Source organism: Aythya fuligula, chromosome 1 (genome assembly GCF_009819795.1).
Source record: "Aythya fuligula isolate bAytFul2 chromosome 1, bAytFul2.pri, whole genome shotgun sequence".
NCBI lineage: Eukaryota > Metazoa > Chordata > Aves > Anseriformes > Anatidae > Aythya > Aythya fuligula.
In genome coordinates, this window is record NC_045559.1 from 60,699,068 (window position 1) to 60,955,752 (window position 256,685).

Consider the following 256,685-nt stretch of genomic DNA (forward strand, 5'->3'; position numbering starts at 1 on the left):
AGCCAGCGCTGGGTGCAGTGGGGTCCCTCTGCCAGCTCCAGGATGCTCTGGTACCCAGGGCGGGGTGTGCCAGGACCCATGGCGTTTTGGTGAAAGGGAAACCATTAGGCTTATTTCCTTTTTAAACAGCACGATTTGGAGTCTGGAGGCCTCCATTTCTGGATCACACAGAATCCAGGTCCTGAATCCAGGGTCAGCTCACGCTTCGCGTTACATGGTAGGTGGGATTTTTTTTTTTGGTGCAGTAAGAAACAGCTACAGTTGTCTGGGATTTGGGTGGCACAACGTAAGGTCTCGTGACCAAGAACGAGCAGGATCCAGTTAAATCCAGGTTTTACATTTTCCCCCTGTAAGAAAGTAAGGCTTCGACATTTCCTGTCTGCGAAGTGGTGCAGTTTATCTTTAAGGAGGCTAGAGAAATAAGAAATGAGTCTCACGTTGCACGGGTGACATCACTGGCTTTTGGCTCCGTGCTCTGTATTCTCTGTCTGTAGGCTTTAGCCAAGGCTGCAGGGCTGAGTGTTTGAACAAGGCAAGATTCCCAGGTGTACGGAAGATTGGATTCACTCTTATTTGGGTTAAAAAACGGTGAAATGAGATTTCTAAAGCTCACGGACTCCAGCTCGCCTTCTGTTGCTTTTGATTTCTACAAGATGGGTGAGTTATTCCCAGCAGAGAGAAAGGGAGTGGAAATTTAAGGAGCAAAAAAAATAATAAAATATGTCTGAATATATATCTGCTGATGCCGGGGATACGGTTCACATGAAGCTGCTGAGCTAAAACCCTCAGCCCCTACGTGGAGAGCAGGCCATATGGCAGAGAAATGGTGCAGACCGAAAGCTGTTGACAACTGTTAGGGGCTGCTTTCCCCTCCCCGTGTAAGGTGTGTAGCTTTTTTTCCTCCCTCCCTCCCGCCCCCCCCCCCCCGGTTTGTTTTGGTTTGATTTCCCCCGACCTCCCCTCCCCATTCCCGAGCATCCTCTCAACCAGCCATCGCTCTGCCTGCCTGCCTTCATCTTGCAGATGGTTAACGTGCCCCTGTGTTAGGAAAACTGTGCACAACAAACCGAGGCGGCGGTGACGAAGGAAGAAGCCGTTCAGATACCGGCGGAAGGGGGTGGAAGAAGGATGCTGGGGCCGAGGACCGCTGCCAGAGCTGCCTAGCGGGAGGTGCGCGCTCCCCGCTCCGTGGCAGCGCATCCGGAGGCCCCCGCGGCTCCCTTGGTGCCTCTCGCCCTGTCTGGGTGCAGACAGCCGCCGTGCTCGCTGCCACAGCAGGGATTTGGGGTGCTCGGGCTACGGCTGGCCAGGGAAGGGCTCGTTGCATGAGGCTGCCCTGATGCCAGCGCAGACAACGGGACCGGCCAAGTGAACGGCGAGGCTGGCAGAGAGGAGCTGAGGTGTCTCAGAGAGGAGCTGAGGTGTCTCGGAGAGGAGCCGAGGTGTCTCGGAAGCCAGGATGCCGGCTGAAGTCTGCTAAGGGAGAAACCTGTGCATGCCTGCATTCCCAGCCACAGCCGGGGAGCTTGCGTTTCAGCCGCGATTTAAAGCAGCAGCAGCAGCAGCAACAACAGATTGCTCGCCCTCCTGCTCCCTCCCTTTCGACCCCGCTTTCAACCCAAGCCAGCGAGCGACCGTCCGGATGCTGCTCTTGCTGGGCTGCTGACAAAGACGAGGCAAGGCACCCCTCCTGAACCCGGGCCGGCCGCCTGCCTCAACGGGGGACACTGCTGCCTGGCGAACTTTTCTGTCCTGCGATGCTGGGCTGAAGCCCCAGGTCTGCAAGCCATCCCTCCCGCATCTCCCAGCTGGTCAGACTGAAAGAGATTAATGGACTGATCAAACAGCCGTAGCTTTCGAGCCTCGTCGTGGGGGGGGTTGCTCCTTCAGCCCCCACAGCTCGGGTGCTCGTGGCGAGGCCAAGAGGCCACCTTTGTATAGGCGGGTCGCCGGCTCGCTGGAGGTGGGAGGCTGTGTTTCCCCTCGCCAGGTCTCCTCTGCAGGGGAGCAGAGGCAGATGAGCCCCCAGGACTGCCCCCAGGGCAGAACTTTGTAGCGCTCCGGGTGTCCCCCCGCAGCGTGGATGTGAGCCGCACGAGCTGGGGATGTCTGAGGCAGCCTCTGCTGAGTGACACCCAGCAGCTGCTCTGCAGGATTCGGCGTGGCCTCACGCTCAAGGGCTTTGCCTGTTGTGAAGATGCCCATGGTGTTTCTGTGAAGCTGAGGCATGGCTGCTGGAAGGTTGCTGCTGTATGCTGGCCTCTCTTTAGCTCTGTGTGCCCTGGGCATGCTGGCTGTGGCGATCTGCTCTGACCATTGGTACGAAACTGACGCCAGGAAGCACAGGGAGAGGTGCAAGAGCATCACCACTAAGAGAAATGACCCTGGCTTCATATATAACTCCAACAACAACCTGCCTCTCAGGGCCAGCAGGTCGAGGTTGGACCGCTGGGAAGGGAAACTCCTCTTGGCAAGGAACAGGAGGCAGATCTTTGCCATGAGCGCAGTCGACGAGTGCAACAGACAGTACAACTCAACCAACATGGGGCTCTGGAGGAAATGCCACCGGCAAGGGTTCGACCAAGAGCTGGAGGAGCTGATTGCCAAAGGTAAGGGCTGTTTTTACCAAATGGACGTGCCAGGCCCTCCTGAGCTGAGTAGAGCCCTTTGGGCTCGCAGATGGGAGCGGGTGTCTCCAGCCAAGCCCCTCTCCTTGCGGAGGGTGAGGTGGCTTGGCTGGGCATTGCTCCCCACAGCATCACCAGGGCTGTTCCCCACAGGGTCTCCACTGCAGAGACGTGGGGCTGGGGAGCAAGCAGGCAGTGGGGTCACCCACTGCAGACACACCCCAGAATGTCTCTTGCCTGTCTCTGTCTCCCTAAGCTTATTGCAGTCTGCCCATCACCATGGCATCCGAATATTTCCCACGTAGTAGTAAAGTGCATTAATAAAGCAGACGCAGGGTATTTTTTATTTTATTTTTAGTTTGACCCTGCTGACTCAGGCAAAGTACATGTTATTTTATTGGAGGCTGCATGTGTCTGTATTTCATCATTCCCTTACCAAATGCCCCATCAGTCCGGAATTACACTATTTGTAGCGCTCACATGCAGGCATCTTCTGTCGTCAAATGGAGAGTAAACAAAGAGAAATGCTAAAAAGCGGGAGGAAACACAGCTTGCTGTTTACACTGAGCTGTTTTGGAATATTTTCAATGCCTACAAAACATTACATGAATTTATTGGGAGCGTTAGGAATCATTCTCTCTCAAAGTGGAGGTGCATCTGTTTGCCTGTAGCATTTTTGTGCTATTCTTTTCCTTGTCTTCTGCTCCTCCTTATTCTATTTTCCCCAGACATGCCAGTTCAAAATGATGGCCAGTTCACCTCAAATGTTTCTTTGATCTGAAGTGTATCAAGGGGAGATGTGCATAAAACCCTGTCTATACATCCCGTCTATGAAAGATTTATGTTTTTGCAGGATGTTTTTTGCAGGGGTTTCAGCTAGGGATGACAGCATCTTTGCTGCCCACAGCATGGTTACTCCATGCAACAGAATAACATTCCCCTCCCATGGTTCTTCTGTTGCATTCAGATGTTTCTCTGGAGATTTATTTCCATCACAGTGAAATCATTGCTTCTTACACTGGGCAAGCTTTAAAAATACTTGTTTTCTACGTGTATTCTCTGTCCCAAACTCCCTCGATAGCCCGTGTTCATTCCCTCTTCAGGCTCTGCATGCAGAATTATGCTTAAGGCTGATTACTCGCGGGGGATATACTTTCACATGTGTTTGCCAATGTGTACATCTAGTTCCGTACGTCTTACAAGGGAGCCATGGAGGTTCATAGCACAGCATAGACCTGCGCTGAAGCCATGCACATGGGTGATGCGGTGGGGAACCTCTCTGTGTTGCCACTGACCCTTAATGTCCAGCTGCTATTTAATGACCTACATGGCATGAATTGGTGGCTTCAATCCTGCATGTAAGGGACAAGTGTCAGCGTCCTGGCACCTTGCTGCTTGTGCCAATGCTGAGGGATTCCTCTCCTCCACCTAGGCGAGGACGGGTGTGCTGGACCTGCTGTTGAGGGCTGGATCGCTGTGCCACATGTGCTTCCATGCTCGGGGCACAAACTGAGAATTTCAGCCTTGCTAGCAGGCAAACATTGCACCAGACCTCACCTTGGGCAAACAGTTTCAGTTACTAGAGAGGCTTTTCATCTTGAATTAAGTTAGAGTCATTCCTCTTCTACCACCTGCCTTGTCCTGGGTTCAGGGATGTGCACAACCCAGTGAAATTCCCTGGCACCAGGCTGTGTGTTAGAGCAGCTCTGTTCAGTGTTTGTGATGGAGACAGTGTGGCCTCGCACACTGGGGTGGCTAAATGCAGGAGAAGATAGGCTTCATTTTGGAGGGAGGATTGTACTGCATGTCTCAGTCGTGATGAAGAGTGTTGCTTTGGCACCTCCAGGTTGAAACACAGAAGAGCAAATATAATGGCATTTGGTAAGATTCAGCTTCTGACTTGTTCAGAAATACAACCTAGGATAGCAGTATTGTAAGATTGTTTATCCACTTAAGTACATGGCTAGATCAAAATGAATGGATTTTACTCTGCCTTCACCAAAAAATAATGTAAAATAATTGCCTATTAATAATGCTTGTATGCTGGAATCACTGAATTAGAAACCTGATATGTGTGTGCAGGAGCCATCTTTACAAGGGGAAGCAACAAGTGTTCCTGTTCCCACCTAAGGACAGACATCAGAAGTTTCAATCCACAGCTAAATGGTGAAAGTGAAATAAGTACATTTGGCACTGCTGTCAGATGTTGAGAACAGCTACAAGTCCCAGAGGAGGCAGGAGTTGGAGGTTCATCTCAACCATGCTTGTCTAGTTTTTTGTTCATGTCAGACACTCATATGGAGTTAGAGATTGCAGGGGTGGTGGTGTTTGGGCAAAACATACCTTGTGCAAACGTGAAGAACCACAAATATGCTGTACCTGTAGCCATCAAATACCCTGGCTGGGGTGCATATTCCTGCACAGAGGAAATATCTCTCTGGGTAAAGCCAGAGCTCCAGGGCAAATACCATGTAAGAGAGGATGGCATTGGTACACGGGCCTTTTACTCTCCATCCTCTGCTGGCTGTTAATTAAATCTGGTGCACCTCTTCCGGAACTGGATAAACCAATGAAGGTTCTGGCCCCAAATATTGCATATAATTCTATATGTAATTGAATGTGAAAGCTATTAAGGTTTTTTTCTTTTTTTACAGAAGCTAAGTGATCCGTTTATTTAGAGACAGATCCCACACTTTTCCCTAGGCAAAACTTCCAGTTTTGAAAATGGTAGGTTTGTCTATCAAAGGATAATAAAAAAAATAGTCATTAAGAGCCTAACTAGCTTTGCAAATGTCCTGCAGTTATTCTGCTTGTGAACTCTGCTGAAATTAATACAAGCTGTAGGCAATGGCTCATGGCAGGATCAGGCCCTATGGTAGTTGGCAGTATTCTGATGCCAGTGGTTTTAAAAAACTGTTCTGTTTCTGAAGACTCTGGGTCACTTTTGTAATTCTATTCTGTATTTGTTAGTTTTACTTCTGGCAAATAAATGAAAACATTTATGTTGGATTTTGCTGGAAAAGCTGGAAACCCATTGCATCAGATTTCTTATGGATAGAGATAATATACACTATTGCGTATACAAAGTAGTTGGTTCCAGTTATAGTTTTCCTATCTATTTTTTATATCCCCATAGAAGCCAGGTGAATTTCAAAATAATGCAATTAGATAAATAGGCAATGAGTTAAAATATTTTTTTTACAATCAAGCATACTCAGGGAGAGGCAGGCAGACAGAAGAAACCAAAGACCTGAAGAATATTCCAACACTGCATCAAAACTAGGCAATACGTTCTCTTTGTTATCAGAACTAAAAACAAAACAAAGCAAAACCGAACCATAAGAACCATAAATTCCAATCAATAAAGAGACCACTGGAGTCAAAAATGCAAACCCAGGGCCCAGTCTGGCTAACTTTTACTCACACGAATAATCTTTATGCCTATGAATGGGCTATCTGGACTGAGGGAAAGCACTCTTGTAAAGAAGGACCAGTCAAAAAGAAGAGGTTATGAAGTTGCTCCTCTGATTCTGCCTTGGCATTTGATCCAGTCTTTTAACATCCCAGGACCAAAATTTCAGTCTTGATCCCTTAAGCCCTGAGCAGCCAGGAAATGCTGGCCCTTGTTTTGTCCAGCACAATGCTTCAAGCTTCTTCTGATTCTCAGGCATCTGTAGAGTCTCCTCAGTCAATTAAGTAGCCCTGCTGCTTAATGCCCTTTTGAATATAGTGTTCCCTATATCCTGTTAGATCCACTGGCTTCCTGTTTGCCACTGAGTTCATAGCAAAAGCAGCTATAGCCTACCAAAAAATCCCAGGGAACCAACCACCTCCAACACTATGCACGCAGAGGTTAGAAATGCAGGTAAGCATCCATTCGTGGCAGGGGGAAGGCTGAGTTCATTTCCTGCCATGGCAATCTCCAGCTCACAGTGCCTTGCATACAACTCTTAGTGACCCCAAAAATAAACCTGCAAGCCACAGGGTCTGTCTGCATCATATGGCAACGCTGCTCAGATGCTTTCCTGCTCTAGCTGAGAAGGAAACAAGAAAGGATAAAAAGAAATTACATCGTTTAATTATAAAGGTACGATAAAGTACACAAAGAGGCTGCACAGTAACCAGAGACTGCTCCATTTTGACAATTACTGCTCAGAGGACCTTGCATCTCACTTCTGGAGGTCTGCCAGTTAAGCCTGCCTGGATGGGGCTCTGCTGCCTGCCATTGGAATCCAATTTTATCTAATAAAACCTTTACAGTGACCTTATTATTTCAACTCCCCTTTTACCTTTCTCCCTACCCCAAGGTCCATGGGAGCTGTAGTAAATCCTTTTTAAAAAACATTTTATTGCATGTATGCTTACACCCATGCCACCACGGGTAAAAAAAAAAAAAAAAAAAAAAAAAAAAAGAGAAAATAAGAGAAACTAATTCCTGGGCAGCCTAACTCCACACCAAATAGTATGCAAGATTTCTGAGATGAAAGCCTTCTCTGTTCTGATTGTCAGATGCATGGCACAATTGAGGAAGAAAGGCTTAACAAGACTACTCCATCCGTCACTAGGGATTATTTATACACAATTGGAAAAGCCTGAAGAGAGGCTACGTGCAGCTATCTCTAGGAGTAAAAAGATTCCTTTTCTTACAACTGCTTGCAATGCTACGAGCTTACCTTTCAGGTCTGTGGATTTAAGTTGTAAAATGTAAATTTTTGCCAGGCAAATTACAACAGCTGTTTTTTCATGTATCCTCCATACGTTTAAAGTATGTAAGTAAGCGCTTTGTTTATGTGTCTGAAATCCCACCAAATGTACTCATTATAAAAAGGACTTTATTGAAGCCTTGATTCTGATCCTAGTGAAGTCAATAGTAAATGTTTTATTGAACATGGTGATGCAGCAAGTTCAGGCCTTTAGTGTTTCCTTTGAGGTTAAAATTGTCCCCGTGAAGAAAGGCCAGCACAAGGTCTGTGCTCCATTCTGTCACACCGAATTTCATCTGGAGGGGTTAGTTAAAATTTAAGCAGGAAATAGGCTTTGAGTTGAATCTTAGGTTAACCAAGTATTTCGCCCTCACTGTTTTCAGTGATGCAGTTTTCTTAGTCTGTCGATGCAGATGGGAAATCAAATAACTGCATGTTTCCACAAATACAGGAAAGGCATTCTCTTGTTCAGAGATGTTCCAAAATCATTTAATGGATGAAATCACTGGTGTTTCATGCATGTGAGTTCCAGTAGGATTTGGCCCTTCCCTTTTTAAATAAGCAATTTTAATACATTAATTGCATCAAACTCAAAAAGCAGTTCGTTAAAAATTACCTTTACCAGAAGTAATGAGAACCTGACACATTCCTCTGACACATCTGAGATAATTAGTTTGATAATGCATTTCTGCTAAAAATACTAAGAACATATATGTAATTTAACAGAGATGCAACTGTTTTTAATCATGCTCTTTTAAAGAGCAAATTTCAATCAAGCTGTTGGCTTTCGAGCAAAATTACCAGGGAAGATGAATGGAAATTTTGGCTGAGCAAAAATGATGGGCTCATGCCCTTCTCAACAGAATCTGATGTTTGCAGAGCTGCCTACGGGACTGCGTGCTTAATTCCTGTTCATTTAACTGAGCATCCAAATCCTTTTGAGTAATCTCAGCATTTTTATCCCTTTTGCCTATTCCATAAAAACTTCTTTAAAAGTGTGGGTAAAGATTTAATATGAGTGCCGTTGTGCTCTGTTTACTGCAGGAATAAACATATATTAAGAGAGTATTTACATAGAAATGAAATTACTTGAACTATTTCGTCAACTCCATTGATAAAAATCCATATTAATATTGCTTTTACTCATTGAAGAAGTCCTTCTGTGCACTCAGAACAGCTGTTCAAGAATGGCATGGGTTCATTAACTGTTGCAGAGCCAGTGAGTGTGTAAGAAGACTTTGTGTCTTGTAGGTTCTGCAAAAATAACGATAATCATTTATAATGTAAGTTACTTAATGGCTCATTGCTAATCAAGTGTTGCTGGAACTCTCGAGTACATATTCACCTCTTTAAAAGAAAAAGAAAGAAAGGGATTTTTTTATTGTTAAGGTATAAATAAATAAAGAATGTGCATTCTGAAATCCAAGTGCCCTTAACAGACCATTCAAAATAGCATCCACTTAATGGAAAAGAATATAAACCAACATATTTTCTCTGCAGGAGAGAAATCAGACTATAAAACGGAAATTTCCCCATTTTCTCTCTTATAATGCTTTATTCTTCCACAAATAAATATTCAGAGCTGTCCAGCTGATCCAGCTGAAGTCATAATCCTCTGTAGATAACTACCAAAATAGGTGAAAAGAGGTAGTGTTGGAGTTAAGACAGGGTTTACAGAGCCAGAATTCAGTCCAAGCTCTACCATAGTCTTTCTTCATGACCTGAGGCAAATGACTTAATCTCTTGTACCTCAGCTCAGTAGCAGTATAATGGGGATTTTGTTCATTATTATTAATACCAGTTAGACTTCTACCACAGGATTTATGAGCCTTAATCATGGATAAGAAATAACGGAACAGAAAAATGTCCCCGTCCTTTTGACATGTTGCTACACTTTAAATAGTGGAGAGCAATGCAGCCTTGTGAGAGAGTACAAGGAGACGACAAGGTAATTATGTTCAGCATGACCGGCAGTGGTTTTAGAACACCAGCAGCCTAACCACATTTCTGTAAGCACCACGAAATGCGGGATTCCACGAAGGGTTGTAAAGAAGGGTAATGAGTAAGATGTGCAGATGTTTACAACATTGTCTTCCAGAGATTGAGGGATGGCATCAACAAAATCATGGGTCATGTCTTCTTGAAAAATTAATAAGTAGGTGGTGGGGACTGACCTCTTTGGTTGACTGTAGGAAGAAGTTGACATTTCCTTAATGAAGACAAGTAGATTGCGCTAATGAGATAGATAGATATTGGGACAGCAGTCCAGGGCTGCTAAGAGAAATGACCTGGTCAGAGTGGCAGGTTTGGAAAAGGATATTTCTAGCAGCTTCCTGAATGGCTACATGAAGGGCAAGATCACATTTGTAAAGGTCAGAGAAAGAAATATTGTAGTAATAAAGACATGCAATGATGAGAGCCAGGATGGAAAAATAATCTGAAAACCTTACACATCCCTTGGATATACTGACATGGTGAGATACACAGAATGATGTTGCTCAAGTACACCAGAACAACAAGGAAAGTCATACATTTGGCTGTGCTAATCAAGAGAGGAATTACTGAAGATAATATATAGTAAAGAAGAAGGGACGAGAATGTTAGGAACTCAGTTTTAGCTATGATAAGTTTAGTTGGATATCTATGTCTCTGAGGGAGTATTAGAGAGACTGTGGGTATAGACACAAGGAGACGAGTTTGCGTTAGATGAGTAAATCTGTACAATGCTGCATGGATATAGTAGCGGAATCCATAGAAATTACCAAGGATGAAAATATAGAAGGAGAAAAGTCCCATGAACTTCACTGAACGATAGAGCTGGGAGAAGAAATGTGTCTTCTGGAGGGATGTTCAGAAGAAGCAGATTCAAAGGTGGTGTAGAAGAAGTGAATAATGTCTTGGTAGCTGATGAAACACACAACTCAGGTTAAAACAGTGTAGACTGCTGAGGGTAGTCATGCAGCAGCTGATGAGAACAGAGCATTCAGAGCATGCTGACATTTTCACAGCCTAAGACTTGGGCAGCAGCAGGTTCAGTGGAGAGGAAGCTGCACAGAACTGGGGGGCTTAGTTTGGAACTGGTGGGGGGACTCCAGCTGGGGGTTGTACCTGGTGTGTTCAAGGAGGTTGGTGATGAAAGGAAGGAGAGAAAAAGACACAGTATTCAGAGAGGAAACTAAATGCTTTAAGGTGAAAAAATGTTTCAAGGTGAGAATGAGAAAAGAGATTGGATAGTACTTGTGTTACGGGAGCAGAGAGACCGAGGGGCATGAGAGGTCAAGGAGGAGAGAGAATGAGAGCACAGGAATGGCCATGAGGAAGGTCAGGAGATGGAGTGAGACTGACTCATTTGCAAATATGTGAAATGAAAGAAGATTACCTCTTAGGAGGTTTTTCATTTGTGGGAAAGAATGAGGAAGGAGTGGTAGGAGCGGAAGAGGAAACAGAAGGCAAAACTACTGGGAGAGGAATGTCATAGTCATTTTTCTCATGGAAGAACTGGATGAAATCCTGTGTAACAGCTGAAGCGGGGGCTGGAGGAGGTGGGAGGGTCTGAGGAGTGAGCCAAATGTGGCAAAGAGGTGACTATGACTGCCAGTCTGAGATCTAGCTGAGCTGAGCTGAGCTGGAGTAGTAAGCCCGAGAGAAGAGCAGAACTACATGGGGGAACAATGCATTTGTAGTGGAGAAAGTTAGCCAGGTAGTGGGATTCCCATTGGAGATGCTCTGTCAGAGATAGCAGAGAGCAGCCAGCTTGGGTCAATAGGGATTTGGGATGGCAGGGCAAAAGTAGATAGGGGATTGCTGAGTAAAATGTCTATGAATGCGAGTGCAACACAGATCAAATCAGCATTTAAAGAAAGGAAAGAAATGATAAATAGGCTGATAAAGGCCTGAGAACAGGCAAGAAGTCCTTAATAGTGATGATCTGAGGTGACAGAAAGGCTGAACAAGCTTAGCATGGGGAGGTGGCTGATGGGTGTTGCAGAAAGAGCCCAGGCGAGGGGCCAAGAGGTGGAGCAGGAGGATCGGGGGAGACCATGGGGCCTGTTGTGAAGCCCAGGCCTGGGTTTTCAGCCACTGAGTAGGTCAAACAGGGTTATAGATTGAATGGAGGAGGCACTAAAACATAAAGCTTAAGGGGCACAGAGGACACCCCATGGACTGTCTTCTGTAATTTGCCCTGCCTTCATGCTGTGAGTTCATCCCGTGTAACCTTACCAAGGCATCAGCGTGTGTCTCCCCAGCAGAAGTCAGTGAGTTTGTCCAGTGCTTGGGACAACTGCTCTTCGAGGTGGAACCTCCAGCTCAAATACGCAAATAATAACTACAAATTACAGCTATTTTCCGTAAAGGGGGAGGCACAGAGGGAGGTATTTCCAGAGCTGAGGGGCTTGTATAGAAAAGGTCTTTTATGAATCGCATGTATGGTGTACAGAAGAGGTGGTCACACGCCCCTGGAGCAGAGCTGGGAGGACCTCCCCGGTATCCCCATCTGCTTTCTCCAGCAGCTCTACCTCAGCCATCCCGAGGGACTTGGCACTCAGTGTTGGGAGGCAAGCTGGATGTCCTGAGCTGGGTGACTGTCCGCATCTTGTGCCAGGTGCCAGGGACTGCTCTCAGGCTCTGAAGCTCTCCATCCACCTCTGCCACCTCTCTGCAGTGTCAGTAAATGTCTGACCTGTTCCAAAGTGACTTGTGATTCTCTTTTAACATATGGATGCGAGCTGAAACACCATAAAAGAATGGATGTTCCAAGATGCCTGGTGTATACAGGTAATTGGGACCCATTAAGATACCCATCAGAGTGGGTGAAAGTCACTGAGAATTGCTTGTAAGAGCCCTTATGTAGTTCAGAGACCTTTTGTTGTTCCTGAGACATTTTAGAAAAGCTTCCTAAATGTATTTCTAGACTTTCTAATAGGATAAAACAGATATTTTAATTTTATTGGGTAATCAGATCTATTTGAAAAGATCTTTCTGCTTAAATATGAATGTACAATGCTTGTCTCTGTGTCTCTGCTAATCAATATGTATCTTTGAATATACAAAAATGCCTTTATGAGCACAAAATAAGATAAAAATATATTTTTGTAGATACTTTTGCCTGGGGTCATTTAATGACATAACAGAATCTAAAAACACAACACCAACAGCAATTTAAATCAGATGTTAAAGGTGTAAGTTAATGTCACTATGCTCATTTCGAAGGAGTGATGCTGATTTATGGCAGCTGATGATCCAATTGTTCTGCCTTAGGTACTTTGTTATTTCCCCTTGTGACAGTATCTGAATAGTACATGTCCTGATATTTAACCATAAAGGACTCTTGAAGAGTGGGTTTATCCCTGTTTTACACAAAGGACCATTGTCCAGTGATATAAACATATCCTGCAGGTCAAAAGTTGGCACTGGACAGAAATTTCCCACTGTTAGTCTCTAAGTGCATGAGTTGGTGTTTTGTATTAAATTTCACCCCTTGTCTGCTCACCAGACCTCAAGATTACCCAGTTCTTCTCGATCATATTCCATAATAGTTAAAGAGATAGGGAGGAATGCTATACTGATCAGAGAGATAAAGTGGCTGGCTACCAGGAACAGGGGAAATGGAAAAAAACTCAAATAACTTAATGGGCTCAAATTGGGAAGCTGGATAATTTCCATCTCCGAGTACTGAAAGATGTGGTATGTGACATTGCAAGTCCAGTAAAAAGGATTTTCAATAAATCTGTCTAATTAAGATGGTACATTAGGAATGAAAAGTAGCAAATCTATATTTAAAGAAAAGGGAAAAAATTGTCTGGGCCACAGAGGACCTTTTAGTTTGATCACAATAATACTAAGCAGAGTTTAAAGGAAGTTCTAAGGGAAAGATGAATTAAACACACGCAGGGGAAAGAAATACACATGCAACATATGTTTTTCTATGTGAAGTGTGCCAAACTACCCTGATATATTTTGCCAGGAAGAAAGCTGGTTTTCCAGGCAAAGAAATTCAGTAGAACTAACATATTGGGATTTGGGGAAAGGATTTTATATTCTGCCCCTGAGGAAACAATTCATTACAATGTTAAGGTAATTAGCACACAATTTGCAGTGTGCTTAAGGAACTGGCTGGAGGAAGCCAACAAGTGCAGAGAGAAGGAGCATTAAGACAAAGGCAGGTCCAGACTAGAGTTCTTGAAGTAGGGGACCAACCTCATTTAACAATGTCACTAATGATACCGGAGCAGGGTCTTTAAGGGGAGGTGATTGCTGTCATTGGTCTGGGCAGAAATAGAAAGATGCTTGCTGCTGACACAAAAACGTGGCACCGCCAAGGGAAAGAAGGCCTGGAATATTATGTATGGAGTAATAAAAAAACTGGGTAATCTTGAGGACAGGGTGGTAGAAAAGATGTGAAATTTAATAATTAAAAAAAAAAAAAAAAAAAAAAAAAGAAGTGTCATGCAGTTAGAGAGAAACAATATGATGTTTCTTTTCAGTGTGAATGTTTGCACCAGAACAGTGTAAACCAGGACAGGTTTACATTGTTGGACAAATACCCTCTGTATTGCATACTGAAATTCTTGTCCCCCAGACATTTTGACTGTGGGGGTTCAGGTGGCTTCCTACTTGCCCAGGTTCTGCAGCGGGATTCCTCTGAAGGTGGGAAAGGTGCATGCCTAAATTCATCCAACATGCAGGTGGGGTGGGACTGTGGAGCACAAGTTACAATTGACAAGGATAAGGGCGTCATCAGTGTGTGCTTGTCCTTAAGCATGAACACAGAACAGTAAAGCTGTGACCAGGCAGGTGTGGTCAGATATTTCAAGTAGGGAAACCTTTAAGTTATGGGCAAGGCGTTAATCAAACCTTTTCTGTTATAAACTTCACTATTATTGTCAACCACCTCTGAGAAGGACGAATTCAAACTGAGGCAGGTCCAGAGTGAGGTTAATAGCATGAGGAGAGGGATGAAAAATCTATTTTACAAATACAAGTGTTATCCAGAAGAAATAGGGTTGAACATAGGAGGGGGGAAGATGTGTTTAAGCTAAGGACAACCTTAGCAGAGAAAACATTGTGTGTGAGGGCCATGAATACATGTAGAGGCTGAAAGCTGTGCTCATGTGGGATCCTAGAAGAAGTGATGAGGGCACAGCACTCCTAACAGGTTTTAAGGATGAAGATGGGTGTATTTAGGAGGAAGGATTATATGATATTCTTGCCTGCTATGCAAGAAAAATGAACACAGACAGTCCCTTCTAGCGTTGTGTCCTTGTGAAGCATGTCACAGGACTGAGAAGGATTAATTTGTTATTACTATTAATTCCCCCTTTTTCCCCAAGGAAGAGCATATTCAGCTCTATGTCAAGGGGGACCTGACGGAAGGAGTGTTTTGTCACCAGGCTGTCTGACACCAGCCGTGGTTGTCTGGTGAGAGGGAAGGGACCCAAGACAAATCCAGCAGCACCATCCCAGCAGCTTTGTCTCCTTCACCTAGGTCTGAGCTGCACTTCATTTCTTCCCTGTGACACCCCACACGTCCGTGAAGGACTGCAGATGAGGCCTGTGTGCACTTAATGCGCATTTTTCATATCTTTCCTTTAGATAATGCAGTTAATAGGGTCTTTGTTTCCTGGCTCCCTCATCTGCTTTCATCTTGTATTGCCTTAGCTCAACAAGAGCAAAGTCCTGTTAGATTCTCAGCCATTTGTATTCATAAGCCAGGGGAATGCAGAGCCTTCAACTTCTTCATTTAAATAGTTTATATAAAATAAAATAGAAGCTATGGTATTTATGTACTATATTTAAACATTCAGGATTGCTGGCAGCAGTGGAATTATACTCTTATTTGCACATATTTAAATTACCATGAAATGTGTATTTCAGTTCACAAAAACGTTCAGCCATTTGGCTGGCGATGCTGGGTTAGTTTGCATGTAGTGGGAAGGGTTTTGTCACGGGATACACCAGCTAATGGCACCTGCTCCTGGGTGTTCCTGCACCTGTGTGTGCAGCAACAGACCACAACTCTCACACATCTCAGGGAAAGGGAATGGAAAGGTCCCACAGGAAAAAAAATAAATAGGAAAACATCATCTGGGATAGCATTTGCAGATATTTAGTTCCCCAAAAAAGTGGAATAATGCTCTATAAAAGAGGATGGAGCAAGACAAGCTGGAATGCTCAGCATGGCTGGAGTTTTGGGGAATCCTGCATGAGAATGTTACCTACTTCTGTGCCTAAGCACCCAGAGAAGAGGGATTATACTGATGGTGGATCAGAGAAGGAGTTTTTATTTTCCACTTTTGTTGAAGAATGACCACAGCCTTACGAGGAGCAGATCCCACTCTGCTCCAGAGGAACTGGAGAGTGTGATGGGTGGCAGAGGCCAAGAGGGGGAGGCTGGAGGTTTCTGGTGTCACCTCTGTGGGCACATCACATCCGTGGGGACGGCTGGATGTGAGGTCCTCTGCCAGCCTGCTGAGCTGTGTGGATGTCAGACACCTCACTTGTGGAAGCCCTGTGTGTGTGGCAGAGGATGCTACAGTGAGCTGCTCTGTGCCGCTGAGAGTTTGCCACAAGGGTTCTCTGTGCTCATTTATGCAGGCTTGAGCTGTCTGTCCCTTTTACGTGAAATGGTTTTTCATATCCAAGAGGAAAGAGGACTGCTTTGTACCCAGTATCCCAAGGAGACTCCAGTTTTCAAATGCCATTTATTGTAATCCACTGATCCCAGTGGGAAATGGGGACGTAGCCGCAGACTCACAGAGGTGTATCAGGTTTGTGGGGATGGGAAAGTTGCAGTACAGTCTTGCACTGACCACTATCAGGTCCCTGTTTCCCAGTGATGAAGTGGCTGCGGACTGGGCTTGCGCAGCATCTTGGCCTCAGGACTGTGGAACCTCTGTCTGGGGAAACCACAGGGACTTTTTCCAAATCCAGAAGAGATGTTTTAAAAGGAGTTTTCATCAGAAAAAGTGGGGCAACTTGTTTAGGTGTCTTAAAGAGAAGGAGGGGGAGGCTCCTTGAATGGCTGGAGGGAGAAGAGGTGTACACCAGCACAAGGTCAGGCCTCACAGTGACAGTGGCAGCACTGCAGGGGTGGCTTTGGCCTTCCTCCCACCACCTCCCTCTTATCCTTGCAGTGAGGAACCCAGTCCTGTGCCAACCGGTGTCCCCAGCACTCTGCCACACCAAAGCTTGTGGCAGATCTTTCCTCCTCGTGTTCATCAGTTACTGTTAGCATCCTGCCTGTGACAGCAACTAATTGTGTTGTCAGTGCCTTCAGATGAAGAATAAGCAGCAGGAGCAGATGAACTCTTCAGCAGCAAAGTCTTTCCTTGTGCATGTTTCTAAGAATACCACTACAATGAGACAGAAAGGGGAAAGAAGCAGGATTTCTCTTGGCAGAAAGTTGCCCGCAGTGCCCCAGCCCTGCTTCACCCGCTGCCAGCCTTCCTTTGAGCCAAGGGCCTGGGGCATCTCAGCCACCTCTGCACCGCTGCATTTGATAGTGTTACCATATTTTGGCTGGAGTGAGGTTTTGCAGTGAGGTTTTTGTCTGGTGGGATAAGGATGACGTGTAGGACACATAAAAAGATTCTCCCCCCTTTCAGTGTAGTTCATTACATTTTGGGAGTTCCTGGGCCTGCATTTTGAAGGCGGTTATTTGGTCGCTGCGGTGTGATGGGACATTGTATCTGTCAAGTAGAAAACCGAGTTGTTTGGATCTTCATCTTGGGTTCCTATCTGTGCTAAAACACCAGTTTAATCTGTACCCTTCTGTCAGGACAGGGGTGTATCACTGTGTGGCGTTGGAGGAGGCCACAGAAAGTTTCTGGTAGATTTAGTGGCCTCTGGTCAGTGAACAGGTGGGAGTCCTTGGAGGTTGGCTCTTGTGTCCTGGACCCCGTCAACGTGACAGTATATTAACCCTGGATATCAGGGTCCACAGCCTGGGCTGTGCAATCGTACAATTTCACATCCGTAGCATTTATCACTGAACCTGCCCCTTGAGGCAGGTCAGCACTCCTGAGTTGAAGCTTTCATTTGAGAAAGTTTTGCTATCCATCACGGTTATGACAATGACCTTCAAAGTTGACATGCCAGTTTAGAAATCTGGTGCACAGATATTTGAGCCAGAATGTAGAAGGAACCTGTAAAAATCTGATTGTGGATGGAGGAGATTGGTCAGGAGTCCTCTCTGTAGTCATTAACAGTTTCTTTCACCATCAGCCTGTTCCTTTTCAAAGGCTAATATCAATTATTTTTCCTTTGTTTCTGAAGGCCTGGGAGCTGAGAAATGACTCCTCTTGACATTTCAGCATATTGCTGTAAAGGATATGGAGAAAATATTCACATGAAACATGTAAGACCTAGAATTTACCATCACAAATGCCAACCTGGTTTCAAAGGATTTAGAAATCATATTGTCTTCCATGCTGTTTGATATTCTTCTATTGATATATTGTCTTTGTAGCGTTTTCATCTACTAATTGATGTGTGGCTCTATACGCTGGCCTTTTAGCTGTGCTCAGATTTTATATCAGACACAGAACTTTGTTTACTCATGAATCTCGTGGTCCTTATTAAAGGGTTAGGAAGGTAGGACAGAGGTACATTTGTAGTTCTCATGGCCTTAGAGGTAATGTTATTGAAATGAAGCAGAGATGTGTGCCTGAGCATCCAGGCAGTCTGAAAAAAATAATAAGGAGATCATTGGAGTCTGTGGTTCACCTCACTGGAGCACTGCATTTCAAGCCAGAAGGTGACAATTCAACTTCAGTGATGAAGGGAAGGTCAGTGTGGGAATTAAGTTGCTGGGGCTGAAGGCCTGAAGCTGTGTAGCAAAGAAAACAAAGACAAAATTAGAGGAGACTCACACAAAGAAAGAAGAGGAAGAAGAGAAGGGAAACACCAGTGAGCTGAGACAGCAGGGGCTAGAAGGGGAGCAGGTCTTTTGTTGAGTATGAAGGCTAGGATTTGGCCTTGAACAAATATTGAAATTATAGCAGCTACATAAAGACCATGTTTCCCCTTTGGCTCTTAGCAAATGGCTGTGCTGATGGCATGTTTGTGGGAGGTATGAGAAGATCCTGAACTCCAGCCTTGACTATGAACTGGATGTACCATGAGATTTCTCCACCAGTGATGCCCTTGGGTGCCGAGAGCACCCTTGCTGTAGGATGGGCAAGAAGACAGCAGTTACTTCGGCAAACTATGAGCAACCTAGGGAATCTTGAAAGGGCAATTTTACCTTCAACTTATGTCTGTGTAGAGCCTCCTTTGGGGCAGGTCTTCCCGTAGAGCACTTATGATCAAGTTTTCCTCCAGAAACTGAAGCAGGAACCAAAATCCTTTGGAAAGCCCTGCATATAAATATCTTGTTTAGTTAGTCTAATAAAGGTATTACTAACAGTGCTGCTTTGAGGATTTATTGGGGGATTTCAGTAAGACAGTGTTAGCGGTGGAATTATAGTCATTCTCTGGTAAGACCCTGTCAATGCGAGAGAAAATAACGTTGATCCAATCAGAGATATTTTGCAGGATCAATGTAATATTCCTCTGCGTAATCACAAATGAAGGATTATAGGCCTGTACTGGGAGTGACAAAGGATCACTTGACAGATCACAGCCTCATTTGTTCTTGATGTTTTAACTAGTAAAATATAGGTGGTTTTTAAAAGTGTGCATATATAGCCCCGTATCTTGAATAAATCTAGGTTCCTTCAGGCCATAAGCATGAATTCCAGCCTACTGCTTTAAACAATATTTTGGGTTACATGCTGTTTTCCTAACTGAGCCACACATTGTGGTGTGACCTTGAGACAATTTCCCCACACCCAGGACAACCATGTGCACAGAAGGGGAGAGGACACATCAACACAGGGCACAGACCTTACTGCCCACTAGCCTGATAATGTTAGAGGCCATCCAAAGCACTACTTGTGCTTTCAGATGACTTCAGCTGCAGCGCTGCAAAAGTTATTTGGGGAAGGAAAAACAGCTATTACAAGTGACATGTAAAATTAGAAGGGATACAGCGCTGGTGAAAATGCAGCAGGGGTCAGCCTGTTTCCACCAGGGGCTGGGATAGATAACTGAGCAGCTCCCTTCTGCCACCATGGGCAGGACACTGCCGGTACCAAGGCACGCAGTTTTGCCAGAAAGGCTGTGACTAGCATGGGGTGTGTGTAAGGAAAGGAGAGGACACAAGAGCCTGTTGGAATTAATCCCCTCACAGGAGCTCAGACCATGGGCAACTCCATGCTGTTCTGCTGATGGACACTTTCATAGGACCTGGTAATTCTGCCCTGGGAAGGCACCACGGGTCTGTCACCATGGGTGACACTGACACCATGGCTTGCCAACATCATGAGGTGCAATATTTTTTTGTTTCTTCCCACCTGGAATAACCAGCGCTTAGTTTGCTTCTTCAAAATGCAGCACCGAGGAGTAATCTGTTGGAGCATCATTTACAGTATCAGCGCTGGCCACCACAGCCCTTGGATGTATTTATATCCTCGTAACTCATGACTGCCTGTCAGTTGTTCTGTTGGTGAGCCTGTAGGAAATCCACATTAAAAGAACGTTAGGGGTTCTGACTTAAACCTAGAAAAGCATGAAAAATCAGAGTAAATCCATGCTGATAGTCTGTTCGTCATTGCGTGAGTTCAGGATGGACTCTTATGCTGGATTTTCACTCTTAACTCTCAGCATCCTGGCTCTGGGAGCCTTCTCAGATCGTTGGTATTTCTGGACTGTGCATATTTCCATGTTAGTGGATGCATAGGCATATGATGAGCATGCGGGTGTAATTTGCATTTTAAAATAGTCTTAAATAAGCTCTCATGTCTGCAGCTGGGCTTTGAGAGGATCATGTTCCCTGGAGTTAGCCCAGGGCAATGTGCTGAAGATCACACATTGCTTTTACTCTGTTCTTGCTCAAGCAAAACTGCTTTTAAGTCCGGGGGAGCAAAGTCGCTCTCTCTGACGCTGGAAGCAAGCATGGCTTGGACTTCAGTGGGACACAGATTTTGCTGAACATTAATGTTTGCTTATGAGAAGACCTGAGGAAAAAAATGGAGAAAGGCCTTCTGGACTAAGCTTCCCAGGGGTTTACAAATCACTTCTTGCACAGGTTCACTGCCATGTGAGTCCCTTGAAATATTTCCTGGAGTTGAGCGGGAGGTTTGCCTAGAGAAAATGACCTACATACAAGGCAAGCAGCATGTAACACTTGCAGTTAACATCGTATTTGTTGGTGTAATAAAAGCATGTCGACAATGCAGTCTTGCCAAATTCCCCTTGCTTATTTGGCTGGGATATGTATATTTTCCTGAGGAGGGCATAAAATGATGTTAATTTGTTTCCTTACTACGCTCTTGGCAAGTGAGTATATTTTGTGCCCGGGACAATAAATTTCCAAGTGAATTTCTCAAGGCCATTACTCTGAGCCACTATCCAAAACAGTCCAAAGAAAAATAATCGGAGACTCTGTATCAATTCATATAACTACCTCTACAAAGAAAATGCTGAATCTTTGCTTAAATAGTGCGGTATGCCTCAAACATCTGTGCCTCTGCAGAACTTGATTCCTCTGGGAAAGCTGCAGAAGGTGATGTTCCCGTTCAGACAGACAGCGTCACTCACAGATAAGTAACGCAGATCCTCCCTGGTGCACACTGCAGCGACCAAATCTTTCCTATTGTGTCACGCCTGTTACATTTTTTTTTTTTTTTTTTTTTTTTCCCAGTGGGATTTGCAATCACAGCAAGTCACCTTGCATGCTGACTTGTACCCTAAGCAACTGAACACGAGTGCAAGGCTTGGGTGAGATATGGCTGGTTGCAATTAAGTGCAGCCCATTAGTGAGCAGGTGAGGTCAGGACTTTCCTTTGAAAACCCTTTGGGGATGGATTAGCCAGGCTGCTGCCCAGGCTGGAGAAGTGTACCATGATATTCACGTCACTGGAATCTTTACATCCATCACTGCAGCATCTAAACACAGGCGTGCACATCTCCACTAGGAAACACAGCTCAGAGACTGTCTGGAATAGATAAGGCACCATGTATTATTAATGACCCAATTGAAGTTTCTATAGTAGTATTTGTACTATGCCCTCTGCAGCTCGATTCCCCTCTTCTTTTTTAAATCTCCCTTTGAATACGACGATTTATTTTGAGCTGCCTGATGCCACCCAAGCTGGAGGAGCCGAATTCCTGTTTCAGGCAGCCAAAGTTGGCTGCGGGCTTATCCAGCAAAATGGACGTGTAAATCAGCGAGCGCTGCAAGAGGAGCACTTAATTGAAGCTTTATCAAGGGCCTGCAGAGCTGACCTCCGAGCAGCCGGCTGGACCGCAGCTGGGATGGGCAGGAGCCAGCAGCCGTCGCTGATGACTAAGGCCGTGTGTGCAGAAAGCATTTACTTGCACAGCTCGCCTGCTTTACCCACGGGTGGCGGAGCACGGCATAGCTAGGGGTGACTTAAATTGTTTGGTTTAACTCACTTAAATTGCTCCGTTCAGCAGAGATTCATAGCTCGAAGAGCACTTTGATGGCTCGGGAGCTGCGTGTGCCGGACTGAAGCTAACACCAGGCTGCGGACCATGGGGGTCAGGGTGGTGTGAGGGCGATGTCAGAGCACACGGTGGTGTGATGGCATGGGCAGATGGAGAAGTTTTGTTTTTCTCACTGGTCTGGCACTGAAATAGTTGATCTGGGCTGTTTCCTGTCCATTCTGCAGGAGCATCTCTCTGTCCTGCATCTCTGCAACTGCAGAGACAGGCAAATACCAAAAAATTCTAGATATTTGTCTGTTGAGAAATGGACACCACTGAATGATGCAAGCGGGCTAAAGAAAAGCCTACTAAAGCCCTGGAGGTTGAAGGCAGAAGGAGAAAGAACCGCGTGACATTTCACAAAGCTGGAAATAATGAAGGACCAAATTATTTTGGCGATAAAGCTTAAACAATCTAACAGATAATTGGGAACTCGCTGACAACATTTTACTACACGTCTGCAAGAAGCTGTGGTGCCAGATATGAGAAAGAAGACCATATTGTTAAAACCTACAATAACTGTGCTATGAGGGGAAGTAAAAGTAGCAGGAAATAAAAATTGTGAATGTGCCTGTTCTCACAGGCAGGAAGAAGAAAGGGGGGACATGCTGAAATATTAAGAAATGAGAAACTCAGAATTGTAAAAACTAAGTGGGAGAAGAAGTGCGAGAGAGGAAAGCTATGTCTAGCAGAGTTAAAACAGGAAACTAACTGCCAAAATCTATTAAACAACAGATATTTCAAGTAAATCATTATTATATACGCTGCAATAGCAAAGGATATTAATGACAGAAATGCTAACAACAGTATTTGTCTTTTGCCAAATGGAAATGATTAAAAAAAATAATGTGGAAATCAAAGATATGTTTAATAATTATTTTTATTCTGTTTCTGGAAAAAAGCTAGATGAGTTATTCTCGCCATCTGATGACAACAAAATACTTTCTTCTCCAGCAGTAATTTAGGCTGTCAGAGCGCGGTTAATAAAGTCAGTCATTTTAATTTAATAGATCTGAATAATTTGATACCAAGTGTTCGAAAAGAGCTGGCTAAGGGTATTTCCAGGCTTAATTCATACAAATGGTGATTTTCAGGATTTGTCAGGATGCTGGTGAAATGTCAAAGACCTAGGAGAAAGCTGGCGTTACTCAGACTCTTGAAAAGTGTAAATAGAGCAATATAACAAAAAAAGTAATGTAGAAGCTGACATAATTAATTAATTAATTCATAAAGAGTTAAATGCAGATATGCTAACTAATGCTAATCAACCTGCATTTATAACAATAAATCTCATTACACTAATTTTTGTTGATAAAGGCGCGGGTGTTGACTGAATATTCCTTCTCTTCTTTCAGGCACTTGACTCAGTACCAGATGACATTTTGATTAATAAGCTACAGAAATCAACATGACGCACATTAAATGGATTAAAAAGCTGTCTGAATTGCAGAGTTTAGAATGAAATTTTCTGTAGACATAAAACAGATTTCTAGCGGGCTGTTTCAGGTAACAGCTTTTTGCATTAGGCTTGTCACCATTTCTATTGAAGACCTGGAAGAAAACTTGATGGAGTTACCCATAAAGCATACTAAAAACAGTTTTGGGAGCGATAAATAATAATGCAAACCAGGTTATTCATTGGAAGTGGTCTGGATCTCTTTGCAAAGCGGACAGAAAGAATATGTATTTTAGCTCCATCTGTTTGGGGCAGTGGGATGTCGCAGAGAGAAAACTGATCTGTCCTAGCATCTGTACTGGATGCAAATCATGCACCTTGGCTGTGCCTCTGACAACATGTCTCGGTCCACAGCTGGCCCAGACATGATCCCAAGGCTGAAGGAGCTCAGTCAGCGGAGTTTAGCAAAGGGAAGGTCCCTGGGTGAGATCCTGTCCTTTGAACAGAAGTGAATTTAGGACAGTCCGGTGGCTTGTACTGCACTGCACAGCTGGGTAAATAATCGCAGGGCTGACTTCTGGGTTTATAATCTGTGATTTAACTTTGCACCCAAGTCCTGGCACTGGAAGATGAGTGCCTGACACGGAGAGTTCAAATTTTATGTGTGTCAGCCAAGGTTCTTCTGGATCTGAATGTAGATCAAAACTCGTAGTATTTTTTGTGTGTCAGTATGCACAGCCATAAACACATCCACTCCAAAGCACATATCCTTGCCGCGGCTTTGATAACTGGGTAGATCTGGTGGCACAGCAAGGCAATAATCTAGGAGCCCTCATAATGGAGGGCCGTATCCTGCTGCTTCCCTGAGGTAAAGCTGATTTTACCAGCTTCATGTTGATTTTACTGTAGTGTATCTCAGAGCAGAGCTTACCCTTGCAAGTCAGCATTGCCAGTTGTCCCACAAGAAGGGATGTATGTGGTGGTGGTGCCAGGAGCAGGCAATAAAAGAGGGAAAGCATCTATGAGAGCTACAGCAAGGAAGGACAGATGGAGGAAAGCCGTCAGGAGCAAGATGGAGGCTATAAAACAGCAAAATGGGAAAGCTGCATTTTAAACTGTAGTTTTGTATCCATGTTAAAAAAAAAAAAAAAGGATTTTTTATTCTGTGAAAAGTGGGAGAAGTGTTGGACAAAAGGAGAGATTCGGTAGGGGAAGAAATGAAGATAAAGCATGTAAATAAAGGATGGGGGGAGAGAAAAGGAGAGGAAACAAACATGTTTGTTGGGCGTTGTGACCTTCTGTTACACTTACTGAATTATTCATTCTGATATTTGCGGGGATCTTCCTGCCAGACAGTCAGTGTCACGATATAAGTGAGAGCACAACCCTGCTGCTGCTGCTACTGGAGGGATTTTGATGTTGAACTGCAGTGACCCACCTCCCCCCCACCCTGCCATTAGGTGATTATGAATTATATGCCGAGTGCCTCTAATAACTAAAGGGAAAGGGCTGCTCAGCACATTTGGAATGTAAATCTCATTTTTTTCTCTTTTGTAGGTCATGAAATGCAGTCCTCTTCTAAACCTCTGTGCTCAAATCACAAACTCCTGCTGCACATAAATTCCTCAGCCCATCCTCTGCAGGGGTGACATCTCACCCAACAGTGAACCCCTCAGCATGCTGCGGGCTGGAGATAAGATTGCTATTATTATTTTAAATGCAGACATGCTGCATCGTGTCACTAAAAAATTCCTACGTAGATGTTATACCATATGGGAAGGCAGACTATTGAAAAAAAAACAACAGAGATCGATGCCGTGTTTCAATTAAAATGCAGGAACTTAATTTATGTTTTTCACTAGCAAGCAGATAGTCACAGGATGCAATTTTCAGGGAATCAGCACTTACTAGCCAAAATTTCAGAAGTATTTACTGCCTGGCCCCATTCAAATAACCCAAATAACTACATTTTCAGAAAAAAAAGCCCTGTTGGGCCCCATCTGCAGCTCCTGAGCTGCCTTGGCACCTGCTTTGCAGGAGCAGGCTCTGGGCTGTCCCAGGATGAGGTGGCATCCTCTGGAGAAGACAGCACAGTGGTTGTGTTTTGCCAGAAGTGAAAGGGAGAAAAGAAACCCTTCAGTTCATGACACAGATGAGTGTAATTCTCTGCTTTATGACTGGGGGCTTTCAGTTATCATTCCGGTTATGGATGGTCAGTTTTTGTTTCATACTACACTGATATTGTGGGACATGCAGTTCAGCCTTCAAGCTTCATTTCAGAGGAGAGGACAAGGCATGCAAATGGTTAAAAGGAGGGAAGGCTGTGTAAAAGGGAAAAAAATATTTATGTATCTATCTATTTATTTATTTATTTTGCTTTTGGGGGAGGCAGCTTCTCTCTCTGGGGAGAAATTTGCCTTTCTACCCTCCTCGAAACAGAGTTCTGGGCCAACATGGCACTAAGACATTGGTGCTGGCCAATTCCACTTCATCATATCCACCCCAAATACTTGTAGCCCAGCAGAGGGCCACATTGCTTACCTCCCCACATAAGCTCAAAGGGATCTCCTTGCTCGCAAATTAAGTTTTCTTTGCCAGCTGCCCTGATACTTCAGCTATTCCCACTGAAGAAGGGACGTCCTACAGGACTCGGGACAGACTATGCAGCCTCTCACCCGTGGGCTTTAATTTGACCTTGCTCGCATCACTGGTGACCAAAAGTTATTACCATAAGTGGCTTACGTGAAATGTATTGGTCTCAGTCAATTATTAGCAGACAGTTGTCTGCCTCACCAAACCACCATCACAAATGGTGCTTTTTTGGGAAGTCTTAAGCAGAGTCAGGGTCAGTGCTGCTGGACTGAAACCTCAGCAAAAGTGCCTGGAGAACAGGCTTTAAGTTTTGTGCTTATTCATTTTCAGGAGAATGACAATAATACCAGCCGTAAAATAGCCGTAAAAGCTATTTCAGGCCTGCATAAATGAAAGCAGTGGGGCTTTCTGGGGCTGCTCTGCTTTGTGTGTGGGCCCACTCCCCAGGCAGCCTCCATCTCCACAAGATATGAAGGTGGCACAAAGCCTCGCAGGCTGCTCCTGTCCCCATCTCTGCTGAGCCCGGGATGTGCCCACCACATCAGTTTTTACTTAGCGTGGTCAGCTTTGGTCCATGCAGGGTGTCACACCATGGACAAAGAGGCCCACTGTCTGCCAGGCCTCTCTGAGCCATAGAGCACCATCCACCTGAGGTGGTACCACCACCACAGGTACCTGGCCTCCCTGGGGTATGGACAGGGTGAGCCCAGGAGGAGGGAGGGCATCTGGGCCATTTTGCTTGAAGGTAGGCAGCAGATTTACAGGCTGTAGGCCTGCAAGAATTAATCTGGAAAGTCAAAATACCACTTTTTTACTTTTGTTTTTTCTTCTCAGAACTAAAACGCCAGAAGTAGACACTCAGTTTGAATCAGCAGAACGCCCCTGTTTTGGTAGCTGAGTTATTTCTTTTTGATTTTGCTTTATTTATTCATTTATCTCGGAAAGCACAAACAGCCTACTGCCTGCTGCTAAATCCCCAGAGCCTTCCCTCCTCCAGCGCTCACCTCTCCCCAAGCCCTGACAGTTGTACTTTGCTCGAGATGGCTGTGTGCACAGCTATGGGAAAACAGCAGCGGAAAGAGCCAAAACCTTAATCTTCTTGGAGGCTGACCCTCTGTCATTACTTAATCATCTCTTTGCAGCTCTCCATACAGTGGGGGAAAGCTTTGCTCCGTGCCTGCGCCTTGGTTGCTTCTGCAGCTGTAGCTACTCCTGCGGTCATGGGTGTGAACTGGATGCTGCTGTCTGGTTACCCCGTGTGCTTCGTGGTGGAGTGATTTGGAGTGCAGAAAGCCTTGCCCAGCTCCTCATGTGGGAATGCAGAGCAGAAGCCAAAGAGGCTCTGCTGCTCTCACAACATAGGTTTTCTGAGCAGGACTGTCTTGCATGGAGGTGTTTGTGTCCACTGCCCACCAGCTTAATGGTGGCACAGCAAGGGAGGTGGTATAGTGGCCATGAGGCTTGTATGCCTCAGTATGCCTTGTCTACAATCCCACAAAAATCTGAGCTACAGTTGGAAATGTGTCCAAATATCTTGACTCCTAGTCTTATGCCTTAGCTATAAAAGCGTCCTTCCTTCCCAAATACCTCATGTAATGGTCCACTCAGAAAATCAAGAGAAAGGGAGACTCTTGTCTCCGGTATTATAAATCTGAATAAAGCTTCAGGTTGAGGTAATCAGATATTTGGAGAAAAATAAGAAAGATGTCCCTATGATGTGGCTGAATTCTTGGCTTGACAGAGGTGGTCAAAATGTTTTTTTCATAAAAACCAAGTTCACCAATTTGGAGGAGAATAAAATGCTCTTGTAGTTTTTTTTTTTTTTTTTTTTTTTTTTTTTTTGTCAAATATAGTAAATAGTGTTACAGGATAAGAAAGGGTCAAGGGAAACAAAGGGTTGAAAAAGCCTTTTTTTTTTTTTTTTTTTTTTTTTTTTCCCCCAGCATGAAAATGATTATTTTAGAAATGATGACAATTTTTAGTATTTTTAAAATAGGCTTCCATTTTTTTATGGAATATTTCTCAAGAAAAAAAGTGATCCAGTTAAAAATATAAAATAACAGAGCATTTCATTATGGTTTGACCAGAACATTCTGGGTTGACCTAAAATGTAATTTTTTGTCTTAACATTTCACTGAAAAGCTTTAAAGATTTTATTCAGCTTGACCGAAATTTAATTTTTCCTGAGTTTTCCATTTAGCCAGCTGTAACTAATGGGTCATCCTTTATGAAAACAGTATCTTTACTTTTGCTAGCTTGATCTTGTGCAATTTTCCATTAAATAACTTTTTGGTCGACAATTTCTAGTTATATTTTTAAAAGTGGAAAAAAAGTTAAAAATAATATGAAAATTAACTTCATTAAATTTTCATAATGTGTAAATTTGTTATGCGTCTGTAAATATTTCATCCCACTTTGGTTCCTCTAAAACATCCTGCAGCCCATTGACTGTAGCAATGGGTCAGGTAAACATCTTGACCTCTATCTACTCAACGTAAAAACCCTATAAATAACTTTTATTGGTTTCTGTCCTCTGCAGCTATACACACTGTCACAGCTAAGAATGTCATTGCACAAAACTGACAATTATCTTTGCCTTTTGCCTTCTTTTTCTTCTCTACATAGTTCATAGAGTGAAAAGACAAGAAAATTAAGCAAGAAGGTCTTCAAATAAAGGCAAAATGCTGCCGTGGACAGAAAAGTGACTTTGTAGAAAAATGACATCACCAGCTTCCATATTTATTCTCTTCAGCGGCATCCAGATCAAATTTACTTAGTTTTCAAGGTGATGTTCCTAACCAGCCAGCCCTTAAACTCAACTTGGGATCTGAAAGTCAAGCTGTGTCCTCTGTGACTCATGCCTAATCATCCTTAATAAAGTTCCTACAGATGAGATTTAGCTGACAAGTTGGTGTTTATTATACGTTAAGACAAAAAAGATTAATCCAAGGCATTCATCCATAGCTAGGCTGACTCTTCATCATTAATTGGTTAAATGCACGCTGTCTGCAAAGCAAGCCAGAACAGGATGATCTGAAGATCAGACCTCCTACGATGGAGTCATTTCTATGTCGTGCTTTCTCCTACCAGCAACGTAGCTCATCTTAGCAGAATCTGTCCCAGACAAACCTACTGGTACACAGAGTCACAGTGGGCCACAGTGACTCTAACCCTGGGAGAAATCCCTTTCGCCTTCCTTCCCCTGTCCCTTGTGTGCATGTGTGTAGCTAATGTACGTGCGTGGCAGCCTGACACGGGCTGTAACAGAAACCGCCAGCGATCTGTGCAGCGAGCTGCCATCTTCCATCTCCTGGGGGTGAGGTCAGGACACAGCTTGAGCTTGCTTTAAGATCTCACCTCTTTTTAATGAGTGTTAAGTCTTGCCTTAAATGCTATTTTAATCCACTTGTCACGTCCTTAGCACGCTAGGCAGTCAGGCGAGGAGGAGGGAGCTGGGCTGGAGTAGGGTGAACGGATCTCTCTTCTCTCTTTATGTGGTAGTGCTCTGGTCCTTCCCCCTAACCACACCTACCTCTCTTGCTTCTGCTGCTGAATGTTAAAGGGAAGAGCGGGTGTCAGCCGGCTTTTATCCTGTCACCAGGGTAACTGTAAGAAGCCAGAGGAAGCACATGGTTCAGGTTGAAGAAGTGACCCCGTTGAGCAGAGAGGGGAGTGTACCATGTTTGTAGGAAGCATTGCTTTGCAACTGGTGTGCTAGTACGGGACAGCCGTGGCTCCTCTCTATTCCCTCACCTGCTGCGAGATCCCCTTAGGATGCAATTTCACCCCTCTGAGCCCAGCCTGCTCACCTGTTGTCGGTGATGCAGACACCTCCTTTGCAGGGCTCTTTGAAATCTGTTAATGAACAGTGCTGTGTTACAGGAAGGCTGTTACAACGCTGCTAGTGTTATGGTTTCTGTCTGGAGAAAGATGAGATTCTCCAACAGATGTGTGGCGGGGTTTTATCTCAGGAGAAAAGGCCTTCAAAAGCCTACTAGTGGCTCAGTCTGGGGCTCCCCTGCCTTGCAATGGTAGCATTTGAAATGCAGAGGTGTCCCTTTGGAAGCTGCCATGGCCGCCTTTGGACTGCATGTGTGAGTGACACAAGATATTGCTCCTAATGGCCTGCTGCAGTCTGGGTGTGACAGGACGGGGCTGAGCAGCCTTTCTTCTCTGCCTCCCATTCTGCTCCTTTCATCCTGCTCCTCTCTGCTCCCTTCCTTTCTGTCCTTTTCCCTGGTCCCGTTTCATTATTATCACACTCAGCCTTTTAGGTTATCCCATTATTTAAACCAGCCTTCATCCCCCGCCCATTTTGTGTTGCCCCTGCACCTTCCCATGCAAATAGCACAGGTTCCCTATCTTTGAAGTGCCACGGATCTCATGGTAAGCCTCACATTGATGCTGTGATGAAAGACAAGTTTATAAGAGATCAAAAAAGGATCAAACCGATGGAAAGGGAGAGAAAAACCCAGCCCCACCGGTGCTTTGCACTTAAATGTACTGGTTTACCCTGAGGAAAGCAGCTCACACAGGCAGCACATGACATTGAAGCCAGGTGAAGACTGGAAGGTCTGCAACTCTGTGTGCAGTGGGATGGGAGCAGGGAGCACAGATCTCATGATCCTGGAGTGAATTGTGTGGAGCACACGGCAGTAACACAGAGGTGACTGCTTTCTCAGGGAGCCTCAGGACAGTGAGGGTGCATCGGTCAGTCCAGGATAACAGGAATTACCCCAAAGCAAGGTTGAGACACTCTTAAACTAGGGGAGTCTCCTCTGTGTGTCCTGATTTGTCCTGTGTATGGCTTGGGCTGCTCTGAGTGCCCCACTCCAGTGTTGTTTCCTTACTGTTTCCTGAATTTTCTGTCTGTCTGTCAGCAAGACATTGTGCTATGTGTGTCTCCCTGAGATGCTGTCACTGGAAGCTTGAGCAGCTTTGTTCACCGTGGAAATGCATCCATACGTAATCCGAGGGAACATAACAACGGGTGCTGCTCTGCAGTGACCTCAGGACTGTGTGACTGGGGAATTTAGCAGTCCTGTGCTGTTGCAGGAGTATTCTCTGTGCACACAGTAACAAAACAAGGAATTAGCCAAACCAAAATTTCTCTTTAGGGCTAACATGTCATGTAGATTTTGGGAAATATGTTGAAGCTTTCTTTTCTGATTATTTCAGTGTATTCTGACGCACCTTCTATTGAGATTTTCTGAGCCTGTGAGCTTTATATCTGTCTACTAAAGGCAAAATCAAGATAGTAAAATAATCTATAACTCATAACACTCATAAAGAAGAAAAGGCTTGAGCATCAGCTCTGAGACTTGGGATAGGACAATACATGCTCATTTGTAAAGAAGAACATTTGCAGAAAATTGTCAATACGGCTTGAGCTGTATATATGTAAGCACCACATATATCACAGCTCATGGAGGTAGTAGATTTACTCTAAACAGTCCTGATGCTTTCACACCTGAAACCATCACATCCAGTCTTGCACAGAACTTTACTGGGAGCATCTCCACAGATTAAAAGGAGTTCAAGGAAGAGTGACAAAAATTACCAGGATGGCTTCAGGATTGATTTAGGTGGAAACATTAGAAGTACTAAATGTGGCTCAGTGGTGATTAAGGTGGGGATGCAATAACAGACTACAAATATTTGGAGGGTGTTAATGCTAACAGGAGAGGAATTACTTTGTGTGATTCAAAGGGGCATATCATGTGAAATGACAACCAAGGGACTGACAAATCAGTCTGAAAACTACAAAGAACTTTCTGCTGTTGAAATACTTAGTACTAACTTTCTCGTTGGGTTTTGCTATTGGTAAAGTATCTCCAGAGGTAGGTTAACAGGCCCCTGAGGCCTTCATAATGAGGCCTGGCAAGATTTCAGAAGCTATACCTTATGGAGAAAGCCTGCCCTAGAAAAGAAGCCCTAGAAGAGATGAGAGATCATCTGTTCACACGTCTGAGACAACTTCTGTCTACCACACATCATTTTTTTTCTAGCACTATCAATTTCTTTTCCATATATTCTGCCAAACCAAAATAGTCCGAATTAAAGTGCTGACTGTCAGATATGAGATTGTAGAGACTGATCAATAGTAGTTACTTTGACAAGAATAAACGTCATGGAAATTCACAGAGGTAACAGTAATCTGCTTCAGTACTATCAAAGAGGCCCTATAATGCCAAAAACCTTGTAAGGGCTTGTTATCCCTTTCATATTTGTGAACTCCTGGCCCGACAGAACGAGATGATCAAGAAATATTAAAAATAACATCTTTGGGAAGGCATCATTCATTCAACCAGTCCTCTTAATGCTCTCAGACATATGGTTTGATTTTTGGGTGGTCCTGTGTGGAGCCAGGAGATAGAATCAATGAACCTTCTGGGTCCCTTCCAACTTGGGATATTCTATGATTATAGTCCAACACATTCACTTTGCATATTCATTTAATGCTACGTGGTTATGACTTCCATATTACGTTCCCAGTGAATTTACACATTTCAGGAATCTTGTTAACATGGTCCCATCTTGCATGTTTTATCTAAACATCTAGTCGAAACACATTACAATCCAGCAAGTTAACACATCATAAACCCTTCCTGCCTTATCACACAACTAAGAACAAGGAAGGTTTTTGTCTTGTAGCACAGAGCTTGCCATGTTCTGCTCAGCACCCAAATATGTGCATCTGCAGGCTCCCTTGTAGCTCTTGACTCTGGTTTCTAAACCCCATGTCAAATGTATCTGTTTCTAGGGGAGGGATGAAACATCTCCTTCGGCACTGTACACTGATGTCTTAATGAAATTACTTAAATTTTGCTTTCTTCCTGAACTAAAATTCAGACTGCTTTTATTTTGTTCATCTGGAGCAACATGGCAGACTATTCACATCCAAAGGCATGTGAAAAGAGAATAGGTCCAGAGCAGAACTTTGATCCTCACTGACAGACTTGCTAAATATTTCTGTACCACATTTTCTGTGGGTGTGAAATGTCCCTAGGTGCTCCCATACGGCTGTGAGGGAGGCAAGGACAAAATGCTGAGGAGATGAGCCCAAAGTCTTTTCTGGAGACTGCAGAGGCTGAAAGTTTCCAATGGAGTGAGCCAAGCAACAGACAGAAGCACGTGTTCTCCGAGGACAGCTATGTGATCTGAAATTTTGGGTGCTTTTCTCTTACTCTTCATTTGACAATTTGTTTCAGTTAGCTGCTTACTAACAGAGGAAAAGATACATAAGGCCCCTTAGATGTTAATTGCTTCTGCCAGGTCAACATTATAAATAATCCTGAAAAAAAATCTTATGGGAGGATCTGTTTGCCATGTATCAGCATGAAGATTTCCTGAGGGAAAAGAGAAGGCCACATCTCCCTGCAGGGCCAGGCCTGGGGCACTCGGGGGCCTCAATGGCTCTGAGCAGCCCCACCAGGTGCCTCCCTGCCCCACCACCTGGGGACTTTTAAGCTCAGCCCTGGCCCTCAGCTCATCCCTCAGCCTTGCTGAGCTCTGGTACTCTCCAGCCTCATCTGCTGGGTGTCTTCTGGCTCCTTGTTGTGCTCAGGGGCCCTGCCACCAGCCCACCACGTTCAGCCCTATGGGTCTGTGAGCTCTGGCAGGTGGGGGCTGCCCCAGGCAGGTGCCCCTCACAAAGCCTCTGCCATTTTCTGGTGTTGCTGTTGTCGTCTGAGTAAGGTATGTGCTTGGTTGTGAGCTGTGGTGTTTGTGGGATCTGCTTTCCAGCCCCTGGAGGTGCCTGGGGCTGGTGGGAGCTGGTGCTGGGTGTCCCTGGAGGTTGAGGCGGGTTGTGTGCAGGACAGCCATGGCTGGCTGTGGTGTGCAGTGCTCAGCTCTGCAGTGGCAGTGAAACCTCGAGGCTTTATTTGTTGATGGCACTGTCTTTTAGGAGAAGCTGTTTGCAGTGTAGAGCAGTTTTACGTGCTCCTGGTGGTGGAACCTGCTGGTCCTGAGGGCGGCACAGCACTGGTCTTCTGCCCTGAGGTGCCCGGGGCTGGCTCAGTTTGGGATTGTCCCCACATGATGTGGGTGTGGAGCCACCCTGCTGTGACCCCTGTCTGGGGACGGATGGAAGGCCGTAGTATGGGGTGTCCAGCACCAAAATCCTCCACTGAAGTTGGCCTGGTGCTGATCCCATGCTGGATTCAAGCTCTGGGGTCTGTACAGGCCCAGAACCTGATTTTACCTGGGATAAGTACATCTTCTAGCTTTTCCCACTCTGCGGGGCATCCCCCGTGTAAACCCAGACAATGGGTAGCTGTGTGCGATAAGCCTGTGGTGAACTCACGATAAAAGTTCATGAAGAAGCCATGAGGGGAAGAACCTGGCTCTAATGCAGGTTGGAGCTGGGTATTTCCAAACCTGGGAGCAGGCCTTTGGGGTTGGAGGTTGCCAAAAGAAAACCCAGTAATTAAGTTAAGGGAAGGTGATCCTTTGGCATGTGTAATATTCTCCTGCTACGAACCTCCTAAGCAAGCAGTGAGCGATGTGGTGACTTTCTGATTCATCTCCACCCTGGCCAGGAGGTCACAGCTCTCAGTGCCATTCGAAACTGCTGGCGTGACAAATTTGGCTGCTGCAGCAGATCCTCCCTCTCCTCAAACACACATCCCTCTTCATTCTGAGGTGGGAAAATATGCTTATCTTATAGGAACGCAAGATTGATGGCTTGAATTAAATGAGTCTTTTTTGTTACGTTACGAAATAGACTTGAATCAGGCTAAGACGAAGTAAGAACTGATCTTGCATCTCATCCCATCCCATCCAAGCAAAACCTTCAAAGCAGAAAAAAAAAGTGAAGAGTAAAGCTATATGAAAGCTATATGATCCCTCTCTGCCCCTGGCTTTCAGTATTGGAAAAAACCTGCAAGATTTTTATTTCCATCTCTGAGTAGCCAGATATACCCCAACTTGCATCCAGTTAGAAGAAAAAAGTAACAGCTATTGATCTATCAAAGAGCTGCTGTCTGTCTGTGGCACCTTTATGCTTTTATGAAGTTGTCTTGCATCTGATGCTGTTTGATAACGAACGAGTGCTGCAAAACTATCTACTGAAGCTGCTGAATGACCAGTGAGTTTACTTATGAGTAAATGAATATAGATTTAAACAAACAAGGAATTTACTAACACTTTCCTAACAATGGTTAGGAATTGGGTTAAAATGGACAAGGAGAAATGGATTCAATTGAATTAACAGGACTGATCATGTTCTGTAAGCATCTGTTGCATTTTTCAGTTTGGGACTTGTGAGTGTGATGTTGGTGACTCCCTAGGAAAGGGGGTGGAAGTTAAAAGTAAACACAGGAAGTTTCTAACTGCACTTAGTAATCTGTGCTACTTCCTGCTGGTCACCTTTCTTCCTTCTGCTTTGATGTTTTCATCTGTTCCCATGTTGTATCCTTGTCAAGGTGTGTACCCAGCAACTATCACTACCTGTGAATGAGTATCTCGTCATGGATTCTTTCACTACAATGACACTGCTAACTGGGGCAGTTCCCTGCACAGATTTGTTCCTCTATGCCAGAAGGGAGTCTAGACTAGTTGGTCACAGGGGTCTCTGCTCTGCTGTATGCATAATTATTCAGCTTAAGACTGGGTCAGCAGTAATGTACGTGTCAGCATGTAAGTCTTCCACCAGCGGTCCAGGGACTATTATTTCAAAGGGTTTGTCAAAGGTTGTAAGAAAAGCAAGGCTGTCGTCATTAAGCTTCAATTCGTTATCCAGGCATTCATACCTCTATTTGAGAAGCTTTATCTGTCTGAGCTTAAATAGGTGGAAAACCACATCTGTTACAGCTTTCTTACCTTCATGTGGCCCCTTATATAATGCAATAACAACACTTTTTTTTTTCACAGAGTAACAAATAGCAAGAGCACTAAGTCACACATGTCTAGAGCAAACTGTCACCAGGAAGGTCTGATGGTAGCTGCTTAATTGAATTGACATTTTATGTATTATAAATGAAATTATTAAACGAGCCCTATTATAATATAAATCATGTGAGGGATTTTTTGGGATAACTGCTACTTTGTGCCAAAAATTGCTGTGAGAAATATTATAAATGGGACAGGTATTAGGCAGCCTTTCTGATGCGGTTTTCTTGTCTAAGGTCTAGCTTCTAATACTTCTGCTTATGTCTCTGTTTTAGTCTTGTGCATTGCCTCACAATATCCACTTCAAATGTGCAAAAAAAGTTGATATAGCTCAAAAAAAAACAACCAAACAAACAAAAAAACCCATTTAAAATCAGTGTAGCACTAGCAAATACTGGCTTAATTTTCATTTTGTTACTTCTGGCAACTGGTCAATATATTCATTATGTGTTTTAAGCATTCTTCCATGTGTAGAACTGTAGAGCTGAGTCTGTAAAAGGAAATTAAAGACACAGTGGGAAATAGTGGTAAAGTTTAAAAGGTTGGCTACTGCTTTGCTGTTGGAGCAAGACAGAATTTGGTGCTACCTTTTGTAAGTACTACAGTCTTACCATAAAGGTCATTTCACCTAGGATGTATTGTTGGAATTGGTGGGAACATTGTCCATGCTGTAGGAGCTTTCATGAACAAGGAATTTAATGAAGCCCAAGTCTGGAGAGTTAGAATAACCTGGCTTTGGACTTCATAAGAGTGTGAATCTTTCTTAGCCAAACCATAATAGGCTCATGTGTCTTCTCGGCTTTATTTTGATTTTTTAGATTTATCTTAAATGGCATACAGGCACTGTGATGGCTGATTGCACAGCGTGGGGATTTTTATTAGGAAAATCCAGTAATACGAATAGCTGTAAAATTTGTCTAGACAGAAAAGAGGAGAGACTAAAATAGACCCTTGGAACATGGGGAAGAGGGAAAAGAAAAGTTAGTGTGTTTGGAGTACAAATGGCTGCATATACACCCAGGGCAAAATCATCAGGAGTGTGTTATCACTGGTAAAGAAAGCCTTGAGGACAGATAGAGTCCTGGAGGTGAGAGCTGTCTGAAAGATCAGAAGACTTGTGGAAAGATAGCCCAAGTCTTTGGTGGTTTATTATTTCAGATAGTTCAAGATAGACCCGTTTTCTTTTGTCTTTCCCCCAAGAAATTTCAGTGACATTTTAATATAGCAGTTACAGTTGTTATAATGAAACCTTAACTTTCTAATTGTTTAACTGAAATTTTCAATAATGCTTCCATAAAAGTATATGGTCAAGGAAAGTAGCAGAAACATAAAATAAAACTCAGAACAGCTACATAGAAGAGTTAAATAGGGAAGAGGTATTTTTTTCTTGAAGGGAACAATCCTGGGATTGATTCCCAACTGCCCTACTTCTGTTGGCAGGAGGTGCTTTATAAATTACCGCCAGCATCTTCACAGTAGCCCTTGCTGTTCCAAGCCTTGGCTCCGTAAAGCTCTCAGTGGTGGTCAGAGCCCCTTATTACCAAAAAATACTGGAGAGTTGTAACCTGTGTAAGAACAGATATTAAACAGAGAGGGTTTTAAAATATAAGCGTAGAAGAGGGTAAAGCATCAGAGTACCCCCAGTACTGCTGATAGCTATTGTCTGACTGCACAAAAATATTTTACTATGCTATCAGAATAATACCGGAGGGAAATCAAAGAGCAGTAAAAACTGGGGTGCTGGGATGATTGGCTTTGGAGTAAAATTTTTCAAAGCTAGATCTGTAGGGCCTGATATCAGAGCTTCTATTCATGTTCAGTAGTAGTCCCATTAAATTGACCTTCTTTCTCATGGCTTTATGCACAATTAGAAAGGTTACTTCTGAGAATCGGGGCGATGGTATCAAAATCTGGCTGGTACCTTGATGCGAAAATGGTTGGAAAAGACATGAGATCATAAAGCTTTCCGTGGTCCTAGTGAAAGAGGTTTAGACAAACACATCGAGGAAGTAATTATTAATGAAATAAAATGTAATATTTTAGCTCAATGCAGGACAGAATTGACTGCAGCAATAAGCTGTAGAGCTGGATTTTGAGATAAATGGTAAATCACAGTTGCCTGAGGCTCTTAATTTGCTTGAGAAACTACTTAAAGCTGTCTTCTGTAATATAGCTTCATGTTGTGCTCCTGGAGCGGAGTGTGGCATCAGGAAAGGAGCAGAGGAGCACGTGGCAAATGTTAGTGCAGCCCAAATGATGCGGAATTGGTCGCAAGGGCTTTGTGGAATTAGGAAAAAGGCAACAGCTTCCTGGTAAGTGTGCATACTGCAAAGTTTGGAACACCGTAGAGAAGTCAGAGTAAAGAGAAGTGTAATTTCCTTGAATTTCAAAAAAATATGCTTATTTTTTTCAGTACTACTACAGCATAAGGCGATGTGGAAGGCTCGTAGCTTGAAGGGCTTACGTGCTCCACTGGCTGTAGGCAAGGAAGGCGAGCTTCAAAGTGCGTCCTCAGATGAAGGATTTGGTATTTGCAACCTAAATCACCAGGCACTGCTTGTTTCCCGGTAGGGTGATTCCTGTAACCACCCGACTGTTAGCTGCCAGCACACAATTAAAAATGTATGCTGTGTTTGTCAGCTGTTTAAGATGTTCGAGCTAGTTACATAAGGTGAAGAAATTCATTACATAAGTTACACCATGAATTGCAAATTGTTTACTTGGTTGTGACAGTCGTAGCTTAAGATATTTGTAGGCCAAGAGAAGGTGTTTATGAATCATTCAGAATAATGAATAAATTTCAGATTTTTTTTGCAGCCTGTTAGCAGACAATTAACAAAGAAAAAAAGGAGAACTTGTCAAAGTTGTATTTAAATTACTCAGTCTGCTCCAGATTACTGACTTGTGCTGTGGAGTAAATCTGGCAGTTCGTATCTCACTGTCTACATCCAGATTCCTCTAGACTTTTGAATGTTTTTCATCCGTATTGGTGTCTGAATTTTTTAGGTAACCTGCAACTTTTCTACTAGAATATCTTGTTCTGTTTCTGGGACAAAACTAAGCTGTATTAGCACTGGGCAGTGCATATACAGGAGTTTTGGCTAGAATAAATTTTTCAGGAAAAATCTTGCCTTCACAAGGATAACGTGAAGATGATTTAAATACAGGCTGCCCCTTGCATCTGCGTTGTAGGGGATTTTGTTAATTCTGGTGAAATTTTATGACACGGGTAGATCTTCTGAGAAGCTTTTGTACAGGACTGCATGGTGGGAACCGTGCCCTACCATGGCAAGGGGCTTGCTTCTTCGTTGCTGAAAGGTGGGTCACTCAGCTAGAGAAAGCTGTGAGGCTGTGACCCTGCAGTCTGTGTGGGTCCGGCTGTGTCCTTCCTTCCCCCACACCCTGCTTTCCCCCATTCCTGCCCAGGAGGACTCATTAGAGGGAGCTGAAGGGCTCCCTCTCCTCTTGGCTGAAGCTTTTGTGTTAGTTGACAAGCACAAGGGTGCTGTTGGCCAAGAATGTTTTCTACAAGAAAAGTCAGTCTCTTGGGGCTGGAACAGCTCACAGCAAGTTGGCTGTGTGTCAGCAGGGCAGCATCAGCTTGTCCTAATATTAAATGGCCTTTAGCTCTGTCTGGTCACCTGTTTGATGCAGTTCTCAAGCAGTTTGGTACCTTACAGGTCTTTGTGGTGATTAATGGATGTTTACCATTTTGGTGACCATCAAAGGGAGGAGACTTCAGAAGTACACAGTTACTGCAATGTCCTTTAATGCATAGCAGGAAAAGGCACACTCAGAAATTACAGGAATAACTAAATATCTTTTTAGAAAAGATATATCTCGCCTGCACCACGCAGAGCACTGAAAGCTATAACCGAGGTGGCTGGTGACCAGCTACCCAGCTTGGCAGGGGAATGTCTTAATCAACCCATGTTGAAACTTCTGGCGCTGGCATGTGTGCATGAGCGATGCCTGCTTTGGAAGGTGGAAGTTGGCTCCACTCTAAGTTTGGGGCCAATGAACCAGGTCATCTGGTGAATGAAGCAATGGGAACACTGAGAGGTGTCTGTGGGAGAGATGTGTGAGGGGAAACAAGGAACAGGGAAGGTTGGTTTAATGATCATGGTGCATGAATCCTGCCTCCTAGGACGTTATGGAGTTATTCAGGCTTCCAGGCTATAAACCTGAGCAGCTCTAAACCTCAGCTGCACTCTCCACCTAGCAAATGTGAAGTCCTTTAAAACAACTGTTTCCATTCCAAAAGTCAGTCCCTGCTCCAGTGTTACTTTACTAGAGGTATGTATGTTAAATATAAGAGGGCAGGGAACATTCAGTCACTGGAATGTATTTTTTTTACTGTGCTACTTTCTAATTATACCAATGAATTCATTCCCCCCATCACAGTGGCTTGCAAGTATCCCATTTCCACTGAGATTGCTCCCACCCATCTTGATGAACTTATTTTAGCATTGTAAGGGAAAACCCAATTTCCCTTAATATTGACGTTCCCTTCTGTCTCTGTTTGTAGTATTGTTTAGCTTTCATTACGATGGAAACAAATGTGTAAAAAGAACAACAGTAAAGAAAACAGCATCGAACTAAGACAAATACATGAAACAGGAATGGCTGCACCAGATATACAATAAAGCAGAAGAAGATGCAGCTCATTACCAGGCATAGTAATTTCGGATGCATTTTTCACCCTTTGGGAGAAAATAGTAATTAAAGTATTCCCTGCTGCTCTGTTTTGTGCAGGACAGCACAGCTCTGGTGCTGTGCAAGGAGGCTGTGAATGTGCTGGGCTAGTCTGGCGGCTGGGAGGGGTGGGAACAGTGGGGTGGAGGCTTGAGTTGTCTTCTTACGAAGGGTAGATGAGCTCTTCAGATGGTGTAGAGTGGTCTCACCTCAAAACAGAGCCCAGAAGGTCCTTTATCATCTTTCCATATCTGCTATTAATTGCCTCTTTGTAACCAGCCTCCTTGAGTCTGGTTACTCCAGCAGGACTTGCCGTCGGAGCAGAGGAGCTCAGGTGGTGCCGAGCCCTGGGATGGAGCCTGTGTGCCTGGCCAAATCTGGGCGAGCCCAAAAACTCAGGTGGTGTCCTGCTGCTGGGCACCAGGAGCTACGTATTGGGAGCGGAGAGATGTGGAGGGGGGACACATGAAAAGTGCTGCTTTCTTCTGCTCTCCTTAAAAAGTCAAATCCATTTGATCTCCAGAAGAAGTAACTAGTGCAGTAGTTGGTGTTGGCTGACACCACTCTGTCATCAAACAAACCCCTCGGCGTGGCTCAGCAGTGCTGGTGGAGCACCGGTGGAAGTTAATTTTACTGGTAATTCGGAGCCTGGCCTATTTCTCTTTGAAAAAGGCTTTTAAACATGAAATAAATGTTTATTGCTGATTCATTTCATAATCATCTGGTGTGGGTTCATGCTAAATAGTGCAGTCCACTCTAAACTTCTCTCCCTAGAGCAGGGAGGAGCTGTTCCCTTCTCCTGGATGCTCACAGCTCTAAGCAACCCGGGGCATCTGCTGCCTTGTGACTATAGTCTGCAGGTCAGAGGTGACGTGCAGGGCGAAAGAAATGAAGGTTAGACCCATGAAAGGGATATTTGTTTTTAATCCTGCAGCCTTGCAACAAGCTGTGCTTCCTCTGATCAGGTATTTCGTGACACCGGAGACCTGGTCATGACAAAGCACAGCAGGGAGCCGCTGGCAGCACAGCCCTCACACTCCTGTTGGTTTCCTTCTGACTCACGGGAGCAGCCTAGCGTAGCACTAACCTTAATTCAGGGTACCCTAAAAACCATCCCTTTTGCTGCCTTCTACATGATGTGGCAGAGCAGTACTGGTCATACATGGACATCTTATCTCCCTGTCTCAGACAGTGTGGCCACATCTGGCGCAGCACAGCTGGCCTGTGGAAGTGGGGCTGGCGTCCTCAAGTATAATGCAAAAAGGCCACAGGGTTTTACTCAAAGTCACTTCTGGTTGGAGTAGTAGAGGACATCGTATTCATCTTGATACCCAGAGCAGCACATTGGGGTCTCTGGTTCTGTGGTGCCAGTGGCTGGAAGCTACAGAGCTGTCTGTGGCTGAAGTGCTTCAGGTGCTTTGCTGCTGCCGTGGGTTGAGCGCTGAACCCCCTCACTGAGTTTGGACTCATTTGTGATGTGGAACGTGTTCCGCAGGGCCAGAGCATGTCTGACTAGTATAAATTCAATCTGAAACTTGGATCAACCTGATGTCTGATTTGAGACCAAACTGGAGGAGGAGGATGGGACACAACGAAGGCTACGGAGGCAGTCTGTAGCTTCCCATGGGAGGACCCCAGGAATCTGCCTCTTAGGATACAGGGTGCTGAACCTTCTCAAGAACAAAGGCTTTCTCAAACTGTTTCCTGGGCTGGTATAATATGAATAGTAAAATTACAGGCTTGTCCTCGGGGGGGAAAAAAGCTCTTGTAGGCAGCTGAAACGTGTGGTTGGTGTAATGATATTCTACCTGGTCATGTCTCAGACCTTGTGTATTGGTAGTAGCAATATATACAGTTCTTCAACTGATTTTTGAATATAACCTCCCACCCCAGTACAGGTTCAGCTTGCTAGATACGGCATTAGAAGCATTCAGAGGTGCTTAAACTAGTTCTGAAGTGGCAAAGGCATTGGCTCTGGGACACTTCTCACTCCTGATCGCACGGCACCCGGCCTCCTGGGCATCTGGTCCAAGCCTGAGGCTCCCGGGCATCGCCACGGCGCTGCTGCGAGACATTACGTGTCACCGGGTCTGCAGGAAATCTGAGCAGAGAACAAAGATGTGCTCTCCTTCTCCCTTCTTTTGATAACAACTACACATTCTTTAATATTTTAGTCTATATAATGTGGAGTGCCACCGTGCATTATCCTTCTTTCAAGTAACTTAATGTCATGTAATTTTAGAGCCAACTCTTTCTTCCATGGCTGGAAGGCTGCAGAGCAAAGGATGAATGCTGTAGTTTCTCGCCCCTTAGGATAACTTGGTTATTTGCCATGGGGGAAAAAAAGTGTTCTGGAAGGTGGGAATATTACCTAGAAATATGTTTTCTACCCACTGAGGGGTTCTTCCCTTCAGGCCTGCTTATTTGCTTGCTCGCTCATTTTGAAAAAATAATTATTAAACCTCTGGGATCCTGTATTGCTGAGGTATCTTTTCTTTAATGTAATACATTATGAAGTGCTGACATCGAGCCTCACCCTCGTGCATGCTCCTGGCAAAGACTTCTCTTTTGTGTGCATGGGGTCACATTGGTGCAAGCCCAGCTTGTCCCTTTCTGCTGTCCCAGGGCTGGAGCCTTGTCCTAAAGCTGTCCCTGTTCTGAGAGTCTTCAGGAAAGCTGGTTAATCCCAAAGGTGTAAAACCCAGCACACTTACAAACGAGCTACACAGAAATGTAAGAGGATGTTATTAATTTTGGACTTTGAGGTATTTTGTACTTTATTCCTCCTTCCTTTTCTTTCAGGCTCTGTGTAGCTACAAGCACAAGTGCTGCACCCATCCTGTTGACCCTGTAAGCTCGGGCGCTCTTTTCTCTAGGTGTGACCATGCTGCTCAGTTGCTGGAGGAGGTCACGATAGCATTTGTTTCGTTAGCTGCTTCCAGAAGTGAAAAGCAAGTCCATTGTGTTACTGTTTGGGTGTTGACTGTTGCACCAGTGAGCCTGGGATATCTCTCCTTGCTGCATCTCCAGTGCAGTGTGATATTGGCTTCTTGCCCCCCTTCCTAGGTCTCCTCGTCCTGGGAATACAGTGCACCTGCCACCTTGATGTCTAGTTCCCACTGACTTGGGCTGTGCTTCGAAATATTTTTGCTGAGGGTGATTTGAAGAAGGTCTGCTCGCTGAGCTCGTGCTGCAGTCTTTTTCTAGTGCTGCATTTGGCTCTTACCCTGGTGGCTGGAATCTGTGGGTGAAATCAGCTTGCAGCGATCTCTCTTTACTAGGATTTTTGTCACAATTGTTGTAATTAAACCTGATACCGCAGATCCTTAGGGGATAAGCACGAGGTTAATGGCATATTTTCTTAAAGGTTTGGATGTTTTCCAAAGAACGTGTTTTCCATGGAGTTGACATGTTCTCTTCGTACCCTTCATCAGAGTGGCTGTTGGCCCAGTGCAGGCAAGTTAAGAATCATCCTGGATCTACTTCACCTGATCCCACAGTCAGCGAGCTGGAGCCTTGTGCCTTTGGAGCCTCTGAGAGGCTGCACACAGCTCCTGATAAAACAAGAGGAAAAAACTAGGGCGGGTAGGTTGCCATCTGCCCAGTCCTTCTTTCACATATTTAAGCTCTGACTTCATGCAGGACGAGTCCCATATTTTAGTGGTACGTTGGTCCCTTGCTTGGGACAGGGACAAGCGGTGATTACCTGCTGTCCATGCTGATATTGCCGTAATTTTAAATTATGATGCTTGGCGGTGAGGTGGGGAACAAAGTTCTGCTGCTTAGCAAACAGCTTGCAGTTAATTGAGTGATGGATTGAGGTCTGCTTTTAGACCTGTTGGGAAGGGGATTGATCGTGCTGTCCATAAGCTATGGTCCACAAGTAGGTGCATGAGGGCAGCAATCAGAAGGCCTGTTTTGTTTTATTTTTTATTTTTCCCAGTTTTGCAGCGGATGGAGGAAGGGGGATAGTCTGTAACTCAGTGCAGGGCAGAAATACTGCCTTTATTACCTGCCTTGAGATGTGATGAAGAAATATGTTGTGGAAAGGTACAGATAGAGCGGTAATTTGAATAGTAAGTATAGAATTAATAGCATGCACGGGCCTGTAATAACACTTGGATTTGGAATGAATTGTACAGATGAAAATAGGAGTCCAGGAGCACATAGGATGCTGAATCACAGAGCTGATGATTTCTAAAATCAAACACTACAGTTAAAGGCCTACCCTGTCATTTTAAACAATTAGCAATGAGACAGGGATGGAAGGTACAAAGCAGGGGAACAGCAGAACTCCTCCAGGGCTTCTGTTCACTCTGTTTATACAGCACTCTGCCTCAAGAGCACCTCTCTCCGATTTGCTATTACCACAGGCTACTGGGACGCAGGCATTTATCACATCTTGGACTAGGAGCAAAGATTAAAAGCAAATCCTGAGCTGACAGGGTCAGAATAAATGCCTGTTTCCTTAGCCCCTTCCTCCAAATAAAAAGCAGTGACCAAAACAGGGCAAAACTCCAGGGTGGAGTTCAAGGTCTACGCTGCACCTTGCAAACGGTGCTAGGACGGGCTTCATTCTCTGGCTCCATGCCTGCTGATGGGTCCCTGAGGATACGGCTGATCCCTCCAGGTCACACTGAGGCTCCTGCAAGCAGGCTCTTGAACTGTAAGAGGCAGAACAGCACTTGGGGCTAGAAAACCCCAGCGGGAGGCTGCTGGCCCTTTGGACATGGGGTGCTGGGACAAGACGGACAGGGACAAGTGCCTTCAGAGGTGGCGTGCCTACCTTTCAGATGCTGCTTGTTGCTGCTGTCAATGTTACATGAACTAATGTGCCTTTGGAAGTGTTTCCTTCAAGCTATGAGCCGCTGTTGACAGGCAGCAGAAATGTTTAGTCCAGCTTGCCCTGGCCAGAGCGTCTCACGCTGCCGGGAGTGGGAGGCTTTCATGCTCCGACCCGCTGATGAGATTTGACATTTTGGATAGGAGGGTGCAAGAAGGAGAAGTAGTTTGCTTGTACCAAGTGACAGGGGGATGTTACAGGCAAGGGAACATCATGTCGCGAAGCAAAACGGCCACCTCTGCCTTCCCAAAAAAGTGACCCAAAACAAAACACCACCCCAAACCTGACAGTGGCAACAAAGGCCAAGTTTGCTGCCCAGTCTGCACAGATCCAGCAGCAGGCTGTGCCTACTGGGTGAGAAATTCTCATCCCATTGTAGGCTTTCTACATTTCAACGTTCGCCAGCTCTGGGTCTAAGCTAGCGTCGTGTGATTTTAAAGCATCTTGCAATTTGCTGTGGCATCTCAAAAGAAGCAATAGATGCTGTTGGAGCTGCTTGGGTTTTCTCTCTGCTGTCCCATTACGTAACCTGGGCTGGCTTCTGCCATTTTGATCTCTGCTTTAAATTGTGTGTATTACACATCAGTTTAAAAAAAAAAAAAAAAGCCATGAATCTTAAGTAACATGCTTTGAAACTAGGTGCCTCTTGGGTTTGGCTAGAGCAACTTAATTCCCAGCTGAAGACCCTGCTGGCAGCCTTCTCACTGCTAACTTTCCTGTAGCTGTTGGCTCTCAGCATCCCCTGCTCATCCCAGAAAAATACTGGGAAAAAGAGAGAAGCTTGGGGTTTGAGGCAGGCAGATCTCTTCTGGGTTTCTGCCCCCGTACAAGGGCAGGCATCCTTCTGATGCTGTCAGTCACTCTGAAACCAGCGCTGCTTGTTTGGCGCAGAGTATCTGTAGCGATAGTGAGAATCTAGCCCGAAGTTGTTGACTTAAGTACATCGGAGTGCAGGCAGAGCTTGCTGCTAGCACCAAAAATAAGTTATTGTAGCTTTTGTGAAGAGGCATTCAGTGTCTAAGCCTTCTGGACACAAGGGCATATGATGGTGTAGCAAAACTCATCACCGGATAAATAAGGGCACAGTCCAGTCAATTGGAAAAATATTTTTTTGATCACGTCCACCAACCCTTCCTATTTCAAATCCTTCTTCAAGAATCATTTTCTTCTGTAAGAGAGAAACCACTTATGATTTCAGACAGCTGCAGAGAGATTAACAATATCTGTGGTTCATAGGTTTTAGAATGACCAAATGTGCTTTAGCTCATCTCAGATTTCACGGCACAGTTGCCTGATCTTCTTACCACCACCTTTATCTTCTGCTCTCTTTCCATCAAGTTGTCTTTTGTTTGACTACCTCATAAATATCTGCACAGGACTGAATTTCTGAAGGCCTTTATTTAGTTTCAAGCCCTCGTGTATAATAGTAAGTCGAGGAGCCACAGCATGGTACATGGTCTTGCAAGGGCAGGGCAGTCAGCTTTGAGACGTTTTGTGCCTCTGAATGAACGCTCCTTCACAAAGGACAGAGGAGCACTTGGCATGGGATTTGATGTCAACCCAGCAGCCAATGAATAATTTGTACAAGGGTAATCCAGGGAATGGCTTTGCAGAGAGAAAGCACGTTCAAACATCAAACTACTTCCAACTTTGAAGTCATTATACGTATTAACCTTATAATTTACTGGTCTATGCTTGCCAGTAGGCAGTGCCAGACTTTACTTCAAGGTAGTTGTAGTAGTGTGTGTCGGTCACTGTGAGTAGTTTGTGTTGGTCACTCTGTGTTTACTAAGTAGAGATTCAGTTTTTGAGTTTATGGGTCAAGAGACTTTGTGGACTTATGGGGGAAACTCTCCTCACTTGTTGAGGATGATGTGGCCTGTTAGCTTCACACTACACATGGATTTAATAACTGCACGGTAACTTCGGGAAGCGTTGTTTTGTACTAAGTGGTGTCTTGAAAATATCTCTTCCAACCATGCCATAAGACTTCTTTACACTGACCCCATTCTGGTTGTTTTAAGAAGGCTAGCAAGTCTTAGAGAATGCAGAAGGAAGGATGTACTTATTAAGAAAGGACACTTTCAGCCGAAGAGGGGATATATTTAAGATGTGAACCTTACATAATTTTCAAGTCTCAGACTCCTTGGTGGATAGGGACAATCTGTCTCACCAGCAAAGGAGGCTACAGGCTCAGTGCACAGTAGGTTGAGAGAACATTTCATGGCATGTCAGGGTGCACCCTTCCAGCTTTATCCACGCTGTAGTTTTCTCTGTGGCATGAATGAACGTGGGGGAAAAAGCAGCCTTGCTGAAAAGCTGATTCTGGATTCCTTCCTCACTTCTTTGATGTGCTTCTTTCCAGTTGGTGGCTGTTATGGAACTGTTGTCCTCTCAGACCCTGTGGTTCCCCATAGGTACCTATTTTTTTTTTCAAATGTGCAGAAGGGGATCTGTACTAATGGCATTGCACCTGCCAAATGTTCAGTGAAAACCACTTCAGCTCTTACATGTAACCACAGAATGAGTTAGGAAACCACATCTTGAGTTCAACATATAAGCAAAATGCTTTTTGACCTCGTGGCAATCCTTAACACAGGGGGGAAAAAGCAAGGCATTCTTCCCAAAGTTTCCTTAGTTTGATTGCAGTGAATCCCTAATGCGCTAACCCCCTTCAGAACTTCATCCTACTGTGTCCCTTTTCCACACCACGCTTTATGCTCAAGTGGAAGTTGTGAAACTTCCCTCCAAAGCTCACTCGAGGGACAAAATATACATGAAAATAGTATCATAGAGGTACATTGCATGGACCGCATGGATTTTTTTTTCAGGTCAATGATCTGAAGAGGCTGCGGTAGGTGCTGGATGAGGCTGCTCCTCTATGTGCGACCTTCTAGGAGCTAAGCCAGGAGCTAATGCACACCGCAGTTACCCGATGTGGGATGCGGAGCACCTGAATGAGGCTCTGCCATGGTGTGATTGCTGCTGTTTGAACATGAGGCTGAAATGCTGCAAGAACTCGAACTGCTGCAAGAAAGCTGAGTGCTTCCTCCAGCTTGGCAATGTGTGGAGCTGGCTGTAAACTGGTGGTATGGAGACCCAGAAGTGCTCTTCCACTTTTAGGAAGAAGAGCATACATGTATAGGAAGGCAACTTACATTGTCGAGTGCCATATAGAATAGCTTTCCATGGCACGGAGATGTGCAGTGAGGTCTAAGGGTGCCTGTGATTGCTGATCCTCAGTAGGCCCTGCTTCCCAAACATTTTATAGCTGGTTCAATGAATACCAAGCTTCATAGGAGTATCTTACTACCACTCACTACCAGCATCAGCTGATGGGCATTCATAAGATCACCGTGAACACAGGGAGTATCAGTCCTGGGATGCTGAAGTGCAGGCAGTCTAAATGAAGAGAGCAGGTAAAGGGATCATGTAGAGGTGTGAGACATGCAATCATCACTGCTGTTGAAGTTGATGGTAATTATTGCTGCTGATAAATGCACTTGTGGGGTGAGTTTCATAATCTAGTGATGGCTTTCCACTTGATTTTTCCAGAAGAAGCCTGTCGATGGCACAGTGCTTGCTGTGCTTGTTCTTTGGCTTGACAGCAGTGCTGAGATGATGCTTTATTCCGTGAGCTATTGGGTCATCAGTGAGTTTTTACTGGTAATTGCTGTCTCAGTGACTTTTTATTGATCATTTAATTTCTGCCTCCAAACAAGTAGGAGCAAATATTTTTCAGCCCTTTTAACCTCCTTAACTTCTCATTTGTGCTCTGCCTGCCTCTCCCCTGTGGCCAGCCCAATGCAAATAGGTGGACAAAAAGATTAATAGAAGGAAGGAGATGTCTTCTTCCTCTCAATTGCCCTGTGGCTTGGAGACTGTTATTAATAGCTGAAATAAAAATGTTTTGTAACCATCCTTTTGCTCCGGCTTCCTTGCCAGCCCCCTTTCCTCGGTCCCCGGAGAGAAAGTGTGAGCTCATCATTTTCCAATGCAAATTCAGCCTTTGGTCTCCTACTTGGAGCCTTATCCTGGGTGGAATATTCATTTTCTGCCAGCTGGGCACTCTGAGCAAGCTGCCATTTGCCGGGATACCCGTGGAGTATGTGGGGAACAGGCCTGCAAGAAGCTGTTCAGGCACTTTCTTTTTTTTTCTGCTCTGAAAATCTTGCTGGCTGCTCAGTGCATGCACACACGTCTGCACCTCTGTCTGTACTCAGACTGGCTGAAAAGGAAATCCAGGTATTTACACGTAGAGACACAAGTTGAAAATCAATGCAGGCGTTGCGGTCTGAAATCTGTGGAAGTCCTTGTGTGGAGTGGGACTGCCATAAATAGCCCACAAGTGACAAAGCAATTGTATATCTCTGGAAATCCACAGGCTTCGTGCCTTGCCTTCATTCCGCATGCACTCTGAATGTGATTGCTTTCTCCCTATCTGTAGAGATCTAATGGGTAACTGCTGCAAGCGAGCTGGCAGCTTTTTGTCCAAGATCATCTGAATAGAAATAGCATGCTGTCATTTACCACCCTGTTTCTGTGTGGGTAGTGTATAATACAGAGTGTTGGACCCTTTCAACCACTCCCTGCTACATTTTCACTCTTTTTTTTACAAGACAATTTTACCAGCAGAGCATTGTCTAACAAGGTTTATACTAAGCTCGAGGTTCTGAGATGACCTTTGCTTGGAAATCAAGTGAGATGAGCAGTAAAAGAAAAAAAAAAAGGGGAGGAAAAAGAGCAGGAAGGTTCTGTTTGTCACTCTGAAGAAACCTTCGATCACCTTCCTAATGAAAATCTTTAAGCCACATTCTTGTAATGTATTTGCTGGGTATGTGCCATTTCAGGGACAGAATATTATTTATCTTATGAAATCTTACGCTTTCAAGTGGCTGACAACTTAGTGAATGCAAGCGAGCTTTCCTTTCAGGTGAAATGGAGGATGCTCTAAGCTTCTGAGTGTGTTTCACTGCAATTCTGTGTCTGTCGTGTTTTCAGGTGGTCAGTGAAGACATTTAGATGTAAAAGCAGATTTAATAACATCAAGATCTGACAATTGAAGAGTCCCTTTGCCAGTGGCAGCCTGGCAGGCTGTCTGCATTTCTTCCAACAAGGAAGATGCAAATTCCCAGTTTGCTTGTTAAGTGCATTTAGAGTAAGTGCAATTGGTGAATTTTCATGTTGAAAAATTAGATCCTAAGCGAAGAGTTTAGAAGGAAGCAGACCCACTTGTGAAGCAATCTAATATGGCAGATGGTTTCAGTTGGAAAAAAAATAAAAAAGAAATATGTCAATGTTTCAGAAATAAAAAAAAAAATCTCCCCATACTTTCAACTGATAGAAGACTTCTGAATTCTTTGAAGATGTTGAAATAAGTTACAGGTGAGTTTAGCTTTATGGCTGGACAAAACGTTTTAGTTGATCTTACACTCCAGGTTATTCTCTCTTACCCTGGTTGTGCCAGTCTCACCCCCCTGGCACTGAATTCTCTTGCCTGCCAGTATTTGTAAGCACGGCTGGTGTTGATGACCACAGCACTTCTCCCCCTGCGTTAGGAGGGAGGGAGCTGCAGATCAGCCATCCAGGTAGGTGAGGCCTCCTTTTCTAGATGCTTTTCTAGAGCCGCGGTCACTTAGGGCTGCATTTCCTTTGGCAGTCCTTACCAGGAGGGTTCTGACTGTAGACACAGCGCAGGCTGTTGCTAAATTTGCAAACGTCTCTAAATTTGCAACTAGCATGGTACAATGGAGGTGGATTTGTAACTGAAACAGTTGGTGCTTATGATCTTGTGTATTTTTGGGGTGGGAAGGTTGTTACTTCAGACTGCCTCTGCTCTTCTCCCATTAGCTGAATTCCCGTTAGCTCATCTTCCAATTTAGCTGTGAGCCAATTGGCATGGCCTTACAGCACACTGTGCTACGAAGCAAAGCCTGGTGATTAGAGATGATCTAGGAAGTCATTTGCAAAAGTGTGCTCCTGATAAATGCCAAGTTTTGCTAGAGAAACATTCATCTTCCCCCCCAAGATGTAACCCTTGGACCTGTGAATTGGGAAGAGGGCTCTGTTGGATCATTCCCTTGACTCTTCCGTGAACCTGTAAACGGTGAGTGGAAGCTGCTAGTGTAGAGATACCAGCTAGGGGCCAGCCACTCAATCTTAAAAACAAACCAGATCTCAAACGAAGGGGAGCATCAGCCCCATGTCTTTGCAGCCCAGAGCAAGCAACAGTCAGTACCAAAAGTACCCAAAGCTGTAAAAGTAGCAGCAAGTCCTGCTGGCAGAGCAAGCTGAGCTGAGGTTCAGGAGGTTCAGGGTAATGCCAGAGCCAGCCCGGAACAAACACGATCTCCTGTTCTCAAAATTTGGCCCATGCTGCAGCTGCAAATCTATCTTGAGCTCCATTAATTAGAACATTGCCTTCTATTTATGCATAGGAGTTAATGAATATTCATCAGCCATGTTGATTAAGGTGCTGTTATTTGCATATTCTGCCAACATTTTTAGAGTTGTACCCTTAGGTATTCTGGTATTCAAGATATTCATGTGGCACCAAGGGAAAGCTTGATTAGGTATTATGAGGGGAGAAAGCTCATAATGAAGCTGGTCAGTGGTTGGAGTGGCTTGCTCAACAAGGTTGTGCATCTCCATTCCTAGAGGTATTTAAAACCTGACTGGACGAGGCCTGGAGCAACCTGAGCTAGTCTGAATTGGATTTTGACTTGGAAATTGTTCCTTCTTTGAGCAGGCATTTGGGCCGGTTGACGTCTAGGGGACCCTTCCAACGTATGGAAATCTGTAATTCATGCAGATTAATGCCAAAAGTATGGAAACATTCACATTTATAGACGGGCAAAAAAAAAGTAACCGGTATTTTCAAGGGTAGCATTATTCCGGAGGTAATGAAATAATCCTGCTAAGTGTTGGAATACCTTCTAATGAAGTCTCTGCCTTCATTAAGGATGGAGTTACTCATCGTGAGTTCATTAACTAGTCAGCGTATCTGGCTGCAATTCTCTCAGAGCAGCTGGTCAAGGTAGAGCTTATTTCTCCTCCCACCTTCCTCCAGGCTTCAGTGTGACCAGTTAATGCATGCTGGAATTGCCACAACCGTGCCCACGCTGCCTGCAGGTGAGTGCTGGTGATTCATCCAGAATGATTTCAGAGCGCGAGGGCAGGACGTGCAGCTCAGGGCAAGCAGCTCTTAGACTGCACCAGCCTGAATAGCCAGAGCCCCTTTGAAGGTTTGATAAGGTGCTAGCAGAATTTAAAAATGAAAATTTCTGACAGACAAGACTTGAGAGTGAGCCTGAACAGGTGTATGTGCCTCATGCCATTGCTTTGTGTAAGCTGGTCCCAGCTCTGTGCTTACAGCCCTGTCAAAACCATACTGGAACGTTAGGCTGAGAAACTGTGAACGTTTTCTGTTGAAGACCTACAGATATTCTGACTACAATGGGAAACAATTCGGGGCTAAATGGCCAAACTGCAGCCTCCATTTGCTGGGTATAGTTAGAGCCACTCCGTGAGGGAGCGGTAACCAAAACATGGGATTAAGGCAATTTCTCATACAGAAGGCAGTTTCTCATAATGAATAGCAAATATATGTAGTGAATGCAGCTTGCAAGCCAGAGGCTAAGATTCCTTTTACTAGGAAATGTTTGTGTAGTAATTCTCAAACAGATTTGTAAAAATTAGATCCAGCACAAAGGGCGAATTTTGTGGAATAAATTGCTTGCTACGAACAGTTCGTGCAGAGGTATCTACAAAACAGAAGGAGAAGCTGCCCGGAGGCAGCAAAGGCTCAGAACATCCACGTCAGTCTTTTCAGGGGAGCTCGTGATATCGAAAGCCTTGGCAGAAGCAGCCCAGCACTTCTTAGAAATCAACGTGAGTACTGCTGGAGAGGAACGGGTACCACCTGCGACAGGCAGAGACCTGAACGCAGAAACCAAGGTGCTCACCGTGTCGCTGCTGGCTTGTGATGGGGTTTGGCACGGCGCGCCAGGCGTGGCTCATCCAGGGGCAAGGAGCTGCTGGCTCCCTGTGGCTCCTGGCCGCTGTCACCCAACAGAGGCTGCAAGGAGAGAAATTGCAATGTGTAGCCCAAGGGTAACTCGGTGGTGGGCATCAGGCTGATCCGTACCTGAACCTGAAGGGTGCTTCCACAACCTGCAGCCCTGAAAGCTGGGGGAAATGTGGGAAATGTTGGAGTCCTGACTTGCAGGAGGGGAGCACAGTCAGATAACCCATGCACGTAGCTTTGATGTGCCATCTCAGGCTGGATCTGAAGCGATGTTAATGACACTCTTACCTAACTGCTCCTGCAGATTAGGTGGCCTTGCATGGAAGTGGCAAAGGGTGACTTTCTGTTGCCAGCTCCCAGGTGAGCCAGGCTGTATTATGCTCAACTATATGGTCGCAGCGATGTTATAAAATCCCGAAACTTGACAGCCATCTCTGCAAAAGTCAAGCTGACCTCACAGGGCAAATTCCTCCGGGCACTGCTGAGATAAAATTTGAGGATTGATGTCGCCAATATCCTGGTGGCATTTTGATTTTGTTTCATCCCCATTTGTTTTTTTGAAGAAGCCTGAAATATTCTTAAAGGAGGTGGCAATCGTGATGAAAAATGTTCTGGAAGAAAACTTGCTTACCCACCAGCCAAATCGAGTATGGATACCAGCAATATAACCTCCCTTTTTGGTTGATCCCGACCCTGTTTTGCTCAGAGTGGGAGAACATTGCTGCCACCCTGCATTTCTGCTCAGTGTGGGGCCTGAGCAGGGGAAGCTCCAGCAGTGCAGGGGAGCAGAGCTTCGCCAGCAGCTGAGCTCACGTCAAAATATTAGGGTAGTTCTGAAACAGGCTAGAAAGGAACTGCACAATGTTTTCAGGTGATGCTGTCAGCCACAGTTCTTTAGGATTTCCAGCAAACATTTCCCTTTAATCAGAGCAAGCTGGAACATACATCAGTGGGGCAGCTTCTTGGTTGCTTCGTGTTTCTTGTGGCCAACCCTGACACTTGTTATCATCGCTGTGTGGGTGAAAACCCCACTCACTGGTTTGCTGTTCAAATTACTGGGAATAGTATTTACATGCACAGCCCCGTTTGGTGTTTCCAAGATACACGCTGGTGCAGTTGCAGGGACTCAGCAGGGTGTGGGAGCAGGTGCAGACAACTGGTTCACATCTAAATGCTGGGCGGTCACTGCGCTACTGGAGTCTGAAGTAATCCAAGCTGGTAGAGGATAGCTCTGAAATAGCCCGGACTGTCTTCTCCTGAGTGTATTGAACTTGGTGTACACAGGGAAGTTCATAGGCTAAAGCCCCAGAGGTCCATTACAGCGTGTGGGCTGGCCCCTGGTGTACCAAAGCCGACTGTTTCACCCACTGATCCCCTCCTTGCACCTAAAAGCTTGGTTTAGACTGAAATATTTTGAGCCTGGTAACAAAACTCATCAGGCTTACCTGTTCCAGCAGTGAAACCACGCTTAACGCTTCGGAGAAGGATGGAAATCCAGGGCCAGCACCCTTGAGGGTCTGTCCTGAGGGTGGGTTTCCCTGTGTGAGACGAGCACAGGGAACAATTCCGTGCTCTGACAGCCCTGCTCAGTGCCCTCAGGGACCAGCCCTCACCTTTTGGAGGGAAGCTGGTGAGAGGCAGCCTGCTTTTCCCACCATATGCACTGAGTGCTTTCCCTCCTGGTCCTCGGGAGTCAAGATATTTATAGGATAATAGTCAAAATTTTATCTAGAGGTAGGAATTGTGTAGAAGTACGTGGTGTGGTTGGAAAGGACAGCACAGAATTTACCATGCACATCTGCCTGCGCTCCAGATATCATCAACCATTGCCACTGCAAGCACGCTCTCAGATCTAGATGGTCTTTAAATGTGTGCTTAGATCTCATTAACGCTATAGGGATGTAAGCAGAAGTCTAAAATCATGTATATGGTCAGGTAATGACCTGAATTTGGGCCATAATCTTTTTGTGCTTTAGGCTTTGGTAATAAGCTAGTGATCAGTACTCTGCATTACTACTAAAAGTATTTGCAATAAAAAATGGGAAGCTCGATGGACCTTGCTAGAAATTAGCCTCTTTGGTGTCAGAGGAGGTATTTCTGCTGATTACTTTAGGAAATGATAGCAATTGGAATAGGATCTTGTCTTCCTTCCTTCTGTGTGCTTTTATTTTGAGCCTTGGCTCCGTGTTCCTGTCTATCTGCATAAATCTTTTCTCTCTGCAGTTATCAGACAAAGATTATTTTCTGACAAATAAGCATTTTTCCACTTTCTTGCCGATGCTTCTGATCCATGAAAGCAGCCGAACAAAAGGGAATAGGAAATCCCATATGAAGACATGGTTGTGTTTTGGGGCTTTTTTTTTTTTTTTTTTTTTTTTTTTTTTTAAAGCTCTTTCCACACTAGCTTTCTTTTTTCCCTAAATACTATTCTTGGTTTGAAACTTTAATTCTGGGCGTACATTTGGTGCCCAGATGGTGCAGACTCACACAGAAGCCCATCACGCTGTCAGGGCAGGCGGATACATATGTAAATATTTTGCCTTTTTCCCCTATAATATTTGCCTTTGTCTAATCTAATTGCTGTCAAAGGCAGAATGTGAAGAATGCTTCAGAGAAGCAAACAAAGAGGACCTCCAATGTTTGCGTTGCACTAACTCTGGAAGATGCTGGTTGACTCGATTGCAACTAATAATTTTGTTGCATGGGTTTTTACTCACGCCGTGTATGAGCCAAGCCTGTGCCAAGCAATGCCTTACAACCAGGAGTAGAAACTTGCCTTTTTAGGGGCACAAGAGCACATTTAACCCCTTGGAGCTGCAGGTGAGGCTAATGGCTCTGCCTTTTCAGTTCAGGCTGACAGCAAGTGCTCTCTACATGTCTCTTGGTATATCACTCTCTCATCCTTATTTATGTGGTTCATTGCTTCATTTAATTTGTTCTATTGAGTGCATGTCTTAATGTATTTTTAATACATAAAAGCATTTCCAGTGCAGTTGCTCCTCTGACCAGTGGCAGCTAATAGCAAATGGTGTGGCCAACCACATTAGGGATGCCTGTTTGGTTATTGGAGGCCTGATCCAAAATACCATGATACTCATGGAAAAAGGGCTTACATGAGCTCTGAACCTGACTGCTTGGTGAGAGGGTCTAACGGAGCCACCCTTCTGGCAAAAAGGACGTAGGAAACCTTGCTGTTTTTCACCGATGCAGGAAGGGTTGCACTGTCACAGATTTCTGATCAGATGTGAAATTTGGCTGGGCTATAATTCGCAGAAAGCATCGGGCTATGCCAGACCCATTCCTCTAAGGACACGGTGCAGAGAGATGCCAGGAGATGACAGCCTGGAGGTGTGATTATTGTAGAGGAAGGAAAGTGGCTATAAAAGGAAAATAGGAGTATGTGACCAGAAGACAAACAGAAGCAGCACATGGTGCTGTTTTCCACGGAACATAGATGAAATCCTACAGGGGAAAAACCAACATTGCCTATTGCAGCCATTCATGTTGCCATTTGAAGCTTATTATCTCAGTGGTGCCAATAAATTCTGTTTGAGCCTGCTATGAAAGTGTCTGGGTGCCTTCAAGAGATGTGCCATAGCCTGCCGCATCTGCTTGGCTTGTTTTCTGGCTCTGGGCTGCAAGCGGTCAGAAAATGTGTTCTCTAAATCCATACTTCTTCCCATGGTGGTTTTATTATTGATGGTAAGATTAAAGGTGCTTGCTTTGCATATCTCCTGGAGCAGGGACACAGACACATATGGCAGGATAAGTGAAAATGGGAATCCCAGTTTCTCTGAGGTAAATGCCGGTATGCCTGATGTTAGCTCATGGTTCAGAGAAGGGAAATGAAAGAAGGGGTGACTTGCCACATTACGTCTGATGGTAAAAACAGATGCTGGCAGCTACTGTTGAGCCTTTGATGTATCATAAGTTTGCATGCGAGCATCCCCTACGACTAGCTTGAGCCTGTCATGGGCCACAAGTAGCATTTACAGTCACAGTGGGTTGGTAGTAGGGATTGCTTTGCTATCAGCCTCTGCTTTTGCTTGTCAGTTCTGTCTGGTCTACAGCTGGGACAACATGTTGCATTCATTTAACAGCACTTTCTCTCTTATCCATTTTGCCTTTTCCAGGAGCAATTGAGCGGTGCACGTACATCAAGTACCACTACTCCTCAGCGACCATTCCCAAGAACCTCACCTACAACATCACCAAGACAATCCGCCAGGATGAGTGGCATGCCTTGCGTGAGTACTGCTGGCTTTCTCCTCCGTTTTCCTCATGTGCAGACTAAGGGAGGTACCCGCTAGTAAATGAGAAGAGCGGCTTTGACAGACAGCCCACTTAGAGCTCTGTTCTCACGTGCAGTTAGTCTTTGTAGCAGATGGATCGATTTGCTCTTAGGACCTACATCTCTTTTTGCTGCTGACTAGAAATTCTGCTGAGGCATGAAAAACTGGTGGTAGGGAAGAGGCATTCATGTGCAAAGATTAATATTTAGTTAAATAATAAAATGAATAACCAGATCAATGCTCTATTTTTTAATTTAGTGGAATTCTTGGTATGTAAGGGTATTCTCATGCAGTTCATGCTACTGCTGAGTTTCCTGCTTCCAGCAGAATTCATTGCTGGCTTTGTAGAATATGTCCTGCTGCCTGCAGCTCCTGAGCGAGCGTGGCATCACTCTCCTTTGAAGATGTAAAAAGAGATGCTGCACCCTTTAAGGCACAGGGAAGGAGCATTTAGCCCTCAGTGATAACTGTAGCTGGTGGTCGCCAACTTGTAATATTTGCTGAAGCCAACAGTATCTGACAGGGATGGAAGGAACTGCCTCGAGATGTATGGCTGGCCTTAAAGCTTTTCTCCTCATACTGGAAACGGAAAAGGGCTTTCACTAACAAGAAGAAAGAGGTAGGATTTCACGAGGAAGGATACCACTGCCACTTCCTCTTGCTATTACATAGTCATAGAGACTGATGAATGTTCAGGGTTCCTCCGCAGTCTAAGTAGTTAACAGCCCTTTGAAGATGACAGAAATGAAGGGATGCTGATTCTGCTGATTTGAAAGGTGGCAGTGAGCAGCTACTGTCTAAGCCATCAGCTTGAGAAATGTGTAAGACCTCTGGTATTTCCAGGGCTTTTGGTCCCTGTTTCGCTCCTGCCTTGTGTGGCTATTGCTCTGTTGGAAGCCTCTTATGCTCTGGGGAGGAGAAGCCATAATGATATACTTCACTTTCTGAATTGGTAAGGTCAGGCCTGGCTTTCACTGGTGCTTGTATGCTTACCTGGTAAAATCTGATAAACCACTAAGGAAGTTTTAGAAGATCTTGCTAAACTCCTCTATTTTTTATGAAATGTGTCTGTGTGGCTAAATACACATTGTTTAATTTTGATATGAGTTTGGTATTCCTTTTACTTATCATGCTTCTGCTTCCCTCTCAGAAGGTAGGTAGTAAGATGACAGTCTTGAAAAATACTTTGCTATGCTTGTTTGTCCCTGAAATCAGAAGATTGGGTAGTAGGAACCTCTCAGTTTCCTGCTACCACCTGTCTTCTCTGGTGTCAGTTTTAAGCTAAAAGTTCTCTTCTTTGGGGAGGGAGGAGGACAAACAACCACCCCTCAGAGAGAGGTGGATGTCTCCTATTAGATTTCAATACGAAGGGGCTTCAGTTTATTCTTCTGGCTGCATATCTGTGCTTTTGCCACTGCTGTTGAGTAATCATGACTCTTCTGCAACTCTTCTCTAGGAACTTCCCTTATTAATATAATAATTATTGCCTTAAAGAAGTCCATTTCAGCAATGGCTCAGGTACAGGGCTATCCTGAGGCTGTTAACCACTGATGTGCCTGGCCACGTTAGTCCCTCAGCGTGTGCATCCCGCGGTGGGATCAGCGAGTTCCTTAGCACGGTTGTCAGCAGCCTTCAGGAGCACGCTTGGCAGTCCCCGAAGTGGCAGTCTAGACACGGCACTCTCCCATTTACATATCTGATCTGGTTCGAAGCACTTCCAGGGTGAGGCTGTTTGTTTCTTTCCCAAGGAGGGTACACCGAGTGTGTGGGGGTGTGCATATTGCTGACCCAGATTCTCTTGCTAGTTCATGAGTCAGATAAGTGTAGGCAGATGCAGGTAGCCAGATTCAGGCTTCAGTTCTACCTCTGTATAGACGGAGAAGGAAAAATACTTTGCCAAAGCTCTCTTCTCCAGAGCAGTTGGGTGCAATGATGAGTGTTTGATACATGGGGTACGCACAGGCCACTGCATTCAAGTTGCATGTAGTGCTAAAGGTGCTTGCAACCTTGCTGTTTTTTCCACAATATTCCTTAAAAGACAAGGACAACAGCAATCTTTTCAAATAGTGCTCAAGCTGAGGGGAATGTTCTCCCTTTAGGAAACATTTGTGATGGAGCAGCCACAAGCAGTATGACAAAGTACCTTCAGAAAGTCCCTGTAAGTGTTCCAGCCTCAGCATCTGGTGCTTTTCTGTACCTCTGGACTAGCTTCATGCAGGGCACAGCTACTTCAGCACACCACTGCTCATGCTGAGGCAGAATAACGCTTCCAAGTCAACATGAACTTTATTTTCCTCTGAATAACTTCCCATTCAGAACTTCCCTTCCCCTGATTGTTGGGACAGGCAGCGGAGGAGCAGGCCTGTTGTTCCTCGTGGTCTTGACATGGGTAACTCCTCAGATCTGCACTATGAGATAGAAGAACAGACCCTATTTCCTGATGGAAAATGGGACAAAAATGGCATCTGGAGAATTTCAGCAGAACTGGAAAGGTGAAACTGGAGTGTCCGGGCCCCCTGCTAAAGAAAATATCACTTCCAGGTGGAAGCCACTGCTGTCCTTTGACATACCTGCATTTCAGTAGCGGTTATTTTCCTTTTTGGGTGCATGGGAAGCAAATCATGAATTTGGGAAGGAAATTCATTGTTTTGTATGCATAGTGCTTTGGAGAGCAGAGAAAAGAGGAGTCGGCCATGCTCAACATGCTGCTTTCTTCAGGCTGGCAGGCAGGACTGGTGCTCCAGCAGTTTCTCTTGGATTGCAGGAGTGGGTGAGGGGAAACTTGAGGCTGAGGACCCCATGGCAGCAGTTGGCACGGAAAGCAGAGATTCCTCAAGCTGTGCTGTCAGCTGTGCTAGAATAACCCAGGGGAGCAGCTGGACCTGGAGGGAAGGTTGGGGCTGACTTCATCATTTTTGATTTTTGTCTTTTTTCATTCTGTTTGACATTTTCAAGATGGAACCTCAGCTCCAAACTGATTGCCTGTGGCAGCATGAGCCAGGGAAATAAGACTTCACTTCCCTGCAATCACTTCCTCTCAGCTCTCTCTGGTTAAATAGGGAGGGAGGGAGGGAAGGGTGATTGTAGTATTGCCAGCTTTCTTCTGTCAGGGGACACTGTTCATCTAACTAGACAAAACTAGTGTCTGTACAAGCTGGGAGGGGAAGGGAGAAGGGAAAGAGTGCTGTGCCCAACAACTTGGAGCACAAGTAGCTGTCTCTTCTGGAAGATGCTGCTGTAATGCTATGATTGAGTCACTGTTACTCATCTACCCTGTCACACTTTGGCCCCAGCCTCATGCACAGAAATTTGGGCTGGAGTTCTGGCTTCTGAAAAACCCAGCAGCAGCACCGATCCTTTTAGAAATGGAGGTGTAGATTATTTGAATGAAAATCTAAACAGTTCTATATTTGTGGGCATCTTTTGTTCCATGTGTTTTGTGTTCCCAATAGGTTTCCTTTCGTTGTGCTATGGATTTGTGCTCCCAAAACATGGGGAAAGTGGTTGTGACAGGGGCTTGAGCTGCTGAATATGGTACAGACATAAGGAGTGGTGCAAGGCATTTTCAGATCATGGAATAAGCATTTCAATGAGATGACTGTAAGAAATGACTGTAAGATGACTGTAAGAAAGCTGGCCATAAAAAAAGTTAGTGCTTCCATTCTAGCCTTCCTCACTGCAGTCTTGGCAAGTGAAGGAGAAAAGGGGCTTTTCTAGGGCTGTCTTCCCTACAAGACAGGCAAAGAACTCTACTATAAAACACGAGTTTTAAAGCATTGCAAACAAGCAACTTCCTGATGTGTGTTCTTGAAGAATGAGATTTTTTTTTTTTCTTTTTCTGAGAACAAACCAAACTATGCTTCTTCCTTTTCTCCTTCAGTGGTAGCTAAAACGGGACAAATGCTGTATGGTGCTCAGAGCCTTTGTATGGCACAGCTCCCTGTGGCTTGTGCTCTATTGCGTGAATGTCTCCAGATCAGGAGAGATGAAAAATTCTCCCAAAGCTGTTTATTTTGCTGACTCACAGAGCCTATCACGCGAGGCAGATAGCAGTGTTTCTCTGCCTGGTATTTTTTCCTTCCTCCCTACATGTCACAAGCCTGAATTTTTACTTTGGATTAAACCTGGCCACACAAGAGGGAACGTGTGTTTGTGTCTGTTCCTCTCCACCTTACTTTTGGCTCCTAGGCCTGTCCTCTTCAGTGCTGGGTCAGCAGCTGTCTTCTGTGCCCAGGAACATGGAGCGTGCTGCATCTGGGCAGAAAGGGGCTGGAATTGCTATGGAAACTGATCTCCTCCTGCACAGCTGAGGTAGAAATTGTCACCACGCTGCTTTGGGGAGAACCGGTTCACAAATAGGTAGCTGCTGCTTCCTGAGAAATGCTTGGAATTCTGTTTTTCTTCTTTTTTTTTTTTTTTTTTTTTGAACATGCCTTGTCTGGCACACTCTCTTAACTGTCTCCTACCTGCTGCTTCTGCTGTGCGGTCAGAAAATGGGCTCTGAGTTTAGGGTATTGAGATGGGGAACTGCGTTGTCAGGAAAAGAGGAACCGTGAAGCTTTGTGTTAATTAGAAGGACAACATTTGCCTTCTCTGTTGAAAATTGCAATAATCTTCTGTTTGTGGTGCTCTGAAAGCCATTTGCATAAAAAATGAGTTGTGAAGACAAAAGTAATAGCCTGACACATTGTGAGAGCAGCAAGCATTGGAGGAAATGAAGGATTTCTACAGGATGTGGAGAGTGGTAATATTTTAATTTGTATTGCATCTCTTATGCTGAGGTCTCGATGGATTTTATCAGCCTTAATGGTCCAAACTTTGCAGGCTCTCTAGGAGAATAAGGCACTCATTACCCCTCGGCTTCTTGATTTAGGCCTAGGAAGCACTCAGCTGCCTCCTTATTGCTGGGTGTGAGGGACTGGAAGAAGCTCCTTTTGTGGAGGTCACTTGTGGTGCTGATGGGAGAGGCAGCAATTAGCACTCTGGAGACGACAGTCGTGTCTGCACTGCTGAATTTACAGGCTTCCCGAGCCCGGGGAACGAGCTGCTGAGATTTGTGCACAAGCTCAGATCATAGCTTGACAATGCATTAGTAACACCAGTAGGCTCATGGGCTTGACCCTGTCTGATGCTTTTATAAGCAACAATAAATATTTCATTCCTGTATCTGTATTAAGTGCTGACCCGAGAGAATTTTTACTTTTTTTTTGCTGGGTACTACTGAAAGCAGTGTTTGAAATAAATAGGCAGCATCCCACTTTCCTTGCTCCTTTCCTCCCCACTCTCGACCACATTCCCTTGGGTCTCTTCCCATTCCTATCTCCCCCTACAAGGAGATGCTGTTTCATTTTTAATTAGCCACCTCGACCCCCAGATGGAGGTACAGGCTGAGGGATGACACCAGCCATATGATGTCATTCCCAAATGCACGGGCTGTGAAGCAGACGGGACAGCCATCCTGCAGGTTAGTCATACAGCAGGTGCTCACGTGCTGGTGTTGGATCCCCGTAATATTCGTCGTTCCCAAAGCTATTGCCCAGGTGGTAGAGACAGCCCTTATTTCCACCGCTCTCTCTGTTGTAGGGTTTTCTTCACATCTTTCTATTTCAAGCTGAGATATAAAAGTGGTCTTAGGTTTTGATGCCCAAAAAAACCCACCCAACCTATTTTGAAACCTTTAAGGGATTTTATTGCCTTCTGCTGGGTTTCATCTTAGGCTCTGCTAATATGGCAGTGACCTTAATACCTGCAATAGCAAATAGCTTCTCCAACTGCATATGAGCTTTCTAGCTCAGAGGCAGAAGAGCAGGGGAGGAGTAAGGAGGATAGGCACGAGAACTCCCCATCCTGAGTTGTGACAGGGATGCCTGAGGAGGAAACATGGGCAGGGGTTGGGAAGGCAGAAAATGAGGACAAGGAAAGGGGTGAAACTTCATCTGGGCTGATGAGCGTGGAGAGATGGGACCAGGGATTAACTGGACACAGACTGGGGTACAGGCTAGGGCAGCGGGAGGGGAAGTACACAAACAGCCAAGCTTTCTGGGGATGGGAAATGAGCAGGGAAGAAGACCCTCTGAAGCCCTGTGTGAAGTGCATGAGTCAAGAGTCTTACTGTGTATCTACTGCCAGCACATCTGTGAAATGAAATGCCCTGTGGGAGTGGGGGTCTCATCCTGCTCCCCTGGCCAGCAGGGCTGCTCTATCTGTATGGTGGCATCCTGTTCCTGCCGCTGGGTCCTCCAGCAGCTGGCATAACCACGGACTCTGGGTGGTGAGAAGAGTCTTATTCTGGTGTACCACCCACTGCTCTTCATGATCAGTAAGAAACCCCTTGCTACAACTCCTGCTTTTGTCGTTTTTTTCCTTTGAATTTAGGAATGTATACAGGTGACAAAATCATGAGCCTTTTTAAGGCTGCAAGCACAAGCATGTCAAGTTAGGAGATGGCACAGTTCAGGCTGCATACTTGGCCTTAATTTATCCTCTCCAAGCACACTCATTATCAAGTCTTTAATTACTGTAACACCTGCTGTATTTTCTACAGGACCCCTGCCTTGTTCCACACATTTGGGATATTCAGTTCATATTCAATAAGCTCTTCAATGTCTGAATTTTCATTGCTTAGTGTGTTGCTGCTGGCCTTTTATCACAGAACACAACTCCTCATCCACAGAGAGAGTTTTAAACTATTTCACAAACTTTGTGGCACTTGTCATAATCGTACCAAAGTGTGGCACAGATATTAAGTTTGTACTTTACAATCTCATTTGAGGTGGGCTGTAGCTTCCATTCTGGGCTTGCAAATTGAAATTAACTGCTTTTTTGGAGATGATTAAGACTTGCTTTTTGCAGTATTTGGCAGCAATGCGTGCTCCACAGCCTGTAAATCAGACTCCAAATGGTCACCCAACTCAAGCTGTGGTCAGAGTAAATGAGGAAAACACGGTTAGGGGCTGCCTCTGAAGAGGTTTCAGTGAATTGGCCTATCACCACTGAGGACTTCTGGGGTAAGCATAGAGGAAAGTGCTGGTGTCAGAGGGAGGAGCATCAGCGGTGTGTCAGCAGACTGATCTCAGCTCCTACTGCTCTTAGAGGCTTGCATGGGTTCCCAGCTTTCACACCGACCCTTTTAAAAGGGTCACAGTTTCTCTCTTCCTAGCTTTGGCATGCTTGATGCTGCACCTTCCAAAACGTTTTGATATTTTTGTTTGCTTTTGCTATTTGTACGTGCAGGCACCTAGATTCACCTTGGCTTATGTGATGGTTTATGTTGCCTCCCATCGTGTCAGGAAAAAGAAAAGCTTGTTTTACTTCTGTCATAGTAAAGGGTCTTAGAGTACTGCAGGAGCAGCTCTGAGTGCAGGGAAGCCGAGAACAACCTCCCTCCAGCCTTACTTGTGACTTTTGCAAGAGAGCATTAGCGACGTTTTGCCAGTTGCAGCGTGGAGATGTTGACAGGTAAAACATACCATCACTAATCATTTCCAGTCATTCAGCCAGTCAAAATATAGCTTTATTAATATGCACACAGTGTGCTCTGTTTCCCTTCTTTCTCTCTTGAGAGAGACAGAGGGGGAGAGATGGGCGTTTTTCTATGTCTCCTGGCTAATCAAGAATGATGCCTTGTGCATTCTTAGGGTGAGAACACAGGAAAGAACAAACAGGATGATCTAATGGGTCTTTTTCATCTCTGACTTCTATAATTTTTGATTTATATACCGATTTAATGCCTGGTTTATGATGATTTATATCGTGGTTTATTTATACCCCAGCCTGATGCCCCACCCCATACTGTTACCAAGATGAAAGTCAGCCAGTTAAATATTTCAAGGTGATTACATGCCACATGCCACATACAGGGCTAGTAATGAGGAGTAAGTGCTTCCTTGCATCAGTGCAAGAAAGACTTAAGTGGAACGCTTTGGAAATGAGATTATTGTGATTTGTTCACAAAGCCATGCGCCGTCCACAAGGGAACATCGCAGCAGCCAGCGTGAGATAGATGCCAGTGAACTTGGAGTCAAACAACCTGGCTTTGACCCTGACAGAAGCTTTAGGCTGAAACATGTAGGTGATTTTTACATGTTGGTAGGGACTAGGCAGTGGTTGCCAGCTTCATTACGGTTTTGCAGTGATGCTATTTGTACGTGGAGTTACAGAATAAACCTGATCCTCATGTACAACCAGGACGTTGTCCTACTTCTTGCTGCTCTTAAAAGGTCTAAAATGTGTGAATATTGATATACGAAAACTAATGCAGCTTTATATTGGATTCCCCTGCTATTAACTGAGCCCTGATGATTTCAGGCCCAGTGTCAGAGCTGAATGTAGTTCTGTCCCAGGAAGACTGAAGCTGAAGGATTTCTGAGGGCCCATCTCAGGACTCCTTAATTGGCTGGGTGAATCACAGTTTAGCTATTGAAATTATTCCCTGCCCACCTCCAGGAACTGATTGCACAGTTGGTAAGGGAATAGGAAATCAGGAATATAAATCAACTGCAGGTATCTCCTGTGGGACTTCAGAGTTCAGTCTCTCAAATCTCATCTGACTGTTCTGGATGTAGGTTATATTTAATGGAGCTTAAGCCTGCGTGTCCCTCTGCATCACTGGAATTATGACAGCTAATTTGAGTATCTGCCACTGCTGTGTCAAATTGATCAATATCTTTCATAAATACAAACTTTATCTCTCCCTCCAACTTTCTTTTCTGGCTTGCACTTTGCATCTGTTTCCTTTTTTGGTTTTGTTTTTTTCTTCCCAAACTTGATTTTCACCAAGGTGTTCTGAGAGAGAAAATCAATGGAAAAATATCATTTACTGCCATAAGAGCGACTTCTTTGCCATACACAACACAGGCTGTAAATAATTCAGCAGGGTGCGCGTCCTTTCTTTTCTCCCATAAGAGTGGCTTTATTAAAATTTAATGGGAGGGGACATGGAGGTGGATGAATAACTTGTTTTATCTCATACAATCTTGAGCAATACACTAGCTCTGTGTTGGCTGCTCCTCACTCATCACAGGCACATGCTAAATCAGCCCTCCTCTTACAGAAGTCATTCTGCAATATGTTGTTACACCCGTGAGCGTGGTGTAATGCCATTCCTTATGACTCTTGCCTGACTGTGGTGTCTTGGGAAGAAGAGGGTTAAACTGCCAAGGCAGTGCCTTGTCTTTTTTCCAGTATTGGGAAGAAGTCAGCAGTGTCACAAATCCATATACACAAAGATCCTAATCAGAAGGGAGTAATGAGCAGGGTACTAAGAGTTTGGATCTGCTTATATTTATACCAGAATAACAATTCTACTGAAACAAGCATAGACATTGTGAGATTAAAAATAGAGAAATCAGCATCTGGGTGAAAAATAATGGGTTTTTCAGAAAAGCGCTCCTTTGAAATTTTGGACTTTTTGATATTTAGGCACTAAATCAGTGGAATTGAACAGATCCCAGAGTTCCCTATTCCTGGTGTCAGTGCTGCTGCTGGCTGTGCAGTGCATCTTCCACCCCAGCATCCTGAAACACCTGGGCAACGCTTCTCACTTGGTATCCTTCTGATATAAACAGGGTGCAGAAAGAGGAATGTAGCCCAGTACACCCATTTCACATGTAGACAAAGAGAGTTACAGGGAAGTTAATTGACCTGCCAAATGTCACGCAGAGAGCGAGTGGGAGAGCCAGAAACAGAACTCAGGTCTTTGGACTCCCGCTGCTCTAAGTGCTAGACAATGCTGCCTCCTGTAGCGCCAGAGATCACGTAGCATATCTCCCAGAAAAGACCACTGTGAAATTCTATACCAGTAAAAATGTCTTTTTTTTTCTGAAGATATTAAAAAAATATATAACAATTTCCACCAGAAAGCTTACTAACCCAAACTGGAATGCATTACATACATTAGCGGTGGTTTTCTCTTAGAAATAATGGGAAAAAAAAAGCTTTTGAAAATGCTGGTGGTGAATTAAGGTGCACAAAGTGGGGATTCCTCAGCAGCTTCTGAAAACAAAGTCTTCAGAGAAGTCTGCGGGTGAGTAGCTAGAATCAATTTCAAGAATTATCTTCCTCAGAATATGTAGGTGCTGATGGATTTTCTGCCATGTCTGAATTGGACTCTAAATCAGTGTCCTCAGTGATTGTCATGACAACTGGTACGCAGAGCAAGAATAAAATGCTTGTAGTCAATGTCTTACCTGCGAGTAATCTTTACTGTCATTTTATTTGAAAAGTAATCAAATGAGTGTGCTTCGAGAAATAATACTTATAATCAGTCCTATTACACAGCCATGAAATAATCGGGGAGAAGAAACACACACGGTGGAAAACTGCAGGCAAGTAATTTCCAAATGGCCCTTCTGATGTGGCCTGGGGAAAATTGGTCCTGTATGGCAACTCCTCTGCTCCTCATCCCCAAATGGCACAGGTGAGGAGCTGGCTGACCGACAGGCGTAGTCCTGCACCGTGACCATAGCTGTGAGCCACCCACTGCCAGGGGCTATTGCAGCTGCCCGTGACTTTGATGTAAACCCAGGCTGAGCTGATGTTTGGCTTGTTTCAGGAGTATCTTCATCCCTCATGGAGCTCAACGTGTCAGGATCTACATGACTGATTCTGATGTTGTGTGCATGAAGGTTTTTTTGTCTTTCAGTAACCAAGCCTGGGCTCCTATGCTTAGCCCTTCACTGGAGCACTAGCCCTCTGTAGCAACTTCACTGTTGAAGTAGAAAAGTCTGTGGTGACTGTTTTCAGGAAGGACCAGATTTTTCACAGGGAAGGGGTTGAGAATCTGTCTTTAAGAAGCAGATCTTTCCAGTAAAAGCCTTTTGTAACGAGGAACGGGGCAGAGAAATACAGAAGCTACTTGATGTGGCACTAGGATTGCTTCTTGGAATAGTCCTCCTGAAGTTTTCCAGGAGGAATCAGTGGCTCTGCAAAATGCTGAACTGTCAACTCTGGTAGGCAAAGCTCTTTGATAGACCGAGGGGCAGCAGCACTTTGAAAATGTGCGGTGCATAGATGGATGAGATCACCTGGTGTCTCTTTGGCTGCCAGTCCACAGGATTCTCAGATTAATGGTTCTGGCATTGGCTTTCCACAGGAAGGCATCCCTATGTGCCTGAGAGAACAGAATTTCGGAGGTAAGCGAATCCCTGTTTTACAGCAGTCAGATGACAACAAGTGTAATTTAAAGATATGCTTTTCTTTATTGCTACTGGGGGAGACTAAGAGTTTCACTGGCCAGAAAGAAAGACCATTTGTCATCAGCCTGTTGGATTCAGGGTGAGTTTTTCACTTGCTTTGCTCAGGGAGCAGAAGAGTTGATCTGTTGCTGCATCAAAATAATGCTTAGATGACATTGCTAGTGTCTGTAGAGAGGAGGTTTGGAAGCCAGCCTGTTTAAAAGCAAACACAGGAATGTGAGAAGTGAGAGACATCGAGAACGAGCAGCCGATGCTGTGGTAGGGTCCAAAAACTCCGTAGTGAGGTCTGTGAGACCCCTAAACCTGGTGGGGCAGTCCCCAGAAGAGGGATGCGTTGGCTGAAGGGCTTCCACCTGGAGCGGGTGGTCAGGGAGAGGCAATCCCCAGGAGGTGACTGCTGATGGGAACTTCAAGCTTGGCTGTGGAGTTTGCAGAAGGACTTTGAGTATAAGAGGATGTAGGTGGGATGCTGACATAGCCCCAGGTTATCTGCAGGGACCCACACAGCAATCTCATCTCGGCAGGGTTGGGGGCAGCGGTTTGGGGCAGGTTGCCACCTGCTTTGACAGCTGTCATCCTCCTTTTATAATGTTGATAGGAAGGGAAAGACATCTGGTGGGTGGCTTTTTGGTGGCATGACTGGCAGCTGGAGGAACATTGCTGCTCCCAAGTCTTGTTCTTGTGTTATCAGCATGAGCAGAGAAAATCCTAGGTGTAGGAGCAGGACTCTGGCAGCCTTGGGGGAGAGCGGTGAGTGGAGAGATGAACTCCTTGTATGACTGAGACACCGGTGGTTTTTCTCCTGAGGGTGCAGAAGGGTTAGATCTTAGTGCTGCCTTTTAAGAATATGAATTAGGAAGCTAAAATAATGTGTATAAGCACCTGGGGAGAAGAAAGACAGAACAGAATAATGGAAAAACTGCTGAGGGAAATCAAGATGTGATGCCTAGATGCTCCTCTGTATATAGAGAGAACCTCTCTCCTCTATTTATTATGCATCAATACCGATGCACTGGATTCACGTGGAAATAGGACAAATTCCTGACACTGCTGGCACAACTCTGACAATAACCAGAAGCTGTTGCCTCTGCAGCTTACCTTTTGCAGCAGAGTCTGATAGAGAATGGGATTGGCATGCGTTTGCCATCACTCTCTCATTACTTTAATTTCCTTCTCCGTCTGCGTGTGTCAGGCTCTTGGCACAACCCCGATAAGCGATGGAAGGGCTGAACAAACAAACTGAGCCCTTCCACCAATCGATGGAGATCAATCTCTTCGTTTCGACTTAATGACAATACACAAACAGCAATTAAAAGCACGTTTGATGCTGATAGCTAGTGGGCAGCTCCCAAAACCCAAGTGCCAAGGGATACATTGAACCTCCCTCAAACCTTATGTTCGGGGTAGAGCTCGAAGGCGGCCTGACGAGACAAACCGTGAGCATCGCTGGGCTCCTCTCCTTGCTGCTCAAGTGCTGGGTACCAGGAGACGTGCTCACCGGGGCATTCAAATGTCAGAAGACAGATTTTGAAGTGATCTTAAAAGGCTCCTGAGTACATGGTAGTGTCAAGAGAATAGCGTGTGGGGCTGCTGTGTGTACCTATCTGGAGGTGAACATCTGAGCTATGCAACGGGTGGCACAGGAGGGTGACTAATGGAAGTGGAATATTACTGCTGGAAAACATCAATAGCTCTTGCTCGGCTCCTCTCCTTTTATGGAGGAGTGGAAAACTGATTTGCAGTTGTCCCAAATTCAATGTGTTGTTTTGTTTCTCTTGCTACGAAGCTGGCATCATCAATAAAAGTAAATGAGACGCGGCTGGATGCGGCCGTTCTGGTGGGCCTCCGGTGTGAATGAGCAGGCAGGAGGAACAGAACATTGGCGCCGGCGAAAAGATGAGTTTTCTCTCTTCGGGAGGGGGGAGGCTGAAATAATGTATTGCTTGTGAAACCAAGAGACTTGACAGCTCTGGCGAAAACCAGGCATACTGCAGGCAAGCACCGGGCACTTCTCCCAGTTACAGCCATGCCCGGGTGCTTAATCACGGCGTACAGACTCTTGTTCCAGCAGTAGCTGATCCCTTGGTGGTGTGGCACACTCCTGTCTTCAGGCAGCTTTGTCTCTGTCCCTCGAGCCTCCCCCCCAGCATCTCCCTGCTTCTCCTGACATGTAGCAGCCTTGCAGCTGCAGCCCTGCTGTGAGAATTGCACTTGTAGGGCACCACTTGTAGGGTAGGAGTGTAACTCGTGGCCCCAGTCTTTAGGTCCTCGTCTTTATCCATCACTTAGTTTTGGGGCAAAGAGCGGCTGTGTGCTGTGTTTAATGCTTCTCTTGTATCCCCTGACACAAGCCTCGTAACTGGTCCTGACAGAATGGCCCCAAGAGCTTGTTGCACCAGCAGACTTCATCACAGGGCGAGAGCCCTGGGGAGGGAGCAGTCAGCTCGCATTCAGCCGTGGAGCAGGAGGGACAGAGGTAGTGCCAAGCTGCTGATTTAGGCTTCCTGCAAGCTACCCGAGGAGTGTGCTGGAGCATCACAGGGCAAACAAGAACAAGCCCCGAGCCCACAGAGCCCCCTCCTGCGAAGCCAGCTCTGCTGGGGCTGCACAGAACTGGTCACCTCTCCTCCCCCTACAGGGAGGCGGTGAGGGTTGGGCTGGGGGCAAGGTGCCAGCGAGCACAGGAGGGAAGAGAGAATGGGGAAAATTGGATGCTGAATGCATTCATCACCAGCTATTCTAGGGTCAGTTGTCAGCTTTTTAATGCATTAAATGAGGTGTTATTTTTAGACTTCTAAATCCATACATGGAAATTATTCTCCAGTGTTCCTGCTTTCATCTCTCTACGAAAAAGAAACAACACAAAACAAAAAACAAAAAAACAAAAAACAAACCTCATCTTGATAGCACATTTGTAGCATTATTTGTGTGTGATTTCTTTTATCCTTTCTTCTTCCTGCTCCAAAAAAATAAAAAATGTCCCCCCTTGGCTAACATTAGCGGAGAGGCAGCAGAGGAGCTGCTTAGCGTTCCCACTTGTTGCTTGACTGCTCTGCCGGAGTTACGGGGGAAGCGCTGGTGGGTTAAGAAGCAGCTTAGCAGGCAGCCCACCCACTTGCTTGTGATTTTTCTTCAAAGAAGGGTCTGACAAAGAAGAGTTGTTCTGTTGCAGATTCGCTGAGTTCAAAGCCAGTGCCCTACAGATACGATGCCGCGATTCAGCCGCAGAACTGGCACGTCAGGCTTGTGCCGTGCCACTGCTACCGTGGTAATTGGGAGCCAGGCAGCCTGCTCCCAGTATGCTGCTTTAAAGAGCAATAATTTACCCAGGAAACGTCTCGGGGCAAGAGAAGTGATAGTTACTTATTAATTCCTTTGTAAATCGCTTCGTCTGCAGTGTTGGCATTGTTTTCCAGCCTTTTTGAAGTCATGACATTTTGGCGAGCCTTGAAATGGGAAGGCAGGATGGACTTTTTTCCATCTCCTTGAATGCTTCGGTGCCGAGAGCAGGTGTGTATAGCAGAACTTTGGGCTGCTTTTGTGAAGGAGAGACAAAACCTCACTTGCGTATTTTATATCCTTTGTGGCTGTTGAGGAAAAATACGTGACCCGTAGGCAGCTGTCAGAAGGCATGCTGAGAAAGCTGCCCCGTTAGCTTTGATAGGACACCAATCTGTATCCTCAACATGGGTTTGACCTCAGTGAAATGTCTGTAACACCACATTTTTTCGTTCAGAGGGGAATAATTTGAAGGTACCTGAATTTCTGAGATGTCTGATGAGACGTATGCTTTAAAGGGCCTGATGGGCTCAGCAGTCTGAGGAAGACCAGCAGCATCTGCCTGTGTTTATCTGCAGCAATACCTCCTAGCATGGGGAGTCGCCCAGTAAGGGTGTTCCTCTGGTGGGTGTGGGTATGTTTGTTATGTCTGTGTTGGGCTTAGGCCTGAGGCTCCAGGTGGAGATGCTGCTTCCTCATCTGGGCAAAGTAGGAAGTTGTGGAGAAAAGGCTGGGTGCAAAACTGAGCTGTAGTGCTGGATCTTTCCTGCTACGTGTGGGAAGTTTCCTTCGCATGTGCCACAGACATCAGTGCCCCAAATAGCAGAACTATAATTCTGGGAATTACCCCAGTGCTGATTTCTAAAAACATTTGAATTAAGTGGGATTCCAAATGACCATGAAAATTACTGAGGTAAATCTTGAAAATCCCTTGTTTTGTTCCCACGGTAGATGAACCAGCACAAAGCCTGGTGTGATGTTTATTTCTTGTAAATTGGTTTCGGGAGATGTGGCAAATGGCAGCCGAAGTCTGAAGACCTACTGAATACTAAGTTTCTGTCTTGAGATTAGGAGCAATAACCACAGCTGTGTCTGCAGCTCCCATTGCAAACCTTGGGATTCCTTCAGAAGCGATGCTTCAAAAGATCTCACAGCACTATCTTGAGCATCTGCCTGGGGAGAGGGTTGCTCTTTAGTGAGAATGTCTTTTTCTTGCCACCTTCCAATAAATGTTTAGGTTCATATCCCCTGCCTCTAACTCTGGTGGTGGGCAAAGGGTAGAGAAGAGGCTGAAAGGTCTGAGAGAGGTGGGAGGTGTCGGGCTGACTTCTCGGCAGGGGGAATGGGTGAAGACAATTCTCGGCATGAACCGTTTAAGCTGCCAGCTGTAGCTGGACAGGCAACATTAAGCTAAAAGCACATTATCCCTTCATTGCTTGCTGGCACATCTCACAGGGGGACGTGAGGGACAACCTGGAGCGTGGTGGTGGCCCTTAGAGGTGCTGGCAGCGGGCTTGGAGCAGGGTTTGTCGGCAGCAGTTGAGCAGCCTGCCCAGCATCAGCTTTGAGCAAGCGCAGAGGGACTAACAGACCTTAGTGTTTTGGGCTGGGCAACATGCTCTTGTCCCCTTTCTCCATTTTCCAGCCTGAAACATCCTCTTTCAGACCACTGTGATTACAGGCACGGGCCTGTTTAGGATTTTGGAGTGAGTTCGCAACACAAAGCTCTGAGGCTTCTCCAAATGTAATGTGATTTTAGCACAGGCAAGGTTTCCTTTATTCAGGCAATGTACACTTTACAATCTTGTTGAGCTCAAATGGATGTTTTCTGTTCCTGAGCAAGATGTTTGACAGTGTCGTCATCAAGTCACCCATTATTGTATAAAAATGTAGCTGTTGTTTCGCTTTTAAGTGAGAGAGAACGTTAGAGAAATCGGGGGTAATCCAAAATTTCTAGAAAAAGATGATGGCTTATTTTCAGAAGTCCCAGTAGACCAACTGTAGGAAAAACAACTTGTCTTTCAGGAGAAGGTTGAGGACTGGAATTATACCAAACAGCATATACTTGGAGTGAGTTGATTTTTAAAGTTTATGTGCTTAAAAAGAAACCATGCTCATCTCTTGTCCCTTTCTTCATATGTTAACATGAGCTAGTACTCAAGTTTTTCTTTCCATTATTGCCTTCTAATCTATAGCAATTAAAGAATCAGATAGATTACCTTATAAAATGCAGCTAACTCCCTAATACGATTTAGAAGTTACCATGGAAAAGCCACAACAGCTAGCAACTAAAATCCTTCCTTTACACAGTCATTGCGAATCCTTCCTAGAAGCAGTCAGCGTGGCTACTGAATTCTCATGCTGCGTCCCATCAGCCCTGCTCCTGCGCTCCCGTTGGCTTCATCTCCCTGATGTTCAGGTATCAGGTACTTAATGCTTTATATATGGGTGGCTTTTGCTCAACACATTTTCCTATGAGAGGCTGAGTCAGCAGCTTCCCACGTACAGGGGCAGCGGAGCCCCTTGCTGATAAGGAAAACCTCACAGCGTGTCTGCTCACCTAAGATGGGTTTGTCCTTCAGCAGCTCATTTGCAAGGTGCACTTGTGAGCAAGATGTACCTCAAAATTGAACTTGTGGGCACCTGGTAATGCTGCTTCGGCCCCTCTCGTGCTCCCCCAGCAGTGCCAGGGCTCTGCCTGCCCAGCTGTGAATACAGAGCTGCAGGAGCTGGTGCTGCAACACCCTACAAAGTGGATGGTAAAACCAGGCGTGATCTGAATCTGAATGCCTGGCAGATTATTTCTTGGGTAGGAAAACTCGCCTGAGTTCATGACCCTCAGTTTTAAAGGAGCGTTAGCTGTAGAGAGAGCTTCTGACATGTGCTCACCGCAACATCTAATAACAAGGTTATCTGCAAGATGGAATTACTTTTTGTAATCTTTTGGTGTCATTTCCTTAACCTTGTACTAGTTTTATCACAGGGATACCATTGTTACATTCTTCTTACAAAAGAGGAGAAAATAACTAGTTAGTTATTATTCTAGTTGAATCACTTACAGAATAAAATTCAGACGGAGCTGTCATACAGTTGCAGTATCTGAGGAATATCAGAATTATGAACTGAATGGCATTAGCATATTTATTAACAGTAATGCACAGATAGTTCATTCTTTATTTGCTTGCACCTCTGTTTTGAAGTATTTAATACTGAAGGGCTTGTAATTTTCGGTTTCTGTTAGAAATATTGATGACAAAGATTGAGCTAGCGCGCTGGTACCACGCATGGCATGTCGCCTCACACTCCCTTAGGGACGAATTTAAGACTTCACCTCCTTAATAATCCCCCAAGTATGCGGAAGGTGGATGTTCTCAGCTAGTATTGATGATTGCCGCTGATTCCTGTAAATTTCAAAGTCACTAGTAAACACTTGATGCAAAATTTAAATCAGCTTGTACGTGCTGAAATCAACAAATAATGTTTCACCTTCATATTTTCCATAACACAAACATGCACTCCCTAGTGCAAAAGAAATGGCATGCGCCGTGCTTTGTAAATTTACATCATGAGCAAATTATTCTCATAATCACTGTGGATTTTATTCACTGCCAGGATTAAGACGTAATGGCACAAGCCACGCAAATACCCCTGGTTCCAGCTGTGGCTGCTGACAAATAAGTGGGACTATTTCAGGCAGCAGCAGCACCGAGAAGAGGAGTGAACGTGTTGATGTGGTGTGGCTTTGAGAAGCCCTCGGCAGCAGCAAGGTCTGGCAAAGCGGTGTGTTATCCTCTCTGGGGAAAGGAGCAGCCGCCGCCTCCTCTGGCACCGCATCCCCGCATCCTGCTCTGTTCTAAGCTGTCTCGATGTGTTTGGTGGTGCAGTTGCTCAGGATGCAGCACGATTCCCTTAATCATTGATCGGGAGCATCTTGGTGGTGGGGCTCAATAGAAGCTGCTCCAGGCTCTTGGCACGGGAGCCTCCCCAGCATGAATGTGGCTGTGGAAAGCTCTGTTCCCCAGCTGATGGCCCTCTGAGGGCACTCAGTGAGCCACACCATGCCTCATCCAAACGAGCAAGAGAAGTTTGTGCCTGATTGAGCCATGTGGTAATTATTTCCCACTCTGCCATCTTAACTGGTCACTTCCCCATCAGGAGAGCGGGGTGAGGGGGAGCTCTCTGCTTGGTTAGAGAGCGTGGACCCCTTTGGTGAGCACACGTGGCCTTGTCCCAGAGATCTCTCACACTGGGAACAGTGAAAGGAAAGCAAATGTCAGGGAGTCGGGAGGGTTTTGAGAGCCGTTCAGTGCCCTGCTGAGATCGTGTGCAAGTTTAGCTTTCTGGACCCAACATTTATTTTGGTTGTTTTCAAGCACATTGGGTGTTATTTTCTAATCGCTTGCTGCACTCATCACACTGTGTTGGGTTCAGCCTTGGAGCAGGCAGGTGTGATGGAAGCCAGTCCCATTTTGTAGAAGTCACATCTGCCAGGGGGAACTGGAGTCCTGCTGTGGATGGAAGGAGAGAGGCTGGGCAGTGTGTGTACACATTTCAGACTGCTGGCTACAGCCCTGCAGGGGACAGTCGGAGGTTTTCTTGGCTGGTGCGTTATGCTGGAGGAGAAGCGGGATTGATATTTACCAGGCTTTGCGCTGGGGAGCTCCGCAGCTGATTGCTGTTAATTTAATTATTGGGATTTTTGTTAACCCTTTGGTAAGCGAAGGCAGAACTTCTTTAAACACTAAAAATCCATGAAGAATGCACGAGCATAAGAAACAACTCGTAGCCAGGCAGTGCCCCAGGGATTAATTTGTAGTCAGGGGTTTCTTCAGGACACTTGATTTAAAAGACTCCTTGCACAAAATATCAAAGGTAATTTATTTGGAATTAGTTAAGTGGCTGGAGATAAATTTAGAAGTATAGCTCCTCATCCACAGACATCAGAAGTGTGTGGGGGTTGAGTGTTCTTAAAAACACTCCGGCTGAGGCCATTTCTAGCCTATCCAAGCAGAAAATGCCAGCCACAGTCCCAGTGGTTCTGGGCACTGTTGCCCCTGTCCCAGTGACAGAAGCTTTACAGCGTGTGAGGAAACCCTTTGCTCTCCAGCGATCTCACGTTGCAGATGTTGAGCTTTCCCTATGCCATGAATATTCTGCAGGAGATTTTTCCACCTCTTCTTTGGTTCTTCAGTACTCCCTTCGCATCCTACAGGTATTTGAACGCGACTTCTCATCAGGCAGTGGGACCACAGCCATACTGACGATAAGGGTATTCATTTAGGTTTTTCTCCTCTCAGTTCATGGCCTGTTTCATTCCCAGGGGAGGGGTTTTCCCACTGACCTTACCTAAACAAGTCCAGGCAGCACGGTGCTGACGTTTCTCCTGTATCTTTGCTGTATCATGTCCTTTTGAGCCCCAAATATCCCCTGGTTTGCGGGATGGCAGTCCCACCAACAGGAGCTTTCTGTGCATGGTGTTTAGTTCCTGGTGCCCTGCCTGCCACAGGACTATTGCTGCTATTTGTTGTTTCGAGCAGCAACTCTGAGTGCTCCAACCATTTCTCCAGCGTGTGAGCTGAAGTGTAGCTAATGAATCACTCCCCCCAGGAGCACTGCAGAGCTCAGTTCCCATTCCTGATGGTTCCTCTCTTTCCACTTCCCCTTGCTCGGGCTCCCTCCCTTGTATAGCTGTAGCACTCACACATACGTGTGTACGGGACCGAGGCCAAAGCCATCTCGGTGCCTCGCTGTCCCCTGGGTACGAGGTGACTATAAATAAGCATTCAGTTGTTCTGCAGTTCCTAATGCTAGCTTTGGGTACTGCTCTCTGCCTGAGAAACCGTGGAAGTCAGTGCAGCGGGTGGCGTGAGAGCTTGATGGTAAGTTTTGTCACATCTATGTTGACATCTTGCACGTTTTCACTGTGCTGTCCCAGGGGTTAGTGCCCTTTAAACTGGAGCCTTAACACCGATGCACAAATGCTGCTGGTGAGAATACAGCATCCCTGATTGCTCCTTCTGTGTGAGGACGGGGTAAGGCCTCTGAGGAGGGATGAGCATTCTCCTTCTGTGAGCTCCCCAAACATTTGGCACAGCTTACCAACACACCTGGTGCCTTGCAGTGGTCAGAAGAGAGGTGAAGAGGTGAATTTAAGCCAAGAGACTGAGCTGGTCTCAGTCTGGCAGGTAAGCTCCCTCCTGGTCACAGCTGAGTTTGTTTTTTTTTTTCTTTTTGGCTGTGCTTGGAAGCTGTCACTCCGTGAGCTGTTTCTGCTGAGTGAATGAACTGGGGATTTCAGTATGGCGAATTTTCACCCACACTAAACATCAAGCTACAGCCGCTTGACAGTCCTCGTTGGCATCATCCTGCACTTTTTGGCAGGTATTTCTGCTGCTAGGAGAGGCTGTCTTCATTCTGCTGGCTTGTGGAAGGAAGTGACTTCTCCAAGAAGGAAGGGGACAGGACTGGGCTTGGGATGGCTTTGCTTGAGATGAGCCCCAGAAGCTGGGTTCTGAAGAGGGTTCTCAAACCTTCTCCTGAAATGCAGGGAGCAAGCTTGAGCTGCACGTTGATTTAGTTTTGAAGTAGTTGTTTTGTTGTCTTTTCCCCACAAGAAAAGCTGACTGCAAGAGGGAAGGGTGAGTTTGGGTCAGGCTGTTTTACAGCAGGCTGAGGAAATCGAATTGGTAATAAAAATGTGATGCCTGACTGGAACTTTAGTAGGTTGGGCATGGGTGTATGAAAGATGTCTTGTGAAAATCAGATTGCTTTTTTTTTTTTTTGATATCCTGTTTTGTAGTTTGTCAGGCAAAAACGGGCTTGGGCATGTGTATGCCATGCATACTGGATGTGGCCCATGAGTTCTTACAGGACTCTGAACCACCTGCAGTTGTGGAGGCTCCTGTATTACAGGGGCTCAGCTGTGTTGAAAGAACTATTAAAGAGGTGAAGATGCCGCGGTGTGAAGGCATCATCCATCTTTTTGCTTGTCTGCAGCTCCAAAGCATCTCATCTGTCCGAAAGTTTCTGGCAGGCGTTCCAGTTAGTGCTGTTAAAAAAGACATAGGGAATTATGTAAAGGGGTTACTCGCCTCATTCAAGCCTCTTCAGTGTTAGCTGTTCCTGGGCCTTTACAATAAGACGCAAAATTGTGCTGGCTTTGCACCAGCCTGGGAGCGACACAGCTCACTGAGCGCACAGAGGAGGAGAGCGCAACGCCGCAGTGCCGTGCTGCTCCAAAATCCCTTCCTCATTCCCTGCACATTTGCTGAGGCCCCGGTTGTCTCCTGGGAGGCAGAAAGCTTGCTTGCGTTTCTGATGTCCTACAGATGAAGATGTTTGCATTTTTATTACTGACACGGTCCTCGCAGAGAAGGTACCTCCAGTTTTGATGCACATGCTTGTCGATGGAGGACACCGGTTTCTGGTATGCACCAGTTTCTGGTATGCTTTTGCTTCCCCTTTAATTTCTTTATTGCCAGTAGATTTTGTTTTTGTTTTTATTAAATAGGACTTCTTAAAAACAGAGGTGAATTCTTTCCCACCGTGACTTCAATACTTCCTGCTGTGACTTCACAGCCAAACCTAATGTATGGGTGTTGAACGTCAGCGCTTACATGTGAAAGATACATACAGAAAGAGTGAGGGTGGAAATACTGGATGAACAGTGTGGTATTTTCACGTTGAATTGAATGTGTTTTGAGGACTGATGGAACTGAACGTTTATAAACACAGGCTTTTCTCCATGGTCAGCTGCAGGCTGATACTGAGCCTCTTTGGAGGATGCTAGCTACTGCCTGGAAATTCTTCAGGAGCAGCCTGGGTCGTAGATGACCACAACATTTCTTCTGCCTTTTTAAGGTGTGTACCAGGAAGAACACGGGGGGTGGCATCTTGTTTTGTTTATACACCTGTTTTGCAGAGGAGAATACAAACCAACAACACCCTAATGAGGTTTGGACTTAGATTTGAGGGTTGGAAGAGTGGTAGGTACATCACACGTCTTCCCAGGGGAGTTTGAGCCTCAAGGTACAGCACTAGGTTGTTAATTAATGGAAAGCTTTTACATCGCGATGCCTTTCCCAAGGCCTCTTGAAAGAGCCAGAGATGTCCATAGCACAGTTAAACAGAGCAAATGTCTGCATTGGAAGCAGAGCCCAGAAAACCGCCAGGACTGAATCTGCACAAACTACAGAGCTTTCTTGGCTGAGATGCATGTGTGGGAAAGTGTTTGCTTCAATGACTATTTTTGACCTATTTTGTGAATAAATAGGACTTACGCCTCTAGAGCTTTCAATCTGGCAACTTCCAGTAAGTAGCACTACATTAATAAGCAGAGGAAAACAGTTATTAATAAATACACTTGAGCAGAAAAATTCTCCTGCCACTACTTCTGAAATTCTTTATTTAAGCTGATTTTGTACGAAAGACACCTCTAAGATTAGCTTTTTTTTTTGTGGATGAAACCTTATTATTCATAAAAATCTGATACCAGGTTTTTGTTCCTTCCTTCCCCACAAGTGTCTGGCAGCGAGATAGGAAATGAAAGAACCTTAGAGGGGGGAGGCTGTAGACCGAAAAGCATCTGCAGAAGGAGCATCATTGTTCCTTACCTGTTCCGTTTTTTCCATTGAATTTACTTAGAACATGATGTAATTGCAGGATCTTTAAATCAAACGTTTGCTCGGAAATACAAGGTGTCTGTTTTTTTCTTTCTATGGAAAAAGACACGAAGGGCTACCAGAGAGAGGTTAGCTGATACTTCCTGTGGTGTGCGAGGCAGAATTCAGCTCAGTTGATTCATTTTTGTGTTAGCGTGGTAGAACAAAACTTGTTTGCTTGAACGGACCAGGTGGGCACTAAAACGTCCCATACGAGATGAAACATGGACTGGAACTGCGTGTTTAAATGGGACAAGCTGTCAGTTCCCCAGGTGTGATTAACAAGTGATTGCAGAATGGTTTTTCATTGAAAGTCCTGACAAAAAAAAATTGATGTTTGTTTGGAGAGAAATGTTGGCATTTCCCAGCAGTTCTTTTGTAGTGCTCAGGCAAAAACTTTTGGGGTCTTGATCTTTGATAACTGCCATAAGCTAAAACTACCCAAACTGCAGACAAATGCAGAAAAGTCTTTAGCTTTTATTTCTCCACGATTTTTTTTTCAGAGAAAGTAAATGCTTTCCACATAGCTTTTTTGTCAAAAATGTAATTATCTATTTAAAAAGATGTTTCAACAGATTTTTTTTTTACAGTCGCTGATGAGTAATGTTGAGTTAAAAGGCTCCCATTTTAAAACATAATCATTTTTTTGACAGTACTTTCCAGCAAACTGTAATGGCAAGAATAAACAACCAGATGCTCTGCAAAGCTAACAGGGGCTGCATGGGTATCGTTCAGGATGATTTTTTTTTTTTACCTTTTCCTGGGATTTGGTTTTAAGGTGGTCAGGCTAATAATATTACCCACTAAACCATGTCCCTGAGCACCACAAATGATGCTCTGCAGCATTTCTGTTTCTGGATTTAATGAGGAGATTCAGCTTGCCTGTCTTCATCCTTGCTCTGGCTTTACCCTTACATCTTCTCCTCCAGCTAGGCTGCTTTCAGACTGCCATATATATCACCCTGTAGCTCCCTCTTCTAGGTCACCTCCTCGCCTTTCCCCAGGGGCCGTAGGAAGCCGTACCTCCCCCTGAGCTTCCCTTCACATCTGCTGATAAGGTGCTGTTCGTGCCACCTCCTTCCCCCGAGAGCTGGCTGGAATAATGCCTGCGGGCAGCAGGGACTCCTGCCTTCCCCTGGCACCGACAGCGCGCTTCCAGTGGCTCTTCCCAGCTCTGCTGCTGTCTCTGAGCATCTTCAGTGCTAAAATTGGAACGACAACACTTCCCCACCTGGCGGGCTGGAGGTGAGAAGCGGTTGTGAAGATTTGTTACCTAAGGACAGTAGCGTGCCAAACGTGGCTAATAATGCAAAGCCAAGAGTGTCCTGAAACAGAAACAAAATTCCTGCTTTTGGCTTTGAAGGAGGAATTTACCAGGACACCATAAAAGTCCCTGCTTTCCAGCGAGGTGCACTCCTTGGTGTCTCATGGCAGTACAGAAATACATGAAACACCGGGAGAGCGGCTCCCATGGCTGGGTCACTCTGCAGTGTTCAGCGTGTTAGTGAAGGTGGGGAGATGAGAGATCTCAGAAGAGATTCAGTAGCCCAAGCTAAAAATAATCAGGAAGGGAGTGAAAGATGGCTGCAGTGGATGGCGTGTCAAAGTGCAGGAGAAGGCGAGGGAGAGAGCAAAGTCAGGGAGTAAAGAGGAGACGGAGAAAATGAGTTTATCATCCCTTATCTGACAGCGTTGAAAGTGGTGTAAAATTTGCCTGATGAGAGCCAGCAAATTACCCTGCTTCGTGCCAGCCTCGGCTTCAAAAGCCCTAAGGAAGGCAGTCCGGTCTCTGACCCGAGAGATTAAAGTTACTCAGATTGCCTCCTCTGTGCCAAACAGGGCAGAGCAGCGAGCACTGGAAGCACTCCTAGGAAGCGCTTAGGTGCGGGTTACTCGACTAATTAGTTTTTAGTTAAACCCCACGCCCTGCATGCCTCACATCACATCTGTTCACACAGCATCTGGGAAGCATAAGGGCTTGGGCGCATGCCTCTAAGCCTCTCTTTCAGCACCAGCACCTGGGGAGGCTTGGGGGATTTCTCCAGACAAAACTGCCGTGGCAGCCTGGCAGTCTGGAAGGGGGTCCAGCAGCAGGGAAAAGGACGACCTTGATGGGAGCAGGCTGGAGGGAGAGGCAGCCGGCAGGCTCCACTTGAGCCTCGACTCCCAGATTTCATCGCCGGTGGCTGCCCACGGGCTGTGTAACCGCAGCACCTCAGCTGCTATCTGCAAAACCGGGACAAATATTGCCTCCCTGATTGATGCTGCACATTACAAGGTACTTAGGTATTATGTAGATGAGGGTCCTGTGATACAGAAGTGTAGACGAGCGTAACGAAGGGAAGGTGAGCAGAATGGGAAGAAGCTCAGCCTAAAGCAGAGTTCTGGTGTGCTGAGCGAACGTCTACGGGGAGCCCACCAACTGCACTTATTTTCCGAGGAGAGGCCATTAGACATAAATCTCTCACACTAAATCATTTTAAATACTTATCTAGCTGGTCCAGTTTAATTTTTCTGATGTTTGAATTGCTATTTGAGAAATACGGCTCTGAGAGTGTGCCCGAGGTTCAAAACCTGCTTTGATATAGGCCTGCTCCTAAATCGTGGGGATTAAATTTGGCTGTCAGGTGCATAAGCACAGCTCTCTGGGATGGTGGTGGGAACTGGCGGTGTGTGCTGCGGAGCTGAATTACCATGGAGTGTGTTTTTCAGTGGCAGACTCTTTAAAATCACATCTGAATAGTCTGTTCTTTTGGCTGAACAGAAGCAGCCTTCAGTGCTAATGTGCTCAGCTGTGCTGAGTGCACTGTGAGGCTGAAAGCGTTTTAAGTGCAGAACTTAAATACCCCATTGCATCCAGGACTGCAGCAGCTTTGCGTTGAAGCCACGGCTGTGCTCGTGACGTGGATAGGCAGGGTGACAAGCCTCGTCCTGCGTTGAAGGGGGAGCTGCACGGTCTCAAAGCCTGCCAGGACTTGGCCAAAAGCTGCAGTTGTTCAATGCACTGCAGCAGGCAGAGCCCGCTTACAAAGCTGCGAGAGATAAACACCGGCTATCACGGAGATGCAGTACACACGGTGTGGCTGTGGGGAGCATCCTCTGCGAAAGCTTCCAGTGGTAAGCCAAGAAGAGATCCAAGTTTTGCTGCTTTCATGTTTCACTGCAGGGCTTAGCACTTCACTGAAAACTTCCCCAGAGGGGAGCTGGAAAAACCGAGCTGCAAGTTTAAAGGCAGATGCAAAATGCTGAACCATAGGCGGTCCTCCATGAATGGGATGTGAGTATAATCTAAGAACAGCACCCAAATAACCTTGATAATGCTGTTTTAGAGAGAATGGTTTCAGGATGTAATAGTGTCAAGTGGTGAAGGAAAAGGTAATGTCTTTAGGAAGAGCCTTGGAGCAGGGGTTGCGTGCCTGACTGCGTCTCGGTTTTTCCATTTCTATCAGTTGCTCTAATAAACAGTGCTGCTTTGCCCATTAAAGTTTTCTTCGCTCTTTTACTGTAATGGGCACGTCAGAAAGTCCAAGGAACAGCTCATTAGATCAATAATACTTATGCACGGACACAGCAGAAACCAAAGTGGAGTTATGCTGGAGCCTAAGGCTTTGGAAGAACAGGGAAACAGGGCTGTGCGTGCTGATTTTCAAAGGGGGGAAAACGCAGGCAGAAGCAGAGTGTTTTTTTTTTTTCCCCTTCAAGTGACACAATCTTGAAAGAACAACAATTAAAAAATCCAATGGAAAATTGCTAGCATATTCTTCAGTCTGATTTCTTACCTACGATACTGTACTATATGCAGTGAGGGTAAAAAAAAAAAAAAAAAAAAAGGAATGCTTCAGACTCGAGTTCTGACCATTCTGCCTATGACTATGACTTGACAGACAGAGAAAAACCTAAATGGTGGCTCTGTGGGCAGTAGTGAAATTTTGACTCTCAAATGTAAAAGGGGCTTTGAAGCATCTGTGTAACTTTAACTGTAAAATAACTAGTATGAAGTGGAGTCAGATTTTTTGGCATGAAAATTAGGACTTTAGGTATTTTAAGTTTTCTCACGTTTGTGAACTTTCATGAGGGATATAAAAATCTTTCAGAAAGATTTTCATCCTTTGCCATTATGCTGTGGGATATATGCAGGACAGAGACGCATTACGAGTGTCATTTAAAGTCTTTTCCACATCCCTTTGCTTCCAGGAGGTGTTAAATTAACCTGGTTCTAGTGCATTATTGAAACACCTGCACGATGTTGGATAATGTCTTCTCTGCCCTGGGAATTGTTTTTTTTTTTTTTTTTCCAGTTAACAGATGCTGCCTCTGTTTGTTTTGAAGCAGGAAAAGATAACACAAGGTAGGCCCTACATAAACAGAAAATTACTCTTTCCACATTTCTTGGCAGCAGTCGTGGGTTAGGTACAGGTGGATGTCCCCTCACAGATGCAGGAGTGATATTAAACGGAGGAGTCATGTGATGCCAATTAAACGTGCATGTCAGCTGGCTTCTGTTCAGTACTTTGTTTGGCTGAGTGGATTCCAGCATCTTCAGAAAACTAAACAAACAAACAAAACAAAACAAAAAAAGAAGAGAAACAACCACACAAAAATCAAAATCACCTGGGACTAAATTAAAATACCAACAACGATAAAACCAGCCTGGCAGAGCAGCTTCCTCTCCTGCCATAAGCTTATACATGTACTTTTTTCATGCAGAGTTCCTAATTTTCATTCAGAGTTACTGACGTGGCCCCAAACAGTGCACGTTTTGGCTTTGGCCATGATGCCGTGCCGTGGTGTGGTGCAAGCCAGCTAACTTGCAGCTGTGCAGAGCTTGAGGCGAGGGTTTTGTGCCACAGGGAAGGGAAGTCACCCACTTTTCCCAGTGGGACAAACTCTCCCCTGAAGCTTTCAGAAGGTATCAGATAAGAGTTAAGCTATTTTTATCTATGGGGAAGCTATTTTTAATTTTTTTTTTCTTTTTTTTTTTTTTTCTTTTTTTTTTCTTTCTTTCTCCAGTTTTAATGGCTCCCTCTGAGCCCTCCGTGGTCGGGGTTGTCACAATTCAGGCACCTGGTGCTTAAGCTTTATAAAGCAGTAGTGCAGTCCGAGCAGCACTTCAAAAAGCTCTTTGTTTTATTCCAGAAAGACCTTTTTCTAACACGTCACATAGAGAATACATGACCGTGTAAAGTTTTGGAAGTTGGCTATGCAGTTGACTTTATCTGGAGCAGGGAGGCTGTGCAGTGCGGGGCTGTGTCACTTGGGAAGTGCCACGACGTGCACGTTTCTTGCTGTAGTGCACGGCCTCCTGCCCACTCCTGCCTGCCTCTACAGCGTCTCCTTAGCACTCCAGATTACCCGTGCCATGGGGCAGAGAGCAGGAGGAAGCAGCTTTGTGGCAGCAGGGCTGCTCGGGCACCCTCTGCTCTGAAGCTGCGTTGTGCTGCTGGATCTGCACGTTGCTTTTTCACCAGGATATGTGATCAGGGTGAACAAAAGGGAACTCGTAAGGCTGTGTACCAAAATGTGACAGTTTCAAGTTAAATGAAACTCTGGGCCCATGTAATGGAGCTGCTCTCACCAAAGGATTACAGCCATTTATTGCCAGCAAACAGCACATTTACTTTGATTCTTACTGGCCGGTAGGACACAAAAAAAATCATTTACCCTTCGGTGCGCCATCTGCCAGGCAGGCAATAAATTCCTATAATCTCCTCATTGAGGCTCTGTCTGTTCCATACTTCCCTCTGTGCCTGTTAAACATGAAGGGATGCATTTACCCGAAGTGTTTTCCAGTCCATATCCTTCAACCTTCAGGAGGGGCAAAGCCACAAAGCCTGCCAAGGTATGGCACAGCCCTCCGTCCAGCATCTCATCCTTCCCGTCAGAAATAAGCAAAAGGCTGGTTAAGGGTGGAGAAGAGGAACACCATCCTGTAGGGTCAGGCACTTGTCCAGGTCCTTGGTGGCTAAACTGGGCCCTGTGGGGCACGGGGTGCCTGAGCTGTGCCGAGCACACATCGCAGACCAAATCTGTCTGTCTTCTGCAGGGGATCAGCTGAGCTGTTTTCCCCTAGTGAAAGATACTGAAATAAGCTCCACCTGACCTATGCTCATGGTGTTTTTCTCTCTTTTTTTTTTTTTCTCCTAATTTGAAATTTCATAGGTGTATATATATGTGTACGTATATTTAATATAGCATTGATGTGTGCTAAAGCCTGACTTAGGCACCTTCCAAGACTGCTGTAAATTCTGGCTGTCTTTGTCACCACCCTTGTCCTCCCTTTGGTGACTTTTATAGCTCTCAGCTAAGCACGGGTGTGTTTCTGTATGGGTTACTGCCATCCTGCCGATCCCATTCCCCTGTTGGTTTTCAGATTCTTGCTGTGTCCCTTTTATAAGGGACGAAAATTTACAGTGAACAGTTTGAATTTTGCTTTAAAAGGTTCTTTAAAACGTTAGCTTCAGGTTTTCCTTTCCAGCTGCATGCCAGAGCAGCCATAGTTTCATATTTATTGCCTTTTAAAGCTTTCTCAAGATTGAGTCACTGGCATAGGTCTCCACTGATCACTGTTTTACCAGTGTGCGTGTTTTTGTTGTGTTGAAGAAATATGTAGAGGAATATGTTAATGGAAGAGGAGCGAGGAACGCACGTGAGGGTGTGAGGAGACAAACTGTGAGTCTAAACAGCCCTTCGTAGGGGTGGGTGGGCTCACTCTTCCCATCGCTTGTTCAGCTTGTTTGGGGCCATGTTTACGACCCCTGACCCTGCAGGGATGTGGTGGGAAGGGTCAGCACTGGGTGGGCTTCCCAGCAGCACAACTGGGCATCCTGCAGGCAGTAAGGCTCTGTGGAGCTCTTGTTTAGGTACAGCAAAGAGCAGCATATGTTAGCTGTGAGCTCCACAGTTCAGGTTTCTGCGTGAAGGTGAGATGCAGTCTCTAGGGCCGTGTTAATTTGGGATTTACTACCTTTCCAGCAGTTTAAAACAACAGAGCATAACCAAAGCATATGTGCAAGCCTGCTTTGTTCACACCTACTCATCCCGCGTTGATCTTGAGGGGACAGAAGCGGTTCTGGAAGATCTTTGGCATCGCAGCTGCTTTCTAAAATGCTTTTTGCTGAATGGGATTTGATACGACATGTAAGGCTGCTGCCTTATGCTTTTGGGCAACCGTCTTCCTATGTGCCGATGAGATATTTATACGTGAGGTCTTTGTTCCCCGCTTGCTGCTGGATGATATTAACTTCTCCGGATTGTCAGAACCTCAGGTAGGGAAGGTGCTGGTTTAAAAGGAAAAAGAAATCTGTTTCTCCACAGCACAGGTGCAGTTCTAGGGCTCTGGGTTTTGCACATGCCTCGGGGCTGTAATCAGCGATGCCTGGAGCTGGCTTTGAGCGCAGTGCCACGCACGAAGGCAGCGTTACGGGAGCCGCAGCATTCAGGATAACCACAGCCTGCCCCATGCTGCCGCCTGAATTCCTGTGATTGCTCCTTGTCCGCGTGGGACCTCTGCGTGACGTGGAAGGCTGTGTTTGTTTGGGTGCCTGCCGGGTGAGCTGTCTGCACAAGGCAGGGGAGCTCTTTCAGAAATCAGCCGCCTCCACAGGCTCGTGGCGAAGCTTCGGCCTGTCTTGCTGTTTGCCCACGCAGGGCTCTGCTTGGCAGTGCTCGCTGTCACTGCCCAGGGCCCAGCACCACTGCAGCGTGACAAGCTCCATTTCGACATCTGCTGAAGTTTCAGGTTGGCCTTTTACATAGTCGGAGCCATTATGAAATGCCACGAGGTGGCACTGCATTAGCTCTGCTGCGGGCGACGACAGAAATCCTCCTCCGGAGGCAACGCCAGGGAGCTTCAGCCACGGTGCAGTGGGCGTGCAGAGCTTGCCACCCGTGCCCGCAGTGCCAGGGGAAACACCTGAATGCTTCCCCTGGGAGCTGCTGATAAATCTGTCCCCAGTGGGGCTTGTCGGGTTGTTCTGGGAGGGAAGAGGTGGAAGGGGCTGCATTGGACATTGGTTTCCTGGGCTGCCAGGCTGCTGTGCCAGCCAAAAGGTGCTGCTCCCTGCCCCTCACGCTCTTTCTTCCAAGGCTGTCCCAGCCGTGGGTAGGCAGCGTCTGCTCAACAGAGGTTTTGTCTTGGAAAATTGCCTGCAGCCCCCTTTTGAAGGGCCGTTGTGCTCTGCTCTTTTCCCTGCGTACTGGTGACCCTTTAAGATGGCCCAGGTTGTTCCCTCTCTCCCTGCCCCTTTCCAAGTGGCACTGCCTGTCTCTTCCAGCTCCTTTGCAGCTTTGGCTACTAACTGAATTCATTCGTACAGCCCCCTTAGCAGGAACCATAATGAACAGTCCCAGAGCATCTTTTGATCTGTGTTCCTTTGCTTGACAGTACGAGGCTTCAGTCCTTGCCCCATTCCCAGCTGAAGCTGCCTTTGCCCGTGGAGCAAACTGGGGACGATGCCCGCTGCTGAACACCGCTCTGGAGCAGCACAAGCATAGCAGCAGAGCAGGGGGATGACCAAGTGGTGCCTGTGCTCTGCCATGTGCGTGCCCCGCCGTGCCATCTGTTAGCATTGCCCAGGGCTAAGCTGTTGGGTTTCCAGGCCACCTGATGGCATGGCTGCACTGCTTCTGGGAAGTGTAAGTCCCTTGATTTTTAATACAGCTCACTTTTCACATTCTGAGGTAAGTTTAAAGCTAAGAAATTATGTCCAGGTTCCTGGGGAACAAAAACTGGAACGTGGGCTTGCTAACCCATTGGGGAGCCAACAGAATATCCTCCATCTGGTAGGTGCAAAGGTTGAAGTATAAATTTAGATGAACTTGCTCAGGGACATCCAGAGATCTAGTTCTGAACCAGGCTGCCACATCCAGGCCTCAGAGGGAAGCCAGGAGGAGCAGGCTGCAGTGGAAGGGCAGATACAGATGTCACATTTCACCACTGCCCTTTCCTTCCTTTCCTCTACTGGTAGAGATAGGTGTTTATATGCACTCTAAGGATGAAGCTGGGTATTTTTATTTGTTTTCCAGGCATTTATTTATTTATTACAAACACCCAGGGGCTGTGGACTTTGTAGGGTAGTGCAGAGCATAACTGACCTTCTGGCTTTCCTCTTGGATCTTTTTAGGCACTCTGCCTTTGCACCCTGAGGTTGGCCTCAGCATCCCTCAGCAAAAAAGGTGTGGCCAGCAAGCTCTTCTGGTAGCTCCTTGTGCGGGGCCAGAAGGCAAGCGAGGTATTCCAGAGGTTGGTGGCTTTATCTCAGGAGGGGACGGCCTGCCAGAGAGTGCAGAAGGATGTGCTGAACGTTGTACCTGCTTCTCCCTGCCTGATTCTGTGTTAGAAGCATTTTTGCCATCAGTGGGAAAGTTTTCCTCTGGGGTACGCTTCCAGGAGTAATGGTGGTTAGCACTTACATTGGCAAGGCAGTTTGCAAGCATTAATTAAAAAGTCCCAGTGAAGAAGAGAGGCACAAACTGTGTTTTGGAGCTAGAGAAACGGAGTTGTGTATTGTTTCAGCATTTTGCACAGGCTCCTGCAACAGATCAATGGCAGGCCTAGAAGAAGCTGGAAGCTGAATGTGGCTGTGGGGCCAGCGCCAGCTCCTCTGTGACCACGACAGGATGATGGCTGACCCCAAGCTCCCAGCTCAGGAATATGGCACTCAGTGTTTTCTCTCAGCACTCTACAAACTCAGAGGAGCTTCTGGAAAAGTTATCTATCTTCTTTCCACCTATTCTTGCCTTTTCATTTCTCCAGCGAGCTGTCAATACCTACATCTCTGTTTCTCGGGGAGGGATTGCTTCGCAGCCGCGTTCAGCCAAGCTCGATCAGAGCAGCTAAGAGCAGCTTTCGCACAGGTTTCTTGTAGTCCAGCTGCAGCTCGTTGGGTTTATGCTGCTTTGATACATTGCCCATTTATCTCTTGAATATTCCCCAATGGGAAGGTGCCTCCTGTTGCACAAACTTTCATGGTTTGTTACTTCTTCAGCCTGGTGATGGGGTCTCAAGTCAGGCTATAGGGAAGCTCTGTATCCCAAATGCCTGGGACAGGAGATGGGGCAAAGTGGGAAGAGCAGACCCTGTAGGAATAGATCCCCTAAAGCTCCTTTCCTCCCTCTCAGCTCCTGCCTGGGGCCACCATCTCCTGAGGGTCTCCAGCTCCCTGCCAGCCCCCTGGAATCCACAGCTCCTCCCCAGCCCAGCAGCTGCTCTCTTGCTGTGTAAATCTCACTGCAGAGCCTTCGAACAAGCCCCGTCCCGCTGTATATCCAAACGGCGCTCTTCCTGCTCTGCGTTGTGTCTGTGGTTTGTGCTTATAAATCCCGAAATAGATCAAGAGCGCGCGGCGGGCTGGAGAGCAGTTTTGCCTGGAGCACTTCAGTTTTGGTTTCCCAGCAGCAGGCTGTGGCTGTTGGAAAGTTGTACCCGTGGACTCGCTGCTTGCTTGAGCTTCTGAGCCGCGTGCACGCGCTTTGGTGGGGAAAGCAAGGTCGTCAGCAAGCTGCTGGTGGGAAAAGATAATGCTTATTGCAACCCGTGCCTTGCGAGTGCCTAAGGTTGTAATGCTGGGTATGCAAAGCAGATTGAAACCAAAAAAAAAAACACCCTTCCTTCAATTAGTTAAGCTCTGAGAAAGTGTCTCCTGCATTGCAGACAAAATGCAGGCGCTCGGAAGGGAAGAAGCAAGCATGAAGAATTTGGCAAGTGATGACGGCCTAAATCCTGTGCTTGGCACAGGCGCTTCTTGCTGCTACCTGGTCAAGGTTTGCAGCAGGAATGTAACATCCATCGTCCTGGGTGGTGCTGGCCTTTTGGCTTCCCTGTGTCCGAGCTGACCACAGTGAGGTGCAGGCTCAGGGCGTGTTGCCATCCCTTTCTACTGCTTCTCAGCTCTCGTGCTGACCTCTTGGGACCACAGGCAGCTTGTGTGAATTAGAAGTGTTGAAGCTGATTGAGCCTACCTTGAACGGCGATAGTGGCTACAAAAATACCAGGAGCGTGACTTCTGATCTTCTCTAAAGATATCTGTGCACGTGCAGGATTCGGCTGTGTCGGGACCCAAATCCCCAGACTTTAAATTGCCTGATTAAAATCCTTTCCGCTAATCACTCTTCCACTTTGCCTGGTTTTATATAACGATAAATAACATTTCACAGTTTCTCAAGTCATTATAACATCTTACGGAAAATATCCAGACTTCTCATATAAGATACCAACAGGAAAATACCTTGTAAAATTCAGATGTTTAATTTTTTTTATCCTCATACTTCATAAAGCAATAAAAAAAATAGCTCAAAACCAAGTTTGAGATCCCATTACAGGTCACCTTCAGGGTTGCTGAGCTGCAATGAAAGGTATTTCTTCACACTTGATAAGAATAATGTGTTTATATTTATTGCAGGGGCAGAATACAATTTATGAGCTCCTTAGCCATTTATTTCCCGGGGCCTGAACGGAGCTGGGTCATGGGAGATCAATGGCCTGGCTAGCATTTTGTTCTCCAGTTTCACACCTTTGTTTTTTTTTTATTTTATTTTTTTAAGGAAGCCACTAATCTTCCTGTTATTCCTATTCCTATTATTCCTATTATTTCTATTCCTATTATTCCTATTCCTTCCTATTATTTATTACTTGGCGTATCACCTGGCACCCCAGGCAGGAATCTTCCTACACACAGGACAGTTTCAAATAATCCTTAATTTTGGTCGGTCCCATCCCTGAGACTCCCCCGAGGGATGCCTGGCAGACCGTGCACGAAAATGTTTTTACCAGCTGCAGGATTTGTGGCTGATGTTTGGTTTTGCTGTCTCGAGCACGTTAGGACTTTGTTCCCAGCTAGATCGCTGTTGTGTTTAGTGAGTGACACTTGAGAAAATATCAGCTCTGGTTTGTCCCAAGTTCAAACCCTCATATCCACGATCTGTGGGTGAGTAAATGCTTCGTTGTCACTCAGCCACTTTACCTGTTACTGCAGTCAAAATTCCTTTGTCGTGTGATTTCCCAAGTTTTAAAATATTGCATAAAGTGTTTAACTTCATTTTTGCCGGCATGTAAATAGAGAGGCAGCGGTGCTTCAAAAAAATTATTAGATAGTAATTCAGTTTAAGAATTGAGTCTTTCAGGCTAAGCTGGTAATTTCTCGAAGTGACTTTGATGCACCTGTAATGGCTTTGCAATTGTCAGAAGAAAAACTCTGGTACTGAAAGCGCATTTTATAAAAGATCCATTAGCCCAGTATCTTTCTCTTGGTTAAAAGAAAGGATCTGCGGCTGATAATGGCTCTCAAAAACATGTCTTGTCTTTCTTACATCAGGTTGCGTTTTTAGAGAATTATGTGAAGTTTTCAGATCGTGGCAATTTGCTCAGCGTTTTGCTGCTCCTCATCCTCAGAAAACTGCCTGTTACACAAGCAGCTGTCAAAATCTATAGGTTCTATTTATTGGCCTTTATAAAGCGCTTTTCACTGGGATGTTCAAGGATTGTGCATGGATTAAAAAACAGCAAGGAAGCGAGCTTGGAGGAATCTTGATGCCTTTTTATGCTGGGAATGTTATAAGATAAAACATTGGATAAATGGGATGGAAAATGAGAGTGGGTTTGCTGTACAGGTGGGCTCCGGCTCTCCGCTCCCTCAGACTGCTGCTCCTGCCTGTGCCACAGCCACAGCACCCCACAGTCTTGTCCTGGGTGTTGGACAGCTTTTAGGGGGAGAACCCATCAAAATATGCCCTGGTGGGCAAAATAAACAAGTTTCATAGCTTCGTACATGGATGGAAATTCTTGTGAATATGGCTTTATGTATTGAAAGTTGTTAGCTCTTTTCCCCCCAAGAAATTTTGCAGAAAACTTCATTTCTAAATGAACAGTTCATTTTAAAACTTCCTGAACACTTATTTTTGGAGTGATTCCCAAAGTTGATGTTATAGTTACCAGTAAAATTGAAATTGCTGTCTTCATCTCGTTCTAACATGATGTTGATTCCTGGGTATGTTCGCGACTTTGTAACCCAGCCAGGGCTCAGATGAATTTGGTACTCAGAAAAGCTCCTTCCAGCTCCTGAGAAACAAATAGTGATGACAGTGGTGCTGTGTGGATGGCTGGTTAAGATCCTAAATATTAGTCTGTCCTTTTTAGTTCACGCCATCCAATTTCATCCAGGAACAGCAGCCCGGTGTGCTGTAGAAATACCAGCAGGGAAAGAGTTAAGACAAAATAAATCCCAGCAGAGGGTCCCCTGAAATAATGCATCTCTGACATAGTTTCTGACCTTCTGCCTTTGCTTTCCCTCCTTCCCCCTCCTCCTCGGTCCAGTTTTTCATTAAGATGTTGGAGCTGGATCAATGGAGTGAGGGCAAGAGGCTGCTCGGGTCCCATGGTCCTGGGTGGAACTGACGGCGATGATGAAGTGGACCCTCGTTTTGTATTAAAGGCCGATGCTAATTCCTCTTCTCCATTAAGAAACTGCCACCGAAGAGCAAACTTATTTCCTCGTGTTTTGACAGAAGGTGAACAATTGCAGTTGCAGAAGCAATTTGGGGGAGCGTAAAAGCTGTCAGCACAACGAGGGGTGGCTCTCAGCGCCTTCACATGCAGCAGCGCTGCCCACTGAAGGTGTCTGCTTTTCCCTGGCCACGTGTGTCCCCGTGTGAGGTATGTGAGGTATTCTTCAGGGAACTTGGCTGGGGATAGGTGCTGGTCCCTTGCTTTTTTGTACCAGGTGGTCATTCGCATCCCTGCACACAGGACTTCAAAGGGACACCCTTCTGGTCTGGCCACACGCTGCAGTCACCGCGTGCTCACGTGGATGGCTCTGCAAGGTGCCAGGAGGCAGTCTGTTTCTCTTGTTAAACAGGCCACTCAGTGTTTTGTTGTTTGTACAAGGGAGGCTCCGTGAGAAATCAGACGTGAAAAACAGAGTTCACAGATGAGGGATGTGATCCCGTCTCATTCGTGGGTCTGGGAGTCAGGGGACGTGGATTCCACTCCTGATCCTGCCACCTCCCTCTGTCACCACAACCGGGTAGCACGATGTCCTTGTGCCTCAGTTGTCCTGGTGACAGAAAGGGACTGCGGCTTCTTGCTGTCTCGTAGGAAAGCTAAGAGGCCAAATGCTTCTTTGCAAATGACGTTGAGATCCCAGGCTGAAAGCTGTTATGTAAGTATAAAATATATTATTGTGGTTTGTTGCAAAACAGAAGAAAGATGTTTTTAATTGTGTGCTGTTGGAGCAATCAGTTTCTTGCAAGAATACAAATAAAGATCACAGCTTTTCATGTCATTTGAAAGAGGCAGTTGGTAGCAGCATGAAAGAAAAATGTCTTAGAAAATTCAAGCACGGTCATCTACAGAGAAAATACTTCAATTCTTGCCCTTTTATCTTTCCTTTTCCATTCCGAGTTTCTTCCCCACATGCCCTGCAGACAGTATCCCTATGATACTGTAGTCTGCAGCCATGCCCGCCTGGAGAGATGCCCCCCTTCCCAAAACCCAAATCTTCATTTTGTCACATCAGTGGGTGTATATTAAGGAGTGGGTGGTAGGAGGAAGGATATTATTTGACAGCTAATATTGTAAATGCTGTCTAATACGGTTTGTATATGGGAACAGTAATAGCTACTGCTGCTGTGGTTTTGTTGCTGCGGGGAAAATGCAATAAATAGGAATTTCAGAGGAAGATCTGGTGATGAAGAAGGGTACTGGGATTTCATTTGCTGTTACTCTGCTATCACTGTTAAATCTCCTTTCTCATCTTATTGGAATAAAATATAGGAATACTTGAATAAATATATGTATATATATCTAAATATGGGAATACTGGAATAAAATAGATCTAAACAGACCCTGGCATGCTATAGGTGTACCGGACGAAGGCAATATACTTACCTGTTCCCATTAAAACTCACCCCCATGATCCTCTGTGGAGAACCATGACACTGTGTGTCACAAAACCTTCCAGCTCAAGATCCCGAAGCGCTCTCCAAAGACTGATTGTTCATCTTTGTGCTGCCCTGTGGTAAGTTAGCATTGCTGTCGTCCTTTAATAGGTGACAAGGGTGGGATGCTCCACAAGCACACGGTCAGCTGGTGGCAACACCGGGAGGAATGCACGCCCTTCTGACCTTGCCTGCTCCATCCGCGAGGCTGTACTTTGTGTGAAACCTCAGCAGTGTCTGCCACCGCGCATCGTTGGTTTGTTCCCTTGCTCAAAGCTTTGTTTTTCCTCCTTTGCTCTTCCCTTTGGTCAGGGCACCCAAGCATGGCAAATACTGCAGAGCAGGTATTAAGGAACAAGCCTGTAAGGAAATAAGCTGCTTTGCTTATTAAAATAGAAGAATGCAGTTAACATGTGCCCTGGCAGTAGGAGAAGGAACAAAGACAGCGCTCTCCCTCCTTTGCATGTGTACCCCATGTTCCTGGAGACCCTGCTGCTGCTTGACCTCCTGAGCTGCTCAGACACAGCTATTGCGTGGGGTAACAGGACAGAAACCTGTTATGTTGTTGCATTTCCCCTTCCAGAATCACTGAGGAATATTTGGTCAGCCAGAAAGTTGCACAAAGTGGCCAGGGCTGTTGCGTGTGGGAGACTGTCCTGGGTTGGCCTGTGACTTCTGCACCAAACTGGGGTATCAGCACACTTAAGGGCTGTTCACGTCTCACATAGGACTCTGTAGGGTTTTCTGCTAGACCTTAATCTTGCTCTCCTCAGTCCTAAATGTACCCATGTACTGCTTAGTCTGTCAGTGGTCTCCTAACGTAACTTGTGTCATATCCCTCAGTCCTGAATCTCTCTGCATAGCCTGAAAACCATGTCTCTCTGCCCACTTTCTCCCCTTTCTTCAATCCAGCCAGTCACTCTGAGTGTCTCACAGACATCTCTGTGTGATGAAATGCATGCCTTCTAATAAAATCTCTTTGGCCTCTCCAATCTTGTCTCCAGCTGAGGTTTTCCTGAAAACCACGTGTCTTCTGTGGGTGATGGTATCCTGCTACTTCTGGCTAACCCATTAGGTGAAACTACATTCCTAGTAGGATAGGAAATCAGAAAAATTAAGGGGATTCTTGATATAAACTCATTTCTATTTTAGATAATTAAACCAAATTCTGTTTCTCTGACTAAAGTGACACAAATTACAGTGGAAGGCTTTGAAGTTTTTGCCAGGAGTCCACAGAGTTTTTACTTCTGGTGAGCTCTTTGCCCATGGAAGCCCATCCTCTGCTCCCACTCAGGGCCTCTCATGAGGACCTGTGCAGCTTGCTGTCTCCAGTACGCCATCTGGGCACTGCCTCATCCCCTGGCTTGCAACGTTTGAACCTAGGAAGAAGCCCTTTGGTAGAGACAGCTGTGATCTGGCCAGTCTCCTCTTCTTGCTGGTGCAACCTTCTGTTGGCTTTTGGTTTAATTTCGCTCTGTGTAAAGGCTGTGACTGCCTCTGCTGACAAGGCCGAAGGACCATAACCACTGTTTGCAGCACTGTGACCGATCGCTTTCAGCTTGCTGGTCCACCCTTGGATCATTTGCTCCAGCCAAGCTGGAGGATGCCTAATTCAGTCGCAGCGTGCCTGCGCAAGGCTCTGCAGCTCCTCCAAAATGTGGTTTGTGGTGGTATGCAACTTCACTCAGGGAGCGACTGTGGATGCGGACAGGTTAAGGAGAAGAGGGCTAACTCCCCATGTGCATGAGGCGCTGAGGCCCAGATGGTGTGCTTAATTACCCTGGCCAGCTCTGGCACCATCCTGCTCCAGGGGGAATTAAATGAGGAATGGCGTGTCAGGGGCTGCTCCTTTCCAAGCTTCCCCGAGCACACCAGCCCTATCCCAAACGCCCCCAGGACAAAGTGGCTCTGGGGCAGGGGCTGCCCTTGAGGTTTCCTGCTGGGCTTCTGCACACTCCGTGTGGCATTGGGGCCACTGGGAGAGCCTCATTACAAGCGGCTCCAGGACTGCAGAGGCAGCCTGTAGAGCCTCTGGTGTATGAGGGGAGCTTGCTCGAGCAGCTCGCTTGGTAATCCTGCTCCCCCATTGTCATGTGTGTGGAAACATCCTATCGTGGTGGTTTGCTTTGCATCCTCCTTGCATGGGTGGCCTGCCCACCACACTGGGGCACTTGCCCCATTCCCTTTCCCCATAACCAGCAGGAGTTTTAAACGATAGAAATGCTGGAAGATGAATGTTCAGACTGAACTTGGGAGGTGGTCTTTATTTGGGCAGAAATTTGTCATACATGGTTTTGGAAATAAAGTCTTTTTTCTTTCTTTTTTCATTTTCCATGTCCCATTCTGTCAAAAAAAAAAGAGGAAAATTAATTTAGTTATTCTTGTGAAAAGCAGAAGGGGGGAGAAAGCTCTTCTAGGTGGCCGTGGCTGTTGTTTCCTGAAGCTGTTTTTCAGCTGTTTGAAAGTTGTGATTTCGCATTTGTGAAATGCTCCTCACCGAAGAGCGACGTGTGGCTTTTTTCCCGAGGAAATTGGGTTTGATTTGACCAGGCTGTTAGCACCGCAAATGGCACGCTGGGCCTGCCCTGCAGAGGGTTTTTGCTGGGTTTAGGTGTGTGCTCAGGAAGGAGGAGCCGGCCGGGAGTGAATAACTTCGCTCTGCAGCCAGCTGGGTGTCCAAAGGGCCCTAAAGCAGCACCGGCTGCTGTTCAGGGGGCTCGGAAAACTTCAGGTAAGAAAAGCGTTTCCCATAGTGCCTGCTCCTCTGCCTGTCAAAATGCCTCGGCTGCCTGGGGAAAGGCACTCGGCTGTAAAAGCCGAGAGGGCATGAATCCTATTTCCAGGTGCTTCATAATTCTCTGTACTTCACAGCTCCTCTTTAGTGAGCCCAGCTCGGGCTGAACCAGCCAGAAGTCGAGAGCTGCGGTTTGTTACGGAAATAGGCCCCGCTGGGGGACAGCGTGTGGCTCTGATCCAACGGCCACTGGTTTTTATTTGGCCGGTTTAAGGGTTTTTGAGAATCACATGCTGAACGTGCAGAGCGAGAGGTTTTAGTAGGCACATTAACGCGGCCCCCGAGAACGGCTATGCTCTGTGAAAGTGCCTTGGCCGAGGTCAGGCGCAGGCTGATGTCCCCGATCTCCTTGCAAGTGCCTCTAATGAGCCTGCAGATGCTTTGCAAACAGAAAACTTGGTGAGGGGGAGCACCACGCTGGTGGCATTTAATAAAAGAGAGATGAGGGCATCCTGTGGCCTGGGGAGCTGTGTCCCTGTGGGGTTGAGATTCTCTCTGATATTCTGCTTTTTTTCTAAAAAAAAAAGCAAGCAGATAGAACCACTCTATGAAAGGAAGTGGAAAAACATGCCTCACGTTTGAGTTTGAATGCTTAAATCACCTCGGGTCCTGCACACTCGGAGCTCCAGCGGGCACGGTGCCCTGTGGGGACGTGGGAGGTGGGTGCTTTTTGGGGCCCCTGGGTGAGCAGCGGGGAGGCAGGGTGCACACATCGCTCCAGGTAGGTGTGTTTGCTTCTTCCTCAGTGCCCTGGGCCTCTGGAGCCGCTTGCAGGCTGAGCGGGAGAGGCAGAGGGGCCCTGGGAGGCAGATGAAAGCCGTGGCAGGCTGAGCCCGGGGCGCTTTGCAGCCAGCCCTGGAAGGCGATAATCATTGGAGGGATAATGGCTTGTTTCGGGTTAATAGATCCTGACAGCCTAATTTCCCCTGGTGAAAATAAAAGGGAATAAATCTTAGAAATACTGTAAAATCGATAGCTAGCAGCGGAGGGGCTGACAACAAGACCCTATATCCACAGCACATTATTTTCGTGAATTGTTCATTTCACATTTTGAGCGGTTGGCTTCTCTGCGGCTTTGCTAGAGCCAGGTAATCCTCCCTTCTCCTTCCTGCCATGCCCATCCCCTCAATGCCTGCATTTTACTCGCCTTTCAGCAAAGGGTCGGCAGCCTCGAGCGTGTTGGAGGGGAGTGCTGCCCCCCTGCCCGGGGGACCCCACAGCTGCCTGGCTTTACTGGGGAGCTTGGGGCTGCTTTACCCCTTCGCCTAGGCAGGCGTGGCTTAACCTAATTACAGGTCTTTATCTGTAAACAGCGAGATAACAGCATCCTGACCCTCTGAAGCAACCCAGCCGCAGGAGTCTTTGCTCAGCGCTCTGTGGCTCTGCTCCCCAGAGGAAGGCTGCAGCCACTGTTACGCTCGTGAGCTGAAGCTAACGCCGCACCTCCTGGCCTTCCCAAGGTCAGGGTTTAAGATTCTTGCACCGAGCAGCCAGAAGCTTCCCCAGATAAATCGCAGGGTCCGCTGAGAGCGGTTTGCAGTAAGTGCGGGTTGGCAGCGTTACAGGAGCAGAAGATCATGAACCAGAAAGCTGTTAAACACTTGGGGATGGATGCCGAAATGAGGGCTGCGGAGAGCACTGCTGTGCTGGCACCGAGCCGGGAGCTGTGGGGCTGGGGTGGAGCAGGGATGGGGTTCTGCTGATCAGTCTGATCCTCTGCTACGTGGTGGTACCTTGCTGAGGAGGGCTGCTGGATCCTTGCTGACACGCACCAGCCCGAGCATGGGCTGCACAGTCCTCCCAAAGGGTGCACGTGGGCTTGGGGAAGACGGCTTGTGCTGCGGGGGGTGTTTTCTTGGTATTGGCTTCCCCGTGAACGAAGGAGGAGTGAGCTCTCAGTCAGTCCTGTTGTGGACTTTATTTTAAAGGCAGGGTGGAGGAACTACGTGTTACTGAATTTCCAAATGCCAAGGGTTATTTAAGACCTCTTACAGTAAAAACTGTGGTAAAAGCTGCTCTCCTTTCCCAGATGAATAACACAACGCGGTTTTTAAGAGGAGCCTACATGAGTGATTGATCCCATCTCGCAGTTACAGGGATTTGGCCTTTTCCTGTCAAGGCATTTGCGTCTGAGCTGTTGCTTGAAGTTGTGTTCTTCATTAACAGGAAAGAAAACACAGTTTGTGTCCTGGATACAGACATCTGGGACAGAGGCAAGCGCACTTGCTGCCTGTCTCAGCTCCACACTTCTTCCTCCCCTCTCTGCATTTCCTACGTGCTCAGGGCACTGCCCGGGGACTAACTCCTGCCCCTGGAACAGGCTTTCTGTGTGATGCTGGACTCGAGTCTCTTGGACCCAGATCTTGTTCTGTCACATCTCACACCCTTCCTTTTCCCTTTTCTGGCTCTCCATCAGGTAGTTTTCAGACTTTTCAGGCTCACCGTGTGTTAGTGCAGTGGCCATTCAGTGATGTCCTTTGCTTCGCTGGCACTTCAGTCACTACATATAGCAAAACATACTTTTGGGAGAAGCCTAAGAGGTTTTATTCACTAATGACTGAGGTTGTCATTGAGATTTTCTCCCCTGGGGTGCATTCTGTTATCCCTTCTCTCCCCCTGCATACATGTATTTGCCACTCACAGCACAGATGACCTGGTGCAACACCTTTTCTTCTCTGTTGATACCATCCAAAAACTGGGGGAAGACCCAAGACCCTTTGCATAAAATAACTTAAATTGAAGTGTTTCTTTTGAAGCAGACTTATCACTCTTTCCACTAGAACATGCACGCAGTGGCTAAAATCCCTTTCAGAAGGCCCAGTCATCCTTCTGCTTACTGTGGACTCTTTCTTCCCCTGGCAGGAGGAAGGATTTCCATCCACCCCCTCTCTCCCACCAGGAATTCTGCTCATTTCAATTAATAACAAAAGCAGAGCAACATCAATTATTTTTTTCACAGAAGCCTAATTTAAATAGTACGGGTAGTTGTGTTTTCTCCTAACACCTTTTCGTGGAAAAATCAAGGAACTGGTCCATTAAAGCTCCACCTCTCTATTGTGAAAAGTAAACAAAAATCAATGTGCTGCAGGCAGTCCGTTCACAGAGACGGTGCTGACATCAGGCTGGGCAGAGAATCCCCTAGTGACTCCTGCTTGTAGTATATATTCTCCTCTGCTGGAGTAGCTAATGAAATATGTATAACATTTAGCAATAGGGATAATAATAGCTGGTTCACGTGTAGCGTTATTTCAGTTGATGATTACAGAGTTCCCTTCTTTGATGTATTTGCATTTTGAAGATATGTGGACCGAGGACAGTAAAATAATTTTAAGAAGTCATCCAGCATCCCTAAAAACTGGGATCTCAGTGCTGTGCTTCAGTGGTTACAGAGGTGCCTTTGGAGATGGAGGGTGTGGTGGGCAGGAAAACAAAGCTGGGGTCATGAAGTCAGAGGACTCAGGTCCTCAGAACTGGAGCCTCTTTGTGACATGTAGGCAGTGGGAGACGATACCCTCATACCAAGTAATTTTTATTTGCAGCTGATAAGCTGCAGCTTGTATAAGGGGTCAGGAGGCTGCAGTGCTGCAAACGTGTGGGGTGCAGGAGCTTGAAGGGACAGCTTGAGGCGGGATGGGAGAGTGTGAATCTCACCCTCGCTTTGTGAAACTTGGCAGATGTGTTGGAGTCATTTGTCTTTAGTTATTCAGCAGGTCAGAAGCAGAGCCAGAAATAGAATCCAGGTCTCCCGAACTCCGGGGCCACCACCGTTATCTCCAAACCCATATTTCCTCTCCAAAGTCGTTTCAGAACTACACAACGTGCCATGGGATCTTGCACTCTTCTACCCAGCCAGCTCTTTGACATGGCCATGCAGGTGCTCTTTGATCATTACAGCGTATTCAAAATCTGTGACAGGTTGATTTTGTTCAAGAGCTTAAAATGAGTTTTTCACGTGTGAGGGTCTTTTGCTACCGTAGGCAGAGGCAGAACTGTGATACCAAAGATAAAATGAGTTAGCACTTCACTCTGCAGCTTTCAAGGTGACCTTCACATTAACAAAACAAACAAAAACCACTTGAATATAAATCAGGAAGTGTTATGTATTTATTTGTTTATGATTTAGAAAATGTGGCTTAAATGCACGGTGCTTTTTGGACACTTTAGAGAAAGCCTCTAGGAAGCTTCTGCACACCTCCTGACTCATACGTTATGCTGCATAGCGATGCAAAATCGCACAGATCTGGCCAGTGTGGAAATCAAGCCTGGGAGGATAGTAAAGCAAGGGCCTGAGTTTAATCCGTTGGGGTTTCAATCTGCCCCTGAATGTGTTTTTCCTCTCCTCACCCCAGAGTTAGGTTGTAATTGCAGCTGTGACCAGAACCTCATGTGGGTCTCCAGCTCTTTGTTCAGGCCACCTGATGACCGTACTGCTCTGCCTTACTAGCAGGGCTTTTCTCTGACATGACACCGCTTTCTGTACAGTGCCCATCCTTTATAGGCTCCGGGACCTTCTCAAGGAAGCTGCAGCACCATGGTGCCTCGACCACCACAGGCAGAGCAATTTGGAAAGCGTTGTTTTTTCTTTCACATCAGCCGTGGCGTTCTCGGTGGTGCGTGGGACTGACCGCAGCCGTGGTGAGGTGGCAGAGGTTGAGCACTGCCTGCAGGCAGGCCGCGGAGCCAGAGCTCTCCTGCTGTGCTGCAGTCACGGCTGGAGCCGGTGGTGGCAGGACAAAGCCTGGGCCTTCCTCGCTTTCTGAAACAATAAACCCATAAACCCATGGCTACAGGAAAAATAAATAAAAAAGTCCTAAATTGCCCAGAGAAGCTGAAACAGCTCTTCTGGGACGGGGCATCTGTGCTGGTGCTATCAGGCCAGCGTACTCCCCTGAGAAGGAGCTCATATATCATTTGCTTTTGCTGTCTTGAAGACTCTTTTTTTTTACATTTTAACTGAATATTTGTCTTGTTTTGGCATTTATTGACTATTTAATATTTAAACATGCTTAATAAATCCTGAAACGAAACCACTGTCATATGAACATGGGACTTTTCGCCTCAGCGAGGGCAGGCATCAGCAATAAAAAGACAGAAAGCCCAAAGGAGAGGCGGTGTCAGGATAAAAAACGGCCTTCCCTGCCTCAGTAATCGCCTGGCAGGCTCGGCCCCGCGCCGGCAGCGGCAGCGCAAGGGCTCCTCTGGGAAGGCAGCGCTGCGCTGAGCGCTGCTGGTGGAGGGCTGCCCGCAGCCCTGGCGCCATCCCCGTCCCTTGGGCTGACGAAGATGGCGGCAAGGAAGGCCGGGAAGCCACAGGTCCCCCTCCTGCGGCCCCTCTCCCTCTCCAGAGTGTGCCCTCTGGGCCTGGGCACCTGGGCCTCTGCCGAGCTGCTGTGGAAGGCGCCGACGCCGTGGCCTCTGGCACGGTGCCTTTCGTCACTTGGCAGTCGGTCTGCTCACTGATTTCCTTTCGTGACCTGACACTCTCCGGGGTTCTCTCAGACTGTCTCCAAGCTGTTATTTATCCCTCCATGTCAGAGCCCGCTCTCTGCTCCAGCTCCGTTTGGGCAGGGCTCTGTCTGAAGGCAAATTGCTTGGGTGGTGCAGCTGCAGGTCCTGCAGGTGCTAGCAGCAGGAACCTCCTAACCTCCGCCTTACCGTACAAACACAGGCTGTCCAGGCAAATGTTTGTGTTGTTTTCTTTGTCTGTTTGTTTGCTTTTGTTTTCAAAGACCTCTAGATCCCCTGAGAAGACCTAAATCGAGATCCTTGAGATCCCCTAAGGAGATTCCTGCAACTCTCCTCCTGCTGTCTGTTGGTGTTTGTCCTAGTGCTCATGCTGGCGGTAGCTGGAGATTCGGCTCAACAGCCTCAGGGCTTAGAAAAGGATGTGCTTCATGCTAAAGCACTCCTGAGAAGGTTTAGTGGTAACCAAATATAAAATCTGTAGGACCCACTCTGCCTTTAATAAGTTAGTTCTGTCATGCAAATTTACTCAGCGGGGTATGAAAGATTCTTAAATTTAGCGTAAGCACCAGAAAACTCCTCTTTCTGCATCAAGAAATTGCAGTGGCTTTATGTCATGAAGCAGCTCTGATGGTTGCTCAGCCTCAGTGCACCCTAACCCCTGGTCGTCACCTTTGTTTTCCACGAAAACCTTCCAACGTGCTCAGTGGATTCAGGTGCTTCTCTGTGCATTTTAGGAGCCAAGATGTGTTGTTTGGAACGGCCACTTCCAGGCCTTTTGAACACGGATGAAAAGCCGCATAGAAAAGGAACAAAATTTGGTCCCCTATATCTAAACAGTGGGATCTGGGAACACTTCATAGCTGTTGGCAGGGGGTGCTTTGGCAGAGCCGCAGCTGCCCATGATGGTAGGGCCTGAGCAGATGTCACCCCCCAGCTCATCCCTGCTTCCTTTTGGAGCAGACCCAGGCAGGAGGGAAGGACGGGGCTGCGGTGGGTTCCTCACTGAGCAGGAGCCCAGGACTTCAGGGCGTGCTGCAGAACGCACCTTCCCTGCAGCGAAGATGAAGCTAGAGAGAAAAAATTCAGATGTCATTTTCTACTTTTTTTTTTTTTTTTTAAATAGCCACTAGGACGTATTTTAAGAACAATGTGTACTTGCTCAAATCCAGCGATGAGTATTTTCCACCTGGTGAGTGTTTTCACGTCTGAAATCCATTGCTCCTCTCGGCTATTCAGCGGAGCCTAATGAGCCCTATCCTGAGAGCTATTTAGCTCCGTCCTGATGCTGGGAGTGCTGACAACCAGGCTCGAGAGTGTGCATGCTGCGTGCTGAGCCATGTGCTACAACACCACACTGCAAAATACACATCCCATCTTCTGTGCAGATACACAGGGGGAATATGGAAAAGAGAAGGTGGGGAGAAGCCACAGGATAACTCCAGTGTTTAGCAGCCAACACACAAGAAGTGGCTCAGATGTGGCTCATCTGAGAGCTGGGAGTGAGAGATGCTCCCTGCTCTGCAAGAAAATCTAGTAGCAATACTGAAAATATGACTGGCTGTTAATTTGAAGAGATAGGGAAGCACCTACCCATTTTGAAGTCCATACACCTGGATACAAACCTGAAAGCTCAAAGCCCTTGGAGGCTTTAGAGGAGAAGTTTAGATTATGAATTTGGAGCTACATTTTACAGATTCAAAAGCCTGTGCATTTGGAAGAGCGTGAAACATGGTCTTAACCGTGTAGCTTAGAAGCTTCCAGCTTTTTCTTTTTAATTTTTATTTATTTATTTTTTAAATCTGTGACCCATCAGTGGTTCCTCTTCTTTCCTATTCTTCCTCTTCTTCATTTTCCACTGAGATCTTTTTCAATACCTGAATTTGACAAACGCATGTTAGAAGTCTCTAAGACGAAGTTGTTCTACAGGTGACCTTTAATGTGGTCATGTGCAGGAGTCAGTAGAGATGTCCCGTTACACCCCTTCCAAACCCTAGTTTATTATTTGGCTGTCCGTGTTCACTGTTAGCTTTTCCTGAAGCGTCTGTCAGCAGTGGGGTTCAAGGTTCAAAAAAGCAGTGACCTGACCAGAGACGGCAAACCATAAAGGAGGAGGAACTGGATGTCATTCATGCCTGTGCTAATAACTGAGAGCAGTGACAGCTTGGTTTTATTTTCATTTTCCTTCTTGTCACTACCTCTGTCAGTAATTTTCTTTTCAGACACTGTCTGGTCTGTCATTCTGTCTGCAGTCCTGAACCCTAGCTGAAAGACCACTCCACCTGGGTGGGTGCTGCCCAGTGCCCTGCTGTTCCAGTGACTGGTCATGCTGCCTATTACAGTAATTTGGTGTAACCTCAAATGATAGCACTCAAATACGCCATGTTAATATCCAAAGGCTCTAAAATGCTCGTTCCATAAATACACGTCACATCTGATTATGGTACCTTTTAAGGATGCTCTTCAAAACAATTTGTTCTTTTTCGGATTGGTCTGGGAATTGTACTGCCACTAATTTATGAGCAGAAGCAGTTGAATGTTAGTAAAAATTTTCAGAAAAAAAATAGCAAATTTTTCTTTGGTTTGTATTTATTTTTCTTCCATGCTTTGTGCACTGTGTTTCTGGGAAGTATGATTTTGGTACCCATTGATGGAAATTATTTTCTGTTGAAAGACAATACAACCTGTCAGTAGACAGACTTGTGCAGTGACAGAGTTCTCATTCTCTCCAACCACTGCCTTTACAATGCTTCTTGCTGCTCCTTAGCAATTCTGTTCATCTTGTTCGGAGGACTGAGGCAGTTCCATGGAGAATAAAGGCATCAATCACAGGAGGAAGACAACTGTCCAGGAAAGGCATTTAAAAAGCACTTCATAGGTTTGATTTGTTGGCACTTAACCTTTGTTCGTCAGTGTTGAAGAGGAGACGAGGTTTTAGGAGTTAGTCTGTTCACAACAAACAAAAGCAAAACAAAACCAGTGTCAGCCTCTAAACAAATCGTTTACTTTGAATAAGTCACAAAACTTTACAGGAGTCTAATCTGGTATCCATTGGTGGTGATACAAATTTCCAGTGATGTCAGTGGTCATTGCTTTATGTTGTTAGTGATTTCAGTGGGTTTGTGTGCTTTTCTGTTGTTTGGGCTTTTTGGAAAACCAATTTGGGACTCTGTGTGTCTCGTATTAACTAGGAGATAGACCAGCTGTGGTGGTCTTTGCTACATACATAGAATTTATAAGCACTGATATTGTTATAGGGAACAGAATTATTTTGTTTGTTAGCTTGTGCCATTAAAATTTGTCTTTTTTTTTTTTTTTTTTTTTTGCTGAAGGTGCTGATTTCTCCACCTGTCTGATAGGTGATTACAGAGACGTCTGGGTAGCCACATACCAAACTTGTAGTGTAAGGCCGGGTGCCTTTGCCACACATCTGGTTTTCCCTCTGACCTTCCAGGAATGGGGAACCTTTGGTGTGCATGCTGATGAGCAAGTATCTGATGGGCATGGAAGGGATGGACATACACAGAAAGAGAAAAAAATAGCTAAAGGAGGGAGAGGAGGTGGCAGCGAAGGCTTCAGCATTGACCAATGTGGTGGGATGGAGGAGATCTGCAAAGCTTACCAGCTAAATTAAGGAGAGGATGTTGTTACTGTAGACCTGAGCCTTACTGACCCTCCCACCTTTCTTCTGCTAGGTTTCCATGGGCTGAGCTGACATGATTTTAATCCCCTTTCTTCTGGCTAGATTTGTCTCCTAGGCCTCCCGGGCCAGGTGTTGGCAGCGCTGGGTGGATGAGGGAAAGGCTGTGGATGTGGTCTACCTTGACTTCAGCAAGGCTTTTAACACCGTCTCCCACAGCATTTTCCTCAAGAAACTGGCTGCTCTTGGCTAGGACTGGCGCACGCTTCGTTGGGTTAGAAACTGGCTGGATAGCCGGGCCCAAAGAGTCGTGGTGAATGGAGCCAAGTCCAGTTGGAGGCCAGTCACTAGTGGCGTCCCCCAGGGCTCGGTGCTGGGGCCGGTCCTCTTTAATATCTTCATCGATGATCTGGACGAGGGCATCGAGTGCACCCTCAGTCAGTTCGCAGATGACACCAAGTTAGGTGCGTGTGTCGATCTGCTTGAGGGTAGGAAAGCTCTGCAGGAGGATCTGGATAGGCTGCACCGATGGGCTGAGGTCAACTGCATGAAGTTCAACAAGGCCAAGTGCCGGGTCCTGCACCTGGGGCGCAATAACCCCAAGCAGAGCTACAGGCTGGGACAAAATCAGCAAAATAGCAAAAGCATTTCTCTGCTTCAGTTTTCTCTTCCCTTTGGCACGTTCCCTGTGTTTTGGTTCTCTTATAAGAGCAGGACCCTTGCTGTTTTTCTGCACATGACCCCTGCAGTAGGGTATCCGTGGCATCTTCTGTCTTTCTGTTGAGTAGATGATGAGCAAAATGTACCTTTAAAACTTGCTGTCCCCCTTGACAGTAACATCTTGGTCAGCACGGTTCACTGATCCCATTGCCTCACCAGCTTGCTTGCTGTTTAATTACCAGCTTATCAAAATGGATGTTTTTTTTTTTCCCGATCTGACTGTCATTTTGGCTTAACGTGTTTCTTCTAGCAGAAAATTATCGAGGTTTAATGGTTCTTTTTCAGTCCAGTCCTGCTGGCCTTATAATTTCATTTAAAGACAGAGATCTGAGAAGAAAAGAGGCAAGCCAGCCTCTCACACAAGAAGTGCCGTTTGAAAGCGAGTCTCCCGTGTCAAGCAGAGCTCTGAGACAGAGGAAGCAGATCTTCGCTGCTGCTGTTAATAAACCAAGGAAACAATCCACTTGTTCAGCACAGGAGCTGCCACGCCAGCCTGGATGAGTCTGAAGGCCTAGGGGAGACAGGAGAGAGGCGTTTCCTCCTCTATGTTACAACCGGCTGCAGTTTTATAGGATAGCAGTGTATCGGTGTGCCCCCCAGTGCTGTTTTTCTGACCTGTTTTATCTGAATTTGAGTCAGTGATGGCAAATGGCATAAGAGCTGGCCCTATTCTTCAGTGCAGTCCAGCTGGTGGTTAATGTGGAGGGACGGAACAGGACAAACACATCGCCTGATTATTGCTGGGGGCTGCCGGAGTGCTCCGAGCACCCCGAGCCCTATTCGTGTGTGTGCGCGCGTCTGTGTGTGCGCCTCTCTCCTTTCCGTGGGGAGAGCTGGCCTCATTCATCGGCTGCTTTGTGCCTGATGAAAGGCAGAGGTTCTCAAAGAACGCATGCCTCAAAGAGGCCCTGAGATTTGAGGCAATATTTTTGCTTTCAGGCCTTCTTTGGGCCACGAGGAGTCAAACAATAGCAGCGAGCGGGGTTAGTGGAACAGCTAACCTTTGGTCTACATTTGCAGGAGCGAAAAGGAGGTCACTGCCCTTTACCTCATCTTCTGTTCCTAGCCAGTGTTTTTGTTAACTCTTAACATTTTCAATGTGTATTTGCCACGGCATCCATCTTCCTTGTGATGCTTTTTTTTTTTTTTTTTTCAAACCCAGTGGAATAAAAGAGAGAGAGAAAAAAAAAAAAGATGTTTTAATTTCTAGCCAGAGGGGAGAGTGTTATCTCTAAGACGAGTTTGGAGAACATAAGAAGTGTAAAATGAGCTAGCTTTGTAAGGGTGCTGGCTGCTTATAAATTACTTCTTGCTTCTGATGCTCTCTGACACGTAAAAGCTGTACCCTACAAGTGTATATCGGAGTAAGAACATGCTCAGGAGGCAGGTGCCGAGGTTGCAGGGAGGTTGCTCTGCTCCTCCTTGTGCTTCAACCGTGTGAGGAATGAACAGGGAACCTCTTTCTGGCACCCTGCATCGCCCTCCTTCTTCTCTTCCTTATTTTGTGGTGGTTTCAATGCTGGCTTTACATCCCCCCACACTGAGACCTGTGCTTTTCTTCAGAGCAAGAGCAGTGCAGGCAGCAGAAACACATGTTTCTGCCTCCCATCAGAGCACCTACCTAGGAGGCAGAAGGCGAGAAGCAAGTTTGGGTTGCAGGCCTGACTTCATGACTGAGAGGTAGCAGCGGTGCCAGCTGGTCACACTGTTTTCCATTTATGTATTTTTCTTGTTTATTTTCTGTGACAAGGAGCTCAGCCTGTTGTGAAACTGCTAACTCCTTTCTCACAGTTGACCAAAAAGTCATCAAAGTGGAACAGCTTTCATTCCGCTTTCACGTTGTACCGAGATATTTGGATTCTTCCTGGCCACCTCAGATGAAAGGCTGACGGTCTTGTTCCCCTTCACCTGACCTGTGCAGTCACTTGTTGTTACGTCCCCTAGGTAAAGGTTTTCTTTGTGTGAGGTGCTGCTGTGGAGGCAGAACGGCTACAAGGAAGATGCTGAGGGTGAGCTCCCCTTCTGCTGCAGGTAACAGAGAAAGCAAAAGAGTCGAAAGAATGAAAAGATCACAATCTGAAAAAATGAGGCTGGCCACAAAAACCTGGGAGTGGGTTTCCAGATCCCTCTGGGACTTAGCACAGGGTTTTGGTACAGACTTATATCCAGTGCATTGTAAGAATAAGCATTAACATCAGGACATTTGCAAATATGAAAGGCCGAACATCTACAAAAGACACATTTTTTGAGTTCTGGGAACTGAATTCTTTCCACTTTTCCTTGTAGACACTTCCATGCCTGTTAAGTTCAGGGCCATGTGTGTATGAAACGCTCTTAAATCCGCTCTCCCTATTCCTCCAGTGCAGGCATTTTACACCTGCCTGATGCTCGCACCGTGTGGGTGCAAATCACTGCACGAGGAACGAGGCAATCAGGCTCTGTACCGCACGAGGATTGCTCTGGTTATTCGCAGTTTATTTCGGCTGCATTCATGAAAGCATGCAGGTTTTTACTTAACACCTTAAGATTCTCTAATCAGTCTGCAGCTCCCCGGGTGAGTTGTCTGCCTTTAACCTCAAGAAGCTGTGAGGTCGCATCCTGCTGGGGGTTGTCTTTCAGTGGGAACATGCCACAAAGTCTGTTTTCCCCCGTGTGAAATGCAGGGCTGAATTCCCTGCACGTCGCCGTCCTTATCAACCCCAAACACGCTGCACAGGTCTACGGCATTTCAGTGGCTCTTCGTACCGAGGAAGGAAAACACACCAAGCGAAGATTTTCCAGAAACGGTGCATGCACGAGGAGAGCTTTGCTCCACGGGAAGGAAGGGGATGGGCTGTGAGCCCCCTACCCCTTTGCTTGCGGAGCTTTCATCCCCTCGTATCGCTGTTCCCCTGTGCCTCTGTGCAGCCCCGTGGAGCAGCTGATGTGCTGAGCTCCACGGAAGGAGAGCATTTGCTGGTGTATCTGCAGCTGCCCAGAAGATACCAAGAAGCAGCGTGGATCTAGCGTGCGCCTGGCAGAGAGGAAGCAGTTAATTAGCCTTTCCGCTGCCAATGTCAATATGTTTCTATTACAATCGTGGGTCCGTGTTGGTACCCTCAGGTGGCTAATTTACATGAAATTTCTTGCGTGCGTTAAGCTTTAAACAACATCCTGGGTAGCCCGGTGAAAAGGGCTGTCGATGGCTTTTATGCAAAACGTTGGAAATTCAGCCCCTGTTGGGACTGGGTTTTCAGCAGCAGCACAAAAATATTAATACTTGTCTTCCTCTCCCTCTCAATAAACAAATCCTTATCAATGTTTTTTTTCCCCTAAACAAAAGAAATGGTCCAAAGCCTTTAAGACATACAAAGCCTAGATGTGCTATTTATAAAAAGAGCCGAGGCAGATAAAGGATGATTTATGATGCTCATAGAGCACCTTGCAGCCCGCTGGGTCACACGACAGTTTGCAAACTGATGGTATACACTCCGTGTATCTGTATGTGCTGTGAGATAAAGGGAAAAAAAAAAAAGTATAACTTTTTCCAGAAGTAAAAGTAAGGTACATTGCTACAGCAATTGTTTAACAGAACTGCACCACAATTTCAGGAAGTCAGAGAAGAAATAACCGAGCAGCAGGAAAGATAAATATACTGTAGTTGGGTGGGTCTTGAAGCAGCACAAAAGCCCCTCCTGCAGCGAGCAGCGATGTTCTGTTAGCAGGGCCGGGTGTCTGGCACTCCGGGTGTACCTGGTGCTACACTTTGGCTCCCCAGAAGTCAGGGGAGCTGAATTACTCTGTCCAGAGGACCTGGCCAATTCTGCATTAAGTTTATTCAGACTAAACGAATTCCTGAAAAACGCAACCTATGGCTGTTTTGGCAGGAGTGGGAAAGTTTTATTGGGCAGGATTCCCTTGCTGTCGTTACTGCTCCGTCTGTTCTTCACACACATTTCCCAGAAACAAACCCCACTGCTTTAACTCCTGCCTGCGGTGTCTCACCTCCCTGCTCTCCACAGCAGGGTGCGATCCCTCCCGAAAGGAGCAGCAGTTCTGTTGGAAGGAGCCTTGGCATCGAGCATTCCCAGCTGAAACGTGGTCTGGCTCTTTTACCATGTGAAACGCGGTGGTCAGAAATGCAGAGATGATGGATGGACCTGCCATCACTTCTCCATGTTTCGATTTTCTTCCAGCACTGGAGGAATGCCAGCCCCTGCCCCGAGTGCTCTCCTGTCACCGGGCATTAAGGATCTCGTACCGCTGGTTGTGGCACAGCTCCTGCCGCTCTGCCTCCCTGCTCTGCTGCAGATCCTCCTGCCCGCTGAATCCGTGAGCTTCTCCAGACCACGACTTGCCTTTGGAGAAGTGTCTCCAGACTGTGCCTCTGCTTCTGCATCCCTATAAAGGGCTGTGGGTAGTGATATAGGCACAAAAGAGTGTAGGAGCTTTGGATTTTCTGTGCCAAGGTGATCTATGGACTGCACGTGTGGGGTGCGCCCTCTCTGCATGCCTATTTTGGGTAAGGTGCTGGTGTAGGAAACCTCCCATCTTTCTGAAATCAGAAGGATTAATGCTTTCAGTGCTTGTGGGTCCCTGGTTCGTTTCCTGTTGTGAGCCAGACAAGAGGTTTCCATACGCAGGTTGCTGCATCCTACATTTCACAGACACTGGTTAGTGATGCCTGCTGTGCAGAGTGTGTTTTAACACACCCATGCTGCAGGCTGAAACTGAGACAGAATACGGCTGGATGTTTTTTTCCAAAGATATCTGGCAATTGATTACAGAAAGGGGAGAAAGACCTGAGAATCCAGACTCTGCTTCTGTAATAGCTGGACTGACTCATGTTGGGGAGATGTGAGGTAGTTTAGGAAACATCAATGTTTGATGATTGCTTTCTGGTCAAGTAACCCAGCTAAAGAGCTGAGTTTAGCACAGAAACTGCAATAAAAATGATGATGCACGAGTTGAGTGTCTTTTGCAGACCTCAAGTGTGGCTTCCTCCAAATCCTTGGTGTTTGTATTGAGAATGCATTCATTTCTGTATGGAAGCTGAATATGCTGCTGCAAACGTTGAAGATGCAGAAGACAGGTAGAGGCTTATCAGGATCTTGTGATAATTAAAACTTGTGTAGTCCAAAGTAACAGCTGATACATCTGTTTGGCTTTTTGTATAAGGTATTTGAGACGTGTCTTTCTTTTGTCTTAAGAGAGATAATCCTGAAAGAATTAAAGGTGACAGATGATCAGTTGAGTTATTGATCTGTTGATTGATCAATCTACCACATGAATGTGTATATGACCTCATGAATAAAGCGTGTGAGCTTCTGCTATGGTATTAAAAATGAAATAATGTATTTTTTTTTCCCATTCCATAGTCTGTGCGTGTGCATGCGTATGTATCTGAGTGTACTGTAGCAGGTAAGGCATGAATTGTGATTTCCTGGAGCAGAGAAGTGTTTTGTCTTCAGCTCTGAGCGCTGGTGGACCTGCACATCTAATGAATGCGTGAGTGGTGGCTGGGGTGTGTAAGCGTCGTGTCCCGTGAGCATCCCGCTGCCAGTCAGTGGTGTCAGCGTGCAGGGGCAGCGCAGTTAGCCTGGAGGTTACAGCTACCACCAGCACCGTGACAATTTGAACAGAGGACAGGAAAATGGCACCGGCCTCGAACTTTACAAGGAGACTTTGACGTGTCCAGTGACCCGAGACAGCTAATGATAAGTAAGCAGGTTCATTTTGCAAGCACCAAAGCTTCTTCTAGTTCTGTGGCTTGATATCTAAGCACAACCAGTTGTCCCAGTCAAATACTGGCACCGTGGATGCCTGAGCCACAGTAGGTAGATGTGTCTGATGAGATGGGATGCAGTCCTTAGAGTGGCAAAGGGTTTAGATTACACTTTCCCTGACTTCATTATTTTGGTATTCAGTGGTACTAAGACACATTAAATGCATGTTTTTAAATCCAGGTCAGCTCCCAATCTTGTGCATTGCCCTGCTGCTCAAGCCTGGCAGAAGGGAGAGAGCAGTGAAGGGGAGGAATGGCTCGGGGACAGGAAAGCAAGGCTGCCTGTTGCGGAGGTGGACTGGGAGATCATGTGGGTTTAAAATGTTGGTAGAAGACCTGAAGTGTTAAACTAAGAAGGGTCTTTGATGTGCTTCCCTGTTTCTGCAGGCCTGTGTTGAGAAAGCTGGGAACGATGCTATTTATTGCACTTATAGGGGAGATAATACACCTTGGAGTCATCTGCATTTCATGCTGTGGAGTTTAATCACTAATACCAGCAGCTTGGGTAGGAAGGAGGAATGGACCCGAGGGGCTGTGGAGGTGGAAGAAAAAATGATCTGTAGTGACCATCTGTCTTTGATCTGAGAGGAAGGACCCGAGCCATTTCGGACGGGTTCCAATAAGCAGTGGTAGGCAAGGTCTGTAGGGAGGGAATATCTTTTATTGGACCAACAGATATAGCTGGAAGAAACAGACAAGCTTTCAGCCTGAAAAAGCTCATTGTTGTTTTTTTTTTTCCAGCTCTACCAGTTGATCTAATAAAAGATATTCTCTGTGTGTATAAACCTTGCTTCGGGGATGGTTCTGTGCACTCCTGCAGCCCTTCACAGGACAACGTACCCCAGAAGAGGCAGCAGATGAACAGAGGTGCACTTCGCCTGCCCTCACCCGTCAGTGCAGCAGGTCCTGTCCTGGTCCAAAGGTGACCAGACAGCATCCAGCATCCCCACATGAGTGGGTTTCTGCCAGATTCACAACAGACTCACTTGGAGGAGAGAGCCTGGCGGCTTGAAAGGTCACTGATGTGCAGTATGGTTTCTGTAGTACCCAACTGCCTAGTGGTTAGCTTGCAATTCCTCAGGTATCCATCAAGGTATCCATCACCTCAGCTGGGACAGGCCTTCAGTATGTTCTCTGATCCCATCCAGCCAGAAGAAGAAGTCACAGACAGTGGCGTTGAGTAGCCACTCTCCTCTGGACTGGTCCTTGGTGCCCTTCAAAGTGCTCTGGCTCTCATCATGAGGTGTAGCAGCTACCTGCAGTGGCACTTTCCAGCTTCTGGAGCTCAAAGGTGGCAGCCCAGGTTTCAAAGAGGGTTTAGGAATATAAAGTTAAGTGGAGTAGTGTTTCTGCTGCATTATTACGTAGATGTGACAGACATCCTAAAGGAGCGAATAGGAGCATTCTCTGATAAAGTCAAGAAGATCTCAGAGGAAATTCAGACATCTATCTGGGAAGTGCTTTTGATGCATCACCCAGTGAGCTCTAATAGCAACTTTTGACCCCTGATTTCTCACATTCAATTTCTTGATGTGTAATAGTTTATTTCTTGAAATGTACTCTAGATTGAATCCCCCCCAAAACATAATTTCCAGCTAAAGAGGTGCTGGAGGCTGTCAAGATGAAGGCAGAATTTCCCTTTGAACAAGGAAGCTAAAAGGGTCAGGCTGCGGTAAAAATCACGGAGCTGCTCATATAGTACAGAGCTGATCCAGCAAATAATTTGCCTCTGTATTTAAAAGTAATAATAAAACAAAGGTACTTACTTTGTTACTTAAAATACCCTTAAAAGATTAAAAGTCAAGATAAAAAAAAATAATTTCCATCCGTCGGTATTCGTATTGTTTGACCACTCTGCAATTTCCTCGGTTAATGAGGTGCTAGCGAGTTTCATTTTTGCCTCTATAGTCATTTTCTGCTCAGTTTCAATTTTAGGTTTTATGCAGCATCACAGAGATGCAATCGCCAGAGCAGATTGTTAGTTTATATTTAAAATGCCTCCGCTGTTATGTTTCTTTTTTAATTAACACAGAAACCTGCAGAAGCATTTCTGTTGGGCTTGTGCATTGTAAAAGCCCTTCAGGAGTGAAACAAGCTTGACTGTCAGTTTTCTATTAATTTCGGGAATAATTTGTCTCCTAATAAGTTCCAATGTTGTCAGTAAATAAACCCTGAAAGTTGAGCAACTGCAAAACAAAAAGATCTTTTTGCTTTGCACATGGAAAATTTGCAAAACATCCATTTGGATTTACTCAGCAAAAAAGTTTAACTTCTATTAAATGCACTAAAAAGGCTCTGGGCAGTTCGGGGATCAATACAGACAATTGCACATGTACTTGAGAAGCCGCCACTGCTTGCAGCCAAACATCGCCAGGAGAAGGCTGGAATTAATTGTCCAGGTTGAGGGCTTCGAAGTGACTGACTCTCACCTTTGCTTGACCCCAAATATTTCCATCAGGATCAAAACTTTATGGATCAGCTCGAGTTTAGATGATGTGTATATGTTGCAAAATTCATTAATGACTGAAATGTGCTTTGGGGTGTTGCAGTATTGAGTGTAATGCAACAGATGCATGCTGCCAACGCCAAGTCTATCCCAGTTTATACTGATTCTTGCTGATTCCTCTTATTTTGGCAAAAAGTTGCACGTTAGGCTAACATCTGATATGATCAGGATTGTACTAGCTTTCAGGAGTGACGAATATGTGGAAAAAATACCCTTGTATGTGGAAATAAGTGCAGGATGAAAACCTAGCTGCCTTTCCACTTCTGTTGGAATAAATTGAAAACAGCTGCATGGAAATCACTGGAGTGATTTAACTATCATGTTAGTACAAGAGGAAGATAAAATTGATGATTTTGAAAAAAAAAATCATTTAACAAATATCATGTATTAAAGGAAGATTTAAAGAACTAAAGACTATTTTCTTAAGTGCAAGGACAGTTTTGCTTCTACCATATATGATCCATGGTCCTGTAGGATTTTTGAGGGTGTGTATCTTGTGGAGGCATTGCAGATTTAATGGCCGCAGGCTAAGATGATAGACTTACAGGTCTGTGCTCAATTTTAAAATATCCATTAACTGTCTGCTCTTTTCTAGAAATCTACAGAATTAATGTTTTGCATATGCAGGTAAAGACTTGAGGGCAAGAAGCTGTTAAAAGGCCTGGGTACATTTGTGAGAAAATATTGGCATTGGTAATTTGGGAGCAATCAAGACTGGAAGATTTACAAACAGCAGGTGTGAGTGGTTGGCTATGTGGCCACGGATGCTGAAATCTGTTTGAGAAGCTGCCCTGGGAAAGTGCTATAAAGATGTACCAATTTATCCCCACATGGAAGAGGTGCCAAAAACGCTCATCTGTTGCACAGAATGCTGAGCAGGGCTAGGTTAAAAAACCTTATTAATATCTATCTGTGATGTCAGATTTGATTTCAGCTTAAACTATGGGGTGTTTTTCTATGATTTTTTTTGTTTGTTTTCAGAAAATATACACTTCCTTAAAATAATAGACCCGTGCTTACAAATTTAATCGAAAACTAAAAACTTTTTTTTTTTTTGGAAGTCTGCATAATCAGTAGTTTTTTTTTGTTGATTTTTTTTTAATTAAAAGTGTCCATGGGAAAAACCAAACGAAACCGCATGCTCCAGCCTCCTGCAATGCTGCAGAGTTTCGAGGCTAAAGAGCTCAGTGCAGAGCTTTGCCTGGACCTCAGCGATGTGTCTGTGGGACAAGACACAAGCTCAAGACACAGAGTTGGTTTGGAGGCAGAGCAGGGCTGTTTGGAAGACCTGTATGTTATCCTATGAGTAAAAACTAGACTTTTTGCTGAGCTATTGCTCTGATAAGCCTGCACTTGTGACCAGAAGGGAGGATGAGGTGTGCATTGCAGTTACAGTCGCAACAAATCTCTGAGTGCTACAGCTGGAGTTTAGGTACATGTCTGTGTCTGTAGGGGTATGTTTGCTGCGTGTACACTTGTCTGACAGTCTGTGGCATGCCTGATCTGATGGGATGTGATGGGTTACCAGCTTCTGTCAGCAGTCTGTTGTGAGCTATGACAGTGCTGTGCAGAAACCCCATCACACACCGGGCCTGTCCGCTCCTATACCCATCACCTTCTGCATTCCTGCACGCTGATGGCTCCCTGGCACACTGGGTGGGTAAAGGCGGTCCTCCTGTAACCTGTGACATTCAGGGGCTGTACCAAGTTTAGAAAATCCAACTACCAACCTGCTTCCCGGTGTCAGCCTGCTTCCTAGATCAGGCGGATTGAAATGGCTGGAGGTGACTCCAGCCTGCTGAGAGCTGTAAGTGATCGCTATTGATGGGCAGATCTGATAAGGGTTGGTAGGCCTTGATAGTATTAAATTTTAACATCCCTATAGACTTTTAGGTCCAATCCCACCAGGTTTCTCACCAGGACATCTCTCCGGAGGGGCTGAGCGCTCTCATCTTCCATTCATGGCTCCGAGAAGGCTCAAGTGCTCCCAGGAGGCACGCGGCAGCTTGCACGGGTAGGCACAGAAGATGGCTGTCTGTCAGCCTGGTCCTGTCCCCAAGCAACAAAATTGCTTGAAAAGAACAGAGCATGCCCAATTCTTCCTCCCTCCATTTGTAGATATATATATTTTTAAATGATTTTCTGAGTCTGATTGTGAGTGTCAGCTGTGAAACACTCCGATGTCTGGGTTTTGATACAGTTACTTCATCAGGAGAGTGGAAGAAGTAATGAAGCCCGCTAAAAGGGAGTATCTGCTGCTCGTTTTGCTTCATAAATATTCATGAACATCCCCCTCTCCTTTCTTTGCCCTTTGACTGGTTCTATTAACTGGGAGCCATTAGCTGTGGATGAGGCTTGAACCTCATAAAACATTCTGTGGTCATCAGATGCATTATTGGCAGAATTTGCAGACACAGATACTCTTGACATTTGCATCTGTTCCATCTAATTATTCCCAAATTGAAACCGTAAGCCCCTCTTTGTGAAAACACAGTATATTCTTGCGGAGTTGATTGCGTTATCAGAAGCAGGGCTTTACAACTCCGGCCAGGGAATGAGTGAGACTGATGAAATTTCGTTTTTTCTTTGCAGTCTCTCTAGTAATGTTAAGTAAGTTTGAGAGAACGGATAGGATGCATATATGAGTCTATATAACAGATATAAAAGCATACTTTTTGATGTGAATGCTGCATTGAGGAGGTCAGGAGGCAGTAATAGAGACCTTATTCATGGCTTTGAATAAGGGATGAATCCTCCTCAGTCATTCATCCAGGCAGAGGAAGGTATTCCTCTGTCAGGAGGGAGTGTGCCAAGGGGAAGGAAGGTCTGCATCCTGAAGCAGTGTCACACCTGATGACTCCCAAGGAGATTTGCCAGGCAGCAGGCTCCAGGGGCTCCATCAGGGGATGCTTTGCCATCGGTGTTCAGTTCCCCATGTTTTGGGTGAACAAGTAGTCCCTAGGGGGATGGGGACAGCCACAAAGCAGGTTGGTGATCAGCTCGGGTAGTGGGAAAAGCAGCCCTTTAAATCAATAGTTCTATTTTTGCTCTTTTCTCCTTTGTCTCACAGCCCCCCTCCAGTGCTTTTTAGCTCCTTTGTTTATTGTGGTGAGTCTCCGTGGCCTGATAAGTAATACCTGCTGTACAGGTTGCTTTGGGGAGGTAAATAAATACCTGTCCAGCAGGAACCTGCTGAAATCAGCAGCTTATTTCACAAAGGACACAAGATGTCTAGTAAACGCTAACAGATTGTGATCAGCCCTCAACTAGGGAAGAGATGCTAAACTGGAGGTGAACGTTTCTTAAACGGCGTGTTATTTCATTGTGCTTTCACTTCCCCTGCCTCCATTCTTTGCTTCCCCCCGCCTGCGGGACAGCTCACCCCCATCAGACCTGCCGGCCCGTAACGCTGAGAATAGGTGGAAACTGATGGTCTTTGTTACAGCAGATTGCCTTTGAGGATTTAAGGCTGAAACAATAAAATGACCAGCTGCTTGCCCGAAAGGAAGATCCACTCCATGTCTCATTAAAAAAATATATATATTTGTTTATTTGTGGCAATTATTTACAGACTGCTGATTCACTGCCACACTTTAATTTTCATCCCCTGCGCGCGTGCGTGCACACACACACACTGCCAATACGTTACCGAAAAGCTGCAAATTACAGGATGTCTAATTAGAAAGCTTTGAGGAAAAGATGACAAAGAATCATTCACCATGGAGACAGGAGTTGCGTGCTGGTTTGTAGCCAGCTAAACAATGCCGGGGCCCCCGATAAGCTGCTCCCGGGGAGGGTGGGTGGAAAGCAGGGAGCTGGTGCGCAGCGAGTCGCCGAGGAGCCGAGCTCTCTGCTCTCGGAGAGGCACCAGGACCAGGGACAGTGATACGGGGTGGTGACAGCACTGGCTGCATCTCAGATCTGTGTTACAGCCCGATGCAGTGCCTGATTCAGACCTCTGGTGACAGCAGGAAACCACTCTGCTTTCAGTGACGGTCTGTAGGTAAGAAGGGAAAACAGATCTCTGGTTTCTCCGCAGACCTGGTCACCGGAGGTGATCTCAAGACAACAGATCCAAATCTAGATTACACAATTTTCACAGTGCTCAGATGGGAGGTTTATTTTTTTTTACCTTCAGCTACAAAATCCGAATGTTTGTCCTCAATCTGTATTCTCTCAGCCTGGTGGAACTGGCCAAAAAAAAAAAAAAAAGAAGAAAAAAAAAAAAAAGATATTTGGTTCAGGGCTATTTTTACACACGAGATGTTTGTCAGTAGCAGAAAATTTGGCGTGATAGGCAGCCTCTGCGTAGGACAGTCTGGGGACAAGAATAGCAGAAAAGTCTGCAGATGAAGACTGAGATCCATTGACAGTGATCTATTATTGCACGCAGAAAAACTGCACGGTGCGTGACTGGGTAGAACAGGTGCCGTAAGCATTTGTAGCCATTTCAGAGAGATGCTGTCCTGAAGGTTTCAGGCCTTCGCTTTGAGCAGAAGGGGTTCCACATTCCTCCACGTCCCTTGCGTTTTGGGAGCTCCATGGTGACTCCTGCTCAGAGCTGTATGAGCTGCAGCAAGTTCATTGATGTCCCCCTGGAATATCACACGCAGCAACATCACGCCCGGTGCAGCAGCGCTGCACACGAGGTGTCAGATCAGCCACAGCATTGTGCGAGACACTCCTGGCTTCCTCAGGGAGCTAGGGAGAGAGACTTCTACTAACATTTTGATTTAGACTGCGTTTGGGGACCAATCTGATCCATCCGGACTTTCCTTGCTGAGAAAAACCCTAAAGCAACTAAACCAAAAAAAATCAGAATCACTGAGAGAGGGAGTAAAGTTGTCTGGTCTGAAAACCTGACAAAAACCCTACAGTAAAAAACATTTTGGGTCTAAATTTCTAACTCTCTGCTTGAAGTACACATCTGCCTCTTTAGGAGGAGGTTTCAAATTGTGTTTGGGAGAGGTCATCAAGCTTTAACCGAGCGAGATCAGAACTCATTGAGGATTAGGTAAAAGGGTTGTTAGGAGAACTAGGTGAAATTTGGGTTCTGTCTCACATAGGGGATGCGCATCAGGTTAGCTGAAGGAAAAGTTGACTGTATTTTCAAAACGACAGAAAAAAAATCCAACCTTTTTGCCATTCTGAATTGCTGAACAAGCGTCATTAACATACAAAAGAACAGCTTTGATAATATCTACACTCAACTTTTCACTTCAAAGGCTTGTACCCCTGGATTCCTTGTTGCTGGCAACTGCAGAGAAATTTTTACCCAGTATAGCAATAAGCCTTGGAGAAATATTTTGTCATTAAAAAAGTTGCAAATATTTTAGTTGATGAAAATGAAAACTAGGGCAGTGATGTTCCTTGATCACTGGGACCTCCTCATGAAAATATGAGACAAGCCTGTTAGAACGGGGATGTAGATCTGGAAATCTTAAAGATTTCTTAAAGAAAGCTTTGCTGACGTGTATCACGTAAGGAGCAAAGGGCTACTTTTTTGAACGTACATAGACTGAGCTTCAGTAGACGTTGGTTCAAGCTTTTGGTGCAGAGCTGATGTTGCCTCTGGTCATCAAAGGGAAGCAGTTGGCAGAAGCTGCTCCGAACTTCTCAGCAGCATATGCAGAAAGGAATGTCGTCATGCTCAGAAGTCTAAACGTGAGCTGATTTACATCTGTGGGCATTGGTGAGTTTCCCAAAGTTTTGGAGCTTTTGGAAGTCCAAAAGTCAAAGCTTTCCTCAGAGGTTGGAAAGGAGCTCAGGAATGGAGGCAGTCTGCTCAAAGCTGTGTGAACTCTACTTGCTGAGACTGCCAGGGGTGTCCTTGTGTTCACAAGCCACCGTCACTCTCCATGCCTGTAGTTAGCAGTGCCTACTTGCCTGCTAGCACACCCTTCTCTGAGGTTATACAGCTTGGAGCAAATGGCATGCAATAAATGATCAAACAGATTGATCTTGCAAAAATGGAAACTCCTCAGCGGGGGGTGTGTTTGTAAGGAGACTCAAGAAAGACTGAACCAAAGCTTGGGTACATGTGATGGTCTCTAGGATGGGTCCTAAGCACAGGAGGCTGCATTGCATTTGGCAAGGTCTGACAAATGGCAGAGATGGAAAGGTAAAAACAAAGGGTAGATCAGGGTGTAGATACCAAAAATTGTTTTCAATTGTTTGTACTTTAGTTGTTTCACAACTAAAGTCTAAAAGATGTGAGGAATAAGTGGTGGGTTGCTTTTTTGTGATTAGGCTACCCTGTGGACAGAAGTCTTGGATGCTCGTGTCCAAAATGCAGCAGTGGGTAGTAGAACTCTCCCAGAGCTGCTTGGCCAAGAAGTCTCACTGGGACAAATAAATGGTCCTACCACCAAATCAATGACAGCAGCCATCTGCTGAGCTGGTTAAGTTAAGGACTGGCTTTTCAGCACCCCTTCCTTTTCCATGGGCCCTTCAGGTGTTGGTAAGGCAAAGACAGAGCCCGTTGAAGATCTGTGGGCTGGAAACTGCTCCCTCTGAGGGTCCAACACAAACAGCCTAGGAATGGGAGGACACTGTCAGAGTGGAGTCTCTGGACTGAAAATTGTCCCACCCCAAGGTCCCAACAGATTAAAAATCTGCTGCCTGTTTGTCCGCGCTCCTGGCTGGGTGCGCAGTATTCTGTAGAAGCAAAGCACTTGAGCCAGGTAATTAAACATGTCAGCTCTTTATCCAGGAGAGTATTATATTAAATTATGTACAGTAAATATTTTTGGAAGGTGGAATTCTAAAGAGAACTTATTGATTTATGGCACGGGGCCAAGCTGCTGATGGGCTTGGCAGACGTGTTCAGCATCCAGGGTGAGCCGGGCCATGGTGTGTGCTCGGGAGAAGGAGCGTGCCGGAGCAGGGGGAGGCTGCTCTGTGCTCTGCGGCTCCCCCTCCTTTTTGCAAGCCCACAGAAAAATTGTGAGCACCCCTTGGCTTTTTGTACGCCCATTGAATCGATAATGGCACGGCAGAAATGCTCGGTCAGCACTCCTGTCTCAGCTGTTCTTGTAAATGGCAACATTAGCAGGACCAGCCGGCCATAGCAAGCCGGGATGGCAGTGAGGGGAGGGCGGCGAAAAGTGTCAGCAATATGGATGGCATCGTCAATGCTGTCAGGGACTGCAGGCGATAAACAGGCAGCTCGAGACGTCATTTCAGCTCCCCAGGGAGGCCAGGGTCAGACATTCATCGTATCCCCTATTTTGTGGGGGGAAATGCTACCCATGAGGCACTGGTGGTATACTTCTGTTTGTACTTCTGTCAGGGTTGTTAGGTGCGCTTGGGTTTCGGTGTCTGCGGGCTCCCAGCCTTCTTCAGAGGTGCTTTGAGTCTGCGTGCGAGGTCAGACGAGCCCGTCAGTCACCCACAAGATAAGTGGGAAGTAGTCTAGAGGAGGCGATGCTACACTACCTGAGAATGGGTTAGGTAACCCGAAGAGATCTCTTATTTGCAAAATCTTCATTTTACTCCCAGGGGATTGTTCGCATGCGTGTGTTTCAGCAAAGGGCATAGACTCCTTGCATGGCATTGCAGGAGTGTAATGCTACGTGTGTCTGCATGTGGCCATGGTGCACACAGCATAGTAACAATAATTCCCCTTACAGCTGTGTGATCCTAACACAGTGCACAGCAGACATGTGCAGGGGTGAGGCACGAGCCCAAACGTGGTAGCATGTGGAACAGTGACCTTCCTACTTGCTGGCCACGAGGGTAAGGTGTATGTTTCAGAAATGCAAATGTATGTCAGTTATGCGTGTAGATGCATCCCAGCCTGTCAATGTGGGCGTCTGAGCAACAGGTAAAAATTTAGCCTGTAAGGTATTCCTATTTACAGAGCACATTGCATGCAAGTGCGTCTTTGTTGGTTCTTGTGTTTTTCAAAGATAAGGGCTTAGATGGGGCAAGCTGACATATATGGTGGAGTTGTAAAAATACTATTATATGCACACGTGCATTTATATTGTAAAATATAAAGAAGTATGTTTTCCTAAGGTCATTTTCATTTTCTTTTCTACTGGGGAAGTTAATAATGTTTGTGATAACTTCCCAAAGGAAGCTAAAGATCCGGTGTAGTACAGTGTACGGCATTATGTTCTCTGTGGGGAGCCATCAGGTTGTTATTTAAAGGTGCTTCTTCATTTTGCAGCATAAGATCATTTCACGTCTAAATGATGAAAGTCCATTTCACCCATAAAGATTTTAATTTAAAGTGCCCAGTGCCTCTTCTCGGCTGGAAAAGAGCTATCGTTGGATCTTCCTGCAGGTTTCACAAGAAAAACGAATCGGGGCAAGCAGCCAGCCTTCTACGCTTCCCCTTTTGTGGATATCACGTGCATCCAAGCAGGCTCTTCTCTGCTGTGAAATGCTCAGAGATTTGGTGCAAAGGAATATCTGGCTGGTTTTGGAATGTTTTCAAATTTTTCCAAAACTAATATGAAGTTTCACAAAAACACAATTTTGAAGAGATTTTTCAGTATAAGCTCCTTGTATTTGAAAAAAAAAAAAAAAAAAAAAAGCAATACCGGACTAGGCTTGAAAATTAATTTGTGCCAACGTGGAGCAGGTTTTCACATACATAAATAGGTGGTGGCCAAGTATGCAAGCAACCCAAAGTTTATCCAAATCCAAAGATAACCACTTTGCAGCAATAAAGAAGTATGCATGAAAATGCTGCAGGTTGACTGAACATTTTTGGGCGCTGCCAACCAACCCAAATAAGATCTGCATCTCCACTCTCCCTCTTCCACAGCACGGTAGGTGAGTAAGTCCCGAGGTCTTGCTTAATCTGTCAGCTTCACTGGAGCAGCGCCAGGCTAGGCCAGCTGTGAGGGTTCGGCCCCAGGTCACTAATGAGAGCTCGGTCACTGGAGAGCCAACCTTGCAGCGGTCTCATTGACACTGCTGGCACTTTTCTAATGCAAAAAAAGCACAAGAAAAAAATTTGGTTATGATGCAGTTAAACCCTCTTTAATTTGGAAGTGATTATAATCAGTGGAGAAAATCCTGTTAATTAGGCAATTATATACTCCACTTCTCTTCCAGCCTCCCTCCTTCTTCATTCTCCACCTTGTTTTCTACTTTGGAAATCAGAAGAACAGACGTATTAATCTTGGCTTCTAATTCTAAACTCATCTCCTGGGTCAGCCTCATTCCAGCCAGCTCACCTCTCCCTTCGACAGCAGGACGGCTCAAAACCTCCAGCGCTTCTGCACGGTTGTGATTATTGAAAAGTGAAAGGTGATGTGTGTGTTTGTGTGTGCTCCTGTCTTTCAGTACACCCTCTCAAGGCATCTCAAGTGTCTTACAACAAAACCTTCCAAGGTAAATTGACAGCTGTTTCCATTGCAGCTTGAGGATGTCCACGAGTGAAGGCTTTACTGACCAAATGTCCAAGGCTTCCCTGTTCTTAAGGTTATTAACTGGCATGCTAGATGTCAGTCAAAATGCCAGCCATGAAAGGTGTGTCTCAGTAGAGCATATACAAACATACAGGGAGGAAATAAGGTCCTGACACCTCATCACAGTCCTTCTTGTTCTTTGTGTCCCTTTCATCTCACTGTGGTTTTGTTTGATATCAGTTATCTCAGGGAAACAAAGCTAAGTTTTATTTTCTCTCAGGGTATCACTGCCCTTACCTGAAACCTGAGAACCCATGCCAGGTCATCTTATCTTTAATGCTGAAAAAGAAGGTACCCCTGGGTGTTCAAGCAGCGACCTCTGGGCTGGGGAATATTGCCTCCTTTCACGCTTTTCCAAAATGTTCTTACAGCCTCTGCTGCGAGGGTTGCTTGTGAAACGGAGACCAGACTGGTAATCAAAATCAGTAGTTATGCATGCTTGTTAGAGAAACAGGCCATCAAGGCAGTACTTAAGGGGAGATTAAAGTATATCATCAATATAAATAGATATGTGCAAGGCTGGAAAGAGGAAAGGGAGGGGAGCGGGGAGACTCTGCGGGAGCTCAGCATTAGGGTTGTCAACCCCGTCCCCACGCCACCAGCAGGATGACGCAGGGAAGTGGGTCGGGGGAGTGGAAACAGAGAGGAAACACAGGGGAGGCAGGTGGAAGCTAAGGAAGGCTATGTGGGACCTGTGGAAGCGGAGTAGGAGTGGTTTTGACATGTGAAAACAAGTTTTGGAGCGGGTGGGATGAGTGGAAACATAGCAAGCGTGGGTAGGCCCCACAGCTGTTTGAAGAACAGGTTCGTACTTCTGACACTTCTCCTCTTTTTTTGGTGTGAGGGACCAGCGTCCCCTCTGGAGCACATCTGGAGGTGACGAGAGGATGGGGAGAGGCACTGGTGGCACCTCCCAGCCCAGCAGGGAGCAGAGGGACGAGGCATTTTAGGACCATTTGAACACGGTGCCCTCCCGCAGGGAAGCAGCCACCGAGAGGCCTGCCCTCAGGTGCCGTGGTTCTTGGCAGCAGAGCCGGGCCACATCACTCATGGTGGCTGTGTTAGAAGTGTTTGTTTCACAATTTAGTCCCCTGTTGTGCAGACAGGTGACAGGTAGTTGGCCTGAGGCTGTCCCATCCCTCAGCAGCAATGCCACCTCCTCCTGCCTGTCCCTGAGGGAAAGGGAGGATCTATGGTGGGATGTAAAGCAGCTCAGCCTTGGAGCTGGGGTGGGCCTGCATGCATCTTCTGGCTGCAGCCTTCTCCATAATATCAGCTGGAAATTATTGGCACAGGGCTCCGGTAGGGATTAAGAGGGCTGGGGAGTTTCCTTATATTTATATTCATGAGTACCACCCCATGGTGAGGTGGTCCGAAAACCCTGAGCTGTTTAGCCATTTCTTTGGGTCTCTACAGTCTTCAGCAAAGCTTCTTCCGAAACCCAGCAAAATCAGACCAAGAATTGGGAGCATTCTTAGCTCCAGATAAAATATGTGGTGAATATGGTTCATTTCTGTTTGCAGAGTGTTTCTGGTTATGGCTAATGCTTTCTTTCTGAGTACTGTGCGAGCAGTTTGGGACTGTGGGCGCACTCGGGGTTGCTGCTGCCTGTGCGTGACCGACCCATCCCTGGGACAGGTTATCCTGTGGTGCTTTTGCTCTTTGACCAGATGTCTGAAATGTTTTTGGTGGAAGAAAGGCAAAGTGAGAATGAAGAATAACAAATTTCTGATGACAATTTGGACACCGTCAGTTAATCTTCCTGGGTTTTCAAACATGATATTTAAGTACCAAAACAATAACGTAGTATGCACTGATGGCTAAGAGGTGCAACCCAAGCTTTTGTACATAAATGTGGTCAGTGTGCTGCTTGGGCAGCTCTTTCACAGCATGTCACCTGTGTCCTGGCAGCCTGGCCTGGTGTCCCGGTCTATGTTTCTCCCACAGCATCTCCATCAGAGACATCCCGACTGGCCTACAACATGGCCGGTCACGTTGTCCAGAGATGCCTGAGAATAAAGCAGGTTTCTCTGTGCTGTCCTCTGAAGAAAAACAAGCGTGATAGGTGAGACGCTGCCCCAACACACCAAAGAGAAAAAGAAAAAAAAAAAGAAAAGAGGATGGCAGCGGAAAGGAAGAGGAAGGCAGACAGCACATTTCTTGCTCTCCTGAAAGCAGGGGCTGCTCCTGACCCCTGGTTGGATCTGTCGGTGCTGGAGCCAGCGAGCGAAGGATGCTTCTGCCGGCTGCTGTTTCCATGGAGACCTGCAGAGACAAGAGAGGCAAAAGACTGCCGGAGACGATGGCTTCTGAATTAAAAACAGGGTATTCCTGCCCTTCGCACCCCATCACCCAATTCCTGCTGGTTTCTGCTCTTCCCAGGCTGTGGGTGTAAGGAGCTTTGATGGGAAGGGGGAAGCGGCTCTTTGCTTATCCCATGGATTGGTTATTTCCAAACCTTTCACAACCCAAAAAAACAAATATGGCTTTTTTTGTCTCACACTTGGTCCACAAAAAAAAAAAAAGACAAAAAAAAAGACTGCAGTGTGAAATTGCTCTTCCCACCCTCAAAACTCTCCACCCCCCTGGAGACTAAAAGGAAGTATCATCATTTTAATTTGAACTATCGCTTTCATCTCCAGTGGGTGTGTGGAGGTGGGTGAGAGATGAATTTCTTATTTCTCTCTCTGCCATCAAAAATGAGTGTGTGGAGCTGGAGCTAGCTGAAAGTCTGGTACCTGCCTCTTCCCATCAGGTGTATTTGTGGGAAGAGGAGGGAGGAAGGTAGAACAGGGTGTGTTTATCCTTCATCTCTTCTTCAACTTTATCCTGGATTTCCAAATAGTCTAGAGAAGTTCGTGATTTCTTTTTTTTTTATCACGTTTTTGATGGTACTAGCTCTGGTCCTATCAAAATACCATATCTGGATTGGGGAAAGATGTCCTTACTCTATCTGAGATCGCTGCTTTACATCCCTTGGTCTGCCTTTTTCTCCCTGCCCCCAGGTATCCCAATCCCAATCTTTTCTCTGTAATCTCTCTGCAGCAGTTGGTTGTGGGGAGATAATCAGGACCGGTGACATTTGGTGTCTAATCCTCCCCAAGGCCTTTCTCTGAGCTTCACTGTCCAGTAGCAGTTGAGAACATTTGTTATCTCCCAGGCTTGGGGCCCAAGCAGGAAATTAGTATTTTTAAGAGACAGAGATACATTTGTTATTGACATCTGTTCTTCTTTTAATGAGGAGAATTAGAAAGGAGGAGGATGGGTTTCAGATGGAATTAAGTTTCCCTTTTCTCCAGCAGGAGACCCCATTACAAGGCCTTCAAAGACGCTGCTGAGTCTTTAGTAACGGAGAAGGAAATCATTTACACACCGATAAAAATCCAGAGAGAAGTTAAGCATCGTTCCCCTCGTCACTGTGCTCCCCTTCTGCCTAGGTTGGCCAGTAATTCCTCCAGAGCAAAACAAATAGTTTTATTTTCTGGTGAATCATGGCTATATTTCCCCACCTTGACTCACCCACTGCTTTGAAATGCAGGTCTTCCCCCAGCTTCTTCGCAGAGGTCCTTCAATAACTGTTTCCCTGTAATGAGACTGACCAAGGAGTGAGATTGATGCCTGACATTGATAATTCAATCGCTGGCCTTTGATGATCTATTAAATCAGCCCGTGGTGTCTTCTGATCTGCCTCTTGCTGGAAGGAGCCCTTGCAGCAGGGAAATTGCTTGCTGCCTCCATTAGTTGGTAAATAACCCGTGCGGCTGGAGGTCAGCTTGGCTCGGCAAGTGGCCTGCACCACTGAGCCCATCTTGATTTTTGATTCTTGAAGGCTTTGAGTCAGAAAGAAAAACTGACAGAAGGTTTAAAACAAACAACAACAAAAGCATGGAAAAACTAAGATATTCCTCCACACATTTTTGTCCACTTGAAATAGGCAGAGAGGGAGTGAAGCAGGGAGTCACTGTGTCCTGGCCTGGACTCTTCATTTGCGTCCCTTGCTCTGTTGCTGCCTTTCTTTGCCTTCATCTCACATCTCTGCTCCAACCTTCTGCTTGTTTTTTGGAGGTGGTGGAGAAGGTAGCAGTGGCAGGTGGGCGATTCTGCGTGGAGCTGTTGTGGTTCCAGTTGGTTTCAGAAGCTCCATCCAGCAGCTACAGACCCAGCTGGGCTCCACATACAGCCAGTGCTGGAGGCTTCAGGAGGATTCCTGAATCCTTCTGGATTCCTGGCACCAGAAATGCTACGAACAACAAGGGAGGGGCGTCCCACCTCGGGGGCTCTGCGGCAAGAAACCTGGCCCAGGAGGGAAAACGCTCCCTTGGAGCAAAAAGCCTATTTGGTGTTAAAATGGCTCCATCCAGAGACCCCAAAATGTTCCTGTATCACATTCCTCGCTGATTTAGCAGGACCAATTTTCTGTTATCTGGGATGAGCTGTCCTCTCGCCCCCATTACTCCGGCTATCAGAACATTGGCTGTAGTTCGGTGTCCAGGGATCATAGGCATTGAACGGCCTCAGCGCCAATTAGGGACGAAAGGTGTCTTTTTTTTTTACCAAGTACATCATGATTGTATTTAGTTCTCATTCGATTAGTGAGGGAACAGAGGTGATATTGCTGATATGCTACAGTGTGGTAGTCAGAAGAAAAACCCCACTGCAAATATAATAAATTGGCCAGGCAATTTCACCTGCAGTAACTGCTTCTGTGCTGCCCTCCTAGAGGAGGATTCGCCATTCATGTTGAGTAAGGCTGCGTGTTTGTGAGATGTATTAATGGCCTTTTGGGCTGAGAATGAAATTATCAGACTCATGGTGCTCAGCTAAAATGTGAGCTCGGGTTCCCAGAAGCCAGTGTCCCGTCTCACAGGGCCGCCTCTTTTCTGTAAAATAGCTCTTGATGAAAACTCCCCACTAAAATCTGTCTTCAAGAAATATAGTTCTCAACTTGTATTGAAACATTCAGCTTGTCAAGGAAATAGGGTGCACTGAATGGGAAATAGTTTGATGTTGGTTTTTAGTGGTTGTGTTGTGCCGTGAGAAATAAATTCCTTTCTGGTTGTGATGTCTCCTGCAATAGTACTAAAAATGTGTGTTTAGCCATGATGTTCATCGTGAAGATTTGAAAAGGGCTGTGTTGTAAAAGGAAAATGACAAGGTTGTAGGATTCTCCATGTGTTTCAAAAGCCCTTTGCCTACGCAGCATAGGGTTTGCTTAGTCTTGCTGGACAAAATACTGATAAAGTGGGTTGCTTTATAACTAATTATTATGGAGTTGCATCAGTATAAATAGGACAGAATTTGCTCTGCTGTTTCTGCCCCCTCGTTTAGCCATGATGTTGCCAAATAGGGCTGATTACAAGAGACTGACTCACCGCTCCCTGCTCAGGTCTGTGCTACCATTTCAGTGAATCAGGCTGTGTGGCTGCATCAGCCCTTCTTCTCCTCCTTCCTACCCAGCTCTTTTCTCTTCCCCTTCAGGTGCCACGTGCCTCCCTTCCCTCCTTCCACCCAATGCTCCTGTCCCCGTGCCCGCAGCCTTCACTCGTCTCCCTTTAGTGAAGCCCTTTCCCCCCCTAGTGCTGCCTACCACCCTTCATAGGAATTTAACATTTCTCTACTTTATCTGCGTTGCTGTTGTTTTTAATTTTTCATTGTTTTCACGCAGCTATCACAAAGACCATTTGCCAGACTCTAGGCGAGAGCTGTGCAAGCCACAGAACAGAAATTACCCAGCTTGGGTCAGTCCCTACCAAGCCCGCATTGCAGGGCAAGAGCGAGAGAGGTTTCACAGTGGGAAGTTGAAAACCTTTCTTATTTCACATGCAGTCCTTCAGCACATTTTCAAAGAGCCTTGCCTTGCATAGCATCCTCTCATGTTTCCTTTTGATATTCTCACTCTCCGCCTCATATTTTATTCTATCTTCATATCAAGACTGTGTGTGGTGCCAGCTCATTCTGAGCTGTCATTACAGTAGCTGGCGAGCTGACACCACGGGCCAGTGTAAGTTGTTTTGATCACGGATTTTAGGTTACAGCAGTTCCTTAGCAGCACTGGGTAGTAGGGCTGCTGCTGGTTTGTGACATGGGGTTTCTTGAGGAAGCTTCTCAGGTGTGCTTTGGCTGTCTTCAGGACACAACCGAAGAAAAGGGCACGTGTGCTTTTGTGGGCTCCTCCTTCCAATTTGCCATCCACCCTACTGCTGCAGAGGGCATTATTTGCTTGTGACAGCAGCAGCAACCCCCTGTTGAGGAAAAAGGTAATTTTAACAGAGCACGCAGTGCATTTTAGGTGGGGACTCTGTGAGAAGGCAGCTTTTTGCAAACAAAGAGCTGATGCTCAGCAGGACACACGTGGTTTGTGGCACGTCTCTGGGGAACCTGCGTGCTGGAGTTTGCCTCCCAGTACAGCAGGGTCACAGCTGGAGTTCAGTGTTTTGGGGAGGCACACTCGAAAGCCAGGAATAGAAGCGATATTCAGTGGTGCTGAGAAGTGGAGCGCTGCAGTGGAAAGGGAGTCCCCAGGCCAGAATTATAAATGCTACAGCTGCTATTCTTAACCACTTAAGCTCAGCAAGATCCAGGGCCCCAGCTTCAAGAGAAATCCCTGCATCGAAGGGCCTGATTCTGTTTTGAATTAGTCTGGCCTGAAAAAGAGCTGTGTTGAAGTGGGTATAGTTGAAATAGTCAGGGGAACAGTACTGAAAGCTGACCCTACTAATTGCATCAATGTACCCATGATAACTTTATACTGACAATTCCCCATTATCTTATTTAAAAAGAATTCCAGGTATGGAAAACCAAAGACCACATCACAGCTCCCACTCTCAAAACTGGAACCAGCTGCAGACCTGGCTTGGGTGCCCTTGATCCAGCCTGTTGGTCTGTCCTGCTCAGTACCTGCTACCCAAGATAAAACCAGTGCTTAGAGGTGCGTAGACACGGAGAAACAGGAATGCTGTTGGTAGGTTATCCAGGACAGGACTTCCCAGGGCAGTCAGGCTGGAAGAGCTGCCTAAAAGGCACACAGCAAGTCTTGGGAAGGCAGTTAGGACTGACCTCGTTCAGTAGGGTGGATTTGGCTGCTCTATGAGCAGAGACAGACCTGTTGCACTGAACAGCAAAGAAGGATCCTCTACACAACTGGTAGGGCAGAGAAAACCTTGTTTTGAACTACGTACACAACAGATGGCTGATAACAAAAGTGCTGTGCACACACAGAATCGGTGTCTGGAAGCAGGACAGCGTGTTTCCGTGATACAATACCACTGCTGGTAAGCTGGTTGGATCTGTAACGAGCTAGAGGGGCCAGCTCATGCCTCTGCAGTGCTGTCCTGCACGCTCACAAACCAAGTAGTCTACTCGTAGAAAATAAAAGTGGGCGGTGACTTTCTAATGACCTTGTCATTAATGATCTTATCATTAGAAGGAGCTGGAGCCAGAACTCCTTCCCCGTTTGTGTGGGTTATGAGGCATTTCCTTAGAGTCAGTGCTCAATGTAAGCTGGGAACTCCCAGTCTCACATTCGTGTTCTCAGAGGAGGGAATTCCTATTCTTTGCAACAAAAGTAGTGATAACGTGCGTGAGTAATACATGTATATAGCTATTTAGCAACTGGGAACTTGCTGCTTTGGAACTTGCTCTCTTGTCGTTGTGTACAGGAATAATTCTGATTTGCATTTTGGGCAGTTTACAAAATGCAGGACTTAGACAATGGCTTTTTGCCTGCTGCAAGTCACTGTAACCAAGCAGATCACCATTTGTGACAGAATGCATTTCCAGAAGTGGAATACCAAGGTAGTTGCGAATGACTTAATGTTTTTAAGAGAGCTCGAACATGCTGGATCTTTTCAGTAGTATCTAAGGAAAATCACAAATTTGGTCTTTGGCGTTTGGTTCATCCTAATAGGACACAGCAGGATGACTTCAATGAGGCTTCTGAGAGCCGTTTCAGAGGCAGAGGCTTCTGTGTCTGTAGACCTAAACTGGGACGATAAAAGCAGTTGTTTTAATGCCCCCACAGGGTGTGATGCCGTTATGTTAATGTGCACCACAATGCCAAGGATTCTGCTTCTTTAATAACGGTAATGTCTTAGTTAGACCAGTGGCTTAGTAACTGCCTTTTAAGATGCAGTGGATGAATCAGAGATTTGGGAGCAAGCAAAGCAAATTAACTTTGTCAGCTCATCCTTGAGTGGAGAGTGCCACTTGTCTTTGCGCTCGCAGACAACTTCAGAGGTGGGGGAACTTGGAAGAGGAGAAATAGTCAAAATGGAAAATTGAGTGCTTCTTACATGTGCTTTACAGACTCCTCTTGTCATGCTTGTCAGTGACAGAAGGCTGATTTATTCCCTTCTCTGTTTTACTCCAGGCAATATAATCATCACCATAGTCATAATGTGTCAATGCCATCGTCTGTATTTTTCATCTTTCTCGGCACAGGGACCATTGCCACTGACACCAACATCTTTCTGCTTTCCTCCTGCTTCTCCCAACGCAGTGAGGTCAGTTTGCAGGACGTGCAGTGTGAGAGCCAGAGGAACTGGGGCCAAAGATTTCCACTGTTTCCACCGCTCTTATTCCAGCAGCACTGAGCCCCCGTAACAACTACAGTGGGGATGGTGAAAATAACGGCAGTTTTTACTTTGGCAAGGCTGATGGTAACATTCCTGGAATCAAATGAGAGCTCGAACAAATTTTTATTTATTCATTTATTCATTCTCAGCAGCATTTTTCCATTACATACTCCACAGTGCCTAGGTAGGTGTCTAAGCAAAGGGCCTGGATCAGATCTCCACTAGCTAGGCAGGCCATCGCCCTGTCCGGAGGCAGGACCAGCCTCACTCACACCCATCATGCCAGGTGTTTGCCTAACTTGCTCTGCCTTGGAAACTCTGCAGTCAGCCCTGACAGTCTGTCCCCATGGTGAGCCCCCGGTGGAGAGGGTTTCCAAATACCTAACCCTCATCTTGCTCGCCACAATCAATTAAAACCTTTTTCTTGTCCTGTTCCCGGTGGAGAAGGAGAATGGTTTATTGCCTGCCTTTCTGCAGCTACCTTCCACATGTCTGATGACTTGCATCTCCTTTCCGCTTCTTTGAGACTGAACACTGCGAATTCCCTCCAACTCTGACCTCCTTGGCCATGGTTTCTAGCTGTTTGATCATTCCCGTTGCTTTCCCTTGCTACCTGTGATATGCAGGTGGTGGACTTTTGTCTCTAAGGCTGTCAGCATAGCACTTTACACCAGCATTATCTCATTGGAAATTAAAGACACGAGTAAAATGACACTCTGACCCGCAGCATCTGTATGCTTCTGTCGAAGGAGTGAGGGTCATTACTGTCACCTAATGAATATTGGTTTTAACCCAGATAGCATCAGCCCCTGCTTGTTATGCATTGCTCACTGTGTTAATCATCAGAACTGGAGATAAACAAGGTCTCAAGTGAATAAGCTTCTTGGCTCCGTTCTTGTGGACTCCTGGGAGGTGATGATTTATCTTCCATATGATATTGAGGACTGGCATCTGTGAAAGATGAAATGACACGAGCAACAAAAGGACAGATTTGTCACTGCATAGTTACCTCTTCCTATGTAAGAGCACTCGGGAGCACCGAACTGGGTGGTTGCAAAAAAAAAAAAAAAAAAAGAAGGAAATTAATCGTAGCAGTAAGGGTACTAGGTGTATAGAGCTAGTTATTATTATTTATTTTTTTTTTCTCAAAAGGGGTATGAAGGCTCCTAAACCATAACCTGGAGTAAAACAGCGGGGGATTTAGACCTCCGATAGATTATCGGTCTCGTCTTTTGCCTCCTTGGCAAATGTTTCCTGTTATTTGAGGTTGTGATCCCATAGCTGAATGCAAACAGCAGTGTTAATAAAAGGTTCTCAAATATTTCTTCACTGACAGCAAGGCTTTGCTGGAATTTGTCCGACTGTGACCTGTGGCTGGCTGTCCCTTGTCAGCCATATGGTGCAGTTAGGAGGTGTTGTTATTTTGGACCTACCTGGAGAAAAGCTACACGAAAGCTGCACTTTTTAGGACAAGAGAGTAGTGTGAGGGTACCAGACGAGCAGCAACTTCACTCAGAATTTGGGCTGCTGGAACAAAACGTTGCGTTTATGCAAAAGCTGGCTGTGCCATGCTGCGTGCATGGTGGAAGCCGGGAGGAAGAACTTGACTCATGGAGAGAAAGAAGCAGCGGAGGAAATGAGGGACTTGGCACTCGGTGCCAGTGGTATTTCTGCTCCCACCTTCTGTTTTGCACTCCGTGGATTTTGCACTAGGCAGCAATGTGGTCTGCACACACGAAAAAGCCACTGATGGGGAGAAACAGAGGAGCTGATGGGAAGAAAAGAAGGAAGAAAGGTTGCCATTTATTACTGTGGGAAGGAGGAATGATAAACATGCTTTCTTAAAAAACGATTCAGCCCGTGCAACTGTTCAGTTGCAGGGCAGATTTTATTCCTTCGATGCATGGATGGCTGCTGTCCTCTCATTAACCTGGTCCACATGTTCCAGATGGCCATAATCAGTGCCCTGCGTTTCGGCTCCTCCACTACATTCAGAGGCAGCTGAGAGTCAACATTTCCTCTAGAAAATAATTTCCTCTCCCTACATTTGACCTTTGTCTCCCGAAAGGCTGTAAAAGACAAGTTTTGCAGCATGCTAAATGCCAGCGGAGGGTTGAGCAGTGCTGGGGTTTGCAGCTCGAGCCACGGCACGGCAGAGAAAGCACCGTGACAAACAGGAGCCGGGTGTACGAGCTGGGGTGGTCCTGGCCTTTGCTCCGTCGTGGAGGGGCAGAAAACCCAGCAGATCAATGCAGGGCACCCGATGAGGTCAAGCTCCTCCATCACAGGAGGACCGAGGGCCTCTGGTTTCCTGGACATGCCCACCCCTATGTTGCAGCCGCCTCCCCTGACCTTCACCTTGCGAGGGAAACTTTCGCTCTTTGTCCTGACAGATGTGAAAAAGGGAAAAACGTTCACTCTAATTGTGTTTCTATTTCCTTTATCTCTTTCACCCCTTCTCTTCCCCAAGGTTAAAGAGAGAAGAGAAGACATCTGACAGATTGCTAGTAGCTAATTCATGCAGGGGTATCTTTTTTTTTTAAAATCCCTCCCTATTTCCTGCCTTGATTACATATTACTCAAGGGGTTGTTCTCTGTTACTTACCAGCTACGCCTTGAAGAGGTCTCATGGAAAGACTTAGGCATTTGTTTAACCAGGAAATGAATTGAAGGAACCCACCACAATATTTTTGAAACAAATAAAATGATATTTTACAAGAAATGTTTACTAACTCTTTCTCTCTCGTGCTTTCTCCCTCTTCTGCAGTTTATAAATTCCTGATGCAATCTCTTCCTTTTGCAGCCTCGAAAGAGAGTACCAACTACCCAGTGTTTTATTTTCATCTGAAGGCCTCTATAAAATCGCATCTTACAGCAAATGGTGCTGCTCTTGTGCAACTGTTTATAATCTGTTTTATGGACCTTAAAGCCGTTCAGGCTTATTCCCTTAAAATGCGTGTTGGAACTGAATTCCGTGCAGAGGTTTCTTTATTTTTCGAAACTTATGTAGAGAGAGGTTGTTTATCCCTTACATTTCCCTAACTTCATCTTGCTTTTTCTTTTCGTTCTTGTTCCAATGGCGTTAAGCAATTCCACCTTTCCCGCAGATTTCCAGCTTTTGGCCACTTGTAGGGGGAATCTGACACAGACGGCGGGATGAGGCAGGGGAGAGTGCCTGACTCCAGGTTTGCCTGTGCAGCAAGGTATCCCCTGTGAAAAGTCAGCAGCCCTGTACTCACCAGGAGCGACGTGCAACCTTCTCAGCGCACAACACAGCTCGTGTCATCCTGTTCAGCGGGCGTTAAACAACACGGTGTGGGCTCCATCTCGTGTTGTACACTGCAAGCTAAACAAAAGGCCTCCGGGTCCTAGCCATGCCAGAGATATCCATAATGACTCTTCAAGGATGTGCACTCGGGGGAGATGGAAGCTGGTTAACTCCCTGTCTCCCAGGCAGCTCCTGCTGGCCTCTGCTCCTGTCCTTTGAGTTGGCTTTGGGCATAAAGGTCTCTAAATTGCTGCTGCACTCGCTGCTGCTCAGACTAGGTCACTGTTGCTTGTTCACTGCAGTCTAAATAGGAAGAAATATTTTCCAGATGCTCTGAAAATGAGCTCCTTTTCTTCTTCAGCTCCCTAATTAGGTATGAGAAACACCAACTTTTTTTTTTTTTTTTTTTTTTTTTAACTATGTTTTTCTTTCTTCAAATAGCCCTGCAGGTGGATTGGCAGATTTTTGTTTAAAAATAGGATTTTTTTTTTTGATTTTTTTTTTTTCTGAATTCCACATTTAGACAAGAGCTGGCTTGTTTGTTGAGACATAGTACTGAGAGTAAGACGGCAGGATTTTACTTCAGACTTTACCCACACTGTTCTTAAATGCATCGTTTGCCCTTTTCATAGGCGCAGATCAACCCTGCAGGATGTAACAGGAATTCATCTGTGCTGAACACTCCCTTATACTGTGGCCAGGCTTAGTGCTGCTTTGTAATTTTCTGATCTGCCAGCTGAGGATAAGAGTACTTGCCCATTAGTGGAGAAATGTTACAATTTGCCAGCCCAAGAATTAGAAATCAGCAGCTAGCCATGCAACAAGAGGATTGACTTAAGAAGCACAACTTTTTTTTTTTTTTTTTTTTTTTCCTTAAGTGGAAGCTGTTTTTCAATTATGCCCATGTTTTTGAATCATAAAACTTGATTTTCACCAACCCTTGCCCAACTATAGCGAAAGGTCTTGCATGGCAGTTGACTCTTGAGCATTAGGGGCTGACATAAACCAGAGTAGAACAAGCAGAAATGCAAGACCTACAGCAAAATCGAGAGAGATAATAACACTGATGTTGTGGAGACAGGACTTAATTTGTCAGTATTTGTGAAGTGTTTTAGGATCCTTGTATGCCATGAACCACACAAAGAGGTATCGCCGTGCCATGTGCACCACCCAACGGTGCACCACGTGGCTTTTCAAGGTGCATGTGAAGCAGGAGCGTGGGGCAGTGAAGTGTTTCCTTCTCCATCCAGCAGTGATCCCTGAGCAGGCGCTCACCTCCTAGGCTGCCAGCACACGGGTTGCTGTGACAGACTAACTCTCTGTCCTGCCATTGTGTAATTTGGTAACTGCAACGGGATGCGACCTTTCCCAAACAGAAAAAATGTGGCTGAGATACATAGTTGTTGCTCTTTCAAGTATTTTATTCGCATTTGAATCCAAGTAACAGTGGTTCTCGGTATTGTAGCACACTCAAGCTGCCTGTTGTTGCCTGGGATGTGTTTCCCCAGGTTCCAGTGGCACCAGTGAGATTTACAGAGTTAAAAATTAATGTCCATCGATGTGCAAAAACCAAATCTTCTTTGCTTTCACAGTGACACTAATTCCTTTAACTCCTTAATGCGGAAACCCTTCTAGAGTTGTTTTGCCCATTCCACGATTGAAGGATTTGTGTGCCCGCACTCCTGTATGTGAGTCTTGGGAATGCTGGGGGGAGGTTTATCTGTTACCCTTTGAGCAGAAAGGTATGTGGAAAGGCAATGAGCACTGGGCTTCAAAAGAATTTGGGGCAGGCATTTTTTCTAGGCTGCTACCACTGCCGTTCATACAGATGTGGCCACAGCAGCTTAAGACAGTCAGCAAGAGTCTTCCTAGCATGACATCTGCCTGGGCATCGCTGTGAGTGGCAAAGTCTACCCAGGAAGCCCTGTAAACATTTTTTAGGTGGGTTAACCATGTTGGGCCACTGTAGGTAGGTGCTGGCATTGCTTATGTTCGATAGGTCTCCACAAATGGAGACACTCCAGGCTCTTAAGGAAGGAATATGGCTGGTGCTAATGAGCACTGGTGGCTTCTGATAATTCCTTACACAACTCTAGATCGGGATATGGTATCAGCAGAAAAGAAAAATCTCTTTCCCTCCATCCTTGTAACTGCAGATATTCAGGCAGCTCTCCTCCCTTCCCCTCCAGCACTCTCCTCCTCTGTTCATTTTCATGCCAGGTCACTCCTTGCCAAACATCCCATCTGCTCATCAGTGGCATTCCAGAGCAGGAGGTGCTCTGGGGACTTGGTGCTGATTAATAGCTGCAACATCATTCACGAGCCTGTGTGCGAAAGGAGGAGGAGGACAGGGAGATGGTGCCAATCGGAGCTGAACCAGCAAGGTCTAGGGGGTTCCTTTCCAGGGCTCGGTGATCACTGTGTCCATTCCCTAGATATTACCTGTTTCAGGATTTTTTTTCCTCAAATAGAGTCTTCAGTCTAGCTTAAATGTCCATATGGAAGCATGGGAGCTTACACCTGGGTCAGAGGCAGACTTCAGAGACAGAATATCTTCCATGGAAATTGGAAGATTTCTCTGTATTATGCTCATTTTCATCCCGTTGCTACTAAATATTCACATAAGTACACGTGATGGAAAAAATTCATGCAGACAGATGTGCACCCACTTGTGTACATCTGGGGAACTCCTCTTATTCTCCACCACCCCTCGCTTGCCATTTGCACTCCCTGCATGTTTTCAGGTGGTCACCTCGTGCGTGGAGCATTTTGAGGTCTGTATCATGGGATGTTGTGCAGTGGGCTCCAGGTACCTGACTGGCATCCTCTGTGGTCTCACCCAACATAGAATACCTTAGGCACATGCCTTTTTGCTTTTTCTTATTCAGCCAGCCTATTCAGTTTTTTTCTTTTTCTTTTTCAATTCAATAAATTAGATTAGGTAATAGTCCTCCTCTTTCCTTAATCATTCTATCAAACAGCTCCAAATTACATACTTCCCCGAGGGTGATGTGCTCAGACTTGAGTATAGCAGCTTTGTCTCTCTACCAGCCCGTTTTCCGTCTTGGTCATTTCCCTGTCTCTGCTCCATTTTCCATGTCACCTCCTCACCTTCTGTCTGCTCAGGGTCCTCCCCCTGATCCGAATGGGGGAATGATGAATTCCATCATTTGGAGTGACAGATAGGTGTTGCCTCTTTACTGGAGGTGACTGGGATGAGCTGGAGAACAAGGCTTGGCAGCTTCCGAGTTGAGTCATGTTGTACGTAAAGGTTGCAGCGGAGGTGTGGTTTAATCAGCAGATCAGTAGAGATTATGCATAATTAATTAATTAATTAGTGTGCCCCTTGACGTGGTAGAAGTAAGCTGGCCCCATCTACTGGAACGGGATGGGGAGCACAGGGGTGATGAGCAAGGGGTGAAGGCAGTCGCTGGCTGTGTGGGTGCCTCTCTCTGGCTGCTGCCTACACCTTTAGCCGTCATCGGAGCTGCTACAGCATTCACTAACCCTCGCCTTAAAATGAAGAGAGAAAAGGTACAATGGGAAACAAATGCGTTGAAACACAAAACTATCTACACTTAAATATTGGCTTGGTTCCTTTCACTTAGCAGGGTGACCCAGCACAAACACTGTCTCTCTTTTCCTCTTCCCTCTTCACACTTGTCCATCGTTGGTGCCAAATTTGTCAGAAAGGCGGGTTTAATAGAGAAATCACTGCTATTGTTTGTATTCCCCACTTCCTCTGAAATAAAAATTAAACTGAAAATGAGTGTTTCTCTGGGCTGGTGTGTGCGCATGCCCACTGCCTGTGAGACAAACACTTACTGTGCCACCCTCGTTCGTGCCTTTGGGATATTTTCCAGGCATTGTATTTCCTTCAAACCACAGCTCTCCTTAACTGAGACTAATATTTCCTATATAAATTTATTAACACTGAACTAAGAGAAAGAGGTGTCATACAAATGTTCTGTAATTAGCAGCATGGTAACTTAATAGGTGAGATTATGTGTGACCACAGGGTAGTTAGATGCATCCCTGGACTCTCAATTTCACTTTATTGTTTTGTTTTGTAAAATATCTCTGATGCAATCTTCGTCATGGCAGAAAAAAATGTAAGAACACACAATGTCACAAGCGAAAATTAACAGACAATTGCAGAAAAGTCTCTTGTTTTTAATGAATAAAACTGTGGGAGGAACAGCACACATTATATGCACCAGCCAGTATTAGAAAATGGAAACGGCCTTCTCGTTCTGCTTAAATCAGATTTCCAGAATTCCTTATAAATCATGTAAATGAACATCGATCAAGGTCAGGTTGGGCAGGACCAAGGAAGAAGATGATTTCCAGTGCTGAGGGTCTGCTACTGGGGTGTGCTCTCCCAGAATCCCCAATTATGGCCTACATCATTTTGAGCCTGTCGGCCCAAAAAGCTCTGATGCTCTCAGTTGTCAGAGAGCAACAGCAGCTCTGAGACTGGGCACAGGAACCAAACCAGAAGCTTTGGTGGGCAAAGGGCTCTGTTGGTTTACTCTCCCGCAGGCTGTTTGGAAGCTGCTTTACACAAGTGATGTTAAAAAAGAAAAGCAAAAAGAAAAAAGCAACAATGTGGAACACACTAAGCTGGTTCTCCCCCATGTTTTACATTCCCTTTTCTTCCTGCCAACTTTCAATCGGGGAAATTGCTTGTCTTTTCTTTCTGTAGATGTATTTTATACTGACAAGAGGTTTGATTCTCACACCCCACGTACTGTGCAGCAGCTGCCCGTTAGACCAGAAGAGCTGAAGAGGGACCCTCCACGGAGCGATGCCCCAGCCATCCTCCCCACCAGGCTCTTGAGCTTTGGACCTTCTGGGTCCCAAATGCCTTGTGTGTATCTGATGGGCCAGCAGTCTACCTGTGTAGAAATGCTGTTTTCAAGTCAGACTCAGCAATTTTAGCACCATCCTACTCTCACTTTGGTCCCTCTCTTCCAAAAACACAAGTGAAAATCATTTCTCTCCAGTAGTTTCAGTCTGAGCCATATCTAAACCCCACCGATTTTGCAGTGGTTTGGTTTTGCTGCACATAGGAAGCCTTGATTATTCACAGAGCTGCTGGTAGCGTCTGCGGCAGATTTATGTTTGCCTTCTTCTTCCTTAATTTCAGTGAAATTTCCGCCTCCTGCCTGTCACTCCATCCCCTATGTGCTTCTTCTGTGTCCTTCCCAGTAGAGAAGCCTTGAGGATGAACCTGACCGGGCTGTACCGTGGCTGAGCAGCGCTGTGCTCAGCTTTGCTCCGTGTTTGATGACTTCAGTCCTCTGTCTTCACACGCGGTGGATAAACACATGGGGATGCCAAGCCCCACCAGCTGCAAAGGCAGCGCTGATTCCCCCAAGAAAAGGACACGGCGCTTCCCTGCTTGGGCAAGAGACAACTTGCTGTGCACAACCAAATCGCTGCCGCTTCAGCGGACAGCTGCACGAGCATGTGTGCGCGCACATGCATCCCTTCCGGGACTTGACAGCCCGTGCTGTCAGGAGATTAAATTATGCCAGCAGAAAGCAGCGTGAGGGAAATAGCCCGAGACAGATCTCTCAGATATTGACCGGTTTGCTGTGAGACGTGTTAGTGTTAATTCTCTGTGCTTTCACTCCAGGTTTTCCTCAGCAGCAATTAGGCGCAAAATGTCATGAAGTCAGCGTTTTGGGGTGAGAAGTCCAGAGCATCAGCGGTGAAAGGCAAGCCTCCTGGATTAGTCCTCAGCTCAGGTGAGGTGTTAGGGTTTTGGCTTGTAGAGATGCTGAGCAGTCCAAAATGTAGGAGAAATCAATGGCTCTGCTCTGCTCTGGGTGCAGTTTGTGGGGAACGGATTGAGTGGGGCAGGAGAGACGGCAGGTAAGAATGGCAAAATGCAGGAATAAGGAAAAAGTAGAAGGAAGAATGTACAGAATAGTAAAAGATAGCAAATAGCAAAGAGGCAAGATGGAGGAAGAAAAAAAAAAAGAAGAAAAATAATGAAGAAAAAGGATGAAGGGGGAATAGGAAAAGATGGAATTCGGATGCAGAGATCAGAGAAAAGGATGAGGAATGCAGATGGAGGGGGTATATGAGGGAAACTGGAGAAGAACGGAAGGGAAGCTGACAGAGGAGAGGAGAAATCCTTATTAAGAGTTAATTTCCCTCCCAGTGGAATAGTCCTGTTAGGAAAAAAACAGTCATTTAATAGACAGCGTGTCAGCTTGAAATAACACACAAAAAATTAATATTACACTGCGTACGATTTGCTAAATTCCATCCCCTGGAGGACATCTTCTGGTGGAAACAAACTTTGGCTTTGTCAGAAAGAGGCTTTCTCTCTGAAGGCAGATTGCTCTGTCTTTGTGTCGTGTACCTGGCAGTGATTCATAAGCTGACAAAGGCTCACGCTGGGGAGAGGCAGAGGTGAGAGGTCTTCCCTGTTATTACGGCAGCGTGCTGGGGTGGGAGGCGAGCAGAGGGGCAGGGGCACAGCGAGGGAATCTGTGCAGATTAATGCTTCTGAAGGGAAATGTCTATAAGGGACTGATAGGAATAGGAGGAAGGGTGTGGGGGAGAATAAAGAGATGAGATGTAGTGGAGAAGTTACACCAATGAGCAGGGAGATGTCCTTTTCCCTTCCTATTTTTCATCAGTGAATTCCCTTCTGCTATTTGCTCTTTTCCTTCTCTGGCTTCCCTGGCACTTCTTTATGCTCAGCTCCCTTCTGTACTTCCCTTCTGCCTCTGTTTCCCCATGTCCTGCTGCAGCCAAAACACCTTTTCCAAACCCTTCTCCCTTACATATCCTTCCTGCCCTTTCAAAGGCTTTCTGCACACAGCCAACGTCTCTCTTTTACCCCCAACTCCCTTCATTGCCATTCCGTTATGCTTCTTTTTCTTAACCCATTTCTGCTCTTTTCCTGGACTTGTCTTCATTGTCCAGCTGTTAGAGGTTCTTGCTCTGGTGTTCCCTGTAGGCAGGGTCCCACTGTTACATGTCCATATATTTATATATACCTGTGCATGCAGATAGGTAGAGTGTATGTATTTTTGTCGTGCTGTGTATGAAATTTATTGTATGTACATTAGTGATCCCAGACTGGAACTAATTAATCTGTCCTTGGGCATAAGGTGAAGCTTGGGTGCTGTTGTTACTGCAGCTGACGAGCTGCCTGCTTTGGTTAGAGGATTTAGGCTCAAAAACACAATTGAGTTACTCCAGTGCCTTTTCCCAATTTTCCTTTCATGTCCAGAAACTGCCCATGATGTGGCAATGGCTTGGTTTACCTCAGCACTAACATGGGACAGGACCCCTGCAATCCAGCTGCCCTTGCTGCTGAGTGCAGTACCAGCACAAAGGCTGTCAAGTGGATCTGACAGAGTAGGATATGGCAGCACAGCTTGTCACGATGAACCCTATCAGCCTCAGACACTGATCGCAGCCCAACTCCTCCATCTGGCCTATCTGTCTTCATATTAGCCTCTACTTTATGTTCCCATGCAACAACAGAGATAAGTCTTCTCCGTACTGCAAGTAAAACATCCTTTCAGCATGCATGCTGGAGGCCTGTCTGTCCTGGTGCTTTATACCCTGAACTATACTTGTGGAAACCACATGTAATTAATTTGTATTTGAGGTGGCTGCGTGTATTTACTGTGTGTAGATACAGGTGGGTTTTAGGCATTTACAGTATGAGAAATTATATTTATGGTCACTCCTTAAGAAGAAATGGTTTACACGTTTTGAGTTTGCAAATCTCTCCCATTCTGATTTATTTATTTATTTAATTAATTACCCTTCCAGTTCTTTCAAAAGCCTCCTTTTACAAAGTCAAATTGCTCAAGGCCAGCAAAGCCAAGACGCTGCATGGAGGGCCCTTCTGTAGAACATGGGCTACTTCATTTCATTGACTTCTACAGGTATGAAGGCTGATAATTTTTGCTTTGTGAAAGCATATCTTCCAAAAAGGCTTGTGACTCTCTCTCAAAGACTCTTGACGTGAGGAGACTGAGAGATGTAGGAGTTACAGCTTCTCTTGGCAGTCTGTTCCAGTGGTTAAGCCCTTCCAGGGTAATTTATGCCTAATTTCTAGTTTGAAGGTGTCTTGCTTCACTTCCCAGGGTTGCATTTACCCAGTTTGCCATCGTTGTGCATATCCACAGTGAATCTTAATCCTCTTCAAGGATTTCCAGGTTGCAGTCTCCTGCTTTGTAGAGGTGGTTTGCATTCCCAGGTCTGTGGTATATTACTTTGTATTTGGCCAAATTAAAGGCTTTTCAGTTTGAATGAGAATAGTTTTGAAGAGATCTGTTTATTTTATATGTCTGCTCTCCTACCAGTCTCTGCAAACTTCACCTCAAGTATCTTGTATTTCTTTCCACATCAGCGATGAGATGTAGAATCAGCTTCTGTTTACTCACGATCTATGTAAAACATCACACCAAATCCTCCTACGGAATGATGATTCCCCATTCATTGTTCCTTTTTGAGATTCCTTCAGACAGTCCTCAATCTGTTGAACAGACACTTTATTGTTAATGTACAATGCAATTTAAATCACAATGATATGAGGTATTAAGTCACAAGCTCTACAGAAGCCCAAAATTTTTTTGTAGGTATTCATCTACCTTTGTGAACCAAGCTTGCAATTTAATTATAGTATGAAAAGGAATTGCTTGAAAAAGACTTTTTCCCTAGAATGCTATGTTGTCTGGCATTAGTTTTTTATGCACATTAATTCTTTAAGCATTTAATATTGAATCAGCACTTCTGTGATCTTTCCTGGGAGCACTGTCAGGCTAAGAAACCTCCCTTATTCCCCTGCCCTTTCTGACTATTGACTCAACATTAGGAGTCTCCCGGTCATATTAAGGTTCCTTGATATTCTACAATATATTAAAAATTAACACCAGGTCAGGGCTATCTGTAGTCAGCTTTTTAAGAGTTGTGGGTATGGCCTGCAGAACTCATCTTGCTCTCCAATATTTACTACTGTTATTGTTTGCAACTCAGAATAAGTATCTTAAATAACAATAATGGTTGTATCTTATAATACAGTAAGGGTTAGTAAACATTTCACTGCCTTAGCATTTACAATTTTGCCATTTTTAAGTAGCATCCCACTTTTACTTCACCGTGGATTCCCTTTGTTCCCAGCGCATTTTCAGGAACTTGCATTTTGTCATTCTTAACTCTGTCAGGCAGGCACTTACCCCCGATGTCTTCAGTTTCCCTTATCACTTTCTTACACCCCATAACACTCATTTATGTTGACTGCTACCTGTAACTGCTGTCTTACATTTTGCCGTATGTTGCTTTTATTTCTAATTGCCGCTTTATTTGCCATCAAACCGAGCCTTGTTTTCTTATCCAAGGTTGTACGGTTTCTTGACTGTGAGACTCCAGCATTTTGAGTAGTTAATTAACTCTTCTTCTTTTAAGTACTTCTACCTTTCAGTCATGTTACCTCTCTAATTTTTGGTCCCTATCAGTTTCACTCAAATTTTCTTCAAAGAGCTTTTCTTGAAGCCTTAGGAGGATGTGCAGGCATTTGTATAGTTTGTGTGCACATGGTATGCGTCCGTAAGTACTGCCAGTAGCTGCTGATCTTTTGGTGCCCTTGTTGAATGTAGCCAGGTCATGACAGTGGGATTCCAGGCAACAGCCATTTTTCAATCCAGTGATTAATTTACCTTCTTCTCATAGGAAGATGAGTGAAAAATATGATCTCTTAGTTTTTCTTCACCATTTCTTGTTTTCTTGCTTTTCTCCCTTCTGGGATGGAGTTTGTTCTTCTGAACCTAGACTCTATTTTTTTTCCCCCACAATATTTCTAGTCTTCTAATATTTATTTATTTATTTATTTATTTATTTATTTATGGAAATGAACCACCTGATTCTTTTCTTCCAGTCTAGCCTTCAAAATAGTTTTTACTAAATTCTTCCCTATGTATGGATGCCATGGGTTACTTCGGTGACTTCACGGTGTTTCCAGTGTTCTTCTTTGTTCTTTTCTTCATACACTTTGATATTTAATTTGTTCTGGAGAGTGCCTTTGCTGCACATTGAACTGTCCACAGAGTTCATAGATAATTTAGAAGCCAGTAATGTGCAGCGAGTTCAAATGAGTCCTTCGGATACCCCACATTTGTCAGCACTGAGTTTCATTTGTCATCTTTGTGCTTGTTCCCATAGCTTCACCAGGTCCAGCTGACAGTCTTTATCATCTTCACTCTTGATTAAACTAAATAAATGGCATCATTTGGAGGTTTAATCACCTTCCTCTTTTCTCTTTTTCATACATCCTTACTGAACATTTTGATGTAAAGCACCAAATACCATCAAGCTCACGTCTTTCGCCACACAATTTTCCTGCTACTTCAAAGACAGAAAAGAAAACTTGTGAGATTCCACGATGCATTTTGGAACCAGGTAAAATCCATTATAAAATCCTGTTAGGAGTCATTCTGCTGACCTGTTGTTTACTGGATGGGATAGTGTTCAAATCCCCTTCCCCTCGGTCACTAAAAGCCTCTCTTCTTCACTTTGTTTTTTTCTTTAGAGATAAGTTCTCCCTTCTCCTAACAGTTAATTTCAGCAGAGATTTGATAACAATGAGATAAACAGTGTCAGATCAACCAAGAGCACTTTTCCTGTTAATAAACTGAACAGACATTTTCACAGCCAGTCATCAAATATTGATTTGTCATTACGGAGAATATGGACCAAATTCAGCTTTCAGTTTCCTGACTTCAGCAAAGCCCTATTAAGATAACAGGAGCAGAATTTAGCTAAAGGTGCATTTTATTTCTCACATGCAGCTGCTTTCAGCTAAGTGATGAGCGAGGAGACCTGGTGAAAGAGGTCTGATTAGCCGTGGTGGTGAGCTCTCTTCCCTGCCCTGCCCTCCCCTTGCCACTGTGGCTGGCTCTCAGAGAGCCGTGGCTGTGGTGATTTGCTAAGTGGTGCTGGAGTGATGGATGTCATCCTTTGCTGGGAGCCAGAGTTGTCATTCAGACAGGAAAGCACTTGCTTTTAGTCTTCATTCTTTCTCTGCTTGGATTTATGTGGGCAATTGTCAGCAGGACACTTTTTGTATCTGAAATTGGGTCTGCAGAGGGCTTTCTCTGCTGAAAGCTGTGACACGTATTCGATCAATCACTGCTACAAACAAATGACATCTATATGAGCTAGGCCCCAAAGCTCAGTATCTAACATTAAGAGGAACTTTTAAAATGTTTAATTTGAAGGGAATGGGTTGTTTATGGGAATGGAGTCTGCATGCAAATAACTTTAAATAGTCAGCGGAATATCACACTTGTTTGTTCCCCAGATAGGATAGAGAAAGATAAGGAAAGAAGAGTACAAAAGTTCCCCCCTGGCATATCTCTGCCAGCTTTCAATTGTAGTCAGCCAGTTAAGTCCATGCATGCATCAGTTCTGATGAGCTGATAAACAAATCTATCAAATTTGCCAAGTCTGTAGGAATCCTGAGCCGTCTAATGGTAGATGGAGGTAGGGGTTACAGCAGGGTGGAATTTACTATAGCTGGGAGCTGAAATACAATAATAATATAGTAATAAATATGTTGCTACTCCAGCAGAGAGAGCAGGACTACTGGGGCAGTATGAAATTTGGGTATGAAAGGGACAACAGTGGGAGACCTGGAGGGTATTTAGCATAAGGCAGCAGGAGATATCCTGGAGTTTAGGAGATGTGGCAAATGGAGGAGGTTGCAGTCTGTAAAGCACAGTAGTCCAGAACTCAGCTCATACATTATATTTAAAATGAAAATGATACATGTTTGGGCTAATGCTATAATTTCATCCTGGTGTTTAGCAACTCGATGAAATTCTTGGCCTCTCAGTGGAGTAATACCTTCTTTAATTTACCATCTGCTGAACGTCCAATGTCTATACGTGTTGCAGCAACTATTCTCCTTTTGATTTCAAGGGGAACTAATTTTGAGTCAGGGGCTTTTTAGTTAGTATAGTATCACCTTATATTTTCTGTAAGTTGTATTTTCAAGTATACAATCTCTGTGTACGCTCTCTGTGTATTGTGTGGCAAAACCCGAATAGACGTGCTTACGTGTGCAGGCACACTGACCCAGGAATTAGAAGGACATCACACTGTTCAGAGGCCACTGTGAGGGTTTTAGATTCAAAAGCGTTTGGCACTGACGTTGTTTTGACCTTCTCTCTAAACACCTATTAACTTAAAGACACACACAAACAGCTGAAGAGGGATGTGACGTGAACGACCAACACTTGCTAAGACTGACAGGAAGAATCAACTCCGGCTCCCGTGTGCACAGAGAACCATGGAGACAATCTCACTGATATGAGCAAACTCATGTTGAGGACTTGGGTGAGAAGACAGAGATAGAGAGGAGTGGACAGCGTGACATTTCAATTACATCAGTGCTGAAAAAAATTAAGGAAGTAGATGGTAAAGGATATGGAAAACAAAACAAAACAAAAAAGTCCCCAGGAGCACTGTGGCGTTAATCTAACCTTCAGCATGACTGAAAACTCCACAGGCAGGTGAGCAGGATTATTGATGTTTGAAGTAATTACTTCAGCAGGAGCTGCGATCAAAATTCACAGTGATTGATTTCCCACTAGTCAGCTTATCTCTCCGAGAACAAGTACGCTGGAAAGCAGCTTATAACCCCTTCCTAATAAGCCATGGCACATCGCCGGAGAAAATGGCGTCAGGCTCTCTTTGTTATGCGTTCACTGCTGTTTAATGTTGAATCATGCAAAATTTCGAGATGCCAGGCTGCTTTCTTCTCCAGATGGTCTAGGAATACAAAGATCTCCTCTCCCCAAGTAAGCCACCCCTGTCCTCCAAGGTACAGTGTGAACTGAAAGAGACTTTCAAGCTGAATTTCTTTTAGTAACAACAGAGAGAAGTCATATCTGGACACACACACACAGCCCATAACTTAATTTTCAAAGGTAGGTCTCAAATAGAGAGTATTTTCAGCAGGGTGACTGAGAGCTGGCCAAACCAGGACACTGGAGGCTGTTACTGAGGTGCAAATCCTTGGGTTTTACTGATGTTGTTGCCATCTACTCACTGAGCAGCATCAGCTTAAATCCTTGTTCCTGCAGGCTGTGGATCCAGCTCTGAATCTTGAGTGAATTCTTTAAGGTCAGGTTGGATGAGGAGACGGGATCTGCTGGGGCTGTTTTAGCCAGAAGACCTAGAAGACACAAGCCCTGTTATCACAGGCAGCAAACGGTAGCAGCGTTGTGACAAGAACATGATTTAAGAGTTGTCATGTGCCAGATACCCCAAGGGATGTCAGGGAACAAGAAGTTACCATCCACGATGTTGCAACAAATATTCAGGAAAGGGCAGCCACCATCCCACCACTGGACTTGTGATTTCCAAAGGTCTGTCACACTGCAGTGGGAAGGGCTCTCTCTTTTCTCTGTTCATCTTTTGGGAACAGCCAGGGACTGGAAAACAGCAGCCAAGATGTGGAGCTCTAGCTCCAGTTCAGCATCCAGAAGAGCTTGGGCCTCTACCTTTGCTTTTCTTTCAGCCCGTGTTGGTTGGCAATCCTTTGCTCCCCCGGATCAAAGCACGGGAAAAAAAAATTGAGTGAGGGACAAGTGCAAAGAGGCTGAACTATCAGACGGGATTTTCATCAGTCTGCGTCAGGAGGCACATCATCTGAAAGTGTTTTTCCTTTTCCTTTTGGCTCCTTTCCCGTGCACGGAGAGCCAGAGCGCTTCCTTGTACAGACAGTAGCTTCACCCTGCCATCTGGCAGGGTGCACGCACATGGGAGGCAAATGGTGCCATTTGTCAGGAAGCAAAAGGATTATTTACCGGAACAGTTTTGTGGGGAAAAAGAGAGGGAAGAGGAAGGTGCAAGTAAGGCGTTTTGTACAAATGGCCGGAGCAGGAGCTAGGTAAGATCATTTCTTACACGTCCTGGCAGTCCCAGGTGGTCTGCGACTCTTCAGACCCTGTGGCAGAGCTGTTTCATGACCACCCTTCCTTCTCCTGTCTGTACCCAACAGCGTGGAGACAGCAGAGGCTCCACCGATTCATGTGGAGGCTGCTTTTATTTTCATGGGGTTCTTTATTTGCATTTTTGTGAGCTATAGAGGCTTTGGGCACAGCTGGCATGTGCCACCACACAGCCTCTGCTCTTCTGTGGGCCCTGTACTACAATCTTGGTTCAAGGCAACCGTGGTTGGTTTGTTTTTTGGGGAGAAGGCCCACTTTTTTTTTTTTTTTGTTTGTTTTTTTTTTGGGAGAAGGCCCACTTTCCCAAGAGGCTTCTGTGCTGTTTTTATCCTTCTGTTTCCAGTGCAGCGGGCTACAGCAGAGACCGAATTCCCTCACTGCCCTTCTGCCTTGTAAAGTTGTGCTTCTGTTTCAGTGCCTGGCTCCCCGGTCAATGTACGGTGATCCTCGTAGTCCGTGGGAGCCTGGCAAAGGCAAGGGAGCAGATGGTGACAATAATGCAATGATGTTACATGAAAACTGCACCTGGTGGGGGCACATTGCTCTTGGATGCAGGGAGACGACTGCATCTCGCCACAGCTGAAGAGGAATTTAGGTGAGTGGTGTCCACGGCAGGACCCCCTCCCATTAATCCCAGACCTTCAGTGTCCTGTCTGGGTGCCTGCAGCTCTTTTCTCCTGCTCCCTGGACGGGTGCCCGGGTGGCTCAGCTCTCGGTCCCTGCGCAGTTGGGAGGTGAAGCACAGGATGCAGGCCGGATGGTTTCCCCGTGGGGCTGGAACGCCTCACGCTTTCTGTAATCGTTTCTGACATTTCACCTGTCACATCCCGAGCTTCTTTTGGGGGGTGATGAAATGTTTGGATCTCTGAGCGTGGAGTCAGTACACTGCGTTCCTTGTCGACAAGAGATCAAAGATGTCAGGGCTCTGGAAAAGGCAAGAAAAGAGAGATTGGAAAGCAAAGGAAAAAGAGAGAGAGAAAGAGAGTGACATGGAGAAGAGAAGAAAGTCAAATAGAAATAGGAACAATTGCCTAGAGACAGGTGGACAGATGCCTAGCAAACCAGATAGACAGACGGCTGTGGCAGAAAGACAGCATGCTCCTTGCTGTTCTTGGGCTGTAATTATCAGCTATTTAGGCAGTAAGCCCAGGCAAACCAGTTATTATCAGTATTCAGCAGCTCTGAGGTGAAGCCCAAAGCAATTAATGCCCTTTGAGAACTGGGGACTAACTACAATGAGCACTGATTTTAGGCAGAGTGTTTTTGGGGAGGAATGGATTAGGAGTTTTTCATTATATAAGGAAGGGGAGGGGGAACCTGCCGCAGAGGGAGTCCCTGCGGATGAGCAGACCCAGGTATGAACTCCAGCAGAGACAGAGCTGCGAGCGGGGAGCGACTGCTGATGGCATCTCTACAAGCATCCCCTTTCCTGCAGGGGAGAAATTGCTGTCTGAACCGATGGGGCTGATAGAGCTCTTCTGAGAAAGTGGGAGTGCCCAGAAGTACACATACAGGAGAGCTGGGAGGGGAAAAAAAATAAATAAATAAAAAAGAAAAAAAAAAAAAAGAAAGAAAAAAAAATAAAAAGAAAAAAATAAAAAGAAAAAAGAAAAAAAGACAAAGGGCAGGAGTACCTCTATATTCTTTTTTCTTTTCTTTTTCTTTTTTTTTTTTTTTCTTTTTTTGGTCAGGTATAACTGTAGAATTTGAGAAGGAGGTGAGTCTAATGCAATGGGATGGAAGGATGGAGAGAGGGAGAGATGGAGGGAGGCGTTGTTACCTGTCTGGAGGGCTGAAGTGCAGGAGCAAGGCTCACCCTCCCGACTATTCATTCCTTACCTTTACCAGAAATCCTTCCTCCTGCTGATCTGACCCTGGGGTGATTGAGGCACTTGGTGTGCCATTCCTGGACTGTGGCCACGTAAGTGTTTCAGGGAAATACAGAGGAGTATCCCTAAGGAAAGACTGCACAGTCTGCAGTCCCGTATTTCAGCGTTAATAGCTACATGTAGACTACTGCTGTGTATACCACACCTGTACAGGGATTTGGCCGTGTATCATGAGTGTGATGCCCAACTGCTGTTAAGTTGCGCTGAGTCAGGGGAGCTGTGCTGACCTCCCCTTCCTTGGGGCTCAGGAACCTATTTCTGCAGCAGATTCAGCCGCATGCAGCATGCTGGCTTGTGTGATTTCACCAGGGGAGGTTCAGGCTGGCCATGAGGAGACATTTCTCCTCAGGAAGAGCAGCCAGGCACTGGGACGGGTTGCCCAGGGCAGGGAGGTGGTGGAGTCACCGTCCCTGGGGGTGCTCAAGGAGAGGCTGGATGTGGTGCTCGGGGACATGGTCAGTGGGTGACACTGGTGGTAGGGGGATGGCTGGACCAGATGACCTTGGAGGTGTTTTCCAACCCCAGTGATTCTGTGAGTTTGCCACTGGTGTGAGATGCTCCTGAGTCAGTGACCTCAAGAAATCACGAAGCCCCAGGCACGGGGCGTGCTGTCAAGGCAGGCAGACACACTGAGACCTCCTGGGAGAGCCCTGCTGGTGCTGAGCAGCCACCGGGTGCTCTTGGGCTTGGAAAACAAAGGACGAGCGACTGAGATGAGGACTGGATGGAGCTGCTATGCTGGGATACTTCCGTCTGGATCTCAAGCACGCCTGGGGGCAAGCAGCAGAGCCAGCAGTCTATGACTCAAGATACACAAAGTAATAGCACATTTTCATGTTTCTAATTAGCCCCTCAAGCACGACACAGAACCTGCTCAAAAAACTCGAGCCGGTGAATTGCTGCTTCTCTGCGAAGCCTCTTCTGGTGGTGAGAAGGGAAGTGTTTTGAAGAAGTCACGTATGTGAAATGGCTGTTGATCCTCCTGAAAACCTTCACATTTTTATTACGGTCTCCCGGAAAACACCTTCCTTTATGCTCTGAACTGTATTTTTAATATAAACCCGCTCTTCAAAATTTTAGAGTACAGGAGCAGTCGGCGAGAAGCAACAATGGTAGGAGAGAGAGAAAAGAGGCAAGACGGAAAATTGCTTTCCTTGAGATCTGAAAAGAGTTGAAGAAGGGAAAAGGTGCTTGAAGGAACAGGAGCTGGTGGCTGCAGCTGCAGCGAAGGGGGTGGTGAAGGTGTGCAGAGGGAGCCAAGAGAGAGCAAATATTGTGGGGGGAAAAGTAGTGAGGAAAATGTTTCGTTCACTTACGTGAGCTTCACAAGGTCTTTCACCATTGCAAGCAGAGCTCTTGGGCCCAGAAGGACTGCTTCTGATGTGGGGAAGCCTTTACTGGACCCAAGAACTTGGTGGTGTACAGCCACTGCGGAGCTAGGGATGCCTTATTAATCAAACTGGGTTACTGGCACTGGCTGAGTGGGGCACAAAGGGAGATACCCACATCTTAAAATAGTGTAATTAAGGTAAATGCTTGAGTTTTTGTGACCCACTTTTACTTTGTATTCAGTTGTTCAACCTGCAGCTTTTCTCAAGAGCTCTGCAGTCCCCAAGCAGAGCTTTAGAGCTGACTCAGTGAAAGATGTGCAGACCTGCTCTCCTTTTAGGTCCAGCACCATTAACAGGAAGAAAGCAAACAAGGGGGTGTTGGAGGCACGGTGCTCCTTGCGCCACTGGCGAGGATCTGAGCTGCACTTTGTGCTGTGCAGCCACTTGTCAGAAACCCTTAGGCTTTTTTTTGCTTCACAAACTGTTGGAGATGCTTGAAAACAGAGTGGTTTCCCATAGCGGTTTCATTTTTTTTATGATTATTATTTTTTATGTTACCACATCCATTGCTTTCCCCCAGGTATTTTGAACACAGCCAGATATTCATAGGGCTTGATTGCTTATTTTCACTTTTACTTCAGATCCTGGCATGGTGTCAGTGCACCAGTTGTGATTTATTAAGTCCACGCTGTTGCCTTACCAGCAAAACAGCCCAGCGTGTTTGCTTGGGACCGTTCCTACACTAAACAGAGGCCTGCTTTGCACAGCGGGTGCACATGGGTGTTTTATTTTGTCCTTTGAAGCTCTCGCTTTGCTCGCTTTTGAGGAGGGCTGCGTGGCAAGGTGACAGGTGGCTTGCTCTGATATCTTGCTTCCTGTAATCACTGCATCGGGTTTTCAGCCCGGCAATGAGAGAGCTTGTTAAAAACACACGCATTTAAATGTCAGAGGAAAGAAGACCCATGAAGGATGTTTGGAGATATGATGTCCTCTGGATGCCCCGCATCAATGCCCCGAAGCTCTGCGCTGAGTCTTCTGCGAGAGGAGGTGGGATTTGGGAAGTTATTGAGTGCTGTGAGAGTGCTCCTGCAACACAGACAGGAGGAATGAAGCCGGTGGCTTGTCTCTCTTCTGTCAACTTCCCCTCTTGATTCCCAGAGCTTTCAGTGTTTCAGGGCCCCATAGCAACGTAATCCCAGATGATGCGGGATTTGCGTCCTTTGCAATTTAATCCAAAGCTCTTCCCAGGTACACCGAAAGGCTCCTTATCTTTTGGGGCAGACTGAAGCATTTCTTGCCGATTCATTCCGTTGTAACAAAATGGAGGAATATCTGTTGCTCTGTGTCTTGCTGGAAAAAAAAAATAAATAAGGAAAAAAGGAGTAAACATTTGGAGAAAGCGTTGCTTTTGGGGTCTCTGGGGTTGTTAGAAAATCCGGCTCTGAGCTGAAATAGCAGGCGCCTTCATCTCATTTGTGGAAAATTAAGAGGGGTGTGGGAGCGGGAAAACAGAATTTACTTAGAAAAATAACCATTTTCCCCCAAATTCTGCTAAGCACTTTTAGAAGCAATTTTAAAGACCAAATTAGGGACGTGTCATTACTCAGCGGGTGCTGGGTAGTGATTTTAAGCGCCGACTCTGGTGGCTGTGGCATCCTTGCGCATTCCTTCTCCCTCCTGCCCTCTCTAGCTCTGCTGGGAGGCTCTCAGTAGCATCCCTCGGAGCTCTGCGTCCCGTCCATCCGTCTGTCCCTCCCTCTCTCCCTCCTCCCCGCCACCCCCTCCCCTCTCGCTCTGCCTCTTTCTGCTGCGTGTTCCCTTTTCAAAAAGTAATTTCATGGCTCATGCACTTAAGATTCCATCAGAAAATCGAGCCTTTGATCAGGCAGACAGACGCCCTGCTGGGATTTCATTGGCAAATCACAATTCCCTTAATTAAGACTATGTGTCTTTATATCACTAAACTGATTCCAGCTGGGTCCCTGCTTGTTTTACATCCAGATTTACCTAGACTATGGATTCGCACCCCCTGCGACTCCAGAGGCACAAAAACCATTTAAAGACTTTTGTTCCCAGCTTCCCCCCGCAGCTGCTTGGCGTGGGCTGGGACCTGAATCTCTCCCTCGGTCTCCTTGCTCTCTCCTCCGCTTTGGGAGGTACCGTGGTGTGAGGGATGTGCTCTGTTTCTCTCCACTGCCTGGAAGCTGGGAATCAGCGGTGCAAAGGGAATTAAACTTGCCTGCTTTGTTGTTTTTTTTTTCAGGAGCCATGTTTTCGCTGAGAGTCAAGGGGGTGCCAAAACCTGGCACAGAGTTTTCTCCTCCTTCCCCGCCTTCTTTAGCCATCAATTAAGGATGGAAGCGGGTTAAGAGTGCTCACTTATGGTAATCACAGGTCCTGCGTAGGAGAGGCTTTGGTGACATTTCTGCCGTGCTGGGTTTGCTAGCTGCATTAGTCACGCCGAGCCAAACATTGCTCAGGAGACAAGGACGCAAGCAGCAACTGCTGCCTTGAAAGTGCGTGGTCTGCTCTGGCCAGAAGGATAAAGCTGGGGGGGAGTTTCCACAGGCAATGCTGATTTTCCCTCCGTCAACTGCATTTTCCCTTCCTTCTTAATTCCTTAATTTGCTCGTCTCTGCTGAGCAGCGCCCTGACACCCTCTCCGGGGAGGGGAAGCCTGCTAGTAGCGCTCCTTCCAGGGTGGCATCGAGCATGGGGCTGCCACAGGGCAGCACCCAAGAAATGTGGCTGAGGTTTGGGAGTCGTGCCCGAGCTGTAGCTGAGGTGGGTGCAGGCAGAGCTGCAGTTGCTTTTCCCTTGTAGGGCCCAGGAGGTGCTGCCCTGGTGTCCCTGCAGGTGACAGCTCTGCGGCCACGAGAGCTGCAGAGCAGCCCGGCTGAATGGCACCGAGTCCTGCTGCAGCACCTGGGAGGCTGCTGGCTGCTAACGCAGTCGTGCTTAAAACTAAGAAACAGCCAGAAAACAGGGAGCTGCCTGCTTAGTAAGGGAACCCAGGGTCTGGACTCAGGAAACGGCCTCTTCCACGAATGGCTTTGTCTTCGGGTTTGTTGTATGGGATTCCTCACTTGAAAATACCTACTTAATTCTGTGCCAGCAGAGCTTCAGCTCGCGTCTCGGGGATGTGGTGACTTTGTAATGGGCCCTGACAGGGCTTTGCTTTAACAGGGCTTTGTGTTACGGGTCTGGCATAAATCCAGCTGCTCCTCCCGGCTAGAGGAGGGCTGGTTCAGGCAAACAGGCTCCAGCCTCAGCTGAAACTCCTTTAGCTCCTCGCATGCTAATAAAGCTGTCCACTGCAAAACCCTAATAGGACTTTGCAGTTGGATGGGTCTTTGATTTGAAGATCCCAAAGCTCTTTATAACAAAAATTGCTGATCATGATTCCGTGGTAAGACCCGATTAGATCAAAAGGGGGTTCAGGATCTCCATTTTGTTTGAGAGACAGAACAAATCTATCCCAAATGTAGAGAAAATACATTCTGTGATTAGAATATGAATGTTATGAGCCTTTATAAGTAAATTGGTAATTAATTTTTTCATTAAAATTAATTAAAAATCTCATACTTTATAGCACATTAACATCTATGTTTGTCTTGTCTCGAGTCATCTTAATGGAATGATAGAGAAGCGTCAAACTTAGATATAGTTGAAATTAATTGAAATCTTGCTCATAGCCTCTATGTGGAGAAATTAGGATGTAATTAAGCGAAGCTGTCAATGATTGCTGTGTCTGGACGCTGTGGTTATCAGAGCCTGTGTCAGACTCAGGTCCCTTGGAGGTGCGGACAGAGGAAGGAACCCAAATATTCCCCTCATTTCCTCTGTGGCTCATTGAACACGGCCAGTGGTGGGCTGCAGGGCCTTGGTGGCACCGGGGACATCCCTGCCCTGCAGGAAGAGGTCTCGGTTGGCAGTGGCATGCCCGGACCCAGAAACCCTCCATGGCTGGGGGATGGCTCAGGGTAAGGAAGGGGCCTGGGGCACAGCAGCCAGCTGAGCATCCCCCGCACTCCTTGCTATTGTGGCAGGCTCGTGTTTCGTAGGCCAAAATGTTGGTTGAAGCTGAAAAGCCAAAGTCACTAGCTTGCTGTGGCTGTGTGACACTGCAGTGCCACAGGAAGCATGGCCTCAGAAGGGTTAAATTGGGACTGATGTAACAGTGGCACTTCAGGTCTTCAAGGCATTAGAAATATCAGCTGGCAGGATTCCCTTTGGCTTTCCTATATAACTCATTAAACAATTTAAAAATATAATTAAAACAATCACAGCAAGAAAATTTCAATCAGAATATTATGTCCAAGTTGAGTTATGGTTAGGAGTATCAGTAACTTGTGGGTAGAAGTAGCAGAGGACAATAGCAAAGAGTAGAAGTCCAGGATATTCATAGCTGAGTTGATGTGTAAGAAAAAGCAACTGCATTAGGGTAAGAAATGCAGAGACAAGGCATCCAAGTAGTCTTGCCTCAGCCCTGTAGAGATACCACAAAGGGAAAAAGTGGAAAAGAAATGATGTAGCATTTTACAGGTTAAATCTCATCTGGGATCATAAAGACCGGTGCCACTCTTGCCTGCAGTGAGCAGTAATCACTCCATCTGACCACTGACTTCCCTAACATTTTCTTTTGACCTGCAGAGGAGCCTGATACCTGGCTACAGCTTTCGAGATGCCTTAAAAGTCACCAGGAGGGTGTTCAGATGTGGCCTAGAGAGAGAAAGGAGATGGGAGATTATAGAGGAATGGGAGAGAGGGAAGAGGTGTGCGTTCAGGAAGGAGGAGCAAGAGGTGGTGAGAAACCAGAGTGGCACAGGGCAGAGAGGATCACGTGGAGAAAAGAAAGGGATTTGCACCAGAGACAGGGCTATAAAGGGACAGGAGGAAAGATGGGGAGAGAGCAGGAGGGGGGCGTGTTGGCAGCTGTAAGGGGAAGGGTGGTGTATTTTCTTAAAGCAGAGACGTTTCGATGCATTGGACATGCATCTCGCCGATAAGCTGCAGTTAGAGGAAAGGCAAATGGGCTCCTGGACCCTGATACAGTGGATCCCATCTTTTGGGGCAGGATAGGTTATTTTAAAGGGCATATTGCTGTCAGCTGAGGTGCAGCCATCTGTCTTCTGTTCTGTTGCTAGTAACTAAGGGGAAAGGGAGGTAAGTCAGGCCCGTAGCCCAGCAGAGTGCAGCAGGAATGAATTCTGGCACCTGTGGGCATTCGCTTTCTGACAGAGCGCAAGCTTTCTGGAAATTTTTTCTTATTGCACGTACATGAGCACTACACGACCAGGAAGAAAGCCATTCTTTCCCAATCAAAAGATGTTTTTTTCCATCTATCACAAGTGTATTTACTGTATCTGTCTTCCGCTCTGTGCTGCGCTGAGGCGTGTGTTTTGATATGCAAAAGCAGCAGACCTGCCTGCAATCTTTTCATTACCTTTTGGTGTTTCAGACTGCATGATGAGATCAAAGAGGTTAACTGAATTAGGCGTCTCCTAAGCACAGCGTTTTGGAAACGTGCGACTGTTAGCAATGCGCAGTGGGCCTTTCCCTCCATTTGTTCCCCCCTCCTTCGCATATGTACCCATCACAGCTTCAAACGCTGCATCAGATCTGGAGAGACCCATTAGGAAGTGAGCAAACCAGCCAATACAGGCGAGCTGAAAAGCTTCTTAAAAGTGAGAAAATATGCTACAAGGATTTTAGATCCCAAATCAATTGCATCACTCGTGGGTAGGCACAAAATGAAACCATATGTTATCTTAGAAACAAAATATTTGAGAATTAATTCCTTTTTTACACACCCATCAAAGCTTGGCTTCCAATTTTAGCCTTCCCATTCCTGCCAGGGTTATTATTAGCCCTCTGCCACCACTCAGGTGCTACAGGATGGACAGGGCTGCTGAAATAAAGGGCTTTCTGGCTGGAAAGGCAAAGTGAATAAAACAGCATGGTGGAAGGGCTGCAGGTGGCTTTCAGAAGTTTTTTTTCAGCAAAATGAACAACAATTTATTTTGGAGCAGCCAAAAGAATTTTGGCTGAATTGAAATGCTTTGATTGCCTTATTTAACCCTTCTGAATCCTTTTGACTTTTTCTTTTTAATTTAAGTGTGATTTGTAAAAAGGATGGCTTGAAATGAAAAGTCAGAAAGTTGTATTCCAAGAAAATTCCCATGAGTCTTTTTTTTTTTTAATATGGAGCATATTAGCCTTTTTTAAAATTTTTTTTTCAATACTTAAATTTACTGCTTTTTTTTTAACATCTACAGAACCAGTAGACAACAGCATTAAGCAGGTAACTACGCGGACATTTTGTGGCATGGCTTCTGGGGAACCTCTCCACTCCTCACCGCTAACAACTGCCCTCCTCCTGACCTGATCACATTAATTCAACATTGGGCCTTGTCTTCTAATTCTCAAAGAAGTTTTGGAGTAAGGGGCAAGGGATGGCATATCTGGCCAAATGGAGGATGTCCTGATCCTCATCCTGCTACCATCCCGTGGTCACGGCTGAGCCCTACACAAATGAGAACAGCCTCAAGGCTGCTCTGGTACTGGGCGAGGGGGAGCAGGCTGCATGCTGCACCACAGCACGGGGGAAATATCAGGAAAATGTCAAGGCAGTTTAGCAGTCAGCTTCCAGGTTGCTTTTCAGACATCTCTGATCTACCTCTGCAGCCTTTACAGTGGATGAGTAAAGACACCCCTGTGGTATGGCAAGCTTTCTGACTTGGGACTTCAGTGGGCCATCCCCCAGTGAGAGACACAAGATAGTTCCCCCTTCCACAAAGAAGGGTCCCTTGGGTACACCTGTTGGAGCACCATGAATCCTGTATCGGTGTTTGTAGACTTGGAAGGTTACTGAGGCTCGATTCTGGCACACAGAAACCAGCTGTGTGTTTCATGGAGCAGGGTTTGATCACTTAGCTGGCTGGTCATGCCAGTGTGCTTGTGAGTAATTCAACTTCATGTGGAACATAGTTGGAGTTACTCAACATTTCTACCAAGTACAGGATCTTATTACAGAATCACAGAATCACAGAATTTCTAGGTTGGAAGAGACTTCAAGATCATCGAGTCCAACCTCTGACCTAACGCTAACAGTCCCCACTAAACCATATCCCTAAGCTCTACATCTAAACGTCTTTTGAAGACCTCCAGGGATGGTGACTCCACCACTTCCCTGGGCAGCCTGTTCCAATGCCTCACAACCCTTTCAGTGAAGAAGTTCTTCCTAACATCTAACCTAAAACTCCCCTGGCTCAACTTAAGCCCATTCCCCCTCGTCCTGTCACCAGACACGTGGGAGAACAAACCAACCCCCACCTCACTACAGCCTCCTTTGAGGTACCTATAGAGAGCGATAAGGTCGCCCCTGAGCCTCCTCTTCTCCAGGCTGAACAAGCCCAGCTCCCTCAGCCGCTCCTCGTAGGACTTGTTCTCCAGGCCCCTCACCAGCTTCGTCGCCCTTCTCTGCACCCGCTCAAGCACCTCGATGTCCTTCTTGTAGTGAGGGGCCCAAAACTGAACACAGTACTCGAGGTGCAGCCTCACCAGAGCTGAGTACAGGGGGACGATCACCTCCCTAGCCCTGCTGGTCACACTGTTCCTGATACAAGCCAGGATGCTGTTGGCCTTCTTGGCCACCTGAGCACACTGCTGGCTCATATTCAGCCGACTATCCACCATCACTCCCAGGTCCTTCTCTGCCTGGCAGCTCTCCAACCATTCCTCTCCCAGCCTGTAGCTCTGCTTGGGGTTATTGCGCCCCAGGTGCAGGACCCGGCACTTGGCCTTGTTGAACTTCATGCAGTTGACCTCAGCCCATCCGTGCAGCCTATCCAGATCCTCCTGCAGAGCCTTCCTGCCCTCAAGCAGATCGACACACGCACCTAAGTTGGTGTCATCTGCGAACTTACTGAGGGTGCACTCGATGCCCTCATCCAGATCATCGATGAAGATATTAAAGAGGACTGGCCCCAGCACCGAGCCCTGGGAGACGCCACTAGTGACTGGCCTCCAACTGGACTTGGCTCCATTCACCACGACTCTTTGGGCCCGGCTATCCAGCCAGTTTCTAACCCAACGAAGCGTGCGCCAGTCCAAGCCAAGAGCAGCCAGTTTCTTGAGGAGAATGCTGTGGGAGACGGTGTCAAAAGCCTTGCTGAAGTCAAGGTAGACCACATCCACAGCCTTTCCCTCATCCACCCAGCACGTCACTTTGTCATAGAAGGAGATCAGGTTCATCAAACAGGATCTGCCTTTCATAAAGCCATGCTGACTAGGCCTGATCGCCTGCTTGCCCTGCAAGTGCTGCGTGATGACTCTCAGGAGGATCTGCTCCACGAGCTTCCCTGGCACTGAGGTCAAACTGACAGGGCTGTAGTTTTCCGGGTCAGTCCTCCGGCCCTTCTTGTAGATGGGCGTCACATTTGCTAGCCGCCAGTCAACTGGGACCTCCCCCGATCGCCAGGACTGCTGATAAATGATGGACAGTGGCTTGAGGTATTTTTTTCCTCAGCAAAACCAGAGGGTCTGTTTCACAGCAAGTTCTTCTAGATCTGAGTGGTTTCCTAAAACTTTGCTGTTGAATATAGTATTTATCAGAGTTGTACACAAATACTTGATATTTTGAAGAAGGTTGTGGGAAGTCAGAGAAGTGAACGAGGCCTCTGGGGACAAGGAACTGGCTGCTGGGCTGGGCTCATCCTTTACAAAACCAGAAATGAGCTTTGAACAAACATTTATGTGCTATTCCTCTCTGTGTTACCAGCACAGATGAAACAAGGCAGGGGCTCTCTGTCCTCCATGTGTGAAAACCCTACCTGCGTGCAGAGCTGTGGCCAAACAATGACCTAAGTCCCGCTCTTTTTGTCTGATGAGGCCACGTAGTCTCACAGGCCAAGTTGGATCCTACCAGTTATTTTAGATGAAGCATGTGTTGCCAGAAGCAGTCAGGGCTAAAAATGGTATCCTGGCTTTGGGAGCAACATATGCTGCTCCCTCGAGTCTGACAGGTGAAGGACTTCAGAGCAAGCACGGTGTGGTGAAATCTACCGTGCTCTCTGCCACCACTGCTCTTCTGACCCCCATCATCCTCCCAGTCCATCAAGCACAACCCTGTCCAGATGTCATGCTGGTAGCCATCAACTCCATCCTGCAGTTGCACCAACACCCACATGTGGTCTGGCCTTGGCTGCAGTCTCCTGCCTATCCAGTGACATTACTTCAGAAAGGTCTTAGGTTTCACACTGCCCCTGAGCGTGGTTAATACAGCGAACCAGCAGCTACCCTACTATTATTTCTTCAGCACAGAAACACTTCAGGGAAAATGTCTAAAAAAGGCCAACTTTTTCATCAGGCTCACTACTCCCAGCCTGTGCAAAGACCCAGCTTTCTGAGGTGGTGCTTTCAGTGCCAGTCCACCTCCCTCACCAGCGTTTTGGGGTTCATTAGAGCTTTATGGGGTTCCACATTTGGCTCTGCATTTCTGGAGGTGGGAAGAACACGCAGCAGTGAGCTGGGCCTGGAAGCAGAAACCAGACATAGCCAAACAAAGGAATAGGATTGCCTTTCTAACACTGGGGGTTAACTAAACACAAGAGCAAACCACTAAGTTCAACATTTTTCTCATCTTCATCTTGTCATTTGGCAACTGGATCCCTTTCTGGAAGTTAGTCTTTAGCCCCAAATTATCGGGTGCAATAGAGATGTCATCTGGGAAAGGTGTACGGCGTGTGATACACACAGCAGACTCGCTGACCCAGTCGGCAGTGTTGTTTTGTGTTGAAATACCTTGAAAAGTATATTCAAAAATGCTCCGCAAAACAGAGTTAGAAAGTTTCCCTGGGGCTGGCCACGTTGGCAGAAATATTGGAAGATTCCTTGTTAGAGCAACTGCCGAGCCCTGCGACATCTGATGCTAACCACAGAGTTTGCACAGACTGAATGCCGTGTCCCATTTCCCTTCTGCTAGGAAAGACTTTCTCTAAATTTGCCATGTGAGGAAGCATCTCAGGCTAGACTGGGCTTAATGGGTGCCTCCGGCTCTTTTTCTGAGCACATATGTGCTGGGGTACATCCAGCTGTGGACGCGCTTTTCCTTTTTGCCACTCATAACATCTGTGCAGTGGGCTTTTGTTTGGCTGGTTGGCACTTTTCTCCTCCTTCCCCCAAGCTGCTTTGGCTGCTCACCCGGCTTTTCACCAAATTGCAAATTTATATTCCTTCTGCTTTCAGCAGGCCCATATGTGGAACTGTCAAAATGTCACTGGCATCAATTGTGAAAGGTTAGTGCCACATTATAGTCAGCGAGCTTATTAACAGGGAAATGATTGGGTTTTGGAGAGGGGGAGGGAAGGACAAATGGGAATCCATTTTCCAGGCACCTGCTTCTCCTACTAAACATTTCTGCTTGTCACATATATGTTTTCAGAAAATGCTTTCCATCTGCATGGGATCTCTGCTAGAGATCCCGGGAAGAACAAGGCTGCTCCTTGTGAAATCTCAAGGAAGCTGGGCAGGGGGAGATGGAGAGGCAATGAGTGCAAATTGGTGAAATCTGTTCTGATGCTGCATGGCAAGAGACATTCGTGTTTGCTGACCCGGTGACTAGAGACAGGATCATGCTGCAGAACTTGTGTCTGGTGTGGGCCTGGTGTCAAACTGGGAGACCCTGGTCTGGGTTCCATGATTTCAGCTGGGCCCAAGAAGTAGCCTAACATCTGGTCGCTCCTCAAGCCTACAGGTGCCTGTATACAGAAGAGAGCTTCCATTTTGCTGATTTTCATCTCTGTGCTCTTCCAGATTTAATCAGATTCCATGCAAAATCACCACTGAAAAATATTTCTGTATCCTACCATGAAGATTTTATCTGTCCAAGGCATTTTTGTGGCTTCTGTCATGGTCACTGCAGAAAACCTAGCTCATAATCTTTAACATAAAATAGCCCTGCGAGACGAGCTTATTTTAGTTTATGAGAACTGAGGCACAGAAAGTCTGATTTTTATTTTTATTTTTTTTAATTTATTTTTTTTTGCAACGCAAGTCTGTGAGACAGTATCTGGATCTTTGTAGACTCTCCACTAGTATCTTGATCACTGAGTCATCCTTCTCATGCCTTGCTTTTGTCCTCTGGCTTTTTCACCTTGTTCTTTTAAAGTCAACCTAATGTCTACCTGTAAGCACTGGATCCATCTATTAGACAGGGAAAAGGAGGAGGAGGAGGAGAGGGAGGAGGAGTGCCCAGATTCTACCTAAATTAAAGATCAAATCTGTGTTGCCCCGTTACTCTGCAAGCAGAGCGAAAGTGCAGTGTAGGTACTTGTCTGTTGGATTTGTCTGGAGCTGCTGTTTCCCTGCCAGGATTTTGCACTGTAGCTTGCAGCCAGCACCAACCTGACCTAAATTCAGAGCAGTGACCTCAAGGTGAAATCCACCCGAATCTGTAGCTGAGCCTCTGGGGCACCACTCTTCATTTTCTCCTGATTACTCCCTTTTTGACACAGCAGAAAAGGCCGTTTAGGTGGCCTACAATGTAGTGCTGGGGGGTAGTATGTTCCTGACCTTTTCTGTAGTAATGCTCTTGAAAATGAGGCGGAAAAAAAGGGAATGAATATTAATAATCGGATTGTCCCGGGGACTTTTCGCTGGAGACGAAGCCCATTGTGTAGTGGAATTAGAGCGCGCACCACACGCAGGTGCCTCTTTGTTGCTCCCTGAAAGCTGCTGGTAGGTGAAATTTAATTTAATCACTCATGACAAAAAGCAAGAAATGGGGATTTGGTGGCCTCCAATGGACAGAGGCAGTGAGAGGCCCCTGTCGCATGAGGCAGGAGCTTCCCTGCTCCCTCCACACTCCTGCCCTTCACTCTGTACATGAGGTGATAGCCAACGTGTGGGAGCCTTGGGAGCAGGGCATTAGCACACAACAAGGCCAAACCTAAGGAGGGCATGACACGAAACATGGGGCAGTGTGTGGACGTCTCCTCATGCCCCAGGTCTTCTCTGCAACCCCTGTGAGGGCCTCCCCGAGCCCCACCGGCAGCTCGGCTGTGAGCTCTCCTCCTGTGGCAGCCCGGTTTAACACCACAGGCAGCAGACATGCTTAGGTGGCTTTGTGGAGGCACATGGCCCTGTTTCCTAGGTGCTGTCCCGAAAGGTCTAACAAAATTGCTGAAGGTCTGATTCTCCAGCAGGGACTGGGGAAGGTGGTGATGTCCCCAGTGACAGGGGCATCGCAGCCCTTTGGGTTCATTGCCACAGCGCCAGGACCAGGCCGCAGACAGTCCCCCAGGCCCCGTCCCTGGCAGCAGGCTGGGCTGGGCCGCCTCCTTCAGGCTCCAGAAGCCCTCCAGCAGAAAATCTGAGCTCAAAACTGGAGTTTTGAGCAATTAGCAGCCATTCCCCCACCTCCTTCTCGTGCCAAGCGGAATTTTAATGTACTTCCAACTTCTCTTTTTAGCACGCACAAAGAAAAAAGAAAAAAATTAATAATCATCTATAAGAGAAGTTCTTTTCAGACAAATGGAGAAGCATTCAATGCTGATACATATTTTCCCCCCCTTTTCAATGGTATCTATTTAAATGCAGATTTTCTGGTTTCCTATGTGGAGCCTGGAAGAAACGCCTTTCAATTTAAATGTTAATAGAAGAGTAAACTTCAAAATCAGAATTTCTCCATAAGGGAGTATTTTCTCATCGCTTTAAATGTCTTTGTGTATCTCCTCCCTCCTTCTCCCCCATCCTCTTTCCTCTCTTCCCAGCCCCCAGCCCAGCTTCACTTAAACACTCTTTTTTAAAAACCAAGAATACACCTTTCAGAGCTCCTGAATTAAAACGTTTAATGCCGGGGTCTGTGAAATGAGTATGTTTGCTGGGGCACTGATAAAGCAGAGGTATCCTCCTTTCACCTCCAGCCTTTTTCATCCCAGATAATTATCAAACGTGCTTCTCTGAATGCTTTCTGATGGGATTATTCTCAGGCTTGTGCTGTGTAATGTTGCACCAGAGGTTGGGACAGAGGGCAGAAAAAGCTTTAGGACAGTGTTTTAGTCACTCCCGAATGTGAGCAAGGTTCAGTGGTGGGGTGGGCAGCAGGGGAGGGAAGTCAAATGCAGCAAGAAGGTGGCAAAACAGGGGAGGTGTTACCAAGCCTCTTTCTGTATTACATCTCCTGCTCCTCTTGTGGTCCTCTCTTGTGTACCTCCAGCCTCATTTATCTTCAGGATGAGCTTAGGCTAAATCTGTGTTTTACAAAAGGCTCTTAACACTGCCTGATGCTGGGATTTTGCATACAATTATGTTTCTTGCTTCGTGTCACACCCCGTTTGTCATCTTTAATACGAACTTTCCTTTAATTTTCCTAATCACTCTCTTCCATTCCCCATCTGTTATTTGTCCTCTTTTCTCACTGAAAGAAAAAATGGGACAAGATATATTTCCATTTCTTCTACCTCCTTCTGGCCACTTTTGCAAGAAGTGGTTCAAGAGATTCTAATTGAGGATTAAATTTAAGTGAAATTTTGAAAATTTTTCTTTAGTGAAGGAATTCCTTCCAAAGATGAGGTCCCATCCTTGTGTGAGCCAGCACTGTGATGTGGTAGCACAGCTTTTCCATGTGCTCTCCCCACTTCCAGTGCTGGAGCAGTCACGGCTGGGATGGACACATGGATACTGCAGTGGTGATTGGCACATACAAAGCCATGGAACGGGGCAGAGTGTGCTCCCTGTAGAAGCAGGCTTTTGTATACTAGACAATAAAGCCATGACTATGTATAAGATCCAGATTATTTTTACACAACTGTTACTGTACTCTCTACATCGTTATTATCTGAATTCCTCTGAAAAGCAGTGGTGAATCAGCTTGCATGGCACCTCTGGGAGAAGGGAGAAAGTCTGATTTTCAGAGGAAAGCTTTGGAACACCCAACCCTGCCACATATTTCAAGGAAAACAGAGCTCTCTGAGCACTTCACACAGATGTACAGTCCTTTGCAGGTAGGCGTGCTGGAGAGACAACTTGTCCCAAGTGTCTCTAGGTCTCACGGCTCTGATCTGATGAAGTCCCACAGCTCGTTTTGAAATTGAGCAGAAGGCATTTTATTAAGCGGGCCTGAAATTCTTCAACACTTGCATAATCCATGAAAGCTGTGTAATGAAAAGCCTCTTGGCATGACTCAGGCTGGGAAATGTTTGCTCTGTGTGGCCTCACCTAGCAGGAGCAGGAAGGATTAAAGTTATAAATATGCAGAAGGATGGCCAAGAATGCAGGTGCCTCAGAGTTTCTTCCCTATTTGTGAGGAATGAAGAAGGGAGAGGAAGGATGAAAGGGTTGACTGGTCAAATTGCAAATGTACTCTGCTGGGACCGAAGCTTGGAAATGTTCCTAGATGATCACATATTGCAGTGCTAAAATCCTGGATAGTAAATCTGGAGAGAGAAAGATTATTTGAAACCAGCTCTTGAACATCACATCTCTGGTTAAGTGGAAATCACCAACTTTAGGTACTTTCTGAAAAGGAAAAAAAAAAAAAAAAAAAAAAGAGAAGAAGAAAAAGAAGCTCCTCTCCAAAATCAGAGGAGGAGAGGGAAGGAGTGGCAGGAGAGGAGAGGAGAGAGGAGAGAGGAGAGAGGAGAGAGGAGAGGAGAGGAGAGGAGAGGAGAGGAGAGGAGAGGAGAGGAGAGGAGAGGAGAGGAGAGGAGAGGAGAGGAGAGGAGAGGAGAGGAGAGGAGAGGAGAGGAGAGGAGAGGAGAGGAGAGGAGAGGAGAGGAGAGGAGAGGAGAGGAGAGGAGAGGAGAGGAGAGGAGAGGAGAGGAGAGGAGAGGAGAGGAGAGGAGAGGAGAGGAGAGGAGAGGAGAGAGGAGAATAATGCTTTGGCAGAGGCTTAGCTATGCTGAGCCCACTACATCAGGGGTTATAGGGGCAAAGCTTATGTTTCCTTCCCAGCCTGCTGTCACTCAGAGATGAGTAGCAACACAGCAGATAATAAAAAATCCCTTTTTCTCTCTGACCAAATGTTCTTTTTCAGCAGAAGGGGAAGAAAGATTGGAGCTAAAGGCTGAACCATTCTACATGATGATATTCACAGCTGTCTTTCTCCAAAGACCTAACATAAATTTTCTGCCTTCTACAGTAAACCTCTACATCGGATCAGAACTGGATCTAATGCGTTAAAATTCCATTGTATAAAAGCCTCCTTTACACATCCACCTCTCTAATATCCATATCATAAAGTCTCTTGAATACAAATCCATCTTTTCAGCCTCATATGAGACACTTTTTCTCACCTACCTTTTTTTCCCCAGCACTTAAACAAGGTTTGTTTCCTTCCTTCTCTACTGCCTCCTTAAATCTCTTTCTTATTATCTAGTGGTTCTCTTTTGTCTTCTCTCTGCTCTACACGAGCAAAAAGCAAGAGTAAGGTCAGGGCTTGATATTCAAGCTCCAGATGGTGCTTTCAGCCACTGCAGAATTTCTTAGGCTTCTGCAGTTTCCCCAAATACCAGAGGAATTGCTTTCAGAAAGTACCACACTGTGTGACCTGGTTTGGGATGCCCTTTCCCTCTCCAGTGCTTCATGAGAAGGTTCACCGGGGACAAGGAATTGCACAGCCATGCGGGGGTTGCTGTCTCAGCACGAATCTCTGAAGGCGTCAGCCCTTGAACAAGACAGGACTTCATTCACCCTCTGATGAACTGCTCACCCAGCTCTGAAGTCATTGGGTTTTCTTACGAACGAAGGCAGGCTGAAGTGCCAGCAGCACGCAGCTGGCAACAACCTTTTGTGATTGTTTCTGTCTTAAATAACTATAAAATGCTTAAGAACTGTGATGGAGGAAATCCAGACAGATGGTCCGTCCTGACAGAACAAATTGTCTGTTGGGATGTCCATTCTACATCCTGTCCTGAGTTGACTAGTGGTGACCACAGCCAGGGACAAGTGTCTGTGAAGTTTCTTATTGGCATTTCCATATAGGTGGGTTTATACATGCTGATAGCCAAACACGTTATCACACAAACAACTCTAGTCCAGAGAAGGGGATGGGATTTTCTGGTTTAGGAGAAATTATATGTGTATCTTGGTTTGTGAAACAAAGGCTCACCAAAGTCCTTTGGAGTATCAATATTTAGGTATTTAATTTTGTGAGGACCTTGTGCTGCTCTTTCTCTCATTTCTGAGGGTTGTGTTTTAGTGTATGTGTTTGTGACACATGCATTTCTGAATCACTCCCTGATGGAGAGTACATGCATATACTGTTACTTCTGGACATCCCTGGAGGTCTTTAAAAGACGTTTAGATGTAGAGCTTAGTGACATGGTTTAGTGGAGAACTTGTTAGTGTTAGGTCAGAGGTTGGACTCGATGATCTTGAGGTCTCTTCCAACTTAGATAATTCTGTGATTCTGTTGAAGTGGGTCGTACTCATTGTAATGGCATTAGAGTAATCTTCAAACTGGAGACTGGGTTGCCACAAAATTCAGGAGAAGCACTCAGAGATTTTAGCTGAGTCTCAGGTAGACTAATACATATTTCTCTTCTTATCTCTTCATTCCTGAAGTGGAAAGAAAAGATTAAAACCTCACCCTCCACTTGCCAACCTCATCCAAAATACCATCTTAAGCTGTGTGGAGAGAATCATGAGAGCCAGAAGATGCCACTCAAAATCATCTGCATTAATACTCGCTTCTTCATGGTAGCGGGGAGCTGCTTGGGTTGGTATTCAGTGAAAGACACACCTGTCCAATTTTGCGTCTTGACCCCCCCTGTGCTATTGGGGTGAGGTGAGAGGAGGGATGATGTCAGATAAAGATAGCACTGTGCAGCTGAATCTTTGTCAGAGAAGTCATTTAAACAAAACCTAGTGAAAGCTAGTTCTTAAACAATTTTCTATACACATATTTGCTTAGAAAAAGATGAGAAGGGAGTGATTTAGACTCTTTTTTAGTACAAATGTGTTTAAACCCACACCGGTAAAGAGAGTTGAGAATGAATCTAGTATAGGATCTACTATAGTGCTTTGATCCAGTATAGATTTTAGTATGATCTAGTATAGATCAAGATCTAGTATACATCAAAGTGCAGTGAAGGATTATGCTAAAGAATAATGCTACCCCAGTCTGTTTCTGCTTGATGTGATATTACATCCTGGTGTTTGGTCCTAGAGGGGCACTGAAATACATTAGTGATTTCCTTTTCAGTTTCCCCTTTTGATGGGACGCCTCACGAAAGGGCGATGTTGTACCCTGAATGTCCCCTAAGGTGTTGCAGGTATTCTGGATACAGGCTTCAGGATCCTTAGTCCTTCTGGACCTTTCTGTGTTGGTAGAAGGGAGATGTAGGGCGGACTATCTGAAAAGCTGTTTGCAGCAGTATTGCACTTTCTGATGCTCTGATAACAAGCACTGTACTTTGATCTGGTAGCAAACACTTGAGAACAAGCAGTTCTGAAAGCAAAAGCAGGGCTGTGTGGTTAAAGGGCTGGCCAGAAATTGTGGTAATATAGATTCAATTATATGCTCCTCCACAAACTTCTCGTGTAGTCATGGGCAGGTTGATTATTCTCATCTTGTCTCGATTTCCCCATCTTTCACAAGAGGCTCATATTTTCCTTTCTCTGTGTGTTGAGAGAAAATAAATGCTTAATATTTTTGGAGTATTAAACTCCTCTGTGGAGAAGAAGATAGATATCAATAGGGGAACCGAGCCCTTGCTTTGGAAAGATGACTTGCAATTTCAAAGAATAGGGCAGAACATCAGAAGTCAAAAAGGCATATTGAAATTTTCAAGAAGCAACACTGATTCAGAACATGTTCTGTTTGCAGCTGCTGGGGTGTGAAACTTCTTCCACGATGTGACAACCAGCATGAAATACTTTATTGCTCATAACAAATACAGATGGACAGATATCAGGGTGAAATGAAGGGCAGGGGCATTTGCAAACTGACAGAGTGAACCTTCTCCACAGGCTGCTTGGAAATAAGCAGATCTTAATCAGCTCTTCTGCCTTTCATTATCTTCAGAAATCCTTTACAGTTAATATTCTCCGGTGGAAGACTAAAATGCTTTTAGGAAACGCATGTTGTTTTATGAGACTCTTCCTTTATTTTAAGGAGGTTGTCTAAAATGCTAATGTTTCTCTTTTCATCATGATTCATGGAGCTTGTGCCTTTCAAGCTTACCATTTCAGATTCAGCCATGGGAATTGGATTATTTCATCTGCTGTCCCTTCTCCAGTGTTACTAATCAAGACATTTGTTGTTTCTAGCCTACTTGAACACGATGCCTGAATTCCTGGCCTGAGGATCCACATTGGTTCTGAGTCAGGATTGAGTTCCCTGCCTGCTACATGCAGCAGCACCTGTGGCAGTGCTAGGCATGGAAAATACTCCCAAGGGGAAGATTTTCACTCTAAACTTTTAGTCTGTTAATGTAAAAAAATAAAATGGGATGAAGAAGGCATCTCTAAAACACGAGTAGAAAGCTAATAATGTACTTTCACTCACAAGTGATGGGGCTGTCTAAGTCCATGTAGTAAATCATTGAGACTGCTGGTCAAACAGGCACGGCACTGAGTCAGTTTCTACACTATGGGTCCTACAGAACAAGCAGTGCAATACCCTCCTTACCTGCACCGTGTAGCCACCTAAAGGTTTGGGTTACTAGATGGTGGAGAGGGGGAATTCACAGTACCACTGAAGCCTGTGCACTTTGCTACAGAGTGAGGATGCTGCGTAGATACCCAGGAGAGGATCAGCTGTGGAACCAGCTAAGCAGTGCACAGGAGTGAGCTTTGGCTGTATAAAATTCAACAATACATTTTTCTGGTACATCACTCCTTCAGTTGCTTGGGATTGTCATGCTGTCATCCTGAGATGCTGCAGTTGCTCAGAGAGGTTTTCCAAGAAAGAAAGAGTGTGAGACTCCTACATTTCGTTATCTAAAACTAATAACAATAAAAAAGAAAAATAAAAAATCAGACCCAGGATGTGCTCAGATGTTACAAAGTAGTGTTATGCGACCAAAGCTTGACCCTGTTTACCTTTGCAGGATATATATTCAGAAAAAGCCTTATCAGTGCCAATCAAACTCAGACAAAATAAAAAACAAAATCACATTTTCCTGATGAGCTATTGTTTATTTATGTGGCACCCCTTGCTCCTAAATTAGCAGAGAGAATTTATATATTGCCTCAAGTATACAGTGCAAATCTTTGCTTTTTGGCTGTCCTTTCCTTGTCAAGCACCATGCCAACAGAGCAATAATCATACAAAGCACAATTAATGTGGGTTTGTGTGCAGAGAGGAGTTTCTATTCCCTTCCCTTCTCCTCACTAAATAGCTTGAGCTTGTTGATCTGCTGTTGCAATGCATTATATACGTTAAATATTTTCCCAGAAAAGAATCACTTTGCATAGACTCATTCCCAGCACAGACATCAAAACAGAAAAGAAAGATCTTATTTTACTTATTTCACATAAACCCTAGTGGATGGGCTTGTGAGGGACTGCAATTGGTGCAAACAGCGGTAATCTTAAACTGAGCCCGCTGAACTTGCAAGAACTAGGGTTTCTTAAATTATTGTGATTTTTAATGTTATCATGGATGGGTTTAAGTGTGAGTCAGATGTTAGGTTTTCTTTTTTTTTTTTTTTTTTTTCAAGAGTGTGAGCCCAGAATTAAGATGCTGATGGATTTTGCTGTGTTGTTAGAAAGGGAATTTCGGGTTCCACCAGTAAGAAAGGTCTAGTGAAACAAACCTCAGAAATTGGGTCTAGAAATCTCGGTCCTGCTATTTGAACTATTCTGTTAAATGGCAAAGCTTACGCTCATTTTAGTGGGGTGGAAACAATTCCTTAGTTTGGTGCACAGGATACTTGTATGGGGACACTTGTGGTCCCCTCTGGGACCTGTGAGAACTGGCTCCATCACTTTGTTATTGGGATGGACCTGTGGAGTTACTGACATCTCACAGCTGAATAAAACTATTTAAATTCAGCTCGTTAAGAGCAGGTGTTAGGGTATGTTTCCATTAGGAGGAGCAAGTGCTGTTACCTGCAGTCAGCAGTCACCAGTTAAAACAGACAGGCTTTGCTGGGCTGACACAGACGGCTGTGCAGCGGCGCTGAAATGCCTTTTGCTGTTATTGCAGAAGACACAGGAAACAGTAAACATTTTAAGTTTTCATCTGTCTTTCAAATTGAGCCCAGGCCTTTATGGGCTACAGAGTACAAAGACACTGCCATCAGAAATGCTTACAAACATTTACTGCTTGCTTTAGGAAACCCTCTGAGAAATTCCCAAGGAACAGAGACCAGCACTGCCTGTGGGAAGTAGGAGTTTCTGTAGGAAATGCCTTTATTTTTATTTTATTTTTATTTATTTTTCCTGTACCAGACCTACTTGAGCATATTAAAATAGTTTGTGGGGAGTTCTTGTTTCATTTTGGTGGGATAGTCAGAAACCTGAAGATAAAAAGATGACTTAAAGACATATCTAGTTAAAAGGGCACTGGTCACTGATGGGCTGAAGGCCTGGTCATCTTTATGTTGTCAGAGAGAGTCCTTGTGAAAATCAGTGACAATCTACAAGAACTCATAGCCTCAAGGGAGGGGTTGTGTTCTGCAACTTGATCTTGGGTAAGAAATGCTACAGTGAACACAGCCCTGAGGAAACGTCCTTTCACTGAATCAAATGACTCTGTTCCAACATGCCCATAGTCCTTGCAGACGGTTTTTGGTTTAGGAATTTTATAAATCTCTGGTTATGACACTTTATTGTTGTTCACAAGTTTCACTGAACCTGCACTAGTGGTGTTGGTGGTCCTTCTGAACCACTGTAGAAAAAGGACCAAAAATAACAGAAGCTGAGAAACAGTCAAAGACCAGCCAAGGAGAAAGCTGGTGGCTGTTTCACTGCTTTCAATTTGTCCTCCCTCTGTCACAAGCATTCTGTTTCTTGAAAGAAAATGAAATTGCTATGCAAATAGAATTTGCTTCCAGAAGGAAGCAAATGTTTGGAGAGCTGACTTGGCTGGAATTTTCTCTGCACACACGCTCCTGACATATCAGTGCTTAAACTTTGTGTGTGTGCGTGAGGAGGGGCAGGGAACAGTCAAATGTTAGTGAAGATGTCTCCATCTGTTCCATTATTCGAGCATGTAAAGATGCTCGTCAGCTCTCATAGTCCTTGCTCTTTTTTCCAGGTGGTCTCCCTGCTCAGATTTCACATCAAAAACAGCAGTGAAGATTTATTTTTTCTAGCACATGTAGGAGGGATCCCAGTAGTCCCATCCTTTTTGCAGAAAGCAAATACGGAATACAGCAAAAGCTTAATTTATAGGTTCTTTACATTAGATCTTGAAGATTGTTAACCTTTATTTTTGAAATAAATATAGGTCAACCCCAGACCACACGTGGTTCTCTGTCCCCATATGCAGAGCACAAAATGCTTCACTTCAGCATCGTGCTCTCCTCCTACTCCCAGTGCTCCCTGGAGCACTCAAAAATGTGCTTATCCAAAACCACCTGACATGGTCACCATCTAGATGCATGAGAGGACAACAAAGCCTGTCTTAATCTAAAGGTTGTCCTCCCTCTGGACCACCCTTACGCAAACCATCCTGTGCCAACGCACACTGAAGACCTGGCAGTTGGGTAGCATTTTGGATTGACTGTCAGGAAGCTCTGATGATGGCGATTTATCACTGTTCACAAGCATGCTGTTTTTCCGTCTTCCCCACTGCAGATCTGCGCAGGATGACAGCTGGCTTCATGGGCATGGCCGTGGCCATCATCCTGTTTGGATGGATTATCGGGGTGCTGGGGTGCTGCTGGGACCGAGGCCTTATGCAGTATGTGGCGGGGCTTCTCTTCCTCATGGGAGGTAAGGATATTGGCGTCTGAAGAAACCTGTTCTTTTCCTTCCTGTTTTCATGTTCCTTCTTTCCACATGCCCCTCATTTTCTTTGTCACCGAAAACATGTTTTCAGAGTTGTTTCAGGTGATCTGGACTTGGTTTCATGCTGAGCTCCTTCTGGTGTATGTCAGGAATAGTAGCAATATTTACATGTTACTTCTGTCACAAAGCTGCGTCCATAAACCAGAGGGCTGGAAAAGGCCTTGAGTTGTTGAGACCACTTCCCTATGGACACAAGTAACGCTGTCACAGAATCTCCTCTCCCTTCCATGCTATCAGCTTAATAAACTAAGTAAAAAAAATCTGAAGATGAGGCAAATGTTATTCCCACTACTATCCTGTTTCATTGTGAGAGACTTTGCTTTGATAGCTGGAAACCGTGCTCAGAGTTTTAACCTGTATTTATTCCCAGTCAGTGGTCCTTGAGTCAAATACAACCTTTGGTTTAAGTTCTCTGATATATCTTTGAAGGGCAGCGGTATCCTCTCAGCTTTCCTTTTCCTACCCTAAATACAAATTTCCTACTCCTGTAGACTTCCTTCTGTGACACCAGTTGTCAATCCAGCAGCCCTTTCTGCCACCTGTTCTTGGCTGTACTTGCCTCTCAGATGTAGAGGAGAAGGGTCACTCCCAAATAAGTCTGGTCAATGTACAGGGGCATGAAGGTTCCCTTGCTGTGCTGGAAATCCCTTGCCTGAAGTATTTTATGATTGTATTTGCCCTTTTCGTGCTGTGTCACACCAGAGACCCACAGTCATCCTTCAGTTGGATAATACATCCAGGCCTTTCTCCTCCTTTGTAATTTCCTGCTGATCAGCTCCCAATTTACAGCAGAGGTTCCGTTTATTAGTCCCTAGACGCATGCCCTGGCACTCCATCCTTTTGAGCTTCTTCCTATCTCAACCACACCAGCCCTTGGGGTCATCCAGTATTTCCTGTGCAGTGCCCCAGCCTTCCTCACTACAGATGCCACCCCACTGTCTGTCACCAGCAGGCTTCATGGCACGCAGTTACTTTAAAGGAGGGATGTGAGAGTTAAGTCCCAAACACAGCACTGGCTGAGTGTCCCAAATTGAACAGCATTGCTTCTGTTCTCCGATCGCTTCTCTGCTGGTGGTTTGTGTTTGGCTGGGTCCTTGCCCTCCTGGCTGATCATCCTTCAATGCGTTTGGTCACTCATTCCCCTCTACTGTGGTGGGGCACAGCTACGAGAGTGAGATACTGGGAAGTGTGCGTAGACCCAGGAGAGGAGCTAAGTGCTCAGATAAGGAGTGTTTATGTTGCAGTGCTGTTGGTGCTCCTGAGATAGACGCTGGCTGTCTCAGTGCCCACAAACATATTTGAAGGCTGCTGGTACCTTTTGCAGGCACGCACTGGTCTGTCTGTGGCTGGCTGCAAATGGTTTGTTGTGGGTGTTCCATACTCTACGGGCAATGGGTCTGCCAAATTAGATCAGTGTTTCTTAAGTAATTAAAGGCTTAATTTGTATGTGTTGCTATAATATGCTCAGATATCCGTGTGGTATTTAACTCACTACAGCATGACATTCAGATTAAAACATTACAAGTATGCTAAAGAAGTGCTAAGTAAATACACTTATTAGAAACTAGTTAAGTCTTATTTATTAATTGGAAATCACCAATATATATGGGGGAGGTTCCAGTGAAGAACCTTATTTTGAAAGATGGCTGATTAAAGTTTTCAGGTGAAACAAGACTTGGTGTAACCATATGTAATGAGATGGGTCACTCATAACTTTACGAAGCCGTCTTTTGGGATGCTCCAACCATAGACATTTCAGTAGGGATAGATTCGGGGTCATGCAGCTGGGAACAAACCATGTTGTCATCCAGCTTGTCAGGATGAGAAGCAGCCTCCCAGAAAGGAGCAACCCTGAGAAGGTCTCTGGGATCCCAGTTGCTGGGATCACCCAGCTGCACGGGAGCTCTCGGTGCTGCTAAATGTGCTCCTTCATCCCTCAGACGTTTTGATGGGAATATGCAGTAAGAGCGTAAAGTGGGATTACCTCTGGGCAAAGCAAAACTATTTCTGGACATCCTAACCTGGTGTCCTTAAAAAGGAAGGATATGGAAAAGTTGGGAGAGGATTGCAGAAGAGCTGCAACAATAACTCCAGGACTGGAAAACAAGAAAAACACAGCACGCCACAAAAAGCCAATTGCTCGAAAATGTTAAACAGAAGGTTTGTAATTGACTTGAACACAATGTGGAAGTACCTATGCAAGGAGAAGCCATCTGATAGTAGCATGCTCTTTGACTGAGTAGACAAAATAATAACAAGATCTAGCAGTTGGGAGCTGAAACTAATTGAAATGAGAGGCACCAGATTATTTTATCTGCCAAATTCTGTCAAGATGTGTGATATTTTTAATAAAGATGTGTTGGGAGGAGATCAACCATGTTTTCTGCTCCAAGCAGAGGCATGTGGATCAGGGCTACAAAAGGTTATTATCTTTGTTGCGCAAGTCAGTGGCAGCTGCTACACCTTTCCTGATTTCTCTTAACAGCAAATGTGCACGAAGTAACATCTAGAAAATGAAGCAGCCAGTTAATAAAATACTCATTTAAAGCTATCTAATCTGAAAGGCAGTCACTATCAGTGTTTTTCTGGTGTGTCACAAGTTATGTGGGCATTCCTTCTACAGCCAATGAGTCTAATTTGTACCTTTTTCTTGATGGACAGTGTTAGGAGACAGCGCTGTTACTTCTGTCATCACAGAAGTGCTGTCAAGGTATCATCCCATCAATGCTCAAAATGCATGAAGCCAGAGTGCCTCTTAGTTCTGTTTAGCTTTTTTCTGGTCCAAGAGGGAGAAAAATGCTCTGAGGCTTATGACGTCCAACCTCATTGCAAACGACAGGTTAAGGTGGTAGCTATAATCAGTATAACTTTCCCTTCCATTTGCATTTCTGCTTGTTTAGCCTCTGTTTATAGCTTTTGTTCTGCTTTAATTTCCAGACAAACAGCTCTTCTGTAATGATCTCAGGGTTAAACATGTCCTAGCTTCAGATATCTGTGGGTTTGGTCCCTTGTTGCCCATAATTCTTTCAACAGGAAATCTCAGTGGAGCACTGAGAAGTGTGCTGTGATAATCTAACAAGACCAGACATGGTTTCCATGGACCTCTGGTTCTTTATGATATTTACAGGACAGCCTTCTTGCTAGCCCATGTGGCAGTGCCTAATAAGGACTTGCTTTACTATGCTTGATCTAATTTCTCAAGCAAATGGCTGAAATAAGTCGTTTGTGAAATGCAGGCCCTTATCTGGTATTAGTTCATCTGGAATCCAGCACATGTAAACCGTGATTTAGAGCGTGTTTTATACTGTTATTCAGCATGTTTTGTGACAAGTTAAAATTATTAATAATTCATCTTTCCTGTTTAGTCCAAATGTATCTGTATCAACAGCAATCACAGAGCTCTTATGGCTTCCAATGTTCTTTTGCATAATTTGCTGTATTTATTGTAGGATTTGTGCTTGGATTTCTTATCTCGAGTGACAACATTTGCGGGACCACAGTACGATTTTTTTTTAGTGCCTCCTCTTGCACATAGCCAGATGGATACTGCAAGTTTTGCTTAGTATTTCTGACCTCATTTTGCACGGTGGTACGGTTACATAGTTTCCTGTACCCCGAGTTGCACTGTCTGTTGTAGTTTCATTTCTGAGTTGTCAGGATGACTTTATCCTGCAAGGTGGAAGAGTTTCTCTTATGGCGATCTCCATGTGGTATTGTGCTCTTGTGTTTCGCTAGGATTGGTTCATTTTATGCATCTTACTTGAGACTGTTTAATTCTATTACAGAAGTGGGTCACACTCAAATTATACATTACTCCAAGCACATCCTCTTGCAGCTTCTTGCTTTTTCTCTACATGCAAATTATTGAAAATCTGTGCACCAGTAAAAGCTTCGTACTGGGCATGTCCTCCAGTAATTTTGCAGTTTTATAATAATTTCTGTAACCTTGGAGGCATCTGTAACACAGCTTCCAAATGTCAGAGGCCTGTGGCAAACGTGATGCTTTCATGCATATCAAGTGCTTAGTGATAGTCTGAAAAGGATTCAGTTAAACACCTACCTGAAATGCATGCGGGGCATTTATACATTGTGTTTTGACCAAAGCATTGTTTCCGTGCACCAAAAAAACATGCCTTTGCTTTTTGAAGTCCAGGCATGACCTCCTCATCATTTCCCAGGAAGCAGTCTTCACATTTCTGTACTCCTTTCAGTACTTCATCAAGTTATTTAAGAACACTTTTAGAACACTATTTAAGGGCTGATGATAAGCACACAAGGTATCTGTCCATCTAGTTAGGGGCTTTTCCACCTGCTCTCCTGTACATTCATGCATAGGATCTTCTTGTTTCGGTATCTCAGATTCTGCTAGGTTGACTGTCCTTCCCCAAATGTGCAAACCCAACCTCTCCCCGCCTGCTGTTGTTGTACTTGCTTTACAAAATCAGCTTTTGAATGCGATCCCTGACAGCCTGCTCTTTTCCCAGTTCAGTGCGTATTTCATTTCAGCCAGCTGTTTTGAAATAGCATTTCCATTTCTTTATTCCTAGTTTTGGGACTTTGTACCCAAATGCTCCAGAACCCTTTTCCTCCTCATCAATGCCTGCCATGGGGAACGTGGGGTGCAGGACAGCCCCATGGGGCACGCTCCAGTGTCTTGGCAGTGGTTGCACCCTCCCCTGCCCACCATGGTGCACATCCCTCCTGAAATGCTGTCCCTTGTCCCAACTGGAAATATAAAATGGTGCTTCTAATATCTTTTTTTTTTTTTTTCCAGTACTTGCTTCAGCACAGAATTATCCCTGACCAAATTACATCCCTGGCAAGAGCTACATCACTTGCCTTTGTAAATGTATTAAAAGACCCACAAAGAGTGACGTTTTATCAGCCTTATCAGAGCTCTGTCCTTCAGCTGCACACTCATGTATTTTCCCTTTGTAAGTTTGTCAGCGCTGAGAACACATTTCAGTGAAATCGTTAGGTTTTTTACTGCACGCCTAACAAGGCAGCCCTTCAGGGAGAGACTTCTTCATTGTCTTATTTTGTTCCAAATTTACTGCATATAAATGCAATAAATCATCTCTGAGCTTGTTTGCTATTTTACCTGTTCTCTTTACTCTTTTCTCTTGTCTCTGCCAGTTTTGTCTTGTGCCACGTGCTTTAGTATCACTTTAGGGGTTTTGCCCCATTTGCTGCCAGTTTCCTTAGAGAAGCGTATCGTTTTACTGCCCTTGCAAATATTCATTATTCTTTGCAAAGTCAAGTATGTTTCTTGCTGTAACCTTGCTTTGAGCCAATTATAAATTTTACCATTAATAATTCAGACTCTAATTAGTCTATTTGGAAATTATTCCAGCTGCCAAATGCCCTTACTCATGTGATTTAGCTTCACCATGCATATCTGTGATAAAACGATCCGTAGTCTCCCACAACATCTCGTTTCTTGCCTTTGCCTGGTGACATTTTTGAGTGAAATGTTGGACTTGGGGCATCGTCTGGGAGGCTGCAATCCCCTTCCTCACCAGTAATAAAAGGCCATAGAAAGCAGCTTTATGGGGTTTTTCCTCTCCGATTTTCTGTATGAGTGCTTGCTGCTAGGAACATTGGGAAGATTTTGTGTGCTCTCCTCCTCCACCCCTCCAGTGAAGATCTGCCAGTCTGAGGGATTTGAGAATCCTTTGCCAGCTCCATTTCTGCTGCTCTTCTGGGTTTCTTCTGACCCACCCAAGACTGCTGCAGAGAGATTGCTCTTCGCAGCCTGTCCGTCCTCGCAGGGCTTAGGTCAGGGTTACAAAAGCTTCCAGCCTTTCCCCGCAGCAGAGGTGACCTCCTATTCTTTCCAGTGCCGTCTGCTGTGGTGGAGATAAGCAGGCAGGAAAGATGTGCGAGAGAGAAGAAAAAATAAAGTTATGCAGGTGTGCTGGCACAATTTAATGCTTATTTCAGACACGCAGGAGAGGATGTTTATTAAAGAAATGAACAACCTGCTTACGAATGTATGAGCGCATTCTTCCCAGCCTGCCTTTATACTCTAATCTGGGGAGAAACAACCTTTTACAAATCCCTCTCATCCTCATCAGGCACAGTTGGGCTGTGGTGCTGGGTGGTTGGATGCTGCGGGATGCAAACCCCATCAGAAAGGAGGGCTTTGAAATGGGGCTGGGGAGCCAGCACGACACAGTTGTCGGGTACAGATGTGCCGCATGCATCTGTATCCTCTTCCACTCCCTGCCTCCGTGCAGAGCCTCGTCTTTAAACTCCCCAAGCCCGAGTGCTGTGCTTCCTCTGCCTGCGCTCTGCGTGTGTTGGTAGCTGACAACTGAAGCATCTGTGTATTTGCAGCCATGGATCGTTACCAGCTGTTGAGTCATTTGCGGCCCAAATTTAACTCACTGTACTTTGAAAATAGCACAGAGCGGGAGAAAATACGAGTATTTATTCTGCACAACTGTGGTCCTGCCATCTGAAAATAATCATCCCGCTGCTGAATAATTTAAGAAACAAAAACGTAATGATTTAATACAGCAAGTGTGAGGCAAAGCTCCGTGATTGACGTCTCCTCGGCAGTTACGAAGTACCTTCGCAGCAGCTGCCAAGAGGAGACAAAGAGAAAGATAAACAAAACGAGAAATCAGAAGGCATCCCGTGGGCTCCGTCTGGAAATGTGGTGGGTCTAACAGGGAGCCTGGGATGTCTGTTCCTCATGAATGATCAAGGTGTCTCCACATTCTTCTGGATGTGCACTTGTGGTGACACGATCAATCCATGACACTGAACACTGAAGACATTTTGTGTGATATTTTTTTCTTTTCTTTCCCACTACCTCATTCCCAGAAGATCCAGTTTATTGTGCTTCTTCCCCGAAAGGAACAGCCTTATCAAGTTTACATAAAATCTTTTTTTTTTTTTTCCAAATGGAAAGGCAAGTGCAAGTGCACCCGTGTATGCACAGCTGTGTGCATACAGAGCTTAAGCAGCAGCATGTGATATAACACTGCTAAAACAGGGGTGTGCAGTAAGTGGCTGTGATCTGAGCAGTGCAGCTTGGCACAAACAGAGTTTTCGCAGAGGCATAATACCTTTTGCCAGTTCAAAAAGTATTCATAATTCAAAAGAAGCTGGATCACTGCAAGAAATGAGATGCCAATCACATTTTCATCCTGTGGGAGACACTAAAATAGTGATGGCTGCAGAGGAACTTAATTCAGCAAAACTCCTTTCGGACCAGTGTAGGAACTTGCCTAGGTGGATTGACCTCCAGATGGAGACAAAGGCTGATCTGTAGCAGGAGATGTCATAAATGGGTTGTGAGTCTGTGAAAGAAGCCTCGGGGAGACGTGGTCAGCACCCCCTTTCCCATACCTCCCACAGCACACACGCACACTTCTGCTCCTCCTTGTGCTTTTGGTTAAATATTGCATTATGCTTAAAGTGATTTAAGGCCTTGACTTGGAATGAACTTGAGTTAATGTACGGCGTTAATAGGTTTTAAATGTTTAAACCCCTCTAAGGCTCTTGGTTGTTTAAAAGGGTCGAATGCATTACCAGGGTGCTGAGGAGGGCACAGAGGAGCTGATGAAGGTCTCTGGGGACCTGCAATGAGACCCAGAGCCTGGAGCAGCCATGCAGGCTTCGGGCCTCAGTGCCCCTCAGGCAGCAACATAACGCAGAGCACATGCATAGGAAGATAATAAGAGTTAGCCTGTTCTTTAAAATGGCCTTTTCTCCTCGCTTTCAGGACTTGTCAGTCTCTCTTTTCAAGCAGGTTTCTTGTACACAGCTTGTGGCATCCCTCATGGACAGGGTTGCTTGCAAGTCATGGTCTCTGTTTTCATTTTACACCGTGTTTCTCGGGCCTAAGGAGTTGCTCTCCTTTTCTTGTGTGTATCAAAAGCTGGACTCTCGTGGATACGTGCCCACATATATACAGATATATATGGATATATGTTCAGTCCACAGGCATGGATGAGGCTGAAGGTGCTTCTTTGTCCTTACTAACCCTTAGTGAGCATCTTATAGAAATTAGTCTCACTTCCCTTTTGAATGTTATCCAATTTCCTATTTTGACTCCAAAAATAAACACTTCGGAAATCATCCATGTAAACATATGCCCCCCTTGCCATCTTTTGGGGTTTCAGCATGGTGTCAAGGCAGCCTGCTCAGTGCCTCCTAGCTCAAAATCAGTTGCTCAGCTAACTGCAAGGCAAGGTGGGACAAGGCCCACAGTGTATTGCACTTAAATGACAGAGCTAGGGCACTGCCTTAAATCGTTACTTCTAGTACTTCTGTATGCTTACTGGTGCGCTGAGAGCACATTTTGCTTTTATTCATTAATGCCAACACCCATTTTGAAAATGAAATAGGGGGCTCTCTGGAAACCTGAAGGATTGTCTCCTTTCACTGTACGGGCTTCTCTGTATGCTGTTGAGTACCTTCTGCTGAAATGCTCTTTTGTAATTTCAGCTCGTAATACTCCTCAAGGGGAATCACACACATCTTTGCATCTCCTACGGCATATGTTGAATAGCATAGCTATGTCCTTCTTCTCACAGAAGCATACTATTTTCATTAGCTGCTAATTTTTTTTTTCAGTGCCTGGGGAATTTTTTCAGTACCTGAGGAATGGAGCTGATTCTCTAGGTCAATACTGACAGACCTAGCCCTGAAAAACAGGGAGCTAAGACTTAACACCTCCATAAGAGAATAGGGGTGGAGTGGGAGATAGAAATGTGTTGTGTGTTGTTTTTTTTTCAAATCAATAACACGGCTGTACTGCAGGGTCCAGGCTCTTAGAGGTGTTTTTTTTTTTTTTTTTCCTGAAAAGAATGGCACAACCAGAGAACTCATTGTCAACTCCATAGCATTTGATCTCCATGGAAACATTAGGAGCTGACTTGAAAGTCAGCCTTCAAATATGTTGGATTTTTTCCCGTGGCTCATTTTTGATGCTCCTAGATGTTCACTTGCACACTTTGAGGGAAATGCCAACACAAGCAATTCCAGCATCTTTGTACCTGATCACAGAAGTACATTAGCATTTAGAAGAAGGAGCGGAAAGGCTTTGGAGGTGCAGAGATCTGATAGTCTGGATCAGAAGGCAGGACAAGTAGTGTTCGTGCACCTATAAACTTGCTGTTTTTCAGTCTTACCATGGATCAGCCTGCCTCCCTGAACTTGCTGTACAGTAAACTAAAGGGTCAGCTCACTCTGGCTTTTCCGCAAAAAAACAACAACCCACAATTCACATACCTGTGTCTGTTGTTTTAAAAGTCAGCTCTACTGACTTGTAATTTCTCACTCCCCAGGACAGGAGATGCTGATAGAAGAGTCAGTACCTTCAAGAGTTATGAGAACAAAAACTCTCGTGTAGTCTGTGAAGGGCATGCAATCTAGTTTACTTCTCAGGGATGTCAGTAGGGCTTTGGGGGAGCTGACAGAAGGTGAATTAAAGTAGAAACAAAGTAGTGGAGACAGATCCGATAGGAATACAAAAGACTTCCCCACCCACAGTCCTGGAAAACAAGTTGTGTGTTATTTTAAAATTCTGGGGTTGTTCCTTATCCCTTAATAACATCACCAGGTCTTTGATCTGTGGCTGGCTTCTGAATTCCAATGGCAAGATGCTTCAAGGCCAAAGGAAGACAATGAAAACAAAACTGACATTTATTATTGGGTTGTTTTTTTTTAAAAAAAAAAAAATATTTACCGAGTCTTCTGCATGCCTGGCATCAAAGAGGAAAGAAGAGTGCAGAGGCAACAGAAGGAAAAGTGATACTGGCATGGTTTGCTGGACAGGAAGAATTCCTTACAGAAAGAGAAGGGAGTGAATTTGTATGTGCAGCAAGTCTTGTTAAATGCAGAAACTGAAGCAAGACTTCAATTCACTGTGGCTCCTTGGTTTGTCTGCTTAGAAAAACAACATTCCCCTTGGACAAATCTCTGCTACGCTCACTTGGTCTAATCTGCCTGGACAGAGGAGCTCAGCAGGCCACTGGAAATTTCACAGAAAAAGCAGCCAGACCAGGCGGAAAGTGCATGAGTGGAGACCTCCTCATTTCCACCCAGCTTGCCCTGACCTGGCTCTTCCAGGGGTTACGGAAAGCAGCCGTGCCCGTGTGCCTGTGTGTGCCGTGGGGGCTGTACAGGTATTGCCTCTGCAGCAGGAAAGTTGATTTCAGCATCCTCCATGCCCTGGGATCCTTCATGGCAGCACAGAGGGGATTAGCGTGGTTTGGTTGCTTCCAGGCACTCACATAAATATCACGGGGGTGGCCTGTGCCCAGTGCTCTTTGTTGTTAAAACAATTGTATCTTATTTTGATTTCTGGCTATTACATCTCACTGGCTGTATCCCTCAGCTGTGAAGAACATCAGTCTGAAGACTCCTCAGCAACTTAAAATCTCCTACAAATGCAAGGTTCTGCTAACCACGCCTTCTGAGAGAGGTGCAGTTTCCTGACTGGAGTAAAAGGACCCTGCCTGGAGAGAGGCAGGATGACGTGGTTGTTAAAACACCGAATGTGAAGTGCTGTGTGGATTCCCAGTGCCATGGGAGATGCCCTGTGACGAGGCAAGTCCAGCCTTGGCCTTACAGGTTTCTCATCAGCTCTGGCAAAATGCTGAGGCTCAGAAGTGAGTGCATGAAGTTAGATAATAAACTCACATGTCTCATCATCTGACAAGATGGAAATGTGACAGAGTCACACGAATTGTCTCAGAGCTTGGCCTCAGAGCGTAACGAAGCAGCCCTGCCCGGGCAGCCCGGGGAGATCCGTGCTGCAGGGGGTGCAAGAAGCCTGCTGGCAGCCTCTGCCTGTCACCAAGCATGGTGCTGGCCAGCCAAGAGTTGTGGTAACTTCACTAATCTTTGGTTAGGATGGTTCTTTATTTTGACATTCTTTCTCTTATCCTCCCAGTAAGATACTGAATAACATCCCACAGCTACACCTGGCACGGGTTTTGCTGCCTCCTCTGTTGTGGCTGCAAGTTCCTGAGCTGTTCCATTTGCTGACTGGCTGCAGTCAGGTCACTTCATTATTGCTAGGTCACCTTGGCTGGGTCATGGCTAAAGGAATCAGAGGGTTATTCAGCTCAGGCTTTGATCAGCTCCCCTCTTTCTCCCTATCCCTTTTACCAAAACATGCCTTTTAGCTCAGTAGCATTTCTTTCGCCTTCTGTACCACCTCACAGCTGCAGAGGGTGCGTGCTCTCAGCTGCTTATCGCTGCTGTAGCAGTTGACAGCCTGGGTGTCCCCTCCTGGTGCCACGCTGTGGGGTGTGGTAGCAGAAAGGTCACCGTGTGCAAGCCCATAAATCACGTGTAAGCGCGAGGTACAGGCTGCCAGCTGTACCAGCACAGCAAACTCAGGCTCAGCCCTCAACTGCTGCAGTGGTTTGCCATATACTGTACTGTTACATGAACCCAAGGAGCACGCCTCTAAGTGTTTGCAGTCACGATGGGGGACGCATCCATTGGGTTTATGGGCTCGTGCGGACACAGCACTGCACCTCCATCGCCCAGTCCGACTTTGGCTTCCAGCTCAGATTTTTGATAAGGGCCATTTTCCAGTAAACCCCTTGCTATTCTGCAACCTATCGGTGATGCTGCAAGCTGCTCCTGCTGGAGTGGTACATAATTAAGCAATAATTTATATTCTGTGCATGTATGCACAGAGCAATAAAGTGTTCTCAAGAGCTGTGTGCTGCTGAGGCGTTTAATCCATGCACAGAAGGAGTTTACTGCAAAGCTGCTCCCTCCAAAAGGCTTTTGTCATCACTGTGTTGGGAGGGAATTTGGTTTATTCTTTAATAATTTCATTTGATTGTGATATAATTTAAATAGGTAATGGTACACAATCCACTTTAGGATCAGACCCCGTTTTATTTGTTTGTTTGATGTACCTTGAAAACAATAAAAGCTAGCAGGGCAGAGAGAAACTAAAGATGGTCTTGTTTCACTTATGAATTTTTTTTCCTATAACCCTATAATGAAAAAGTTATGATAATTAAATAAACAGCACTTCTTCCAAAGACATTATTAGCCAGGAATTGCCATCAATGGCAGCCACTAGAAATACTTGAAAAGGAGGAGAGTCGCGTGTATTTGAGAGCTGCTCGGTTTCAGAGGACATCTTAAAATCCTTACCTTTGTGTTTTTCTTTTTATCTACTAGTGTTTATAAGTAATACTTGACATCTCCGTCTCTGCAAAAAACAGAAGGGGAAAAGAATCCATTTTTTGGTTTGTTTATTTTATACATCTGACAGCACTGTGAGCCCGTGAGTCATTTCTGCCTGTTGCTGGGGAAGGGAGGGAATGTGTCTCCCAGTCAGACATGGAGGAAATGTTTTCTAAATAACAAGAAAATGATTTGTACAGAGCCAGGGATCTCAGAGGGGGGCGTGGTGCCGGGAACATTTTAATTACTGGCTTTTGGGATCTCCCTTGACTTCACAAAGATGATGTCTCCTGAAGGGGAGGAGAACCACCAAAGAGAAAATTCTTTTCCCCTTCCCCTTCCCCTTCCCCTTCCCCTTCCCCTTCCCCTTCCCCTTCCCCTTCCCCTTCCCCTTCCCCTTCCCCTTCCCCTTCCCCTTCCCCTTCCCCTTCCCCTTCCCCTTCCCTACAGGAGCAGTGAGGTGGAGTCCTATAAATTGCATTCTGGTGATTTAGGACCCTCCAGACATGACCCAGTGAAGGACCATAACAATGACCTAGTCCTTCCCACACCAAGAGGAGCAGATACCTGGAATTGCCTCCAATGGTTGTTGAAAGAATAGGACTGCCCTTTAGGATTAGCTACCGTGTAGCAGGGCCGAATGTGTGGGCACTAAGACACCTGCTGATGGCACCTACTAGCATGTGCTAACACCACACGAAACACACCCCTGTAAGGCACTCAGTTAACCAGCCGCCCTTAGGCTCACCTTCCTGTGCAGGTGTGGGAGGAGGGCACGGCTTCGGGGATGGTTCAGAGGGTGCTAGCGTGAGGCAAAATTCAGAGGTATTTGGGATGGGTGCTCTGAGTCTGCTTGTACTGAGCTCAGCACAACCAATCCATTTACAAGCGCTTCTGTTCTCCCCTGGAGGTGAGGGCTGAACGCTGCAACCAGAAGCACTGCAGCCCCTTGCACAGCCAGGCTGGTTAGAAAGAAAAGGGATGATTACCACATAAAAATAAAACTCCTTGCAGCGGCCCACAGCTCTGTGTGCTGAAATCATGCTTCAACCCAGCGACAGCAAAGGGCTGTGACTCATAACCAGAATTAGGCTCGGACCAACAATGATGTTACTTGTCCCAGCTGGAGGTGTGACCACACGTCAAACAGCGGTTCCTGCAGTGCAGATATGGCCTGACACGGAGTTTCATCCCTCATCCGTCCGTAGCGTTTTGCAGTGACATGTGAATGTCCTTTGTCAGGAGCACCGCTGTTGCCTTGTCTCGCTCATTAGTGTTTCAGGATGGATGATAAGGCATAAATCCCATCACAAGGAACTTGGTGCCTTCTGCTCTCCCCGGCTGCTGAAGGCGATGGTCTTTATCTCCCCCGTCCAGCTCATGCACCAGAACATCCCCAGTGAGCCCTTATGACCTCCTGTCCTCACTCAGCTCCAGCCTGGGCTTGCCCATTGCCCACAGTCCCTCAGAGGTGTACCCGCTCTGCCATGGCCTTATCCCTGAGCCCCTTCAGAAGCCTGCCTCCTCTGGTGAGGACTTACTAACGTGCCACAGCCCCTTCAGAGCTATACCTGCTGCAGCACAGCCTTACCCACAGCCACAGCCGCTTCGGGGTGTCCTGCTGTGTCCCAATCCACAAACACGGACACTGCAAGGTGTACCTGCTATAGCACGGACTTCCCCACTTCACGGGTGCTTCAAGGCTACTTTGCCCTGGAGTGGACTTACCAGTGGCCAGAGAGGCTTCAGGCTGTCTGTGCTCCCATGTGGACACATCCACAGGCCTCAGTCCCTCTGACCTGAGTTCAGGCTGAAGTTCCAGCCTGTGCACAACACAGGAGCAGCAGCGATGCCCTGGCTGTTGGCCAGCCCAGGCAGATGGCCACACCTTTACCAAAATGTTCCTGGGCACAGCAAAGCACAGTGATAAGGGGTTAAAAGCAGCCACTAACAAGCACTGGACTCTAACATACAGTACGACAAGCAAGCCCAGCCCTGTGACAAGCACAGGAGCCTGCCAATAGGCAGCTAAACGCCTGTAAATTTGGTCTAGCACACACCACACTCCAGTCAAATCTGTCATCGTCTTGAACCCTTCGGGCCCCACACTGGGTGCCTAAAAGGACTGTGGTAGTTTAGTGCCTCATAGGCAGCTGAGCACCACACAGCTGCTCGCTCTCCCCAGGTGGGATGGGGAGAAAACTGGGAAGGTAAAAGTGCAAGAACTCATGGGCTGAGATAAGGACAGTTTATTAGATAAAGCAAAAGGCATGTGCACAAGCAAAGCAAACCAAGGAGTTCAGTCACTGCCTCCCATCGGCAGGAAAGAGTTCAGGAAAACAGGCCTCAGCACGCGGAATGGTTTCTTGGGAAGCCAAACACCATCACCCTGAATCCTTCCCCACCCCCTTCCTCCTCCTTTACCCCAGCTCTGTTGCTGAGCATGACACCACACGGTGTGGGACATCCCTCTGGCCAGCCGGGGCCAGCTGTCCTGGCTGTGTCCCCTCCCAGCTCCTGTTGTACCCCCAGCCCCTCGCTGGTGGGGCAGCACGAGGAGCTGACGAGTCCTTGGCTCTGTGTAAGCACTGCTCTACAACAACTGAAACATCAGTGTTATCACCACTATCTCCATCAAAATCCCAAACACCACATAATGTGAGTCTCCGTGAAGAAAATTAACTCCATCCCAGCCAAAGCCATGACAGTGGTGTACCCAGCCTAGCAGAAGCTATATTTCCAAGGGAAAACTCTGTCTCTTTGTCACTTCCACCCATGCCTCTTTTGCTGTGATGGCCAATGACTGTAAAGTTTGGATGGAAAATCTTTTATGTTATGATTGCCAGTTCATGAGGAAAAGCTACAGAGCAGTCACAAAGCAGTAGCAGTAGTCAGTTTCCATCAGCAACCCTCCTGGTGAGAGGCCAGATTAACTGGAAGTGCTAGACCTTCCTTGCTTTGCTGAATACAAACAACACATAGGATTCGTATAATGGCCACAATGATTCCTCCAGTGGTATTAATTGGCATTTTTTGTGTCTGTAATGAATAGCACTATAGGGATGCTGATAAACCTGTGCCCGTAGTGCTGTACAAGACATCCTGCAGAAGCACAGGATGCAAATGGCAGAGAACCACTCAATGCATCCTCTGACATCGTGCATGGCACTCGTTATTTATCGTCATGGGATTAGCACTTTCTCCACTGAAGGGGCAGGACAGGAGCAGCCTCTTTTAAGGAAGCCTCATGCTCGTGATACGCTTTGTTCTCTGTGGTTGTTACTCATTCTTCTTTGTTGTCTGTTCGCTACGGGGCAGAATCTCCCCAGCAAGGTGGAGTGCCAATATATTGGGGCATTGTGCAAATACAACGGGTAAACAACACTCCTTGCATTGAAGAGCTTGTAGTCAAAATAGCCAAGACAAAGCATGAAAGCATGGGGAGTATTTGAAATCTGAAGTTATTTTCTTCCCTTTTGTACTTACCAAATGCAGTTTCAGTCTGGCCGCACAGATTTTCCCACCCACCTCTCCTAACAATCATGTATTTCAAGAGAAGTGAAATTATCATGTTCCTGCTAGAAAAGAAAGGCCTTTCATGTCATTTTCTAACCGTTTGAAACAAGCCATGGAGCTTGGTTTAGAGCACAGTGGCTCTGAGGGATCATTTTTCCCCGGTCTGACAACGCACTAGCCATGTTGACATGTCACACAAGGACAGCCGTGTTCTTGCCAGACAGCTTCACATTGCTGGATAACCTCAGTGACATGGTAAAACACGGAGGGTTTGTGGTTTCTGGTCAAACAACTCGATTTTTGAGTACGGGATTCTGGGAGAGAGGCTCCCCTTCCTCCTGCTCTGCGCTTCGAAGTGGTACAGGACATCTCTGAAGACAGCTGCAGAGCCTGGGGTCTCACAAGGCTCTAGCAAAGTCCACGGCACTGATCGCAGGCTAATTGGGTGCCGAGGTGAGGTAATAAGGCAGTCTTTATTTATACAGGCGCAGTATCTACCACAGCAGCTGTCTGGTCCAGACTGGTACCCCGTGGCATTATCGTAATGTGAATGTTTATGAGCAGTGCTCGGCGGGCCATCTGGCAGTCATACATAGCATTAGGGGAGGCACCCCGAGCTCCCATATCCCCTGTCCTTTGCAACAGAGAGTGTCTGCAAGTGGCAAATGGCAAACACAACGGAGGAGAGATGAGAGTGCAAATAGACAAGGGAGGCAGCGGTCAGAAGAGGGAACAGAGAGGGATGTGGCAGCGGGCTCACAGCTTGTCCATGACAGATTTGCACAGAGATCCTAGGCCTGTAGGGTGTGCCTACTAAATAAGGGAGATGGGTATGGTAGGAAGTCCAAACATTTTTGGTGGTATATGTGTTTGTACAAATGTCCCCAGGTTCTGTACCTAGTTCCAGGAGAATTCACCACACAGTCTTATCCGTGTCTTCAAAGGGGAGTGTAAAATCCATTTCTCCAATGTAACTGCAACTGAAAAGAGCAAAGCAGCAGAGAAACAAAAGGAGAAGAGTTGTGGGAGAGAAGCAGGAGCAGGGGCAGAAAGGGGTAAAGGAGGCAAAAGTACCAGAAGAAAAGAGCTTGTTGCTCTTTTCAGAGGCAGAGCATGAATTCCTTTGGGGATTTCACTATCTTAGGGCAGGACCAAGAAGACTAGACTACTCCTCACCAGCAGCTTTTAGCAAACAGAGGTCTGACGGGACGTGCTGTACAGGTAACACACACAGCACGCTATTATTCGTGCACAAACAGTGTGTGTGTCACCCTACCACCAGTCCTTAGGCCGCCATTTGTGCCGAGGGCCTTCCGTCAGTTGAAGGAGGCCTACATGGGGAGGAATTAGAGAGGAAAAAATAAGGAACGAACTTCATGTTTACTGCGGCTGTTATCTCCTGAGATGGGTGCACAGAGTCTGTAGCTATCCATTATTTGGTGTGTAGGTGGCAGCCGTGACATTTCAGGAGCCCGGAGTTTAACTGTGTTGAAGCTGGAGGCCAAAGAGCAAAATTAGACTCATCTGGGTAGGCTAAGGTTCAGCCTCATCTGATGCGTGTGGCTTTCCAAAACTCTTACGGCTTGACAGAGTTATGAAGCCTGTCCTGGCAGTGCTGCCAGGAAGGAATGAAATATTGCTGTGGAGATGGAAAACAAGGACAGGATGCTTTGAAGATTTCCCCAGCACTGCAGAGGGCATCTAGATTGGGGCTGGAGTCAGGCAGAGGGTAGAATCCAAATTTTGTGAGGTATTTATGGTTTCGAGAAGTGGCATTTCAAAAGGGCAAGTAGAGTGGAACATTTTAGATTTTGATGGAAAAAAAGTCTGAAAAAAAAACTCTCCAAGGCATTTCAAGTGTATGTTTCAACAAAGCCAGAATGTCAAGTATTTAGTAATATTTTCCTTTATAAAATCCATCACTGAAAAACTGAATTTAAACAAAAATTTGATCCCTTTTTCCTCCAAAAAAAAATTATTGAAACATGACAATTCACTCCATATTTGTGTAAAGCAAAATTGCAGCAAAATCAGTGGTTTTGTGAAGCATTCTGGTTCCCGAGGGAGTGCTCATAATGACAAAAAAATGCTACAGTTAAGGTTTCTTTGTACAGCATCAGATCAATATTTGAGGCACTGGTGGCACTCGGTTCATTCCCCACGGCTAGACTAAGCCCCTTTCTGTGTGAACGCCTTCCCTGAGGTATTTCCCTGCTGACTGCACCAACCCTCGGCAGCCTGGAAAGCGATCTGTCTGTCGCTCTTCTAACTTCTCTCTCTTTTTTTCCTCCCTCCCTCTCCCCTTCCCGCTCTCCTCCAGGAACCTTCTGCATCATTTCACTGTGCACGTGCGTGGCTGGAATCAACTTTGAGCTCTCCCGTTACCCCCGCTACCTGTACGGACTGCCCGACGACATCAGCCACGGCTATGGCTGGTCCATGTTCTGTGCGTGGGGGGGCCTGGGCCTCACTCTTATCTCTGGCTTCTTCTGCACCCTGGCCCCTTCCGTCCAACCTGTCCCCAGGACCAACTGCCCCAAATCTAGACCTGAGAATGGGACAGTGTGCTAAAACAAATAGCAAACAAATACACACACACACACACAGGTATATATATATATATGTCCATGTATACCGATACATGCATATATATGTATATATAATTATATATATATATATAATCTCAAATTAACGCCAGTGCCAAGGTAGAGCTGAGTCCAACACGGCACTCACATCTCCACCGGACTCTGTGTTGCTTCGTTCTTTCTCACAGAGGTGGGAAAGCTTTTCTCTCACGTGGCTCTTCCATCCAACTCCTAACTTCAGCACCATACCTTAGAGGCCGAACGAACTTACTGTCGCACCTACCAGCTGCCACCCGGGAAGGGGGAGAGGGGGTCCGTGGGGGGATCTGGAAGCAGATTCTGCACGGGACATGGAGGGTGGGGGGGACAGAAGGCCTGTGCATTGCAGCCAGAAAGGAAAACGCAAACAGAAAGCAAAGAAACAAATCAAGCATTTGAGCCACCTCTACGATGTACCTCCTCAAGGCCATTGTCAGAAACCCACCCACTTTCTTTTTCTTTCTTAAAACAAAATTACAGAAGCCTACCCTGTTGGTTTTATTTCTTTTTTTCTTTTTTATTTCTTTTTTTTTTTTTTCCTTTTCTTGTTTTGGGGATCTCTCTTTTTTTTTTTTTTTTTTTTCTTCACTTACAACACAGAAAACAAAATGGACAGAAGATGTGGGGAAAAGCAAAAAAAGCGTTTTCTCTTTCCTGCCAAACTTTAGAAAGAAGCAAACAGATGAAAATAATAATAATAATAATTTAAAAACAGGATGTTGCGAAATAAAAACAGAAAACAAACAACAACGACTACAAACATGAGGACATCTCAGCGGACTCTCCAACAACACGGTTTTAATCTTCCAGCTGCCTTACATCCAGGCTTACAACTGAGGCTGAACTGCTAATGCAAACGCAGTCGAAGGCCTTCTGAAAATGCTGTGATACATGTGTGTATAACTTTTTCTTCCCTCTTCTTCTTTTATTTATTTATTTTTAAGAAAAAGAAAAAATTTAAAACATTGCAGTGTGATTGTCCACTACACCATCCATGCTGTGTTTGTGGCCCAAGACTGAGGCAACTGCAGAAGCGCGAGGAAAGCCGTCAGGTCTGAGGCAGCGTGGCTCCTCCGGAGGATTTCTGGATGGTTTTGGCTTTTCACGGAGCATCTGAGAGTTCAGGATGGCGGATGCAAGGGAAGACTGACCAGGGAGAAGGGAGGTGGGGGGAGCCGTGGCAATTGTTCCTCCCAGTTATCTACTGGATTGGGATTTCATTGAGTTTCCGTTTTGGATGTTTGAGCAAACTGGGCAAAAGCCATTGCCGAGGAGAAAAGGGGAGCTAATGTCTGTAAGGGAGAAGTAAGAGACGCCTCTTGCTGTGTTCATGTATGCCAAATGAGACGTTCCCACATCTTGTCTTTGCAAACCACCCCAGTTCACTGGACATCTCCGCTCTCCATCTGGGGGAACTGTGTACAGATGAAAGGAAAGGGTCAGATGCAGAGAACGGAGATCCATTTCCCATGAGCTCAAGCTTCGTATGATATAATTGTGAATCCGCAAATGGGACTCTCTCTCTCTCTCTCTCTTTTGGTCTTTCTCTTTTTCCCTATGCTCCTATTCCCATTGCCTCCTTTTCCCTTTGCTCTGCTCTTCCCAGCCCTCAGGCCACAGATCCCAGAAGAGCTAACTGAACGGATAAGGGGGATGAGAGCCTTTGGGGGAAGCAAAGCATTTTGGCTGCAAGGTAGCAGCTCTGTGCAGGGGAGCTGTGGCTGAGGGGAAGGTGGTGTAGGGCCAGAGGGAGCTGGGAGAGGTGACTACGGGGTGGCCGTGTGCAGGAGCAGTGGCACCACCGACAAATGCAAAGGGAGGCAGGGCAAAGCAAAAAAATCCCCCTCCCAACCAACCTGACCCAACATGCTCTTAATTCAGGGATAGTTCCAGCAACCCTTTCTTACCCACGATAACTGCATGCCATCAGTCCTCGTTAGTCAATAAAAAGCAGCCCCTGAATCTACAAAAAACTCACCGGGAGAAGGAGGCAACCAGTTGAAACTGTGCCTGCTGCACAGAAATAAAGGCATTAATCTCCAGATCATGCTATTTACACAGCTGGCAAGAAACAGCGTTTTGCCTTGTTAAAAAAAAATAAATAAAGATCCAACCAACAACTGATTGTCATGCAGCCCAGTCGCATAGCCAGCCATTCCCCTTCCCGGCCTGCTTCCCCTCCCTGTTACACCTTGTGTGATGATGTTGCTTTATTAACGGTGCCCGAAGAAATCAAGTTTCTGAAGGGCATTTTGGAGTAGGCGAGATTTGGTTTTCTTGCACTCTTGCCCAGCTACTTAGCTTTTCTCTTCTCTGGTTTGCAAATTCCTGAGACGCACCAATGCCAGCTGCCAAGGCAGTGCGTTGCCACTGAAATGCCACTGCTGGCAAGCAAAGTTTGGTCATTTCATTCTCCATTAGATCTGACTGGAGAAACTAAGTATTTATTCATGTCGAAAATGTAAGCTTTTTGAAGAAACTTTCTCTTAAAGTAGATTGGATTATTTTTTTCTTGGCTGTGTTTTCAAACAGAGTGGCTTTGGGAAGCTTTGAAACCGAATAAGCAAGTGCCCACTAGGCAAGGAGGCTGATGAGTTACCATTGGGCAGAAGGCAATTAAAACTAAAAACAGCTCTTGGAAAGCTAAATTACAACTGAATGCAGAAAACCAAACACTGAATACCAAAAGGGACCTGTAAAAAAATTTGTGAAAAAATTCAAACAATTTTGAGGAAAAAAAAAAATCTCACAAAGGTGTTAATGCTTTAGAAAACTGGTAATTGATTAAAACATCTTTGAACACAAACTTTCCTCCTCCTCTGTAGTTATGAATGTGTTAGGGAAGCTGTTTCGTGTGAATACTGATACCTGGAGCGACCTGGGTGAAGGGCACGGAGGTTTCTAGCTGGTGTCCACCATCCAGCCCTGTGGCATGGGAAGCAGTACGAGAGCTGCTGTGACGAGGTGCAGCCTGGTGTGCCCCCTGGCCATGCACAGGGTGTGCTCTCTTGCAGGAGGAGTTTGGAAGGAGGTATAGCAGTGAGATTTAAAGCAATGGAAGGCATTTTGCTGCTTCATGGCCTCTCACATCTTTCTGCGGCAGGCGTGGAAGCAGTTCTGCCTTGATGAAGTGTTCTTGGAAGGTGTTGGTTGGTTTACAAGCTGTATTCGAGCTGAGTGTTGGTCTGTGCGTGGCGATGGTGGAAGAAAGACAGGTTTATTTTTCCTTACAGCAGAGAAGTGTTAACCCTGGATCTTTAGGCCAGGTCTGGGATTTTCCACTCGCTATAGCACAGGCTCCCTAAGGCCTGTGTGAGTATGAACTGTGTTAAAAACTGTGGGTGTAAGTGCCTGAAGCAGCAGGTGAATGCATAACCTTAATCTCAAGCTGGGTCCCTAGAGGACCATTTGTCCAAGCACCAGTCTCATCTTTGCAGGGCTGACTCAAAAGACATCCAGATCCAGATTTGTGACAGTTCGTGTCTCCATCCCTCCTGAGCCAAAGCACACTCCCATCTAGTCTGAATTTCTGCATTTCTGGGAGGCTTTGAAATTCCTTTCTGAGCAAAGATTCAAGTTTTCTGACTAGTGTCTGGTTTTCTAGCTCGAGCAGTAGTTAGAGGTCTGTCAGCTGTGGTCCCCACGTTAAGAGGCTTGACCCAGTCTCTCTGGCCTGCCCCGGCGCGGTGTTTAAGCATGTGCTTTACTTCAAGCATGTGACTGCTCCCATTCACTTCGGTAGACTATTCATATGCTTAAAGTTAAGAATGTGCTTTGCTGGGTGATGTTCAGCTTCCCGCAGAGTCCAGCCCCGTCCTTGTTCCCCTACCCTGTCCTTGTGGCTGATGTGACGCCCTTGCCCTAGCCCGATGTGTCAGCAGGTGCTCGGACTCCCTCTCTCCGACAGGAGCGGTTCTTGTTCTCCAGCTCTCCTACAGGGGCTGTCCTGGGATGGCAGGGAGTTAGCTACAAGGGCTTCTGCTGCCCGGCCCTGCACTGTGTAGGTGAGGGGGCTACGTGGCAGGAGTCCGTGTGCTCTGTATCTTCTGGACTGTGTAGGACACCTTCTTCAAGCTAAAGCTGTTTGCGTGTTGAAATTCCTGACTCATGCTGGCCGCCTGTATATATCATCTCTGCCTTCTCCTTCTCTGCAAACACACAACTGATCTTTCCTGATCTGAAGAGAATAGTACTTCGAGTTATATTTCTAGTTGGGCTTTCTTTTTCTTTCTATTCTACCCCAGGGACAGTCACAAGTGGATCACAAGCCACCGGTGACCAAGAGCAATTTCTTTGAATTACTGCTTTTGGAAAAAATGTCATTACTTTTGAAAATGTTATGCCAGCTACAGTAACAAATGAAAGGAAAAAGAAAACCAAAAAAACCCTCAGAGTGCTCTAAGCAGAGGATCCTGTCCTCCCAGGAGAGACCTGCCAGAGTGCAGGTATTCTGCTTTCCTGCAGACGCGAGCCATGTGGGAGCACTTTTAGCTGTGGCACGTTCGCTGTGTGGTTCATCAGGTGATGAATAAAACAGCACCGGCAAGGGAGAGGATTGATATGCAGGGGATATCTCAGATTCCCAAGTGTTCCTGGAAGCCTGTCTCTCCATGGCTGTCCATTTACCCACCATGCAGCACCTCCGAACCAGGCTCATCCCTGGAGCCCCACTGATAAGCAGAGCTCAGAAGAAAATCACTGTAATCTGTCCTTAATTCTTGAGTGCCAAGCTAACTGCCAGGAGTGAAATGAAGAGGAAATAATATGTTACCAAGTATAGCTTAAATAAAAACATGCATTATTCAGGCTCTTTCTTCTTTGTGTCTCTACATAGGCGCAGAAGGGCTATAGGGGAGCTCAGGCACATTCCCACAAAGCAGCCCCATGTATCAACACTGCATTTCCTTGCCCTCAGGTTTTGCATGGCTTCCATGGCCCAATCCTGTTGTGCTCATCCAGTCAGCAAGGGAAGACTCAAGGTGAAAAGCTGAGACAGTGCTGAAGGATTGCCAGGCACCACGGACAGACAAGGAGCAAAAAGTGTGCATGAGGCACGTAAAGGTTAGTGATAAGTGAATATCCAAGGTCAGGGGCTAAGTTTCAAAGAAACCTAATTTTGTTGCTGACTTCAGGCTCTCCATAAGATCTTGATTCTGCCAGTCTGAGCTGGAAAGCTCATAAAAACAGGGCTTAACTCCACACTGAGAGCCCCCCAGTTTCCAGTAACAGCCAGGAATATAATGCATCTGAATCATATTCTGTAGAAGCCCATAGAAAGCTTCACCTTGGCTCCAGTGAGTTTTGGATCAGGTGTCTCAAAAAATATCTTAGTGCTGTCCTGGTTAGCGCTGAAAATGAAATGCATGCTCACACACATGGACATCTAACGTTTAGCTTTAGGAAGAAATCAGTTTGTTTTGTTTTGTGATTTATGGTTTCCATCCTGTCTGCCTCTCTGTCTCCCAGAATCACTAATACCCCAATCCTACAGCTTTCTTCAGAGCCATAGCTAGAGATTGTAATGCTTTTTAGGACAAAGAACCTACTGCTGGTGCCAGTGGGCTCTGACAAGCTTCCTGTTGACATCAGTGGCAGAACTGGAGCCTGATACAATGCTGTCAATCTAACTGCAGTGTGCCTTGCACATATTTAGGATATAACCTGGAGAAAGAGACTGGACGACTGCCTCAATATAGGCCCCAAGAGGGAAATGAAATGCTGGTCCCCTTAAGTAAAGCACTCCAGAGTCACAGATCAATTGTCCTTCCTTGCTCAGGAAAGATTGGCAGTGAAAATAACTGAGACTCAGATAGGTTATCTCCAGAGGAAGGTAGGGAGAGAAAAAAAGGAAACCAGTTGCTGTAAGTCAGACCTGATGGGCATTGGCTGAGTTACACAAGGACGATCCGATGTCACCCACAGCATCAGCAGCCTGAATTGCCAGTCCCTGCCATGGCAGGGACTTGTGTATTTTTCTTTTACTGATTAACACTCCTGCAGTGGCAGAAAACAACTTCAAAAGTTTTCTAGTGTAGGGTGTATATAGACAGACACCCTCACTCCCCTCCTTCCTTAGGCACACACACACATACATACCCCGCATGATGTGGGTGCTAGTAACCTGTAAATACGTGTACTATATGGAGAGGAAATACATTGCAAAATGCAGCATAATACTTTGTTTTCTATTCTTTCGTACTTAACTCAGGAGTTGCAATGCAATTCAGGTGTTAGGTTGTGTGTGCAGATCACACAGAAGCTATCTGCTAAAGAGAAGTGGGGAGGCACCATCCAGCTGGGATGAACTGGATATTCACCACTAGCCTGTGTTTGGATATTTAGGAAAGAGTTGCCAATGTTGTTCTGATCCCAGAGGTGCAGGGAAAGGAAGCAGCTGAGACAAGCATATGTCTTTCTTTCTGCCTGCTTTGCCTTTGGACAGATACATCCAGCAAAAAGGGGGGCAGCGAACAACAGCTCAGGGCAGTAACATCCTGAAACATCGCAGCAAGACTCTCCAGAGCTGACCATCAGTGCTCTTAAATATGGGGTTTCTACAGACCTACTTCTGTATCCAGCCAGTCCTGAGCTAGCAATTCTACCTCCGAAAATGCAGTTGTGCCCACAAGTCCTTACTACCTTCTAGTGCCACAGACCTTGGCAGTAAACGCTGCCGGTGTGGTACAAGTGGGATTTGCTTTCTGAACTGTAAGGCTACAGGAAAATAAAATCGAAATCCCACCAGGAGAGCCTTGGTATTTGCAAGATTGGCTCTTGCAACCCACTGTTGCAAGGTGTTTCTCTAAAACAGATGGTCAGTGTTCACATTAGTTGCAAGAGAAAAAAGTGCACCATATCACCTCCAACTCAGAAAAGTTTGCAATCCCCTAAGGTGGAAATCCTGCTGTACTGAGAGGCAGCGCCGTGCCGCCTGAGTCTTACTTCTGTCCTCTGCAGAGGGCTCATGCAGGCTGCTGGCAGCACCATGACCGCAGGTAATGCTGCCCAGTGCAGCAGGGAGCTTCACATCCCCGTGGCTCCGTGCCCTACCTGCGGCAATGGAGCACAGGAATAGCGCTGCAAAGGCAATTCCTTTCAAGTGGCCTTGTTGTTTTGCCAGCTGGTCGGAAATTCCCAAGCAGCAACAGCAATTCTGGAAGAGTCACGTCTTCAAAAAGCTGTGTGGCCTGCGGCTTTCACTCCAGTTTCAAACCGATGTAGACACCAAGGAGCATCAATCAGACTGGGCTCAGTCTCCTGGGGTCTGGCGCACAAAAGAGCCGCAGCCTCCAATTCCTGTTCAGGCAGTGATTAGGAGTAAAACACTAAATGCTCTTGGTGCTGATACAATTAAAAAAAAAAAAAAAAAAAAAAAAAAAAAACAACAACAACACACAAGCTCCTGATTTGCTTAAGCTCTTGCAATATTTTATCTCAAGAATAGTCTTCATCCGTCTGAAGCATAACGCCACATTTTTTGTGAAGGATTTTTCATTAACGATATAGATCATAAGAAAAAAGTTCAAGTAGTCTTAACAACAAAATAAAAGTGCAGCCTTAGACTATTCGGTAAGAGGGTACTGAATTATTTATAACTCCTGGGCACCGACAACAATCACAGACATCTAATTTAAACTGTTACTATTTTTACTTGGCAATTTCCATCACTTAACGTTTTTATATTCATGTATTTGTTGTTTGATCTTGTGCAGGACAAAACTTCCCCGACTTACGTAAAAATGCCTATTTGGGGACTTTTGAAGATATTTTTCTGCAGTAACTTAAATTATTTTAAAGCATTTTGTGACCTTGTATGGCAGAGGTTACAACTTTGAAAGCTGTAAACTGTCCCTAAAATGGGCTTGAACTTGCAGTTCCTTCTCAAGTAAAATTCCCTTTGATTACAGGTAATTGGAACCAATGAGAAGTTTGTTTCATTCAAACTGTAAGACTGGGTCCTACCTATGTGTAGATGTGATGGGGGACTTAGGCTAGGAGGGCTGTATTTGTATGTCAGCCTGCTGCAGGATCTTTTGCATAGATGCAGGAACAGTCACTACTAAGTCACTCCTACTTTATACCAATATCTTTTTGTAAAAATAACCCTCAACCATTATACTCATGTGTGGCTGGAATAATGCAGTGGTAATTGTAGCCCATAGGCTGATGCAGATATACATGTATATATGTATATATATGTATACATCTTTGTAAATTTATGAAAAATGTCCATAGATTCATGACTGCCTGAAGGAACCTGAGGTCGATGTACAGAATTTCAGGCAGAGGACTGTTTCTTTTTCACAATCCTCATGTATCTCAGATACAAATCAAAACAAAGGAAAAAGTATTATTTCCCAGGAAAACCCTGATTCTGCCATTGCACCAGTCTAGGAGGGGTATCTCGCTACAGTCGGTGGTATGCACACCCATACACATATATCCAGTCACAGGACTGGGTCTCAAGGGCTTCTCTAATGGACTTTAAAAGCCATGGCAGAATTTCTGTTCCACATCAGCTCTCTAAGACTCACTTATCCTCTACCAAGAAGTCCTTTGTACAGATGCTCTTCTTCTGCACTAGGTGTTTGTCTGTGAGGAGGATCTCCATGGATGAAGTCAAATTACACAAAGGCCTGGATTTTCTGACCTGAATCCATCCCAATTAACCTTAGGCACTTAATTGAGCTGTTGGTGTTGATGGTCTTGTCTGCCTTGGTTTCTTGTATAGTTAATGAAGAGAGACCGTTGCTTCTAGATAGTAACTGAGAACTGAGATCTGACCCAGTTTTGGAGTTCCTTCTCCCCCCATGGAGTGACCACTCCCCTATTTTAAAAGATCTTAAATCCCAGTGGGATGACCCAAGGACCTTGTGCAGAAGAACATCCATAAGGAGATCAGTTGTGGTGCTCACCATGCACCATGCAGCAAAAGGAGATGTTCACAGCAGCCTTCTCCACCCCAAACTGCAACATGGCTGCAAAGGATAGGGCTTGCTCCAGTCTTTGGAAACTGCATTTGTAGAGGGTTCCTTATGGTGTCCTCCAGTTGTAGACCACTGCATGGCCCCAATGTTGGAGGTCAGAGACCTTTGGTCTGAACTCTTCACCATTCCCTGTCAGTTTGGGCATTGCTGAACCAGTGCAATGGGTGAATTTACATCCTAAAAGTTTGAAAATCTAAACTGCTCAGAGATTACTTTCTTGCTCCATCTCCAAACTAGCCTGGAAAATGTCATCTAGCTGGTAGTGAGCATCAAAAAAAAAAATCCCCTCCAAGGTACAGTTTGGGTATTTTGTTTTATTTTTTTTTCAATGTTAACAACTGCTTTACAAACAGCTTACATGGAGCTTAAAGAGATTGCAATTTCATCCCTTATTGTTGGGATTATAGTTGTCCTCAAAAAAACTGAACCAGGGACTCAACAAGAGAATGAACTGTGACTGTATTATTCAGAAAGCTGCTCTGACAAGGCTGAACATGCATCTCCATCTCATGGTGGGAGTCTCTCAGAGCTGAAATCTGGAATCACATATTGACACCAAGTTGGAAAGACCAGCAAGTTAATCCAGTATAAGAACTTTGAAGTGCTTGTATATTCCCATATTTTATCTGAATAGAATAAACACAGTCAGGGAATGGAGGAATTAAACCCATTTCTGAGAACTCCAGGGCTGAGTGAACTTTGGCTGTGGTGGCAACAGATGGTCACTACTATTTATTTCCACAGCTAAAGTGAAGTCAGGAACTTGACAATGCTCACCTATCTCTCAGAATTAATTTATTTTTTGAAATACTGTTAGGGTTATGGCAAGAAGAACTTCAGATGGCCTGCAGGGACCTACAAAGTAAATATTCAATATTGTGTACCAATACTTAGGGAGAGACTTCAGCAAGAAAGTGGGAGATAAAACTGAGTTCCAGGGATCAAAAGATATTTTTCAGCACAGTACCTCCTTGTCTAATCTGTACTGTTTCATCTTGACGTTCCTCTCCTGTTCTCCCTTTCCCTCTTTTGAGGAGTCAGATGTGTATATCTCTCTTTCTCCCTTTTCCTCTCTGTGTGAGAATATAGAGATGCTTCCTGTAAAGACGTTTATCTCTAAATCCCATTCCGTACCGACTCTTGCATATGTGACTGTTTTGTTATTTGAGATGTCTGTGAAAAAGAAATAAAGGCTTTAAGAGTGAACTCTGGAAATGAGGAGAAGCTTGAGAATAAATCAAATTTAAGGATTCAGCACCATTTTCTTCATGACTTTTGAGAACGGTCACAAAATTTCATCGTCTTCCTCTCCCTCTCTCTCTGTGAGAGGGATGGGGATGGTCCTGGGATGTGGGACTCAGAGATTGCTGTAGAGTTCACTGGGCCCCATGAGGGTTTTGCAAACTTTATGGAGTGTTAATGTCAAAGAAAACCTCCTTTTCAAAGGCAGTGACAGCCCTGTGCAAAACATCTGTTGGGAGGGAGGCTCTGTGGGGTGATTCTGTCCCAGTTTACTTTTCTTTGCTGTTCTTTACCAAAGCCCTGTGCATCCAGCCATGTGCACCGCCCCCAGTGCTGCATTCTCCACACTGCATTTGGATTACATTCTTGGAGAATGCTCTACCTTCTCTTTAAAAAACTTTAAAAAACTTCACCTCTGAATGAAAGCCATAATCGGTCCTGTGACCCTGCAGCAGGGGGTGAGCACATGGCCTCCAGTGGGATGGCCGCAAGGCTTTGGCACCGGGGCGATCCCAACAGTGGGCAGGAGAGCAGGCCCAGCACATGTGGCCGTCTCACATCGAGGCAGTAAAGCATCCCACTGTGTTTCATGAACCATTTGGCCACTTCAGCTCTGTGGGGCTGACTCCTCGCTGTCTGACACTTGTGCCATCACACGGTCCTACAGCCATGGAGAAGCACAGCTGTGTGAAGGCACGGGCCTTCTGCACAGGCCTCGGATCAGACTTGCTGTGCTCTCCTCCATCCACAGCTGGTGCATCTCACACGGGCATTTAGAGTTTCTTCTGCCACAGTACACAACCTACCAACCGACCAAACATTTTTGGAGGGTTCCCCTTCTGTGACTCCCTTGTCAGTCCTCTGTTCCTTAAGGAAAAACATCTTTCTGCTGAGAGGCAATGAAACAAGTCCCAGAACCTCTCCTTCCTTCAGTGATGACAAAAGTTGCAGTCACACTTTCTCTAACTGACAGTTTGGGAGACTTAGCATAATAATTCACTTAAATGCCTGCAAACTGAATCATGTCAGCACTTCTCTAGGGCATTCCCAAGTGAAATGATATGACTGGTACAAGACATTTGTCATGTGAATGCATCTTGGCCAGATGTTTATGTTTCCTCTAAGTGCAATACATATGTATCAAAGCTGGATTAGAAAAGACCTAGAATGCCACACAACTCAGGCTTATTCAGAGAAATGCACTGGTATGTTGCATTTTCCTGGCATATTTTCTCTTCAGAAAATTTTACAAATACGAGTCATACCAGGCCTCTCAGAGGCAGGTAGGTGTTACAGCCATTTTAGAGGTAGGAATACAAAAGCCGGGGAAAAGACCTGATGTTTAGTGGTTTGTTGCACCCTCACAACTACCATTAGCTGCAGGTGGGCCTTCTGTTTCCAGCACTTTTGAAAATCCAGACTGTAGCTGGTTTATCCAAATCTACAGTGGCTGTAAATGCAGAAGCTAGGATTAGGACACTCGGGAGATCCCGACTTCATCAGAGCACTGCTACAAAGCTTTGATCCCACAAAGCATGTAAGCACTTGCCTAATTTCAAGCATGAATGTCCCATTAACGATGCTATCGCCATGCTTAAAGCTAGGCACATGCCTAATTGCTTTGCTAGACTGGGAATTACATTAAAATGTACTAAACTTTAGAGTCTTTGGAAATTCCCAAAATGTGTTCATTTCTGATAATGTTTCAGGCATTGTCAAGGACATTTGAACTGCATATGCAGTGCAATCTGTCTGAAGTAGCTCAACCAAGAGGACCACCTTTAGCCAACAAGCAAAGAGTTTAATGTGTTTGGGACAGTAGCATCCAGCTGTCGGAAGTAATCGAGGGTGGCATGTACTGCAGGAGTCTCACTTCTGCACTGCTGCAAGAGGCAATGTGGCTCCTGTGGCCATTGGTGCTAACAAAAACTTAACAGCAAATGATTACTACGTTAGGCTGTTCTGGTAAGATGCGATTGTGTTGGCTAATTTCACAAGGAATGCTACATCTTATCAAATGTATTGTACTCTCCATTTCTTCCTGTAAATTATTGCAGAAGAGATGAACAGAAGTTGTTTAAACATGACACAAACCCAAAATTCTTGCTCCGTTAATCCAAGGTGCTAATCTGCAAACACGCGGGCATTTGCATATGTGCATTGGTGTTTGCAGGACCGTGGCCCTGAAGGACAACTAATTTTATAGCAGGGTTGAGGTCAGGGAACTAACACGGGGAATTGACAAAGCCTGTGACTTTGAAATGGCAAAAGTTGCAGAAAGCGTCACAGGACTTTGCCAAAAAACTGGCTGCATCTTACGATTTTCCTTTTGTTTTGATTTTGTTTGGTTGGTTTCGTTTTTTATCCAAATTGGCAAAGAATACTGTATTTCCATCGATAAAATCTCGTCTGGTAACTAACTAAACAACCTGTTCATGGAAAATGAAAAAAAAATAAATAAGTAAACTGTCAATTGTGGAATGTAAACTGACTAAATAAATAAAAAAATCATGTTGTGTGTTTTAAGTGGCTGTGTCTGCTTGTGTCTGGAGGGGACCAGCCACCTCTCGCCATGCCTCCCCCCAGTGAAGGACAAAGAACAGAGCAGGAAAGTGGGGGGCTCATGTGGTGTGGGGCACAGATAATAATGATTTGATGTCTTCTGGTCAAAAACACAGCATGACACTGTGAACCACAGCTTTGGGAAACCCGACAGGCACAGCACTGTGCTGGTAATCTTGTCTCCTCCTTGCACTTGTGCAGCAATAATGAGTCAGGTGCACATTTCTATGCAGTTTTGAGTGTAAAACTACTCAGGTGTCCCAGGTTAAATGGCCAAAGATCAGGGTATTCAAAGCATGTAAGGGTGTAAAACTATCCCAGATGGGGAATGGACAAAAGTGCTTTCAACTATCATAGCAGAGGGAAAGCAAAAGAGTAGATCAAATGGAGAAGTACAACTTTTTAATTTTCTAAACAGTGAGTTTTAAATTAATTAACCTAAAACTAAACTATTGCCAAAACAAAACAAAACAAAAAAAAATAGGCAGGCAAAAGATTTTTAAAATGTGTTTATTTTATTGGATACAGTATGAAATATTGAGGTTGTATGTGTTGGGTGTTTTGACCTGACAGACAAATATAAGGATGTACCTAAAGCATCCTACCAGGTGGCATGCTTTTCTACCTGATAGTTCTTTCTGAGCTGAATAGGTTTTAGCAAGAGATTTTGGGTGGTTGTGACAAAAAACAATATCCTGCATTTTGTAAGATGGAGTCCTGCCCACCACCAGGGAGGTACTGTCACCAATACCAACTGCAACAAGGAACTGAATGAAGGGCAAAAATTGAGGAGCATAAAAAGAGCATAAAAAGCATAAAGGAACATAAAAATCTTCAGTCAAAAATCTCTCTGGTACTGGCATGAATTCCTCTAGCTTTTCCCATTAGTGGCTGGGGAAGTGAGAAATCAGTTCAACAGCGGTGGTGATGGATGGAACTCAGAAGATGGAGGATGCACCTGTTTTTGCCATGTTTTGAGAGAGCCAGCACTTGCAACCTGCCTGCTCCTGTACATAAACCCTGTGGGGCTGAACAGAGCAGCAAGGGGAAAGAGCCAGTCAGTGGGTGCAGAAATGGCAAACCTGAAAGGCAAACAAAGAGAATGAAGGCTGTACAGCTGCATGTAGATCATTGCACAGGATTAAACCCCTTTGATAAAAAGTTTCCTCTCTTTGCCTAGCTTTGCAGGTGCTGCCAGGCACAGCTGCAGTTTAAACACATCGACTCATTGAAACCTCCCTGGCCAGAAGCAGACCAGTGACTGGGGCTGCTCAGGTCTTCGCTCTCTGCCATCAGCAGAAGCAATGTGACTCTTCAGTGCTAAAAATGGAAGCCTGCAGTGCTGCCCTTGCAGCCAGGGGGAAACCAGGTGCCCCCTTCTGCAGCAGCCATGGCAGGGAAAGCTCTGTCAATGTGGCCACAGGGGCACAGGGCTCAGCTGCTTGGTGTTTTTTGGGGAGGGGGAAGAAGAACGTGAGAGGAAGGAGCCAGCTGCACCTTGAAGGGTTAGCTGGAGGCACTGTTGTGGAAAGGTCTGGCTTCTGGAAAGACATATGCATAAGACACCAGATTCACAGTGGTCATGTGAAGCCTGAATTTTAACCCTCCTGGGCTGCGCAGGAGCCTGAGATCCTTGTAGACAAAGCAGAAAGAGACAAAGAGAAGGGAAGGCTCATTAGGTGTAGTTCCCCACTGAGGAAAGGGTGCAGGGAGGGATTTAAATAACTCTTCCAGCCTCACACAAGTTCCCTGTAGGTAAGCTGTCTCCATCAGGAATGCAGGGGCCGAGGCTGCCATACCGGGATGCTGCCTCCTGATTGCACAGGCACCTGCACTCCCCAGCCCACAGCCTAGGACATGCAGCAGGAGCTCCAGTCCTCGTGGTTGAACCCTGGCTCTGAATTAGCACCATCACCTCCAAACAAAAGTACCGCTGTCTATACCACCTGGTTGTGACAGGAAATAACTACTGGCATAAAAAGGAAAGTAATGAAAAGTAGGTTGAGGAGAGATATTTACCCGTCTGCCATGCAGCAGAGCCTTGGCAGGGACAAGAGGCAACAACCAAAGTCCTTCAAAGCAGTGAATGCCCTCACTCTGCTCCTAAGCAGCACCCCAAAGCACAGCATCCCCTTGGCTTTGGGGTGTCTGCTAATGCTTTGTGCCCAGGCAGGAGCACGGATCCTCTCGCTGAAATGCAGCTGCTCCGTTTCAGAGGCAAAATGATCTCACGGTGACCTTTCTTGTCAGGAGCACATGATAACTGCAACAGACTGGGGCGGCATGGGGTGAGGATGCTGGTAATGAAATGCTTTTATAGCTCAACACTCATTATCCCATTACATTATCAAGCTCTTCCCCAGGGGCCCTCTAAAGAGTCAAGGCTGAGCTCTTTTCCTGCAGAGACCAAAACCAGACCACCTAACAAGCCACATTTACTAAAATTCGCCCTCCCTCCCTGCCCAGAGGGAGCATGGTTTTGTTCATTTGCATCGAAGAGAAGTGGAAGAGCTGCACCAGCTCAGCTGTGATGTTGTCAGCCTGTGAGCCCACCCCAAGCAAACTGGTGTGCCTGTCCCCAGCATGCCTGAACTGCCCCACGACTGCTGTGGACTTACAAAGGCTGCTTCCTTATAAAAAACACCCTTTCCCCTTGATTGCTTCACTCCCTGCTATTTTTTCCTGTACTCAGATCACCCCCTGGTCTTCTCAGTTCTGCAGTTTGAAGTGGCCGTCCCTGGCAGCATGGCCCTCAATGGCAGCTGGCTGTGCAGAGTGAAGCCAGCAGCCCTGTGACAGCAAAGTCCTCTGGAAGAGCTCAGCTCTGCACGTGGGGATGAGCTGGTGGCCCGAGGGCATGCCCAGCGGCAGGAGATGTGTTCAGCCAGCGATACGCTCAGAGAGACATCACAGACTGCAGCTAAGCTTGGGGACATCATCCATCCCCCATCTCCCCACAGACAACCCTCTCAGTCAAAGGTGAGGTGGTATTACGGGCGGCATTGTACAAAAGTGGAGGTACCAGGGATCTTGCCTTGGCTTTTACTAACTGTTCACAGCAATGCTCAAAATGCATGCCAGGAACTCATCATATAGACGTGGAGAGAGACCCTGCCCTAAGGAGTGTGCCCTTTGGAAAAGCAGAGACAGCCAAAGGGTGAGGGAAGGGAATAAACCACACAGGCAAAGCCTTTATAGCAAGAGTAGGCACGTGGAGTTGCACACACCCTGGGTTGGTAGGCGAAGCGCTTCCACCTTCACAGCACAGCAGATTTCCTCCTTGTCTGTCGTGTTTCCTTACAAGCTTCCTGCGCACTTGTCAGAGGAACGGGGGCTGCGAATGAAGCAAGTCGTTCTGTGCACCGAACAAAGCACAGGTATTTCAGCTCCACGCTGGATGTGTCTCTGACAGGCCGCAGTTTCTGCTTCATTTAGCCGAGCACGTTCCCTTTGGGAGCTCTCTACCAACGTGCTTGTGGCAGGAAGCACCACGTGCAGAGGCTGGAGAGGAGCTTCCAAACAGGAGGGGTGACCTCTGAGTCCTCCTGTCCATCCCTCTGTCAGAGGGGTATTCATGCATCGCCTGCCATTCCCCAGCTCTTCCCAGCTACCCAATTGCACAATGAGAAATCCACGTGATTGCCAGACTTCTAACGCTCCATCAGGTTTGCTTGCAAGTAGCCGGCAGATTCAAAGGTTGGCAGGGACAGATGGGCAGACAAGAAGTGACAGACTCTTCGCTTCCTTAGGAAACCTGGCTAAAAATACATGTTCGGAGCCCAGCTTCTTTCCACAAAGATGCACAGCCTCCCGTGAGGCCTGGCCAAGTCAGTTGACACAGGTGGTGGCAGCAGTGTGTCCTGGGTGACACCTCTGTCCCCTTTCAGCTGCCCTTGCCCTTCTCCCCACAGGTGCCTCATGTCCTGATGCTGGGCTCTGCCATGCCTGGAGGCCTTGCTCCGGGGCTGAGCCTCTCCTGCAGCCCACCAGGGAGGGCGATGAGGGCCGCCTTGCTGCCATGTTGCCAGTCACAAGGGGTAAACTGACACCAGGCTTGTGACTTCTCGGCGGAGCTAGACTTGAGCTGCACGTTTATCAGCAACACGTTCATCTGTCTGTGAACTCTGAGCGTGCTTCTGTGGCCCAGAGGCTGGGCCCAGGCTGTGCAGCAGGGTGTGCGCTGGGTTCACTGCCTGCGGTGCCTGAGGAACCAGGGAGCAGCCCCACATCCCCAGGCAGCACCAGTGCATCTGCCCACACTTCACCTGGGGGTTCCCCACCTTCCCCAGGGCCAGAACTTTGCTGGCAGGTGCTTAAACTGCGCAAGTTCATGCCATAAAAGTTAAGGAAGATGAGAGAGGACGGACAAATGAAAAGCCACGTATTTCTCTTTTAGCACCTCTCTTCTCCTCATTTTCTCCTGGAGTGTCAGAGCCTTAAAAAGCCTTTTATTGCCTCCCTGCTCTCTGCATCCAGTCACAAATAGCGCACGCTGTAGCAACAAACGAAGGCCTCAGCTAGCAAGCTTTACCCTCACGGGTGTCACCTCTGTGTGCAGGCCTTTATCCTCCTTCCCATCTCATTTCTCCTTTGCTGTCACATTCACTCCTGCCAGCTCGGAAAACGCTCGCCTTCTGCTCGTAGAGATCAGAGAGGTTGAGGGCAAACCCTGCTCCCGATGGGCTGTTGTTCAGCTTCCACCCCACCAAGAGGCTGACTGGAGGAACCACATAACCAAATTCCAGTGTCTCACGGGTTATTTCTAAACCTGCAAACCACACCAGGAGCTCACAAGGTATTTCTTTGCCCCTGTGTCTCCCTGCAGCTGCGAGGAAAGTGGGCTAGAAAGAGATTTCCTGCAGGCTCTGGGGAGCCAGGCTGGCAGATCTCTGCTAATCACACAGCAAGCGCTAAAGCGGGGTCACTGTTGTTGCTTTTAAATTTTATTTGCTTTTTTTTTTTTTTTTTTTTTTTGCATTTTTGTGTCTCCTGACTGAGCTCAGGCAACATGACAGCAGAACAAATACTAGAAGTGCACAGTGCAGGACATGGTTCATGGGGCAAGCACTGACCTTGTGTTGCTCCTCAGGCACTGGAAGACTTGCCCTGCTATCTAACAACATAGGTGGGAGCCCCAGTGCCCTGGGACCCCCCTCATTTCTCCTGAAGATGGCTTCAAACACCACTTGTGGTGCATTTCTCCACAAAAAAAATGGATTTAAGCAAGTGTGGTCAGATGAGGTGGGTCACATAACACAAATGGGAAAGGAACAAGAGACTTATAAGCATTTATGCCACAAGGGGTAGAATATTATCCTCCAGCTTCCCATTTTATTCTTTCTTTATCGATTAGGGAGAGTTCTGTATTTCTAAAAAAAAAAAAATAAAATTTTTTTGTCCTTTTGCCCACTTTACTGAAAAATGTAACTGTGCACTTCTATATTTCTATTATATTTGCAGTAGCAATACTGAATTACTGAGTTAAATGCAAACTTGCATATTAAAACAGAAAGGGATTTCAACTGTTTGGATGAATACAAAGTTGCTGGGCCAGCACAAAAAGGCAGTGACTGGTAACCTCTCCGGAGTCCAAACTAAATGCAGGCACTTCTCTCTGCCTTGGCTCTCTCCCATGCAGTAATTTGCACACACACGCTCACATAACTTACTATTTCACCATTCATCTAATGGGACCTACTTACTTCAAGGGGTGGATTTCTTTTTTAGCCATTTGGCTGAGAGTAGCAAAGAGTTCATGGCCTCATCTGTGATACTCAGGAAAATTTCCGTGCCAAAGTGAACATTATATTTAGGAGTGGAATTGATAAAAATAGTCAAGTTGGATGAGGATATTTTTGATATACCTGAGGAAGAAAAAGTCATAAATGTTTCCATCAGGTGTGCAATGTACCCATAAAATGTTCCAAATATATTTTTGTGTGTTTGCTGCTGAAAAACAAAAACAAAAACAAACAAGCAAACAAAAAAACTCAAATTTGTCAGCATTTATTTTACCAGTGAGACAAATGATGGTCTGTTGTTGGACCAGACAGTATGGATCAAAGCTAGGAACGGGAATTGTTTTGATACACGTTCAAGTGGCTCCGTGCAGGTGCACCAGCTAAATATAACCAGGCGCAGATGAGAGGCAATAACAGCTTGAAAATCTGGCTGTCTGCTCTTCGTGAATGTATTTCCATCACCTTTCAGGAGCTGAGGATCAGGCCTCAGATGATTTAAACATGGATGGCTCAGAACTTCTCTGTGGTTTTGCTGTGCTCAGTGCAAAATCAGGAGCCGCTGCCTGTCAAGAAGAAAGTGACGGCTTCCCAGTCCCAGGCCAGACCATCCAGGACACCACCAAGAAGTGTGAGAGGAACCCACGAGATGTTGGATCATTGTCACAAAGTTCGGCTTCATCTTGTCTCTGGAACCCTCTGGGGCCAGCCTGTGCAGGGACTGGTGTGTGGGCCGCTCCCATGGGGTGGGCTCTGCAACCATTTCTGGTCCTAGCTGTGCCTTTTGGTGGTCATCGAGTCACATAATGCCAGACTCTAGAAGAGAGCCCTGTAATTGAAATAGGATTTTCTTGAGCTATTTCAACCTTTCTCGGGAAATAATCTATGAGAACAATCTGCTCCAAAATTATCCATCACTCATTGTGTGATTTCAATGCAATTTGATTACTACTTTTGTATATATTTTTATTGTCCTCTGTTTGCTTAATGAGTGTTGCAGTTGTAGTAACAAGATTATTGGTAATACGAAGCAGATTTGCAGAATGATGAGAAGATAATTAGATGATACCTTGAGGGTGATTTCTGTTTAAGACACAGTAACTATATCGTGGATTAAATAAACTTGGTGAAGGAAGATACTGGTGGTTATTAGCCTAAGATACAATTATTCCCAAATTACCAGGATATACATTTCATTACAGTGAACTACCTGGCGACTGATGCTTGGTCGAGGTTCCCTCATCTACTTGCAAGGCAGGACTCAGCTGAGCTCAGACAACCTAATGCATTTGTTGGAGCTGTGCCACCGGTTTCAGTTTCAGTGTGAACTGTGAGGTTTTGACAAGCCCAAGCGATCGAACAGGGCACTCAGAGAGCCACTGGCTTTTGAGAGCTCTGTTCTGTGCTTTGTCCAGCTCCCGTCATCCGTGTGCATCAGCGACAAAAGCCTGACAGCACAACAGTGACAGGGATGCTCACTAACAAAGTCATAGATTTCAGACCTTATCCTCTGTTCCAAATCAATCCTCAGTGACATTTCAGGATCAGCGTTAGTGCAAGGAGCCTTCCGCATGCTGTGTGGCTCTGTGGCGCTGACTGGGGACACGCTGTTGTGTGGCCATGGACCCACAGATCCAGGGACTGCCCACCCCTCTTGGGGAAACATCTCACTCATTGCCCCCTTCCCCTCTGCTCTGTTGGACTTGGAGAAGATCACGTACCTCATCGTGTGCTGGATGTGACAATCTCAAGCAAATACCCAAGCTGCTTGTGTCCCACTGTGTGCATAAAGTGATGGCAACCCATGTACAGCCACACAAAGATAAGCAGAGGACTCTGGTGTGTCCGCTGCCATCCAAACAAACCACCTAAATCGCCTGTGTATACATGGTGAGTTTTACCAGCTGTGTCAGTGCCTTTAATGGGATGTGGAAGATTTTTCTGGTTCTTTACTGAGACTTTTCAGACCCTGAAAGACTTTCACATGTCCATTTTGTTCCTGTCTAATAATTAGTGTTTCCACATATGTTTTAATGGGAATTGTGCTAATAATGTTACTTACTTCCTCCATCGTCTCACCCTCAGCTGTATCTCTGGCAATCACAGTCCTTATTTTGTCCAAAGTAGGCAGAAATGTTTGGTTGGCTGTTTTTCTAAGTCAGGTCATTGCACAAAAAAACTAATTCCAAGCTGCACCCACTGCATTCACACGGAGGTAGCTGGGAATGGGTCTGGGCCCCCCAAATGTCTGCCGACGGAGCATTTACCTGCAGACAGTAAAGCAAATGTGCTTTCCCAGGAGGAACTGGCTTCACCATTTCAGCGAGCGTTACATGGCCAATTTCAGCAAGCACTGTTTTCCGTGTATTAAAGCCAAAATCTCTTTATTTACTAGAATATGCTGACGTCAAGTTTCAACTGCATCCGTGGCACAGAAATCATTGTTCAGCAGCTTTGAGCATAGCTTTGCAACACAACTAATAGTGTCCTCGGAGGCATAAGTGCATAATTTACCTCTTGTGCTTGGAATCATTGGAGTAGAGTCCCCTAACCAACCCCTCCAGTTTCTCAGACCCCAGATTAATGTTGGCGATGCCCATCCCTTAAACATCACCATGCAGCAGTGCTCCAGGTGCTTGCTGCAAGTGGTTAGACTAGAGGCAAAAGTCCCTGCTGTGCTGCTGACCTTCCCACAGAATTTTTACACATTCTCCATGTGGGCAGACCCTCCTTTGTCTATTCACCCTCTGCTCACCGACTCTCTGTGTTAATGCCATTTATTCACATGGTATTTCCATTTATCTAGAATTTTCAGTTCTGTTTGCTTAGCTTTGTGCTGACAGTTCTGCTACTAGGAGATACCGTGCTTTGTCCCTGCAGCAAAGAACAGGGCAGCGCCTGTTTATATGATCCTCTGGCCAATGACCCTTATAAGATCCCCCCTTCGCCTCTGGTTTAGCATCAGAATTTAGCTTCTGATTTAGCTTCTTTTTCAAGGATTGCAGGGAGGAGATGCTAGTACGAGGCTAAGGGAAGGGGAGCACTTCCAGGCCTATTCTGTATTCAGCTGAGATTTTTCCTGGGAACTAGTAGCAATTCTGCCTTTTCCAATATATTTCCCATTTATTTTCCAGCCTTGTTCACATACCTCTTTATTCTTAATAAGCTTAGCACTGTCCACTCAGTTTTCCCTGTTTGCTTTCTGCTATGTGTAATTCTGCTACAGGAGTCTTTTAAAATTATTCCTGGCAACACATTTGCTTCTGTATAACAGTTAAAGCGTCCTATTTACTTCCAGCTAGACGATTTCATCTTTGACTGCTGCATTGTACATTTTTGCTATATTATGTTCATCTAAGCAAATGGTGCTGTCCTTTTTTTTTCTTTCTTTTCCCATCTTATTACTGTGTGTATAACTCCATGTGCTGGTTCTCCATGTCTGCCTTCTCCAGTCTCCTCTCTTCCATGACGACTTGGGTTTCTCCACATACCTGTGATGTGAGAGTCCTGTCTGCGCTCTGCAGCATTAACCCTGGACCAGGTGATTTCTGTCACTTGGCAAAGTTTAGATCATCTGTTAATTCTTAATTGTAAATCTTCTGTTAGTGGTTTAACTGCTTTATCCTTCCACTCATGGTATTTCCTTAATTTATTTTACTCTAGGTACCTTATGGTGTTCAGTACTTAAATTACTTTTCCCATCTGTTCTTAAAACGGGAAAGCAAGAAATCAAAGCAAGCAAAGATGTCATATAAATGGAGTCAGCAACGGCTGAGCATTTGGAAAGAACAGTAACTGTGGCTCAAACTGCTTTCATTTAAAGCAAAATACAAGTCTGTTCTAATCTAGCCTAGTCAAGTCCCAGAGTCTTACATTGCCCCCGACATCAGCTTACCATAGATCCTGAAAGCAGCGTATTAAGGGAGAATAGTCTCTACACAGCAGGAAAAGCAAAGTCAGCCTTTCAAATGACACCAGATCACAATGTGATATGAATTCAAAGAAAATGCACTATACGTAATGAAAGGAACTCCATGGAATTCAAAACCAGTGTCTGTGTTATAATTAGCACATAAATTAACAACATGAGAATAACTACAACTATTTTTAAAACCTATCCCTTAGCAACTTTCTGGAAGACAAATGCAATGTAAAGCTGTACAAAACACAAAGTAGCTACATGGCTTGCTGACATATACTTGCTGAAAATGCACAGAATTTATACAGAGAATATCTTTAGAAGAACTCTCAGATGCCTTCCAAAACCTAAGGAAACAGCATAGATATGATAGGATAGACAGATCTGGAACTCCAGCAAATTTTCTAAAGGAAAGAATGAAAAGATGACCTTTGAGATAATTGGAAGATATGAGATAATGAAAAAGCAAGATATCAGATTTTCTTCTGATTTGAATTTTAGCTTTTAACTAATCTAAAAAAAAAGGAAGAAAAGAAAAAAACAAACAAACAAACAAACAAAACAAAACAAAACAAACAAAAAAAAACAAACAAACACTACAGGTATGCATTAAGATCAGTATCAGTGTTAGATGCAGGATGTATCTTTTGGCAGGGGCTGAACTAGACCAATCTACAGTAACGAGCAGGATTACACTTTTCCTAAGTGGCCATATTTTGTGCTCCAGAATCCAAGCCAAATTAATCTTCCAGCTCCTACAGTGGCAAAGATATCTTGCTGGTGAAGAAGAACGGGAGTGGCACTTCATTACAGTGATGGATTTTCTCATCCCGCCTTCGACTGCGACTGATCCTGCTGTCCCCCAGCTCTGCCTAAGGACAAGGATAAACCAGCACGCTGTCACAGGGCACTGGCACTGACTTTGGAAGAAGTGAAACTTCTAGCAAGCGCAGCAATGTGCTGGGTATGCGATCTAAGATGTCAGCCAGATGTGTGCAGTGGGCCATGGTGATGCACACAACTGAGTCAAAACAAAATGAAAATAGAAACATTTAATAGGAAACCAACTGGGAATCTCTCCTTCCTTCAAAATCTGGCTGCTGCTCTTTGATTACAATTGCCCAAGGCCCCATTCCATCTGGTCCCTAGATTAGGATGTCACCGCTTCAGTAAATGAATCATTGCTACAGATGTATTTGTAGTTTTTGGGAGATTCTCTGCATATAGCATCATCTGGGCATAGGATGCAACCAGGATGGTATGGAGCAGCGGCTGCTTTTTCGGGTAGGAGATACCTTCATGTAACCATAGGTAGGTGGTACATAACAATCAGTAACCACTGTGGAAGCCTTAATTTCCTACCCTCTCTCTCATCCAGATGTACAACAGGGTCAAATGGAGAAAATACACGTTTATTTATTACTTTTATTAAACAATGAGCATTACTCTTTGCTGGGAGCAAAATCCCTGTGAGATTCTCGTGTCTTTAAACCATCCACTCTGAGGTTCTGCTGGTGACAGTGACAATACCTGTCTGTGGATTTACACCAGGAAGAGGCTAGATGTTACCTGCGTGCTGGGTGCCAGCTACCTCCCTTCTAGCTGGATGCTGCTTACAGAGGCATGCACGTCCCACGAGCACTTCCACACTGCACATGGTCTCCCTCTTTCTCTCTCCCTCCCTGCATTTGCTGTTTTCTATGTCCTTTGATATACAGCAGCACCATGGCAACAGCACCGGCTCAGGGATGAGTGACCTTAGCCCAGGTCAGCGGGACTTTCTAAAGAGCAGGAACCTAAAAAAAAAAAAAAAAAAAAAAAAAAAAAAAGTGATAAAAGTGATGTCCTTGGTGTAGCTGAGACCTTCAGTGAAAGTCAATAGTAGAGCAGACACAGGAGTTGCTACGGGTTTTTCTGTGCATGGTTTTGTGCTGCTTGGTGCATGGACTGATCCCAGGCTGGGGGACTGTCCTTGTTCCTTCATTCAGAGCAGACCTGAGGGACAGCCAACTGGTGCTGGGGATGAATTAATACCTCTGGCCAGCTCTGAGACCACAAGCCTAAAGGCAATTTTGTCTGATGCCCAGCTACGTTTAAAGCTTAGAGCCCAGAGCTGCTCACCCTAATGCCCCAATGGCACCCGCATTCACTGAGCCCAAATAGGTTGGGAGTAAGTGCAGAGCCTCCTGAAATGTGTCTCTGCTACAGGAACAGCCTCCTGACAGGATTGCCACAGAGAAGCTTAATGGGTTTCTGTGGCTGTTCAAAGGCTGTGAATATCTCCATTCATTCCCTTGGAAAAATAGGTTAATAAACTCTGAGAATCAGGGAATATTTCTGTGTAATAGTCCAGCCATGGGAAGAAAAGACGGGGTGCAGAGGCAGTGTTTTGTGCTGTAGAAGTATGCTAGGCACGCTCCTGCATTCTGACCTAGGGAGGGTGAAGCTCATAGCGTGTTCTGCTTAGCGATGGGATTATTCTCGTGCAGTTTCTCCGAGTTACTCAACCACAAACTCTGCCCGTGTAATTCAGATCTTTCTCCACGCCAGTGGAGCGGGCGCTGGCTGCAGACAGGGTTGCCTTGGGGGCTTGCACCTTCAGGCAGAGCTGGAAATGAGGGCAAGAGAACCCATCATGAACTTTTTCTGCTCTCACAGATAGGAAGTTTCTCTGATAAGCTTCAGTGACTGCAGTGCTCCCTGCCCTTACACAGGGCAGCGACCAGTGGCGGAATGGAGAGGGACCAGGGACGTGGGGTGAAGAACAGCTTCAGGCACTGGACACACAAGCTGGAGAACGCAAGTAAAGAAACACTGACTGGGACACCCACCAGAGACTTCAGCTAGCATGGGGACCCCTGGACAGGGAGAGAAAGAGCTCTCTTTCTGCAGCTCAACTCGTGCCCGTGGCTTGTTGGGAGAGAAAAGTTGGTGTATGCACCTGCGAGGCTGGAGCTCCCATCTCTCAGGCAGATCTGGAGAGACACCCTGTGGGACTGAGGAAAAGGGCTCTTCCCCTCCGTAAATCATGCTTGGTGTTCAGGTGTTGCGGAATTAAAGAGAAGCAAATTATAATCTCCCTTGCTGGGCCAGAGGTGTGGAGAGATTTGCAGTTGGGGATTTCTGTGCCAAAAGCAGATGCTGTCCCCATGTCACTCTGGCCACAGCAATATCAAAAATGTGTAAAAAGGGAGTTGGGGAGGGCAGACCACAACCAGAAACAATGCTGCCTCGGTCTGGCAGGAACACAGACTTACATTGCTGTGGCAAACACACAGCTCCTACAGGGCAACAAATGCAGTCTCTGCAATACAAATGATTATTTGTGTTCTACGTGGAAGGAAGCACCTGAAGACATACATGTAGGATCACCACTACGGCAGGAGATGTGGTTTCCAGCCCTGCTCTCTGATACCCTCAGCCCATCCTCAGCCAAGTCACACATGCCAGAATAACCAGTCTCCTTTGCTGTAAGGACAACAGAACAGCTACACCAGACTGGGGGTGTCCCTTTCTTTTATTTACACACAGGCACATATCTTTGATGTTACCACTATGCAAAGAAACTCCCCTCTGACCATGCAGAGTGCTGATGCAGAAGCTCCTGGAGATGCAGGATGGGGCCATCCAACTCAGCCGTATGAGGATTACCTACAGACTACATGGCTAGAATTAGCTTTCAGGCCATGAATTTGAATAAATCCCCAGCGGTACCAAGTGGTGGCTGGGAACAGTACTTCTCAGCTTCCTTAGATGTTTTGGAAGGTTCCACTCAAAACTACATACCAAGTGATGAAATCAGTAACTTCAATCCTATTCCCAGTTGAAAAACCGTGACAGAAAAACACCAACACAGATGAGTTAGTTGAGGTGAGGCTTTAAGGACGGATTGTGCTGCACAGAAGAGGAGACCAAATCATTCTCTGTCCTTGACAATACTTATGTACATATACTTGCAGGGCATTGCTAAGCAGCAGAAAGAAAGAAAGAAAGAAAGAAACAAACAAACAAAAAAAACCAACTCTACTGTTTCTGCTGTATTCTCTAGCTAAGAAGGGAGCTCAGCTGGTCAAGCATGTGACTTTACCGAAGTTACAAACAAGTATGTCCCTGACGCACCGTCATGTATCTGAAGCTTCTTCTGCTAACAGACTTGACATTGATGGTACAGATGGGATGATAAAAAAAAATGCTCTTAAAAATGGGTCAGATATGAGTAATTGGGTTGAGGCACACACCTGTCTTCACAAGCAACTTGTGTGGTGATTTTAGGTGACACATCCCAAGTCAGGTGTCACAGATGTGGGGCAGCTTTTCGAACACTGACTTATTTTTACACAAACCATCTAGCTAAAGAAAAACTAAACACACATTTCAGCCTCCTCCAAACAGTTTTCTGAAAAAGGTAGCAGGCATTCTACTTGGCCAAAAAATGACTACAGCTTATAATGTGGAGGATGCTCAAAAGCAGACCTTTATCCTCTCATTTTTCATTGCACATACTCTAATTCCTACTTCTATTGATTTGACATGCAAAAAGCTGGGAGAGCTAAAAAGGAACTACCTGGTACATGCGGCAGCACAGCAGGTGCGCTCCACCTTGAGGGTGATCAGACTGCCGCAGCCAAAAACTAGGACATACATGTTTGCCAGGAGGGATTTCGGAATGGACACTGCATCCTAAGTAAAGCCAGGTAATGAGATAAGCACACAATCTGTCATTGCTCTCTGCAGTGTTTCTTCTAAGGGCGGTTGTCTTTGAAAAGCACCATCTCAGATTTCCCAGGCCAAATTCTCAGATGGCGTCCCAGAATGGCTGGGGTGGGAAAAGGGACCTTTGGAGCTCGTCCAGCCCGACCATGCTGCTTAGAGCAGGGTCAAGACCCTTCGCTAGCGATGTGGAAAGACAACTATTATTCAAGCTAAAATGTCTCATTTATATTAAATCAAATGTGTTTTCATGCATATGAACTCAGGAAAATTATCATTCAGCCATCTTAGAGATATTCAGGCCCTTACATATTTAAGCATTATTCTGACTTCTCTGAACATGTACCGGCATACTAAAAAGGCTTTATTTTAAAAATTCAAGGTTGTTTTGGAAGCGTTGTTAATAAACATAACTATATTCAGTAGACTTGGTTGTGAAATAGGAACCTACAGGTCTTTGTAAATTATTTGTGGCAGCTCATAAGAATTACAAATTTGAAAAGTATTCATCAGCAAGCAATGCTTATCTTTTCATAAGTTAAGGAGAATAGGACGAGAGTACTAGTATCTGTTCCTATTGTTGCTGTGAGCAGTTGGCAATACCACCTGAACCCTTACAGAAAGTAGGACATCACCAAAAAAAAAAAAAAAAAAAAAAAAGTAGGACATTTAATCACTCTACACCACCTGGAACATGCAGCAGCACATCAAGTGTCTGTGCTGAGATGCACTGGACAGATGAATCTGGAATATTTAAGTGGGAAGCAATGTCTACTGGACAAGGATGTACCTGAAATATTCATCAGGAGCTGATCTTTTAATGTTTTTCTTAGAAAAACAAATCCCAAATCTTCGACTAGACAAAATGAGGGAAACAAACAAGCAACACACACACAAAACCAACAGTAGAGAAACCAACCTGCAAGTTTTAATCTGCTTTCCTCATCACTAACAACAGAGTTGCTCCTGGACTCTCTTCTGCATCAACGTGACTCTTTCAGAACAGACTTTTGCATATCCAGAGTCCCACATGTGGCCTCCATCGGCCCTCTTTTTTTACTACCCACATCCCAACCACACATCACGAAGGAGAAAGATTTGGGGAAGATTTTTACATAAAAATAATTTTATTGACTCTAATATTTTCATATTAGACTCTTTATATTAGACTCTAATAAATGTTTGGATGTTGATGAAGATAGCATTTTGCTATCGAGAAAAAAAAAAAGCATTCTGAGACAAATTTTTCTCCCCAGCTTTAAGTTCATTGCCCCAACCAGCTGGTCCCACGTAGACAGGGTCTTTGTCACCACAAATCTATAAGCCCTGGTGGAAGGAGGGCAGCGTTCTCCAAAAGCAAAGCGCTTCTTTACCCTGCTTATTTAGCCAATGTTTCATTCTCAGTTTTTGTTTTTTCACAGGACGGGGAGGATCTCTGTTTATCAACCCATTCAGCACCTCCCTGATGTATCTCTGAGGCTGTTTGCGCTCTTTCAGGCATCTGATGAAGCCAGGTATGAAGGTTGGACTGGGCTGTCACCCCTGGGTTGTCCCAGAGCTTGTCCCCGTGAGAAGCTGGGTCCTGTCACTTGGTCACATACCCTCCTCGCTCTGCAGGGCATTGGGGCCACATGGCATCCCCACCAGCAGACCCTGCTCTGCAGCAGAGGCTGGAGATGTTTCTCCTGGTGCACCCACTTGCTGGGGCTTAGACAGCAAATCCCAGATGCTTCCTAGGCGAGATGCCATCTGGTTAGCTGGCTGGACCTCCAGAAATAGTTTCTGGGGCTGTTTTGTATGTTGGATGCTGCACCAGGGGAAGTTCAGGCTGGCGATGAGGAGACATTTCTCCTCAGGAAGAGCAGCCGGGCACTGGGACGGGTCGCCCAGGGAGGCGGTGGGGTCACCGTCCCTGGGGGTGTTTAGGGAGAGACTGGACGCGGTGCTTGGGGACATGGATTAGCGGGTGACATTTTTAGGGCCTCCCTTCGGGGCTCGGCAGGGCGGAACGCGGGGCCGGGGGAGCCGTTTCCAGCCGAGCCGGGCGGCGGCGGCGGCCGCGGGCTGAGCGCGGCTTCCCGGCGGCCGGGCCCCCTTCCCCGGCGGCATGGCCGGGCCCGGCGGGCTGCTGGCCACCCTCAGGAACCACTGGAAGAAAACGGCGCTGGGGGCCGGCCTGCTGGGCTGGGGGGCGAGCTGGATGCACGGCCGGCACCGGTAAGGGGGGAGAGCTCTGTGGGGGAGCCGCGCCTGGGCTGCCCCGGCTGTGGGGTTTGCTGCTGCCCACAGCCGAGGCCGAGTTGCTGTGCGCCAGGCATGCTGTGCTAGCCGTGGATTTGCCCTTTTAGCACAGATTAAAGGTTTAGTGAAGCCTTGCGCTTCGCTTTCTGGCATCGCAGGGTTTCCTGACGAAGGGGCTTGCTTTAGCACAGCGTTGGTTCAGATTAGCCTCTGACTCGCTGGAATTAACTATCTGAGGTCGTGCTCGTTTATTTGCAGCTAAGGAAAGTTTTTTTCCCCTCCTGCATCCTCCTTCTTGGCTTTTTTTTCATCCTCATGGAATTTCTAAGTTATTACTCTGGCAAGGAGAAGATAATTCGCTTTTTTGACTTCTCAGGGTTTGTTCTTTTGGCTGCAGAGGCTGTGATGTCTGCATCAAGTGGAGCCACCGCAAGTAACAATCTGTCCTGCAAATAAATGGCAACTTCTCCATAGTCGGTCTCTGCACGCCTGTAGGGACAGAAGAGCTCTGGGGTACTGGTGTAGGACCTCAGAGGATGCCACACGGGCAGACAGGGACAAGGAGAATGTTGTCTGCTCCAGACTTGCCCCCTGTGTATCTCCCCTGCAGGGAAATGGAGCTGGGTGTCTCCTTCCAGCAGGCTGCACCAAGGGGCTGATGTGGATGCCCTTGTGCTGCGTAGGCTGCACAGGAGAGAGGGGCGCTGGAGCGAGAGGATTCCTCACCGAGTGAGGCTGAAGGTTGTCGGTGACAGTAAGGGCCAGGGAGCCTCAGAGCCCAGTCTGACTTTCTTCATGCAGCGTTTAGTTTCAGATCAGTGTGTTAGCCTTTCATCTCTGGAGATGTCTGTGCAAGCGCTGACTGGCTTAAAAGGTTAATTTTTTAGATGAACTGGAAGAGTACAGAGGAAGCTCTGTGCTGGTTTCCCCTTCACTGTTTGTGATTCAGCCACTCTAGATATGTAATACAATGGATGGATGGCACCTCTTCAAAAGAGACATCAGTCAGCAGGTGGCAAAGGCTTTTCAGGTGCAGAGTGATAGACATAACGTCTGGTTGAACTACTTTTAAATAAAACCCTATTGCTAGTCTTATAAAACCATGGTGAGCCTTAAAATTCCTTTGGTTCTCATAAAGGAGTATGCTTCTCAAATCTGTTGCCTTGCATTTGAGATAGCAAATACGCTTGTAATATTGGAGAAGAAAGATGAGAACTCAGTGTTGTCCCATGTGAGGTTGTTTCCCTTTAATTTCTCTGGATTACGTGACTGTGTATGTTAACTTCATTTTAACCAATATTATATCGTACTACAGGTACACCAGATCCAACCTTAGGGGGTGTGCAGATTGTCAGATACATGCTCATACGCAGTGCTGTACTTCTCTTTCACATAGATGAGATTGATTGCAGAGAAGTAAGCAACTTGCTATTTTTTTTATTATTTTTTTGGATCTCTTCTTACTTAATAGGATGGAAAGAGGGCACGTAACTTAATTCTGGCTGTGTTTCTGTGTGGTAGCTGCTGGTGCTCATTGAATTCATTAGTGTAAGGAGTCACAGGATAAAATTCAAATCCTTTTGAATCGTATTCTGTATTTTGTCTTTTCTTGAGATGGTTCCTTACTGATGAATAAAACAGCAAGAAAAGATACCATATGATTATTTTAAAGCTTCCACCAGATTTGGAATCCCCTCTCACTGCCCAGTTCCTGCCCTGGATCTGCTCTCCCGAGGAGGGCTGTGGCTGCTCTCTGCGTGTCCAGGTGGTGCAGTGAGTCACCAGCTACGGCAGGCCAGCAGGAGTTTAATCTCAGCTTATCTGGTTGTCCAGTTTGGCCAGAGCGTTGCAGTGGTACTGCTGGATAAGTGATCATCCTGGTGAAGATGGGGACTTGTGCATCGTGCCGAGGCAGTGGACCCCTCAGATACTCAGCTCTGTATGCACTGAAGTATTGACTTCCTCCGTAGAAAATGCTGGCAAAGCATCTGGGCCTTTGACTGCTTGCCAGCAATCCGAGTCTGATTCTTATCTGTAATTTGAGCGTTGGTCTCTGAGTGTTTGCCAACTGATAACTCACTTGGTCACCTTTCTGCATCTCTCTTCTTCAGCGGCCCACTTCATTTCATCAAAACTTCATCAAAAAACGTGGGGCATAAAGTCTGATTCTTGGGTAAAGCTGATTCAAACCTAGGTTTATCTTTCATGTCCTTCCAACGCCAAGCTGAACGGAAGTGCTGGTATCAAGCAGAGAGGATGCTGTGGTCTCGCTGCATTGGAAGCAGCCAAAATGCTCTCTGTGAAGATAAACTCTGGAAGGAGTTCTGTGGTAGCTCTGGAGACTGGTCCGGTGTGCACAGCTTTGGTCAGACTGCTTTTGGGCTTCCTGTTGGCTGAACATACTTCAGAGTCTTGGATTTAATGCTGGTAACCCTGCCTGAAAGGGGATCTGAGCTGCTTTAGATGCTCATGGTGCAGTCACTTCCAGGGGAGCTGGTTGTCCCAAGCCATGGGCTGTGGCTGCAGGCCTCTCACAGCTTCTTGATCACTATTTTGGGGGTATTTGCAGGTTGGGACAGACGATGCAGTATCTTCTGAGTGCTTTTGAAAGTTGTGCTGGACTCAATTTTAGAGGTTCTTAGCGCTGCAGGCATTATAATGTTGCAGGGAGGAGGCAGGCAGAGCAGTTGGTGGTGTGACCCAGGTTGATTTCTGAGCAAAGCAGCGGCGATGTGCAGCAATCAGATCACACAGACTTGACTAGGATTTGTTAACGAGGTCAGGACTGCAGTTCACAAACGGATCAGCTGCGTGGCCATCATCTGGTCGTGGGGTTTTCTTGGTACCCCGTAATATTTCAGCTTTATGTATTGACATTGCAATTGCTTTGTGTTTCCTCTAGCCATACGGGGGGGGGAAAAGTCCGTGTGTGAGGGCCTGTAATCAGCAGGGCAGCGTGGGCACAGCCCCCGTGCTGTCCTGATTGAAGGGGAATTAGCTGCAGCACCCGGCTTTGGCTCCGTACACAAACCTTTGCAGAGAGAGTTATTTTAATGGTGCTCTTTCACGAGATTAGCGCAATCAAACACAGGCCTGCTGCTCCTCTCGGTAATATTTCAGGTAGTTAATACAAATGGCTTGCTGCTTCGGTGTGAAGGAGATAACGTGGCAGTTAAACGCATTGGTATGCCTCCAAGGAAATTTTTTTAGACATTCCAGTTACTTGTTATCTTCATGGGGTATTATTTACGTGTTTTCTTTTTCCGTGCATGAGTTCTCTCCTAGTCTTTTTGCTTTTACTAAGAATAAATCTGTCTTTTTTTGCTTCACAGTTATTTTCTCAGAACTCAGTATCTCACCTAAAGTCAGCTGACGTCTCCTTTTAGTACACTGCAGCATCTTTTGGTGATGTCAGAAGCAGTAATTTATATGGCTCCAGTGACAGATAAATAGTCTAGGCTCGTGGGATGGGACAGATCCCACTCCTCCTTGGATGCATTGTTCTAGCCAAGGCTTTGCCTTTTCTTCTGCCATTTCGGGTGCAGACTGTGCCCAGTGAGCCACAGTTTGGGGCAGGAGTGTGCTGTTTTCCCTTTTAATGGGTCTAGTATGTTAATTTTGGTATGTGTTACGCTGACTATAATTGTTATTGAATTTTTGTATTGGAGACTTTTGAGGTAAGACTGTACCGTCTTGCCAGATACTGCCAAGGGAAAACTGATGGAGATTTTTGGTTTTAGCAAGGAGAGGGAAGTGTTTGGTACCTAGAGGACAGGTGAGACGGGGTCTTGCACAACAGGATTCTCCTTTTTGTCTGTGAGGCCCAAAAGGGCATTTTTGGGTCTGGGGAAGAGCTGAGTTGTGTTCTGCACTCAGTAACTCAGTCTCCAGCATGGCTGCCTGCCGCTGTGCTGATGCTGTCCATCACCAATGACAAGCACAAGGATTAGCCTGGAATCTCTTTCTGACATGACCGTCAGTGGTGTGTCTAATACCGATACTTTCTTTTTTATTTTTAAATGTTGGTGAGGTGAGTGGTTTTCACCTCTTTGGGTTACAGCTGTAGTTCGTGGGCAGACCTGGCTGGGCGGCATGTGCTGCATTAACATGTCCAGCTGACAAACCGATGGATGGGGGAGCTCAGGGTTGTAAGGCTCACAGATTGAAGTCTGTGTAAGTTACCCTTAAGTCTACTCTAAAGCTCTTCTGTACTGTCAGAGTGGGAAGTACCTTCAATGTAAAAACCAGGTAATATTAGCATTTAAAAAAACCCCTTAGATCTGGAGTACAGTTGTGCAGTTATGTAGCAATTTAAAATTAAACCATAGCTGTACTGTGTCTCATGGCCTTCATAATCTCAGCACACTTGGCATCTTTTGTTTTCTGCTTTGCTTTACTATCAAAAACACTGTGTTTGTGTGCACATACTTAAAAAAAAAAAAAAAAAAAACATCAAAAATTATGCACATGTGCTTACAAGGGCATTTTATCCTTAAACATGTGTTAAATTGGCCTTAAAGAACCTGTATTTTTTATTTTAGAGCTGTCAAAGCGTGTGTTAAAAGGGTACAGACCGATATGGTGAAAATGAGCAAATTGTTTTAAACTTACTCAACCTAATGTCCACTCTGTTCTGTCTTACCTAACAGCGATAACCTGCTACGAAGAGCTGCGTGCCAAGAAGCCGAGGTAATACCGTCTAAAGTGATAAAATTAGATTAAAATCCCCTCTTATCTTGGCTGTGCAGGGCTCCTGGGATTCTCCCAGCAGGCCCTCTCTGCGTGACGAGCCTTACAACGCTGCCGTCTGTGTCCTGCTGCTCAAGCACCGAAGGGCGGCCGGCCTCCAGCCCGAAGCTGGGGTGCTGTCGCTGGGGTAAAACACCTCAGTCGCCTCTCCTTCTGCTGGCTGCATTCCTCTGGGCCTGACATTTTCCAGTAGAAAGAAGACGAGACAGGAGGCTGCAGTCTGAGATCCACCACGAGGCGCGTTGTCGGGGCAGAGGCAGGGCAAACCGCTTCCCGTTAGCGCTCCGCTGGGCAGGCTTCACCCTTCTCTGTTCGTCCCCGAGCGCCTTCATCAGGGACGCTGTGCTGATAGCTCAGGTTGCCTCGGTGGGGTCATGCAGCATTTTAAGTCTTTCTTCCTCCTTCAAACAAAGTTAATTTTAAACCCCCTTCTCCATGCCAGATGCTGGAGATTTTGCAGGGCGTGATACTGCTCCCATTGCTGTGTACTGGGGCCGTAGAAGAATGCTGAATGTTATTTTTCTCATTAAAGACCTTTGCTTGAGGTTACCCTGTTTTATAGCTGTGGTGCACCTGCATAATCCCAATTTTTATCTGCCAGATGTTGAAGGAAAGATGTTCACAGCCGCTTGATCTGGACTGTGGATTTTTTTGCCAAAACAGATATAAGGGAACTCAGGTCTCATGAATGAATGAGGAAAAAATTATAATAATTTTATAGTTAAAATATAGTAATAACTAAAAAAAAAAAAAAAGAAAATACTGCTTTCAAAAATGATACCTTCAGAGCTGAATACATTTAGTATTTGACTATGCCAACTCAAAGTGCCTGTTCTTCATTTTTGTGTTTTCTATAGTCATTTTCACTGCACAGATATCAAAGCAATAGCTTTTAATTTTTTTTCCAGAAATAGCAGTTAATACCTCAGTAATTGAAGCTTATTCTTCTAAATAAAATAAAGCTTCCTACAATTGCAGGGGGTAAAGCTTGGGAAGATATCCTGCAGAAGACTCCTGCATTAGAAAAGAATGAACCAGAAAGTTCAGTAATCAGTTCATGCTGTAATTTGTGTTCTCACTGATGTGTCAGTGCCAAATACAGCTTGAAAACCCACAGCAATATAGTATCAAGGCATTAAATGTCTGGTTTGATCTTTGGAATAGCAGCAATCTGTAATTGTTTGAAAAATGCTACTTGTGTTTCTGGTGCTGTATAAGTGCTGAGAAAAATAGAGGCAGGCTCGCTCAAGAAAAACCTTGGTCAGAGTGAAATGTGAGGGGCTCCCTATTATTTTTACATAAGTTGTTTGAGTTCTTAAGCCTAGAACAACACCAAATTGCTGATAACCTGCCTTGCTGCCAAAGCATCTCCTATAGCCCTAGTTACTGCAAGAACTCCACCGTGCATGTCCGAATTAAAATACCGGTTCGCAATGACAGCCTTGGGGTGGCAAATGCTTACAGAAAGGTTCCCCAGTGAAGAACCCATGTACTAAACTGAAAACCTTTTACATCTCCTTCTCCCAAACAAACCAGTTTCAGCCGACTATGGGCTTTGCAGACGTGGCCTCGCTGACTGATGTCAGTGACTGTCTGTATTAGGCAGGTCCTGCTTAGGTGACAAATTCAGTCTGTGAGCGGGAATGGTTTTCTGTAATGGAACATTGTTTCTCTATTTGTGTTCATAAAACACCGTAAAGCCGTTGTGTAATGGGCTTTTCATAATTGCAAAATAGTAAGTTTCATGCTAGGAATCCAGAAACACAACACCTGGAGTTTTGCTTTAACAAGGAGCTGAAAAAGGAATTGCTTTTCCTAAATAATAGCTTCATATATATTTAATAACAATTTTTAATGGCTTTAAGTTGGCTTTCCTTACGTTGGGCTCTGGGAGAAAAAAAAAAACAACTTTGAAAATGCTGCATTATTATTTTTTTATTTCCTGTCTTAAAAATCTGAATTAGCCTTCGAAGTGCCCCCATATGTAACATAAATGTCTAAGTATATTACATAAAGAAATGATCATGTCAGTACTCCTAAAATTTTTATAAGCCTTTTTAGGTTGTTTAGAGCAAGCAAATACATCACACCGTGCTCCCCCAAGTAAATAATTAATTGTTTTTAACAGCTGTAACGTGCCAGAGGTCTCCTGTCTTTCCCAATCCTGTCCCCACTCTCTCCCCTAAATGCAATAAAACGCATAGATCATTTTGCCAGCTATTTTTTTGGTAAAGCTAAGGAGCTGATGATTTATTTCCCTTTCTTTGACCATTCCTTTACTCTTAGCAACTTCTCTTATCCTTCTTCTCTCTTGAAGAAGAAATTTGAATGTTTTAAGTGACATAGCCAGCTGCGCACTTAATAATTGAGGCTTCCTGAGCAAAGTTGGCAAGGGGAAGTAATTTCAACTTTAAACAGCTAATGATCACTAAAATCTACACTGTTTTGTGCACAGTGTCTGCCTTCTTCAATATAAAAACTCCTGCCAGGGGATTAACCTTTAAAGTAAAGGAAAAAGAAAGTAGGGACAGATGACTGTCATGTTCAGCACAGTAACCTTTTGTTCCTGCTTTATTTTCGGGGCTTCTGGTTGGTTCTGCTGAGTGTTGTCAGCCTTGTATCCCAAACCAGTTTGATTTGTGTGGTAGTGAGGATGCCTTTGGTGAGCTAAAAGAGGTCTGCAGAGTGAGAAGTGATGTGTGGAAGCCTTGCCTTCTCATGCCTCTCCTGTGCTGAAAAGCTGTGGACATAGGTACAAATGGCTAAAAGGCACAAGAGGCTGCATGAAATAACTCTCAGAGAACTTAAAACGAAGACATCTGTTCAGAACTGGATTAAAAGATGAAGATAATTCAGTGGTCGTAATAAAGAGACAGGAGGAGGAAAAAGTGTCTGAGGAAACAGTGGGTTTGCACATAGGTGAGGACAAACTCTCTGGTGATTATCTTCTTTCATATTTTCAAAAACTTAAGCGTAGAAAATACAAAAATAAGCAGAGGAGATACGAGAAACGAAGGGCAGAAGTGGAAAAAGCTGCAAGAAGGTGGCAAGCGGGTGCATGAGAATTACATGGGAAAATCAAGTAACCTAAAAGTCAAGGATAGTTCTCCCTGGATATCCCATACCAGAAAACTATAATTTGACAAAAAAAAAATAAAAAAATGTTGGTTGAATTGTAAAACTGAGATAAAGATTTCTTATGACAATAGTGTCAGCTGTTGCTAAGAGTAGTGATCTTTGGATAGGAGACCTGTACAATGACTGCAGATGGAAGTCATTTGGTTGTCATGAGGCTTGAAAGCCTCCTGACATTTGGGGAGATGCATTATTTTGAACTGCTTTACTAATGTGCTTAAAAGAGAAACTGAACTGTGCTCTTTTTTTCTTATTAAGGTTTTTGGCAACCAGCTGATTCCTTCCAGTATGCCACTGAAGAAAGCGACAGTGTTCCTCAACCCAGCAGCTTGCAAAGGGTAAAATTCCCCCTCCCCTACACTTCGTTCTGTTTTTCTAATCTGCCATTCACTATAAAAGCTGGCCAAATTTTTGAGCTCATTTTTGCCCCCCTCTGATGCCAAGCTGGTGCTGTGTAACTATGCCAGAATATCTATCACCAAAAATATTACGATGAAGAACAGAATTAGATGCTTGAGTTGAAAGAATGATTTTCAAATATATATACATATATACAAATTTTCTCTTATTCTGTGTTTGGGTCTTTGTCATTCTTCCACATACCTTTGTATGTGGCACATTTCCCTCCTCAAAAACTATAGAAATAAGTGATGACCTTGATTGCTTCAAGAGTTGAAGTTAGCCAGCAGTGATCTTACTTCTGTAGGAACCTGTCCTTGAAAGGGATGTGCCTACAAACTGGGAGGCTAAATATGGGCTGAGAGCAAGACTCCTGGAAGAGGTCAGCTGCTGTTTTTGCATATTCATTAGTGGAAAACAGTTATCTTGGATATGATGTATGTCTATTTCTGCTAATCAGCTAAGCTATCAGTTGCATCTCAGTAATGGTATCAGAGAAATGATGTATCTGACATGGGAGGACTTGAGCTTACGTGCTTTTATTCAAAACACCCATGACTAAAAAATGCATAGTGTCAATAAATTAAAGTCTCTGACTTGTGGTCTCATATTTCCACTTCTAAGTAATATATAGTTAATGAATAATTATTTCATTAAAAGCTTACAAGCATAAAATGCATGAGTCCTTTAACAAAAGACGGTCAGATCAAATTTTGCTTCCAGACTTATTTAATAATATATACAAGAAAATAAATATATATTTTTAATCTTCTGAAAATCCAAATGGACTTTCTTTGTTGTATTAAAGCCTGCTGCTCTGTAAGTCATTAATTTTTCTAATAAATCTCTCTCTGGAGATCTTGTTTTGATTTTTAAAATTATTTTTGTAGAAAGCCAGATAACCTTTTCTGCATTTATTAAAACTGTAACAAAAAAAGCTGACATCTGAGATACGAGTCTAGAAATATAATACATTTGAAACAAATGAAATCTCATCTTTCCTGACTGGCAGGTCTGGTGACTGATTGTGTAGATTGTATGCTCTGTTTTTAACTATATTTCTTGTTGTTATTCATTTGTTTCTTCCTTTTTTTTTTAACTACCAGATTATTGAAATAGTTTTTCCTTGTTTTTAACTAGTAAAGCCAGGAACCTTTTTGAGAAGAATGCTGCTCCAATTTTGCACTTATCTGGCTTGGATGTAACTGTGGTTAAGGTAAGAACTGATAGGCTCTGTTAATACAGATATATTGTCTGCTTTGCTTTCTGCTCATGAAGAACTGAAATTCAATTTGGGGTATATTTGAAATTCTTAGTTGTCCCACAGGCATCTGATGGGAGGAAATAATTACTGAGATTTTAAAATAGTACTTAATCTTTTTCGTTTTAATTCACAGTTAATTTACAAACTCTGTACTGACTTTTTAATTTTCAGCTAAAGCAGCACATGTACTTGTCTGACTGTCTAAAGCAGCCCTTCTATAATTCATGTTTGACAGGAAAATCTCTAAATACTTGCGTGCTGGCTAGCAGTGCATGCCCATCACTGTTGAAACTGTCAGTTCTGCCTGAACTTGCAGAATTCAGAAGTAAGGAACTTTGATGTGCAGTGGAACTCTTCAAATTAATTAAAAATAACCTTTTACTATATTTTTTTCAGTATATCTCCAGTTAATTCAACATCCCCATCACAAAAGCAGAAAACTGAGCTGTAAAGGCCTGAATTAGCAGAGGAGTTTTCACTGGAAAGAGAACAAAAAATAAACATGAAGGGATTCTGATCTTTTTGCAGATTTTTGAGGCTGTGATATGTGGATTATCTAGTAGTCACTATGTCTTGGCAGTGAAGTACTCGAATATTTGTCTTCCTGTCTTGGAATAATTTTGTCAGATTTTGTTTTGTGTTAAAATGCTGCTTTTATTAATGTCCTCTTCTGTTCATTGAAAATGTGTAGGCCTAGCCTACGACCAAAAAATGTTTTGCAAGAATTAAAACTGACACGTTCTAACTTCAGATCTCAAAAGTTAGCAAAACAGGGCCAGCCCAGTAACGGGGACTGAAATGTACCTGCAAAAAGCATTCATTTTGGAGAGAAAAAAAACAAACAAACAAAAAACAAACAAACAAACAAACAAACAAACAAAACAAAACAAAACAAAAACTAGTTCTGGTGGTTTAGAAAGTCAGTATACTCTTTACTGCTGAAGCAGCTGTCAGCAGCTTCCTAGCCACTGTTGAGCAGCGGCATTTCATGTATCTGCTCCTGTATTTCAGGAGATGCACTTGAACACCTTGGCTGCTAAAGGTGATGGGACTTTTATCTGCAAGAGTGTAGTTTGCCTGTGGTTTTATTTAAATGTAAAACTATTTGGAAATTTGATTATTGCTGGGTAATCTAGATCTACCAAATGAGAGTTACTGTGGTATTCTTATAGGCTTTGTGTATGTGTTTTTACTTTTTGTATTGTACTAGGTACGGGATTTGTTTCATAAGGTGAAGAAATTTCAGTGAATGTGATGTAAGAAGTGCACAGTACTTTGTGCTTATATGAGAATAATTAGTAAACAAATGGGTAGATTTCTTTTTTTTCTACAGAAGAGAAATCCTAGAAATAATCACCTGAGTTCTCATGTTTGTATTTCTGTTTCTTCAGACTGATTATGAAGGGCAAGCCAAAAAGCTGCTGGAACTGATGGAGAACACTGATTTGATCATTATTGCAGGAGGAGATGGCACAGTACAAGAGGTACTTCAGGAGCTTTGTCCTATTTGTTGAGAATCATAGCCAAGCTGAGGGTGAGAAGATTGAACCTGTGTAATACGACAACAACGTCACAACAGATAGTCCTGAAGATTTGTCTGTTTTAGCATCCATTTTTTCATTCAATATTTTGAGCTTCTGGGAAAAAGAAACCTGCGATAGCTGTTTTTTGCCTAAAAGTGGTGATGGGAGATGGGGTGGGGAACAGGAATGTCTGACATTTTCTCATTTTAGAATGGGAAAAATATCTGGGGAGAAATGTTTCCAACTTTTTCTTTCTGTGCAATGTAGCTCTAATGGTTTAATTTTCAAAGTTTATTACTAGCCTATCTGTACTGCCCAGGATGAATGTGTTTTTTGCAAAGTGGGAATCAAATAATTTAAAAATTAAGTGGGAGTGATGCCAAAGCATGTTATGCATTTAATAAATGTCTGTTGTCAAGACAATTAATGACAGGAGCAAACTGCCAGCGTAACTGGGGAGTACTCTCTTTCAAGGCAGGTTGTTTTTCTGTTAAAGCATTTCCAGGAATGCTAACTACTGGCTTCATAAGGCAATGGCTAAATGAAGTACAATGACTTTAAAAGAAAGTGGTTGGAATACATCTGCTAATTTCTCCTGAGCTTAGAATTTATAATTCTTAATCACACACTGACCAGTTGTGGTTCTTGCATTTATACAGAAGGGACTTACCCGGGTTTGTTCAGTGTTAAAGCATTTACACTGGCATCAGTTGTGGTGCCAGCATATACTCATAAGCACTCAGAACCCCGCTGTTCCCATCATGTTTGCACACTGAGCGTGCCTCCTTTCCCATGCAAGCAACAGTCGCGTGTTCCAAAAGAGAAGCTGTTTCTTAAATCTTTTCAAAAGAATAAATTTGGATATGAATTTCATTGCTTTCTATGGCAATTGCAAAATAAAATTCTCCAAGATTAAGACTTTCCCATGTTTTTCAGGTCATAACTGGACTTCTCCGCAGAGCTGATGAGGTGAGGAAGTCTGTCACTTTTAGGATTTTGTCTGTTTCTTAGGGAAAGTGTCTTGTGTATCCACTGTGAACCCTTGGTCCCAGTTTTTTTCTGCAGATACTGTGGCTTACTAAGCCCAAGCCAGCGTGCTGCATGGTAAGTCAGCCATGCTAGTGTCCTGCAATTCTTCCCATTGGTCTTCATTCCCTTTCTCATGGAGTGCAGTGGCTCCCAAGCCTCGACTTTGGGAAGCTTCCAGCTTCAGAGCAGGGATTTTTGAGAAGCCAAATGCACAACTTTCAAAGATCCATAGACAGCTCTGTATTCTGCTTTGTTTTGCAGAAGCATTGGGCAAAAGTACTTGTTTTTCTTGTATTTATAGAGGCTTGAAACTGAATTTGCTTATGGCTGTGCTCCTGTTGTTTTATGGTTGTTTTGCCATTTTTTCAAGCTGTGAATACCTACCTATGTAGATGGCTATGGAAAGCAAATTGTAACCTCTCAAGGTGGAACACTCAGAATGGAAATGAGAGAGATTTTTCTTTTCAAGGAGGGAGGACAGTGTTATCGAAGATAGGAGGGGATCATTGTTCCCAAAACCTCCCGGCAAGAGCTGGCAAAAACTCAATTAAATGATCCAGACAAGATTACGATGATATACTTGGCAGCTAGAATTGCATCTCTTTAGGCAGTTGCTTTGTCTGAATGTGACAAGAGAAGCTCTGCAACTCTGCCAGTGTTTTTAAGGGGGTGCTAGCTGAATTAGTTCTGAGGCATCAGTTTTTTAAATTTAGTATTATTGTAGCTGATCCCTGAGACCTCTATAATCTAAAGATTCTGGAAGAAAAAAATTAGAGGCTTTACTGGCTAGTTCTTCATCTCTATTTTTAACTTATTATCTTGATATAGTTGGGATTGATTTGCATAGAAAATTCTGCATCCAGCACTATTTTGGGTAGAGTAGTGCATTGTAGTATTGCCATCGTGTCTGTGGCCAAGGAATTCTCCTCATCCTTCATATCTGTCCTATGAGTAGGGATCTGTAGTTCAGCCCCCTCACTCTGTGCTCTGCTTCCCTTTTTACTCGGGTACGTCATACCACGGTTGTCTGGATAAGAAGAGCCTGTGCAAGGTATTCCAGAAGCGTTGGTCCTAGTGGCCAAGGGAGCAGAGCCTGACTGAATAAGCTGTGAATTCTCAAGAAAATGAGAGAGGGGTGTTGGAAGCGTGTTAACACTTGCAGGTGAGACAGAGGTAGCAAGGGAGAGCAGGTGGGCATGAAGTGAGAGGGATGTTATCTAGCCAGTGGGGATCTGCAGTATCGTGGCACTGCTAGGAGCACCGCCCCGGAGGGAGATGGTACATTGTGATATGCAGTGCTTCAGGTTGATTTGCTGAAACATTCCAGAAAGCACAGCTTATTTTGAGGTGCAGTGCAATAACTTGCACCTTCAACAAGCCCTTTTACTGAAATGTGGCACGGAAAAATAACACGGTCAATGATTTCCAAAAACTAGACCTTCTGCTGCCTCATCACTTGGATGCCAGAGGAATCAATTAATTTCCTTAACTGGGAAAATGTCTTTGCCATGCAAGGGTATTCTATCAGATGGGGATTTCGGCAATGGTAAATGAGATGCAGAGCTTGCGCTGCCACCATCAGTATTAAGAAAGATGGCAGATTGCTGACAGAACCCGTGCATTAGTTAGGACGTGTCTGCCAACCTGCATGTAACAATGCTCGTAATGATTACAGAGAGCTCCTTTGTACCCTGTTGGCAGCGCTGGGCTCAGAGACTCGGCTGCCATGTTCTGAGTCATTATGTGTTACTGCCTCATTTAAGGAGGTGCCTGGCAGCTTAGTGCCAAAGGGGTGATATCAGACACAGCTGTGATCTCCACACAGAAAGCTTCTTTCAGCTGATGCAAATGGTAATTTACTCCCCTTATGTGTCCAGGCTGCCTTCAGTAAGATTCCTATAGGATTCATACCACTTGGAAAGACCTGTACTTTGAGCCACACGCTCTACCCTGAGAGCACGAACCAAGTTCAGTAAGTATTACACCTTTCTGAAACGCCTCTTCTGTTTGTTTTCAAGGAGCAATGCAGCTTGGTAGTTTGATGCTTTCTTTTTCTTCTGTGTTACATAGAAGTTGGCAGTCTCTGGGGAGCCTGATCCTTCTCTGGACTTGCTTGTGTTAATGACTTCCAAAAGCTGACTAAAAATTAAAAGAAGGAAAAGTATGTATCATCAGAGCATAAAGTTGTTTACTGTTGCTAACTGCTCTTTGACTGTGTGATGCTCAGTTTGGCATGTTCCAAAAAACGAAAAACCCAAAACCAAGAAAAAAAAAAGATCAATAGAATCAAACCTATTAGGAATGTTCAGAAATACAATAGCAGAATATGAAAACAAAACAAAAAAATCCTTTTTTCCAGCCCTTCTTCAGTTAAAGAATTCTAGAAAACAGTCCCCACATAGCCTGCTGTGTATCTGCATAGTAAGGCAGATGAGTGCCTCCATGGGAAAAGCTGGATCCCATTACTGACTTCAGAGTTTCTTGCCCTTCACTGTGACGGCAGCTGTCCAACAACCTGACTCTTACCTATCAGCACCCTTGATGTGACACAGCCTGGCAGTATCTGTTGCTTGTGTTTCAGTTTGGTGCAAGATTGTTGTGTCCACTTTTAAAATACAAAGTCTGGTCGGCTAATCTTTTTTTTCCCCACACATTCCTTTTCAATTTACATTCCTCTCCTCCCATACTAACGAATATATTTCTCCTTGCTACTGAAATCCGCTCACTCTGGTTCTCCCAGTAACTCATTAGCATTCTTCTTTGCGGAACCCTTGCTGGTATCCATCATACATAAAATCCACGAGCCAACTGGCATAACATCCGTCATTAAAACCACCAGAGTGCTTTGAAGCTCAGCAAGATGGACAAGGCTATAATCAGCAGCGAAGATTAAAATAATAATTTATGTTTGGGTTCTAAAAAAGCTGTGTGAAATGAGTGATCTTCTTGTCCCCAGGTAATGAACTGTGGAAGTTAGACTGCAGCATATTGGTGAAGTTGAAAGGAATTTGGTCAATAGGCTGCTTAACAACCTACACCAGTAACAGAACCTGACTTAAGAAGTGCAGAAGTGATATTTTAAAAAGAAATTCTTAAGTTTTGGTTCCTTCATCACTGTTAGATCTTTCCTTTGGAGTGTAGGAATTGCAGAGGTCTTACAGAAAGGTATGAATTAGGAGAAAAGAAGGCCCAAGGGAGTACCAGCTTCCTACTCTATCCAAAGTGTGATTAAGCCAAGGGCAATTTTTGTTGCTGATTCACATAGGTAGTTGGATCTGAAAAGTGCACTTGGTTGTGTTTTTTGTTTGTTTGTTTGTTTTCCTTTCTAGCTGAAACACATGAATTATGCACAATATGGAACTTAAATTTAACTGAACCTAGATTTTTTTTTCCTTAAAAAAAAAACAACAAGGGTTTTAATGAAATATGTGCTTCAAGGTCTGAAGCCACCTTTTATGACATGAAATGAGAATTATCTTAACTAATGTCCACAACATAATGGAGACCAAAACAACGTGACCACTGCTGATAGGTAGATTTATGTTGATTAAAAACTTCAAGTTAACATACGGAGGTAATACAGTCCCAGACGCAGTGAATTGAGACCAGTCTCATACCTCTTTGCTTCCCTCTGAGATTATTACACTTGCCACCAATAAAATAAAGCCATGTTTTGATCCATAGAATAGCCAAAACAGCAGGTAACTTCCTGCATGATCTGGCACTTCTCTGGAAAGCTTTGTCTGGGAATTTCCTTTTGCTTGTCAGAAGTTTTCCTGCTTGTTAAAATGAAGGTTTCGTCACATGTTGCAGCCACCTACTTTGCTTTTTGATTTCAGAGAGGCACAGCACTTTGTCAGAGCTCTTTTCTTGAAGCTGTATTGTGGTTACTACAAGAAAAAGCCCCACCAGAATTGGTAGCGGGGCCTGCAAGATAAAATTAAAAAAAGTATAATTTTAAAACGTATTCTTTTTCATTTTAAGTGTATTCTTTCTACCTGTTTGTTTTCCTTTTCTTCCTTCTCTTTTGTTTTGCAGGCATATTACTAATGCTACATTGGCCATTTTGAAGGGAGAGACAGTTCCACTTGATGTCTTGCAGATCAAGGTAAACACCCGTTTGTTTGGCATCCAATATTTCTAAAACTTCCCTACTCTCATGTGGTTCTGTTTAAATAGACTAATTTTCCTCTGTGTAAAGCTGTTGTGAATTTTATATTAGCTTATGATATCAGCAGTTTGGTTGGCAGTCATTTCTTCACTGTATTCTGTGACATCAGCTGGTTTAAACTGGAGAAAACACTTGAATGCCTGAATGTATTTTTGGGAGGCTTAGAGAGTTCTGACGAATGCAAAACTTACTAACGCTGATGTTTCTGTGGAAATGGTGAAAGATAACAATAGCTGTCTAAGCTGATTTAATACATTCATATGTATTGTTGAATTAATAGCTTTCTTTTTTAAACTGAAATATGTGAAATGGAAAACTTTTGACTGTGCCCAGTATGTTTCTTTTTTTTAAAATATCTATTATTTTTCTGTTGTGTTGTAGAATAGACATTTTTGCAGCAAGAGCTTAATGTTGCTGCACAAGAGCACCTTGCTTTTGGCTGACGCTATCCACGAAACTAAATGCTGTTGCTGGGTGTGCAGTCAAGATCAGTCAACCTCTTAAAATCTTTACCTCTTGTGTTTCTCTCTGGGAGTAAATGGAATGCGTAATACTTAAATCCTGCTTAACCTTTACTGATGTTAGCTATTTATCATACCTTTCCTGCAAAATTTCTCTTTTGGGATTAATCAGAAATCAGTTTTTATATAGAAATGATATTTTTCTAGTTTCAAAAAACAAAGTTGGAAAAAAGGTAAGACGATGTAATTTTGCACTGTTTAATTTTCTTTACAGGGGGAAAAGGAACAGCCTGTGTTTGCAGTGACTGGTTTAAGATGGGGATCTTACAGAGATGCAGGAGCTAAAGCTAGCAAGTAAGAAAACACCATTCTTTTGATGCTGTACCTCTTTTAGCATCTTGTCTAAAAAGAAATACCCCCTGTTGCAAAGAAGTCTTTTTTAAGTGTAGACTTTTGACAGGCAGAAGCACCCCCTCCTTTTGAGTCTATCGTTACACTAAGTGTAAGACATGTCAGGATTTTTGTCATTTGAAATAATCATTTATTTAATGCCGACTATTTCTTAAAGAATTTGCTTTCTGCTTGCCTTTTGGTGCCCATTTCTGGAACTTCATTCAGATTGGATCAGTGGGAAAAGCTGTCCCCTGAGGAAAGTCTAAGTAAAGTAGTTGACCATTGTTTTTCGTCAATTGCCAATGAAAAGATGCATGCAGACTCTGTAACTCAATTCCAATGAGGAACATCAGATGCAGTAGAAATGCCCTTCAGTTCTTGCCAGGAGTGGCGTGGATCGTACTGTCTGAGGACTGTTTTCTGAATGCTAAACTAATAATTGTTGGGTTTTCTCCAAATGGACCTTTAATATGCCTCTGTCTGTGTATCAAATGACCAGCGTTATCTGGTGAAGGAGCAGCAGGGCCAAATCAGCTCACTTCTCAGACTGCTAGAGAGGAATTGCAGTGCAGACTGCTGCTGCACAGCCGTAAGGAAATGAGGTGTGTTTTGAGAATGAGCTATCTGTGAGGAAGCAGGCGGTAGCAGGCCTCTGGAGTCTGGTAGATACCTGAGTAGGTTTGAGAGGTGATGTGGGATGGGAGAGGTGCAGTAAATAGCCCTTGGCTATGTCAGTAGATGCTGACTTGTCTGTGCTGTGGGCTTTCCTGCTAATTGCAGCCCCAGGATTAAGGAAGAGCACTTCTCACCTCTCTGTGTTCTTACTAGGCTTGCCTGTGCCCTGTTTCTTGCTTAGTGTTGGCCTAGGCAAGGTCTAGTCACATTTTTTCCTGCAGCAGTTACCTTTCATAGGAGTCTTGGAGCGTGTGCTGGAGGTATGACAGCACCTTTTGTACCTGGGGCAGTGTGAACAACTTCAAGCCTTTTTTTCCATGAATGGTTTTGGATGCACACAAAACATGCCCAGCTTGGAAAGCACTTCAGCCACGAATGAATGGGGGCTCAGTGTGCTTGAGATAAGAGCCCAGTGTCCTTGTCCTCTTCTTATACTTCTCCATAAGCATACAGTTTTGGTCCCTGTTGGCCTGTCAAAGAGGGGATATTGGGCTATATAAACATTTAGTGTGTTCCAGGACAGCTGAAAAAAAAAGGCATCTACTACAAAGAGAGTTGATCAGTAAGCCACAGTTCCAGAGTGTCTGGCTATCCCTTAGCTAAGTACTGTTCTGGTGGAGACATGGTGGTGTGCTTTGTTTTTGAGGCTTTATTATTTTACAGACAATTTCATGGCTTGATGGGAATGGTGTGACTGTCGCATGCCTTAATAGTTAATGATATCCTTACATCTTCAATACTGTTGAGCTGATGGTGTTTAATGTGTTTTGTTGACCTTCTTTGATGCAAGACAGTGATCAAAATGTGTACCAAGCCTACCTAAACATAGTCACATCTTTAGATTGTATACAATATTTCATGGCTGACAGGAGTTTTATTTTTTAAAACATTGATTTTGATCTGAGAGTACTTTGGGGCAGATGAATGTTTTCTGGTTCTGTTCTCTTGCCACTTAAACTGATGATTTTTGTTTGTTTCCTTGTTTCCTCCAACCTTATTCTTTATGGGATATTGTGGAGGTATTGTGCATCCCATCAACGATTAGATCATAGACTTTTAAATTATTCCTATTTGTGTTTCATAACTAGGTAAAATTCTGCTACTGAGGTGTCAGGCTGCCTGTAGAGAAGATTGTATGCTGCATTTTGGTAGTCTGTAATTCAAGAAAGGGATGTCACTGCTAAGCTGCTGTGTGGATACTTGTAGTATCATGAAGCTAAAGCTGTAGGGGAGCACTAACTTCAGCGGCAAACAACTCTGCTCTAACTTGAAGCAAGATTTCTCCCTTTCCCCAGTATCATCTCCTGGATATCTCAGGAGTTCTGTCTGTGTTCTTTTTTCAGGTACTGGTACCTTGGACCTCTGAAAACTAAAGCAGCTCACTTTTTCAGTACTTTAAAGGTAAAGAATAATTGGGGGAAGTGTTTATAATGGTTGTATAGATGAGAAATGAAAAGGCTGACTGTGCTTTGTATATGTTATCTGTATTTTTTTTCTGAAGTTCTGGTAACAATATATACATTGGGAATGAAACTCAACTCATTGAAATATGTAGCAATTGGTATAGACTTAATTTATGAAGAGATGAAGGGGAGGCAGAATACCTTTTAAAAATACGTAATTTCTAAAGATCTGTTGCTGCAAGGTCACCAGGGGGAGCCAGTAACCATTTTTGAAGCTGGAGAGCGGTAGCGGTGCTGAACATAACCATTAAAGTGCTCCGTCACCTTTTCTAAACAGTCTTTCTTACGAAAACATTTCATTCTGATTTATTCATCTGGCAGAACTGTCCATAATTAGACTGCTCATGAATGTTGATAATCAGGCTTCCATGTGTAGTAAAATGAACATGAAGATTAATAGCTTTTATTTTACCTTTAACTGTTGCTTTAAAATGATCCTGGAAAATTAAAAATTTGACCTGCATGAAAGATGAGGCATTTTCATTCGCATGCCTTTCTCTTCTCATATAAGGAGCCTCATGAAAAGGCTCTGGAAATACCCAGGAGCTGCAGTGGTAGATGAGATTGTGCAGCCATGGAGTTAAGGCTGTAATACATTCATGAAAGATTTCCACCCCGCTCCCCATCCCCAAGAGATTTGAGATGATGATTTTGTGTGCTGGTAATCTAGGTAGAAACCTATTCTTCACCTCTCTCCAGCCCCTTTCTCGCTTTTATTGAGGCCTGAGCCTCGGTGAGCGGCACTGATAGTGAGTCTCACTGGTGAGTTATTCATTGTACATTTAAAAGATATGTTTAACCTGCTGAAGGTTAAAGAGAAGTGCCCACTTTTACTGCTATTAAGATAAAAAAGTTTCTTCCTGATCTCCCCCAGTTGTGCTCTCCATTGCTTTATGTGCCTCCTATGTTATCATTTTGTTAATTTGGGTAAGAAATGGCTCCAACGTGTTGAGTTTAATCTTATCCTAGCTTTTCTTTGCAGCTGTGTGCTTTATCATTGCTGGGTTTGCTGTAGCTCTCCTTTGAAACGGCAATACATTTTAAAAAAAGATCCTATTATTCTATCCATACGTCCTCTATTTTAAGCATTTTCAGAAATTAGTTTTAAAATTAAATGAGAGGAAATAAACTTTGCCAGCAGCTGGAGGCTTCCAGGAGCTAAGGTTCTGCTGTAGGTCATCAATTTCTGGCAGTGGATCTGAAGCATCACTGAGAATAACACGGTATTTCTTTTCCTCAGATCTTTATAGAGCTCACCTGACTTGCCTTAAGACCCATTGTGTGCACCTGTCTAGTCAGGTGCTCTAATACGGTCACATCTCAGTTGTTTAAGGTGCTGAAAGACAAAGGCTGGCCAGATTTTTGAGCCCCTTGGCTGCACACAGCACTGTTGTCTTTGCCTGTTGGCACTAGACCCTGTTGTGCAGCTCTCTTTGAGGTTGCCTTGATGCCACGCAGAAAACAATTGTGCTTTCAGACATTACTCTTGACCTTGCCAGTTTTGGTTGTTCCCTCAGAAGCAGCTGTGTCACCCTACCCAGCACTGGCAGCAAAAAAAAAACACTTCCCTATGCTGTTGGTGGGGAAATTACCCCGCTTCTGTGTAGGGAAGGAGTGGATTAGTAGGCTTGGGAACTGGGGGTGATCTTTCTCAAGCTGCAGAGATGTCATTTCGCATAGGAATCTGAAGCCTGAAGAGCCAAAAAGTAGGCTGAGGCCATGGCAGGATCTGGGTAGCTCCGAACGAGTGCTTGTGAGCACAGAGTAAATCGGCTGAAGGACTAAGCACAATAAACAGGCAGGTGCTCAACAAAAGGCCCTCTGTCTCTTGTGTTTCCTTTCCATGTAAATCCAAGGAATGGCCTCAGAAACGTCAAGCTGATCTCATGTACCTGGGTCCAACTGAGAGACCTCCAGAAGAGCCAGAGGAGAAACCGTCCAGACCTCCTTTGTATGTGAGGCTTTACAGGCGACTTCGCTTATACTGGTCACCTCCCCGAAAAGGTGAAGTTGGGTCTATTTTGGTGTAAAGTTACAGACAGCCTTTGCTTGTCTAATCAATCAGAGTTGTGGGTGCTTTTTACTTTTTTTTTTTCTGTATTACTTTTCCTACTTTTCCACTCTCTTACTACTTTCCCTTTCCTTTTTTTTTTTTTTTTTTTTAATTAACATTTAAGTTGTGACTTTGTCAAGATAGTTACAGTGGCGTTTGCCAGAAATGAAACGAGTAGTTCAGTCAGTGCTTGTGGTCTCATAAGCAAAAGTGGATTTGTGAAGAAGCCAGTATGTGCAGTGGGCTCACAGTTGCTTGTTCCTAGTAGAGGCTTGTCACCTTGTCACCTAGTGCAGGTGATTTAAATAGAAGTATTTAGATAGAAGTGACCCGTATGTGAGAACTGAACCCTGGGGTTTTCTCTTATAGAAGGTACGTTACCACAGCATCCTGAACACTGGATTTTTTTTTTTTTTTTATTTTTTTTTCTGGTAGCAGCACTTCATGTTCCTGTAATGCTAGTTCAGGAGATTTGTTAATCCTTGGCATAAGGATTTACAGGGCTGCCAGGTAATATGCTTGATAGTCTTTCATGTTACTGTGTGAATGCCAGTGTTTTTTTTTTCCTTCAGTATTCCAACCCCCCCCCCCCCCCAAAAAAAAAAAACAAAAAAAAAAACGCGTGATGTTTGAAAGAAGGAAAGCTAGTGGTCACAATGGGTCAAAGTGATTTTTGTGGCTGGCATTGATGTTTTGTGCTTCACAGCAGTGAAATGATGATCTGTATAAGTAAATTCCCTTTAATGTTATATTCTGTTTCTGATTCACAGAAATCCCCCAGGAGGCAGCCCCAGAGGACTGGGAAGAACTGAAATTATCCACCATTGAGTTTTCCATTGCAACTCAGAACAGACAGCTTGATCTGACGGTAAGACTGTAGCATAACTGGATTCCAAATGCTCCTTGCCCACACAGGTTTTGTTTCTTGCTAAATTCTCGTTCTTTTGTCTAAATAATTCATTGCCCTGTGCAAGTAGAGGCCCATGATTGAATCTAGGAGTGGGCAAACTTCAGAGCTGGTGTAAAAGCAAAAGCACTGGAGACTTACGTAAAAATGAATGTGGTGAGATCAGGAGGAGTCTATATAACAAGAAAGTTTCACTAAGCAAACAAAAGCTTTAGGGTTACCCAGGAGGAAACAGGACATCGAAGTGGACAGTCGTTTCCTTCTTGACCCATGGGAGAGTGGAAATTGGACACATAAGTACTTCAGTTTTATAAGAGGGTGCTGGAATGAAGCTGTGGGCATGAATGACTGCCTGGAAGTGTGTTGTTTTTTTTTTTGTTTTTTTTTTCTCTCTTCTGACTCGCAGAGAAAAGAATTAAAAAGAGCTAGCACTAAAGAAAGGACAGGAGCTACTGTGAGTTAGAGGACAGTAAATGCGTGTGGTTGTGGAAGAGCAAAACACCTCCCACCAGACCAGGTTGCCCAAGGCCCCATTCAGCCTGGCCCTGAACACTTCCAGGGATGGGGCATCCACAGCTTCTCCAGCTTCTCCGGGCAACCTGTGCCAGTGCCTCACCACCCTCATAGGGAAGATTTTCCAAATCTCAAGCTGAGAAAGGAAAAAGCATTAAATGCAGAAGTGCATCTGCCTCCTTTTGTGAGACTCAGAACTGGGCATTTTTGCAGTATCATGGATGTGACATTTTGAAATGTTAACTGCTTCATTTCTGAATCTTTTTTTGTTGTTGTTGTTTAGCGCACTGAAGACTTCATGGATATTTGCATTGAAGCAGATACTGTCAGCAAGGGACAGTTTGTGAACAGAGGGTGAGTATGGGAAGGCTGCAAAAAGATGTCCAAATCTCCGTACAAGTCAGAGTGCTAATTTTGAGGAGTTTTATGTTTCTCCCTTACTTTGTGCTTCAAAATTCCAAAGCAGAGGTCATCAGTCAGTAATGCTTCATGGAGGTTACTGGTTTTGTTCTTCAAAATTCTTACTGATTTCCTCTTTCTGGAAACAAGGCAGATCAGTCTACCTTGAGTTCTTCCTGGCCTCTCAGTTTCCTATACCTTTCACCTCTTTCTCCACTGGCATTGAATGATGATGCTTCGAAAACACTGTCACAACCCAGAGCTTTGTAGGCAGCCCAAAAGACTTCAGAATCTTTTAGCCCTAGCTGCTCAATGGTTTAAGAGAAGGGTCACAGAGCTGATGTGTTTGTACTATCAGTACCTGGAATTTTTGCACTCTGATAAGATAGGCCCAGCTTTTAAATGAAAGGCTCCCTTGGCTCAGTAACTCCTCTGAGATATGAGATCTGAGCTGGAGGAACTTTAGGAAGGTGTGAATTGAAACAGTGACTTTAACTAAATGTGTTGGTGCTCCCTGTATGTGGAGCAAGGAGGCTGCAGGTGTGACGAAGAAGCATGGAGAAAAGGAGTGAACACGTATTGCCTTACTTATGCTTGGAATGCTGTCTTGTAATGTGCTTGTTTATCTGCTATCACCAAATACAAATCAGAGCTGCCTTTTCCAGCTCCTGCATACCATCTCACTAGCAAATACATTGCATTTTCCGTGCAGTTTTTATTAGCAATTGATTTTCCTACTAAATCCAGTCCTACTAAACTCTTTTATATGTTACTGTTATATTTGCTAATTCTGTTTTCTGGTCGAAGGGCCCCCTCTAGTGAAAGCAGATGGGAAGATAGGGATACATTTTTACCTGGTTGTCATCACCCTAAGAGTTCCTGCATATGTGTCTTGTTTATGACATTAATAGCAGCAGCAGGCCCCTTATTTGAGCATCCCATGAGCCTCTGTGGGAATATCTTCTGATGTATGGATGCACAGTGGATTCCGATGCTAGCTGCAACTGCTTTTAAGTTGCATGAGCCATGTGGACCATATATGCTTGAGAGTGAAATCTTTGTTTTAAAGATTGCGGAAAGGAAAGGAGGAGGAGATTTTCCCATTAGCAGCAAGAGGAGTGTGACCTCTTAAGGTATATTCCAGTATACTGGGTTCTTGAACGCTTTGCTACCAGAAAAAACGTGGATGATTTGGGGTGATTTAAGGGAGAGGTGTTCAAATGTACACCCGGTGTGCAATGTCTCCCACGTGAACTGGGCATGCTTCATGCAGTAGTGTGTCACGTTCTTCTGACTGCAGTTACACTGCTATACGGAAAAAGCCTCATTTGAGGGGTAACGTGCCCTGCTGGCTAGGTAATCAGAGGCAGTGCCGAAAGCTTTGAGCTGCTTTTCAAGCAAAGTTCAAAGAAACAAGATCTTTTGATTAAACACTGCCCACTGTCTGGAGGTAACAACAAAAGAGAAAGAGGGGTGTACGTGGTGGAGCAACAGGAGGGACCAGTTACTTCTGCAGAGACGAGTCAGAACAGAAATAAAGTGCCCTCTTTTTGCAAGGCAAAATCAGGGTGTTCAGAGTGGCTCTCCACTGTGCAGTGAGTGCCTTTTTGGAGCTGCGTTTGAATCAAGCCCTTGTTACAGGTTCCCCCTTGCCTAGCACCAGCAGGGTTTGCCTTTAGAAATGTATGAAGCTTTTGTTTGTTTGGTTTGGTTTTGCTTGTTTTGTTTTTAAAGCATAGTTTTAAACACCCAGAATTTGGAGGAGTTGAGAATGTTTTCAGGGAAAACACTATATCAGTACAGCTAACAAGTTATTTTTCTGTTGAAGAGGACACTGACATGATCTGGTCAGAACTGGTAGATCACAGAAACCATGCATCCTGCAGGGGAAACTACAATGCAGGCTCAGGCATTGCGTTTGTGTGGTTGGAGGCAATGCATCAGAACGCTGGAGGGCAGCTGCTGTTGAATCTCAAAGAAATCCCAAGTTTATAGAAGCACCTGCCGGCTGTGGATCAGATTTGTGTGAACAAGAGCATCTGCAGCAGGTGTAGAGGCGATATTTCAAATGAGGCAGGGGAAGAACAGGTGGTAGTGTCTGCTAGGAAGTGCTGAAGGGAAGACAGAAAGTGTAGCACCAGTAATCTATGTCCTGATAGCCAGCTCAGATTCTGGCTACACGGAGTCTGGAAACACGGAGAGCAGTCACTCTGGGGCATGAGTGCAGTTACCAGTTACAATGTAGAAGACTTCTTTGTTTTTGTTACAGAATTTCACATCAGCTGATTTTGAAGATGAGAATTAGGTTAAAATTGTGTTTTATCTGCAGTAGGTTCTCTTTGCTTGTATTTTTGTAATTCAGTGTGTGGAGTAGGATAAGATGATCAATCGAAAATGTTGCTATTGGGCTTTATTCTTGCTCCTGTTTTGCTTTGCTGTCTTGTCTTGAGTAAGGAGCTGAATCACATGGAAATGATTCCTGATCCTTTTACACAGGGTCACTAGATAGGCGATCACTGCAGGAGGAGTTGTGTCTATTTTCTTCTCCTAGCATTCTCCCTTGACTAATCCTTAGTTACGTGTCTCATCCCTGTTGAGCTTATCTTGATCCCATATTCGCATTTATGTAGAGCCTCGTTTACCTCTGTTAATCAAAAAAATCTACGTGCTCACCAGAGTGCAGTATCTGGGACCTTACATGTTAAACTTCGAACAGATTAAACCTTAAGCAGAGAATATTTTGTGCTTGTTTGTACAGCACTGTATAAACTGACAGTATTGCATGCCAGCAATGATTTATAATTTATATTGCCAGGAGGATGTTTAATTCCCTCACAATCACTCATTAATCTTTTAGTATATACATATTGGATTAAAACCAAACTTCCCATAGTTAATATTGCTTTTGTCCTTCCCTGCCCTTTCCTTTAGTGTCTTTGCTTTTCTTCCTTTGTCTTTGGTTATCCTGACCTGTTTCAGCCTTTCTCTCTGGGATTTTCTGGAATTTTAAAGTGAGCATACATTCCTCTGGGCATGGATTATTTGCTGTATAGGGTGTGTCTGACATGTTTTTGTGATTTTTTTTTATGGGGACAACATGAGGTTATTTAAATACATGTATAATCTACTTCGATATCAGCCAACAGAACAGAGTAGCTGGGGACAGCTGGCATTGCCTGTCCTAGAAATACCTGCGGTAACTGTGCTTGAGAGCTGTGGTATATTAGCCACGTAACTGCTGTCCACTTTACTGTCTGTGTGTTGCTGTCTGTCTGGAAAGGAGGCCACATTGAGCTTGGGATGTGGTGTACCTTGTGTGAAAGGTGACCCAAAGGGTTGCGTGCTTTCAGTCAGGAGACCGGGGAGAGGTCAGCATACCCGAGGATTTGTGTGCACTGTGCAGCAGCACGCACTGAGAAAAGGAAATGCACCGTGCTCTTCTTCAGCGGTTGATGCAGTGACAGGACAGCAACCTCAGGCTTGAAACACACCAAATTGCACTTGTACCACCAGCCTCCTGAGACAAGCAACTGCCTTCTAGGTGCTCCCACTCAACATCAGCAAAAGTAGGAAAGCAGCACTTCTCAAAGTGCTGTGTGTAACCAAGAATCTCATGGGCACCGAAAGAGAGAGAACAACTGAGAAAACTGCATTCAGTTTATCCATTCCAAACAGATAATCTGCAGGTTTCTACACAAGAATGATTAAAAGGAACCAGTTAGAAGCCATGCTGAGTGGTAGCGATGTGAGAAGAGGGGATTTTTCATTTGGTTTGGCTCAATGATAGTTTAGTGGCTCAATATACCTATCAGGGTTTTTTTGGTTAGATATTTTTTAAGTTGCTGGCAAGTTACATGGGTGCAGGGAATTTGAGGAGATGGTAGCCATGCAGTGTGGGAGCTGTACAGTTCTGCATGTAAGCGAGGAGCACAGAAGTGTTATAAAAGTACAAGCAAATGTATTCAGTGAACCTTGGAGCAGAAGTTGGTTGGAGTCTGTCAGTGCATACTGATACGTACTGACTGCAGCAGAAGAGGCAATGTCTGTTTTATTTTCTCACAGTTAAGCCCACAAGTCTTTGTATATGTATATAACCTCCAAGTTTACCAAATGCATAGTGATTTACCAACACATAAAGATGTGTCAGCTCTAAAAATAGCTGTTTCTGACAGAACTTTCTCCTTACCTTGCCTCTTTTTGTTTGAACAGAAGTCAAAAGATGCGTGATCCACATACGTGCCCTGAAGGGAGTCAGTGCATCCAAGCCAGCAGATGCATCTTGCAGCTTCCAGAGGTAAGAAGTTAAGGGAGATAGGAAACTTTGTCACTTTATTTCTTGGTGCCAGTTAATGCCATGCATTAAGAACTCTCTACTCCAAATCTGGGAAATTAATTACACAGTTGATGAGACACTCAGTTCCTCAGTGGAGCAATTCAGTCCCTGTCCAGGACACATGTACTGGAATTACAGACCAAGTGGTTTGCAAACTAGAAGGGAAGCTTCGTTCAGCCAGTAAATAGGGACAGAACTTCATGTGTACAGCAGTGATGGTTGTAAAGGGTCTCTTACTGAGGTGCATTGAATATGCGCGCCTTCACCATAGTATTAAAGACTGAATTTCTCAGTTACATTTTAGCCGGGAAGGGGTTATGCTGTAGAGAAGAAGATAAATATTAGAAGTGTTACGGGAGGGAGACACAAGACAGTGGGGCTCAGATTAACATAGGGAAGTGTCTTGAAACTTTGAATAGATTAAGCTGAAAAAGAAGCCAAAACTGCATCTACCTGTGTTGTTTAGATTACTCTGTTGTTGTGTCTTATAAAGAAGAGACTGTTATGGCCTTGGAGAGGACTTCCTTGTTTTTGCAGGGGCATTAAGTCAATCTCATAGATCATTTATATCTTCAAATGATACAGAGCTCTCATACCATTTGGAAAAAGAATTCCATATTAAAGGATAATAGAACATGCCAAAAAGTGAAAATATCTGTATCTACCAAGCAAAAATTGTGAATTATGATGTAATGATGAGCCAGCATCCTAATATTTGCATCCAGTTAGTCTCATGGCAGTCTTGCATTTCTTAAAGAATAGTCTGGAGTGTTGGGCTCAGAAAGAGTTGTGGTATAAAATGAACTCTTCATACTGCAGCTGAGACCTTCAGAATATTTGTGCATGGCTCAAAGCAGCATTGTTCTTTAAATCCTTGACCTAGATCTGATGAAGGAACTGGAGACAGTTCAGATGAGCCTCACCAGTTCTGCAGAGAAGCAGGATACATTGATCCTGGTGGACTGCTGTGGCTGTGTGATTTACAGGACCTATGCTACTTTGTCCAGTCTGAGCTGTTGTGATGTACCATCTTATTTGGAGTAGTTTAAGTATCAATGTGACATAGCCCTGCCTTGAGTGAGCGTAGCACGTGCAAAGCAGACACCAGATTATTTTTAAAGTCAACATGACATTTTGATGAATGGTTTTAATCACTGGTAACTTTATCAGCGTTAAAGAAAAAGCTCGGGAAAATTCTGCTGAGTAATTCCTGACCAGTGAATTACTTTGCATCTCACGTTTCAGATCAATAAATACCAAAAGGTGTTTGTAACATGGATTTAATAGGAATTATTTAACAGGCACTTCTGCAGATTAGCTTGTGTCACCGCTGGCAGGCCAAGAGCTAAGTGCATATAATTATAGTTCCAATAGCAAAGAATCTTTCAGTATAAACAATGTGGGTCATTAAGGCTCCCTAGCATTTAATTATCACCAATTAGCAACTAACTGAGGTAACATCTTATGCAGAAGGCTCTTAATACGGTATGTGCAGTGAAGGATAGCTCTCACTGTGTTGCTGAGACCAAATGGGCTGGAAGGCATGGGAAGGTGGTCATCCTGGTTAGCACAGCAAAGCATTCAACTTGTAGCCAATTAGTAAAAGCAGGTATCAGTATTGGAGCGTTGCTGGAATAATCACCACTGTTATTTGTACACAGGGCGCTGAGGGATCCTTTGGTATTGATAACGAGGAGTATGAAGCCATGCCTGTGGAGGTGAAGCTATTACCCAGGAAGCTCCGGTTCTTCTGCGATCCCCGAATGCGAGAGCAGATGCTCCGTGCGGCAGTACAGTGAGACTTCACGTCAAAGGGGCCAGTGTTCACCAGTCTTATCAGGTTCTCTTCAAGGCATATCCTCACTAAATGGATTAACCCTACCAGATTAATGAGCCATTTGGCAATTTTAATGCACAAGGAACTTCCACTGAAGGTAGCTATTTGGCTAGCCTCAAAGGGGCTAATAATGCAAATTAAAATTCTAAGAATTGCATGTTAACTTGATGGCATTTTTTTTTCCTCCCCTGAAGAAGTCATCAGTGTTCCATTTACAGCACTGCAGGCTAAGTGCTATGTGCCAGATGCTACTGCTTTAATGCAATTGTATATTAAAGTAAAATGAAAGCACACTTGTCCTTGTGTTGGAAGAGTTTGTCTGCATTACCTATGAATAAATCTCAAGAAGGCTGGGACCTTGGAAAAATTGTTTTGAGGGACTAATGTGGAGAATGTATATGAAATGTGGGAATTGCCATATTGAAACAGGTGATAGGTTGTCTACTCTGTTGCAAAATAAATGGGAGATCAGGGACACAAAGCTTCAAAGGAAGACTGAAAACTTCCAGTATGTATCTTGGTAAGATACTTATGTTATCTTTTCATCTTGCTAGATTCAACAGGGTAGAGCTCCAGTTATTAACACAGTAGAAACATATTCCTTTGATTAAGTTTAGGCATGTTACACAGAAGCAAATTGGAGAATATCTTCATTGACCTGAGGCTGTATGGAATCCAGGTGGAAAGACTCTTTAACAAGCCAACTGAGCTTGTAAGTATTCCTTTTATTCCTGTAGTAATACAGTACAAATGAGAGCATCCAAATAACTTTTTTTTTTTTCATTGTACCTGGTTGCTCTTCTCTTTAATGTAATCACTGCTCATCATTCCTTACGCATCCCATATCCCTCTGAGCCCCAGTTCCATAATCGGTTTTGTTGATTTTCTGAGTTGTTTTTTTAATAGCTTCACTTTTAATTGCTGAAAGGAAATGTTATTGACTTCATCAAGGTTATCAGTTGGCCTTCTTATTATAACTTACACATTTATTTGATTCTGCCTTGCTTACTTGAGAACAAAAATAGATTGCTATTTTTCTGATGTGATTGCTGTTTGTACATAGCCCCCATGTCTAATCTAAGTTCATCTGTTGGTTGATTTGTTACTGTAGTCGAAGGACATTTGCGAATCGACTTCCAGTAGCATTTGTTTTTCTTTAATATGCAGCTTGGCTCCATGCTGCTGCAACAGCACCCTCTTTTGGAGGCTTGCTAAGGAAAAAAAATGCTTTGGAAAAGAACTGGTTTGGTTTCTAAGTGATGCTGGAACCAAACTGGATGCTGTCCTTCCCTTGGCTTTAGAGGGAGAAAACTAATTACCTAAGTACTTAACCTTTTTTTTGACTGAGGTATAGGATGCTAGAGGTCTGTTAGTTGTTCTTAATAATTGTGCTGGTGATAAGGGCCTTTGTTGAGCTGTCATTTGATCTAGAGCAATCACGAGTGCCCAGCAGACCCCTGGGTCACTCAGAAACATTGGCTGTATTCTGCTCTTTTTGCCTGCCACAGAGTTACCTGGAGTGCTCTGCAGCCACTGTCGGGGCAGTTCTCACCAGGAGAGTTTTCCCTCAAGCTGATTCTTCTCTAGGAAAATCAGCACTGGTTTTGCTCAAGTAGCATGAAAGACAAGGCAGCAGCCGTTTCAAAAAGGTAAGCTTTAATTATTTTTAAAAATACCCATGTTTTAGTAAGCAGTTTCACTACACAGCCACAGGCCTATGGGAGCAACCACACATCTGCAAGATGCAAATAACATCAGAGCTCTTACAGTGACAGCCAGCCTGTTTGAAGGGGCGAGATAAGAACCAGCTCCTGGTCCAGCTGGACCATTTTTAAGGGGAAAATGACTCTCTCCGTTCCCTAGTATCAGAGACACGGTTCCTGCACAGTGTGATTCCTTGCTGAAGGGTAACTAAGAGCTCCTTTCAGAACTGGTATTCTTAATGCTGTTCTGATGTTAAAAGTACCAAGGAAAGGCTGAGATACGGGCTAATATTTAAATATTGATATCCATGTAAGTTAATTAGCTTATTTAGGTGATTTTTTTTTTCCCCTTCCTTTACAATTTGGAGGTTTTCCAGTATGGAGTGGTTGTAGATGTCTGAATGGCAACATTCAAAGGGGAAGGTGTGAGGAAATTGTAACGTGAAATAAGCAGAGGCTGAACCCACTGTCTACAGGGTAGAAGAAAGGACTCTTTGCTTATTTTTCTGTCTGACAGCAAGACAAACAACTTTTTTTGTATTAACTCTAAGGCAGTAAGGAGGTGTCCCACTCCATGAGAACACTTATTCTGGCTTCAACTTACAGTACATTCTAGAATGGCTTAAAATATTATAACATAAATAAAAATGAAGGATAACAATCTAATATTAGACTAGCCCAAGGCACCTGTTTATTTTAACCACAATTAAACATTTCCATTTGAATGGCATGTTGCATTAACCAGAATCTGAAATCCTGGTTCACTGGCATTTATCACATTTATCACCCTCTGGTTTAGACGGACATCGTTCCGTGAAGTTGGTGCATTCCAGTCCCTTGCAAAAGATGCGTGTTGTCATCTCTCACAATCACTACTAGACCATTATCTTTGGGGAGAGATTTAAAAAAAAAAAAATGATGAGAGAATTTGGGTTAGCATGCTTTGTATGTAGAC

At 45.2% G+C, this 256,685-nt stretch overlaps 2 protein-coding genes across 3 annotated transcripts; both read left to right on the plus strand.

Annotated features, from left to right (window-relative positions):
- Window positions 1–436: 436 nt before the first annotated feature.
- TMEM178B (transmembrane protein 178B) lies at window positions 437–195,328 on the plus strand. Of its 2 annotated transcripts, XM_032208085.1 has the most exons (5): window positions 437–883; window positions 1,024–2,609; window positions 57,460–57,573; window positions 176,798–176,935; window positions 195,021–195,328. In XM_032208085.1, the coding sequence occupies exons 2-5, from the start codon at window positions 2,228–2,230 to the stop codon at window positions 195,269–195,271; spliced, it is 885 nt and encodes a 294-aa protein (XP_032063976.1). In that variant the 5' UTR covers window positions 437–883; window positions 1,024–2,227; the 3' UTR covers window positions 195,272–195,328. The 2 variants fall into 2 exon arrangements, with proteins under 2 accessions (XP_032063976.1, XP_032063975.1); XM_032208084.1 differs by having other exon boundaries at window positions 437–2,609.
- A 29,245-nt stretch (window positions 195,329–224,573) lies between these two features.
- On the plus strand, window positions 224,574–254,320 carry AGK (acylglycerol kinase). Its single transcript, XM_032184321.1, has 15 exons — window positions 224,574–224,699; window positions 229,373–229,412; window positions 232,866–232,945; window positions 234,147–234,222; window positions 235,662–235,754; window positions 236,730–236,762; window positions 238,700–238,794; window positions 240,861–240,930; window positions 241,729–241,808; window positions 243,866–243,923; window positions 245,842–245,989; window positions 246,809–246,906; window positions 247,742–247,812; window positions 252,067–252,151; window positions 253,852–254,320. The coding sequence occupies exons 1-15, from the start codon at window positions 224,590–224,592 to the stop codon at window positions 253,987–253,989; spliced, it is 1,275 nt and encodes a 424-aa protein (XP_032040212.1). The 5' UTR covers window positions 224,574–224,589; the 3' UTR covers window positions 253,990–254,320.
- Window positions 254,321–256,685: the final 2,365 nt, after the last annotated feature.

Bases quoted from the DNA above. Each gene is read 5' to 3' on its own strand.
- TMEM178B (XM_032208084.1), top strand. From the start codon at position 2,228: ATGGCTGCTGGAAGGTTGCTGCTGTATGCTGGCCTCTCTTTAGCTCTG. The intron at 2,610-57,459 runs GTAAGGGCTGTT...TGCCTTTTCCAG, and splicing joins GGAGGAGCTGATTGCCAAAG to GAGCAATTGAGCGGTGCACG. The intron at 57,574-176,797 runs GTGAGTACTGCT...TCCCCACTGCAG, and splicing joins GGATGAGTGGCATGCCTTGC to ATCTGCGCAGGATGACAGCT.
- AGK (XM_032184321.1), top strand. From the start codon at position 224,590: ATGGCCGGGCCCGGCGGGCTGCTGGCCACCCTCAGGAACCACTGGAAG. The intron at 232,946-234,146 runs GTAAAATTCCCC...GTTTTTAACTAG, and splicing joins AACCCAGCAGCTTGCAAAGG to TAAAGCCAGGAACCTTTTTG. The intron at 245,990-246,808 runs GTGAAGTTGGGT...TCTGATTCACAG, and splicing joins CTGGTCACCTCCCCGAAAAG to AAATCCCCCAGGAGGCAGCC.